This window comes from Trachinotus anak, unplaced genomic scaffold (genome assembly GCF_046630095.1).
Source record: "Trachinotus anak isolate AG129_WGS33_773 ecotype Australia unplaced genomic scaffold, CSIRO_AGI_Tana_v1 ptg000023l, whole genome shotgun sequence".
In the NCBI taxonomy this organism is placed as follows: Eukaryota; Metazoa; Chordata; class Actinopteri; order Carangiformes; family Carangidae; genus Trachinotus; species Trachinotus anak.
Window position 1 is genome coordinate 438,331 of NW_027273874.1, and position 288,358 is coordinate 726,688.

The 288,358-nt window shown below is 41.9% G+C and overlaps 18 protein-coding genes, 1 long non-coding RNA gene and 3 other non-coding genes across 36 annotated transcripts; 18 read left to right on the forward strand and 4 right to left on the reverse strand.

Annotated features, from left to right (window-relative positions):
- Positions 1-1,242: 1,242 nt before the first annotated feature.
- Positions 1,243-4,060, forward strand: LOC139606800 (uncharacterized). The gene is made up of 3 exons (XR_011684691.1): positions 1,243-2,751; positions 3,772-3,827; positions 3,907-4,060. It is a non-coding gene; the product is annotated as an uncharacterized lncRNA (long non-coding RNA).
- Positions 4,061-7,709: 3,649 nt separating this feature from the next.
- LOC139606617 (integumentary mucin C.1-like) lies at positions 7,710-9,821 on the forward strand (the record flags this gene model as incomplete). The annotated part of the gene is made up of 2 exons (XM_071458878.1): positions 7,710-7,884; positions 9,241-9,821. Coding segments are annotated over exons 1-2 (756 nt in total), but the record flags the coding sequence as incomplete, so codon positions are not given.
- A 6,792-nt stretch (positions 9,822-16,613) lies between these two features.
- On the forward strand, positions 16,614-29,423 carry LOC139606618 (integumentary mucin C.1-like; the record flags this gene model as incomplete). The annotated part of the gene is made up of 4 exons (XM_071458879.1): positions 16,614-17,342; positions 28,200-28,247; positions 28,548-28,829; positions 29,376-29,423. Coding segments are annotated over 4 exons (1,107 nt in total), but the record flags the coding sequence as incomplete, so codon positions are not given.
- A 3,675-nt stretch (positions 29,424-33,098) lies between these two features.
- On the forward strand, positions 33,099-36,890 carry LOC139606795 (mucin-1-like). The gene is made up of 8 exons (XM_071459147.1): positions 33,099-33,711; positions 33,754-34,382; positions 34,578-34,642; positions 34,752-34,933; positions 35,237-35,517; positions 35,699-35,763; positions 35,849-35,997; positions 36,097-36,890. The coding sequence occupies exons 2-8, from the start codon at positions 34,197-34,199 to the stop codon at positions 36,180-36,182; spliced, it is 1,014 nt and encodes a 337-aa protein (XP_071315248.1). The 5' UTR covers positions 33,099-33,711; positions 33,754-34,196; the 3' UTR covers positions 36,183-36,890.
- A 2,285-nt stretch (positions 36,891-39,175) lies between these two features.
- LOC139606619 (probable serine/threonine-protein kinase clkA) lies at positions 39,176-40,540 on the forward strand. The gene has a single exon (XM_071458880.1). The coding sequence runs from the start codon at positions 39,176-39,178 to the stop codon at positions 40,538-40,540; it is 1,365 nt and encodes a 454-aa protein (XP_071314981.1).
- A 276-nt stretch (positions 40,541-40,816) lies between these two features.
- Positions 40,817-41,215, forward strand: LOC139606620 (GATA zinc finger domain-containing protein 15-like; the record flags this gene model as incomplete). Its single annotated transcript, XM_071458881.1, has 1 exon — positions 40,817-41,215. A coding segment is annotated over one exon (399 nt), but the record flags the coding sequence as incomplete, so codon positions are not given.
- Positions 41,216-51,016: 9,801 nt separating this feature from the next.
- Positions 51,017-58,307, forward strand: LOC139606797 (claudin domain-containing protein 1-like). Its single transcript, XM_071459150.1, has 4 exons — positions 51,017-52,608; positions 54,087-54,194; positions 54,439-54,576; positions 55,867-58,307. The coding sequence occupies exons 1-4, from the start codon at positions 52,317-52,319 to the stop codon at positions 56,085-56,087; spliced, it is 759 nt and encodes a 252-aa protein (XP_071315251.1). The 5' UTR covers positions 51,017-52,316; the 3' UTR covers positions 56,088-58,307.
- A 40-nt stretch (positions 58,308-58,347) lies between these two features.
- On the reverse strand, positions 58,348-63,134 carry LOC139606796 (N-acyl-aromatic-L-amino acid amidohydrolase (carboxylate-forming) B-like). 2 transcript variants are annotated; one of them, XM_071459149.1, is made up of 7 exons: positions 62,359-63,134; positions 61,770-62,031; positions 61,488-61,683; positions 61,256-61,349; positions 61,047-61,154; positions 60,816-60,928; positions 58,348-58,596 (listed from the first exon to the last, which is right to left on the reverse strand). In XM_071459149.1, the coding sequence occupies exons 2-7, from the start codon at positions 62,018-62,020 to the stop codon at positions 58,348-58,350; spliced, it is 1,011 nt and encodes a 336-aa protein (XP_071315250.1). In that variant the 5' UTR covers positions 62,021-62,031; positions 62,359-63,134. The 2 variants fall into 2 exon arrangements, with proteins under 2 accessions (XP_071315250.1, XP_071315249.1); XM_071459148.1 differs by lacking the exon at positions 62,359-63,134 and having other exon boundaries at positions 61,770-62,328.
- A 2,153-nt stretch (positions 63,135-65,287) lies between these two features.
- LOC139606924 (oxysterol-binding protein 1-like) lies at positions 65,288-76,692 on the reverse strand. 2 transcript variants are annotated; one of them, XM_071459366.1, is made up of 17 exons: positions 76,359-76,498; positions 75,157-75,329; positions 74,452-74,660; positions 74,157-74,325; positions 73,465-73,576; positions 73,050-73,233; positions 72,453-72,570; positions 72,108-72,165; positions 71,743-71,907; positions 70,298-70,543; positions 69,297-69,417; positions 68,931-69,034; positions 68,501-68,596; positions 67,951-68,138; positions 66,993-67,228; positions 66,835-66,873; positions 66,432-66,712 (listed from the first exon to the last, which is right to left on the reverse strand). In XM_071459366.1, the coding sequence occupies exons 2-17, from the start codon at positions 75,291-75,293 to the stop codon at positions 66,570-66,572; spliced, it is 2,325 nt and encodes a 774-aa protein (XP_071315467.1). In that variant the 5' UTR covers positions 75,294-75,329; positions 76,359-76,498; the 3' UTR covers positions 66,432-66,569. The 2 variants fall into 2 exon arrangements, with proteins under 2 accessions (XP_071315468.1, XP_071315467.1); XM_071459367.1 differs by lacking the exon at positions 66,835-66,873 and having other exon boundaries at positions 65,288-66,712; positions 76,359-76,692.
- trnar-ucu (transfer RNA arginine (anticodon UCU)) lies at positions 74,815-74,902 on the reverse strand. Its single transcript is given in 2 exon segments — positions 74,815-74,850; positions 74,866-74,902. It is a non-coding gene; the product is annotated as a tRNA-Arg (tRNA).
- A 553-nt stretch (positions 76,693-77,245) lies between the features above and the next one.
- On the reverse strand, positions 77,246-77,333 carry trnar-ucu (transfer RNA arginine (anticodon UCU)). Its single transcript is given in 2 exon segments — positions 77,246-77,281; positions 77,297-77,333. It is a non-coding gene; the product is annotated as a tRNA-Arg (tRNA).
- A 1,754-nt stretch (positions 77,334-79,087) lies between these two features.
- On the forward strand, positions 79,088-87,151 carry coro1b (coronin, actin binding protein, 1B). 2 transcript variants are annotated; one of them, XM_071459474.1, is made up of 12 exons: positions 79,088-79,231; positions 79,348-79,496; positions 80,596-80,808; positions 81,045-81,167; positions 81,799-81,928; positions 83,520-83,701; positions 83,837-83,956; positions 84,137-84,241; positions 84,338-84,483; positions 84,996-85,053; positions 85,201-85,539; positions 85,635-87,151. In XM_071459474.1, exons 3-12 carry the CDS (start codon positions 80,605-80,607, stop codon positions 85,755-85,757), a joined length of 1,530 nt encoding a protein of 509 aa, XP_071315575.1. In that variant the 5' UTR covers positions 79,088-79,231; positions 79,348-79,496; positions 80,596-80,604; the 3' UTR covers positions 85,758-87,151. The 2 variants fall into 2 exon arrangements, with proteins under 2 accessions (XP_071315575.1, XP_071315576.1); XM_071459475.1 differs by having other exon boundaries at positions 79,110-79,249.
- A 1,935-nt stretch (positions 87,152-89,086) lies between these two features.
- On the forward strand, positions 89,087-92,428 carry LOC139606947 (neurofilament medium polypeptide). The gene is made up of 3 exons (XM_071459412.1): positions 89,087-89,270; positions 89,912-90,067; positions 90,677-92,428. Exon 3 carries the CDS (start codon positions 90,679-90,681, stop codon positions 91,330-91,332), a length of 654 nt encoding a protein of 217 aa, XP_071315513.1. The 5' UTR covers positions 89,087-89,270; positions 89,912-90,067; positions 90,677-90,678; the 3' UTR covers positions 91,333-92,428.
- Positions 92,429-92,542: 114 nt separating this feature from the next.
- On the forward strand, positions 92,543-92,614 carry trnaa-cgc (transfer RNA alanine (anticodon CGC)). Its single transcript has one exon. It is a non-coding gene; the product is annotated as a tRNA-Ala (tRNA).
- A 22-nt stretch (positions 92,615-92,636) lies between these two features.
- Positions 92,637-106,887, forward strand: dtx4a (deltex 4, E3 ubiquitin ligase a). Of its 3 annotated transcripts, none has more exons than XM_071459411.1 (9): positions 92,637-93,126; positions 93,673-93,887; positions 95,755-96,937; positions 102,791-102,852; positions 103,174-103,335; positions 103,433-103,494; positions 103,717-104,037; positions 104,151-104,240; positions 104,349-106,887. In XM_071459411.1, the coding sequence occupies exons 2-9, from the start codon at positions 93,680-93,682 to the stop codon at positions 104,577-104,579; spliced, it is 2,319 nt and encodes a 772-aa protein (XP_071315512.1). In that variant the 5' UTR covers positions 92,637-93,126; positions 93,673-93,679; the 3' UTR covers positions 104,580-106,887. The 3 variants fall into 3 exon arrangements, with proteins under 3 accessions (XP_071315512.1, XP_071315511.1, XP_071315510.1); XM_071459410.1 differs by lacking the exon at positions 92,637-93,126 and adding an exon at positions 93,182-93,461; XM_071459409.1 differs by lacking the exon at positions 92,637-93,126 and having other exon boundaries at positions 93,468-93,887.
- Positions 106,888-108,657: 1,770 nt separating this feature from the next.
- msantd1 (Myb/SANT-like DNA-binding domain containing 1) lies at positions 108,658-112,008 on the forward strand. Its single transcript, XM_071459962.1, has 3 exons — positions 108,658-109,283; positions 109,376-109,669; positions 110,774-112,008. Exons 1-3 carry the CDS (start codon positions 109,030-109,032, stop codon positions 111,063-111,065), a joined length of 840 nt encoding a protein of 279 aa, XP_071316063.1. The 5' UTR covers positions 108,658-109,029; the 3' UTR covers positions 111,066-112,008.
- A 930-nt stretch (positions 112,009-112,938) lies between these two features.
- Positions 112,939-150,478, forward strand: rgs12a (regulator of G protein signaling 12a). Of its 4 annotated transcripts, XM_071460076.1 has the most exons (18): positions 112,939-113,187; positions 114,707-116,579; positions 118,590-118,682; positions 134,652-134,673; positions 136,680-136,849; positions 137,664-137,756; positions 138,243-138,386; positions 138,984-139,166; positions 139,278-139,428; positions 139,916-140,013; positions 140,192-140,383; positions 140,745-140,818; positions 140,922-141,048; positions 141,504-141,600; positions 141,820-141,878; positions 142,370-142,481; positions 142,719-143,282; positions 149,136-150,478. In XM_071460076.1, the coding sequence occupies exons 2-18, from the start codon at positions 114,783-114,785 to the stop codon at positions 149,420-149,422; spliced, it is 4,263 nt and encodes a 1,420-aa protein (XP_071316177.1). In that variant the 5' UTR covers positions 112,939-113,187; positions 114,707-114,782; the 3' UTR covers positions 149,423-150,478. The 4 variants fall into 4 exon arrangements, with proteins under 4 accessions (XP_071316177.1, XP_071316180.1, XP_071316181.1 ...); XM_071460079.1 differs by lacking the exons at positions 112,939-113,187; positions 114,707-116,579; positions 118,590-118,682 and adding an exon at positions 118,734-123,298; XM_071460080.1 differs by lacking the exons at positions 112,939-113,187; positions 114,707-116,579; positions 118,590-118,682 and adding an exon at positions 131,174-131,280.
- A 1,894-nt stretch (positions 150,479-152,372) lies between these two features.
- LOC139607311 (hepatocyte growth factor activator) lies at positions 152,373-164,823 on the forward strand. 2 transcript variants are annotated; one of them, XM_071460086.1, is made up of 14 exons: positions 152,374-152,767; positions 152,899-152,962; positions 153,319-153,412; positions 155,053-155,126; positions 155,277-155,390; positions 156,324-156,455; positions 157,904-158,014; positions 158,670-158,844; positions 159,632-159,729; positions 160,751-161,015; positions 161,898-162,037; positions 162,405-162,545; positions 163,209-163,351; positions 164,501-164,823. In XM_071460086.1, the coding sequence occupies exons 1-14, from the start codon at positions 152,717-152,719 to the stop codon at positions 164,672-164,674; spliced, it is 1,776 nt and encodes a 591-aa protein (XP_071316187.1). In that variant the 5' UTR covers positions 152,374-152,716; the 3' UTR covers positions 164,675-164,823. The 2 variants fall into 2 exon arrangements, with proteins under 2 accessions (XP_071316188.1, XP_071316187.1); XM_071460087.1 differs by lacking the exons at positions 158,670-158,844; positions 159,632-159,729 and having other exon boundaries at positions 152,373-152,767.
- Positions 164,824-165,293: 470 nt separating this feature from the next.
- Positions 165,294-202,200, forward strand: LOC139607310 (protein Dok-7-like). 5 transcript variants are annotated; one of them, XM_071460081.1, is made up of 13 exons: positions 165,294-165,528; positions 165,625-165,670; positions 167,062-167,292; positions 170,818-171,018; positions 176,921-177,040; positions 181,580-181,678; positions 182,092-182,894; positions 185,601-185,649; positions 185,773-186,408; positions 188,059-188,147; positions 190,276-190,345; positions 197,562-197,741; positions 200,256-202,200. In XM_071460081.1, exons 1-13 carry the CDS (start codon positions 165,475-165,477, stop codon positions 200,390-200,392), a joined length of 2,715 nt encoding a protein of 904 aa, XP_071316182.1. In that variant the 5' UTR covers positions 165,294-165,474; the 3' UTR covers positions 200,393-202,200. The 5 variants fall into 5 exon arrangements, with proteins under 5 accessions (XP_071316182.1, XP_071316183.1, XP_071316184.1 ...); XM_071460082.1 differs by having other exon boundaries at positions 185,791-186,408; XM_071460083.1 differs by having other exon boundaries at positions 185,815-186,408.
- A 30,086-nt stretch (positions 202,201-232,286) lies between these two features.
- LOC139607248 (alpha-2 adrenergic receptor) lies at positions 232,287-244,293 on the forward strand. The gene has a single exon (XM_071459971.1). The coding sequence runs from the start codon at positions 232,614-232,616 to the stop codon at positions 233,970-233,972; it is 1,359 nt and encodes a 452-aa protein (XP_071316072.1). The 5' UTR covers positions 232,287-232,613; the 3' UTR covers positions 233,973-244,293.
- Positions 244,294-267,228: 22,935 nt separating this feature from the next.
- LOC139607130 (homeobox protein HMX1-like) lies at positions 267,229-270,925 on the forward strand. Of its 2 annotated transcripts, XM_071459779.1 has the most exons (4): positions 267,229-267,411; positions 267,457-267,508; positions 268,150-268,332; positions 269,243-270,925. In XM_071459779.1, exons 1-4 carry the CDS (start codon positions 267,259-267,261, stop codon positions 269,668-269,670), a joined length of 816 nt encoding a protein of 271 aa, XP_071315880.1. In that variant the 5' UTR covers positions 267,229-267,258; the 3' UTR covers positions 269,671-270,925. The 2 variants fall into 2 exon arrangements, with proteins under 2 accessions (XP_071315880.1, XP_071315879.1); XM_071459778.1 differs by having other exon boundaries at positions 267,229-267,508.
- A 377-nt stretch (positions 270,926-271,302) lies between these two features.
- Positions 271,303-273,403, forward strand: LOC139607312 (homeobox protein HMX3-like). The gene is made up of 2 exons (XM_071460089.1): positions 271,303-271,901; positions 272,237-273,403. Exons 1-2 carry the CDS (start codon positions 271,688-271,690, stop codon positions 272,785-272,787), a joined length of 765 nt encoding a protein of 254 aa, XP_071316190.1. The 5' UTR covers positions 271,303-271,687; the 3' UTR covers positions 272,788-273,403.
- Positions 273,404-288,358: the final 14,955 nt, after the last annotated feature.

Genomic DNA, 288,358 nt, shown 5'->3' on the forward strand with positions numbered 1-288,358 from the left:
TTATCTAGCATTAGATTACCCTCAACATTTTCATGTTCTGTACAATATGGATATTGGTGGCTATTTGAGAGAAAATGTGTGGTAAAATATATGGTTGTCATTGTTGGGGCCATATAGGTTTGCAAAAAGACACAGTTTATTGTGGCATGTATTATGATATATTCTCCTTATTTTGTAAGTAAGAACAGTCATGGTGTGGTTGTTGCATAATGTCTATCCACCACCGTGTATACTCTTTTATTTTTTAATTGTGAACAGAATGAAAGGTTTTGTTTACACCATTATATTTATTAATATTTGAGATGCTATAACACTAAACATTTTGGCATTTTTACTTAATAAAATAAATAAATAATATACTTCACGACTTTTAAAAGAACTAAAAATACAAGAAGTTCACATACTACAACCCCATATTCAAATACTACCCCAGCAGGCACCAGACATCAATGTTACTTTGACAAGACATTGGACTCTAATGACTCTAACATCAGACAATAAAATTGTGGTTGGAGATGAAAATCAGGTTGATGTCAAAACCCAACATTGGCTAAGTGACACTGTAAGCTTTCACATTCAACTGGAATGTCTGTGTTGTATATATCAAGATGGTGTTGGCGTAACATGACATTTGGAAGATTTTGTATACTTAACACCATAACTGACAGAATATCAATGTCAGCTGTTGTCAGTATTTTACATTAAATTAACATTGGCATTAGACATTGTCTGACATTGGATTTGGGTCACCTGAAGTCACAACCTACATTCAACCAAATATTACTACTTTACTTGCAAATACATTTACATCCACTACTGCAACTCCAGGTACAGCTGTCACTACTGCTGCAACACCGGCTTCTGTAACAATAGTTGGTACAACTACTGCAGAACTCATGAAACAGAGATCCTCTAAAGGTACAAATGACTGGCTGAATCCAACATCTTCAGCATTTATAAATCAAGGTGCAATGATAAAATTAAAGGGAGAGATTATCTCTCACTACACAATAAACTGAAATGACAGGTTTTGGCATCCAACTCATTTTAAACAAATCCCACAAGATAACAAATTGTGGTATAAGCCTTAACTTCAGATTCAGGCTTTTTCCATGACAGGAACTTCGCGATCTGTAACCTTGAGCTTCCCATAACATGTAACTTGTGAGAACCTGTAAGGTCCAGGTTCTAGGTTCTGCCTTGTTATCCACTGGGTTTATGCTGTTTGATTGATAAGTGATCTCTAAGTGCAAAACCAACACAGGGATAGACCACATGGCCAGAGAGGTCACTGAAATGAAAAGTTATGCATTCTGATAAAACAGCTAGATTCATTGTCACTACATTGTAAATTATGCAGTTGGATAGTGACAGCTAGACAAGTTGTCTAAATGGCTTAGGACATAACACAATACAATCCACAGTAACAAGATGTGGATTTAATATGTACTGCAGGCTTACATCCCAAATTTGTAGCACCATTGCTGTTATATTTATGAGTGAGATGAGGATTGCCTTATGTGAAATTATGAAAGCCTGTTGTGCAATGACTTGCTTTAACCTTTAAGTGTGAGCAGAGTGATCCCACATCAAGACTGACAGGTGATTTATAAGAAGTGTAACACAAGAATAACACAGGGTTACGCCACATAGCCAAAGACACCACTGCAACTTAAAGCTAAATATAGAATAGATATCCACTACATATTAATTATGCTACAGAATAATGACAGGTCCTTTTAAAATAAAATAGGCAAGCTGAAAAAACAAGTTGTTTCAGTGGTTTAAAACACTTGAGAATGAACCCTCCATGAACCAGACAAACCTGATTTTTAAACTGAATGTAATGTCACTGGTCGACTTTAACCCACTCCACTGTCAGTGAATATGAAGGGATATTTCAAATTAATTAACATGACATAGAAATTACTGTCTTTATAAAAGCTGTGAGGTAAAACAAACTGACTCACTCAACTCACTTGTGAAACAAATGCTCACAATGCAGCAATAACATGTAGTTTAAGCATCCTTTTTTAAACAATAAGTTGCAATTGCTTACTTTTACAATTCTGTTTTCCACTCACATTCAGGTTGGAAGCAAATACAGACAGATATTCACCATTAATTAAATACAGTGATTTGGTATTGGATTATATTGATATAATAGCTTTGTACTATAACTGTATTGTGTAATCAATTTACAAATTTACTGAGATAATACAAAATTTATACAATATTCATTAAATATACTTTGAATTGGAAAATCTGTAATCATTGTACTTTTCTTGCATTTCCTCCTTCTCTATTTAATTTCACGAGAACTCAGTATTTATTGATTTGGCATTTCATACTGTCAGACCGGTAGAACTTCATTCTCATAGGCTGAATACACCAGCATACTGTTTTTGTTTCACTGGACAAGACAAAGGAGTATACCATTGTACTGTGCCAAGATTCTGACAGATTGGGCTGAGAAATTGTATGCTGTGATTTAGTGTATTCATCACTAAGGTGTCGCATTTCAGAAAATAGATGACCAATGAGTCATGTCCTTAGCTTCTATTCCATTTCAATACATAAAGGCTTTAAAAGATGTTCACTGTCACAGAAGGTGAAAGGCTTGCAGTGTTATGTATGTGGACTGGTGTAATTTTTGAAAAAAAATAACACTGAAACATTTTAAACAAAAATCTACACCAGAAAAAAGAAGAGGGAATTAATAACTTTTAATTTTATATCTTTTAATTTTGGGTAAGTGGACTTTTAAATCTATATGTACATTTTTAATTTGTAATTTAAGTGTGAGTTATTTATTATACAAACACATTTTATTTAGTCGGTGCCTGGATAAGATCTTATGGAGAAATTGGGTGAAATGACACAAGATACTGATGATAGAATATTGGAAGTAAGAATATTTGTCATTTAGATGTGAAGAAAACAGCAGGGATTCAGTTTAAGCACAAAATTCTGACCACATTTAATAGTTTCTTGTTCGTTTTTGGGTTGTATTTACTAAAATAAGACTGAAGTGGGGTCTTTTATAGTGAAATAAGATTTTTATATAGAGAGACGATAACCACTCCCCCCAGTAACTTTGACATATAAAACTTCTGGTAGACTGTTGTTGCATGTAAAGTTTATAAATGCTCAATAACACTTTTTAATACAAACTTCAACATTCATCCTATTCCTTAAATGTGTTAATATCTGTTTTGGTTGTGTGAGTGAGTTTTCAGATGTTCACCTCTAAAATACATTATAGTAAAGGTAATTGATGTAGTTTCACTGTGAAGCTGAAAGTATCAAAATTGACATTTCCAAACTCATCAGTAAATCCGAGTAAAAAAAAAAAAAAGTGCGATTACTTAATGGGATATTCATGTTTTCTCAGTTTTCCTCAACATCAGTGTGTGGTAGAATCATGGTATAATTGAGCTAAGGAAGATGTCCATGTAAAAGGAATGATGAGTTACTAAGCCTAAATGTACTCTTATAGTGAATATATAATTATACGAAGTAAATTAATCTTTTGAAAATCTAATGTTTCATTTGAAACACAATTCCAATGAATACCAGGAAAAAAATATGAACATTAAATTTAAATTGTTGCAAATATAGATTAATCTACTATAGATGTTTTTATTGTGTTTTATGGTCATTCTACATTAAAGTTAAGCACAAAGTAATTGATTAATAGTTTAACTGTGGTGCATTATCTTTTGAAATACTTCATCTGTAAGTCATACGATGTCTTGTTTGATTTTACAGAATTCTTCACAGGATGGGTGCCGAGAGAATCATATCAGGCTTCCTGATTGTAATAGGTATGTACCCCATGAACAAACATAATGGAAGAATGAAAATGTATAACAGAAATTCTAAAATAATCAATGCTATCAACAGTTGCTTTAGATTTGGCAACAGCTGCGACAGCAAACACAACTGCCCCAACAACTACCACTGCTGCACCAACAACAAACAAAGCTGCAACAACAACCACATCTTCCCCAACAACTACCACAGCTGCCCCAACAACAACAACCACAGCTGCCCCAACAACAACCACAGCTGAACCAACAACAACCACAGCTGCCCCGACAACTACTACAGCTGTACCAACATCAACAGCTGCCCCAATAACAACAACCACAGCTGCCCCAACAACTACCACAGGTGTACCAACAACAACCACAGCTCAAACAACTACAACAGGTGCCCCAACAACAACCACAGCTGCCCCAATAACTACCACAGCTGCCCCAACAACAACAACAGCTACCCCAACAATGACCAGAGCTGCCACAACAACAACTACCACAGCTGTCCCAACAACAACCACATCTTCCCCAACAACTACCACAGCTGCCCCATCAACAACAGCTGCAACAACAACCACAGCTACCCCAACAACAACATCACGTGCTCCAACAACGACCACAGCTGCCCCAACAACAACAACCACAGCTGCCCCAACAACAACCACAGCTGAACCAACAACAACCACAGCTGCCCCAACTACTACCACAGCTGCCCAAATAACAACAACCACAGCTGCCCCAACAACTACCACAGCTGTCCCAGCAACTACCACAGCTGCCCCAACAACAACAACAACCACAGCTGCCCCAACAACTACTACAGCTTCCCCAACAACTACCACAGCTGCACCAACAACAACCACAGCTGCCCCAACTACTACCACAAGAGGTGCCCCAACAACAACAACCACAGCTGCCCCAACAACTACCACAGCTGCCCCAACAACAACAACCACAGCTGCCCCAACAACAACCACAGCTGAACCAACAACAACCACAGCTGCCCCGACAACTACTACAGCTGTACCAACATCAACAGCTGCCCCAATAACAACAACCACAGCTGCCCCAACAACTACCACAGGTGTACCAACAACAACCACAGCTCAAACAACTACAACAGGTGCCCCAACAACTACCACAGCTGCAACAACTACCACAGCTGCCCCAACAACAACCACAGCTGCCCCAATAACAACAACAGCTGCCCCAAAAACTACCACAGCTGCCCCAACAACAACAACAGCTACCCCAACAATGACCAGAGCTGCCACAACAACAACTACCACAGCTGTCCCAACAACAACCACATCTTCCCCAACAACTACCACAGCTGCCCCATCAACAACAGCTGCAACAACAACCACAGCTACCCCAACAACAACATCACGTGCTCCAACAACGACCACAGCTGCCCCAACAACAACAACCACAGCTGCCCCAACAACAACCACAGCTGAACCAACAACAACCACAGCTGCCCCAATAACTACCACAGCTCTCCCAACAACAACCACATCTTCCCCAACTACTACCACAGCTGCCCAAATAACAACAACCACAGCTGCCCCAACAACAACCACAGCTGTCCCAGCAACTACCACAGCTGCCCCAACAACAACAACAACCACAGCTGCCCCAACAACTACTACAGCTGCCCCAACAACTACCACAGCTGCACCAACAACAACCACAGCTGCCCCAACTACTACCACAAGAGGTGCCCCAACAACAACAACCACAGCTGCCCCAACAACTACCACAGCTGCCCCAACAACAACAACCACAGCTGCCCCAACAACAACCACAGCTGCCCCAACAACAACAACAACCACAGCTGCCCCAACAACAACCACAGCTGACCCAACAACTACCACAGCTGCCCCAACAACAACAACCACAGCTGCACCAACAACAACCACAGCTGAACCAACAACAACCACAGCTGCCCCAACAACAACCACAGCTGAACCAACAACAACCACAGCTCTCCCAACAACAACAACCACAGCTGCCCCAACAACAACCACAACAGGTGCCCCAACAACAACCACAGCTGCCCCAACAACTACCACAGCTGCCCCAACAACTACCACAGCTGCCCCAACAACAACAACCACAGCTGCCCCAACAACAACCACAGCTCTCCCAAAAACAACCACATCTTCCCCAACAACTACCACAGCTGCCCGGACAACAACAACAACCACAGCTGCCCCAACAACAACCACAGCTGAAACAACAACGACAGCTGCCCCAACAACTACCACAGCTCTCCCAACAACAACAACAACAACCACAGCTGCCCCAACAACTACCACAGCTGCCCCAACAACAACAACCACAGCTGCCCCAACAACTACCACAGCTGAAACAACAACAACGACAGCTGCCACAATAACTACCACAGCTCTCCCAACAACAACAACAACCACAGCTGCCCCAACAACAACCACAGCTCCCCCAACAACAACCACAGCTCCCCCAACAACAACAACCACAGCTGCCCCAACAACTACCACAACAGGTGCCCCAACAACTACCACAGCTGCCCCAAAAACTACCACAGCTCTCCCAACAACAACCACATCTTCCCCAACTACTACCACAGCTGCCCAAATGACAACAACCACAGCTGCCCCAATAACAACCACAGCTGTCCCAACAACAACCACATCTTCTCCAACAACTACCACAGCTGCCCCAACAACAACCACAACAGGTTCCCCAACAACTACCACATCTGCCTCAACAACAACAACCACAGCTGCACCAACAACAACCACAGCTGCCCCAACAACAACAACCACAGCTCCCCCAACATCAACTACTACTACAGCTGCCCCAACAACAACAACTACTACAGCTGCCCCAACAACAACAACCACAGCTGCCCCAACAACAACTACAGCTGAACCAACAACAACCACAGCTGCCCCAACAACTACCACAACAGGTGCCCCAATAACTACCACAGCTGCCCCAACAACTACCACAGCTGCCCCAACAACAACAACGACAGCTGCCCCAACAACTACCACAGCTCTCCAAACAACAACAACAACCACAGCTCCCCCAACAACAACCAAAGCTGAAACAACAACGACAGCTGCCCCAACAACTACCACAGCTCTCCCAACAACAACAACAACCACAGCTGCCCCAACAACTACCACAGCTGCCCCAACAACAACAACCACAGCTGCCCCAACAACTACCACAGCTGAAACAACAACGACAGCTGCCCCAACAACTACCACAGCTCTCCCAACAACAACAACCACAGCTGCCCCAACAACTACCACAGCTCTCCCAACAACAACAACAACCACAGCTGCCCCAACAACTACCACAGCTGCCCCAACAACAACAACCACAGCTGCCCCAACAACAACATTCACAGCTGCCCCAACAACAACCACAGCTGCCCCAACAACAACAACCACAGCTGCCCCAACAACAACAACCACAGCTGCCCCAACAACTACCACAACTGCCCCAACAACTACCACAACAGGTGCCCCAACAACTACCACAGCTGCCCCAACAACAACAACAACCACAGCTGCCCCAACAACTACTACAGCTGCCCCAACAACTACCACAACAGGTGCCCCAACAACAACAACAACCACAGCTGCCCCAACAACAACAACAACCACAGCTGCCCCAACAACTACCACAGCTGCCCCAACAACAACAACCACAGCTGCACCAACAACAACCACAGCTGAACCAACAACAACCACAGCTGCCCCAACAACAACAACCACAGCTGCACAAACAACAACCACAGCTGAACCAACAACAACCACAGCTGCCCCAACAACTACCACAGCTCTCCCAACAACAACCACATCTTCCCCAACTACTACCACAGCTGCCCAAATGACAACAACCACAGCTACCACAACAACAACAACCACAGCTGCCCCAACAACAACAACCACAGCTGCCCCAACAACAACAACCACAGCTGCCCCAACAACAACCACAGCTTTCCCAACATCAACCACATCTTCTCCAACAACTACCACAGCTGCCCCAACAACAACCACAACAGGTTCCCCAACAACTACCACATCTGCCCCAACAACAACAACCACAGCTGCCCCAACAACTACCACAGCTCTCCCAACAACAACAACCACAGCTCCCCCAACAACAACAACTACTACAGCTGCCCCAACAACAACAACCACAGCTGCCCCAACAACAACTACAGCTGAACCAACAACAACTACAGCTGCCCCAACAACAACAACCGCAGCTGCCCCAACAACAACAACCACAGCTGCCCCAACAACAACAACCACAGCTCCCCCAACAACTACCACAACAGGTGCCACAACAACAACCACAGCTGCCCCAACAACAACCACAGCAGCCCCAACAACAACAACCACAGCTGCCCCAACAACAACCACAGCTGCCCCAACAACAACAACCACAGCTGAACCAACAACAACCACAGCTGCCCCAACAACTACCACAGCTCTCCCAACAACTACCACAATAGGTTCCCCAACAACTACCACAGCTGCAACAACAACTACCACAACAGGTTCCCCAACAATTACCACAGCTGCCCCAACAACAACCACAGCTGCCCCAACAACAACAACAACCACAGCTGCCCCAACAACTACCACAACTGTCCCAACAACATCCACAGCTGACCCAACAATTACCACAACAGCTGCCCCAACAACTACCACAGCTGCCCCAACAACAACAACAACAACCCCAGCTGCCCCAACAACTACCACAGCTGCACCAACAACAACCACAGCTGCCCCAACAACTACCACAACAGGTGCCCCAACAACAACAACAACCACAGCTGCCCCAACAACTACCACAGCTGCCCCAACAACAACAACCACAGCTGCCCCAACAACAACCACAGCTGCCCCAACAACAACAACAACCACAGCTGCCCCAACAACAACCACAGCTGACCCAACAACTACCACAGCTGCCCCAACAACAACAACCACAGCTGCACCAACAACAACCACAGCTGAACCAACAACAACCACAGCTGCCCCAACAACAACCACAGCTGAACCAACAACAACCACAGATCTACCAACAACAACAACCACAGCTGCCCCAACAACTACCACAACAGGTGCCCCAACAACAACCACAGCTGCCCCAACAACTACCACAGCTGCCCCAACAACTACCACAGCTGCCCCAACAACAACAACCACAGCTGCCCCAACAACAACCACAGCTCTCCCAAAAACAACCACATCTTCCCCAACAACTACCACAGCTGCCCGGACAACAACAACAACCATAGCTGCCCCAACAACAACCACAGCTGAAACAACGACAGCTGCCCCAACAACTACCACAGCTCTCCCAACAACAACAACAACAACCACAGCTGCCCCAACAACTACCACAGCTGCCCCAACAACAACAACCACAGCTGCCCCAACAACTACCACAGCTGAAACAACAACAACGACAGCTGCCACAATAACTACCACAGCTCTCCCAACAACAACAACAACCACAGCTGCCCCAACAACTACCACAGCTGCCCCAACAACAACAACCACAGCTGCCCCAACAACAACCACAGCTCCCCCAACAACAACCACAGCTCCCCCAACAACAACAACCACAGCTGCCCCAACAACTACCACAACAGGTGCCCCAACAACTACCACAGCTGCCCCAAAAACTACCACAGCTCTCCCAACAACAACCACATCTTCCCCAACTACTACCACAGCTGCCCAAATGACAACAACCACAGCTGCCCCAATAACAACCACAGCTGTCCCAACAACAACCACATCTTCTCCAACAACTACCAAAGCTGCCCCAACAACAACCACAACAGGTTCCCCAACAACTACCACATCTGCCTCAACAACAACAACCACAGCTGCACCAACAACAACCACAGCTGCCCCAACAACAACAACCACAGCTCCCCCAACATCAACTACTACTACAGCTGCCCCAACAACAACAACTACTACAGCTGCCCCAACAACAACAACCACAGCTGCCCCAACAACAACTACAGCTGAACCAACAACAACCACAGCTGCCCCAACAACTACCACAACAGGTGCCCCAATAACTACCACAGCTGCCCCAACAACTACCACAGCTGCCCCAACAACAACAACGACAGCTGCCCCAACAACTACCACAGCTCTCCAAACAACAACAACAACCACAGCTCCCCCAACAACAACCAAAGCTGAAACAACAACGACAGCTGCCCCAACAACTACCACAGCTCTCCCAACAACAACAACCACAGCTGCCCCAACAACTACCACAGCTCTCCCAACAACAACAACAACCACAGCTGCCCCAACAACTACCACAGCTGCCCCAACAACAACAACCACAGCTGCCCCAACAACAACATTCACAGCTGCCCCAACAACAACCACAGCTGCCCCAACAACAACAACCATAGCTGCCCCAACAACTACCACAACAGGTGCCCCAACAACTACCACAGCTGCCCCAACAACAACAACAACCACAGCTGCCCCAACAACTACTACAGCTGCCCCAACAACTACCACAACAGGTGCCCCAACAACAACAACAACCACAGCTGCCCCAACAACAACAACAACCACAGCTGCCCCAACAACTACCACAGCTGCCCCAACAACAACAACCACAGCTGCACCAACAACAACCACAGCTGAACCAACAACAACCACAGCTGCCCCAACAACAACAACCACAGCTGCACAAACAACAACCACAGCTGAACCAACAACAACCACAGCTGCCCCAACAACTACCACAGCTCTCCCAACAACAACCACATCTTCCCCAACTACTACCACAGCTGCCCAAATGACAACAACCACAGCTGCCCCAACAACAACCACAGCTGCCCCAACAACAACAACCACAGCTGCCCCAACAACAACAACCACAGCTGCCCCAACAACAACCACAGCTTTCCCAACATCAACCACATCTTCTCCAACAACTACCACAGCTGCCCCAACAACAACCACAACAGGTTCACCAACAACTACCACATCTGCCCCAACAACAACAACCACAGCTGCCCCAACGACTACCACAGCTCTCCCAACAACAACAACCACAGCTCCCCCAACAACAACTACTACTACAGCTGCCCCAACAACAACTACTACTACAGCTGCCCCAACAACAACAACCACAGCTGCCCCAACAACAACAACCACAGCTGCCCCAACAACTACCACAGCTCTCCCAACAACAACAACCACAGCTCCCCCAACAACAACAACTACTACAGCTGCCCCAACAACAACAACCACAGCTGCCCCAACAACAACTACAGCTGAACCAACAACAACGACAGCTGCCCCAACAACAACAACCACAGCTGCCCCAACAACAACAACCACAGCTGCCCCAACAACAACAACCACAGCTCCCCCAACAACTACCACAACAGGTGCCATAACAACAACCACAGCTGCCCCAACAACAACAACAGCAGCCCCAACAACAACAACCACAGCTGCCCCAACAACAACCACAGCTGCCCCAAAAACAACAACCACAGCTGAACCAACAACAACCACAGCTGCCCCAACAACTACCACAGCTCTCCCAACAACTACCACAATAGGTTCCCCAACAACTACCACAGCTGCAACAACAACTACCACAACAGGTTCCCCAACAACTACCACAGCTGCCCCAACAACAACCACAGCTGCCCCAACAACAACAACAACCACAGCTGCCCCAACAACTACCACAACTGTCCCAACAACATCCACAGCTGACCCAACAATTACCACAACAGCTGCCCCAACAACTACCACAGCTGCCCCAACAACAACAACAACAACCACAGCTGCCCCAACAACTACCACAGCTGCACCAACAACAACCACAGCTGCCCCAACTACTACCACAACAGGTGCCCCAACAACAACAACAACCACAGCTGCCCCAACAACTACCACAGCTGCCCCAACAACAACAACCACAGCTGCCCCAACAACAACAACCACAGCTGCCCCAACAACAACCACAGCTGCCCCAACAACAACAACAACCACAGCTGACCCAACAACTACCACAGCTGCCCCAACAACAACAACCACAGCTGCACCAACAACAACCACAGCTGAACCAACAACAACCACAGCTGAACCAACAACAACCACAGCTGCTCCAACAACAACCACAGCTGAACCAACAACAACCACAGCTCTCCCAACAACAACAACCACAGCTGCCCCAACAACTACCACAACAGGTGCCCCAACAACAACCACAGCTGCCCCAACAACAACAACCACAGCTGCACAAACAACAACCACAGCTGAACCAACAACAACCACAGCTGCCCCAACAACTACCACAGCTCTCCCAACAACAACCACATCTTCCCCAACTACTACCACAGCTGCCCAAATGACAACAACCACAGCTGCCCCAACAACAACCACAGCTGCCCCAACAACAACAACCACAGCTGCCCCAACAACAACAACCACAGCTGCCCCAACAACAACCACAGCTTTCCCAACATCAACCACATCTTCTCCAACAACTACCACAGCTGCCCCAACAACAACCACAACAGGTTCCCCAACAACTACCACAGCTCTCCCAACAACAACAACCACAGCTCCCCCAACAACAACTACTACTACAGCTGCCCCAACAACAACTACTACCACAGCTGAAACAACAACAACCACAGCTGCCCCAACAACAACAACCACAGCTGCCCAAACAACTACCACAGCTCTCCCAACAACAACAACCACAGCTCCCCCAACAACAACAACTACTACAGCTGCCTCAACAACAACAACCACAGCTGCCCCAACAACAACTACAGCTGAACCAACAACAACTACAGCTGCCCCAACAACAACAACCACAGCTGCCCCAACAACAACAACCACAGCTCCCCCAACAACTACCACAACAGGTGCCACAACAACAACCACAGCTGCCCCAACAACAACCACAGCAGCCCCAACAACTACCACAGCTGCCCCAACAACAACAACCACAGCTGCCCCAACAACAACCACAGCTGCCCCAACAACAACAACCACAGCTGAACCAACAACAACCACAGCTGCCCCAACAACTACCACAGCTCTCCCAACAACAACCACATCTTCCCCAACTACTACCACAGCTGCCCAAATGACAACAACCACAGCTGCCCCAACAACAACCACAGCTGCCCCAACAACAACAACCACAGCTTCCCCAACAACAACAACCACAGCTGCCCCAACAACAACCACAGCTTTCCCAACATCAACCACATCTTCTCCAACAACTACCACAGCTGCCCCAACAACAACCACAACAGGTTCCCCAACAACTACCACATCTGCCCCAACAACAACAACCACAGCTGCCCCAACGACTACCACAGCTCTCCCAACAACAACAACCACAGCTCCCCCAACAACAACTACTACTACAGCTGCCCCAACAACAACTACTACCACAGCTGAAACAACAACAACCACAGCTGCCCCAACAACAACAACCACAGCTGCCCAAACAACTACCACAGCTCTCCCAACAACAACAACCACAGCTCCCCCAACAACAACAACTACTACAGCTGCCTCAACAACAACAACCACAGCTGCCCCAACAACAACTACAGCTGAACCAACAACAACTACAGCTGCCCCAACAACAACAACCACAGCTGCCCCAACAACAACAACCACAGCTGCCCCAACAACAACAACCACAGCTCCCCCAACAACTACCACAACAGGTGCCACAACAACAACCACAGCTGCCCCAACAACAACCACAGCAGCCCCAACAACTACCACAGCTGCCCCAACAACAACAACCACAGCTGCCCCAACAACAACCACAGCTGCCCCAACAACAACAACCACAGCTGAACCAACAACAACCACAGCTGCCCCAACAACTACTACAGCTGCCCCAACAACTACCACAACAGGTGCCCCAACAACAACAACAACCACAGCTGCCCCAACAACAACAACAACCACAGCTGCCCCAACAACTACCACAGCTGCCCCAACAACAACAACCACAGCTGCACCAACAACAACCACAGCTGAACCAACAACAACCACAGCTGCCCCAACAACAACAACCACAGCTGCACAAACAACAACCACAGCTGAACCAACAACAACCACAGCTGCCCCAACAACTACCACAGCTCTCCCAACAACAACCACATCTTCCCCAACTACTACCACAGCTGCCCAAATGACAACAACCACAGCTGCCCCAACAACAACCACAGCTGCCCCAACAACAACAACCACAGCTGCCCCAACAACAACAACCACAGCTGCCCCAACAACAACCACAGCTTTCCCAACATCAACCACATCTTCCCCAACAACTACCACAGCTGCCCCAACAACAACCACAGCTGCCCCAACAACAACAACAACCACAGCTGCCCCAACAACTACCACAACTGTCCCAACAACATCCACAGCTGACCCAACAATTACCACAACAGCTGCCCCAACAACTACCACAGCTGCCCCAACAACAACAACAACAACCACAGCTGCCCCAACAACTACCACAGCTGCACCAACAACAACCACAGCTGCCCCAACTACTACCACAACAGGTGCCCCAACAACAACAACAACCACAGCTGCCCCAACAACTACCACAGCTGCCCCAACAACAACAACCACAGCTGCCCCAACAACAACCACAGCTGCCCCAACAACAACAACAACCACAGCTGCCCCAACAACAACCACAGCTGACCCAACAACTACCACAGCTGCCCCAACAACAACAACCACAGCTGCACCAACAACAACCACAGCTGAACCAACAACAACCACAGCTGCTCCAACAACAACCACAGCTGAACCAACAACAACCACAGCTCTCCCAACAACAACAACCACAGCTGCCCCAACAACTACCACAACAGGTGCCCCAACAACAACCACAGCTGCCCCAACAACAACAACCACAGCTGCACAAACAACAACCACAGCTGAACCAACAACAACCACAGCTGCCCCAACAACTACCACAGCTCTCCCAACAACAACCACATCTTCCCCAACTACTACCACAGCTGCCCAAATGACAACAACCACAGCTGCCCCAACAACAACCACAGCTGCCCCAACAACAACAACCACAGCTGCCCAGACAACAACAACCACAGCTGCCCCAACAACAACCACAGCTTTCCCAACATCAACCACATCTTCTCCAACAACTACCACAGCTGCCCCAACAACAACCACAACAGGTTCCCCAACAACTACCACATCTGCCCCAACAACAACAACCACAGCTGCCCCAACGACTACCACAGCTCTCCCAACAACAACAACCACAGCTCCCCCAACAACAACTACTACTACAGCTGCCCCAACAACAACTACTACCACAGCTGAAACAACAACAACCACAGCTGCCCCAACAACAACAACCACAGCTGCCCAAACAACTACCACAGCTCTCCCAACAACAACAACCACAGCTCCCCCAACAACAACAACTACTACAGCTGCCTCAACAACAACAACCACAGCTGCCCCAACAACAACTACAGCTGCCCCAACAACAACAACCACAGCTGCCCCAACAACAACAACCACAGCTGCCCCAACAACAACAACCACAGCTCCCCCAACAACTACCACAACTCCCCCAACAACAACCACAGCTGCCCCAACAACAACCACAGCTGCCCCAACAACAACCACAGCAGCCCCAACAACTACCACAGCTGCCCCAACAACAACAACCACAGCTGCCCCAACAACAACCACAGCTGCCCCAACAACAACAACCACAGCTGAACCAACAACAACCACAGCTGCCCCAACAACTACCACAGCTCTCCCAACAACAACCACATCTTCCCCAACTACTACCACAGCTGCCCAAATGACAACAACCACAGCTGCCCCAACAACAACCACAGCTGCCCCAACAACAACAACCACAGCTTCCCCAACAACAACAACCACAGCTGCCCCAACAACAACCACAGCTTTCCCAACATCAACCACATCTTCTCCAACAACTACCACAGCTGCCCCAACAACAACCACAACAGGTTCCCCAACAACTACCACATCTGCCCCAACAACAACAACCACAGCTGCCCCAACGACTACCACAGCTCTCCCAACAACAACAACCACAGCTCCCCCAACAACAACTACTACTACAGCTGCCCCAACAACAACTACTACCACAGCTGAAACAACAACAACCACAGCTGCCCCAACAACAACAACCACAGCTGCCCAAACAACTACCACAGCTCTCCCAACAACAACAACCACAGCTCCCCCAACAACAACAACTACTACAGCTGCCTCAACAACAACAACCACAGCTGCCCCAACAACAACTACAGCTGAACCAACAACAACTACAGCTGCCCCAACAACAACAACCACAGCTGCCCCAACAACAACAACCACAGCTGCCCCAACAACAACAACCACAGCTCCCCCAACAACTACCACAACAGGTGCCACAACAACAACCACAGCTGCCCCAAGAACAACCACAGCAGCCCCAACAACTACCACAGCTGCCCCAACAACAACAACCACAGCTGCCCCAACAACAAGAACCACAGCTGCCCCAACAACAAGAACCACAGCTGAACCAACAACAACCACAGCTGCCCCAACAACTACCACAGCTCTCCCAACAACTACCACAATAGGTTCCCCAACAACTACCACAGCTGCAACAACAACTACCACAACAGGTTCCCCAACAACTACCACAGCTGCCCCAACAACAACCACAGCTGCCCCAACAACAACCACAGCTCTCCCAACAACAACAACCACAGCTGCCCCAACAACTACCACAACAGGTGCCCCAACAACTACCACAGCTGCCCCAACAACTACCACAGCTGCCCCAACAACTACCACAGCTGCCCCAACAACAACAACCACAGCTGCCCCAACAACAACAACAACCACAGCTGCCCCAACAACAACCACAGCTGAAACAACAACGACAGCTGCCCCAACAACTACCACAGCTCTCCCAACAACAACAACAACAACCACAGCTGCCCCAACAACTACCACAACTGCCCCAACAACAACAACCACAGCTGCCCCAACAACTACCACAGCTGAAACAACAACAACGACAGCTGCCCCAATAACTACCACAGCTCTCCCAACAACAACAACAACCACAGCTGCCCCAACAACAACAACAACCACAGCTGCCCCAACAACAACAACCACAGCTGCCCCAACAACAACCACAGCTGCCCCAACAACAACCACAGCTCCCCCAACAACAACCACAGCTCCCCCAACAACAACCACAGCTCCCCCAACAACAACAACCACAGCTGCCCCAACAACTACCACAACAGGTGCCCCAACAACTACCACAGCTGCCCCAACAACTACCACAGCTCTCCCAACAACAACCACATCCTCCCCAACTACTACCACAGCTGCCCAAATGACAACAACCACAGCTGCCCCAATAACAACCACAGCTGTCCCAACAACAACCACATCTTCTCCAACAACTACCACAGCTGCCCCAACAACAACCACAACAGGTTCCCCAACAACTACCACATCTGCCTCAACAACAACAACCACAGCTGCCCCAACAACAACCACAGCTGCCCCAACAACAACAACCACAGCTCCCCCAACATCAACTACTACTACAGCTGCCCCAACAACAACAACTACTACAGCTGCCCCAACAACAACAACCACAGCTGCCCCAACAACAACTACAGCTGAACCAACAACAACCACAGCTGCCCCAACAACTACCACAACAGGTGCCCCAACAACTACCACAGCTGCCCCAACAACTACCACAGCTGCCCCAACAACAACAACGACAGCTGCCCCAACAACTACCACAGCTCTCCAAACAACAACAACAACCACAGCTCCCCCAACAACAACCAAAGCTGAAACAACAACGACAGCTGCCCCAACAACTACCACAGCTCTCCCAACAACAACAACAACCACAGCTGCCCCAACAACTACCATAGCTGCCCCAACAACAACAACCACAGCTGCCCCAACAACAACATTCACAGCTGCCCCAACAACAACCACAGCTGCCCCAACAACAACAACCACAGCTGCCCCAACAACTACTACAACAGGTGCCCCAACAACTACCACAGCTGCCCCAACAACAACAACAACCACAGCTGCCCCAACAACTACTACAGCTGCCCCAACAACTACCACAACAGGTGCCCCAACAACAACAACAACCACAGCTGCCCCAACAACAACAACAACCACAGCTGCCCCAACAACTACCACAGCTGCCCCAACAACAACAACCACAGCTGCACCAACAACAACCACAGCTGAACCAACAACAACCACAGCTGCCCCAACAACAACAACCACAGCTGCACAAACAACAACCACAGCTGAACCAACAACAACCACAGCTGCCCCAACAACTACCACAGCTCTCCCAACAACAACCACATCTTCCCCAACTACTACCACAGCTGCCCAAATGACAACAACCACAGCTGCCCCAACAACAACCACAGCTGCCCCAACAACAACAACCACAGCTGCCCCAACAACAACCACAGCTTTCCCAACATCAACCACATCTTCTCCAACAACTACCACAGCTGCCCCAACAACAACCACAACAGGTTCACCAACAACTACCACATCTGCCCCAACAACAACAACCAGAGCTGCCCCAACGACTACCACAGCTCTCCCAACAACAACAACCACAGCTCCCCCAACAACAACTACTACTACAGCTGCCCCAACAACAACTACTACTACAGCTGCCCCAACAACAACAACTACAGCTGCCCCAACAACAACAACCACAGCTGCCCCAACAACTACCAAAGCTCTCCCAACAACAACAACCACAGCTCCCCCAACAACAACAACTACTACAGCTGCCCCAACAACAACAACCACAGCTGCCCCAACAACAACTACAGCTGAACCAACAACAACAACCACAGCTGCCCCAACAACAACAACCACAGCTGCCCCAACAACAACAACCACAGCTCCCCCAACAACTACCACAACAGGTGCCACAACAACAACCACAGCTGCCCCAACAACAACCACAGCAGCCCCAACAACTACCACAGCTGCCCCAACAACAACAACCACAGCTGCCCCAACAACAACCACAGCTGCCCCAACAACAACAACCACAGCTGAACCAACAACAACCACAGCTGCCCCAACAACTACCACAGCTCTCCCAACAACTACCACAATAGGTTCCCCAACAACTACCACAGCTGCAACAACAACTACCACAACAGGTGCCCCAACAACAACCACAGCTGCCCCAACAACTACCACAGCTGCCCCAACAACTACCACAGCTGCCCCAACAACAACAACCAGAGCTGCCCCAACAACAACCACAGCTCTCCCAAAAACAACCACATCTTCCCCAACAACTACCACAGCTGCCCGGACAACAACAACAACCACAGCTGCCCCAACAACAACCACAGCTGAAACAACAACGACAGCTGCCCCAACAACAACCACAGCTGCCCCAACAACAACTACAGCTGAACCAACAACAACTACAGCTGCCCCAACAACAACAACCACAGCTGCCCCAACAACAACAACCACAGCTCCCCCAACAACTACCACAACAGGTGCCACAACAACAACCACAGCTGCCCCAACAACGACCACAGCAGCCCCAACAACTACCACAGCTGCCCCAACAACAACAACTACAGCTGCCCCAACAACAACCACAGCTGCCCCAACAACAACCACAGCTGCCCCAACAACAACAACCACAGCTGAACCAACAACAACCACAGCTGCCCCAACAACTACCACAGCTGCCCCAACAACAACAACCACAGCTGCCCCAACAACAACAACAACCACAGCTGCCCCAACAACAACCACAGCTGCCCCAACAACAACATCCACAGCTGCCCCAACAACAACCACAGCTGCCCCAACAACAACCACAGCTGCCCCAACAACAACAACCACAGCTGCCCCAACAACAACCACAGCTTTCCCAACATCAACCACATCTTCTCCAACAACTACCACAGCTGCCCCAACAACAACCACAACAGGTTCACCAACAACTACCACATCTGCCCCAACAACAACAACCAGAGCTGCCCCAACGACTACCACAGCTCTCCCAACAACAACAACCACAGCTCCCCCAACAACAACTACTACTACAGCTGCCCCAACAACAACTACTACTACAGCTGCCCCAACAACAACAACCACAGCTGCCCCAACAACAACAACCACAGCTGCCCCAACAACTACCACAGCTCTCCCAACAACAACAACCACAGCTCCCCCAACAACAACAACTACTACAGCTGCCCCAACAACAACAACCACAGCTGCCCCAACAACAACTACAGCTGAACCAACAACAACTACAGCTGCCCCAACAACAACAACCACAGCTGCCCCAACAACAACAACCACAGCTGACCCAACAACAACCACAGCTGCCCCAACAACAACAACCACAGCTGAACCAACAACAACCACAGCTGCCCCAACAACTACCACAGCTCTCCCAACAACTACCACAATAGGTTCCCCAACAACTACCACAGCTGCAACAACAACTACCACAACAGGTTCCCCAACAACTACCACAGCTGCCCCAACAACAACCACAGCTGCCCCAACAACAACAACAACCACAGCTGCCCCAACAACTACCACAACTGTCCCAACAACATCCACAGCTGACCCAACAATTACCACAACAGGTGCCCCAACAACTACCACAGCTGCCCCAACAACAACAACAACAACCACAGCTGCCCCAACGACTACCACAGCTGCCCCAACAACAACAACCACAGCTGCCCCAACAACAACAACAACCACAGCTGCCCCAACAACAACAACAACCACAGCTGCCCCAACAACTACCACAACTGTCCCAACAACATCCACAGCTGCCCCAACAATTACCACAACAGGTGCCCCAACAACGACCACAGCTGCCCCAACAACAACAACAACAACCACAGCTGCCCCAACAACAACCACAGCTGCCCCAACAACAACAACCACAGCTGAACCAACAACAACCACAGCTGCCCCAACAACGACCACAGCTCTCCCAACAACTACCACAATAGGTTCCCCAACAACTACCACAGCTGCAACAACAACTACCACAACAGGTTCCCCAACAACTACCACAGCTGTACCAACAACAACCACAGCTGCCCCAACAACAACAACAACCACAGCTGCCCCAACAACTACCACAACAGGTGCCCCAACAACATCCACAGCTGACCCAACAATTACCACAACAGCTGCCCCAACAACTACCACAGCTGCCCCAACAACAACAACAACAACCACAGCTGCCCCAACAACTACCACAGCTGCCCCAACAACAACAACCACAGCTGCCCCAACAACAACAACAACCACAGCTGCCCCAACAACAACCACAGCTGCCCCAACAACAACCACAGCTGCCCCAACAACAACAACCACAGCTGCCCCAACAACAACCACAGCTTTCCCAACATCAACCACATCTTCTCCAACAACTACCACAGCTGCCCCAACAACAACCACAACAGGTTCACCAACAACTACCACATCTGCCCCAACAACAACAACCAGAGCTGCCCCAACGACTACCACAGCTCTCCCAACAACAACAACCACAGCTCCCCCAACAACAACTACTACTACAGCTGCCCCAACAACAACTACTACTACAGCTGCCCCAACAACAACAACCACAGCTGCCCCAACAACAACAACCACAGCTGCCCCAACAACTACCACAGCTCTCCCAACAACAACAACCACAGCTCCCCCAACAACAACAACTACTACAGCTGCCCCAACAACAACAACCACAGCTGCCCCAACAACAACTACAGCTGAACCAACAACAACTACAGCTGCCCCAACAACAACAACCACAGCTGCCCCAACAACAACCACAGCTGCCCCAACAACAACAACCACAGCTGACCCAACAACAACCACAGCTGCCCCAACAACAACAACCACAGCTGAACCAACAACAACCACAGCTGCCCCAACAACTACCACAGCTCTCCCAACAACTACCACAATAGGTTCCCCAACAACTACCACAGCTGCAACAACAACTACCACAACAGGTTCCCCAACAACTACCACAGCTGCCCCAACAACAACCACAGCTGCCCCAACAACAACCACAGCTGCCCCAACAACAACAACAACCACAGCTGCCCCAACAACTACCACAACTGTCCCAACAACATCCACAGCTGACCCAACAATTACCACAACAGGTGCCCCAACAACTACCACAGCTGCCCCAACAACAACAACAACCACAGCTGCCCCAACGACTACCACAGCTGCCCCAACAACAACAACCACAGCTGCCCCAACAACAACAACAACCACAGCTGCCCCAACAACTACCACAACTGTCCCAACAACATCCACAGCTGACCCAACAATTACCACAACAGGTGCCCCAACAACGACCACAGCTGCCCCAACAACAACAACAACAACCACAGCTGCCCCAACGACTACCACAGCTGCCCCAACAACAACAACCACAGCTGCCCCAACAACAACAACAACCACAGCTGCCCCAACAACAACCACAGCTGCCCCAACAACAACATCCACAGCTGCCCCAACAACAACCACAGCTGCCCCAACAACAACAACCACAGCTGCCCCAACAACTACCACAACAGGTGCCCCAACAACTACCACAGCTGCCCCAACAACAACAACAACCACAGCTGCCCCAACAACAACCACAGCTGCCCCAACAACAACAACCACAGCTGCACCAACAACAACCACAGCTGAACCAACAACAACTACAGCTGCCCCAACAACTACCACAGCTCTCCCAACAACAACAACAACCACAGCTCCCCCAACAACAACAACCACAGCTGCCCCAACAAATACCACTACAGGTGCCCCAACAACAACCACAGCTGCCCCAACAACTACCACAGCTCTCCCAACAACAACAACCACAGCTGCCCCAATAACAACCACAGCTCTCCCAAAAACAACCACATCTTCTCCAACAACTACCACAGCTGCCCCAACAACTACCACAACAGGTTCCCCAACAACTACCACAGCTGCCCCAACAACTACCACAGCTTCCCCAACAACAACAACAACCACAGCTGCCCCAACAACTACCACAGCTGCCCCATCAACAACAACCACAGCTGCCCCAACAACTACCACACCTGCCCCAACAACAACCACAGCTGCCCCAACAACAACAACCACAGCTGCCCCAACAACAACCACAGCTGCCCCAACAACAACAACCACAGCTGAACCAACAACAACCACAGCTGCCCCAACAACAACCACAATAGGTTCCCCAACAACTACCACAGCTGCCCCAACAACTACCACAACAGGTTCCCCAACAACTACCACAGCTGTACCAACAACAACCACAGCTGCCCCAACAACTACCACAGCTGCCCCAACAACTACCACAGCTGAAACAACAACAACAACAGCTGCCCCAACAACTACCACAGCTCTCCCAACAACAACAACAACCACAGCTGCCCCAACAACTACCACAGCTCTCCCAACAACAACAACTACTACAGCTGCCCCAACAACTACCACAGCTGCCCCAACAACAACAACCACAGCTGCCCCAACAACTACCACAGCTCTCCCAACAACAACAACAACCACAGCTGCCCCAACAACAACCACAGCTGCCCCAACAACTACCACAGCTGCCCCAACAACAACAACCACAGCTGCCCCAACAACAACCACAGCTCTCCCAACAACAACAACCACAGCTGCCCCAACAACTACCACAACTGCCCCAACAACAACAACCACAGCTGCCCCAACAACAACCACAGCTGCCCCAACAACAACATCGACAGCTGCCCCAACAACAACCACAGCTGCCCTAACAACAACAACCACAGCTGCCCCAACAACTACCACAACAGGTACCCAAACAACTACCACAGCTGCCCCAACAACAACAACCACAGCTGCACCAACAACAACCACAGCTGAACCAACAACAACCACAGCTGCCTCAACAACAACAACCACAGCTGCACAAACAACAACCACAACAGGTGCCCCAACAACAACCACAGCTGCCCCAACAACTACCACAACTGCCCCAACAACTACCACAGCTGCCCCAACAACAACAACCACAGCTGCCCCAACAACAACCACAGCTCTCCCAAAAACAACCACATCTTCCCCAACAACTACCACAGCTGCCCCAACAACAACAACAACCACAGCTGAAACAACAACGACAGCTGCCCCAACAACTACCACAGCTCTCCCAACAACAACAACAACCACAGCTGCCCCAACAACAACAACCACAGCTGCACAAACAACTACCACAACAGGTTCCCCAACAACTACCACAGCTGCCCCAACAACTACCACAGCTTCACCAACAACAACAACAACCACAGCTGCCCCAACAACTACCACAGCTGCCCCATCAACAACAACCACAGCTGCCCCAACAACTACCACACCTGCCCCAACAACAACCACAGCTGCCCCAACAACAACAACCACAGCTGCCCCAACAACAACCACAGCTGCCCCAACAACTACCACAGCTGCCCCAACAACAACAACCACAGCTGCCCCAACAACAACCACAGCTCTCCCAACAACAACAACCACAGCTGCCCCAACAACTACCACAACTGCCCCAACAACAACAACCACAGCTGCCCCAACAACAACCACAGCTGCCCCAACAACAACATCGACAGCTGCCCCAACAACAACCACAGCTGCCCTAACAACAACAACCACAGCTGCCCCAACAACTACCACAACAGGTACCCAAACAACTACCACAGCTGCCCCAACAACAACAACCACAGCTGCACCAACAACAACCACAGCTGAACCAACAACAACCACAGCTGCCCCAACAACAACAACCACAGCTGCACAAACAACAACCACAACAGGTGCCCCAACAACAACCACAGCTGCCCCAACAACTACCACAACTGCCCCAACAACTACCACAGCTGCCCCAACAACAACAACCACAGCTGCCCCAACAACAACCACAGCTCTCCCAAAAACAACCACATCTTCCCCAACAACTACCACAGCTGCCCCAACAACAACAACAACCACAGCTGAAACAACAACGACAGCTGCCCCAACAACTACCACAGCTCTCCCAACAACAACAACAACCACAGCTGCCCCAACAACTACCACAGCTGCCCCAACAACAACAACCACAGCATCCCCAACAACTACCACAGCTGAAACAACAACAACGACAGCTGCCCCAAAAACTACCACAGCTCTCCCAACAACAACAACAACCACAGCTGCCCCAACAAGAACCACAGCTGCCCCAACAACAACCACAGCTCCCCCAACAACAACAACAGCTCCCCCAACAACAACAACCACATCTTCTCCAACAACTACCACAGCTGCCCCAACAACTACCACAACAGCTGCCCCAACAACTACCACAGCTGCCCCAACAACTACCACAGCTCTCCCAACAACAACCACATCTTCCCCAACTACTGCCACAGCTGCCCAAATGACAACAACCACAGCTGCCCCAACAACAACCACAGCTGCCCCAACAACTACCACAGCTGCCCCAACAACAACAACCACAGCTGCCCCAACAACAACAACCACAGCTGCCCCAACAACAACCACAGCTGTCCCAACAACTACCACAACAGGTTCCCCAACAACTACCACATCTGCCCCAACAACAACAACCACAGATGCCCCAACGACTACCACAGCTCTCCCAACAACAACAACCACAGCTCCCCCAACAACAACTACTACTACAGCTGCCCCAACAACAACTACTACTACAGCTGCCCCAACAACAACAACCACAGCTGCCCCAACAACAACAACCACAGCTGCCCCAACAACAATTACCACAGCTGCCCCAACAACTACCACAGCTCTACCAACAACAACAACCACAGCTGCCCCAACAACAACAACCACAGCTGCCCCAACAACAACTACAGCTGAACCAACAACAACCACAGCTGCCCCAACAACTACCACAGCTCTCCCAACAACAACAACAACCACAGCTGCCCCAACAACAACAACCACAGCTGCCCCAACAACAACAACCACAGCTGAAACAACAACCACAGCTGCCCCAACAACAACAACCACAGCTGCCCCAACAACAACAACCACAGCTGCCCCAACAACAACCACAGCTCCCCCAACAACAACAACCACAGCTGCCCAAACAACTACCACAGCTGCCCCAACAACAACAACCACAGCTGCCCCAACAACAACCACAGCTGCCCCAACAACTACCACAACAGGTGCCCCAACAACTACCACAGCTGCCCCAACAACAAGAACCACAGCTGCACCAATCACAACAACCACAGCTGCACCAACAACAACCACAGCTGCCCCAACAACAACAACCACAGCTGCCCCAACAACAACAACCACAGCTGCACAAACAACAACCACAGCTGCACCAACAACAACCACAGCTGCCCCAACAACAACAACCACAGCTCCCCCAACAACAACAACTACTACAGCTGCCCCAACAACAACAACCACAGCTGCCCCAACAACAACTACAGCTGAACCAACAACTACCACAACTGCCCCAACAACTACCACAGCTGCCCCAACAACAACAACCACAGCTCTCCCAAAAACAACCACATCTTCCCCAACAACTACCACAGCTGCCCCAACAACAACAACAACCACAGCTGAAACAACAACGACAGCTGCCCCAACAACTACCACAGCTCTCCCAACAACAACAACAACCACAGCTGCCCCAATAACTACCACAGCTGCCCCAACAACAACAACCACAGCTGCCCCAACAACTACCACAGCTGAAACAACAACAACGACAGCTGCCCCAAAAACTACCACAGCTCTCCCAACAACAACAACAACCACAGCTGCCCCAACAACAACCACAGCTGCCCCAACAACAACAACCACAGCTGCCCCAACAAGAACCTCAGCTGCCCCAACAACAACCACAGCTCCCCCAACAACAACAACAGCTCCCCCAACAACAACAACCACAGCTGCCCCAACAACTACCACAACAGCTGCCCCAACAACTGCCACAGCTGCCCCAACAACTACCACAGCTGCCCCAACAACAACAACCACAGCTGCCCCAACAACAACAACCACAGCTGCCCCAACAACAACTACAGCTGCCCCAACAACAACCACAACAGGTGCCCCAATAACTACCACACCTGCCCCAACAACAACAACCACAGCTGCCCCAACAACAACAACCACAGCTGCCCCAACAACAACTACAGCTGAACCAACAACAACGACAGCTGCCCCAACAACTACCACAGCTCTCCCAAGAACAACAACAACCACAGCTGCCCCAACAACAACAACCACAGCTGCCCCAACAACAACAACCACAGCTGAAACAACAACAACCACAGCTGCCCCAACAACTACCACAGCTGCCCCAACAACAACAACCACAGCTGCCCCAACAACTACCACAGCTCCCCCAACAACAACAACCACAGCTGCCCCAACAACTACCACAGCTGCCCCAACAACAACAACCACAGCTGCCCCAACAACAACCACAGCTGCCCCAACAACAACCACATCTTCTCCAACAACTACCACAGCTGCCCCAACAACTACCACAACAGGTTCCCCAACAACTACCACATCTGCCCCAACAACAACAACCACAGCTGCCCCAACGACTACCACAGCTCTCCCAACAACAACAACCACAGCTCCCCCAACAACAACTACCACAGCTGCCCCAACAACAACAACCACAGCTGCCCAAACAACTACCACAGCTGCCCCAACAACAACAACCATAGCTGCCCCAACAAGAACATCCACAGCTGCCCCAACAACAACCACAGCTGCCCCAACAACAACAACCACAGCTGCCCCAACAACTACCACAACAGGTGCCCCAACAACTACCACAGCTGTCCCAACAACAACAACAACAACCACAGCTGCCCCAACAACTACTACAGCTGCCCCAACAACAATAACCACAGCTGCACCAACAACAACCACAGCTGCCCCAACAACTACCACAGGTGCCCCAACAACAACAACCACAGCTGCCCCAAAAAGAACAACAACAACCACAGCTGCCCCAACAACTACCACAGCTGCCCCAACAACAACAACCACAGCTGCCCCAACAACTACCACAGCTGCCCCAACAACAACAACCACATCTTCTCCAACAACAACCACAGCTGAACAAACAACAACCACAGCTGCCCCAACAACAACAACCACAGCTGCACAAACAACAACCACAGCTGAACCAACAACAACCACAGCTGCCCCAACAACTACCACAACAGGTGCCCCAACAACAACCACAGCTGCCCCAACAACTACCACAGCTGCCCCAACAACTACCACAGCTGCCCCAACAACTACCACAGCTGCCCCAACAACAACAACCACAGCTGCCCCAACAACAACCACAGCTCTCCCAAAAACAACCACATCTTCCCCAACAACTACCACAGCTGCCCCAACAACAACAACAACCACAGCTGAAACAACAACGACAGCTGCCCCAACAACTACCACAGCTCTCCCAACAACAACAACAGCACCAGCTGACCCAACAACTACCACAACAGGTGCCCCAACAACTACCACAGCTCTCCCAACAACAACAACAACCACAGCTGAAACAACAACAACCACAGCTACCCCAACAACAACCACAGCTGCCCCAACAACAACCACAGCTGCCCCAACAACAACAACCACAGCTGCCCCAACAACAACATCCACAGCTGCCCCAACAACAACCACAGCTGCCCCAACAACAACAACCACAGCTGCCCCAACAACAACCACAACAGGTGCCCCAACAACTACCACAGCTGCCCCAACAACAACAACCACAGCTGCACCAACAACAACAACCACAGCTGCACCAACAACAACCACAGCTGCACCAACAACAACAACCACAGCTGCCCCAACAACAACCACAGCTGAACCAACAACAACCACAGCTGCCCCAACAACTACCACAACAGGTGCCCCAACAACAACCACAGCTGCCCCAACAACAACAACAACCACAGCTGCCCCAACAACAACCACAGCTGCCCCAACAACTACCACAGCTCTCCCAACAACAACAACTACCACAGCTGCCCCAACAACAACCACAGCTGCCCCAACAACAACAACCACAGCTGCCCCAACAACTTCCACAGCTCTCCCAACAACAACAACAACCACAGCTGCCCCAACAACAACCACAGCTCTCCCAACAACAACAACCACAGCTGCCCCAACAACTACCACAGCTGCCCCAACAACAACAACCACAGCTGCCCCAACAACAACCACAGCTGCCCCAACAACAACAACCACAGCTGCCCCAACAACTACCACAACAGGTACCCAAACAACTACCACAGCTGCCCCAACAACAACAACCACAGCTGCACCAACAACAACCACAGCTGAACCAACAACAACCACAGCTGCCCCAACAACAACAACCACAGCTGCACAAACAACAACCACAACAGGTGCCCCAACAACAACCACAGCTGCCCCAACAACAACAACCACAGCTGCCCCAACAACTACCACAACAGGTACCCAAACAACTACCACAGCTGCCCCAACAACAACAACCACAGCTGCACCAACAACAACCACAGCTGAACCAACAACAACCACAGCTGCCCCAACAACAACAACCACAGCTGCACAAACAACAACCACAACAGGTGCCCCAACAACAACCACAGCTGCCCCAACAACTACCACAACTGCCCCAACAACTACCACAGCTGCCCCAACAACAACAACCACAGCTGCCCCAACAACAACCACAGCTCTCCCAAAAACAACCACATCTTCCCCAACAACTACCACAGCTGCCCCAACAACAACAACAACCACAGCTGAAACAACAACGACAGCTGCCCCAACAACTACCACAGCTCTCCCAACAACAACAACAACCACAGCTGCCCCAACAACTACCACAGCTGCCCCAACAACAACAACCACAGCTGCCCCAACAACTACCACAGCTGAAACAACAACAACGACAGCTGCCCCAAAAACTACCACAGCTCTCCCAACAACAACAACAACCACAGCTGCCCCAACAAGAACCACAGCTGCCCCAACAACAACCACAGCTCCCCCAACAACAACAACAGCTCCCCCAACAACAACAACCACAGCTGCCCCAACAACTACCACAACAGCTGCCCCAACAACTACCACAGCTGCCCCAACAACTACCACAGCTCTCCCAACAACAACCACATCTTCCCCAACTACTGCCACAGCTGCCCAAATGACAACAACCACAGCTGCCCCAACAACAACCACAGCTGCCCAAACAACTACCACAGCTGCCCCAACAACAACAACCACAGCTGCCCCAACAACAACAACCACAGCTGCCCCAACAACAACCACATCTTCTCCAACAACTACCACAGCTGCCCCAACAACTACCACAACAGGTTCCCCAACAACTACCACATCTGCCCCAACAACAACCACAGCTGCCCCAACGACTACCACAGCTCTCCCAACAACAACAACCACAGCTCCCCCAACAACAACTACTACTACAGCTGCCCCAACAACAACTACTACTACAGCTGCCCCAACAACAACAACCACATCTGCCCCAACAACAACAACCACAGCTGCCCCAACAACAACAACCACAGCTGCCCCAACGACTACCACAGCTCTCCCAACAACAACAACCACAGCTCCCCCAACAACAACTACTACTACAGCTGCCCCAACAACAACTACTACTACAGCTGCCCCAACAACAACAACCACAGCTGCCCCAACAACAACAACCACAGCTGCCCCAAAAACTACCACAGCTCTACCAACAACAACAACCACAGCTGCCCCAACAACAACAACCACAGCTGCCCCAACAACAACTACAGCTGAACCAACAACAACCACAGCTGCCCCAACAACTACCACAGCTCTCCCAACAACAACAACAACCACAGCTGCCCCAACAACAACAACCACAGCTGCCCCAACAACAACAACCACAGCTGAAACAACAACCACAGCTGCCCCAACAACTACCACAGCTGCCCCAACAACAACAACCACAGCTGCCCCAACAACAACCACAGCTCCCCCAACAACAACAACCACAGCTGCCCAAACAACTACCACAGCTGCCCCAACAACAACAACCACAGCTGCCCCAACAACAACCACAGCTGCCCCAACAACTACCACAACAGGTGCCCCAACAACTACCACAGCTGCCCCAACAACAACAACCACAGCTGCACCAACAACAACAACCACAGCTGCACCAACAACAACCACAGCTGCCCCAACAACAACAACCACAGCTGCACAAACAACAACCACAGCTGCACCAACAACAACCACAGCTGCCCCAACAACAACAACCACAGCTCCCCCAACAACAACAACTACTACAGCTGCCCCAACAACAACAACCACAGCTGCCCCAACAACAACTACAGCTGAACCAACAACTACCACAACTGCCCCAACAACTACCACAGCTGCCCCAACAACAACAACCACAGCTGCCCCAACAACAACCACAGCTCTCCCAAAAACAACCACATCTTCCCCAACAACTACCACAGCTGCCCCAACAACAACAACAACCACAGCTGAAACAACAACGACAGCTGCCCCAACAACTACCACAGCTCTCCCAACAACAACAACCACAGCTGCCCCAATAACTACCACAGCTGCCCCAACAACAACAACCACAGCTGCCCCAACAACTACCACAGCTGAAACAACAACAACGACAGCTGCCCCAAAAACTACCACAGCTCTCCCAACAACAACAACAACCACAGCTGCCCCAACAACAACAACCACAGCTGCCCCAACAACAACAACCACAGCTGCCCCAACAAGAACCACAGCTGCCCCAACAACAACCACAGCTCCCCCAACAACAACAACAGCTCCCCCAACAACAACAACCACAGCTGCCCCAACAACTACCACAACAGCTGCCCCAACAACTGCCACAGCTGCCCCAACAACTCCCACAGCTCTCCCAACAACAACAACAACCACAGCTGCCCCAACAACTACCACAGCTGCCCCAACAACAACAACCACAGCTGCCCCAACAACAACAACCACAGCTGCCCCAACAACAACTACAGCTGCCCCAACAACAACCACAACAGGTGCCCCAAAAACTACCACACCTGCCCCAACAACAACAACCACAGCTGCCCCAACAACAACAACCACAGCTGCCCCAACAACAACCACAACAGGTGCCCCAATAACTACCACACCTGCCCCAACAACTACCACAGCTCTCCCAACAACAACAACAACCACAGCTGCCCCAACAACAACAACCACAGCTGCCCCAACAACAACAACCACAGCTGAAACAACAACAACCACAGCTGCCCCAACAACTACCACAGCTGCCCCAACAACAACAACCACAGCTGCCCCAACAACAACCACAGCTCCCCCAACAACAACAACCACAGCTGCCCCAACAACTACCACAGCTGCCCCAACAACAACAACCACAGCTGCCCCAACAACAACAACCACAGCTGCCCCAACAACAACCACAGCTGCAACAACAATAACAACCACAGCTGAACCAACAACAACCACAGCTGCCCCAACAACTACCACAGCTCTCCCAACAACAACCACAATAGGTTCCCCAACAACTACCACAGCTGCCCCAACTACTGCCACAACAGGTTCCCCAACAACTACCACAGTTATACCAACAACAACAACAACCACAGCTGCCCCAACAACTACCACAGCTGCCCCAACAACAACTACCACAACAGGTGCCCCAACAACTACCACAGCTGCCCCAACAACAAAAACAACAACCACTGCTGCCCCAACAACTACCACAGCTGCCCCAACAACAACAACCACAGCTGCCCCAACAACAACAACAACCACATCTTCCCCAACAACTACCACAGCTGCCCCAACAACAACAACCACAGCTGAACCAACAACAACCACAGCTGCCCCAACAACTACCACAGCTCTCCCAACAACTACCACAATAGGTTCCCCAACAACTACCACAGCTGCCCCAACAACTACCACAACAGGTTCCCCAACAACAACCACAGCTGCCCCAACAACAACATCCACATCTTCCCCAACAACAACCACAGCTGCCCCAACAACAACAACCACAGCTGCCCCAACAACAACCACAGCTTCCCCAACAACTACTACCCCTGCCACAACGACAACAACAGCTGCAACAACAGCCACAGCTGCCCCAACAACTGCCACAGCTCAAACAACTACTACAGGTGCCCCAACAGCTACCACAGCTGAACCAATACAAACCACTGCTGCCCCAACAACTACCACAGCTGCCCCAACAACAACCACAGCTGCCCCAACAACTACCACACCTGCCCCAACAACAACAACAACAGCAGCTGCCCCAACAACTACCACACCTGCCACAACAACAACAACAACAACAACAACAGGTGCCCCAATAACTACCACAGCTGTCCCAACAACAACCACATCTTCCCCAACAACTACCACAGTTGCCCCAGCAACAACAACCACAGCTTTACCAACAACTTCCACAGCTGCCCCAAAAACTACTACAGCTTCAGCAACTTCCACATCTGCCCCAGTGACAACAACAGCTGTCCCAACAACTACCACAGTGGCAACAACAACCACAGTGGCCTCAACAACTACCTCAGCTTCCCCAACGACAACAACAGGTGTCCCAACAACTTCCGCAGCTTCCCCAACAACTACCACAGCTGCACCAACAATAACAACAGCTGCACCAACAACAACCACAGCTGCCCCAACAACAACCACAGTTGCTCTGCCAACAACTACTACAGCTGCACCAACAACAACCACAGCTGTACCAACAACTACCACAGCTGCCCCAACAACAACTGCCCTGACAACAACAACTGCCCTACCAACACAAACACCCGCCCCAACAACAACAACTGCCCCAACTACAAGAAGTGCCCAGACAACAACACTTCCACCAACAACAACAATAGCTGCTGTTGCAACAACTGGAGTAACCACATCTGCCTCCACTGCAACAAATACAGTAGCAGCATCTGCTCAAACAATAACTGCTGAGACAATTGCAGGAACTGCAACACCCTTTCCGACAACAACAGCTGTTGTGGCATCAACTGCACAATCTACAACACCTGCGTCAACAACAACAGCACCTGCTATGACAACAGTAAATGCTACAAGTATGACACCATCTCTAACATCCACCACTGGAGCAACAACCACCCTGGCTCCTGAACCTACTTACACTGTCTCAGCAAACTTGCCACAAGAGCCATTTTCAGATGATCTCAAAGACAGAGACAGCAGGCAATTCAAAGATCTTGAAGAAAGAGTTGTAGGGCCAGTGAGTAAAATTCCTTATTGAATAAATTCTTCATTGCTTGTCTGAGCGAATGATTGGATAATATTTTAGATCAAAGACAATTATGTTGTTGAGCTGAAAACTAATTTCAGCAGAATTTACATTACATTTTACAGTCATATTAGGAAAATTGTGCTTGAAAGCTAACCATGGTAAAAATTTTGCTTTCTTTTTCAGTGTAATGTCATATACAGAGAAAGATTTGGCGATCGTTTTAATCGGTGCTTTGTGAAAGAGTTCAGGTAAAAAATATTGGTTCACTTATTTCACTTCATATGCAGAATTTGTCACTTGCAGCATTGATAGTGTCATCTGTAAATCACACGTCTCTCTTTTGGTTTCATGATACAGGCCTGCTTCTTCACGCCAAATACGAGTGAATGGAACTGAAGCAGAACTGGGGATTGTGTTCAATCGGGCTACTGAAGATCTACCCCAGAATAGTGTTGTTGCTCAAACCTTAGTAGAAGCTGTTAATACTACCACCAATGTGTTTAACGTGACCATAAATCCCAGCACAATCCAAGTATTAGGTAAGTCAACAAGACAATGTGTTACTGTCATCAATCAATCAATGAATCAGTTACAAATGATGTTGTTTTACAAGAAATGAAGGTATAGAAGTCATGAAGGTCATTTTTCAGTGTTGTACAGTTCAGTCCATTCATTCAAAGGTTCCATGTGTGCCAGGATTAGATATTCTCTGTGTTACCTTCTATACAGCTGGGATGCCTGTCATGAAAATTATTTGTTAATAATTGTGACATGCAACTTCAAAACTAGATAAAAAGTGAAAACTGATTCTTATTTACTCATTCTTTTAAAACATTTTACAGCAAGTCCAGTTTCAAATGCAGCTACAACTGTTGCACCTACAACTGCCAATCCAACAACTGTAGCACCTACAAGCTCAAATCCAACAACTGCAGCACCTACAACCTTGAATCCTACAACTGCTGCATCAACGACTGTAGCAACAACGACTGTAGCACCAACAACTATAGCACTCACAACAAGGCGGGTGACTTTCAGGTCTCTTCTAAACACATTTACAAGTGACTTGCTGGATACATCATCTGCTGCTTTTAGAAACCGAGCTTCCATGATAAAGAGACAGGTAAGTCTCACTCACCTGGTGTGGGTACACCTTACAGTATCATTGTATTATTTTGCATTAAATTTATTAGAAAGACCACCCACAGAACCAGAATAGTATTATTAAACACAAGTGTCATAAAATATCATTAGGTTTAATGTAAAAAGATGTACATAATCATTCATTGTGTCTGTTTCTGCAGCTTGAACCTTTGTACCAAAGGGAATTCCCCTTCTCCTTCAACTCCTTGGACGTGGTGGAATTCAGGTAAATTGTTAACACATAACACACAGTTTAAGAATTGTAGCCTAAATCTGACATTTCATACAGTATCTTTTCACTCCATCTGCAGAAATGGATCAATCATCAACGACATGATCCTTAGCTTTAGAAGCACATCTGTCCCTAATAACACTCAGATTGCGAGTGTTTTGATCAGTGCAGCTTCAACCGTCACTGGCTTCGACATTGAAGGCAGCTCCATCACTGTGGATGGCATAAGTAAGGAATACTGAGTGGCTTCTTCATTCAAAAAAACTTCAAAGGCAGAATATTTCTTAATTAAACTAATGTTTTGCTTTATTTTCTCTTCATTTACAGCTTCAAGTGGAGTAAGCCACGAGATCAGTCTAGTCACTGCATCCTGCCTGGTGTTGTTGTCATGGCTACTGTCAAGCCAGCAATAACTAATTTCTGTTTGACTTACCATTAGAACATGACTGCCATCTCTGGTATGAAAAAAGACTTTGTTATCAGTAAAAACCCAAGATTATCTTATGTGGTATATGACTTTGAATGAGTTCACCAAAAAATTCAACTTTGCACTGATCAGACATAATAGTGACAGTGGAACAGGTATGTCTGTCGAATTGAACATGTTTCTGCGTGGGAACATCCTGGACAGAATGACACAGCCAACTCTAAGATTGTGGTTTAATGAATCATCACTGGGATAATAAGCTCAATAATATGATAACTACTTGAGTGATTATAACTACTTAACACTGGGATGTCAGAAAATATTTGCGCTGTTGCACTATTAATTTATAAATCTATCTTGCTTCACTGAGCACTGTGCTATAGCAATATTTAACATAGTGACAATTGCTAATGCTGTCTTATATAAACCTTACTGTGTGTTTCCAAATGCATGTAAAATTAATGTTTGGGTTTGTGTCTTAAATCAAATGAAGGAACACATGCAGGTCACAGTGGGCCACACACATAAACACACATATATGTCAAAACAAAGTACTGTCAATTGTCTTATTTATACAAAATGTATTTATGTAATCATATAAAGCTGCATTCTGTGAGATTTCTTGTAGTTTTTTACAGTTTCTGTCAGAAACTTCCTAATGATCAAAATATAATTCATCTCTGAAGAATTTGAATTGTCTCTCGTGAGTTGTTTTGCAACGTGATCAATTGTTTCTTTTGCTGTGTAGGGAAAATTTTAGCAAAATTTTGGGGATTGTAGTGTTAATGAGAGTTATCATGCAGAGCCATTTTCATTAAGAGTCAGCACAATAAAACAAATGACCAGTTCAGTTGGTCAGTCAAGAGTGACAGGCACAAATTCACTTTAAGAAAGAAGTAGAACAAGCAACATAGGAATCGGATACGTAAAGTGACTAAAAATATGTTAAAGAAACACAAAGGCAACAACTTTATACGTAAAACAAGACTAGATATAAACTCCAATTTTGACCCTAGGATACTGCCCCGACTACAACCCTAGGATAAAAGTAATTCAGTAGAGGCAGGGATGTATGGACCAGAGGAGGGATAAACTCCCAGTGCCTGTCATACAGTATGCATGCCAGTTAAGCATAATGTATATTTCTACCACTTTAATTGAATAAATTCAATAATACAATCCTGCTATTTTAAATACTTTGTTGGCACTGCAATGGTATGCCTTAAGCCCACGGTAGTCATCCAACCACCCTGGTCTCCTGGCTGCAGGGAGTTGCTGGGAAGCAGAAGTGCACTTCCAATTCACTGCACCTCGCCTCCATTATAGCAAATTACATTTAATACATGTACCATTATTGCTAAAGGATGCAGAGGAATAACTAAACATAACTGAGCAAGAGAGAGCAAGAGGGTGGCAGGGAGAGAAGCACCAGTAATGGCAAATACCAGCAGCTGTAATGCAATATTCTTACTGCAGCACATAACCAGGAGTGAATCCAAATGAGGCACTGTGCTAAAATACTTGTATGACAAATTATACATATTAAAAAAAGAGAATTAGGAATAAAGGCCTGCCTGTAATACAAGCCTGCCTGAAATAAAACCATCTAACCTCCTACATTTGAGGTAAATAAAGGCCTCAGTCAATATTTGGGGGAAAAAATGTGTAACTTGGAGCTTAAAATTTGAGAGCTTCCATTGACCCTAAATTGTAAGGTCAAGGTTCTAGGGGCTACCATGATTTCCACAAAGTTTACTAATCTATCATGTAATTCATTACATGTCATAACTTACTGTCAGACTGGTAGAACTTCCTTCAACATTCACATGATGGAATGCAATAGCATATTGTCCTCATCTCAATGGACAAAAGAAGGGAGTATACCGTGTTACTGTGCCAAGAATCTCACAGACTGACAGTACACTGTCATTTGGTTTTTTCATCACTAAGGTGCCACAACATTTCAAAAAACATATTAACAATGAGTCACCTCAGTAGCTTTTGTTCCATTCCACTATATAAAGGACTCCATAATGGGACTGTCACAGAAGGGAAAAGGTTTGCAGCATTATATGTGTGAACTGGACTGAATAAAAAAAACAAAAAACACTGAAACACTTTGAAGACATCTTCACCAGAAAAAGAAGGGGGAATTAATAACTTTTTATCTTATATTTTCTAATTTGGGGTAAGTACGCTTTTAGATCTATCTGTAAACTTTTACATTTATGTTATTAGTGCGAGTGTGTGTGTGTGTGTGTGTGAATTATTTATTATACTAACACATTTTATTAATGTCCTCTTTTGCAAAATGTACATGCATTTCTTCAAAAACATAAATGACTGAAATGAATTAACACTTGAGATTGAACTTTTCATAAACCATTCAAACAAGATCTTAAAATTTAATCTTAAATCAGTAATCTCATATTTAAAAGTGATCATCAGTAAAATTGCCATCCTCAGTTGTAATGTGTTGTGAAATCCTTCGACAATGCTCCCTCTTTGGCTGGTATTTATTTTTTGTTCCACCATAAAGCTTTATTTAAATTTTATGATTATATTTGTATTGTTAATGTACTAAATCTAAAAGATGAAAAAAAAAAAAAAAGATCCTGGTGTTATTTGAAGGGGTCTGTTTTTGTCTTCCACAAAGTGAACACCAATTTTTTTGACATGATGTGTCTGTAACTGAAACATCTGTGTTTTTTGATTTCAGAGAATCATGAATAGGATGGGTGTCAGACGGAGTATATCAATTTTCTTGATTCTAACAGGTAAGCTGAGTGGTGTTAAACTAATTGTAATTAAACCAGTTTTGGTTTTGTACAAGTTTTGAATTTTATATATATATATATATATATATATATATATATATATACACACACACACACACACACACAGACATACAAACACACAATATATACAGTTCAATGTAACCATGTTAACAAATTTAGTGGAAAACTACAAATATTTGGAATGAGTTCTAAATTTATCATTCTTGTCAAAAGTTGCTATGGATTTAGTGACTGCACAAACGTCAACAACACCTCCCCCGACAACAACAACAACTGCCCCAACAACAACACCTGCTTCAACAACAGCTGCACCAACAACAACAACTGCCCCAACAACAACAACGACCCCGACTACAACAACAACTACTCCGACAACAACAACAACAACAAAACCCGCTACAACAACTACAACTGCCCAAACAACAACAACACCCGCTTCAACGACAACAACACCTGCTCCAACAACAACTCCTGTTCCAACAACAACAACTGCCCCAACTACAACAACGACCCCAACAACAACAACAACTGCCCCAACAACAACAACACCTTCTCCAACAACACCTGCCCCGACAACAACAACGACCCCGACTACAACAACAACTGCCCCAACAACGACAACACCTGCTCCGACAACAACACCTGCTTCAACAACAGCTGCACCAACAAACACAACAACACCTATTCCAACAACAACAACTGCCCTGACTACAACAACTACCCCGACAACAACAACAACAACTGCCCCAACAATGACAACACCTGCTCCGACAACAACACCTGCTTCAACAACAGCTGCACCAACAACAACAACTTCCCCAACAACAACACCTATTCCAACAACAACAACTGCCCCGACTACAACAACAACAACTGCCCCAACAACAACAACACCTGCTCCGACAACAACAACACCTGCTTCAACAACATCTGCACCAACAACAACAACTATTCCAACAACAACAACTGCCCCAACAACGACAACACCTGCTCCGACAACAACAACACCTGCTTCAACAACAGCTGCACCAACAACAACAACTTCCCCAACAACAACACCTATTCCAACAACAACAACTGCCCCGACTACAACAACTACCCCGACTACAACAACAACTGCCCCAACAACAACAACACCTGCTCCGACAACAACGACACCTGCTTCAACAACAGCTGCACCAACAACAACACCTATTCCAACAACAACAACTGCCCCGACTACAACAACTACCCCGACAACAACAACAACTGCCCCAACAACGACAACACCTGCTCCGACAACAACAACACCTGCTTCAACAACAGCTGCACCAACAACAACAACACCTATTCCAACAACAACAACTGCCCCGACTACAACAACTACCCCGACAACAACAACTGCCCCAACAACGACAACACCTGCTCCGACAACAACAACACCTGCTTCAACAACAGCTGCACCAACAACAACTTCCCCAACAACACCTATTCCAACAACAACAACTGCCCCGACTACAACAACTACCCCGACAACAACAACTGCCCCAACAACAACAACACCTAATCCGACAACAACAACACCTGCTTCAACAACTGCTGCACCAACAACAACGACTATTCCAACAACAACAACTGCCCCAACAACGACAACACCTGCTTCGACAACAGCTGCACCAACAACAACAACTGCCCCAACAACGACAACACCTGCTTCGACAACAGCTGCACCAACAACAACAACTTCCCCAACAACAACACCTATTCCAACAACAACAACTGCCCCGACTACAACAACAACTGCCCCAACAACGACAACACCTGCTCCGACAACAACGACACCTGCTTCAACAACAGCTGCACCAACAACAACACCTATTCCAACAACAACAACAACTGCCCCAACTACAACAACTACCCTGACAACAACAACAACTGCCCCAACAACGACAACACCTGCTCTGACAACAACAACACCTGCTTCAACAACAGCTGCACCAACAACAACAACTTCCCCAACAACAACACCTATTCCAACAACAACAACTACCACGACTACAACAACAACTGCCCCAACAACAACACCTATTCCAACAACAACAACTGCCCCGACTACAACAACTACCCCGACAACAACAACAACAACAGCCCCAACAACAACAACAACTACTCCGACAACAACAACAACAACAGCCCCAACAACAACAACAACTACTCCGACAACAACAACTGCCCCAACAACGACAACACCTGCTCCGACAACAACAACACCTGCTTCAACAACAGCTGCACCAACAACAACAACTTCCCCAACAACAACACCTATTCCAACAACAACAACTGCCCCGACTACAACAACTACCCTGACTACAACAACTGCCCCAACAACAACAACACCTGCTCCGACAACAACAACACCTGCTTCAACAACAGCTGCACCAACAACAACAACTTCCCCAACAACAACACCTATTCCAACAACAACAACTGCTCCGACAACAACAACACCTGCTTCAACAACTGCTGCACCAACAACAACAACTATTCCAACAACACCTGCTTCAACAACAGCTGCACCAACAACAACAACTTCCCCAACAACAACACCTATTCCAACAACAACAACTGCCCCGACTACAACAAGAACTGCCCCAACAACGACAACACCTGCTCCGACAACAACGACACCTGCTTCAACAACAGCTGCACCAACAACAACAACTTCCCCAACAACAAAACCTATTCCAACAACAACAACTACCACGACTACAACAACAACTGCCCCAACAACAACACCTATTCCAACAACAACAACTGCCCCGACTACAACAACTACCCCGACAACAACAACAACAACAGCCCCAACAACAACAACAACTACTCCGACAACAACAACTGCCCCAACAACGACAACACCTGCTCCGACAACAACAACACCTGCTTCAACAACAGCTGCACCAACAACAACAACTGCCCCAACAACAACACCTATTCCAACAACAACAACTGCCCCGACTACAACAACTACCCTGACTACAACAACTGCCCCAACAACAACAACACCTGCTCCGACAACAACAACACCTGCTTCAACAACAGCTGCACCAACAACAACAACTTCCCCAACAACAACACCTATTCCAACAACAACAACTGCTCCGACAACAACAACACCTGCTTCAACAACTGCTGCACCAACAACAACAACTATTCCAACAACAACAACTGCCCCAACAACGACAACACCTGCTTCAACAACAGCTGCACCAACAACAACAACTTCCCCAACAACAACACCTATTCCAACAACAACAACTGCCCCGACTACAACAACAACTGCCCCAACAACGACAACACCTGCTCCGACAACAACGACACCTGCTTCAACAACAGCTGCACCAACAACAACACCTATTCCAACAACAACTGCCCCAACTACAACAACTACCCTGACAACAACAACAACTGCCCCAACAACGACAACACCTGCTCCGACAACAACAACACCTGCTTCAACAACAGCTGCACCAACAACAACAACTTCCCCAACAACAACACCTATTCCAACAACAACAACTGCCCCGACTACAACAACTACCCCGACAACAACAACAACAACAGCCCCAACAACAACAACAACTACTCCGACAACAACAACTGCCCCAACAACGACAACACCTGCTCCGACAACAACAACACCTGCTTCAACAACAGCTGCACCAACAACAACAACTTCCCCAACAACAACACCTATTCCAACAACAACAACTGCCCCGACTACAACAACTACCCCGACAAAAACAACAACTGCCCCAACAACGACAACACCTGCTCCGACAACAACAACACCTGCTTCAACAACAACTTCCCCAACAACAACACCTATTCCAACAACAACAACTGCCCCGACTACAACAACAACTGCCCCAACAACAACAACACCTGCTCCGACAACAACAACACCTGCTCCAACAACAACTCCTGTTCCAACAACAACAACTGCCCCAACAACGACAACACCTGCTCCGACAACAACAACACCTGCTTCAACAACAGCTGCACCAACAACAACTTCCCCAACAACAACACCTATTCCAACAACAACACCTGCTTCAACAACAACAACACCTGCTTCAACAACAGCTGCACCAACAACAACAACTTCCCCAACAACAACACCTATTCCAACAACAACAACTGCCCTGACTACAACAACTACCACGACTACAACAACAACTGCCCCAACAACAACACCTATTCCAACAACAACAACTGCCCCGACTACAACAACTACCCCGACAACAACAACAACTGCCTCAACAACGACAACACCTGCTCCGACAACAACAACACCTGCTTCAACAACAGCTGCACCAACAACAACAACTTCCCCAACAACAACACCTATTCCAACAACAACTTCCCCGACTACAACAACAACTCTCCCAACAACAACAACACCTGCTCCGACAACAACAACAACTGCCCCAACAACAACAACAACTGCCCCAACAACAACACCTGCTTCAACAACAGCTGCACCAACAACAACACCTGCTCCAACAACAACTTCCCCAACAACACCTATTCCAACAACAACACCTATTCCAACAACAACAACTGCCCCGACAACAACAACAACTGCCCCAACAACAACACCTGCTTCAACAACAGCTGCACCAACAACAACACCTGCTCCAACAACAACTTCCCCAACAACACCTATTCCAACAACAACAACACCTGCTCCAACAACAACTCCTGTTCCAACAACAACAACTGCCCCAACTACAACAACAACTGCCCCAACAACGACAACACCTGCTCCGACAACAACAACACCTGCTCTGACAAGAACACCTGCTTCAACAACAGCTGCACCAACAACAACAACTTCCCCAACAACAACACCTATTCCAACAACAACAACTACCACGACTACAACAACAACTGCCCCAACAACAACACCTATTCCAACAACAACAACTGCCACAACTACAACAACGACCCCGACAACAACAACAACAACGGCCCCAACAACAACAACACCTGCTCCGACAACAACAACACCTGCTCCGACAACAACAACACCTGCTCCAACAACAACTCCTGTTCCAACAACAACAACTGCCCCAACTACAACAACAACTGCCCCAACAACGACAACACCTGCTCTGACAACAACAACACCTTCTTCAACAACAGCTGCACCAACAACAACAACTTCCCCAACAACAACACCTATTCCAACAACAACAACTACCACGACTACAACAACAACTGCCCCAACAACAACACCTATTCCAACAACAACAACTGCCCCGACTACAACAACTACCCCGACAACAACAACAACAACAACAGCCCCAACAACAACACCTGCTCCGACAACAACAACACCTGCTTCAACAACAGCTGCACCAACAACAACAACTTCCCCAACAACAACACCTATTCCAACAACAACAACTGCCCCAACTACAACAACAACTGCCCCAACAACAACACCTGCTTCAACAACAGCTGCACCAACAACAACAACACCTGCTCCAACAACTTCCCCAACAACACCTGCTCCAACAACAACTTCCCCAACAACACCTATTCCAACAACAACACCTGCTCCAACAACAACTCCTGTTCCAACAACAACAACTGCCCCAACTACAACAACAACTGCCCCGACAACAACAACACCTGCTCCGACAACAACAACACCTGCTTCAACAACAGCTGCACCAACAACAACAACTTCCCCAACAACAACACCTATTCCAACAACAACAACTGCCCCGACTACAACAACAACTGCCCCAACAACGACAACACCTGCTCCAACAACAACTTCCCCAACAACACCTATTCCAACAACAACAACACCTGCTCCAACAACAACTCCTGTTCCGACAACAACAACTGCCCCAACTACAACAACTGCCCCAACAACGACAACACCTGCTCCGACAACAACAACACCTGCTTCAACAACAGCTGCACCAACAACAACAACTTCCCCAACAACAACACCTATTCCAACAACAACAACTGCCCCAACTACAACAACAACTGCCCCAACAACAACACCTGCTTCAACAACAGCTGCACCAACAACAACAACACCTGCTCCAACAACTTCCCCAACAACACCTGCTCCAACAACAACTTCCCCAACAACACCTATTCCAACAACAACACCTGCTCCAACAACAACTCCTGTTCCAACAACAACAACTGCCCCAACTACAACAACAACTGCCCCGACAACAACAACACCTGCTCCGACAACAACAACACCTGCTTCAACAACAGCTGCACCAACAACAACAACTTCCCCAACAACAACACCTATTCCAACAACAACAACTGCCCCGACTACAACAACAACTGCCCCAACAACGACAACACCTGCTCCAACAACAACTTCCCCAACAACACCTATTCCAACAACAACAACACCTGCTCCAACAACAACTCCTGTTCCGACAACAACAACTGCCCCAACTACAACAACTGCCCCAACAACGACAACACCTGCTCCGACAACAACAACACCTGCTTCAACAACAGCTGCACCAACAACAACAACTTCCCCAACAACAACACCTATTCCAACAACAACAACTGCCCCGACTACAACAACAACTGCCCCAACAACAACACCTGCTTCAACAACAGCTGCACCAACAACAACAACACCTGCTCCAACAACTTCCCCAACAACACCTGCTCCAACAACAACTTCCCCAACAACACCTATTCCAACAACAACAACACCTGTTCCAACAACAACTCCTGTTCCAACAACAACAACTACAACAACTGCCCCAACAACAACAACACCTGCTCCAACAACAACAACACCTGCTCCAACAACAACTCCTGTTCCAACAACAACAACTGCCCCAACTACAACAACAACTGCCCCAACAACGACAACACCTGCTCCGACAACAACAACACCTGCTTCAACAACAGCTGCACCAACAACAACAACTTCCCCAACAACAACACCTATTCCAACAACAACTGCCCCGACTACAACAACAACTGCCCCGACGACAACAACACCTGCTCCAACAACAACAACAACTGCCCCGACAACAACATTACCTGCTCCAACAACAACTTCCCCAACACCTATTCCAACAACAACTGCCCCGACTACAACAACTAACCCGACTACAACAACAACTGCCCAGACAACAACACTTTCTCCAACAACAACTGCCCCAACAACATCAACTACCCCGATAACAACAACACCTGCTCCAACAACAACAACACCTGCTCCAACAACACCTACTCCAACAACAACACCTGCTTCAACAACTGCCCCAATAACAACACCTGTTCCAACAACACCTGCCCCAAATATAACACCTGCTCCAACAACTTCTGCCCCAACAACAACTGCTCCAACAACAACACCTGCTCCAACAACAACTGCCCCGACAACAACAGCCGCAATAACAACAACAACTGCCCCAAATATAACACCTGCTCCAACAACAACAACAACACCTGCTTCAACAACAACTACTGCCCCAACAACTACACCTGCTCCAACAACAACAACACTTGCTTCAACAAATGCCCCAACAACAACTACACCTGCTCCAACAACAACAACACCGGCTCCAACAACAAAAACAACACCTGCTCCAACAACAACTACTGCCCCAACAACTACACCTGCTCCAACAACAACAACACCTGCTCCAACAACAACAACACCTGCCCCGACAACAACTACACCTGCTCCAACAACAACAACAACAATTGCCCCAACAACAACAACAACAACAACACCTGACCCGACAACAACAATTGCCCTGACTACAACAACAACAACACCTGCTCCAACAAGAACTACTGCCCCGACAACAACACCTGCTCCAACAACAACTGCCCCAACAACAACAACACCTGCTCCAACAACAACAACAACTGCCCCAACAACAACGACACCAGCTCCAACAACAACAACAACTGCCCCAACAACAACGACACCAGCTCCAACAACAACAACACTTGCTTCAACAACTGCCCCAACAACAACAACACCTGCTCCAACAACAACTACTGCCCCAACAACAACACCTGCTCCAACAACAACAACTGCCCCAACAACAACAACACCTGCCCCGACAACAACAATTGCCCTGACTACAACAACAACAACACCTGCCCCGACAACAACAACACCGGCTCCAACAACAACAACAACAACAACACCTGCTCCAACAACAACTACTGCCCCGACAACAACAACACCTGCTCCAACAACAACAACTGCCCCAACAACAACGACACCTGCTCCAACAACAACAACAACTGCCCCAACAACAACGACACCAGCTCCAACAACAACAACAACTGCCCCAACAACAACGACACCAGCTCCAACAACAACAACAACAACACCTGCTCCAACAACAACTACTGCCTCAACAACTACACCTGCTCCAACAACAACAACACTTGCTTCAACAACTGCCCCTACAACAACTACACCTGCTCCAACAACAACAACACCAGCTCCAACAACAACAACAACACCTGCCCCGACAACAACAATTGCCCTGACTACAACAACAACAACAACTGCCCTGACTACACCTGCTCCAACAACAACACCTGCTCCAACAACAACTGCCCCAACAACAACGACACCAGCTCCAACAACAACAACTGCCCTGACTACAACAACAACAACAACACCTGCCCCAACAACAACAACACCGGCTTCAACAACAATAAGACCTGCTCCAACAACAACTACTCCCCTGACAGCAACAACACCTGCTCCAACAACTGCCTCGACTACAACAACTGCCCCAACAACAACTACACCTGCTCCAACAACAACAACTGCCCCAACAACAACAACACCTGCGTCAACAACAACAGCACCTGCTATGACAACAGTAAATGCTACACGTATGACACCAGCTCTAACATCCACCACTGGAGCAACAACCACCCTGGCTCCTGAACCTACTTACACTGTCTCAGCAAACTTGCCACAAGAGCCATTTTCAGATGATCTCAAAGACCGAGACAGCAGGCGATTCAAAGATCTTGAAGAAAGAGTTGTGGGGCCAGTGAGTAAAATTCCTTATTGAATAAATTCTTCATTGCTTGTCTGAGCGAATGATTGGATAATATTTTAGATCAAAGACAATTATGTTGTTGAGCTGAAAACTAATTTCAGCAGAATTTACATTACATTTTACAGTCATATTAGGAAAACTGTGCTTGAAAGCTAACCATGGTAAAAATTTTGCTTTCTTTTTCAGTGTAATGTCATATACAGAGAAAGATTTGGCGATCGTTTTAATCGGTGCTTTGTGAAAGAGTTCAGGTAAAAACATTTGTTCACTTATTTCACTTCATATGCAGAATTTGTCACTTGCAGCACTGATAGTGTCATCTGTAAATCACACGTCTCTCTTTTGGTTTCATGATACAGGCCTGCTTCTTCACGCCAAATACGAGTGAATGGAACTGAAGCAGAACTGGGGATTGTGTTCAATCGGGCTACTGAAGATCTACCCCAGAATAGTGTTGTTGCTCAAACCTTAGTAGAAGCTGTTAATACTACCACCAATGTGTTTAACGTGACCATAAATCCCAGCACAATCCAAGTATTAGGTAAGTCAACAAGACAATGTGTTACTGTCATCAATCAATCAATGAATCAGTTACAAATGATGTTGTTTTACAAGAAATGAAGGTATAGAAGTCATGGAGGTCATTTTTCAGTGTTGTACAGTTCAGTCCATTCATTCAAAGGTTCCATGTGTGCCAGGATTAGATATTCTCTGTGTTACCTTGTATACAGCTGGGATGCCTGTCATGAAAATTATTTGTTAATAATTGTGACATGCAACTTCAAAACTAGATAAAAAGTGAAAACTAAATCTTATTTACTCATTCTTTTAAAACATGTTTTACAGCAAGTCCAGTTTCAAATGCAGCTACAACTGCAGCACCTACAACTGCCAATCCAACAACTGCAGCACCTACAACCTTGAATCCTACAACTGCTGCATCAACGACTGTAGCAACAACAACTGTAGCAACAACAACTATAGCACTCACAACAAGGCGGGTGACTTTCAGGTCTCTTCTCAACACATTTACAAGTGACTTGCTGGATACATCATCTGCTGCTTTTAGAAACCGAGCTTCCATGATAAAGAGACAGGTAAGTCTCACTCACCTGGTGTGGGTACACCTTACAGTATCATTGTATTATTTTGCATTAAATTTATCAGGAAGACCACCCACAGAACCAGAATAGTATTATTAAACACAAGTGTCATAAAATATCATTAGGTTTAATGTAAAAAGATGTACATAATCCTTCATTGTGTCTGTTTCTGCAGCTTGAACCTTTGTACCAAAGGGAATTCCCCTTCTCCTTCAACTCCTTGGACGTGGTGGAATTCAGGTAAATTGTTAACACATAACACACAGTTTAAGAATTGTAGCCTAAATCTGACATTTCATACAGTATCTTTTCACTCCATCTGCAGAAATGGATCAATCATCAACGACATGATCCTTAGCTTTAGAAGCACATCTGTCCCTAATAACACTCAGATTGCGAGTGTTCTGATCAATGCAGCTTCAACCGTCACTGGCTTCGACATTGAAGGCAGCTCCATCACTGTGGATGGCATAAGTAAGGAATACTGAGTGGCTTCTTCATTCAAAAAAACTTCAAAGGCAGAATATTTCTTTATTAAACTAATGCTTTGCTTTACTTTCTCTTCATTTACAGCTTCAAGTGGAGTAAGCCACGAGATCAGTCTAGTCACTGCATCCTGCCTGGTGTTGTTGTCATGGCTACTGTCAAGCCAGCAATAACTAATTTCTGTTTGACTTACCATTAGAACATGACTGCCATCTCTGGTATGAAAAAAGACTTTGTTATCAGTAAAAACCCAAGTTTCATGTTTGTCGTATGTGTGACACAGCTTTGAATTAACTCACTGAATTCAACTTTGCACTGATCAGACACATTAATGACAATAGATTAGATATGTCTGTCGAACTGAACACATTTCTGTGTGGGAACGTCCAGGAACCTGGACAGAATGACACAGCCAACTCTAAGCTCCTGGACTATGGATCATCACTGGAATAATTAGCTCAACAATATAAGGACACTATCTATGAAATACTGGGATGTCAGACAATATTTGCACCATCGATCTTGTTTCACTGTGCAGCACTGTGCTATAGCAATATTTAACTTAGTGACAATTGCTTATAGTGTCTTACCTAAACCTTACTGGTCTCTAAATGCATGTGAAATTAATGTTTGGGTTTGTGTCTTAAATCAAATGAAGGAACACATGCAGGTCATAGTGGGCCACACACTCCAACCCCATATAGTTCTATCAGGGGTCATGGTGTACATTATATGTCTAAACAATGCACTGTCACTTATCGTATTTATACCAAATGTATTTATGTACTCATGCATAGCTGTATTCTGTGAGAGTTACAGTTTTTACAATTTCTGTCAGAAACTTTACAATGACCAGAATATAAAATCTTGAAGTAAAAATTATGGTCGTCTCTCATGTGATGTTTTGTTATTTTGGGTATCGAGAAAGTGGATCATATGTTTAAGGTTAAGAGCTTTAATGAAAGCAGTTATCTTTACAGACAATCAAACCCTGCCATTTGATTTCTTCTTTCTTTAGCGACAGTCACTGGACTGCACAAGCATGAGTCATAGCACCAACAAATCCCATTGTATGTTATGCAGCAGTATCTACGTAATGTTAGCTAACATTAGCTAATATACTAGACAAAGTAAGGCTGTAGCAGGAAAACCACTGTCATTATCACTGATCCTTTGCCCATTTTCTGGGAGTTTGAGTGACCAGGGGAAGTTTTTTTTTGTTTTTTTTTTTTAATTACCCAATTGTATCTAACAATTCAATTGTCTCTTTTAATTTTTAGATTCAAAATTAAACATTAAATTTGACTATTTTAAGCAAACACAAGGAAATAAGTAGATAATGGATTCAATGTTTCCCCACCAGAATTCCTGGCAGTGTAGAGAAGATTTTAAAACCATTTTTACTTATAGTTACTTATTCTTTTGAGGATGGATGGGACTCAAAGAGCTTGGACTCAAGATCTCACTACTTCTAAAACCTCGCTATATATATCAATTTAAACAAAGCTGTTTTGTTGCTTAGGAATTGCACTTGTAAGATGAAGAAAAAACATGACCCTGCTGGTTGTCAAATTGCCTAAATTCAATGTAGGTTCCATGTTTGACCTAGATCTCAAATGAATGATGATAAAATGCTTTTAATTCCTATAAATGGAACAAAATGTTACAAATTGTTTTCAAAGGCACAACTTGTGACCTAGACCTGAAGCAGTTAGATTAGTAGATCAATCATGTATCAACATGAAATTATTCTGCAGTGAATTTGGTTATCTTTCAATCACTTTACAAGTAAACCCCTAAAAGGTTTCTCTGGTTCCAGCCTCTTAAATGTGAAGATGTCTACCTTGTTTTTCTTTTATATGAAAGTAAAGTGGATATATTTAGGTTTAGAGCTGTTGTTGGGACCACACAAGCATTTTGCAGAAATCATCTAATTTTTTTGCAAAGCCAAACATTTGTTCAGCAGATTAAATAATAATGAGTCATTTACATCCTGAACTATTTCCTTGAATACTTGATTTTGCTACTGCTGCTGTGTTGCTCATCTTGCCCCCAAAACTGACGTGTGTTTCACTGCTCCCTCAGTAACGCGGATGGAGCGGACAGGTCTAGTTGGGAAAAGGTTATTTTTACATCTGCTGATCAGCGGAACCGGAAGAGGAAAACACATGGATTAGTGTGTTTACAACTCCTATCATCCTGGGTGCACCCGAACAGATCCGTGCAATTTGCAGATGCGGGCCGGTGTTGCTCGGACGTAGCGTGTGTTATAGTGCAGGCCCGTTTGAAATTCTTTGCTGGGGACTAGAGGTTGTTATTGCGGACTATAGCTGTGTGACAGGCTGTCTGGCGCAGCGTCGGGCCATCCACCATCTGTGGAAGTGGGACAAGGGAACAGATGGCGCATCCAAGCCAGGCTGCAGGGATGCTGACGCTGACTGTTAAGCAGTGAAGATGAGCATCAGTCACTGAAAGAAAAGCCTGTTCTTGGCTACTGCACGGTGTATTTAGCATTTTTGGCGATGCAGGAGTGGGTTGGGTAAGAGTGGGGAACAGGAAGCATCGCGGATTGATAACATTGATGCGCGACGACTCGGCCACTGGCATCCGCTTAATCCCCTTTCGACGCGCCCGGTGAACAATGGTTGATAACCGCTACGCCACAGCCCTGGTCATCGCTTGTGTTCTCAGCATACTGGCCACCGTGTACCTGTCGGTGGCCATCGGGACGCAGCACTGGTACCAGTACAGCAGCCCCACCGTGCGCGGTGAGGCCAATGTGTCCGAGCTGCGGTCCCTGTATGAAGAGTTCATGGATGGGGAGTTTGACGAGAAAACTTACAGCGACACGCTGTTCCGCCTCAACGGGACTGTGGGCCTCTGGTGGCGGTGTGTGCTGGTTCCCTCCAACGCTCACTGGTACAAGGAGCCAGGTAGGTTTATATGACTGACCTCACCTGCGCAGTGACATTGTTACACGGTGAGATTTCTGCAGCGAGTCATTCAATTATGCCTCCACACAATGTCTTCTAACTACAAGCCCCACCTTGTCTGCGGAGGACAGCAGGTGTGGCTCTTTCTCCAACAGGTTGCTGGGAGTTTATGAGCCTTGGGTTATGGGTGCCATCACCTCCAGTTTATGCCTGGCATGCACTACCATTTGAGTCACTGAACTAAACAAAGAAATACCTAGTTATCTTTGAAAAACCCACAAGATCAGCAAACAACACTCCCCACTGTTCTGAAAGTAGCCTACCTGATACATTTCCTGATTTTCTCATGATTCATGCTGGATTATCAACCAGGAAAAGTGGGCAACTGCCCAATGGGGCCATACAATATAATTTCTGTCTCTATGAATTGATTAATGGCAAATTTGCTATAAATTTGCTTCAATGAGCAACTATGATGGTTCCTCCAGCCTCCGTCCTAAAGAGCCTGGTCTTGAAGAGGGATCTTGTGACCCTGTCCCTTAATTGTTTTGGTTTATATTGAGCCTATTTGTTGCACAGTTAAATTGAAATGGTAAAAAAAATTTGTGTCAAGTGCTGAACACAGAAGATGTTGAGCAAGGCAATGCTTACCCTTACCTATCATTGGAGTACTGTAAAGGTGCAACCATCAATTACTTTTCATTGTCATTACTTCTCAACAATTATCATCGGAGTCTTTAATAATCAGTTGGTCGTTCAGTATATAGAATAGTGAGGAAATGCCCTCATTGTTAGTATATTCAATTCAAATTGCTTTTTTTTTCAGCCCAATAATCAAAAACAAAAAAAAGTACAGTTAACCATTACAGAAAACCAGGAACCGGTAAATTTTCTCATTCAAGAAGCTGGCACAAGTGAATACTTGGCATTTTGGCTAAAAAGTGACTTTTTTAATTAATTATCAAAATTCACAAAAGTAATTTTGTGTCAATGCAGCAATTTGATTAATCAACCGATAATTTCAGCTCTAGAGTACTGGTTGGTTTCTGTGTGCCTGGGGAATGATAAAACTGCCATGTGTGTGAGTGTAGGGGTCAAACAACAAATTTTTATCCTGGAGCCCCCTAGTAGATCACTGTAATCTGGCCATTCTAGATGCACAAAATATTTTTGATATTTTTTTTTTTTCCTTTTTTCTGAAGGTTAATGTTATGACCCACAAAAATAAATAACTTTTTTCATGCTGTTATTTGAGTTCAAATTATGAAATCTTTAACATTTTCAGTACAAAACATGTTTGTGTATTTTAAGCCATATAACCAAAAACACTAGTTCTTTTCAAGTTCATTTTATTCATCTGCTAAAGTTAAAACCAGCTAGTTTCTTCTTGGAACGTAAAGTACGCTAGGAAAAAAGTCTATTAATGCATAGGTGACTTATCTCAAACCCTGGTTCTTTAACTGAATAACCTCTTTCAGATGCCAAGATGGTGCTGGAGTGTCGAAGCTTCACTCTACCTCAGCAGTTCACTCCCAAGTACAAAGAGCCAGGAAACCACAACAGTGGCGAGGACATGCTGCGCACCTGTAAGTTCAGTTGCAACAACTTTATCCATATTTAAATATTATAAGATGCATGAAGCTGTAAGCTGTAAACTTGCACCAGATTCATTTTTTCTCTGTTTAGTGTATAAATTATGACCAATATATGATGTTGAATATTGCCCCAGATCAGGGCACTGTCTTCTGTCTTGCAAAAAACAGTGGGTAAATGAAGGCCACAGGTGTTGTGATGCCGGTGACTCATACCTTCCTGTGTCTGCATGTTTAGACCTATGGAGGTGCCAGTTTCTGCTACCACTCGTGTCCCTGGGCCTGGTAGTGTTGGCAGGCCTGACCGGGTTCTGTGCCTGCCTCTGTCGTAGCCTCACCCCCACCCTTGGCATAGGAGTACTTCACCTGCTGGCTGGTGAGACTTGTTCATCCACTTACTTGTTAATTTTGACCCAGAAGTGTTACCAAAGTTGTAAATTAAGCTTGGCATGAATTTCAAAACCAAAGGTTATGATTGGTTTACGTGCCACTGTAGTTTGAGCTTGAACTACAGTCCAAGCTATTGGTGTTGGAAATCCAAGTCTGAATCACATGGGCTGGTTACTGGTTTTAATGTTGTGGCTAATTGGTGTATATTTCTTTATTTTTTTTTAAATGTTAAATAGGTAACAAAAGTCTATTGCCATCCAAGCAGCACTGTGATGTCAGCATGCTAACATGCCCACAATGACAATGCTAATAAACTGATGTTAAGCACGTATAATGTTTGGGCATTGGGAATGTCACTAGTTCAGTTCGTATTTGCCAATAAACCAAAATACTAGACAAGTTAGAATTTTTACCTGATGATGGTGTTGTACAGAAGGTCAGATGATCAGATCACCAAGGTTATTTGGATTTATTGTTTATTTGGAACTTTAATATCTGTAATAAATGTTGCAGTAATTCATCCAATAGTTGCTGGGATATTTTAGTCTAAGCCAAAATTGCCATCCTGAGACTAAAAAATGACTGGGCTATATAACATTAGATTAGTCATGGTTCCATTCCACAGTGCCAGCAACACGATCACTCCTAAACTTTAATCTTTTAACTTAAATATTTCATTACAAGTCATTACAAGTTATTCTTTTTTTATTTTGCTTATGTTTGACAGCTAAAGCTGTACAAGCCACAAATCCACCTGCCCAGCACCAAACAGCAGACAGACACAGTTAGCAACCTGCAGGTGAACATAGTGGAGCATTTAGTAGCTAAATCCCAGATATTTCCTTCAGGAGTTGGTGCAGACTAATCAGAGCTTAAAGGAGAATGAATATTAGATTTACAGTTGTCAGGTGGCCAGAAACACAACTCCAAAAAAAAGGCAGATGGTCTGTATGTAAAAATGTCTTGCTTGCTATGATGTTCGCTATATTAACTTTACAGGCTGGTACCTTGTCAGTGTTGCACTCCATTAAGGTAATGCAGGTAATGACTTTTGAGTCAGCAATGAATGACCATCAACTGCACTAAAGCAATGCAACATTAAGCCATCCTGAAAGAGTATTGTGTATTTGTGTTTGACATTTCCAAAAATGTATGTATATGAAATGTCAGGCACAGAAATATCGACCCTAAACACCCATTTGAACCTGGTTAGCTAGGAAATGCTGTCACAGCTGAATAAGTCTCTCCTTACAACCTATTGTCCTTTGCCCTGCAGGTCTCTGCACATTAGCCACAGTGTGCTGCTACTTGGCAGGAATGGACCTGCTCCACAGGGTGTCGATGCTGCCTGATAAGGTGGATGGCTCTCTGGGCTGGTCCCTCTACTTGGCCCTCATTTCCTCACCCCTACACATGATGGCTGCTGCGCTGCTGGTGTGGGCGGCACGCAGCCACAGTCAGAACTACTACCGCATGACTGCATACCGAGTGGCATAGGCTATGATCCCTGCCCTATTTAAGTTCATACCCCATTCTTACACCAAGAAGCGTTTTATATTGATCTCAGAGGATGTGGGTTAATCTGTGCGTTTTGCCCTCTGATGGATTAAAGTGCATGTACTCTTTAATAGTGACCCTATCTGCTGCATTAAAAGATTTGATTTCTATCTTTTTAGGGGTTATGGAATTGGTTTAAAAAAAATGTCAACCAGAAAGATTTGTATAGTAGAGCATATGTCTGGTTCAGAATAACTTAACACCAAGCTGAAAAGCATTAGGTGTGTCCCAGTTTCATACAACACATGAATTAAATCCAACATATAGTGTATTCATATCTTCAGATAATAAAAAGACTGTACTTGCCAAGTTACTTGCAGACATTTAGGGATGCAACAACATTACTTAAAAGTAGGTTTGACAGGCTAAGAAAAACGGCCAGTTAGCATGATCAAACATGCTTTAAACTGATTTGGATGAGAAATTGAAGGCGACTGATTATTATCATTATTATTATCGTTGCACAAACATGTTCAACCTGTTGTATTTGCTGTAGTTGTGCATGCATTTTATCTGTGCATTGTTGGACATTGAACATCCTCTTTCAGTTTTACTTTAGTAGGGCTTGTTTCTTGCCCTGTCAGATTTGTTGCTGTGCTCTTATTATTCCCTGTCCAATGTTAAATTAAATGTCCAAAATGATCTAAATAAGACCCAAATTGTAATAAACAGAATTTTCCTTTCAGTATACTTAAAGATGTTGGTATCCATACTGACTCTGCCAAATTTCTAAATATTGTGTTGGTAATGCAATGGACAAAGCGATGGAGAAGATACTCACAGCCAGTAAATATTAAATCAAATTGTAGACACAGAGTGTTTTTGTGTTTAAACAAAAAACAAATGTTGGAAAAGCAGCATGATCTTGTATGAGTTCCTGCTGCTAATACAAACACTATAGATACAATAGTGCATAATATAAAGTCTACTGTACATATGAGGTATGTGGTATTGAACTGGGACACAGCAAATGTTTCACTGACACAGCCGTGATACCATTTGGGTGTGGTGACATCCCCTTTGTTGTACTTGCACACAAACACCTGGCAATAACATACAGGTGAACTGGACTAACCCTGAGTATGTCTCTGTAGCACTGCACCAAGACAAAGAAAACATAAGACATTTATTTTGACTGAGGTTTGCTGTTACAATCAGCCTTCTCTTTCAGCTGCTTCAAAACAGTCACAAAGACTATGACTATTACTTTATTTATGTTTATATCATTACTAAAGATTGACTTTCACATCCACCCTTTATGTAACCTAAGTGACATTTATTTATTTATTCATGGCAACTATTAAGGCCAGACTGTACTATCGTATCTTGTTTTGTTTGCTGTTTTCAAGCATATATTTAATGTTATGACAAATTTTGTAGGCTTTTGTAGAAAAGATGAAAAAGCCATGTATTCAACATAGTCGTGCTTCTTCACCATTGAGTGTTTTGTTTTGTTGACCTTGTATGCTCACGTAAATTGGTTTCCACATTCTTTTTGTGAATTTACCTGTGTTTATTGTTATTTATTTGATTAGATTTTTTTTATTAATGTATTCCTTTTTGCTATCACCATTATGGAAGAAACAAACAAATGAACTAAATCAACCGGATTTAAGGGAAATGGGCTTTCCCTGTTAGGCATTATGAATGTACTTTAAAGGCCATATTATGAGAAGCTACAGTGTTCCTTTGCACTTAAATTATTTTTGAACATATCCTGAATATTGCTGTAGTACTTGCTAGTGAATTTCTATTTTTTGACAATGTAAATTTCCAGACAATCAAATACATTGAGAAAAAAACACCATTATTACCTTTAAAACCATGCTATATGTTTCAACACTTACAAGGTTTCATGAAATTTATGATGCACTGTGTGGTCTGATATTGGTCTAATAAATCAGATTCTATTCAACATATTCAACCTTTAAATACAACAAGTTCTATCCCTGAATCCACAGTATCATAAATATAACAGCTCTATGACTGTGCTTTTGTGAATCTACAGTAAATGTGTTGTTCATTCTCCAGTTGTGAGCTGAGATGGTCAATAATTGTACACTTAAATATTGTGTGTGAGTGTATGCAAGCATACACATGCAAATGCTGCGTGTTCCAAGCAACTGCTGTCATTTCAATAAACGCTTTTTAAAAAATTTATTTCATAGTCACATCAGTCTCATGTTTTAAAAGCCCATCCTCACTCCTCTTCTTCTGATGCAAATCCCTGTTCGTTTGCTTGTTGTTGCTCCTCCTCTGTCTGTACTCGGATTGCAGGAATCATCACATGCCTCTTTCTGGCCAGGGAGAGAGCGATGCCCTTCTCATAATACGCACATTCATTGACAAAGAAAGGATAAAGAGGTTCATTGCCTTTATACCTCAGGGTTTCACCTGAGAAAGTCTGGAACAGCGCATCTCCAGGGTGGAGCAGGCAGAAGTCTCGGTCCTGTGGGGAAATGCAGACATTTGGGTTGATTGCGAAAGAGCAACACCTGTTAGCTTTAAATTTGTAAATTAATTTCCACTTTGCATGTGAGGTTTTAAAGCAGCCGGGCAGCTAACAATGGTTCCCAACAGGGCTGTATACTGTAGTTGAAGGAGCAGTGGTCATAAGAACTGTTAAATGATTAAAGTTTTTAAAGGACGTGCTTATTCGCTTTCTTGACTGAGAGTAGGAAACCTACCAGCACCTCTGAAATTCACTTATTAACACACAGTATGTTTAATCTGTGCAGCAAGCTGGCTAGTTGTGGTTTTACTGGCAATTATGTGCTGATGTTATCTTTCTTGGTGTATCACTGTGCAGATGGTTGCCCAGCCAAGAAACAGTTTGCAAATGGCATCCTGCAAAACCACAAATTGTCATTTTTAAATTTCTAGATAAAAAATGTTCTTGAGCTTCAGAGATGCTGTGAACAGAGCCAGGCTAGCTATTCCCTCTATCTCCTATCTTTATGCTAAGCAAAGCTAACTGTCTCCCAGTTAGGCAAGCTGTGCTAAGAGTTGTTTCAACCCTTTCATCTAACTAAGTAAGTGTTCTTCAAAATGTCAAATTTTTAATTTAACATTTGTGCTGTGTGTTTCATGCTTTCATTGGTGATGTATTAATCCATTAATGCTCCTAAAGTTTGATGCCTTATTAAAGTCTATGACCGAAACGTTGTATTAGTGTTTACAGTGTGCATGAATTCAGTTTCTTTAAAATGGTTGTAAACTAAAACAACAGTGAATTGTTCCAGTTCATGGCGACAAGTTTGTGTGTGCTTTGGCATGAGGAGACAAACACTGTTCTCTGACTGATGGGATTGCTGCCAAACACTACCAACATAGTCTTAAAAATTACAACAGATCTCAATCAGCACCTGTGAGTCAAAACCTGCACTGTAAAAATCACAATGCTGGCTATTTATAGGGAGCCTGCTTGTCACGCCAGTCTCCAACAATGAGAAAGCATCATTATCAGTCAGTATCATCAAATACTTCCTGTCACAATCCACCTGTCCGTTCCTGTTTTCTACTGATTTTATCACATTTACAATGTGATCACCATTCACACAGTTACATTATTTGCATTATTTTTCTTATCCTGCTCATATTGTAAGTTTCTATTCTTGAAACCAACACCCTGTACTTTTTAAAATTAGCATTGCAACAACTTGGACATCAGACAAACACTTTTATCATTTTTTAATTTCATGAGTCCAGAACATCCACATGATTCGCCACCCAGCAGGCGATACACAACTATCTGCTGCTGACTTCGGAGGAGTGTTTTTCCTCAGGCTGTGAGACTACTGAATTCACACCCTCCACAGACCACTATGAAAATTGTTTTATTTTTATGATTTATATTATTACTCATTCATTTATATAATTTTTGGTTTTTTTTGTGAGTAGCAAATGATGAATAATGGTAATTAAATTGAATCTTGAATCATTTCCTAATAATATTTAAGGAAGTTTCCTTGAAGCACGTAATTTGGCACCGATCATTGAGAGGACAGGAAATTTCTTGAAAGAAGCTCACTTAAGCTCGCTTAAAATCGAGTTAATTGTAATGATTTAACTGTAAGTGTGACAAATGAACACTTTATTTGTTTATCTCTGTAATAATATCAAATACTGAATGGCCCAACCTATGCAAGTATTCAGACATTACAGACCTGCAAGAGAGATTTGATGATTCATTCTTTAAACAAGTTTCCCATGTCCAATGGCGTAATGAAATTTTGTGGAGGCCTTTAACTCACAATGTAAACCACCAGCTTTTGTGATGGTATGAAAACCATGTTGTGGACGTCATGATTGGTCTTTAGCATAAAGCAATTTTACCAGGAAGTGGCCCCACCCTGTGTTGCAACTAATCCTGGGTATAGTCTGAAAGTTTTGTGAACAGAAGGTGAGGTCAGATACCAGACACAATTCATCCCGACATTATATTTAGTACCTTTTAACAAAGGTTGATTATTTTTCTTAGACAAAAGTCCTTGTTTCTTTTGTGTAGTCCTGTCCTTTAGTATTAAGCAGTTTATTTTCATTTTGTTTGTTATTTTATCCTGTCCATGGATGTTTCAAACTTACGTAACTGGGTTCAATCACGTTTAAATCTGGCAAAGGGCAAAACTCTATTAAATACTGAAGCTACAAATATATTTCGGGTTGTACCTGGAGTTGAGGATGAATGGCTGCTGTAATGTTGCGAGTCTCCTTGTCTCTTGGGTAGTCGATGTGTTTAACCATGGTGAACACATCCACAAATCCTGCTTCAAAAATAGTACCTGTAAATAAAAACAGAACAAACTAAAAGAGGGTCTAAACAAGTTCAACAAGTTTGCAAAACTAGTGACATTTTGGACTTGCAAATACACTTCATTGGTATCCTGTGTTTAATTGTACCTGAGTTGAAGGAACGGACCCAATCCAGCACATGCTGCACACCAACTTTCATCGCTGTATAGATGTTTGACCTCACCACACCGTGGGGCTGAGGGCCAATCTCCATGGCTGCAGAAAATGTGTGTTAGATGGCAAACATCACAAATTATCCAGCATTCTTTCTATCTTTCTAATGAGCAGTTAGTTTGTAGTAAAAATGAAAATCTTACCAAAGCCATGTTTTCCCACCGAATCAAGGGAATATGATTCTTTACAGGAGACATCGAAATGGATGTACCTTATTGGTATATCTGGCATCTGCCTCTGAAAAAGACATGTCAGACTTCACGTTGGATACCTGGCATAATCACTTTTAATTCTATGTACCCTCCTCTGGAAAGTTTCTCAAACATGCAGGGGGAATCTATTTGACTTCTGTGTGTATTAACTGTTCTGGCTTGCCTGAAGGTGTCTGAATATGTGCAGGCAGATCCAGTCACAGTCAGAGTACGCAATGAGGCAAAGGCCCATGTTAGCAGTGGTGTTATGGAGGTCACAAACAAGATCCACCGCCTTAGGACTGCCTTTGGGACCCAGCATCGCATTTAGTTCTCGGGACCTGATCATCTCGTAGGGGTCCGAGTCTGACGTGGAACCACTAGGAGACAAAGATACAAAATGACAACTCATCATCATCAAAACCGTCACCACGGGCATCATCATCACCTCTTACTGCCGCCTTACTTGAGGGCGGCTTGCGTGAAGCAGCGGTTCAGGTCAGTGTCGATGTATCTGCGGCATTGCTGCATGGCCCGTGGGTTCGACAGCACCATCTGCACTGACACAGGCTCCTCTTCCTCCTTCTTCCTCACTTTCTTCTCTGCCTTCAGCAGCTCCCTCACCAAGTACACCCCAGACAGCTCATTGCCATGGGTGCCACCGCACACAGCGACCCGGGGCAACCTTGGTAAACACACCACCTCGTCTACTTCCATCAGACTAAGAGCTGGCAGAGATACAGGGGCAATTTCTGCAAGAAATTTAAAATGTTTGCAACTGGTCTATGTTGTGGTTTAGTCCTCATGCATTATACAGTATTATGCATCCAGTTTTGAGCAGACTGCATGCACAGATTCACTTGCATTTTCTGTCAATACTCTATTTGTATCTGTCTTTATTCAGTATGTTACAATGTCAAATGATGCCAAACTACAAATTAGATTTCCTCGTTTGACTTCGTGGGCGGTATCAATTACACCAGTGCTGATGTCACTAGGTACATTGTAGACAACACTGCAACATAAAGCAGAGATATTGATTTGTGAAACCTTACCTCGCTTTTCTGGCTTGCTGAACTGTAAAGAAGCAGTTCCGGCTTTAAACCCTACAAATTTACCGTCCTAAAGCACCACTTTAGGTGGTGTCTGTTTAAAGTCTCTTAACTGAGGAGGAAAGCCTGAGGTAAAACAGGGTGAACTGTCAGCTCCACATTCACAAATAAGAGATGAAAGGAATGACGAGGCATCATCCTGTACATCTTACCCAATCTACCCTGGCTGTTACCTTTCTCTTCCCTCTCCCCCTGGCGTTTACCCTCTTCCACCCTCTCCCAGGCTTTCATGCAGTTTTACTGATTCAGCATTCCCATCCCCTCTGTACAGGCTGTAGCTGCCTGTTATGCAAACTCTCACCGTCCCTCTACCACCTCTTGTCCACTGCACTGTACTATACTGTATCGTAGGCAGGGTGTGTCCTGAGTGTGATCTGGTGCATCGATTGCTTCCTTTGGTCCCAGCAGCTGTGAGGTCAACCAAAACCTAAGCCCCTCCCAACTTTCCCCAACTCCCTGTTTCTCTCTGCCCCATGTATAGGATGGTAGGTTCCAGTCTGCCTTTCACAAAATTGTCTAAAAATAAATCTGCTGGCATGACACAGCAGGAGAGGCGCCTGCGATGTGCACAGTGGAAGAAACAGCTCTTCTCGCAGGGAAAATAACGTGAACCAACTGATGATTTAAAGAGAACACAGACTGAAGTTTAAAGCAAAATTCATCTTAAACCTATTTTTAAAGAATAGCTTAACAACTCACTCTGTTTCTCTTTGTTCACTGTGAGATGGCCTTTTATATAGGTAATTTTTGTTTGTATATCTTAAATTGTGTTGGTTTTATCTTAGTATAAAATAGGAAATCCTACTATATTTTTTTTTTTGCTTCTATTTACAGTAGCCCTACCAATACTGGATTTTAAAGGTCGGTATCTATATTAATATGTTTGCAATTTTTGTTTTTAAATATACAAATATTTCCTTTAAGGACATTACATTACATTAGTTTAAGGATTTTACAGTTGAGAGTTTACAGCCATGCTAGCAGCTCTGTGATGCTATACTTTGCGCTTAAGGCTAATACCAACATGCTAACATGCTAACATGCTAACATGCTAACATGCTGATGTTTTGCAGATATCATGTTTGCCAGGTACACAATCATAGCTTAATGTGTTAACATGCTCATTTGATAGTACTCCTAATTAGTATTAAATATAATGTACATCTGCGGCTGAGGGAGGTTAGTTTTACAGTATTTGGTGATAAATCAAAGTATTGGACATGTTATGACTTCTTGATGGGCCTAAATGAAAAGTGATTACAATACATCCTCATTGATGAAAATAAACCAGCAAGAAAACAGCAAGACTTTTTTAACTACTTCAAACATATGTTTGGAATTTCTGTCCTTATTTAACGATCAACATATTCACTAGTACCAATACATTTGCGATAAGCTAATATTGGTCGATATACTGGCTGAGCTCCACGTTTATCAGTCTAGATCAGGGGTCAGCAACCTTAAACACTCAAAGAGCCGTTTGGACCCATTTCCCACAGAAAAGAAAACACTGGCAGCCACAAAACCCATTTGACATCTAAAATGAAGATAACACTGCATATATTGTTTTTTAACTTTATGCTATGTAAAAAAAAAAACTATAGTGTGTTGCATTTATGAAATCAATGAACTGCTACAGAGAAAACAAAATTTTATTTCTGCTTGCAACAAAAACATTTTGAACTCTGCAAAAAAAGACGCTTGGTTGAATTACTTTCAAATGAAATACTAAGTGTCTATTTGAGTTCTCCTCGTCAGCAGTGAAAGCGAATGAATCTGCCCACGTAGCATTAAATGTTTTGTTTTCTTCAAAAACGTATCTTTTCTTGGATTTATCCATGGTTGGCCTACTGGGGGTCGAAAAGCTCAATAAATCGCATGCTGGCGGGCGTTCCACATTGGCGCTTGTGACAAATATTTTGAGAGACAAAAAATGAAACACATTTTATATTAATGTTACAAGATCACCATAATCTTCAAATTTAGAATAACATTTAAAATACCAACAAACTAAAATAAAATAAATTTAATTATATACTCATTATTTATTTTCCAAAGCCACAGGGAGCCGCAGCAGAGAGATGAAAGAGCCACATGCGGCTCCGGAGCCGTTGGTTGCCGACCCCTGGTCTAGATCTACTTTTGACCTCATATAGTTTTAATGTTCAGATCACTGGATTTTATTTTAGAAACTCCCTAAAGTACTTCTTGATAGAAAAGTGCCCTTTAAATACAGTTTTTGTGTTACATGCATAAAAAATTCATAAATTTACAATGAAGTGTAGCATTTTTAGATTTTTCCAAACTACTGCATACACACATATATAAAATCAACTGCAACACAAACTGGTGGGAACATGTTTTCATTGGTTTCAAATGTCATCCCATGTGAAGGCTTAAGACAGAACTGGTTCTGGAAATCTTCAATTGTGTTGAAATGAAACTGAAGAACACTATGAAAAGCTATTTGTTTGACATCACAGCATTTGTTTATTCCAGATTGTTTTTCTTTGTTAATACAAAATACTGAACAATGTCACTTCTCCCTCTCGGTCAAGTATGGAAACTCCCTTTTTTCTGAAAATGAAGACAGTCCTCTTTCCATAATATGAGAGGAACCAAAAATACAAGAAAAGAGACTACTTTACAGTTATCAATACTATAATATGAATTTCTATACATTTATAAAATCATAGTTATTTGCAATGCTTTTAAATTCTTTGTTTCTTTATTCTTCATTTTTTAAGTACACTTACAAACAAAATTATGAAATGCACACACACATTATATCCCATGTATTTGGTGTCAAAATGTACTTGCATATGTATGAACTCTTCAGCAGATACACAAAGGTGTGATATTTACTTTATCATTTCTTTTTCATTTTTTTTTCTTTGCTCATTTGTCTGATACTGTCAAAAAAAATTACACCAAGTATCCCACACTTTAATTAATTTCTACTGCCATGTAACTTAGTTACCATTAGTTTTATTTGCAAAATGGCTAAATATCATCCCAATGCTGTGAAAAGGGGTAAATTCATTAATTGTTATTGAATAAAACTGAACTAATGTGAGATATCTTCAGCACTGGAACAAACTTTATGCCATTTTGCAGCTTGGTATCCTTTCCCAAGTATTCCTTCAAAGTTTTAATGTTTGTACAAGAAACCAGCAATAAATGTCAGTGTCATAGCCATTGAGGTGTGATGTAAATACAAGTGAGAGCAGGTTGCTCGTTTCTAAGGCGTAGAGAGAGAGTGTTTAGGCCTTGTACCCACATCACAATTTTCACGGTAATAATTTCCATTAGGCCTTGGTAAAGAAAAAAAAAAAATTGCCTTTAACTATAAAACATGACAGTGTGGAGGGTCTGGTATTCTGGACAATCATTTCTCCTTTTTTTTTTTTTGTTTTTTTTGTTTTTTTACACTGCACAGTGGCAGTGATGTAAAGTGATGAAAAAGCAGATATGCAGTCATACACACAAGCACACTGGAACCTTCACTTCATTACATTAAGACACTAAATCAGAGAGATAAACAAGAAATGCTCGCTAACATCTTGAAGGCCACCAGTCAACATTTTAACGAAATTATTTTAATCATATTTATATATAAATCTATATATTAACCAGGTCTTAACCCCTTTTTTAGAGTTATTACCAAAAGCACACGATGCTGTGGATGACAACAGGAACACTACATTATCTCACAGGGTGTTATCAGCACAAAACCTCTTCTGCTCCTGATCTGAGAGACTGAACAGACTTGAGCAGAGAGACTAAAAGAACGATCTACTATAGATTTGGAAGCACTGCCCATTTCATTTCCTCCCCCTTATGCTCAGCCAGACCCGAGTGAAAGCAGCACAGAAATTTTCATTCCAGTCCTCTCAGATGTGTGACAGCAACAAAGGGGCAAATGCTAAGACTCAAGGAGACAGGAACCAAAATGGGGATGAGGGGGGCCAGAGGGAAAACCCGGCTCCCTCTGGATCAGACAACAGTGACCGTCCTGGAGATCTCTTAGAACAGAGAGCCACTGGAGGGAAGCAGCTGTCCAAGTAAGGGACAAGCAGGCCTTTGTGGTAGCTGTCCACCAGGTGGCTCTGATGGGTCAGTCTCTTCAGGGCACTTCGCAGGCAACGCCGAGGTCAAAATATGTCTGGGCAGCCTTCCCAGCTGCCACGGTCCTTAGTTTCCCAGTATCCTCCCTTATAGATATGGATTTGCTCACCTGTGATCCGGTCTTCACAGCGCTCAAACCAAAGTGCCTGGTAGCTGTCATGAGGTGCGCCTGGAAGAGAGAAAAACTGTGTTACCAAAAAAGCTGAAAGTAAACAATCTAGCTAGCTGATTAGGGCAGAAATTAAAGCATGAGGAGATGACAGTAAAAGAGACTAAAAGAGGAATACTTGCTTTTTAAGGAGGGATCAGTAAGAGAGTCCTCATCGACAGCTTTTGGAAGAGAAAAGGGGATCACAGAGAGTTTTTTTTACCTCTTAATTCCAAGTTTTCCCCATACAAGGTAGAGAGGAATACAGAAGAAGCTAACAATGAACACACACTTGACTCACCTTCTTCTGATTGGCTGGAGGTGCGTTGGCTGGCGGCCTCCCTCTCTCTTTCACGCCGGGCGCTGCGCTGCTTCTCCTCCAGCCGCTGTTTCTCAGCGTTGGCCTCGTCCCAGCGACCTTCCTCCATCAGACGCTGGTCAGGCCGGCGCCGGCTGTCGGTGGGCGCCACGCTCTCCTCAGGCTCATTTAGGGTAAGAGCCAAGGCAGTGAAGTAGTACATGGTCTCTGCTCCATCACTGCGGACAAACAAAGATAAACATCAGGAATTTAAGTTAAAAAAAAAATCATCAAATATGAAAAAAAATCATAAATAAATAAAAATACATTCAGCAAAAAAGAGCAGAGGACTATTTTGAACAGCAAGTGCAATATGTTTAATGTGTGTTTGGGCCATCATTTACTTATCTGAAAACAGTAAAAGATGTGACAGGATCTAGGTGGCTTACCACCTAAATGTTTTTTCTGGGGGGATCCCAAATTGTAATTCTGCCTTTTAGTTCTGGCTTTTATTTAAATCTGGCTTAAGTTCTTGGTAAATTACTTCAGTAAGTGAAAGTAAGTGAAACCCACCTTCTGATTTAAACAATAACAATCAACAATGTATTTTCTGATTTGCTCTTTTAAGATTGATAAAGAGTAAGTGACTACAGTTAGCTGTATAACTACTCTCTTGATTGCTTTTCAGGCTGTAACATTATATAGACTGTCATATGTACCGAATTATTCTTAGCCTACAATGTAGACGGAAGTGCAACCTGTCCAGACCCTTGCTTTGATAAGTTAAAAACAGCTTTTTGATGTCTGTTCTTGACACAACTTGAATCAACCTCATTTGACAAGAGTACACACAATAAAGTGTATTTAGAATAGTTGGTTCGAGGACTGACTTCGTGGTTGTTATTCAACATACTGTGTATTTGACTAATGCTACACCTTGCCAAGTAGTAGCAGCACTTACGGTAAAGGGTTCCTCCTCCAGATCTCTCTGGCTTTGAGTGTTTGGTAAACCGTCTTCTGTTTGCCCTCAGTTCCGTTTTCTCCACCTCGACTGCTCTGCATCACTCTGGAGAACTCCATCTTCTCATCCCACGTCCCCGACAACACGTAGTGGGCCTTGCCATCTTTGTCCATCACCACGCCTGTCACCTGAAAATAGGAGACAGAGGTTAATAGAGGAGTAAAGCATCATGATACATGAATGTAATTTGGTTCAAACTAACAATTCGGTTCGCTAGAGGATGGTACCCCTCAAGTGGATTTAAAAAAAAAACAAAAAAAAAAAAAACACAAGGATACAATTAGAGACATTAAAAGTAGAGGCACTACACATGCAGCACAGAAAACAACAAAAGGTTTGTGTGATAAAAGCAAAGAAAAATAAATTGTATTATAACAATATAACAAAATGTTTTGTAATTAAGAGAGTCTATTGCATTTGGGATAAATGAAAACTTGATTTAGAGAAAAAGTAGCATTAAATCAGTCACAGGTTTCAGCATTATTTTCACCTTCCTGGCCACGTCTCTGGAGAAGTAGCTGTAAGGAGCAAACTTCAGATGGCAGCGGTCTCCGGTGGTGTGGTTCACTACGTCTATCTCTCCAGACTGGAAGGGAAACAGAAAGAAAGTTTGAGTGAAATCACTGTGGGGATAATATCTTTTTCAATCAAATAAAAGTTTAAACATATGTTTAGGGTTGGGCAATATGATGACGATATAATGTGAGACATAAGCAGGTCAGTGCTGATAGAACTGAACAGTTTTCAATGGACTCTGTCTTTGTTGCCTGCTATTTCTCATTTCTGTCTCCCCTCATTTCCTGAATTTCTTGAACATGCACTAGCAATCAGAACATTGCTGCTACTCAAGTGAGGGTCCTCCTGTTGATTCAAAGCCTCTTTTTCACAGTGTGACCTTGCTTTAACTCTTTCGGTCTCACCTGATCGATCCACAGTTTTCCTACAATGATGTTGTGAACTGTGGTGGTAACTTTCTTCCACGTGTAGTGATTGTTGCCCTTTTCAAAGATTGCATGAATTGTGCCTGCACAGAAAGAGCACATGCAGACAAGGAACACACAAACAAATTAGCTTCATCACCATGACAAAAAAAACACTGTTGCTTTTATTAGGCTAAGGTGTGACTGATGTGTTGCTCAAGCTTTGCTCATTGACCCATGAAAGCGATTGTCTTTGCTTTGTGTTTATTTTTTTTCCTCCATATAAAAATAATGTCTGTATCACACCCTCAATCCACGTCATCATCAAGGTATGCTTAACATGTTTTGTTCTAGACTGTGTCTTACCTAAAGGCATAATGGAGAGATATTTTCCCCTGAATTTGCTAGCAACGGTGATTTCCTGCCTCAGAGTCCAGCCTCGGTCAGAAATTGCATGATGCGCAGCTGCAGGCGGGTGGTGACTCACCTGTGAGAGAGGTACAGATAGCGTGCTTTCAATTTAGTTGCAGGTTTGAATACTCCCTAATTATAGTATTATGCTGACACATTGACAGTTTGATCTGAGAAGCATTTAAACACCCTGATTTAATAAAGCTGGGCACGAAAGTCCCGGCTGTAAATCTCAAATCCAATTACACTACTCATCAACAATAGGATTTAATAGTTTCCCCCACTTGCACAATCCCATTCAAAACCTTTGTGACCAAATTGAACCAGTCTCTATGCTCATACTCTAAATAAAGCTTCTGCCACAGCTGCCTGATCATCGGATTTGCTGCTTGAAGGCACAATTTAATAGATTATTCACTGGAATGAATATATTTTATTGTTCTTTAGAAACAGAAAACTCTGCTGTTCTAATTTTCCAACCGTAAGCCTCCATTTTGTGTCCTCCATAAGTCCTTTCCCTCGTTTTTTTCCTACCTTGTAAATAAATGCTTCTTAAGTTCCCATACAAAAGGAAACCAGACGATACCTTGTCACCTTCTAAGACAATTCTCCATGTTACACTGTGCTCAAAGTAAAAAAGAAATTTCATGAAATATCATTTAAGCATTAATAAACATTGGAAACAATGATACACACATATTTATGACCACCAGCACTCATTTAACCATTATTCTGTTTAAACTGTCCGTCTGTTCCTGATTTGATTAGCTAACTCTCACCAATGCTAGTTCCCTTCAACACATGCAACGTCAAATTCATGAAAAAGAAGAAGAAAGCAAAAGCAAAATGCTGAGTCAGTTGAACTTTTCGAGTCATTCTTCCTGACTTCCATTCTTTGCTCAGTTTCACTTCTCTCAACCAGACCTGCAACTTTCCGTCTTTCTTTTTCCTCTCACCTGCTCACAGAGAGAGCGGTAGCCACTCTCTCTCTGGCGGTCCAGCTCATACGTCTCTCCCAGCAGAGGGTTGAAGGGCTTCCCCGTGCGGTACACAGTGGTGGAGTAGGAGGACACAGAGAAGGCCGCCACATAGCACATCTGCTCCAGGGAGCTCTGGCACTTGGCGGCCTTGTCCAGCAGCTCGTGGTACTCAAGGTCCTCCGACAGCCGCTGCAGCATCGAAATGGGCTCGTTGAAGTTCACCTGCAGAGAGTAGAATAATTTGGATGCGGATTAATGTTTGCAGTTAGTATCATTTCAAGTGACCACAACATTCTGCTTCGGGAAATTATTAAAAATTGCTCACACATGTCAAGACAGATTGTAATTTTTACATTATTTATCACAATAAAAGCACACATTAATTAGAGGGCATTTAAAACCATTAAATTAGTTAAACATGCTATTATAATTTAGTACCTATCATTACTTCCTGTGTATAAATGCTTAAAAGACTACAGACAGGCGTTTAAGTGTACTAGACACCAGCAAAGGTATAATACTGGGCAAAGTCAACATTGATTCAGAGACCTTTTAAAAATGTGTGATATCCAACGTTTGGATCAGCTTATCATAAGGCATTGGAAAATATTAGTTTTTAAAAAGTTCTAAACATTTTTCATTGAAAGAAAAATGGAAGGAGAAGGATGACAGTATTTAAAATTATAGCCAAGCCAATACAAATTTTTTGAGGCTTATACCAGATTTTTCAATATTTGGGAGTTTAAACAATTTGATATCAATATATATTTATAGTATTTTTTTAAACAAACACAAAATATAAACAAATAATCATGATATGAAACACTTAAATTTGACATCAAAGCTCTCTGCTGGACTAAGTATGTTTTGGTAATAGTTTCAAAATTATCCCAACCCCAGTTTGGTGTTTCTGTACTGGAATTTCTTTGTTATCAGCAATAAAAGCTGTTGTTGGAGTGTGAATGGAAGATCAGATAAGAAAACAGACACAAACCTATATATATACATATATATATATATATATATGGCAAATATATATCTACAGGAATGTCTCGGAGATTATTCCAAATATGTAAAAATAACATGATGACTGTTTTCTCTGTAGGTCTCACAGTGGAGTAATTTTAACCACATGATGTCACAAAAAAATGCTGCTGGCCTGGTTTTGCAGAAATGCCCACATCACAGATACGCACTGATGCCAGAAATCTACGTGGCAATCCACGTACTGACATTATCTAATAACATTGTGTTGAGTGAATACCATTTGTTGCACTCACGCAAACAAAGACATCAAAGGAGCAGCCAAGGGGCAGCAGAAGAGGAGGTGAAACTTTCTGAGGCCTTTAATGGCAAGGCCAGCAAAAAAAACTTCCTGTGAGTCACGATGGATATTGAGTAACCTCTGCACAGACACTCACAGGCATCGGGATCTTTGACAGCTCTTTGCCGATGCAGTTCTTCATGATACTCCAGAGGTTGAGGGAATAGTTGGGTTTGTCTGGAATGCGTGTGCGCCTCTTCTTTAAGGGCACCAACTCCTGAGAGGGGGATTCCTGGTTCATCGCAAGCGGCTCCTCATTAAGCTAAAAGGCGGAAAGTTCTGTCAATAACCAGCATAAAAGCTACTGGAAATGATAAAGCTTCAAACATAGATTCACATAGTTGTTTGTTTCTAACCTGATTTATGGTTGTAGGACAATATCAAATTATCATAAATGATGGTAAACAACATTTTAATGGGCTTTTAGCTGAAAAACCATGAACCGCTCCCTTTGAGACATACCGACTGATCATCAGGACACATTTCACTGTTGAAACCGCTGATATTACTGCTTGAGCGTCTGTAAGAGGTTAAAAAAACAAAGAGATTCTGTCAGTGTCTGGAAAGACTTTGATTAAATAAACAGACAAGATACAAGGAAAGAGAGCAAAAACCTGACTAAAGTACTACCCAACTCAGTCAGTCACAAAGGATTGCAATCATGAGTGTGAAGAAATCTAACCATGTGACTTCATTACACCTTATGGCTGCATGACGTACAAGGAACTGGGTAAAATAAATAAATCAATTCCGAAGAAAGGTCTCTTCTTGTATAACCACATGTGTGGGAGATGAGAAGATACTGACTTGTGGAACTGTGGGTCAGCAGGTACTGTGATGAACTCAGGAGCTTCCTCCATGGCATCAAAGAACTCATTGTCATCATCCTCATCGCTTGCCTCACCTTTCCCCGGCCCAGCAGCACCTTCACAGAAAACAATCATGGAAGTTCAAGCTCCTGTTGATCTGCCAGTTTCTAATTACCATTTTCTAATTACATTTAATGGCTTTCCAAGACAAGGGTGTTACCTCCAAGAAATAAAACCCTGTTGCTGACAGCAGCTCTTTGTCAGAATTATATCAAGTTCATTTTCTGTCAATTAAGTAATGCACTGGTTCCCAAACTGGGAGGTCAAGAATCCCATAAAAGTTCCCAAGGAAAATCTCAGGGGTCTCAAGATGATTAACAAGATGGAAATGTAGTAAATAATCATATTTTTGCTACATTTTACATCAGCAACATTTTTATTGGCAACAACAACATTTTAACCAACCAATACAGCAGTAAATGCTTAAATGGAGATTTGTTCATTAAAATAAAAATAAAAAATCTGTGAAATGAAGAAGAGGGAGGGCATAGAGGGCAGAGATATGAGTCATGTTTGGGTGAATTACACGTCTTACTTTTATTGTCTGCTGTAGCATTAGCCTGCGCAGCCCCTCTGAATGCTCGTTCCAGGTGATTGTGCTGCTTGGCTAGTTGCTCCAAAGTCTCCTCCAGCCTCACTCTCTGCTCCCGTTCTGCTTGCAGGGCCTTCTGCCATCGTTTACTGTGAGCCTGAGCCAGAGCAAGGAAGTCTCGGCATGCCTGAGGGGCAAAAGGTCAAGCCGGGTCAATTAGAACAATTAAAACCCAAAATTAAATTATTGTGACCAGTTAATTTGGTCTGCACGGAGCCCAGACTGCACTGAGTTTGGATTCTTTGAGCTCAAACAAGATCATTCCAGAGGAAATAACCAGATTCATTTACACTGGTCAGCAGGCCCACTTTCATTAACATGTCAGTATAAACATACTGAGAGAGGAGGGGACTCTTACATTAATCATGGCGTTAGAGGTAATGCGGAACAGCGTGGCCCTTTCTGTGACCTGACGAATCTTATCCCCAGCCTCTCCAGTCAGACGCAAACTGTCCAATTCTGATAAAGACCTGAAATAAATATTAAAATGCACAACATGAATTAAAAGTTTGAGAAATATATAATCAATTTACAGTGTAAAAAAACAGGAGCTTGATCCATTTGGTTTATTATTACAACTCATGCTGTATTGTCTGTTCATCTGTTCACCTCCACACCTTAAATATCTTGATATGATTCTCTAAAAATAAAGACTTCAAAATGTTTTGAAACTGAGTCATCATGGTGCGGCCCAGTAGTCGAGTGGTTAGGGCACGTACCATGTTGAGCGCAAGACGCTCTTAGCAGACAGTCACTGGTTCGACTCCCGACCGGTCTGACTCTTTCCTGCATGTCATTCCCCTCTCTCTACCCCCTTTCCTGTCAGTCTCCACTAAGCTATAATAAAGGCATAAAAAGCCCAAAAAAATAATTTAAAAAAGAAACTGAGTCATCATGTCTTTGCAAATGGCCAAGATTTAACATGCATGTTTAATCTCTATGTGTTTTGGAGTGTTTATTTCTAAATTAAGACAGAAGACATGTGAGAAACATGTCACTTTGGCCCGAGAACATCAGCAAAAAGAAAGCAATGCGGTGTTAAAGCCTGACCTCTGGAGGGCAGAGCCATGCTTTGAGATCAGGTCGTTGCATGTGCTGAGGTCCTCCACCTTGCTGCCTAGTGTTCTGAGAGCAGACTGGACCTCTGAATTCTGCGACCCGCCTCCTTGTCCTGGTGCCACCGGTGCAGATGATGGTGAGAAGTCGTCCCCAGAGTCATCTGTTGACAATAAAAACCACAGTAGTGGAAAAAGAAATCACCTTAAAAGAGTCACAGAGCAAAAACTGTAAATACTTCTTTCCTCTGCCTGTTTTTCACACCCTCACATGTGTTTGTGTGTTTTACCTGACTCAGCCTGCATGCGTGCCGCCTTTGCTTTGGCCAGCTCGAGGGCAGTGATCCAGCGTTGACGTTCCACCTCACAGCTGGCCTTCAGGTGATACGTCTGTGCCCCACCGTTGGAGATGACAAAGTTGCAGGCATCATCCACGGTGATAGTTGCTGTGGCCAAGTTGATTGTGCCTCGACATGTGTGGCCCATCTCCGCTTGGGTCCTGATAACCAGAGGAATTTGATTTGAGTTTTTAGTAAAATTTTAACTATACAGAAATAATGTAAATATGTGTAATGTGAATATAAAGAAATAACATACAACATGTAAATGTTTCAATGTTACGGTCTCGTGAAGTAAACAAGTGAATGAAAATACGACTCCGGTGGGACTCGAACCCACAACCTTTGAATCACTTAGTCTATGCCTAGAAGTCCAATGCGCTATCCATTGCGCCACGGAGCCACCTGAGCAAAAAGACTTTCTACAGCTTTCCAAGAGAGACTACTACATTCCCTAAGATTTAATCTGACAAGGACATTTATTTTAATTGATAAGACACATGACGAGGTGAGACTACTTTCATTATTCATTCACTTAAAATGTCATCGACAGCTGGGTGCAATAGTTACCTAGGAATAATGCTAAGTCATTTCCCTGATGACAGAATCAAGACTACATCCTTCCCTTTTGTTCTCTGTGTTCTGTAGGAAATGTACCTGTAATATGACAACAGCCCATTGCTCAGCACAAACCACCTCCGCTGATAACCCTTGATGTAATTTGTCCACTTGAACACCCATCCTTTGTACGTATCGCCAGCTGGGGTTGGAGTGGGGGTCTTGGGCTCCGACATCACAGCCCCCAAAATCAAGATACAGATTTGAGGAACCTTAAAGGGAAAATTACAATTAAAAGTGTTTGGAATTGAATTTACATGACTACGCTTACGCTTTCATTAACAGCTGAATCGCTTCCTCAATTCATTGATTATTTCATCAACACAAAATTAAACTATAAAAAACTATATTGATAATCAAGCCAGTAATTTGAAAGCAAATGCCACAAATGCAGCCTCTCAAGTGTCACAAATTTAGTGGTTTTCTTAGTCTTCAATGATATCATACTGAATAACTTTGGATTTTAGACTCTTGGTCAGACAAGACTACGTGGGCTGAAACAGCAATAGGTTTTACAATAAGAATTTTGCCCTATTTTCTGACATTTTATGACCCAAACAATTAAGAAAGAAATGATCAGCAGATTGACTGATGATGCCAATATTCCCTAGTCAAAGTCCAATTTAATAATTAACCATTTCAACAATTTTATACAGCATTAACATGAATCATTGTAAGTGGCTGATATTGATCTTCCAGTGTGGTATGACAGGTCAAAGGTTAACTTACAGAATCAATACAGATTAAAAACTGACACACTTTACTGGCAAACCTAGTGTTTTAACCTGAAGTTGATGTCAATAAAAGAGGGGCGGACTTGTTTTTAAAACATCTTTTTGTAATTATGTCTTCTTCAGCACATATAAATTAAATATCATCAATTGAAGCAGTGGTTCAGGAACTGTCACCCAAATGATCTTTTGGGGGAAATGTAGCATCTGTTTGATCAATGCAACAAAGACAACCAGATGATTACAACATAAAATTCATAAAGCTCATAACAAGTTTGATACAAGTAGCTAGCAAACGCTAGCTGCAATAAGGCTAAGTGGGAGTAACGGTGATAATAGGTCATTATTGCTAAAACTTGAGCTAAAGTGAAGAAACACCAGCTGATATGTTTGCTCGAAGTTTAGCAGCTGACGTGGGTAAATTTACAATAAGTTGTGACCAAGATACACCGCCAAACAACCGTTAGCTCACTAGCTAGCTTTCAAACTTGCCGATGGCTAAATGTTTACCTTGACGTGTCCGAAATGTGAGCTCAGGCAACCAGACACCCGGTGAAGTCACGGCTAACTTTGACACCCATACGCAACCGTGCCGAGCTGAAGAGGCTAACTAGCTAACTGACCAAGACGGGACAGCTAATGGTGAAAACAACCTAACGGGAGACGTCGACAACAACTGTAGTGTGACTGCAAAATAAAGTGACGCCAAAGACTTTCATTAGTATCCCTCAATAATCGTGTGTGTAATGTTGATTCTACAGCTGCGTACACCGACAAGAATCTAAAGCTAGCTAGCTACATCTAACTAGCCTAACGTTAGCTCGGTGGTTACACCCGGTGCAACACTATTTGGTCCCGGCAAGAAACACACGGATTGTTTGCTTGGTTGGACGAAACCGGCGCTTTGCCTTCAAAGTAATTGTAAATAAATAAAAAAAACGAACTTTATAATCTGTACTACATATATATCTTTCGCGTGTTCTTTTAACAATAGTTCATCAGTTAATTAAACGATATTATTGTTATGTTGGCACATTATTTTTTGTCTCAGTGTCATTTTGAAGGACATAATCGCAAACCCTCTTTGATTTTATGTTGGTAAATTCGCTAACTTGATTCATTACCAGCTAGCTCACTCAAAGTTAGCTTTAAAATGCTGGTTCGAGTCATCAATCTTGCTCGTAGTCATTAAATTATAATCAAGTACAATTCATTTCCACTCCAGACAATAGATAATAATTAATGTTGCGTTAATAATAATAATACTTGCGTATGTTGACTTTTTTTTTTTTTTTTTTTACTGCGAGTCTGTCCTAAACACTAATTGATGAAGTTGCTGCGTCTTAGTGAATTCACTGCTACTCTGTGAAACGAAATAAAAGGAGCGGTCAAAAATGCGACTCCGGTGGGACTCGAACCCACAACCTTTGAATCACTTCGCCTCGACCTAGAAGTCCAATGCGCTATCCATTGCGCCACGGAGCCACCTGTTGCACTATTACCTATTAAATGTATTTAAAGGTCTATAACAAAAATCATTTTGTGACATGGTAATATATGATGTTTGGCATAATATAATGCTAAACATTGCTACATGACCTGTTCCTTTGTGCGAGCGCCACCCCTCACTCCAGAATATGGCTTCATGTGGAGCAATTAGTGACCCTGCCATGTCCCACGTTAAACACTGAGTGGCGCCAGAGGGCTATAATGAGTTCAACACATCCAGCGTACCAGAATTATGACCAGGATGTCAACACGTCCAGCAATAGGTAAAAACATAAGGCTACTGAAGAGGAGCTGATCATGAAAACTGAGCATGTATATATTTACGGAGGAATCCATAATAACCTTGAGATTTCGCTGAATTATGCTTCCTAATTAATTTTTAAAGATCACTCATATATATGACCAATGACCAATTCTACATATCAAACTGAGGGCGTTAGAAAAAAAGACATGTCTCTAATTAAAGTCTCTTACTCCTGGAGTTGGAAGTAAATAAAGGCTAAACTATTGAATCCCAGAGGGAGGAGGCTGTGTAAGAGACAAAATAACAAAGACACTCGGGCTGCCCTGGAGGTCACGGGTTCGAGTCCTGCCTGTGGCCCTTTGATGCGCATCAACCTCTTTCTCTCCCTACGCCTGTAAGAAAGGCAAAAGCCTGAAAAATAACCAAGCCAGTCTGTCTCTTCTAACCCTGATCGTTTGTAAAAATTCTGAAAGCAGTGATAACCCAGCAAACAGGTAACCTTACGGGACCATTCCCCGACGGTTCTCTGAAGATTACACCTTCGTTGAAAGGTTAAATTTTCGCAACTTTTAGAGTAAAAGTTATTTCTGTGGAGCCGTCAGAAAACCTGAAGGGAACGTCCCCTCCAGGTTCTCTGAAAGTTATGCAAACATAACTTTCCAGAAACATTCCTGGATTTTTTTTTTATCATATCATAATCATATGTAAGACATTTTATGACAAAAAAAATCTAATTTAAGATGTTCTAAGACTTATTAGGAATATGGTAAATGGAATGGGCCGCACTTGTATAGAGCTTTTCTATTATCGACCATTCAAAGTGCTTTATAATAGCCTACATGCCATTATCACATATTCACACACACACACACACACACACACACATCCATACGTCACACCCTACACAATGTGTTTTAGATTTTAAGTCAACATTTCTGTTTTTATATATATATATTTACTTTTTTCTCTTTTTTTATTATCTCTATTCTTTGCGTGTTGTGTGAAAGCACCATCTGGATTGTTAGAAATTTCGTTGCACTCGTTGTGACCATAAAGGCATCTGAAGAAAAACGAGGAAAGAGGGAGAGAGACCGAGAGGAAAAGCACAAATGGAAAAAAAAAAAAAAATGAAATCTATATTTTGTTTTTGTAGCCTGTTAATTTTTTTTTAAAAAAACATCACCGCAACAGAGGTGGAGACCGCCATTGGTTTGGCCCTGAAGTTTGATGTAGGCCAACCACAAAGCATCATATAGTAAAACTGTTCAATAATTGTCGATACAAATAGAAACTGTTTCACGCTTGCGCAACAATTGCTTTAATTAGTTGCTTTGTACATTAAGATAACTAATGTTTCATTCTCGGACAATTTTACAGACGCGTCCGCATCCGGTTTAGCAGACGGGGCTCCAGATGCAACCGGCCGATAACCCTCTTGACTCCTGCGTGTCTCTGATATATCCTGCCAGGAGCGGAAGTGTGTGGGATTCTGCTCAATCCTTTTCACCAAAACAGTCTGTTTGTAAAGGGGGACGGGGCGAGCACCGTCTGCGCCGCTTCCCGCACCATCATCGCCGTGAGCCGGACTCCATTTAATGTGGACACGTCGGTGCGGGACATGCTCCGCGAGGTCAGGGCTTTTCCTACGGTACACATGCGTAATTGCTGACAAACCGACAGGAGAGTAGCTGAAAACTGGGATGCAATAATCCGGATGGGTCTTTATTTCTAATGGGTTTGTTGTAGGTCTGCGCAATCGACGTGAACGCCTGCCTGGACACAGGAGAGGATTAAGTTACTGCTTCTGGCGGCGGATTATTTTATTGGCCTCCTCCTGTCACGCCCGAGTCTTTGGTGATCGTTTTTCCAATTAAGAGAGGGAGCTCAAGAGCCAGGTATGACATCGGAAATTATAACCCTGCCGTTTTATTGCACTGCCTCATTGTGGGATTGTGGACGCATTAGCGCACATCCTTTGTTGCTCCTGCCTAACTGGTACTCAAAACCACATTTCATTGCACAGTGTGCAGACAACAATAAAAAAAAAAAAACCAAAAAAAAAACGCTCATTTAAATGATGTGGCTTTGTTGCAACAATAAAGCAGGACGTTAAAAATACCACCATGCAATGGCAGCACTCCATTTAGAAACACGCACACCTAGACGCCTATGCAAGTGCTTCTGCTTTGACAACTGCAAAGCATTAGGTAGATTGCATATAGAGTTACGGGCTCCCCTGCCTCAGCAGCTATGTCCGCCCAACCCCCTTCCCCTCAGTGCCACAGCATGTTTTGGTTTCAGGCGGATCATGCCCTTTTGTCCACTGAAGCCTGACTGTACTTTTCAGGACAGACTCGCAGTATGAAAGAATTTGCCTGCTGTTGTGACAACCCTCTTTTCTCGCTGGCTAGCAGTCTGAGCGCTAGAATAAAAGCCTGTGGCCGTGGTTTTCATTGGACACTGGTGCAGAAAGACATAGCATGGTTCATATATTTAACTTTTTGAGGGCTTGTCTTACTAAACAAAATACTGTGTTCATTACAAGTGAAAAGTACAAAAGACAACGAAATAAAACACATTTCTTAGCAATTTTACTTCTAAAATAATATTTGTAGTGCTTTAAATTAAAAAAAACCAACAAACAAAAAAACAAAACAAAGCTGTATTGTGAAGTCATCTGCAGCTCATATGCTCTATTTTGTCTCAGATACTGCTGAGAATCTATTATTATGATTTTCATCATCAAATAATCAATGAATTATTTGGACAATGAAACATCAGAGAATAGTGTAAAATGCCTGTCATCATTTCTTGCCACAGTTCGTTGCTTTGGCTTGATAATTCATTTAAAAGATTAATCGTCTGTCTAAGTTGTTGCTCGTTCATTTTCCGATTGACTAATTGATTCTGCTTTACTTCATGAAAAGTTTTAGATGAATTTACCTTCTAATTCACTTGTGACAATTTTTTTTTTTTTTTTTTTAACTTCCCTAGCCCACAGGTATGTCTTTCCGGCGAGGTGTGGTCAGGCAGAGCAAATTCCGCCATGTTTTTGCTCAGGCATGGAAAGCCGAGCACTGCATCGACGACGTCAGAGTGTCCCGCGTGACGTGGGACAGTCCTCTGTGTGCGGTCAGCCCCAAATTCATCGCTGTTATCATTGAAGCAGGGGGAGGAGGAGCCTTCCTCGTTGTTCCGATCAGCAAGGTCTGACCATCCCTCCATTACATTCAGCATCAAACAGACAGTAGATCAATATGTTTAAAAGCTCCCGTCCTGTTTCCTGTCTTCCGTCTGCTACTAAAAACATTTTGTCCCTCCACCTGTGACTTATGCAGCGCTTTTACAGTTCTAAGACAAACAGTGGACGAGTGTTATACTCCTATAATGTTGACATATCTCCAGCAAGATTTCACAGTGTTGTCTTCTCGTTTCTCCCACAGAGTGGCCGAATCGATCAGTCCTGTCCGACAGTGTGCGGCCATGCGGCCCCGGTGCTGGACATCCAGTGGTCTCCTCATGATGACAGCATCATTGCAAGTGCCTCAGAGGACTGCACAGTAAAGGTATCTTAACATCCCCGAGGCTTGTCATTGTGCTGTTGGTTTGTGGCTCTTTATCTCTGTTGGTTTCGCTTGTACAGGCAACACTGGCCACAGAGATAAAAAGAAAAAAATCTCCTGTCGATGCTATTGAAGAGCCATCTCGTGATGCAAATGCTGTTTCGTAGTCTTTTTTTTTTTTTTTCACATGCAGAAACATGGCAGATGAAGTTTGGTTGTTGGTTAATGGTGAGAAAATTTTGGATTAATGATGCTAATTCACATATTGCATATAATTTTTTGTCCACGTAGAGTGACCTAGATTAGCTTGAAAAGTTATTCATTAGCAGAAACCTTGATAATAAGTAACACAAATACTGGAAACAGCTATAAATGCATTGCTTTAACACTCTAAGAAATAAAATACAAGCACATCTTTGTAGCAAAGGTGCTCTTGAGGTTTAAAAGACTGGACACAGGAAGTTAGGTACTCTCTGTTTAGCTGGGTATAATCGTCTAAAATACCAACATTTTCTTTTCTGTGATCAAGAATAAATTCTGCAAGCTAATTTGATGGCATGAAAATTGAAGATATTCTATACCAATACATGCTGTTGTGCCTCAACAAATATTTGTTGTGTCCGGTTGTTTGTAGGTGTGGCAGATCCCAGATGGAGGCCTGACAAGTCCAATGACTGAAGCCATTGTGACCCTCGAAGGCCATAGTAAAAGAGTGGGCATCCTGGCTTGGCACCCAACTGCCTTCAACATCCTCCTAACTGCAGGTACTGTAATTTGACACATTCAGGTACCTCATACTGGTTGCAAAACAACAACTGAGATCAGAAAAAGATTTCAAAAAAAAAAAAATTAGATCTTTTGACTTGAAACTACTTCTTTACCTGTGCACTGCAGAAAGTATCGCTTATATATTCAACTGTGCAACTGCGTGTTTTATATGTAGTTTTGCATACATTTACATAAAAACAATGACCTGAAAGGGCATGCACTAGCAGGCCATGTGAAAGGAACATGCGTCATTCTTTTGAGATTTTTATAACGAATGAAAGTCCAACTTCCAGAAAAGTGATAGTGATATAAACGTATCCGTTTGTAAGTAGTGAGAGTTGAAGAACAACTCTAATCTTACTGTGTTGGTGTTCAGTGGCAGCTAGTTCAATTACTACTGCATTATACAAGCAAGGGATTGGATATCCCTCCACAGCAATTAATAGCATGCAGTGCTGGTTTAAAGGAGAATGTGATTAACCTGAAAAATAATTACACTTTGCTGCAATGGGACTAGATTTTGTTTCATTTGACAATGTATAGCCTAGTACGTTAGCAAGCAATTTCAGGTACCTGTTTGACGTTGTGAGCTGCTGTCCTCTGTGACTGCATCCTCATGAGAGCGCATGTTATTTACAGTGCATCATTTTCCAACTAACTCAGAAGTAGGTGCCTTACCTCTGTTATAAGTAGCCACAGAAGCATATTGTTGAAGCATAATGATGTTTTTAGAATTTACAAGGCCAACACAACAAAACAAATTCAGGAATCTAAGTCAGTAACACTTAACAAAATGGGAAAAAAATCAACCACGCTAACAGGCTGGGTGGACTTTCCGTACAGCAGTCTTAAAGGACCTTTACTCAAACAGGAGTAAACAATATGAGAGCTCCTAAAAACTTGTTTTCAAATCTCAAATGTGTTTAGATATTGTTTATCAAGAGTTAAACATTTTAAAAATGAGCTAATTATCATCATTGCCGTGTGGGTGTAGTCAGATTTGATTGACAGCGGTCTGGCAATATAACCCACCAACTGTCACCACATTTTTTATTTCAAATGTTGCTAAATCCTGATTGGTGCAAAGACATACATGATATCACCTTTTTCCAACTGAGCCCTGCCCACTTCAAACGACTGACCCCTTCAAACATTGGGAAAAACTTTTATAGGACCTCACTGCTCATAGTAAGAAGCTGATAAAGAAACTGTGTTTTTCAGACCTTTAATACAACTCGCAGCCCACACCTACAAATCCCTAAAGGTAACAGCATCAGCGTGGCAGACTGAATATCCAAATCACAGAATGATAACTAGCAAGAGGAGTCTGCAGATGCCATTAGCTGGTGAACCAGTCGCCATGTTGCCCCATATTTGCATATGGATACACATCTGTCATACGTCAACCCCATTCATTCACATACAGAGAGAGAGCAACAGATCTAAGAGCAAATACCCAACTTAACTTAAAACCCTAATGACTTGTCCTTACAGTAAAATAAATCTATATCTCTTCCTACTTAGGCACTAAATGTCTTGTATCTTACCCCACATCCTTAAAGAATGCCTTTATGCCTCTCTATTCAGGCTGTGATAATGTCATCTGTGTGTGGAACGTGGGGACGGGGGAGCTCGTGTACCAGCTGAGTGATGCCCATCCAGACCTGATCTACAGCGTGAGCTGGAACAAGGACGGCAGCGCTGTCTGTACTGTCTGCAAAGACAAGGCCCTGCGTGTCATTGACCCACGAAGAGGCACCGTCCTCAAGGTTATTTGAATTTTTGCAATGCATGCAGATGCCTACAAAAGAGGTTATAGGATTGTACATCATGCATGAACATATCCTTGCACTGAAGTGATCCTATGATGCTCCATTATCCTTTGCCTTTAATTGTTCTCCCAGGTGAGAGAGAAGGTCCATGATGGTACCAGACCTATGAGAGCTGTGTTCCTTGCAGATGGGAAGATCCTGACCACAGGCTTCAGCCGTATGAGTGAGAGACAGCTGGCATTGTGGGATACGGTAAGTCTCTCTTGTCACCCTAGGAAAATTCTGCCGCGCAGAATTTACATTGAAGGCCAATGTTCAGTCCAAGCACAGGAAATAGTATGCCCTTTATTTAGCAAGTCTGAAAGTAAAGGTTGGGTTGGCTCCTGGATGGACTTTTGTAAGCAATTCTAATACTTTTGTTTTAAATTACAGAAAGATCTCTCAGAGCCAATGGCTGTACAAGAAATGGATACAAGTAATGGAGTTCTTCTCCCCTTTTATGATCCCGACACAAACATGGTCTACCTGTGTGGAAAGGTATGAGTTCAGGATTGTATGACAAACACAAATTGATGTAGCTGGTAATAATTAGCTTGATATGCCATTCATGTTCTGGTTTTGTTTGCTTTCCAGGGAGACTGCACCATCCGGTATTTTGAAGTGACAGATGAATCCCCTTATGTTCACTTCCTCAGCTTATACAGTAGCAAGGAGCCACAGAGAGGAGCAGGCTTTCTTAGTAAAAGGGCTGTGGATGTCAACAAGTGTGAAATTGCCAGGTGAGTACAGCATGTTTGGTCAGGTGTGGGTGGTGAAATATTATATATTTTTTTCAATTTCAATGAAAAGACTAAAACCAACAATGAATTCATCTTGCAAACAAGTATTGTATGTGTTGCCAAATCCCAGTATCTTTTTACTCTGTGCCAGAGACTTAATTGTTGTCCATAAAAAATTCAAAACACATTATTGAGCAACACTGTTGTACTGGATGACATATTCCTTCATTACCATGAACAAGGACACTGTAGTTTACTTTAATCAGTCCACCATACATCTTTCTGCTGCCGCAAATATATTTACTAGCGGACAAAACATGTCTTACATCTACTGTTGGAATTAATGGACTTGGCTTGGTGCCACAGACATCATAGGCAAGTCGGAAAGTCTTTAGAGACAGACTAATGCATTGTTGGTTTTGTTTTCCTTCTGAAATTCATGAGGAAGAAATATATAAAACTACTCCAGACTTAACCTTTAACAGGGTTTCTAATTTCCTGCTCTTTTGTAGGTTCTACAAACTGCATGAAAGGAAAGTGGAACCCATCTCAATGACTGTACCACGGAAGGTAAGAACAACTTAAAGAGTAACTAATTTGTATGATTTACCATTAAAGAATAAAATTGTAAGCGCTCTGCATATACAGGAAATCTATACATAATTTAACAGTAAAAAATATATACTTAATCACCCCATCTCTAACCTGTCTCTCCAGTCAGATCTGTTCCAGGGAGACCTTTACCCGGACACAGCCAGCTTAGAGCCGGCTCTCCTGGCTGACGAATGGATCGCTGGACAGGATGCACCACCAATACTGGTCTCCCTGAGCGGTGGGTACACAGCTCCTCCATCCAAGCACAGAGACACCCTCAGGAGCAAGCCCAAGCTTGTCTCACAGGACTCTGGAACAGGGGCTGCCCCGCCTTCAGCAGGCAGTGTATCAGCTCCAACATCTGCACCTACCTCTGCCACCAAGGAAACAGAAGAAGAGGGGCCACAGCCACGAGTAGCCACAAGAGAGACGGATGGAAATACTGAGAGGCCAAAGAGAGAGGTGAGTCAGGAAAATGAGACATATTGATCATTGATCACGTTTTTCATGCTAAAAGTTGTTTTTTGAGTTGTTCCTTCTCTACTTTCTCCTCGCAGGATGACGTATTGAACGAGTTGTTAGCAGAAATGAAGGCTTTACGTGCCGTCGTGCTTGCTCAGAACCAGAGAATTGAGTTGCTGGAGAGGCAGCTGGCTCGGATTGAAGATGGAGACGTATGAGGAAGCACGAGATTCACTACATTCGGAGGGCAGTCTTACTGAATTCATAGACCATAGCCTTACTAGAATCAACAAGTATCTTAAGCTGTGTGGGAGGGAGAATGTAGTGTAGGGTAGCAACTAACTGTGAATCACAGTGGCTTACAACCAAGATCAACTATTGTGATGAAAACAAGACAACAACTTGTTGCTGTGATTGTTTCCCAGATTGTGGTTAAAAACGGGGTGTCATCTGCATACAGTGAAATTTAATAGTAAAGTAATGTTTGGTTTTACTTATGAAGGAGTATTATAGCAGCTATTTGATGGTGCATATAGTGCAGCTTTGAGCTTTGCAAAATCCATGTGTTAATTTTGAAGGGCTTTGAAGGAGTTACAGTGGCACCATCGCCTCAAATTAATGCACAAAGTAGGGTCAACCAGCATTATATTAAAGCTATTCAAGGTTGGCATTCTATAGCAAAGCAATTAAGTACCTCTAATGATGATTTTTTTTTTCCTCTGACGCACTCATAAATGTAAGCATTAGGGCTATTTAATCAGGTAGTTAAAGCTGCTAAACAATGTCATCATATCAGACCCCCAGTTTCTAACTCATCGTGTGACTTTTGCTTTCTTTTATTACTTCATTATAGGACACTGTGTGTAAGGTTAATGGTAGGAAAATCTTCTGGTACACAAATCATGAGCTTGACAGAGAGAATTGTGTGAATGATAGCTGATGAGAGTGTAGCTAAATATTTATGTGTATCGTAATTCTGTGTAGTCTTTGCAGTCAATGGAAAGGTAACACTTGTGATTTTGTACCTCCTGTTGTCAGGTTTTCTGTAACATCATGAGGTGAGATATTTGTCCACATTATCATTAAGATATAAAGATGCAGAAATACTTGCCTCTTTATCTTCTTACATGTGGCTGCAGTATTTCATGCCCCCTAAAGAACCAGGATCTCTGCTGAGTATTTTGAAGTGCAGTAAACTTCACACTTTTTAGTCATCACCTCCCCTAAATCACATGGGACTAAGCTGTATACAGCGCATACAAATATAATCTTATAAGCAGCCACAAGAAAGAGGAAATTATAATGAAATGTGGAGCATTTTCTGCAGTTAGCAATTGCATTTGTATTGGTGTTAAAAATGGAATGCTCTTTTTTTTTTTTTAGTTTTGTGTTTTTTGCCACTACATTTAGAGGCACTTATCTGTCACCTGTCCATCAGTCAATTATAGTGCAACAATGGTACATTCCACATCAAGCTAATCCCTTTATTACTTTAAGTGTAATTTATATTTCTTTATGCACTGACTCTAAACACTAAATGTAAAACCAGTAGCATTTTAAATGAGACTACATTGTGAAAGCTCAATAAACATTAATTCCTCCTTTGTATTAATTGAATGGGTTTTTATTTTCACAGAGAAATGTTCTGCTCATTATCATAGAGTATGTTTTTGATATTTGTGGTGCTTTTTGGTTCAAGTTACGCTTGAATAGTGTATTATGTATATTGAGTGTGTTGACTGTGTGCCAACAAGCAGTTGCTGCTTTAAAAGACATACAGTATGCACACACAAATACACACTGCCTTCCTAAAGCATGCAACACCCTTGAGATGTCACAGAATTTGTTATTCTCTATGAATATTGTTAAAATGCTTCACATGTAATGGGGGTTTCACAAGTAACCAGTTAAACTGGGAAAGTGAAAAAGAGGTCCCAGATGACAGTCGATGCCACATCAGAAATTGTGAAAAAGTGGAAATGTCTATAGAGCTCAGAGAGAATAGAAAGTCATGAAACCATTCCTGAAGTCCAGGGATTTCAGCACAGCAGTCTTTATTATTGGTTAGATTAAATTTTTTACTATGAATGAGTCTTGTGACCAAACTGAGCAGCCAACTAAGAATGACAAAAGGAGGCCATTTTATGACAGAACTGCAGAGTTTATTTGCCATTATGCAGTGTTGCACATCTCAAATCTGCCACGCCTGGGAGACTGGCTGCAGGGGAACAGTTTCAGATTAGAAATAGCACAATACAGCAGGTGGGAGCTCGCAAAAAGTCTTGAGACAAACTAATAGACTGACGCTGAAGAATAATCTGTGGTCTGGGAAAATTAAATGTAAACTCATCTTATTGCGCAAAACACTAGGCTTAGGCACATGAGCCATCATTGTGCATAAAAGTGGCCCATGGTGGAATCATGAATAATTTTGGCACTGTTGTTTTATCTGTTTTTTAGTTGTGGGCATAGAAGTGTGATCCTTTTAGTGTCATCCTAAAGCAGTAAAGACCATGAGACTATATGGAAAACTAAAAGGTTCTAAATATAAGCAAAGAGAAGAAAAGGAAAAGGCCTTCAAAACTGGAAAACCCTCAAATTATTGTATAATCCACACTGGAATTGCTTCAGATGGACCACAGAACTCAAACCAAGAAAACTGTAAAGTGACCCAAACATAGCTGATCCAGTTGCTATTCACTCCAGCATACTGGACCATATCAGAGCAAATTTCCTGTTAAAACTGGCAGAGGCACCAAGAAACGCGTAATGATATTTGAGAACAATTTCTACAGTTACTCTCCATTTATAAATTCAAATTGTTCACCAGACAATGTATGTGTAATCTACGTCCTTCACTGAGAGATAGTGTAAAATTACAGTAGATTGTTGTATTTTCTGGGTGTAGGGGCTGTGGCTGCCTGGCCATTGAAGCAAAAACAGGATGTGGCTGACTTGTTTCACATTCAGAAAGCTTTGTGCAGGTTTTGAACTTGGTGCATTCTTTTGATAGGTTCAAATCTTGCAAGTGTGGTGTGTAATGATAACCTCAATATTCTTTGCTTAATTTGAAGAATTATCTGGACCTACGCCTTTGTTCAGTGTTTATATTAAAAGTACACAAACTCAGCAGTAAAAACCAAATGAAAAATTTTGATGGTAGTTTTTTTTTTTTTTTTTTTTTTTTTTTTACAAACCCTGGCACTGTCATCTTCACTTCTGCTGCCCTTTAAGAATTGGGCAATCTGTTTACAGAGATGACAGTACAAGGTTGAAAGATACAGTATCATCTACATTTTCAGTATGTTCATTCTATTCAGTAAAGAGTATGCAGGCCTATGTTCGTAAAATATGTTGCGTAATGTAACCTGCACATGTGCTGCAGATTCCGTGTGATAAATCAACTTTGCAGTGAAAAAATTCAAATGTGTATATGTTCCTCTTTCCGTAAATAACCGCACATTTTCTGCACTGTGCTTTCCACCACCCCCCTCTTGATTTTTGTCTTTAATCTGTGTTCTCACCCCCTCCAGCCTCCACCCTCCACTGAGGGTTTCAGCTATAGCTTTTCATCACCACATGCCATGCACCAGCCCCTCTTTCGCTTTCCTCCTCACACACACACATGCTATCACACACTGTTCAAAAGTACTGTAAATGTCACCAGTTACTAGTCTTCGTGTTCTGGCACTGTCTGGCTCCGTAAACGTTATCTCCTGCTCACGACTTTGGTGAGTTTTTCACTATCTATTTCATTGCTTTTAAATATTTTTATTAGCTTCTGAACAAATTTTTGCGGCACACATTTTTGTTTTTTCTAATCTAAACACCTCATGTTTTGTCTGCCCATCTCTACAATTCTCTACATACCTATGATCTTTATTTTTCATATTTTAAAAACTTGAACTATATTTAACGTACCATACATGTGAATTTGTTTTATAATTACACTATTGTAGGCATTAATTTATTACTACCCTTATAGATCTCAGCTTTAATTGCTTCTTTAATGCACTAATTTAATTTCTTATTAGTATTTTTAAAGTTAATGTTTAAAAGTTTCCTCCCACATCAAGCTGACAGATGCAGTGTAATTATCATTTTGACAGGAAACCAGCACTGCTGTGAGCGGTCTGCTAACTTCCTGTCTTCCTAGCACAGACAATTTCTTACTCAAACAAGATAAAGGCAATACAGGCTTCCTGTTGTATCTCCAGTGTATGTAGCCTACATATTCTACATTTTTCTAGATGATACTCTACTATAGAGGCATTTAATCAGCATTTAATGTGATGTTAAGTAATCTAAAGGTTTAGCTGGAAGCACCATGCATCGTCATTTACTTTGCTTATTTGCTGTTTTTTTTTTCTAGATTCTGGCTGTGAGTTTACCAATGGATTTATCTCTGATTGAAACTTCACAGCTCCTGTGAAAGGACAAGGAGTTTGATAAATTGCCAAAAATCCGCCTGTAACTGTGACACCAAGCCAGTGGGATTTTTCTACTCGATAGAGAATTTTCTAAAGAGGTACAGTACATTTCTGAATCTAATCTGACTCAGTATTATGGGAATTACATCTTGAAAAACCTGAGAGGATTTCTAGTTCTTGTGGAGAGAAGAAATTGTGTTAAGCATCTGCGTCAACCTGCTTTTAGACACAGAAGAATATTTGAAATTTAGATTTGCTTGTTTGCATATACAGCTAGAAAGATTGTGGCAAACCACACCCATGTCGCACCCAAGTACAAGCTAAAACAAACCATAAAAAGAAGATTAGAAGAATTGTTCAGCATTTTGGGAAATATCCTTATTTGCCTTTTTCCATTGAATTAGATGCCACATGACTGGAGGTAACAAAACAGCAGTTTGTTCCCTGAAGTTTGCATGTTTTATGCTTGCCTAAACTGACTGACTGCTGGCTCCTGCTACGTATTTACTGTGCAGATGTGAAAATACCATTGATTTTTCTCAACTAACTCTCAGCAAGAAAGTAAATCAGCCAAGTTCCCAATATATTAAATTATTCCTTTACAAGACAGTCCCACAAAAATAAAAACATTCATTGAAATTAATAAATGACACTGTTCAATGTGTGCAATGCTAACTCAGTGAACCTTTTCTCTCCCTTCACTCCAGGCATGGGTGACACTACCCAAAGTTCATCAGATACCACTGTCATCACCCTTACTATCTTCCTATTAGTACTGATTGTATTGCTGTTCTTCTTGTACAAGAGGTTGAACTGGGAGACTGATGGAGAATACACCATCCAGCGCATGGTGTACAAGGAAGGAGGGGTCAGGGACCAGGTGAGGGATGCAGTATTAGCTCTGGAGACACATCTTGGAGTCCGGCTGTGGCCTCACAGTGATACAGATGAGGATGGAGAGGAAATGCAGGAAGTCCGAGATGAGGAGGAACAGGTGGAGGAGGGTGGTAGCCAGGGAAGTGACAGAGAGGGGGATGAGGAGGAGGAGGAGGATGAGGAGGAGGAGGAGGATGCCCAGCTGTGTGGTAACACAAAGGGAAAAGGAGATGACATCTCAGATGAGAAGTCAAGCTTGGAGGATTCAGAGGCAGGGGAGCAAACCATGTTAAGGGACCAGTCAGAGGCAAAGGAAGAGACGGACAAGAAAAAGGAGGAAAAGGAGGAGAAAGTGGAAGAAGCGGAGGGTAAAGGGGAAGCAAGTGGAGGGGCTGGATTGTTGATAGACCTAAAGCAGTTCACTGGAAGTGCCATCTGGTCTGGAGAGGGAGGTGGGGGTACGGACAGGGATGTGACTGCACTGTGAGCAGCAGAATGAAAACATATGAAATATAAAGAACGTTTAGGATATTGTCCCCTCTGTCAGGGATCAAAATTCATTATTACATAACTATTTTTCAAAAAATAGCCAAATTTCAAAAAAGATTCTGCAACCAGCCTATAAAACACCCATCATGTGTATGTTTTCAATTTGGTAGCTATGACCCCGGTTTTGATCCCACTTCCTTTATGCGGTATCATGATTAAAGAGCTGTCTGATGAATGAAGCTGTCACAAATATGCAGGGACACACTGGATTTTGAATGTTTATGTAAGAGTTTACGTTTTATAATGTAAAACTGACGGAGTCAGTTAAGAAATCAGACTTTGTATTATTGTGTCAATATGTCATGCTGTATTGAGTGTAGCTTATGTTTTTTTTTTTTTGTTGTTGCTTTAAATTGGTTTTTTTTTGTAATTTACATACAAAAAAACAGGAAAATGAAAACAGACTTTAATGTGTTCGTCTTAAACTTAAAGTCAAATTTATAGCTGAAATAATTAGTAAATTAATTGATTAGTCACTCAACGTGTAATTCCCTATTTAATGTACAGTGGTGAAAGAAGGTGGCTACTCATATCTTTTACTAAAGTAAAAACTGCTATACAGGTCTGCAACAATATAAGTACAGGTTTTGGCTTCAAAGTTTTAGTTCAGTAAAAGTAGAAATGTTATTTGCAAAATGTAGTTGAAGTACACATTGGTCAGAGTAACCTTTGAAAGTGCTCTTTTATTATAGAACTGGAATATTTTCACTAATGGATTAACATGAGAGGTATTTTAATGTGGAGTAGCTGGTGGAGGAAGCTAATTTTATGCTTCAATACAATGATGCATGATAATTAGTGATTATAGTTTTCAAATAAATGTAGTGGAGTTGGACAATAGAGTAGGCCCCTGCATAAAGTGAAGTACGAGTAAATGTAGCCTACTTAGTCAGCCTGGTTTCCACCACTGTTAATGAGTGAATGTACTGAAAAACATTTCATGGTTTTGTTGGCAAAATGCACTGAGATCATACGTTTCTTTTTGAGACATTGTATAGTCCAAAACAAATAAAAAGTTTTTTTTTTCACATTAATATCGCCTTTTTTGTTGATAACATCTCACCAGTAACAATCCTCGATGAATACATAATGTAACGCGATATATTAAGAGAGTATTAAATGAGATTGCAAGAAGAGAAAGGACCAATGGGGATGTAGCTCAGTGGTAGAGCGCATGCTTCGCATGTATGAGGTCCCGGGTTCAATCCCCGGCATCTCCAGCGTGTTTTTGTTGATCACGGCTTTTCTCTTTTTTCACGCACAAAATACATCGTGAGTGTCGGTTAAATGCACAGAAGCGGGGATATTAACTAAAATGAACCAGGAATAGATTTGAACACGCTTAATACCTCAACAACATGAACGGCGAGCGTGTGCCATCGGAGAGCCTTGTGATTGGCCGAGCGGAGCACTTGCTCGATTCTGATTGGATGTCGGGGACCTTCTTTGGCGTGGGAGTGTTCGTGGACGCGAGTGCCAAACATTTATTCTCCGCCGGCTGGATAATTTTCAGCCGGTCGAGAGCCAGTTTATCGAGACACTATGGAAGAAACAAGAAGTGAGCCCGGGTCCAGGTAGATCAAGCGCTTAGACCAGATTTACGATACTTTATCAAAAATAATTATGCAACCAGAAACCCGGGATTTTACCTCAGGATCTTCACAGTGACAGATGGATCATCACTAAAGCGCCCAAACTGTTCCACTGAGCCGTGATCTGACTGGAGACACAGGTAAATATTTATCTCTCCTCAGGATTGCCTCCCTCTCTTACAGACAGGACAATTTGATCAAATATAAAAACCTTGCATCGCGCAGCCAAAGCCGGTCTGTCACAGTAACCTACTTTACGAGTGCCGCACCACCCTGAGCATCCAAGTTGCATTTTCTCCTCTCACCCTAACTTGATTGTGCCGGAGAAATGATTTCAGCACACGTCACTCATCTGCATAGGGAGTAAAATGCAACCAGCCTTCAAGCCTTTTTGCGCCTTGACACGGTCTCTGTCCTCGCCGTGTGATAAAAGGACCTGCTAGTTGCTGCATACCCGAAACTACAAACATGGAAGGTACAGTTTGCATCTAGTGTCATCCCGAAATATATATTTATGTCCACAGATAGGAGACACATCTGGGTTGCAAACTGTCCAAGATGGATGCAGCGCCGCTGTGCGCAGGGATGCGCGGCGGAGCGACAGCGGAGTATCTCTAAATGCTCATCACCCCCGCGGGGTCGCTCTCATCCATGCCTCAATATTGCCGTTTTTTCCAACCTTGCAGGAGTAGGATGTTACTAGCGTCCGCCGTGGTGGTATGGGAATGGCTGAACGAGCACGGACGCTGGCGGCCCTACAGCCCGGCTGTCTGTCACCACATCGAGGCAGTCATCCGGAGCGACCCTCGCTGTGGTAGTGTGGTCCTCGGCCAGGTGGACTCTCGCCTCTCGCCCTACATCATCGATTTGCATTCCATGCACCAGTTCCGACAAGACACAGGTGAGGAGCGGGGAGGAGAGGCGGGGACACACGGCGGAGGCTGTCACGGTGGAGACGGGCCTGAGGTGGAGGCCTCTTTATTGCTCATGTGTGGCTACTTTATCTCTGCTAACCCTTTGTGATGATTCTGCTCCAGATGTTGGTGCTTTGACGGTGGTGTTTTTCTGCTGCACAGCTGCTTCTTCTGCAGGGTTTAGATTCTCATGTGATATGTCGTAAATGCCATTGATTACATTTTAAATTTCCCAAATCTAGTCTCCTGTAGTTTCTTCTCGTTTTGTGCAAACATCATTGAAGGACAGGGATGTATGAGGTGCATCTGTGGCTTTCAAAGTTGTCAGTGGTGAAGTGAGTCATTCTGGTAGGATCTGTGTGTGTGTGTGTGTGTGTGTGTGGCACAGTGGCAGCTGAAGTGTCCAGTCATACTCAGAAGCACAGTAAACACTTCACTCTGGCGGGTTCGTTGCAAACACTGTCATCAATATCACTGTGTTGAGTAAGAGAATATGGACGTAAGAGGTGAACTATCTCAAGTCAAAGCTTCATAACAGAGAGGCAAGTGTAATACAAAGCAGGGAATTGTCAGTTGTCCAATGTGTAACTTTGGCAAAGACCCCAAAATCGTCCCTCTCTCTCAATATTGGCTGACAAAAGCCTTTGTGCGGTTTGTTTTCTAAACCCAGCAGAGACTGAACTGTGGGAGCTAGGCAGGGTGCCCCAATTTAAATAGGAGACAGGGATGAGGAGGAGGAGGGGGAGGAATTTTAGGAGTCTGAGCTCATAGGCAAAAAGGGGTTGATGGGAACAGACGTTGTGAATGAACTCCCTTGTTGTCCTGTTAAATGTGTCAAACTGTGCCACACGTACTGTATGGATATCAAGTTGGATCCCATTCAGTTTCTTCTGTTCAGACGGTTTGTGAGTTACCCTATTTTTGCTACCACCATGGAGGGATTACAGAACCGGCCACAGGCTGGAGGGCATGAGAGGTCAAGGGGCCCTTGGGCGAGAGCCTCAGTATGAAGTGACCACGGACACAAAATGACCACAAAGAAGTGCAAAACCCAAAGAGAGGTGAAACAACTACAAAGGGACAAAAAATGACCATAAGGAGACACAAAACAACAACAAAGAGATGGAAATTCATCATTAAGAGATGTTGAATAGCCAAAAAAGACACAAAATTATATAGAAGGGTGGGGCTTGATTTTCTCATAATCCAATCCTGGCTATCATTGCTGTTGTTTAAAAAAAAAAACAAAGAATACAGGCTGGGCTGTAAAATGAAAATGTAAAATGCACATTTCTCAATTCTGGAAAAAAAAAGCTTTCATCTCTCACTTAACTATCAAGCTCTCCCTTCTAAAAGAAATGTGTGCACTTCTGCTAAAGACAGGATTTGCTATGGGAAGGCTTTACAGTTTGAAGACTCTGTAGAGTTTCTCTGGACACCCTGGGAAAGCAAACACAGCCAGCTTTGGGTCGGATCAAGGCTGCCAGCCAATCAGAACACAGAACACCGTGTGCTGTTACCAGGGGCAACCTGTTTGCCCAAATTCTTAGCAAGCAAACACAGACATGTTGAATTTGTTAGGGTTGTAATCTACTTGTCCTCAGCAAATAGAAGTCCAGTCCACTTACCTCTCCTCTTGCTTCTGCCTCTCAACACGTCATGATTACAGTTCAAGAGATAGAGGTGTTCAATATGTGGTTCACACTATATTTTTACGACAGTACTCTAGGATATGTCCATTGACATGCAGTAAATCACTCCAGAGTGTCTTTCGAAGACACCAGACCAGGTTAAAACCTTCATAATGTGCATGACTCATTTGTTTATGTTGTGACCTTCTGACCCTTGCTTCAGGTACCCTTCGACCGGTACGACGTAGCTTCTACGACCCAACGTCAGCGCCGGGACAGGGCTGGTTGTGGGAGTGGGAGAACGACGCTGGCAGTTGGACGGCGTACGACACAGAGGTGGGCATCGCCATTCAGGCGGCACGAGATCGTCAGCAGCCCTGGCTGGACCTGGCACCGCTGGGTTTCTGCTACCTCATTGACTTCGAAAGCATGACCCAAATCAACGGGCAGACACAACGCTGCCGGCGCATCCAGCGCCGCTCCGACCTGGCTTACCCGCTGGTGTCCGGGCCCCTGCCCAAGTCTCACCATGCCTGGGGGCCCACGTCAATGCCCAGCCATGGAGGACTGCTTGGTGTGGATGTATCTGGAGTGGGCATGGGGATCAGGATGAGCAGCAGTGGGACTGGAAATGGGAGTGCGTACCCCAGCGGGGCTCTCCCTGCTTCAGCTATCACCTCCCTGGGACAGCCCTGCGCCTGTCAGCAGTGTATGCTGGTGCTGAGTGTCAAAGCGGGCACCATGTCGACCGCTCACACTCTGGGTCGGAGACCTCCACAGACCAAGCCACCTAGTCCCAAAATCAGCAGTCACCCAGTCCCAGGGGGGTCGTACTCACTAACCCTCCCTCGGCCTCCTTCCCTGTCGCGATCCCTTTCCCCAAACAGGACGTCTATAGTTGGGGCAACAGGTGGCTTCAGTGTAGGTGGTATGGGTGGTGCAGGAGGTGTGGGTATCGTCGGTGGTAGCGGCATTAACAGTGCCAGCCTTGGCTTTGGAGGAGGCTTCACCCACTCTCTGTCCCTTCTTGGCTCAGCTACCGCCGCCCTTTCCATCTCCTCCAACCGCCCCCCTCCTCCACCTCTCCCCCCACCTCCGCCGCCTCCTCCACCTCCCTCCACCACACCCTCATCGGTCGCCACCTCTCCCCCTCACCCCTCCACCTCCTCCTCCCTCTCTGTATCCTGCTCCGCCCCTACAGCGCCCGCTCCAGGCCCCCCTCTCATCTCCACGGCTGCCTCCACCTGCACGCCCTCGCCTTCTGCCCGCGTCCTGGGCCCAGTGTCTTCGTCTGGTGCTGCTGCCTGTGCCGCCCCTCTGCCGCCCCGGTCCAGCCTAGCAGGGCTGAGCCGACCTGCACTGCAGCGAATCGCCATGGCTCAGTCACGTGCCCTCATCGCCTCGGGGTGAGTAGACAAAATATTCTTTTACTGCCCAAAAAGTTCTACCCAAGAAACAGGAAACAAGAAGAAAACCTCTGAAAATAAAATGTATAAATGTATAACTTTGCATGTTTAAGCAAGATTTGCATTCCCACAAAAGACACCCATTGGATAAAATCAGATTCGTTCTGTGTCTTATTTCATTTCAGTCCTAAGATTAAACTCTTCTGTGCAAATGATGTCAAATCCAGATGTGATGTCCTCATCACCAAAACAAAGGGTGTGGTGGTTACAAGTTACATGCAAAGCACCCAACCCAAATTTTTTTTTGTTACGCATCAGTGAAACATGAGGACATTTTAATCAGAAAATGTTTCTAAAACATTTCATGTATTATTCAAATGTTCCCAGTGATCACATCCCATATCAATTTACTGTATATAGAACAAAATGAGACCAACTGAACAGGATATGTAAGAAAAATCAGTTTAGACGGGAATTTCTCATTTGTTTGAAGGCCTCATTACACGGTGTCTGACATCAGCCCGATTAGCATTCGTGAGCCTTTAATCTTTGTGACAAAGTCCACCGGGCTCGTTCATTTCAAACAATGAAGAGCATTCATACTGAACGAGCTCTGCTCTCACAAGTGTTAGCACACACTCCAGACGTTTGTCATGCAACAACTTAATGATGGATTTAAACACATGTACCTTGTGCACATATAGTTTAAATATATATAGTAAATACCAAACATTATGGACTTATGGAGACACTTGCACTTGGGCTGGTAACCGTAGCAACCAGTGTGGCCCACGGGGCTTGTTTCAAAAAGCAGGTTCGCAGAGTTGACTGAAAAACTTTTCTGATTACAACCTCAGCCCTATCCAATATGAAACAGGGAGTAATAAATAAAAAAGACACATTCCAGGTTTTATAGCAAACCACATCTGGAATGCATCTCGGATGCAGCTGAAACACATCTGGGATGTCTGGGATGTCCTGATTGTTATAAAATGCTTGGTATGCAGTGGTCCTCTTGTGCCGATGACTACAACTTTTTTGCACGGTGTTCTGATGTCAAGAAAGAAATTAGACACACAAACAAGGTCCTGTGGGCCTGAAGCCTTAGTGTGTAGAGGGGCACGTGGTACCTTCACCTTATATATTCTATAATGCTAAAAAAAAGTGCACAGAGTTACTGTCACCAGTTGTATTGTGAGATGGCATTCATTGTGAATTAGATTTTCATATTGTTTCGATTACAGTGTTTTTTCATTACCTGCCTTCCTTAAATATTCAATTTCAGATGAGAGCTTGGCAATAACTCTCACAGTAGTGTAACTTTACACTTTGTCAATGGCAGAGGAAAGTAGATGTTCTTGTTTTGGCTTTTTAACAAGGTAATTTAACTTTTTTTTAACGGAGAACCATATCAGGCACATTTTTATTTGGTCAAAGCAGATTATTTTTATAGGTCTTAAAACATGTCTGTGGGGTATTTTTTAACAGCTAAAGGTTCTGATCATGTAGGTCATCTGGTATCCATGGTGTTAAAGTAGTTTTCACAGTTGTCAGCATCAGTGAATGTTAAGAGGTGAAGGATGTCACAGTGTCCAGGTGCCATAGCCAGAGGGCGCTGGTTAGCAAGATGGTTGTGGTTCAGAGAAGACTCTTAGAACAAGGACAGGGCTGTTCCTTCATTATTTTATCATTACTTCCTTTTTGCAGCTGGTGGTGGCGCTTTCTTGTGAGCATGTTACAAATTTTGGCCTCTAGATTTCATCATACACCCAATTATAGCCTTTCATCTTATAACACTTTATCCTCACCGTCCTTAAGTCTCACTGAAAGAGTTTTTTTTATGGGATGGTTACTTGTTTTGCAGTTGCCACAAATATGAAAATTTCATAGCATCCAAGAAAAGCGATACCTCATGCGTCCTCCATAGTTCAAAGTCACTAAAGAGCAAGTCTTAATGAATTTGGATGCTTGTACTGTGATTAAAAAAAGACATTATGCTGTGGATAATTTCCATATGAGCCACCTAACATTGCCCCAGGAAAGCCCCTCAATTTTCTGAATCCTCACATTAGCTAGGACAACCTCTGTAAAACTGTTTAGCAGCAGCTAAGCCTCAGATTAATACCAAATACCACAGGCTTAATATTCCTGCTCCAGTAATCTCTTGTGTTTTGCGTCAGGTGAGCTGCGTGACTGACCCGTTCTTACAGCATATCAGGTGAGAGTAGTCCCCTGCCCAACAGATGCTCGCACCTGCTGCTGTAGTAAAACCGGCGACGTCACAGATGAAGAGTCCCTCTCATCCCGTCAGCCTGGGATTCTCGGTTCACCTCTCTGCCGCTCGCCCTTCTTCTCTCCCTCAACTTGTTCTTAGCGCCGGCTCCACTTAGTGCTCCTGCTGCTGTGCTCCTGCTGTCATGCGTCTAACTGCTTCATCCCCGAATTCATGCACGGCACCACATGTACTCTCATGCACGTGGTGGAGAAGGAACCCAGTTTTAGAGTTTTATCATACACTGTTAATCATACATAAACAGTAACCTCACATTGATATTGAGACACAAATAATTGACAAAATGCTTGAGGTACAGATTGATTTTTAACTGATAATGATTTAAGTCTCCTTAAAGAAATAAAGCGAAGTATGTTGTTATAGTTGACAGTCATGGTGTAATGCATTCTGACAAGACAATTACCACAATTAATCTGTGTTGTGATTATCTAGGTCATTGATAACCTAGTGTATGCCAAACAAGTGAGTGGTGAGCTCGTTTTAAAGTTTGTTTTCGTTGAGAGAGCTTGCCGTCAGTGAAATGGAGCAGGTGGTTTCTTAGTGAGGGCTTAAACTCTGAGGGGTCTCGACATCACAGATTATCACAGTGATGAAAGCAGCCTTTGGTCCACACACCTGTTGTGGCCCTTTCTCCGCTCGCCGCAGTGGGTTTGATTTTGTGCCAGAGCCACAAAACACTCTAATATTGGCTGAAAAGATGTAGGCTGAAGCTATAGCTCATCACACTTCCCTACCTCCCGACATGATGTTACATGAACTGACAAACCTCTCACTACAGGCCAGTGTTACTTTTCACCGCTATTTGAAGATATATTAAGACTGAACACTATACTATTGGAAAAAATAAAAACCTGAACATGAAGCAAGATTAGGACTTCCAGCATGTCAAACATACAGGGACCACAAGAAAGAAGAGAATAAAAAATAGAAGATAAAAAAACATTTTTAAAAAACTCATCCACAGATTTACCTCTTTGACAGATATGCATCTTCTTTTTATATTTGTCCTTACCCTTGTTTTTTTACATGTACTTATTCCCCTAAATTCATACGGACTCTCTGATTTTAAACAGCCTCTGAATACAGTCTGGGAGTAAGTAATTTTGTGCTTTATCAAATCAGAAAAAGACATAAACCCGTGAAGAGGGAGCAAAAACTCCAAAAAGTTTTGAGGCTCTGGCACAAAATCAAACCCACCGCGGTGAGCGGAGAAAGGGCCACAACAGGTGTGTGGACCAAAGGCAGCTTTCATCACTGTGATAATCTGTGACGTTAGAGACCCCTCAGAGTTTAAGCCCTCACTAAGAAACCATCTGCTCCGTTTCACTGACGGCAAGCTCTCTCACCGAAAACAAACTTTAAATAAACTTAGAATCACAACACAGATTAATTGTGGTAATTGTCTTGTCAGAATGCGTCACACACCATGACTGTCAACTATAGCAACATGCTTCGCTTTATTTCTTTTAATCAGACTTAAATCAATATCAGTTAAAAATCAATATCAGTATTCATTAATATCTATAAATATCACTTTCAGTTTCTATTTATTTTGTCATTTATTTGTGTGTGTTTATTGTGAGTTTACTATTTATGGTTATTGATAAGGACCAGAATACACTGAATTGAATGGAATTGAATTGAAATTTGACTTGATTCAAGGTGTGAGCTTGTGTCTGCAAAGTGTGTGAGCGCTGCCATATGCTGCAGCTTGTGTGTGTCCATCACCCAGCGCTGCAGATGGAGGCGGCTCTAATGCCACTAGATTAGCCTGGATCTAAGAAACGTGACTAGCCGACACACCTCTCCTCCTCTTGTTTCCCACCCTTATCATGCTTTTTTCCTACCGTCCTTTAATCTTTTCATCATATTGCTCGCGCTTACCTGCCTGCCACACAAACGTCAATCATCTTATTCATGCTCGGGTTTGAGCCTGAGCCAGCTGCACATTATGCGACTTTGTGAATCACGTAAGGCACGAACACAGGAAGCTAATACCTCAGCTTGGACCTGTTGTTGGTAAACAAACCAATATAGTAAGGCGGTACAGTGTAATCAGATTGACCAGTACAGGAACTGAACAGTACAGTCACTCTTAACTGGAAGGTTTTCCATGTCTGTGTTGCATCATTTACTCAGAGGGACAGTTATTGTTGATGTGCAGAGGCATGCAATACATTTCTAAACATGGAGAATCTGATCATTTAGAGTGGGGAATATAGTTTTTCTGGCTGCGACTTGGCCCCACATTAAGCTTGTCGGTGGTTATACAAAAAGTTCATCATGTCATGTGTTTCAATTTATGTGTTTAAGGCTTCTATTTAAAGTTGTTAGAAAGGTGCACATTGTTAAATCTACAGGGGCAGAGGGCTGAAACCTAAATCTTACACTTATGACATCGACATATTGTGGTATCAGTCTAGTCGTGTTGTGTTAATGCACAGTCGTATGTGCTCATGTCTGTCAGCCTTATGGCAACCTGGCAGTGTGACACGGTAGCTCACAGGTAATCCGTGCTGTGACGAATCTCTGGCCTACAACCAGAGTTTAGTCAACAGATGGAAACAGGTGGATTAGCCCTATAAAAGAGGACGGAGACCTGACACCAGCGCACAAGCCGAGGAAGAGAGAGACAGGAGACAGATACACTGACATACTACTGTTAAACTTCAGGATCGAAGTGGATATTGTTGCTGGAACAGTTTGACTCGGATTTGTGGTCTCTGTTGCTTTCAAGAAAAGAAAGATGACTATTATCAAAACCGGCAGACTGTAAGTAAACTTATGTGACTGGATAGTCTCAGTGGTGATACTATTGTATACATGACAAACTGTTGTTGTGTGGTGTTGTCGTTTCCCCTGTTGACGAGTAGAGATATAGTGCAACGGTGGTTAAAAATAGTATGGCACTTCATCAAAATAAGGGCATATATGTTTAACTTCTATTGATATCATATTGAAAATATCTATTTGGCTTATTCAATGCATTGAATGAGTTTTTTTTTTTTTTTTTTTGCCTTTTTTTTTGCTTATTTGACAAATGAAACATAAAAATGGACAGCACGGCCCAGTTTCTGCACATAATCAAAGCTGCTTCATTTGAACACCAGTTGATGTCCTCATTTTAAGTTGAAAATACTTTTAATTGTCTTTCAAATGGCATCTTTGAATTCAGTGATGGTTAATGCAGTCATTATACATATTGTATTATATGAGGTCTACCCAAGAATTCAGAGCAAAGTCACTAATTTGCCATGGGCTGTCGTATTAAGGGTTAAGCCTTATACAGCAGGAAGTCTCATCTGATAATTGTAGGACAGTATGTCAAGTCAGCGTCTGTTTGTTTCTCCACATGACTCGGCAAAATCTCCTTAACCTGCTGACACCGGGTGAACTTAGGTACTAGCATATGCTCCGGGCAGCTGTGTAATTCTGTCTGTTTACAGGTGACTCATCAGATTTTGACACCAGACTGCTGCGGTGACCTGACCTGTGATGTGTCTGCTTTAAGTGTGTCATTGATCTGTAGATTAATGTGAGATTGTCTTCTTGTGTTTCAGAGTGCCAACCGTTCCAGTGAAGAACCTGAATGGATCTAGCCCTGTACACCCTGCACTGGCAGGTAACTATATTGAATATATTGTATTTAAATCTATCATAAGTACTTTCTGAAAATTAGGTCTGAAATTCAGCTGTTAAAACTTTAAAGAGGCACCTTACTTGTTAATTAAGTGTGTTGTACTTTTACGTGACACTGATTTACTGCCCTACAGACGACGCAACTAATGACATTTGGCCCCATATTGAATTAGTCTTTGAGTAAATCCACTGACCCGCCCTCACCAGTATGGTTAATAGATAATTCCTAGATGAAGAGCTCATCAGGCACAGAGTAAACCCCAAAAACAGTGTCTCACATTCCCCCTCTTCTGGCTGTACACAGGTATTACAGGCATCCTGATGAGCGCAGCAGGACTTCCTGTCTGCCTGACCCGCCCTCCCAAGCTGGTGCTTCATCCTCCACCTGTCAGCAAGAGCGACATAAAGCCAGTGCCCGGTCTAGGTCACTGCTGCCGCAAGACTACCAAGAAACAGGCCCGTAAAGGTGGGTGGGATAATGATAAGTCCGCTTTTGGTTTAGGCTGAATGTGCGTTTTGCTTATAAAGAGATCATCATTAAACTTTGTGTTTTCATCTTGTAGGCAAAACCCCTGAGGAGGTGGTGAAGAGGTACCTTCAGAAAGTTCGCAATCCCCCAGAAGAGGTGAGTTCTCCTTCTTCATGGTTTTCAGCCACCAGTTCACTTAAATAAAACATGAAAGTTTAAAAACCCTTGACATCAGCCCAAATGATGATAATTTTTTTAATTCTTACAATTTTTAGTTTTGTTTTTTTTTTGATGTTTTTAAAACAGCCAAGAATAAAAAGCGCAATAAAAAGATTGGTTAAGGTATAGATGGAACTTAACATTCTCTTCCCAACTCAGGATTGCACCATCTGCATGGAGGCCCTGGCAGGACCATCGGGCTATAAGGGCCCCGGCGTGGGTGGTATCTCCCGGGCGGAGTCGGTGGGGCGTCTGGCACAGTGTGGTCACCAGTACCACCTCCAGTGCCTGGTTGCTATGTACAACAACGGCAACAAGGATGGCAGCCTGCAGTGCCCCACCTGCAAGACCATTTATGGAGTCAAGACTGGCAACCAGCCCCCAGGCAAGATGGAGTACCATGTCATCCCCCACTCACTGCCTGGCCACCCTGACTGCAAAACCATCCGGATCATTTACAACATCCCTCCTGGCATCCAGGTAAATTGAGTCCAAGAGTTTCTATGAGACCTGATACAAAAATATCACTCTATCAGGTGTTAAGTCTTTGCTCGGATGATGCCGATGTGCTGAACTTTGATCTCTGTCTTTAGGGCCCAGAGCACCCAAATCCAGGCAAACCCTTCACCGCCCGTGGGTTCCCCAGACACTGCTACCTCCCTGACAGCGAGAAGGGACGTAAGGTAAATCAGGAAACATCTCTTTCTGATTTTATGTGTAGAAAGAAGATCACGTGACTGGATTATGTAATAAAATGACTTATTTTCTTCTTCCTTCATTTCTTTGTCCAGGTTCTGAGGCTTCTCCTGGTAGCTTGGGACCGCCGGCTCATTTTCTCCGTGGGAACATCCAGCACCACCGGTGAGTCCGACACAGTCATCTGGAACGAGGTGCACCACAAGACGGAGTTTGGCTCCAACCTGACTGGCCACGGGTACCCTGACCCCGGCCACTTGGACAACGTCCTGGAGGAGCTCAAGGCTCAGGGCATCACCGAGGAGGAGTGTCTACCCAGAGACTGAACAGAGACATTCAAGACAGCGAAGGCAAGAGAAACCAGGCTGGAGTCTGTAAACACACAACGCTGGGAAGGGATCCACAGCTGGACAGGTGAATCACTTTTCAAATCTGACAAAATGAACAGAGAGGAACTTTTACCACCAGAGATGGAAAACAACTTCAAAAAAACAAAACCCTTCACAGGAACTTTACAGAAATAGTTTCAGCAGAATTTGCTGAGATAAAAATTTCTCTTATGACTGCATGAGTCAGTTTTGAAACATGGGAAATAATTTTCTTTCCTGATGCAGTAACAGTGTCAAGATTGCAGATGTTATTCGGTAAGACATTTGAGACCACTGTGCACATATGAGTCAGTGTTAGATTAAAAAATCTGTCATTTATACTGTGAGACTTCTTATCAAGAATGTAACTAAGTGAATTTTGCTGAATTGAAGTGTTTACCGCGACTACTGCTGCTATGTGGAATCGAAAGAAGGTGAAGATGGAGACAAAAAGTTGGTCAGTAAGTTTTTTTTTAAAGTGTTAGTCCACAAGCAGAAATAACTTTTCACTGCAGATAAATATTTCAAGTGTATAACTGGATATCTGAGCATGGATATTTGCTGACCTCTAGTGGTACTTTTCCAGAACTACATTCCTTTTTAGGTTTGATTTTTAAATTGTATTGTTGTATATTATGAATACTTGATATATTATATGATATCATTTCCATTCTATCATGTTTTTATATTTTAATTTTACAGTTCTGTTTTATATGGTGTAATTCATTGTATTGTTTTTGGGTGTGGCGTGACAGACTGAGATGTGGGGTGAAGTTAAGATATGCTGCTCGTGTACCTGAGTTTGCCTGACACTTTATATGCCATTTACCAGCCCCTTTCTTTAAAAACAAATCATTTTCAGTATTTTGTATTTGATGGGTTCACAAACTGACATTCCTTAATTGTTCTGTCCTCGGAGCATGGGTGCATTTAATAGCTTTCTGTGTCTTCTTGTATCTGCATTACTATTAAGGACTGATAGAGGAAAAGCTACTATGGATTATACCACCCCGCCCTCCTCCCAGGAGGAGTAAATACCCAAAAAGCTAGGATTGAACCTCCTGCCTGAGCTCAGATTTGCACAGAGCTTTCTACTTAGTATCAAAAGGAAACGGACAGCTTGTATCTACTGTACTTTTGTGTAGGACACACACACACCAGCCTCAAATGCTCTAATCACTCTACAATGTGGTCTTTAGTTGTTTTTGTCATGTTTAGTGTTTGCCATGAGCAGGTGCAAAAGACTATCTCTTGTTGTGGATCCAGCTTTGGCCAAAGTGATCCAGTCAGTTTGAGTTCAGTCCATTGCGGACTGGTTTATTATGAGGTTACGAGATGTACGACAGTATGTGTTGACATACTAATGTAGGCCAACATTAAAAGCATTTATACTTTATAATACTTTATGTATGCACTGTACTGTATGTATGTGTTTTATGTGCACAAATTTGCATTAAACGTTTTTTCTAAGGTTCAAAGAGATAACAAAAATCTACTCTGGTTCACTCTTTCATTTTATGTAACACTGATAATGTAATGTTGATTGAAGTCCATAAATGTGCCACCTTTTATTACTTTAAAGTGAGACTATATGTAACCTTTGATAAACAGTAGCCGCTATAGCCACAAGTGACAAATACAACATAGGAGTAGTGAAATCCACGAACTGCATCCAACTATCTATCCAATCCCGGGCGTATTGAATTGACTAATGCGGTGTTTAATTACTTCTAAATTACTTCTGATCATATATGTACAATTTTTTTATTTTCAAAAGTTACATAGTCTCGCTTTAAAGAGCATTAACATTACCTGAACCCGAACGCCACATCACATCACTGTTGCAACATACAACTAAAAATGTAACTGCGGTGTCATGCTGTATATTTTTTAGCACAGACTCATCATGAGTCTGTTGTAACTCTTCTTTTATCTTTGACCAAAAAAAAACGATTTAATTAGAAACTCTAATTGTGACACTGGAATTGAAAGAATTTTAGAGTTGTTTTTTTTCTTAGCTGGTTCAGACACATTGTCCCTGTGGGTTTAATGTTTTCAGCCTTTTTAAATCAATGTCTGTTCCGTTATTGCTCTGTTAAGTTTGCAATATGATTTCAACCTTTGTATAAATATTCATGGAAAGATTAAATAAGGTGACAACAGAGACTGCACAATCTAGTTACAGTATACAGTATGTTTGAAGTACAAGCAACTTGCGTATGAAGTACAGTGGGACTATTAAATTGAAAAATAAGTTCAGATCAAATCAGTTTTCCTCTGTGTGTGTTTGTGTATCGTGTTACTCTGAGTGTGTTCCCTAAAGCACTACAGACTAATGACTGGGAAAACTACCTTTTTGTCTCTGGCTACAGCGGATAAATGTACTAATATTACATTTTCCAGGATATTGGAGTGATCGAATATTAAAATAAGTGATATGTCTCCTGAAATGTTGTGTTCCACTGTCAATTAACATGCAGGAAGTACTAGTTATAACTGGTTTAATTTACTCTGTGAGTGCTCACAAAATCAGATGATGATTCATCTTGATTCTACATATACTGGTTACATATTTTTAAATGTATTGTGTATTGTATCTTCAGAAATAGATTTCTGTTTAGTCTTGTCATATAGTTAGATTTTACGATATGGTCGGATTTTATAGATCACCCACATTACTGACTTCTACCTCTAGACATGAGAGACGCATGAGCAGTTTATCTGTAGATTAGTCTGGCTCCTGGATTAGTAGTCTGGATTACCTCCACCTTAATGAATGAAAAAATGTATGAGGGTAACTAAATACAATTATATGGACCCCAGGAGTCCAGGGGGTAATAGGCATAAGTTGTAATATTGAAGTCTCTGAAATACTAAGTATTTATTTATGTATATGTATAAGCATTTAATACTTACTTTAGGGCATATTTAACACTGTTGAGGCAATAATCATGATCCTGCAAAAACAATGAGCTGAATACCTAAAAAAAAAAATGTAATTTTTCCACTTTTTGACGCAAAAGAGAAAAACAAACATACAAAACCTTTCACACCAACTTTCATTCACTCTTCCATTTCTGCAAAGGCAGAGCTTAACGTTTGTCTTAAGTGACAGATGTGATGGATCGGGTAAAGCTGCCAATTTGTGTTATGAAAATACACCAGCCCCCTGTCAGGTGACTGAGGAGCAGATGGGTTCAGGTTCTAATCAGGCCAGAACTGAGTTAAGCCAGACTGACGTCAACTAGTGTCACTAATAAAGATGAAGTGAGGCTATAGAAACTGTGTATGTAAAAGTGAATATGTAGAGACAAAGCAGCAGCTCAGACGCTGCAGAGAAAAGGTAGTTTTGGGTTTTACTACATATGTATTTATGCAGAGGGCAGTGTGGCTTTGGTACATAAATATTTTTTGAAAAAAAGATTGGAGCAGAGAGAGAGGGAGAGAGGAAGGGAGCAGGAGGCAAGAGGAAAAATACTCATGAGGTTGAGAGGGGGTACATGGAGAGTCGCGTCTTGGTGAGACTTAAATGGGGGAGGGGTCTCTCCAACTGGTCAGAGAAACCCCTCCTGCAGGGGTCCATTGTCTACCACCCACAGCTATGAATAGAAAGCTGATTACAGCAGTCAGCATATTGTATCCCATTGCAGGGTTGCCCACGGCTGATCACCGCATGTTGCCGTTTTGTCTGATGTCTCCCCTCTGTTATTTCCACCTGAAGTGTTTCACAGTTTTTCAGTGAAAGGCTTTTGCTCTCCTTTTAGGTCTAAACTGCAGGCTGGAAGTGTTTTCTCCTCCTCTACATCATGCCAGACGAAGCAGATCTCCCCTCTCCCTGTCTCAAAATGACTTGTCTATTATTAAAAGCTTTTAAATGGAGCAGCGTGTTGGCTGACTACCAAATCCGGTGCCTTGTTGCCAAGGAAACACATACCCGTGGTCTCAGCTCTCCTTTTTTTCCCCCCCCTCCCCCGAGGCTCATATTTCAAAACTGTCAGCAATCTGGTGTGCTCACACTGCTGCCTTTCAGCTAAAAGCTTTTTGTGCTGCTGGTGGAGCAGAATGGAGGGGGAAGGAGAGCGGACGGGAGTGGTTAGAGGAAAGGGGAGGGAAAATGAAGGGCCTCCCTCTCCGTTTCCACGGCAACTTGATGTCATGGTGACATCACGCACCACTAAAAGCTTTTAACCGGATTCCTCTCCTGCCTTAGGCCCCATTTTGAGTCCTCTTTCAGCTAGGCTAGGGGGAAGGGCACAGGCAGGACGCTGGTGTGTGTGTGTGCCTTCTTGCATGTATCACTCCCACACCTCACACAGCTCTCAGCACAGTAAAAGGCTTTCAAAATCCACCTCTAAAGATCCTATTTCTGCAAACACCACCAGCAGAGGCCAAGAGAACCATTTCAAAAATGGCATCAGACGATGGTTTCAGCTACCTAATGCCAGGCCACAATGAGAAACACAGGCGGGCCCCGAACTGGACCGACGCAGAAATGAAAGCCCTCCTGTACGTGTGGGAGGAACACCACAACGAACTGAAAATGAGCAAGAGGAACGCCAAGGTTTACGAGAAGATGTCCCAGAGGTTTTACCATCTGACTGGAGAGCAGCGTTTCAAGGAGGAGATCAAGATGAAAATCACTAACATGTCTTTCCAGTACAGGCAAGTACACCAAATCGCAATGTCCGTCCAGAGTTATGACTCCAAACCTCTGCTGTTGCGTGACTATAAACATGACTTTTTTGCTCCAACAGGCGACTGAAATCCACAGTTAGTGAAAGTGGGGAAACACCAGACTGGCCGTACTACAAAGCCATCGAGAAGATCCTCTCCAAGCCGCTAGAAAACGGGCGGGTGAACTCTTTGGAGTTTCAGGCCTCCGCCGCAGGGCCCTCCACTTCCTCCCAGTCTACAGACAACCTGGCACCCCAAGCAGAGGAGGGGATGATAGGATTCCTGCCAGAGTACACGGGCTCCTCAGATGAGATGGAGATAAAGCAAGAGCTGGACTCTTTGAGCTCTGACAGTGACAACACACAGGGCTCCAGGTAACAGAACCTAGATGAGATACACGAGTATGTGGCGTGTGTGTGTCTTTTCAATACTGTTAAAGAAAGTAGCAGGTCGATCAACTCACCTTTGTATTATATTGTTTCAGTGAAGCATGCTGTGAAACTCAATCTCTGGAATTCTTTTATTTAGGCTTAACATTCAAACCGTGAGTAGATTAATTTTCTGTCTATGATCAATAGGTCTGAAAAAGAGACCTTTTTGATCTGAATAGATCTGAATACTTCCCTAAAAAAGAGAAGTATTTTGTATTTTGAGGCCTTATACAGCTGATGGAGTTACTCAGTTTGCAAGAAAATGGTCTAGGTGGTCAAATAGAGAACAATATGTAAGTTTTATAACGCCTTGATGTGACACTATCATATGACAACAATGTCATTCACAATACACAGCCACCTGAGATTCATTCATGAGTAACTCCATGGATATTTGACACAGTTCTCAGCAGTAGACCTTTTGGTTAGGTGTTAAGTTGTGCTTTTCAGTAGCTACAAATTTCGCATGCTCTTTATAAATATATGGCATAACGATGCCATATGCGAGTAGGCGAAAAAACTGTTAGCTTTAGCTCAGGCTGGCCACGGTTATCTTCAGCTAAATTTGTCTCTCTACCGTTAGCTGTGCATTTGATTAGTTTGGGGCTTAGCGTTAGCTGTAGGAACAGTTTGTTGTAGTTTGTAGCAACAGCAAATTTGACACACCATCCGTCTGAAATTATATATACAGGAACATAACAGTTCATTTTTAAATGAAGTAAAATATGATTGTTTTCGAACAAATGTCATTAGGTCAGATTCTGGTCTTAATTAACTCTTAACTTAATTTGCATTTACTGCATTTTAGCTTTTATGTGGCAGTATATATCATTACAAATTTATTTAGTTTATTCAGTATTCAGCACACTTTAAAAATACATGTAATACTTTAGTTCAGTGACTTCTAGCTTTTTATGAGAAAGTAGCTGATGTTCACGAATTGCAAAATTGTTTGTAGTTGACAATTGTAGGACCAACACCAACTCAAAAGTGATCACTTCTTATGAGACACTGCCTGATCTAAAAGGTCCCCTCTCTGTTCTCCAGTTCCCATCCTATTTCAGCCAGGAAGAGGCACGCCAACAAGCATCTGTCCATGAAGAAGAAGAAGCTGCGGGTGATGCAGGCCATGCTACAGCAACAAAAGAGGTCGAGCCGAGCCATAGAGGAGACGTGCAGGGAGGTCCGTCGAGCCTTGCACCAACAGAACCTCCTCCAGGTCCAGTGTCTGCAGCTGCAGGAGCGTATGATGAACCTCCTGGAGAAGATGATCCAGCCTCCCTCCACCACATCAGCGTCATGGGGTCAGAGTGGGGTCAAAGATCCAGGGAAGCCATGAAGTGTGATATTCAGTTTAACATTGAACAGAGAGGTACAACAATGTGCTGTTATGATTTCTGAAGGTGTCAGCCTGAATACCATTTATGGAAGGTGACCATGTTAATAACCACAACGACATAGGCAAACAGTGGCACTTCGGTGTAAGTCAGGCTCCAGTGTTTTCATTTCAAGGATAGTTGTATCTTTCTTGGTTATTTGTACCCTATTAAAACACTGTGGGAACGACGGCCTTGCAACATTAGACTTATCTTTTTCACTTCATTTTGTCACTGTGCCAGGATAATTACAAGTTGGGAAAGTTTGATGCCAAAACAGAGCAATTTGTAGCATTATTAACCAGGAGTTGAGGCAATAATTCCTGCTGTTATTGAGTGAGTTGTCAGCAAATACCATCATAATCAGTACACACTGCATTGAATTTTTTTGTAGAAGGAAATTGCACATCTCTTAGAATATGTCCTTTTTGTGCTCAGCAGCAGAATAGAAACAGATTTGCTTCTAACCTTGCTTTTTTAATGTCATATTGATGTAGCTCCACAGTACTGGAACTGGAAAAGACAGATGAAATAATGTATTGTAAAGGTACATTTCCTGCCTTCAACTGAATAAACTATTCAAGGTGAAGCTATAATAAATAAATGAACTAGATGGAATAAATACTCCAACCCATTCATCTTTTCAAAACCAGCATCTTCAGATTGTGTGTCACTGTGACCACACAGACTGGTACTCTGCCTGCACAGTAATTGGACTAAGTATAGTGAAGTAAATAACATTTATACAGCATTTAATCTTGGTTGGCATTGTGCTTTTAGGATTAGACATAAATGCAATTCAAGACAGACACAGAAAAGCACTACATGTTCGTTTTCAATACTATGTAAAAGACCTATTCTCCTTTGCATTTCTGCAAAATAAAACAACTTGTGGTCTGGCCATCATTTTATGTGTTTCATCCTAATTTTCTCTACTGTTTCTGCAGGGTAATTATTGAAATGCAAAGTACGCAGGAGGCAAGGAGCGATAGAGCTGAAATGTTAAAGTCTTTGCCTTCCAGCCTAATTTAAGAGGATTTGGAGAAACTAGGGATTAAGTTAGTTCCATCACACACCACACCAACGTCACGGAAGTCACTGCTTCATGAGAAAGAAAATGCAATTCTGTTTTTTTTTTTATGAGATGTACACCAAATTATGCCACATGTGATTGTCACACTCACACTAATAATAAGCAAATCCAAGTGCAACAGCTTGTCATGGTTTATAGCACTAGGCTGCCAATAATCCCATTGTCACAAAACATGTTTCATCAAATGACTATCAGTTATTCCCTCCCTGCTGCAAATGTGTGGACTACACATGGGTAGTAAAGCCATGTGACTCTGTGTGCAGCCGTTGCAGCCCTTTGACCAGAGAGGTCTGTTTACATACAAGCCACTGTGAAGTGCTGCACCAGTGTGGAAGAGGCAGGGGGCGACCCACATGCAAAGTGACTGAGGTATACAGCAATAATAGCAAAATCACATTGGTAAGATTTTTATTTATTTGATATACAAATGGCATTGTTCCATTTTATAATGTGCATTTGTTTGATTATGTGAAAAAAAAAACTAAACTCTAAACTAATCAAATGTGCCTCTTCGAGACATGATTACAGAGCTTACAGCGTGGTTTAAATCCGAGTATATCTTTATTTAAGCGGAATTGTTTATTAAAATTTGATTCACTTCAGCGAGAAAATAAAGAAGGTCAACTGTCACCAACATCAGCCAATAGGAGCGCTCCGATCGTTTGAATGTCGAACATGACGGGCGCGGTGATTGGCCAGTGGGACACGTCACATGTTCCGGAGACGTTACGCTGTCATGGTTACAGAGAAAGACGCTTTGTGATCGCCGCGGTGAGTCAATGGAGGGAGGTGGCGCCGTCGCGGTTTGCCATATGGACTACTACTACTACTACTACTACTGAATCACGGCGCGGAAATATTGTATTGAATAATTAAAAAATATATATATAATGGACGTGTAATGTTGAAAAAATGGAAACGTGTGGACTTTTATCGACGTGAGTGTAAAACTGTGGACGTTTTTTGCGGAACTTCCCGTCCCTGGAAAAAAGGTAATTTGAAAACTTAGCCTGAGTCGTTAAACAGCCTCATTGTGATGGTCGTGTGGGACCAAACTCCGGGTTTAGCTTTACTTTATCGGTTTGACGTTTTTATAACGGAATTTAAAAGCCTCAAGGCTTCGCCAGGTGTTTCCTGTATTGGAAAAATGTGTAACTTGTGTGGTAAGCAGAGTATTGGAACATGTGAAAACAGAGTGGTTGACCGAAACCAAAGAGTCTGGTTATCATTAAAGTGCTGTTGGTGAGCAGGGAGCCAGCTGGCACTCTGTTTTGGGGGAGTGGGTGGAGGGGTGAATGGGAGTAATTTGCAAGCTGTGTTAGGGGGAACATAAAAACTGTGAGCCTTATCTTTGACAGGTAATTGCTAAAATAAGATTGATATCAGTGGCTTATTTAGTAATTGAATTTATTTGGTAGACTTAAAATACAGCTGGAGAAACACCCTGCCTGTTTGTGTCATTAGGTCCATATTATTTTTTCTAATGGTAGTACTGTTTTTTCATAATTTAGTCAAAATTAATTTGGGAAGATGCATTTTAATTTAATGTATTTTCATTTGTTTCCAAGTGTATTAAGTATTTTGCAAATGCTCCAAAATCATTTCTATTATTAGTATTCAAGTGTAAAGGTACTTAATGGAATTGTTTTGCTGTATAATGTGGGACCTGAAAGTAGCCAATTTATCAATAAATGGACTGACAGAAAATGAACTGGCTATTATAAAAGATACAAGATGCCTTTATTGTCACTGTACAAGTACAGTGAGATGTCGTTAGGAACAAGCCAGCAGATGCTCAGTTAAATTTGCTAAAGTACAAAAGTATTTCAATAAAAAAATTAAGTAATACAAACACAAAATAAACACAGTGAAATTATTGAGGTAGAACAGAATTATTGAGGTAATATATACAAATGAAGGAGTGAGATTATGTACATGATGAAGGGTATGAGTATTGCACATGGAGGAATATTGTATAAGCATGTTTTTGCACTAGTATTGATATAGTAATATACAGCACATAATATACAGTAATATGCATATATTGATTATTGAAAGGTTTTCAGGCAATAATGAATTAGCTGGATACAGCCTCTTAAAAGTGAAGATTTCTTGCTTTGTTTGGTTTAAAATGGCTGTAAACTAAATATCTTCTAAACTACAACTGTTCAGTTGAGAAGAGACAGATGAAGACATCATAGCCTGGGTGTTTTGACAATTTGCTTTGGCATTTTACAGAGTAGACAATTAACCTATTAATTCACAGAGTATTCAATAGAATAATTGATAATTATAATATTCAGTAGTCTAATCCCTGTTTTACAGTTTAAGATTAATATTTGATTACAGATTGCAGTTGAAAAGTGAGCCGCAGCTGAATTATTTCTTTATCTTAGTGATCACTTCGCCAGTTATATATTTTGTATAGTTTGCTACATTTCAAACAAACTACTTTTCAACTCAAACTACTTTTCAAACTTCCTTTTTTTTCCCCCCACTATGTAACTGTAGGACCACACAATAGTGGTGGCAACCCGCAAGTGTTTCAGTTCCCACACACTGGATCTCACAGCACCCTACACCAAAGATGAGGATACAGGGACAGCCTGAGGGTGCAAGGAGGCGTCTAGATTTAAATACAGTCGGTGAGCTCAGGGGTGTGGAGGTCATCCGTGGTCGGGCAGGATATGGCTTTACTATTTCTGGACAGAAGCCATGTCTGTTGAGTGGCATCCTGGAGGGAAGTCCTGCTGACCTGGTGGGACTCAAACAGGGGGATCGCATCATGGCAATCAATGGAACTGATGTGTCCACTGCTTTGCATGAGGCTGTTGTGCAGTTGATTGGCAGCTGCAAAGGACCCTTGCGGTTGGTGGTGCATGCTGACGGCCGAATAATGGGGAACCCCATCCTTAATGATGCAAAATTTGGGATTGGCCACAAAAGTGGTATTTTCCAAAAAACAGGGGTTCTTCGCACTATCTCTGACGATTCAAGCAATTCTTCCTTTAACTCAGGTCATGCTATCACCACCAAACAGAGGCCGGTATCAGAGCCTGATATGTCGCAGTGGTCACAACAGTGGAGTGTTTTAGCTGAGCAACCAAAGGACGAAACTTCCAGAGTGGGAGACACAGACTCTGTCTTTACAGACCCAGAAGAAGTCAACCCAGACTGGAGTATTTTAAACATGACCTTGGTGGTCGGCTACCTGAGCTCCACAGAGCTGATTTTGAATACTACAGAGTCAGAGGAGGACTGTTTAAAAGCTATTAGGCAGCGAATACGACAGTTGGGAATGGAGCAGGATACCCATACTCTGGTGATGATGAAAATTATGTTTGACTGCATCCGCCTTTGTGATGATGCAGGAGCTGTTTTGGCAGCTTTTCCAACTGAGAACCTTGTCTTAGGTGCTGTGTGTGCTGAAGACCCACGATTCTTTTGCTTGGTCACTACAGCACATATAATAGATGGCCGTGTACCAGAAGATGGTCCTCTGCGAGCCTCCTGCCATGTTTTCTTTATTGACCCAGAGCTGGGAAACCATGAGGACCACAAAGGGGTTGCCGGACGCTTTGGTTTTGATTGCACTCCAGATCCAGATGCCTTGGGCTGTCTGGAATTCCCTCAGACTCCCCCAGATGTCCTTCACTTTGTCACAGTCCTGTACAGTGACATGGGGGAGGCTGTGGAGAGGCTTAGAGTAAAACTGGACATGGAGGCTCAGCAGCAAGCCAAGGAGAATGGTAGCACTGGCAAACAAGGCAGTGCCAGCAGCAACGGGGACAGTGGAATTGGAAATGCGTCCCCCCCTGAGGAGAGAGCCGACAGGGATTTCCCTTCTGCAATCCAAGCCCACCCTGGGGTCCACCTCCCCAGCTGTCCGTGGGATTATCCTCCGTCTGAAGACCTCACCCCAATAAACCTCTTTGAGAATGGCCATAAACTTAATCCAGAGAACAGTGCCAGCATACATTCCCTTTCAGAGTCACTACCTGGTCCTGATTCACTAACCAGTTTTTATGGAGGGCCCCCACCCAGGCTTGAGTTCCAATTTAAGCCCCCTCCACCTCCACAGCCTTTAGGTAAAAAAACAAACTTCTTTGGAGACCCTCTCAGAGCTAGCCAAAGGTGGTTCTCAAAGCCAAAGTGGCCTAAAGCCCTAAACAGTGATCCTGAGGCTCAGGTGACATTCACCAACAACTGGTCCTCCACTGTTAGCCTGAGCTCTGGCACAAATAACCTTCCTCCCCCCATGAGCCAGATTCCTTCAGACAGGTACCAGCCAGCAGAAGTCATGATGCTGCCTCCCAGAGAGGAATGGACCAAAAGGTTTCTTGAACAGAGAGAGAAACAGCGGAAGGATGGTACTACCAAAAATGTGAGTAAGAATCAAATCTGCAGCATTTAAAAATATCACGTTTAATACATTTTGAGATGTTTTCTTTACTCAGGAGTTATGGTCTAAATCAGGGGTTCCCAGCCTAATTTGCTTATATATTCCCTCAAAACAAAACATTGTCTACATGACCCCTCATTACCAATTGTATATGTGTACAGGTTACGACAAGTTCAGCAATCCTTCAAGACAGATTCTTCTCTTCATTCTATTTTGAGAGGCCTAAAAGGGTTTTTAAAAAATAAACAAATAGCAAATATCATAGGAAAGTTTGATCATTATCATTTTGTAAGCAGAAATATGTGGGGTTTTTTTCTGGTTCCTGTCCCTTTATTGCCCTGCAACAACTCAGGTTTTGTAGGCGTTCTGACCCCCATGCTAGGGACCACTGTTCTTGATTAATTGCTTGAATAACATAAACTAGTCAGCCACTTGCATTTCCACTGCTTAGCAACAGTGACATGAACCAGCTTCACCAAAAAACTATTAAAAAAATCTGTAGATGCGTTCGCTTTCTTGCTGGAGTTTGAACCGGTGTAAAATTACAATTACCTTTAAACTTGATATATGTGTATTTTTTCCAGATGCTATAGGATTTTAAATACTGAAGAGTCTTGTTTTTGCCCATATACATTGTATCCCTGCAGGTAATTTTTCAGCAATGTGGTAAAGAGAAAACCTTAAAAAAAATGACATTAAATAGTTCCATTGTAAGCACGGTCCCACTGAGACAAGAGCATCTGTTTCTGTACTTCATTCATGTTTAACACGGCGCTACAGGAAGTATTAAATGGTCACGGGGAGTTGAGTTTCCATACATTGAGGGGGTGTTAGTAAGTGTGTTTTTGGTGGCACCTAAAATTAGATACAATACTACTATTTCAACAGTCAATTGGTGCTGTGTGAATTGAACTCAGAAAACACCTGTTGTAAGACAATGATGTCATTGTCATAACCATGTGGATATAATTTTGTGTGTTGCTTTCCTCATTGCCCACAAGATGTCCCTGTGTTGCCGTGTAGTCCCGGAAATCAGCCTCTCTCAGGAAGACAGTGATGTGTCTGCAGTATCTCTGAATTTGTGTCTTTCTCTCAGCCACAGAAATGGCTCCAGTTAGCTGGTATATAGGCAAAAATAATTTTGTTAGTGGCTATATATTAAAATCCAGGGCAACCTAGGTTATGTGCAGCATGTATTCTACAGATATTTGATAGTTTTTGAGCTGCCATTCTGCCAATGCTGTCAGAATTCACTGTAGTTTGTCACCTTATTTATTTAAGCAAAATGTTTTCCTGTGTTTATAAACCAGATCTGTATTGTGCCTTTGTCCCTGAGCTTGCATCAGATCAGAAAGAAGACAATCTTGTGCAGGAAGCCTGGCAAATTACAGGGTAGAGCCCATGTCATGCAGTGGTAATTATCTGCAATTCTTAAACTCTCGTTCAAACATTAGGCACAGCCTCTCCAATCATAAGAATAGGAGATAGCTGGTTAAAAAGCATTATCATTTCTGAAGTTACAGGCAGGCAGAAAACCATGTTGGTTCTATCTGATTTCTAATGGTAGTTTTTGACACACTGAATAACTGCTTCTGTCTTGTTGCTTTGCAAACAGGGCTGTCATAGTTCAGGTTACCCTTATGTGACCAATTTGCATGTTTTCAGAGAGAACAGTGTGTCCTTACGCTATTAGTCAGTCAAATCTAGTAGTAAAAGTGACATGTCATTTTTTCAACTGACTTAACTCAAACTCACTTCTCACTCTACTAATACTGTCATATTTGCATTTTCTCTCATGCACCACACACCATGTTTAATTGTACACAAGTATGATGACAGTGAGCCACTGCCGTTGAGTGACAGTTCATTTATCTTTATAGGGGTATGCAACCTGAATCAAATGCAATTATACAAGGATAACAGTATTGATAAAGCTGTCAGTAATATTGGTCTTTGTGACTTTGCTCATTCATCTCTCCTTTATTTTGATAGGGCTCCAGGTTTTGGGGTATGGGTGTTGCTCGTGCCTCAAAACGCCGCTCTGCCAAACGCCTCAGCCTGGCACGATCACTGGATGACCTTGAGGTAGTCAATAAATTCTTTTACTTACCTTTACTTGTTTTCCTAGAATTTGAGTTTCTGTGTTTGTTTGTTTTTTAAAGCTTCGTGTGAGTCATTCATATACTTTATGTTTTTAATTTGATTTATTTAGCTATTGTTCTTCTTTCATAAAAGTTGTTTTAAAAAGATGAGCAATGGCAGAGATTTGTGTGCACTGCACTACTTTTTCCACTTGGTAAATCCTCAGCAGTTTCAGTTTCATGTGCTTTGTTTTTTTTTTTTTTTTTGTCAAGTTGACGGTCTGACAGTCTTCAGTAATTTCCATTCTGCTGGGTTTGTATTTACAGAAAGGTTGGTCAGCTTCACTAATGTGGACATTAAGGCGAACCATCCCCCTTTTTCATTCTGCTCCACTTTGAGCTCTTTTTTAACCTTTCATTTCCGTTGCCTTGAACTCTGCATTTGCTGCTAAACTTGTGGAAGGGGTGGCTCACAAAGTGGTCTTTGTGCGCAGCCAGAGGCATGGTCCTGTTTGTTTGGCCTCGCTAATGAGCACTGCTGCAAGACTGAATATCGTGCTCACATTCTCTCGTATTAATGTTGCTGAGGAACTCTCTTTCTCCAGTGGCCTCTGCATGCATGCATTACTCATGCACACTGATTCACATTTATAAAAACACACGCACACTGTTCCTTCATGTCATAATTGCTCTGAATGCACATGAACAGACACAAAAACAAACCAAGAAAACGGCATACTGTATATCCACACATTAGTCACACACAGACACACCCGCAGACCACACATTGTACTCAAAGAGGCACACCACCATCTCCTCCTCAGGATTGTCCCAACACACACTCAACAGTGGTGTTGTTAAAAGTCTCCAGATTCAGAGCATGTCTGTCCCAGATATACAGTCGCAGGATTAAAGATGGCTATAAAAGGTTACAACAGCTGCAGAGTTTCTGCTTGCATAGCACGACTTCGATGCCTTCATTCATTGTTGATTTACTGTAATCACTAGAGACAGCATGCTCAGGTTCTCATACAAAAACACCACAGATACTAAAGGTTCTTCCCCCTCATCCCTCCTGAATGGTCAAATTGCGAGGAGCTTGTTTGTATCTTGTGGTTGTGTGACTTATGAAGTTACAAAACAAGTAGTAAAATGATGTATCTTTGTTTTGTTTCTGAGCTCAAAGTCGGCTGATGTGTGGAGATCCCTTTTTTGTCTTTGTTGGTTTGGTGATGTGTTTCAATATATTTAGTTGCTATGGCCTCCTAGCAGTTGCTAATTATGTTGCATCTGTCATGGGTAAAATTAAATCTGAGTTTACCGTCATCCCTAACTACTGTTGTAACTGTTTTCCAGGGATTGTTATCAGACATTGATTCCTGCTCTCTGTTAAGTATGAAATGTAGAGAACTAGGTAGTTTCAGGCTGCTGTAATCTGTTTTCTATTTTGCACGTCTTAGGTGGAACTATTTTCCATGGAACAAAATAACAGTGGCTGGAAGGAGAGCTGGATGCTTTCACACTTGTAGAATTGTGTTGAGTTTACTTTGTTACACAGTGTTTGTCACCTGTAATATCTGGACTTCACCTCCACCTTCAGGTGCTGCTATGGCATCAAGAGGGAGAGACAGGCTCAGGCTGGTCTGATATTTTAGAGGTGTCTCTAATCTCAAAGTACTTGGCTTTCACGTGGTGGCATCCTGGATAATGATTTCTGTACATAATCCAGCTCTGACATGTCGGTGGTAGAATAAATGGCTAAAAGGCTGACTTTGAACAGCTGAAGTAGGTTTGGTTTGACATTTATGTTTTATGTAAAATAGAATGTGGGCATCCATATAATGACGGTTTGTGTTTGATTGAACAAGACTTGGATTGGGATGCATAAATTATTGAGTTATGAATGTGAGTTTTCATTGTCAGTACATTGTGCAGATTTGTCTTTTAAATTGCATTTAGCTGCTTTGTCTCTCCCACCAACTGGTTTTGAAACTCTGCATTCACCAAACTGGAGTAATGCTTCCTGCTAAAGATAATTCACCATGCATCTTTGGTTACATAACTCTTTGGATACCTTTTGATGCCAAAGAGAAGAGTATTTTACTTTGTCTTGCAAGGGAAAGACACTTTGTCAAAACACTAGTAGGGACACATTTACATTTATACAGTTGAATATATTCACTGCTGTGCAAACAGAGATGTCTGTTTATTTTGCGCACAGCCTTATTGACTGCAGTTGTTGAAAGAGTGAATTTGCAACTCTGCAAGTGGTCCAAGATTTTGAACCCTTGAATTTCTGGTAGCAATTGCATGATTGTACTCCCTAAAGAGAGTTTTAGATGTTTCCAATCATTGCCCTAAGTGGTACTAGATATTTGAGGCTGATATTGAGAGTTGTGAGTTTAAAAAAAGTTGATATTTTTAACACTAACCCATAAAATAAAAAAAACATTTTTGATTATACCCCTTCAATTTGATCAGTAAAAGATCATATATTAGATATGTCCTTACCAACTATGTGCTGCCATCACTGTTTCTAAATCACTACAAACATATCCTCAGAATTTCCGTACTGTAATTTCTTGTTATTAAATGGACAATTTATCCGTCAGGCTCTACTTCTTCAAGGATCGCATCCAACAAAAGTTTCTGATGGTGCATCCAACTCATAGCTATTCAGACTCCATCTAATCAAGAACATTATTTAACCTGTGCAGTTTGAAGTCATGGTTTGCCTATACATTCCAGGAAATAACACCATAGGGAATGTTTTATGGTTGTCAAAGGCAATTAGATCCTCACCTTGCATTTGCCACGGGGCTCTCATTTCAAGGGTTTCATCCTGACTTCATGGTCAGAGATCAGATGGCGCACTTCTTAAAACTCCTGCCACAGCAAACCAAAGCCCATTCAATGGTGTTACCAAGTATGTCCTTATAAAGACTTACATATTTATGCAAGGTTTGGTGGTTTTACTTTAGCAACAGATTTGGAGAACCACTGTTTTTGTTAGAACCAATCCCAACATGAGCTTTAATACTGGAATCTGTGAAGTCCTTGTACATGAGACGGAAGAGACAGGCTTGAAACTACAGCTTTTCTCTGTTGAAAACTGTGCTCCACTTCAGAGAGAATACATTTAAACAATAAACAATGATCAACCTATCAAACAAAATTGTTGATCTGAAATAACTGCTTGTAGTGCAGGTACAAACTTAAGGGGTTTTGAAGTGTTTGATTTGTGCAGCACTTTCTAACTTGTGTATCATTACGAAGGATGCTGTGAAGGACTCTTCTCATGGCAAGTTTTGCACAAAAAAAATGTGATAAGCTCTCTGTCAGTGCATGCATCTGGACTCACAAGGACACCGTGAGACTATTTTGGAGTTCACCATCAGTGCTCAGGGCAGACCCTTGTGGATAACCCTTGTATGTGGCCTTGCTGCATGTTGTGGACAAGCTCAGAACCATTTGGACGCGTGGGGCCGTGTTGCTTTTTCCATGGTCGGTGGTGTGCGTCACAGTGGCTTGCGCTGGAATGAGCAAATGCTTGTTATTTTTCTTCACATTACAAAGGGTCTGACACGTAGCTTTTGCAACCCACGCACCAAGGCAGAATAGCATACATATAATCTCATGCTTTTGGACATGCTTCGGTGTGTCTCTCTGGTTCAGTAGTGGGAGAAACTGCTTTATAATTCTTTTGTTTGTGCTGATTCGTTTTCCCTGCATCTTGTTTTCTGAGTGTTTTGATGTTGCTGAGTTTTTGTTGTCAGATCCTCTTATGTTTGGGCATGTTGAAGAAAAAGCAGCTTTGTACCTCCATGAGCCTTACTGAAAATTCCCCCACATCCCACCATACAGCTCCACCACTATGAGCCGATTTCTTCTTCATCACAGGCTCCTTGTTTTTAGCTCCAAACAGATGTTTTGCGCCTGTGACGCTCAGCAGATGACAGCATGTTCAACTTTACAGAGATGACTCCATTTGCAGGCTGCTGTGCCCGTGTTCACACTGACTCTGTCTTCTGATGTGTTCCTGAATGTGAAAACATCTGTTATTGTGAACTGTTAGTTAATGCACACTGTTTTATTCAGGCATACCCTTGCTGCCTGCTGGGAAATTTGGGGCACCTCTTTTGCTCCATGAGTGTGAAGTTTCTCTCTTTAGGTGAGGAGACATTAGCAGCCCTTGTTTGCACGCCTGCGGGTAATAGATCTATCCTGTGGGCGTAGCAGAAACCAGGAGAAGGCATGAAGACACAGAGACGGGGAGGGAGGTAAACAGAGAGGGAAAGGGGAGGAATTTACAGCAATGAGAAAGAGGAGGGAGGCAGAGGGAGAGAGAGGGAGAGAGAGAGAGAGAGAGAGAGAGGAACCGGCAGCAAAGAAAGAGAGAGGGAGCTTTTGAACTCCCAGTAGCTGTCAGGATTTTCGGCTCTCCTCCACGCTTTCTCCTCCCCCGTTGATCTCTGTCTCTCTGCACTGCAAACATTGACTCGCACAGGCACCGCGGAGCTCCAGCGGATGGACTCGTTTACACACACCAGGTGTGTGGAGCAGCGCTGAAGACGAGCCTAGCACATACCATACATGGAGCAAACTTTAACTCTCAACTCTGTAAGTCTTGGAGTCTTTATTATTTTATCTGTCTTCATCTGTCTTCCCCTCTATTTGGTGATGCCATCCTCATCTTTCACACAAGTGGTATCCTCCCTGCCACCGTTACTTTTCCTTCTTTGGGCTCTTTGTCGCTCCTGTTGTAGCCTTTGAGCGGCATACAGTGGTTAGCTTGTGTGGTCTGTCAGAGGAATGTTTTGAGCTGTGCCAGCTGAATTCTCATGTGCTTTATGGTACACACAGCGCTGCTGTACACAGCAAAATGTGGTCTAACATTCATATCAGGATGCATGCTGACTTTAAATTAGACGTTATGTTAAAAGTCTTTTATGAAGTGACCCAGGATTATTCTTGTAAACTGCATGGGCCTTTGAATGAAGTGTGCTCTGTTGCACTCGCCCTAAAAAGTGACCTTTTTCACAGGCAATTGGTGGCATTGGAAGTAGTGAGATTCAGTGTGAGAGAAACAGATCAGAGGTTGTTGTTGTCAGATAGAATAAAATCTTCGTTGAACATTCACTCGCTCTGTATTTGAGGTCGTCATGTTACAGAAACGGTTTAGTCTGAACTTGAAATGGTTGCCTCTGGGTTTACCTTGCCCCTCTGGCTTTGTGCAGGCATGTCCCCGCTCTGATTCACCAGCCTTCTTTTTCACTTATCTCAAAGCAAGCATTGCGAAAATATGTATCTTTTTTGGTACTGTAAGACTTACGCATGATCTTTGCTGCTCGCACAATATGTCCGAAAGGAACCAATAAATTATATGTACCGTAAGCAACAATCAAGTTGAGTTAAGATTATTATTGATATTGGGTTAAATTGTAATTTGCTAAAATTAGATGCCATGCTTCATCATATAAATTCCTCTCACTATTTTTGATGTGGGTGTTATGACTTGAGAAAATGAGCAGGAATAGTATGTTCCTGCCGATCAGCAGTAGAAGCAGGAGAACACGAAGCACTTTTATCTCACTGACATCACATGGCCAGTTCTGGAGTGTGGGTGGACAGTTGCGCTCACGAAATGTGTCCTTAGGCTAGCATTATAGGATGTAAAGACTAAGCAGCCTGACATTTTCTAAATGTCTCCACTATGATTCCTTTTCTTCTTTCCTCCTCCTGCAAGAGGTTTTATTGCAATTACATAGACTGGTCTGTCCAAACCCACTAACTGGAAAAACAGTACATTAACACAACAAAACTTGAGTAGAAGTTATTTAGCTGTCCAGCTGCTGCTCGCTGTATGAATATGCAACAGCCAATAACCAGATGACCAGATGTGGCTGTGGTTGCTGAGTTTGCTATTTGACCAAGCTGTAACCACGGAAAATACCCGCTGCCTCTCCATCTCTGGACGGAGACACACTGCAGCTCCACTTTCACACCAACGCCACGACATCATCTATCGACATTCAGATTATGATATATCCTTTTAGTTAACCACACAGCTCTTCATCATCGCCTGTTGATTGGCTATAGGAAAAGCTGTCTGAACCAGAATGTCTATGGATGTGATACACAACTTCTGGAAATGATTCACTCCACACTCACTGTTTACCTTCCTCAATCGTACTATTATTAAATTTCTCTGCTTCACTGAAAGGGAATCTACTGCCAAGGGTGTGGAGGTTACTCAACAAGGAATGGCTTCAGAACTGCCAATGTCTTTTATCACCTCACTGGTAACAGTTCAGACATGTCTGGGATACACTGTGCTGCTCGTCTTTCCGTACTGTTTACCGCACACCTGTAGCTTAGACAATGCTGGGGTGCATTCGCTTCATGGCTGAAATACTGAGAAAGAGAGCCTGTCTTGTTTTAACTGGAGATGATTGCAGGAAGGCTCAGGAACTGGATGTAGTTGGTATCGTTTTGGCCTTGTGTTAGCGCAAGATGCTACAGAATCAGGCCAAGGTCTCGTCTACTTCGCGCTGTGGAAGTCATAAACACGGATTTGTGGGGGCAGCCAATTTACTCTCCCTGTGATGTTGTGAGGGATTGGCTTTGTGCTCTACTTTGACAAAATAAACACTAACTTTTCCTTATGAAGTATTTTTATGAACATCTTCATCCTGTGGTCAACATAAACAAATAAATTTATGATTATATAGCTTGGTTATTCCATGACTTCCTTGTTTTAGGTTGAGTAAAAGGCCATGTTTTGTTCATGTTTTGTCCTGCACCATGTGTCATGATGTTTCCAAAGGCAGTAAATGAAAATGTTGCCCTAAAATACAAATCATGTAGTGCAAATGAATGTTTTATTATGAAATATACTGTATGTTCAAGCAAAAAGGGGACCAGCACGGTTAGTTTACATATGACAGACATTAATAGGATGTGTGTGTAGGCAAGGCATCACACTCTTTAAGTCTCAAACTGCATTTTCTCTTTTCCCCACTGTGAGCATTGCCATGAACTTGATACCATGCCAAATAACAATAGAGACATCTTTAACTTGAGCCTGACCGGCCTTCACCTCTTTCCCAGTGTCACTCAACCACCTCAGGTTCCCTTCACCAAAGGATTACAGATCTTAAGTTCAGTTTGACTTGCACAGGAAGTAAATAATTGTGGCTGTGTCACTGGCAACATATAGCCTTGTGCATTCCCAGGAGGCAGATATTCATTCATATCTCGGCCTTATCATCGCACAACAAATGTACCCAAGCACTCTGACTTTTCAAAACAGTGTACACTAAGCTTTCATGTGAGTTAGCTTGGTGGAAAACCAGGGGGACTCACTGGGCTAATTATAAGTGTCAGGTTTCAGGTTGGAAAGTCCATTTCTGGTGTTTTTTATGGAAGAGAGGAGAGCACTCAGAGGGTGTGGTTGCATGTTATGTGGTTTGCCCACCTAAAGCCCTCCAGGCTCATGTGAGCGCAGCCCTTTCTCTATGATAATAAATTGAGATGGGAGGGGTCGTGGTCACTGGTTCTAGTTTCTCTCTCTGAAGTTATTCTGTTTTTGTGGGATTCAGCTATGCCTTGTAAATCAAATGTACTTGTACTTGTTACTTATTTTGTATGTACCATTTCCTCCAACCAGCCCACCAGTGACAAGCCAATATTCCTGTTTGTTACTTCCACACAACAAAGGGAGTTAATGTCATGTTTTCATGCACATGTTTTTCATGCACAATTGCAGTGAGTGATTAGTAGTGAGTAATAAGACTTGACAGGTTCAGGCAGAGTTAACATTGGTTAAGATCAGAATTTACATAGTTATAAGTTGGGAAAGACAAATTCTGATATTGGTTAAAGCCCCACATTCCTCACTCTAGAAGAAGTAGGGCAGCAAAAGGAAAAAGGTAAACATATCCATTCAGATGAATGCTAGCATACCCTGTCAGCTTTTTATCAGCAACAAGTGGCTAACACACACACACAGACACACACACAGACACACACACACACACACACACACACACACACACACACACACATTGGCAGCACTGCACAAATCATAGTAATGCCACTTTAATCCAGACAGGAGCATAGCTGTACCCATCTGCTGTGGCTAACCGGTTGGAGTTGGGGAACAGGCAGTAGATTACTGATGATCAGGGGGATTAAGAGATGAAACGCACTGTGACGATGGCCTCTGACGATGGTTTACATGCAAATCACTCATGTCTTTAAAGACATTGAGAGCAACTCATTTGTTAACTGAGCGATTACATTTAGAAGCCGCCCCAACACAAGTCTGGTATCTTTACACGGCTCATGATCTAAGGCCAGGTGTGCATCCTCCCATCATAATTTTCATGCCTGAGGTAGGATCTTTATTTAACATAAAAATCCTAATATAAGATTTGTTTTTTGATTAAACTCTTCAGAGATCAACATGATTAAATCACAGCTAAAATGTTGGTCTCCCACTCAGGTCCCAGTACATAGTCTCATACACACATGAGTTTGACATCTGAAATTGTTACCTCCTGAAACTATCTAGGGTTATTTAAAGTACATTTTCTCATTTCCTCTCTCAATGTAAATTTATTTTTCCATAAAATGAGTGAATAAACCTGCCAGTCAGGTGAGATAATAACTGTGACAAAGACATTCAAAGGATGCTTTTTCAAACCTTTATCTTCTAGTCTGCTTGTTAGTAAAATGAAAAAAATGTATACATACATGGCTGAAATTTGTAGGGAACAACGTCTGTTTTGGCGTAATTGTTATGTTACATTGATGTCTGAAAAGTGAAACATAGAACTTCCTAGTTAGTTGCAAAACACCATTGTATTTAGTCGTAAATTCAAATCCAGGACTTGTAGTGTTTGGAGGTTGTCATCAAATTCACATGCGTATGAAAATAAAAATTCTAATCTAAAATTTCAAGAATTAAGTTGACTTAGGTATTAGTGTCATTATGAAAAGTAAAAAGTGGAATTACACCTTTGGCATCATTTCTCAATGGAGTATGACAGAACAGTTACATATTAGGATGTTCTGTATTTATTATATAAATGCAAATCATTAAATTATGTTGTTGTCTGATGGGAATTGATATAGAGTTTCACAGCCCTGGATCTATGGACATAATACAGATACCAAACCTAAGGGAATACTAATTGTGTTCATGTTGTTTACCATTCCTGAGCTGTTAGCATCACATAAGCATGCTGACCTCATCAGATCCTTGCTAATGTGATAGAGTGTCTGGCAGTTTTGTGGTGACAAACAAGATTTCCCGTAGTTAAAACACCGGATTCTACTTCTTAACCTCCAAAAATGAAACATAAGCCTGTGTGTTGTCTGTCTACACTATCTTCACTTAGATATTGTCAGAGGAGTTTCGCAATTCTCTAAATCAGTCTGACTCGCTCTTGCTCCCACACTACTTGCTTGGTTGGGAAATAAATGTCTCTTCCATCTTATCAGTCACCGCACCCTCTCCCTCCTTCCCTCAAAAGGAAGTTGCCTTCATGCAAGACTCTTTCTTGATGTTATTTTCAGGGAACAGTTTGTCGTCTGCCGCAGATAGCAGGTCTAGATTATTTTCCATCTTCGGTCAAGATTGCCTGGCGGAGAACTTGACATGCAATTAGTGAGGTCTTGTGACAAGCAGTGCTTATTGTCACTGTACACAGACTGTCTAGAAATGTTTCGCAAATTGATTAAATCAAGTGGAGGCTTACAGCTCATGTGAAGCCTTTTTACTTTGTGGCAACAGACTCAATTTCTTCAGCAAGCAACAGAAAAATGCTTTTCCTTGAGGCATTTTGTTTGAAAAGTTCCAACATGCTTTGCTCTTGTTATGTGCTTGTAGAGATGCTCACCTGGCTGCACTGAACACTCTGCCTCAGGGGTGTCAAAGGGCAAAAGGAGAGCTGAAGGGCTGAGCTAGACTGTTCTGTGTCCTGTGAATTTCTGATCACAGTTATGGATGACTCAGTTCAGCACCATGAATAGCTTCTAATTACTGCATAGCTGATTTTATCTGCACACAAAAAGGCATACACATTCTTTCTGTGGTGCAATTCTGCATTACAGCATAATACATGATGCAATTATCTGCATAGTACAATGTTTTAAATGAATGCCATTTTGTATTAACAGGAAATGATACAACATAAGTGCTGATGAACATCAAACCGTGACTTTGTAAAGCTTCTGCCAGTTCAAATTCGGAAAGAGAAAACAAGATTCTCCAGAGTGTTAATACTTTGTTTAATATTTCTGAGATGTTCCTGGAGCTGTATCAACGCTGTCTGCAGTTAGTTTTAATTTTCCAGCTGTGAGTAACTTCTCTGTTTATTTTGTGCTTTGAATTGTTGGCCAATAATGTCCTTTAAAAGCTCACTCGGAAATGAGGAAAAATTATTGTGTGCAGATAATTTTTTCCCTTTTCTGTGTAAATGCAATACGTACACAAAATCCAGTTTAAGGTAGAATGTAAAATGGAACACAGCTTATTTTGTTTTCTTTAGGCCCCAGTATGCATTAGATGAGGTGCTCATTGGATCTTCGTGGAAGTCCACGTACAGACCTCCTTTGGCCAGTCAGATATATGGTAGCCCTAGGGATGAATGATATGCAAAAAAAATCATATTGTGATTTTTTTTTGGCAGTTATTGCGATTGTGCTATAAGTCATGATTTCAGTTAGAATAGCCATTTTTGCATTTCATTTTTAGTTAAAAAAAAAAAATCTAAAAATGATGATGATGTGATTTTTGTTGAGGCTTTAACCAAACAAGCATGTTCCCTTATGTCTGGGGCATCTCTGTAGCAACACAATGCTTCATTTATGGTATGTTGTGACACATTTTTATGTTTATCAAAAAAGACTGCAGCTCTTGCAATTTGGATATTGGACTTGGCCATATTGTGATTTTGGTAAATCCTTCAGTCCTAAGGCCTAGTAAGCACGCATCCCTGATGAAGTGCTTTGAAACACGAATACAAAATTTTGACTGATCGGAGATCATTACAACAAAAAACAAATGATTGTCACCATGATAGCTTTCCAGAGTTGAAAATTTCCCCCTGGTAATTTAATTATAATGGCTGTGCAGTGTTTTGGCACCCGATAAGCCTTCAAACTCATGGATTTGTTACTAAAACTGAACTTCAAGGATCATATTTTATTTCCTCACTGGTATCTAAAGCAACACGCCCCCACCAACACAGCCTAATTTTTTTTTCAGTTATCAGTCTGAACATCCATTAAGAGACCTTGAAGCCCTTGTTCTGATGGTAGAAATTAGGGAGGCTGTGTCCAACTTTGCGAAATCCACCGTTTGACAACCACTCTCACTTCATCCAGCGATTGGCCAGGTGTGTGGAGGTGTGAAGGTAATCAGGGTTTGAGTGTTTCATTCAACCTCTCAGCTTTCAGTTTTTACACGGCTACTGTGCTCGTGACTGTGTGTATAATCAGGTGCAACATATGAGCCTTTGAGGGGAGACTATCCAAAAGTGGGCACTGTTATTTATCCACATTTGTACATTTCAGAGCCAATAGACACACTGCACAAGCTAGTGCATTTGAAGCATACTGAGACCTTTTCTCTCTCTCTAATATGTTTGCATACATGAACACACACCACTCCAGAGGGAATAAAGATATCATCTGTGATTGCCCCCTCCAAACCAGCAACGCAGACTTATGAATATGACAAACGTCCAATTTTCAAAGTGATAGACCATGTAAAAATCTAATTAAACAGGAGAAATCTACCATGAAAAGCAAGCTGTTAATAAACACTGTATCTCATTCATTATTCACGGCAAAATCAAGCCCAAAGAATGCTAGCTCATTTGCCACGGGAAAACCTCAGAATGAACCACCCATGCTTTAAGAATAATAGTTGGTCTCCAAAAAGAGTTGGCATGCTGATTGTAGAGATTTGCCAGATATGTGGAGGCACAGCACTGCAGCGGAGACGAGGAGTGATGCCAGAATAAAAACCAATTTTCTTTTTCTGGTACGTGAGCTAAATTGCTAGCAGAAAACACCAGTTGACACAATTACCGTTTGGGGTATAAGAATGGTGCTCTGTGACAGTGGATAATGAAGCCCAAGAGTTCAGCTTGTGGGCTACCAAACTTTTATTTTGATTAAACAAAATTCATCTGGTTTCAATTTTAACTGACTGAGTATTATTTCTCCCTTTCAAGTAAAGAGAGAGTGCCCCGACTGGAAACAAAAGAGGGGGGAAGGCCAGTGTGGTTTTGACATAGTGAGTGTGTGTTTTTGTGAGGGGAATAAATGGAGGGGGGGGGGGTTGATTCATCTGATTCCTTCATGCCACTGTGGCACAGGCTGTATGTATTGTCGGCTGGGTTGCCATAGCAACAGCTGCAGAGTAAGGAAATCTTTCTTTCCTCCTTCACACCCCCCTCCTTCTCCTCCTCTTTCTTCTTCTCTGTCCAGTACCTTGTCAAATTTCTGCTTCTTTCTCCCTCCCTCTCTTTCGCTCTCTCCGACTTGTACAGACATGGTTTGCAGAGTTTTGGGTGGGGAATGTTCAGGTATGCATTTGCACACACACACACACATATTCTGTCTGTGTGCTGCTGGTGTAGCTACTAGGGAACAATGAGTCTCAAAAAGAGACTTTCCTTCAAGAGGACCTGGAACTTCGGCACTGTAAGTAAACTGTGGTTTGCCGACTGAGCCTCCTCTTCCTCCTCTGTATGAAACCGGGAGACTCTTTTTGTTCAGTCAGCTGTTTTTCTCATTAATCTCCCTCTTTGTCGCTCGTCTCTCTCCCACTCAGAACAGCTGTTTGAAGCGGCGGGGACTCGTGGTTGTTTGTTTGCGGGGTGCTAGAATCAGCCTTGACTTGTGTAAAACTTTTTGAAGAGGCTTGTTTTTTTTTTTTTTTTAATCAGTGTGGTACAGTGTTGAACAGGGTACATCTCAACCCCATTTTTGAAGGCAGGAACATGCCTAAACAAGCCGAAAAGATTAAAGAACTCACTTTTTAAACATCAGAAATTCTCTCTGTGAGAGGAGTTAATGGTCACATTAACATTTGTGTGAATGCAGTTTATCTTTAAACTGATTTCACACTGATGAAAGTGTGGTCTAGTCATAATGTCTCACTTCATATCACACACATAAATCTGTCGGTGTGATCATCTACGTTCCTTCAGCATGTGGTGTGTCGAGATGCCAGACTGTATGTCGTGGGGGCTGTACCACAGTAAAGCTAGGAGAGCGTTTTCCAACTGGAGAACCAAACCATGCTCTCCTGTGACTTGGATTCTGATTTTGTCAGTTTGGTGGATAACAACATAACGTGAACATCTTTCAGAGGCATTCCCACTGGGAAATGGGATATTTGCAATTTAACCTTATATGAAAGAGATCAAAGGGGGGTTGTAGCACTGCAGAGCCACCCACAGTGGACAAGCTTGTCACCAGAGGTGTCAACAGAGGAAGAGCGTGTAAGAGGTGATCGTGCGCCTGGGTCATCACTTCAGCCTTATTGTAGGGGACTTGTGGGTGAGGAAGCAATAACGAGTTGAAAAACACACAGTGGTGTGTGTGGTCTAACCCTGCAGCCTCATACATACAAACATACACACACCATCCTCTGTATGTTTGCCAGCCCTGCCTGGTCAACCTTTACAAGTATGATGTGTAATGATGTATTTGAGAAAAGTGTTTCAACAATTAGTCAATCAAGATCCTCAGATTAATAACCAACAATTATTTATAATTTATCAAGCTAAACAGCCAAGCTTTTATTGTTTCCAGCCTCTCAAAAAAAAAAAAAAAGTGTTCTGCTTTATATCATTGTAAATTCAATATCTTTGTAAACCCAAACTCCACCACATCTTTTGGGTTTGGACTATTTGCCATGAACTGCAGCTTTTTTCTTCTCAATTTCCTGTTGTTTCATAGAGGAAACAATCAATCCATTATTGGGGAAAAAAATAAAAATCTGCAAATCAGTCAACCATGAAAATAATTGTTGGTTTCCCCAGTCAAGAATGCGAGTAGAATATATAAGTAGAGTAAGAATTAAATCTAGTAACTTATGTGACGCACTTGCTTAGATCAGTTTTGGGGTTTTGCAATATTTAATTCATTCTTTTAAAGGCTTAGACATGCTTACTCAACTTCTGACATAGTTGTCATTTACATAATTCTCCTATGAGACAAATGTGTCATGATTTATTGTCACTCCCACTCTTACTGTGCGGAAGTTCAACTCTTACAAGAAGCAGATATTTATCACAGCACCAGTTAGGCTTTAAAAGTAGTTTTGGGTTCCAAAGCATTGACAATAGTGAATCCAATAACTCATCATCAGCCTGGAGACTTTTGTTTGTTCAAAATGTACGTCACAGCGCGTGATGTCTGTCTTGTCCTTTAAAATTAACCACAGTCGCAACAGTCTATATATTTAAGGTTAGAGGTTTAGCTGTTTTTAGATCTGAAGGGGCAGACAGATGGAGTGGGTGTTCTCTCTTTTCTCTCTCTCCTCTGTTTCGACTTCATGTTGGTCTTCGTCCTTACCCACCCATGATTACTGTACACATGATGGCCACCACAGAAGGGCTGGCTTTTGGGTGTTGACTATATGGGCCTGGACTCAGCAGCAACAGAGTTGTAAAGAGGCTATGACAGACAATTAGTGGTTTAGTGGTCTACGTCTGATAGAGCTTTTGCATGTGGTCACTCCCAAAATGGAACGTAGCGTCACGTCAGTGCTCATGAGGGTGACTGCATCCCCTGCCTTCAGATGGACAGTTGAATAGTCTGGTCCAGTATATGTCTGGACTTGTTTTAAGTCTGGTCAATCAAGTTGAAAACTACTAATTAAATCAAAATTCACAGCCAAATAGAAATGATACCATGGGTAAAGTCAGGCTGGAAAAAGAGCCCACATCCTAATGTTTCACTTTCAAAACCAGCATCCATCATTTTTGTTATGTTTCTATGATATTACAGCTTGAAAATCCAGTATTATGCAATTTCACTAAAGCACAAACTGTGGGTACTGCTCACACCAAAGCTCAAGCCTGGCAATAAGAGCCTTGGTTAGATGTATTATCAGCCTTGAATATTCACACTTTGAAGTGGCAGCTCAGAAAACACTCTTCTGGAAATAGTCTCCCCTTTTCAGATGAATCCTCCAACGCACCAATTTTTCAAGTGTTCTTGGACCAGGCCCGAAGATGTGCCTCTCATATCCTCCCCTGCATTTAAATTTATTTACGACAACAGCTTCACAGCTCAGGGATTAAACCTCTCTTTATCAGCCTAGCTAAATTTATGCTAACAGGTTTTAGAGAAGCCCAATGCTGAGGCAGTGATTACTAATAGAAGAATTGCAAGTATTTTTTGAGCCATCATGAGATCAGACATGGGTGGTGTTTTATTGAGCATTACTCCTATTACACCCAGTTATGGAAAGTTGTCACTGTTAAATTTCCATTCCCAGTAGGAGTGATTGTTCTGTTTGCCCTTTATTCAGGATCCTCCACACACACATAAACTACTCATTCCCTGAATTAACAAGTGAAAAGGGGACCATTACAGCCAGTGATGGTCTCTGAAGTAGCTTTGCCTTGATGAGCTGTAATCTTTGTGACAACAGTTAGCAGGAATGCACACATTCATGGCTGTGAGTGTGTGAGGATAATATAAAATGAGGGGTGGGTCCTGGTGTGGAGGTGTGAACAGCTGTGTTTGGTAGTGACCAGGGGTCCACCCACTTACAAATGAACGTGTCTCAGCAGCACACACTCTCTACCATACAAACCGCAGAGCTGCCGGTTGGATGCCTGGAGAGACACTGTTATCAGCACAGTCCTCAGTCTCTTGTCTCAGCACAGGAGGTCATGAGAGCAGCCTCTCACTCATGTCTCTCTTTGTTCTCTTTCAGTCCGTTGCTTCTTCAGATGGTGGTGAGTACCATTCCTTTACTACTACTTTTAAAACACGCTTCTTTACAAAAAAATATAAAATCTAGAAGCAAACATTTCATATTAAAAGCTATGTTATGAACTGTTTCTGATCCTAAAACTGAGGTAAATCAAAGGTTTCAGATTTTAAAGCTTTTCCTTAATCATTCATTTTTACTAACATAGTGAGACCTTTTCATCTTGTCTAGCTTGCAGTGCTGTGTCTATTTTTTTTTGTTACTGGATCTTTACTTCTCATTTTCTACCCATAACACAGAACTTTGTAGTTGCTCAATAAAGTGGTCTAATAAAAAGACTTTTAGTGAAGATGGTGTATTCACTGTAGGCAGCATGCCTCATTAACAAAGGATGTTTGTTGAGTGTGTTTTGGGTCACAGCCGGTGCTAGCGTGCATGCTGTCTGGGCCTCCTTTTCATTGCAGTTTTAATAACATTTGCTAACAGGCTGACCGAGGTTGTGGTGAGGAGTGCAGCTCCGCTCCTTTCACTGTGGATGTGGATCAGACGCGCAGGGCTGTTTGCTTTCTAAAGCCATCTCATTAACCGAGCTACACACAATGTGGTAAACACGGATCCCAAAGCCTCAGTCTTGATACATTAAACCAAGTCCAAACAAATGGCTTGTCAGCAAACTGTAGACAGAGAGCTGACTCCATGTGACACGGGGAAAGAAGTCACTTTGCTTTATTCTGAAAAAGAAAATTCACTTTTGCTCAAATTGTCATAAAGCCTGTGCACTTTTAATGGCACAACCACTGATTCAGTGGAGCTAAAAGCTAAGACTGGAGGGATGAACTAAATTTTCAAAGGTCATGTAGAGGCCACATGAGTCATAATCTGAAAGACCTCACTGTGAGCCTGTCAGTGATGTCATGTACTATTTACACTGCTTTTATTTCACAACGCCACAGTCAAACTACACCTGTTTGTAAATCCACCCTACTCCTCATTCAGGTGTTTTAGCAAGATGAAGATATGCAGTGTTGCACCTTACTTGACCGAGCTAACATTAATGTTCACAACAGAAGAGATAGTCTGTTAATAGCAGTTGCCCATGCCAACCGGTTACCTCTCCACAGAATAACAACAGCCACTATGTATCTGTAACCAATCCTACTGTGATCCTTTTGTTTTTTTGTTTTTATTGTGCACTCATTGATTGGTCGGCACACAGCTCTAAAGTGGCCATCTGCTGCCATGATTGCAGGTACTGTGTAGGCAGAGGCCCCCACTTTAGTTCAGCACCAGCTCCTGGATCCTCACTCACTTTCCGTCCTTGTCTCCCTTTAATCAGCCATGTCACCCTGTGCTCCACACTTCCCTCCTAACATGTTTTGAACTTCGACATTCACTTATTGTGTAACGTTTGCTGGTGAAAAGTACAGGGTACAGTAAAGAGCCATCAGCTTTCCTTTCAACTCCCTTGGCCTTATAGTCTAATCCATTTCCCATATGGCACCTTTTGACTCCATTGTGCCTAGATAGTTTGATGACTAGTTGTTCCCTTTTCTAACGCTTGTACCTTTACCCACAGTTTCCTTGAACTAAACTTATTAGAAAATTGTTGAAAAGATTGTAGTGAGTTTTAGATGTGGTAGTTGAGCTGGTAACATTAGCAATAGAGCCAGAATCTAATATTATTCCCCTTAAAAAATAATGCTTTTTATTGTTTTGCTGCTTCTTGTTAATATTTTCACCAAAAATCATAGACATACCTTCTCGTGTTGTGCCTTTGATGAGTTCTAGTAAAATATAATAGAGCTCAATTACAGCATTACTACAGATTACCTTCAAAAAAAAAATTCAAACATATAAACAAGTTTAATGAACATGCAGTTAAAGAGTCAAAAGGAAGAAAAACACAAAAATCCCAAGGGATATTAAAAGGTTAAGAGGGCAAGCTGGATGACAGCTCTAATATTCCCTCTGGCTGGAATTACCCTTAACATTAGAGTCTCTAACCTTTGTATTGCTCTCCCCATCTTGCAGACTATAGTGGAGTCCAACTGCAGGGATGCTGCAGCCAGAGCAGCCTGAACAGTAATGGCAGTCTTCCAGGAGCAGGCAGCCACAGAGGGGTTCCAGAGCAGCGTGTGGCCAGTTGGGCTGCCTGCTTTGAACGTCTCCTCCAGGATCCAGTGGGCGTTCGCTACTTCTCGGTAAGCCGGGAAAAGTTTCTGAAGTTGATTGAATCCCTTCTCTCCAAAAGTGCTGTCAAAGCCAGCTGACATGGAGTGTCTTGGTACTTCAGAATTCAGATGTAAGAGTAAAGCAGAGCAGTAGGTCTGTGTGTTGTTTGGACTTTATCGATTCTAAACCCTTGTTTTGATTAAAAACATGTTATTAGAGCAGGAGAGAAAACTAAAATATGTCGGTAATAAAGCCATCTTTGTGAAGACAGTTTTTCATTTTCTTTTTCTTGTTCTTTTGCATTAGCTGATGATTTCCCTGCAATTGGACTGTAATTTGGTTATGCATTCGTATACAGTGCTACAGTAAATGTCTGTCATGTTAGACCTCCTTCCCTCATGCATTCTATTATTTTCACACAGTCATTACATTTTGCTGGGTAAATGTGAATCTTTGATAAAATTCTGAGTGTTGAATTTGGACTAGATTCAAGTTCAGAACAAATTCTCAATATCCATCTTAGTGTGTACAGGCATCTCATTTATGTTACCTCCCACATAAAAGACGTGTGTTTCAATTTAGCCCACAACACCTTCAGAACGCTCAACCTTAAGTTCTGGCGTCCCAGAACCACCTCGCTCCTCACCTTCCCTCAACACCGATCAGAGCGGCACTCGCCTACACTATCCTGCGCCCACACTTACACCAACCTTTTCACAGCATAACACCCATTAATTTCTTTCCTCACTCCTGGTCTCAACAAGAACAACAGCACTGGGAATTTGAGAAAGTGATGACCAGCTTGAGATCATATAGAAACTTTTGGACTGTATGTTTCCACAGGAATTTCTCAAAAAAGAATTCAGTGAGGAGAATATCTTGTTCTGGCAGGCCTGTGAATACTTCAGTCATGTCCCTGCAACTGATAAGAAGCAGGTAAGTCTGCAGTATGCAGTTACAGATGCAGTTATGGCTTTGTGCATTGTATACTGTGGTCCAGTGTGAACTGGCAGATCTTGACATTGTTAAAAACTTACTGCGTACACTGGTTAAATTACAGTTATCTTAACAGCAGCTGCTTCCAACTTAAAACACAATAAAGTCTATGTGTAACCCTATTTTAAACCACAGGTTACACCAAACCACAGGTTTAAAATGAGTCAGTTGTTTCATTTGAATAATTTTAGATGCCTGAAAGGAGAAAAGAAAAAGGAATGGTTAGAGGAACAAAATGCATACTTTTCTGTAGTAGAAATATTTCTTGCTTTTTGCTAAATCACTGCCTTACAGTGCAGGATCTCTACATGTGAGATGACATCTTGATGCCCAATTAACTCAAAAACATGATTAGATAAGCGTGTAACATCATAACTTTCTGCTGTTGTGTTTGTAATTCTGCATCATCAAACCTCTGTCCCACAGCTGTCCCAGAGAGCAGGAGAGATCTACAACAGCTTCCTGTCCAGCAAGGCCACCATGCCGGTCAATATTGACAGCCAAGCCCAGCTGGCTGACGATGTCCTCACCTCCCCACGGCCCGACATGTTCAAGACGCAGCAGCTACAGGTACAAACAGACCGCAGTCGAGTTCATTTATTAAGATGGCACAATCTGTTGGTTGATAAACAATGTGGTGCTGAAGATCAAAACATTTTTCTAGACAGTATTATTAGGAGGCTTTCTGTGTGTGCAGTTGGGGGTTTGTTCTCATCTAGCCTTTAGTCACTTTGCACAAGCATATTGGGTTTTTTTGGTGGCCATCTGGGTTTGTTTACGAAAGGGCTCTGAGGCTTTAACAGAGAGATAAACACAAACTGGCATACACCCACAGAGAATCTAGAGCATACTGTACACACAGACACATAGACGTGCAGTTAAAGATCTGTATATTTTCAGCTTGCACATGAGCATGATAAAATGTTAACTGTTAAGACACCTGTCATAACATCAACTCTAACCATATGTTAGCACAAGTAGTTTTGTTCCTCCTGTTTCATTTTCTGTTCTTCACTCCCTAATTTTTTTTACCCATCCTGCCTTTTTGTACATCTGATATTTTCCTCTAATTTTCTCTTTCTGACTCTCACTAACCCACTTTTTCCTTATCTATCATCATCACTGTTTTTTCATACTTACAATCAACCTCTTTCTCCACATCTCCAGATCTTCAACCTGATGAAGTTTGATAGCTATTCCCGATTCCTCAAGTCCTCCCTTTACCAGGAGTGTATGCGTGCTGAAGTGGATGGCCAGCCCTTGCCAGACCCCTACCAGATCCCCTGCAGTCCTGCACCATCCAAACACAGTGCCAGCTCTGACCGCTCCACCCTTTCCACTCCAAAAAAGGTGCCACTAGAGATTTAGACTGTTTTAAATGGATTAGTGATGGAAATATACGTGTGATCATCAGTTCAGTTTGGCAGGTTAAGCACATATTGTTTGTCTGCCATCCCACAGGAGGCCAGAAAGCAGAGGTCAGGGAGGTCACTGAACGAAGACAGCAGAGATGAAAGTGCTGACAAGAAGCGTGGGATCTTCTTCTCATGGTCCCGCAACAGGAGCTTTGGAAAAGGACCAAAGAAGAAGGAAATTGGAGACATTAACCTCGGTGAGAAATTAATTAACAAGCCTGTTGCCTTTTGGTTACAAAGATTCCCATTGTTTAAAGTGTGTTTTGCAACACACAAACCTCCAAAGTGCTGAAGTGTCCTTGAACAAGACACCAAATTGCTGCCAGCTACAGGGTTGCCATGAGCTACATGCAGAGGAGGCATGTAGAAACACAGCTGCCCTGCGGTGAGCAAAGTGTTCCTACTGGTACACTGACAAGAACATATTTGGTACAACTCTGGCATTTTGATATGGTTAAGAGAGTATTATCCTCAAAGAGCATTTAAAGGTGGCAAAGTATCAACATGTGGACAATATGGTGATTCTGACTTTCTTTTAGACCTTTAAGCTTTGTCCATTTTTCATTTATTTGTTAGTAAATATACTCTGAAAGCACAAGTAGTCATGTCAAAAATTCATTAATGTGAGTAGTGCGCTAGTGTTTCTTATCTGCATCAACTCATCCTCTGTGCTGTTTTGTGCAGACTACTGGGGCAGTAATGGGCGGAGGGAGTCCCAGGGCTCCTTGTCGTCCGGTACCAGCCTGGAGATGGCCACTTCCTGCTCTGCTGGCAAGATTGAGGTAAGATTCCTCTGGACAGATCGCCATGGCAACACAGAGCCCAGTGTCTGGTGAAGACATCATTATAGGTCACAGTTGTTTTTTCTTTAGATGGAATAAATCAGAAGGTTAAGAAAACCTGAAACTACAAGTACAACTAAACCCTAACCCTAACCCTTTTTTAATTCTCTATCCCTAGTCTGATAATCGCCACTCAGTCGGAGTCTGGGAACGCTCCTCTAAACATTGCAGTGTGATTCTACCCAATGGTTCCTGCTCCTCTATCACACTTCGACCTGGCGCCTCCATCAGGGATGTCCTCCAAGATCTCTGTCACAACATTAGTGTCAACATTGCAGCCGTCGACCTCTTCCTGGTGGGAGGGGAGAAGGTGAGGGAGCCAGATGCTGACAACAAATTACAGACAAATGCTAAGAACATCTGCTGCTAATAGATCAGGAAGCAGAGCACAGCTGGAAGCACCTCTTGAATGAATAGGCTCAGCTTTCTGTTTATTACAAATCAAACTTTGATAATACAGTGTGACAACACTTACCATTTAAACATGCTTTATTTTGTAAGAAGTCATTGAAAACTTAATCTGAAGTCAACCAAAGTGAATTGAAAAGATTACAGAGGATTTAAGTAGAGAATGTGTCTTTTAGTGACTGCATAAAGATGTTACAGTATGAAGTTTTCTTGGATTTATGTGTTGCTAATGTGCACTTTTATGGGTTTTTTTTTTTCTATAGCCTTTGGTGTTGGATCAAGACTGCATGACCCTTAGCTCACGAGACCTGAGACTGGAGAAGCGGACGTTGTTTAGGTATGAACAATCAAACAAACTTTGACTGGATCTGTCAATTTCCACATTTTCTGTCTATGCTTTTATGCTATGATATTTACTTTTGTTCTTTATCTGCTCTTAGATTGGACCTGGTCCCCATTAACCGCTCCGTGGGCCTGAAAGCCAAACCTACCAAACCAGTCACTGAGGTCTTACGTCCCGTGGTGGCCAAATATGGCCTCCACCTCAGCGATCTTGTGGCCAAAATAGTAAGTCCTCCGCGGTGGCTACAATGCCTTAATGTGTTTGAAGCAGCCTGTGCAGTGTGTGACAGTGCCACAGGGTGGAGTATCATGGTTAGGGGAGGGAAGCGACCGCATCCTTTTCCATCTCTACACGGTGGTTAGCACTCTGACTCAGCCCAGCCTCTGAAGATGGAGCACCAGGGCTATAATTAAGAATGACGACACTCCTCAAACATGCCGACTCTTTACTCCTCCCCTTAACCCTGCCAGAAGATTTATTTTAGTCCTGTGGGTTTCCAGGCATTATAACTGTATTATACAGTAGACCAGATCTCAAAGACGGTTTATATATTAAGCAAATACTTGTGCACTCAGATCGAAACCATATGTTAAGATGTATTAAATAGCTACATATGTAGACTTTTGCAAATCAGGTGAAGATACTAACTTGCTGACCATCAAATTGTGTTTTGTTTCAGAGTGGAGAAACTGAGCCTTTGGATCTGGGTGCCCCCATATCCAGTCTGGACGGGCTGCGAGTTGTGCTAGAGCGAGTAGACCCAGCTTCAGGCAAAGGTGAGATTAATATGAAATGTTACAAACTGACAAAACTAAGAATTTACAGATGTTTAACTGCCAGATGTAAATCATGTCCACCTGTGTTATTTCATTGATTAACATATTCAAGTTTTGCAGAACATGTCTCTTAGTTCTTAGGTCCTCCCCTCTCATCTGTCTCACCCTCTCCTCATCTGTTTTCTCAGTCTGATGAATTCATGTTTCTTTTTCAAACAGACAAACCCAAATCTTCCTCCCTAAAGAACCACCCTCCCACGAGGAGTTTTTCTGCAACAGTAAGTAATCACAACATCTTTACTCTCATTCAGCATAGTGCTAAAAAGTCCAGATGTGGTGTTTTGTCCTTTTCTATTGCTGTGCTGCTTCTGCATCATTCAGATTCATTTAATAGCAGCCCACACGAATCTCTATTAACATTAAGCCCATGCTAAGCCATCAGTTGGTGTTTATTTTCTGTTTTTTTTTTTTGTATATTCTTCACCCTAACACTGCCTGGGGCTGACTCACTCACTCACTCATGTTTTTCTGTGCTGGAGTTACTGCAACATATGTAGGCAGATCATACTTGGTCTTGATATTGGCAAGGTCAGTAAAGACACAGAGCCAACAGATGGTCCTGTCTCCTCTTTACATGATGGTCGCAGTAAATCTGGACACTCTGCTCAGTAGGGTGCTTGGTAGCTCATGCTTAGCCTCCCCCTTCAACTTCCACCCTCCCCATCCCTCCATCCCCTAACAGAGTGCATTGTTATTGTTGCATCTGCAGGGAGATGAGAGGTCAACACCAAAGGACTTTTCTGTGAGAGCAAGTGGACCAGACTCTGCACTCCCAGGGGAAAAGAGAAAACAGAAAAAGATTAATATAGATGAAGCTGAAGGTAAATCCCCCTTTTCCTTCTTTCTCTCTCTCTTTGTTTTTTTTTTTACTTGTGGTGGATTTCTTAGCTTTGCTTTGCCTCAGGACTAACTGGTATCTTTGGCAGCTCTAGAGGGTTATTTTCTCTGTCAGGTGTGAGGCTGCTACGCTGCATGTTAAACCCAACTAATCCTTTTCTGTCAGGTGCTCAGCTATATGGAAAGTTTAAGTGAGAAAACTTGTTTGATCTGTTTTGCAGAATTCTTTGAGCTGCTGAGCCGGGCACAAAGCACCCGAGCCAACGACCAGCGTGGACTCCTGAGCAAAGAAGACCTGGTGCTTCCTGACTTCCTGCGTCTGACCCCACCCACCTCCTCCTGCTCCGTCTCCTCTGACTTGGCCTGCTCCACTCCTGACTCCCTAAAACAGAGCCGGGAGAACGGCGTCTCTTCTCGGGGGCTCCTCACCTCCAGCCTTCGTTCGGAAAGCCTGGACTCCTCCCTCAGCTCCAGTGCCAATGGACACTCCGGAACCAGGCGGTGCCTGATGCCCCCTCCCCGCCACCCAACTTTCGGCACCCACCTGTCCCCCATCCCCCGGCCCTCAGACACCCGGCCAAGCCTCCGCACTGTGGAGGAGGACGTCCACACTGACCTGACACTTGTGGGCGAGGGTGACATCAACAGCCCAAACAGCACATTGCTGCCTCCATCACCAACCCCCATAGCGTCCTTCGATAGCAGCCTGCCTGAAGCCAACTTCACTCCACCACCATCCTGCTCCCAGTCTCAAGACGCAGGTGGAGAGGGAAAGTCAAGTTCAGGTATTTCTACAGTGTAATAAACCAGTGCTCAGTGTGTTTGCGTGTGTGTCGTACGTGCATGTGTGCTCTCTCTCCGGTGGTCTAAACCTGACCACCTTCATGATAAAACTCCCTCTACACTGACTTTGATGCACTTTAATGACAAATTGATATGACTCTTTCTCAGTTTGCCAATCATATCAACTGATTTGTTTTATTAAACATAGCAAAGCATGTGTGTGATGATCGTAATTACACTCAGTCATCGTGTAAATAGTGATGTGTATATTTTGTTCAGTGAGTAACGTTTACTTGGATGTCACTTCCCACACTACAAATTGTTGGGCTCTCCACCTGGAATTTGTTTATTCCATATATATTATTGTTTATTCCAGTAAAATATTATTTTGTACTTATTCCAGTACAAAATAATAAGAATACATTTTTTGTAGGTTTGGGTGCATGAGAATCCTGATGTAACTGATTGCAGAGCTTATGAATATTAATAATATATGCATAATGCATACAGATTAATGATCAATATTTGACAATACTGTAGTCAGTAAAGGTTGTACTGAGGATTATAATTCAGAGCAACTGAACAGTTGAAAGTCATGAGATGAGCAGCTGTGTTTCCTGGCATTATGGCCTCATCATGTACAATGAGAAAACATCGTGGCGAGCCAGACCCATTGTTTTACAGTGTTGGACCTGAAAATGCTAAACAGTCATTACAAAACAAATGCTGTATTCCTCTCCATCCCACCACCTCTAGTTAAGAGCAATTCAACAATGTCAGTGTCAGAAAGGGTTTTTTTTTTTCTTACACAACTCTCTACAACCGGTGAGTCATTAAATGGTGTCAGCTCCTGCTGTAGCCATTTGAGCAATGGTGAAAATAATTAGTCACTGAAGGACAAGTGCTTCTTAGCGCTGGTGACATTGTTGAATTGCCTGTCATTCTTTATCTGGGTCATTCACTCCCTCTCTAGATCCCTGTTGTAGATAATCACTGCCAATAAACTCTGTACCTGTGATTGAGTAGATCTAATAAATGTTAGAATTGGAAATCACTCTCGTCTGTCTTTTTACACGTTTGTGAGCTCAGTTTCCCTCCTCCTCCTCTTCCTCCTCTTCCACCACCACCTCTACTCTCCGCCTCCGCATGCCATCTCCCGTTCTCCTTTAGCTCGGTTTTATTTTGTCTTGTAGCTTCCTGCTCTCATCAGCTCCCACTCCTTTGTGTACTTTTCTGTGTGCACTTGTTTCAGGGTGTCGCTGCTCGCTGTGTGTATTCTGCTCAGATTGTTCAGTGTGGTGTGTTTGTGTGGTCTCGTTACACATTGCTTGGTCTACCTGCTTGGTGATTCGTGTGTTTTTTATGGGGTCACGACTGTTGTGCGTTGCTTTAGCGTGGCATTGTGGGTCTCTTGAGTCTGTCTTCAGTTGAACTTGTGTCTTCAAAGCTTGCTGGTGTGTTAGTTCATTCTGTTTGGAGAGCAAGAACATTATCATCTCCTGCAGATGGATTTCATTTTCTGTTTCCCGTCTTCCCATCTTGTCATTTTTTCCCCTCCTCGACTGTGTATGTTTGAGATTTTAAGGTAAACAATCAAGTGGTGAATTGATTTGTAATGGTGTTGGTTTTTTCTACAGTGGATGTGACATTGTCAGGATCTCTCTCTGCACTTGTGTGTGTGTGTGTGTGTGTGTGTGTGTGTGTGTGTTCAGACCAATTAGAGACAACATGGTTTGATTCTGGCTTTAAAGAAAATCCCAGGAAGCCTCTTTTGAAACCCAGTGAACTCTACAAAAAAAGAAGATAATTACGCTCAACACATTTCCCAACAACAAAGTCGAAGTCAAATGCTCTTTTGATGAGTATCTTGCACTTCAAAGCACTTAATCAAAGGGGCACAGACATGTTCACTCTGACCTTATTGCCTTGCGTTAACAACTAGGTTTAAATGAAAGGTAAAACGTACACAAGATGATGAGGAAGAATCGACTACAGGCTCGCTTCTCTTTTCTGGCTGCTAAGCGCACAAGCCTGATTTCTTCCCACCACCGGGCACCATGGTAACCTTATCCATGAGTTGACTGAGCTACAGATAGAAACTGTCACTACTGGTTTTCATCTATCTCCCAGCCTATTTCTCTCTGTCTCTCTCTCTTTCTCCAACTCACTAAAATAGAAACAGCCATGATTCAGTAAAGCCATATTTTTAAACGGTTTTCCACCACGGCGTGGCTGAATCTGAGCTGGGATCTGCAAACATGGAAACGCAGCAACGCCTCCGTTTCACCACTTTTTAGTGACTTCATGCAGTTGTTAAGTTCGAATTTGGATGGAAAGCCACACTCAGAGGCACAACAAACTGAATAAGGATAAATCCATCACTCCAAACAAGGCCAATTAAATAAATATGGTTCAACAGGATTTCTCCTCCTTATCTGTTTAATTCAGTCACTGCGGACCCTCTCCAGTTTGTGTATCACTGTTGGACTGACGCCCTCTGCTGTTTCAAGGGAACAGATATAATTACTGCTGAGGTGGATCACCATGTTCCTCAATTCTGTGTTATTCAAAACTTACAAAACACAATACCAGAGGGAATAAAGTGCTGTACAAGAGAACAGCTTCATGCCAGCCTTTGTGACTGTTGCTCATATTTGGGGTTGTATGGATGAGTAAGTATAAGCATTTGCATCTAAAACGGAGGCTCTGAGGCACCTTCCTCAGTACCAAGAGTCTCTCCGGCCCACAGGTAGTTTACTGAATTTGGTATATCAGGTGTAAATTAGCCCCCTGATTAGACTGAAAAAATAAAAACCAGAAGGGCTCTGGTCTGAATCAAGAGGGCCAAAACTGCTGCTCTAATGTTGTCTCAATCATTTCTTAATCACGGCTGTAATCACTTCTCCCTGTCTGCCAAGCACCAGGTCTGCAGGGATTAGGACGTCCACTAGGGGGTGACATCACACAGTGTAACTCCATTCATATGAAACTGATTTGAACTCAGTACATGGAGTATTTAGTTAAGTCAACAACAAAGCTGACCTCTTCAGAAACTAGAGCTACATACAGTATTTAATTGCCTTTGGAAATATAATAAGCAGTAAGTTGTAGCAAAGGTCCTACAAAGATTGTGTTTCCTTATCCTCTCAGCAGCCAGTTGTTGCAAGTGTAATTTAGACTAAATGTTTGGCTCATACAGAGAAGATTAAAGAGTTCCTCACAGTAAATGGGACATCTATCCTATGGCCAGGCTATCACCAAAAAGTGCTAATGACTTTTCAGCAGTGTGCACCTGAGGCACCATATGGCTCACTTTTCCCTCAGGCCAATGTCACTGTCTTCCCCCTCATGCCCCTGCATCAGCTCTCAAAACTGGCAGCCACTGACCCCGGGCCAGCCTTATCATCCATCTGGTGGTCAGAGGAGGACTCCACGCAGATCTTTGGCAGTCCTCCCCAGCTACAGGGAGGACTGTAGCTGGGTCCGTTCCAGTCTGGCTGGTCTGTCTCAGCTCCCTGCTGCTGCTGTCACGGCTGTAGACGAGATTCGCCACAGGAGACGTGGCCATGTAAAATGCACGTGTCAAGAAGTAATTTTTTTACACGTCACAGCCCAGTCAGCAAGCTTGAATATGGAAAAGGTGCATGTGAAAAACCTATAGGTAAATAATGAAGGGAAAACACATGTATTCTAGTGAGGTGCTGGCTCACAGATAAGGGAGATCGTATGGAAACACTGATTCATAGAACTTAAATAAAAACACTGCATTGGAGTCATTACATGAGCAGACAAAATCAGACGTATGTGAAAAACAAATTAACAACAGATAACTATATCTATCTCAACATGGTCCTGAGTCCTGAGACAGACTGGGAACCTATCAAGGGTGTTTCCCTGCCTTTTGCCCAGTGCATGCCGGGATATGTCATATAAACCTGTCGACCCTTAAAAGTAACAGTGGCTTGTGACTGAAGCTTATCTGGACTATTGGTGAGACAAAATGTGATCTTTCAAGACGTCACCTTTGGTTTTGGGAACTGAAGACTTTTTATAAACATTTAATCAAGAAAGTTATTGTCAGATTAACTAAGGATGAAAATAAGTTAGAGATAAAACTATACAGTATTTCACAATAGCAATTATAAATTAAGTTTAGAGGATAAAGGATTTTTTTCATCATCTCTCACCACCTCAGGTCTTTCTCGTAACCCCAACGCCCAGGTTTTGATTCACTGGAATCAAGAGTGGACAAGCGTGGCATAGAGGATTTACTGTATAAATTCATGGCTTTGGAAGTACAATTTTTTTTTTATTCAATAAACCATGTAACAACTCTACATACCAATATCAACACATCACATCCTGCAGAAAACCCAGTGACGGAGATTTGTGTAGATACAGCACAGTTGTTGACAAGAGGCCTTGATAATTTCAGATTTTGACTGATGTCGTGACTTTGTCCCAGAAAACAACTCTGCATCACAAGATTGGAAGATAGTTGAAAACTCGTTGTATTTGCTTGCTGGGGGCTCAGTTTGGTTCACCTTGTACTTTGTTACAAGCCAGTCGCTATGCCGAGGGTCTGTGTAAGGTCAGCTGTTGGATCTCACAGGCTGTGTTTACATATGTGCTGGACAGCAGTGAATCACAGCCAGCGGAGTCAGGAGAGTCTCTGTGTTGAAGTGCTGTGTTTGAGTCACTCTGGCCTCTGTGTTTAGAGTCTGTGGGGCCACAGGGTTCACATGACAAGTGGAGAGTTTATCACTCATCATAACTATAATGCCAGCATCCCGGAAACTTTGGCTTTTAGCCCCACGAGTGCACTCACATAAGAACAGGGTGATGTTATAGCCCCCATGCCCAACACACCCTCCGTAAATGTGATTTTAGGGGCCCGGGGATTCCTGATGAGGTCATGCAGCTCTGAACCGTTTGAAACGAAGCACAGGTGGTAATGTTGAAATAAAACACATGTGAAGGCAGTGAATTAATATATTTCATCCTGGTTCAATTTCACTACATTCTTTCCAATGAATTGGCAGGCGAGTGAAGCAAGTTTGAGCAGAAGCAGTGAGTTTGTCCTGACAACAGCTGTCCAGATTGCACAACTATGCAATTGTTACGATTATTATACGTTTATATAATATATATTGTGATTATTATACGAACGCGTTAAACTGATGTGTTTGTTCAAGTGATGCAGGGTCAAAATGTTTGTGCACCCACGCGATGGGTGACAAAGTTTCCGTTTCTTAGATCCCCTTAAATTTAATCTGGTCATGCACAGCATCTGGTCATCCAGCAGTGTTTTGTTATGTCATTGCTCAGTCGCCTGCGGGTCCACATGAGTCAAAGATGCATGGAGATGAAGTGAAAGCCAAGTATAACTGGCTCTTTTGTGACTATGTTGCTGTTATTCAAAAAGACATTTTTGACAACTATTTGTAAACTGAGGATTGTTTGTCTGTTGTTCTTTGCTTATTCAATCATCCGTATTTGTTTTATATATAAACAATAAATCAAATTACATGGAATGTGACAATCCCACAGGAAATAATCACCCAACAGTTTTAGCTTTTTGTTTTAAGCTCTCTCCGCTCTCATCAACCCCATTTCCAGCAGCAGCAGCAGGCAGAAAAGCTCAGGGCTGCTTAGGCTTATTATCTGATAATATATAAATGCTGTGTTTAGCTCTTTCTTCTGTCCCCAAGTGGCCAAAAAAAAAAAAATTCAATGAATGCAAGTATTTGGTGGTTTGCCGTTTTTCACAGCTACAGTCATAAATTTTCAACTTGCGATCCATAATGTGTCAGCTGATCTTAAATCTTCTGTCTCTCTTTTCTCCAAATCCACAGAAGGAAGAACAGAAACAGCTCCCAACATCAAATCACCTGCTGACAGAGCCGACGCCGCGCAGACGGTTCAGGAGGTGATGGATGTGGAGGGAGTGCATCTAGAGGAAGGAACACTGGAAACGTCCCGGGGGGAGGACTCTGAACTCAGCCTGAGCTTCCAGGGCTATGTCGCCGAGCTGCGGCAGTGCCAGAGCAAGATGAGGAACGCCCAGATGCCCCAAAACGGCCGCAGTCCACCAGAGGGCAAGGACTGCAAGACAGACCTTTACAAGGCCACAATTGTCTAAAGGGAACCCCCCCCACTGCTGCACTTTTTAAGCCTGAGGCACTGTCTGTTGAAAGAGAATTAGTCAAAAGATGGGCTGCATGTACAAAGCTGGCAATTTCCAGTCAACATTATGGTGATAGATGTTGTATATTTCTAATGAATTCTGGCGTCTTCTTGTTGATTTTTAGTACTGGTTGTAATTTTGGGACAGTGATACATTTTTGTTTTGGTATAGTTTAATAATTAAGCACAAAGCAGTTTTATTACGAGCCATGTTAGACCAAGGACAACCGTGGAGGATGCCTGAAATCCTTTTTTGGGAACCATTTTCTAATGAGGCATACATTAACAGTTGTTTATAAGTTGTAATTAATGCCCTTATTATAAGCCACTGGTTGGGTTGACAAAAAAAACATCTTATCCCTGTGTCCTCTTACTAGCTTTTTTCCATTGGTCTTCTGCTGAGAAAAACTGTGAGAAGCAGCTGAAAGCTCTGGAAAAAGCAAGAAAATATTTTTCTCTATTGATTAACCATTAATTAAGCTATTAATTATAATTTATAGACACAATTTGTAAAGTTTGACAAAAAGATCTCATTGTATTTACTAGATTTTTACTAGATGCAGCCGAAAGCTCCACAAAAAGCTAGTAAATGTTTTTTTTTATTTACTACTTATCTCGAAATCATTACTAAATTATTTATGAACTATCAATTAAGATATTAACTACAATGAATTAAGCTATAAATTGCAACTTCTGAATACTTTTAGCTTAAGCTTAGCTCCACTAAGTAACTTTATGCACTGGTATTGATTTCAGTTTATAAAGTGTGAACTTTATAAAGCGTGCCCTATTAGAAAATGATACCCACTGTTGTCGGACCATATGTTAGGCAGAACTCTGTTTATAGGATCAAAAGGGAGCTAAATCACAATTTTCTTGGATATTCAACTATTTCCTGTTTGTATCTTGACTTGACAGTACCTTTATTGCCTGTAGTTCCTGCTTCTGTGGTTTTGAGGTTGTCCAACTGTTTGAAGATTAAAAAGCTTTGATGGCTGCAATTCCAAGAAAACTGATGCTCTTCTCTTTTGTACATTGATTAATCCTGGTACTTCTAGCAACGGGGAGACCATCCTCGCTATCCTGTTCTAACCTCCAGCTCATTTTGTAAAAAATACTTGAAGTATTCTTTTGTCTGCGTTTATAACCCAAAGTCTTACATAAGACATTCACATTCCTGAATTGACCTTCTAGTCATATTTGGCCAGCTAAATGTGTTTGCCAAGCCAGAACTATCAATAATTAATCATACTGTTGTCTTAGTTGAACAATTTCCTCTATGGAAACACATTTACTTCACCTGGGGATGGGTTACTCATGTGGACGTGCTCTTTAGTGGTCCAGCCCCCTCTTTGTATTTTTAGCTCAGCATCTGGAGAGGAATTGTTACAGATGGTGAAAATTAGAGGTTAGATTATGGGACTGGGGAGTTTGTCTTGACACAGCATGTCACTGCTGGAATGCTGACAACACAAGGCTCGTAGGGTTTGTTACACTCTTCACGTTAACTCCTCCCTGGTTTCAAAGGTACTGTCATTATTGAATTCTTCATGGAACAGTAATTCCTTCCAGTTCCTAGATACAACCCAAATTGGACTTTCTCTTATCTTAAAAATGCGAGATAACTCACTAAACCACCTGTAAATGTTTTGATGTCTAGTCTGCTTCCACCCTCTGCTTCTCTGCCAATTCCCATGGGAGTTGCTGTGTATGTTAGGAAACTTATTTTGAAGGGCAGACACATCTGTATTACCTCAGTCACATTTTGCAATAATTAACTGCAAAACAGTGCGAGTTTGTGTTTTAGTCACTTGTAGTTAGTGCAATACACAATTTCACCTTCAACAAAAAAAAATCTTACCTAAACTGATTAAAGTCTATGAACCCAAACGTTAATATTAATGAGTGAGTGTAACTGACCGACAGTGTGTTGGATTCACTAGTTCCTTCTTTCAGTTTTTGCTTCTCATTTTACGTTGCGTAAGAACTTCGTTAGAATTGTTAAAGGGGCACTCCAGTGACTTTTTGTCACAAGCATAAGACAAGCTCCAAAAATTCTGCATCGCACATTTTCAACAATGCAGCTTTGCCTGGGTCAGATCCTTTGACATGGTTGTTATCACATATAAATGTCATGGTAAAGTTTAGTTAGATAACCAACCCAGTTAGCTAGCTTAGTGTCATTCAAGCTATAACTTGTTTGATGAAAAATAGCAGAATTATCAATGAATATATCCTACAGATAATCAGATAGATTTGCCACTGTATTTTTGGTTTAAAATCTTTTTATTTTTTGAAAGACTGAGAAACTCCTCGGGCGATGAGCGTGTTGAGATTTATTTCAGAACTCAGAACTCTAATTCTTTTATATGAGCTTAATTTAATCAGTCTTCATATTCCCATGTTAGTGTTATGTTCGAATGCTTCTGTCAAAATGAAATGTGAGAGCGCTTTGACTGAGAGAACCCATGTTAGCAGCAGAAATCGGGCCAACTGCGGCGCAGCGTCGGCAAACCCGGCTGTGTTGAGGCCGTGGCGGGCACCTGGGGTGATTTCGGTGAAGAACTGGCACATTTGACAAACCGAACTAGCGTTAGGCCAACGGTGTCGCTTCTACTGAACTGCGATCAACTGCCAACATCTTGCTCAGCTCATTGCCATTAGCTGGTGCAGAGATTTCACCATAGCTTTACTCCAACTGAACGCCGATGAGGGCTCGTATCGATTGTAAATATTTATTTGAACATCTTAAAAACAAAAAACAAAAAAAAAAACAAAAAAAAAACATTATACAACAATCAGACATCATACCTTTAAAAAAAACAAACAGGTCTTAAAAGCAGCTTCACACACTGTAACATGTTGCATGGTGCCTGGGGCAGGACCGGGGGGGGGGGGGGGGGGGTCCCGGCCCCCCCTACACCACCTCTGCCTCATCCTCTGGAAACTTTTGGTCTCTTTTCTCTCTCTCTAACTTGCCATGATGAAAGTGTGGGCGTCTGCGGGGAAGGTGCTGAGGAAACACCAGCCGCCCGAGAGGTAGACAAGCCCGATGACGCAACGGGTTTACTCAATACAGCTTAATATTGTGAGGGACAGGACAATACTTGCAGGGTTTCCCACGTTTCCTATGACCAAAAGCGGGCTGAGGACTCTGAAACTGACAGATATAACGTGACAGACACTCAGACCCTCTTCAGGAAATAAGCTTCTCCGGACACCAGGGCAGCGACCGACGCAGGCTTTTCTGATGGCACACATCATGTTACTTCTCCTGCCTTGTGTTTTCAGTGCAAGGGCGGTAAGTTTTGACTGCCCTGCTCACCTGTGCGGGTCTAACCCTAACCCTTTTTGATTCATTTATTTATTTATTTATGTTTTCTTTAAATCCACTGAAAGCAATAAAAAATAACGCGTCTTCCTTGTTTGCAGCGAATATTAGTCCCTGGATATGAAACAGCCATCTCCAAAGAGCCATACAGGGAGAGCCGGAAAGGTAGGTTTTTACTTCAGCCCCGGGTTTCATTTAGAGGGAAAAGGGGGCAGGGGGGTGCACATTGAACTGGCAGTGAATCTGATATATTTTCAGCTGGAGGAGCTAAAACATGAAGCATGAGGGAACAAGTGCCTGTGCAGGTTGTTCACTGTCATCTCAAGAGAGGATCTTTGATTTAATGTCCCTGACCAGAGAAGCCATGTGCAAAGTGAAAGCAGGCTTTGTGTTTGAGCTACAGAGGGACACAGGGCGCGTGTGTTGGGGACAGTTTCCGTCTGTGTTCACTGAAAGCCACTAGCAAACTGTGATGCTTTTTTCTTTTTTTTTTTTTTCTTCTTCTTCTTCTCTGTTGCCAGTTCTTACGACAACAGGCAAAGAATGTAAATTCCCATTTCGTCAGGGTGGAAGGATTCACCATCGCTGCATCACCATCCTGTCCTCGAGACCGTGGTGAGTCCCCATCAGCCAGCCCGTCTGGATCTACTGTTTTGGTTGCTCAAACAGTCACTAATGTGTGTGTAACCACACAAAGTTACCACACACTTACATTACACAAAAGCGACAGCTCAGCACTTGTAGAAGTGCTGCTTCGTCATATTTGGTTTTGTTCAGACACACACTCACAAACCACAGGGCTTCTGTACGTCACCATCTCACAGATATTAAAAAAAAAAAAAAAAAAAAAGGTACAAAAACACTGGTATTTTCCACCGCACAATACAGTAACAAGTGTGACACTGATGCAGTGTGTAATTAGGGTGTGTTGTGGCACCTAATTACAGCTCGCAGTGAGGCGGGATTTGAGCAACAGTGTCATCAGGAAACATAATGCAATTTTAATGAGGTAATGAGCTAATTGTCTTTAATAAATTGCTCGTTGCTGAATCATTTGTGGGCCTTGTAATGATTTGTGTGTCACGAGGAGAACGTAGAAACACAGTGATATCAAAACTGCAACTAGACGTTTTTTTAAAGGCGACACAAGATAAAAATGTGGATTCTTCCACTAAAATTAGACTATACAGATGAAGTTATAACACATTTCTTACTTCATGCAGTTTATCCTAAGGGCGTATAAACAACTGTCACAGTAAAACCATCATGAGGGAATTTTTATTGCCTCTGATTGTGACACAGCTGCAGAATTTATTTATTTTTTTTGATAGATGTTGGATAAAAAAAAAACATAACAGCAACAGACTTGCTGGAGGGCTTTTATCACTCTTCGGAACTGAGGCAGGAAGGGTGGGTGCCAACAAGCTGGAGCAACATGTAACCAATTACATATGGCCCAACATATCTGGTCCACCTACACATGAAGTTACTGCAATATGACCCTAGGTTTTTTGTGATGTGCTCATGAGCTTAGCGTCGAGATGGGTTTGTCATTCCACGGTGCGGATTCAGTGATCCGCGCCGGAGTGTGCTGATGTTTCTTCACTTTGATGAAATGAGTGGATGATTGACAGAGTTAGTCAGTACTGGTTGGTTATTACAAAGAGAGGGTTTCGCACACTGGCTGCTAAAAGTGCAGCATTTCCACACAGACTGTTAGATCAGCATCGGACGAAAGCATCTATCGTGAAATAAGTGGTTTTATGTCACAATATCAGTATGACACATTGAGATATGAACGTCTGCTTTGCAAAAATCCTATTACAAGAATAAGTGTGGACGTTCATCCTAACGACTCTGTTAGGATGAACGTAGGCGCACCAGTGCTTTGAGCTAATTGCTAATTGCAGTGCGAACACGCTGATATTTGCTATGTTTACCATCTTAGCATAGCTTGTTAGCATGCTAATGTTACTCACTAAACAGTACAGCTGAGTCCGATGGGAATAATGGGACATGATGATGAGATTTAAAAAAAAATTCATCCAATGGTTTTTGAGATACAGACAGATATACTGGTCATGTAATATCAGCATAAAGTGGCTGCTCTCATTGACTTGAAGAAATCGCCCACAATGACTTGGCTAATGACAAGTTCATATCTCACGGTGCATATTGTCATATTGCCCAACAGGAATATTTCTTCGGTGTGTAATCCGGGTGATTTGCTAACATGTCTGTTTCCTCTCTCACAGGTGCTCTCTTACTCATAATTTTGATCGGGACTGGCAGTGGGGCTTCTGTGCACCGGAGAAAACTCAGCCAAACGGTCCGTTTTGCAGAACACACAAGTTCATTCGAACACAAAAAAATGAAGTATTTCATCATCAGAAATACTGCGTTTTGTTTTTGTTCATCCTCTAAAATGTGTTTTTTTTTTTTCTCTCTTTGGTGTGTTTCTGTTTTCACAAAATCACAGATCCATGTCAGGTGAACCCGTGTCAGAATGGAGGCGTTTGTACACCGATCCCACACAGAGGCACGTTTAAGTGCTCCTGTTCTGAGAGCTTCTCTGGGAGACTGTGTGAACAGAGTAGGTAGACTTGACCATTTTTATTATTTTATGAGTTAAAAGCATAATTTATGTTTAGCCTACATCCAGTCTTTGAGCAGTATTAGCAAACTTTCTGATCTCTGAGTTGAGTGTTTCCACATGAATGTGCACAACAGGCTGCTTGCTGTCAATCACCTGACAGCCACAGAGGGAAACAGAAGTCTTTGCCGGGAAATGATCCCTAAAAACATGTCAACATTTTATCATGTTCATATTGTTTAAAGGAAACATGATACCAGGGTTTAGAGTTCATCTCCAGATGGCAGTTTGGCAAAAATAATTTTAACATACATACCAGGTTTTTCCATATATCCTGGTCTTCATCAAGGAATTGAGTTTGCTCAGTTCTTGTAGAGTTGTTTTAATTTAATTCAGTTTCATTAAGACTGGAAAAAGGCAATAACCCCTGTTATCATGATGATACTGAAACAACTAAATGGCTACTGAGCAGACTGAATCGACTGATTTAGGCTGTGAGGTAAGTCAAAAGCCTTGGAAAAAGCCAGTAAGTGAACCTGTGAGTGAGATTATGTTGTTGATCAATGGTGGAAATGCCTGCATGTGCTATTTTAAAATGTTATTTCATATGTCATGCTTTGCGAAATGCTGGAAGGTAGATGTCGAAGATCAAGAATCCTATTTCACACTTCTTCTTACTTCTTCCTACTTCCAGAGAAGCCATAGTGAAGTGGAAAAATCTGTCATGAGTCATGTGCACATACGTAGGTTTCACCTTGCATTTGAAGTCACTGAAAGCAATGAAACATAAACATAGCAAAAACACTCGGTATCCACATGCATCCACTCTGAATGCAAGTCACACAGAGATTGCTCTGTACGGTCCACTGAGCTCCTCAATCACCTCTCACATTTCAAACATATTGCCTTTTGTGTGTTGTGTCGGCTCTTCAGAGACGTGCTATGAAACCACACACCTGCGCTATTATGACATCGGAGAGTCTTGGGGACGAATTCACCTCCGCAACGTGGAACAGTGCACATGTGTGGCAGGGGAAATCGAGTGTGAAAGAGTCCGCTACACAAGTAAGACGCCAGCTTTTGTTCTTCTGCTCCAACTGTGTCTTGTTTTTGCTCCGTGAACTAAGAATGAGATAACTTCCCAGTGGACAGTGGGTTCACACTTCATATACATCTGATATATAAAAGCTTTTCCCAAAAAACTAATAAGATGGAGAAAAATACAACCTACAAAAACTTTAAACTTTAAAAATAAAAGCATCAGGTCTCCTCCCAGCCTGAAAAATCTTTTTTTCTCCCTGCAGAAATCACCTCCTAGCAGAAAATAGGAAAGACAGGTCATACCCTCCCTTTGATCACAGCTCCATAGTTACAAGCGGAACCTTAGCATGGATGAAAAGACAGATTATATGACTCACCATGACTCAGGAATGGTGTTTTAGGACACACCCCATGGGTCCATGAGGTGCTTTTATCTTAACAGATTCTCTGGCATAAAGGAGCAAGCAGCAGTAAGGTGGTGTCACGCTCCCTAGACCGAAACTGCTTTTTGTCATGATGGTACGGGTTAATCTTACAGTGGTCTTGAAAAAAAAAAAAGTTCCTTTTAGCTGAATGTACTTTGACCTGGTTTTCAGCTGAAATTGAAGCGAATTTTAATTTTTGTACTGAGATCAATTTTAGGTGTTGGCTTATTTGAAGTAAAATGTTCTTAAGAAGATGATTTCACCCCTAAAACACTTGACAAGTGCAATGCAGATGTGGCATCACTGTTCTATTTCTATTTCTATTCCACATATATATATATATATATATATATATATATTTTTTTTTTTTTTTTGCCTTCATCAACTCCTGAGGGAGATATCTGGCTTTTTAGCTGCTAAAAGCTCCACTATGTTCACTAGCCTGTCGCTATCACTGTCCGTCTGCCATTTAATGCTGGGCAAGTAGCAAGCAGTGGGTTTTGTCAGCTTTTTTTTTGCCAAAAAAAACAGCTGCCTGCTGTGATTGAAAAAAAGTGCTGGTGAGAGCAATGAGTTGAAACCAAAACGATAAAGCTTCAGGCCAGAAGACCAAAACAATCTGCTGAAAGATGCTAAAACACTGTGCAGAGCTGGGGGGGGGGGGGGGGGGGGGGACTGCGAGTTGGGTGATAAATATCTGTAGGTTTGTTGCTACGAGCGACCCCTGTGACACTACACACCATTTTTCTGGTCCTTTGTTAACATGAAAATATTGACTGGTGCAACTTTAAATTCAGCAAGTTCAGAGACTAATAAAATAATAATGTAAATAGAAATGAAATAGAAATACTTGTTAATAAATTCCTAACAGTCAGATCAAACAACATTTTTTGTGGCTGCAATTAAACTCTAATAATGATAATAACAGTAATTTCATTATAAGAGTTTAATACTATTGCAGAAAGAGTTATTGTACACGCTAGTGCTGGACACAAAAGAAATATATGGTTTATGGTGTCGTCACGTTGTGTGTCTTGATGTGTCCAGTGTGCCGTAAGAACCCTTGTCACAACGACGGAACATGTCGAATGATCATCACCACCGGCAGGGAAGTGTGCAGCTGCAGGCGTGGCTACAGTGGACCGTACTGCAGCTTCGGTGAGTAAAGGCAAGACTGTATGCTACTGTTCCCCTCATTCAGTGAGAGGTGCACTGTTTGCTCTGTCTAAATATCATCTGTATAATCACACAATGCTTATATCGGGTGGAAAATAATGGATAATAGGATTCACATTTTCCAATGGCTGCACAGTCTGCATCATCAGAGCAGCTCTTATGCGTGTTTACCAGGTCGTTGACTGGCATTTATGTGTTCCCTTCGGTATATTTGTCATGTATGCATGTTCATACAGTGCATGCGTGTTCATGCATGCATGTGTGTGTGTGTGTGTGTGTTCATGCATGCATGTGTGTGTGTGTGTGTGTGTGTGTGTGTGTGTGTGTGTGTGTGTGTGTGTGTGAAAGTGGTTTGATTAATGGTAGCAGGTGAAGACATGAGCAAGCTGCCAAACTTGTCCTCAGTTGTGGTAACTGTTAATGCATGCAGAGAGAGTTTTCTCAGACTTGTTCTGACTGATTCCAATGTGAAGGAAAGAGATCTGTCATCACACAGATACTCATCTGCATCCGGAAATAGACCCATTGCCTTCATATTGTTTACATACCTGCGTTGTAACTGTGGAATCGAGACATGATTGAGATTGCCATGTGCTGCCGTCTGTGATTTTGTGTGTGTGCGTGTGTGTGTGTGCAGAGCCGGAGACAGAGTGCTATAACAGCAGGGGCAGGGGTTACCGAGGGTTGGTGAGCACCACGGTGACTGGCGCCCGGTGTCTGCCGTGGAACTCAGACCTGCTGCATGACGAGTTACATGTGGGCACGGTGGTTGCATCGCATCTCAGGGGCCTCGGGGAGCATGCCTACTGCAGGTGTGTGTGTGCTCAGACATCCTGCTAATTATCTGCTGTAGATTTCTGGTAGTATGACATATGAAAGATACTTCTAATTATGGCTTTACAATTATAATTATGGCTTATCTGCAAAGCCCGATTTCCTCATGCTTCTGCCCTAAAATCTATTTAAAAGCGGAAAACATCAAACTTTTTACCCTGTGCTTACAAAGCTGTTTGCTTCTTCTACCCCTTATCTGTGAAGTTCATGTGCCAACACTTGTCACTCATATGCATGAGGCCTCAAATGACATCCACTCAGAGCCAACCAGTAACCATAAACCCACCAGCGATAAAGAAGCACATAGCGAATCCAGCCTATGATATAAAAAAAAAAAAAAACAGGTCTTATCTCTGGCACATTTGCTCCTCTTCCATTCCTTACTGCTTTCAGTTGTTGTTGTTGCTATGACTACCCAGCAGCTGTATAGCATACCAACAGCAAATGGTATATGCCCTCAAATGTCCCAAACATCAAAGAAAAGCCAATTTCAAGAAAACACTGGGCACAAACACACGGGCTCAGACTGTCTGACTGGCTCAGACTCAGATGGATCACTCGCATTTACTGTTAGTTTATCGCTGGAAAAAATAGCGCATTGCAGCTTTAATATCAATGACACCTTCATATAAGTGAGAGCAAAAAAAATCTTAAATCACTGATGTGTGAGGGTGAGGCTTGGTGAGAGATGGAGTGGTGAGAGCTGCTGAAAACAGCGCTGCCACACCTACACACACTCTGTGCTCTGTGTTTGTGTGTGTGCAGAAACCCAGACGGGGACAAGATGCCGTGGTGCTACACACTTAATGACGGTGCCATCTCCTGGGAGTACTGTGACGTCCCCTCCTGTGTGATGCCTGTGTGTGAGTAAACAGGGAACAGGAAAGGAGAGTTTGGTCGTGTCTTTTGTTGTCGGTGGGACAGCGATTCATCAGGGAAAACGTCTTTTTAACTGCAATTCATTTCAATCAGTTAGTTTCAACGCCAACTGGATGTATTGGTACTTTGATGCTTTGCCATATGGTTGAGGCATCATATGTCTGTCAGCTTGGCATATTGTCCACAGCTTGATTTTTCTTGCATCTTTTGCTTCTACTGTGTAAAGATTCTTGCCATCACTTTATTTATAATGCCAAAAAATGTTTATTTCCTTATGTACTTCACCTTATGTACCTTATAGACTCCTCTTTGAGTGTTTATCTCATTATTATAAAGTGTGAAAAGTATAAAAAATACTGCATCGTCTGATATCTTCTCTGTCTCAGCTTTGATTAAATCGAAAAAGCTCGGCTCCTCATTAAATAAAAACCAAAAAGTGCAGAGAATACAGCTAATCTCTGCTGAGTCACGCTGCTCTGAAAAGCTGAATTCAGCCGAGTTGACTGGCTCAGTGGCGGTAGCCTTTTTTTTTTTTTTTTCTTTTCTTTTTTTTTCAAAACGTGGGCTAGATGAGATAGTGGGGGAAATAAGGCATGAGTCACAGTGAATCAACATGTCATGTCAGGTGGAGCCAAATGTTCATGTGGTGAGTTGGATTTGGCACAGTTGGCTGTTTGTCAGGGTGCCAGGGGTATGCACAGAATCCACAAGCTTGCTCCATCTGCTTCGCCCTCTTCAACATATGATTTGCAGCATGAAGATGCTCTGTAACCCTGACATTATCACCACACTGAGGAGCTTTACTGCCTCTTGCAGAGAGGGAATCAGCCAGAGAGCAATATTGAAAATATTCAGAAGAAGTATTTAGGAAGTGAGCTGCAAAATATTCTTGTTGTTAGACCGGTTGTAGTCATTTTATTTGTTTTTGTTCTAGTTCTTGATGGAAAATTGCAGTTTACAGTAGGATCTACTAATATATAATCATGCACTTGTTTCCTCATGCAGCGTCTTCTCGAAGGATTATCCCATTTAACGTGCTGCCAGGCATTAAAAAACCTAACTCCCGCAAGCCAGCCAAAAAGCCTGTGTGTGGGAAAAAGCACAAGAAGAGGTTGTCGATAGCGAGGGGGCGGATAATGGGTGGAAACTCAGCCCTGCCGGGTACTCACCCCTGGATGGCAGCGATTTACATCGGACAGTCAGACTTCTGCGCCGGCAACCTCATCTCCTCCTGCTGGGTTGTCTCTGCAGCGCACTGCTTCTTCCGCAAGTATGTCATTTCAACAGCTCAAGGTTTTCTGACCCCTTTTAAGTCAATATCATGTACATAATGTCACTTTTTTAACATGATGTGAAAAAAAAAAAAAATCACAATTAGCCTCTGAAACTTTGTGAGTGAAAAGACATTTAGTGTCCTTGGGAGCCCTTTTCAGTCTCAGTTTGAGTCAGCAATGTAAAAACCATCATCTTTCAGAAAACCGTCTTTGTTCAGTGCGGAGCACTATTCTCTGTGAGCTGTTTTCTGACCATTGTAGGTGAAGAAGAGGCCACGATTCAAAAGGCACGTCATTTAAAGACCTTGACCCCTCAGCTTCACAGCTTCATGAACATGCTATATATAGAGCAGCATCCAGTTCGAGGAGAACCTAAAAACATCACATGCACAGATGCCGTTCACATGTAAATGCATACATTTGCTCCTGGTGTCAACAAACAGGCATCTGCTGTCACTGCTCAAGTTCAAAGACCTTTTGTTGAAGCATTAAATCGTTAAATTGGATTTTGCAGAAGGCAAAAAGCCGTTTTACCCTTGGAAATCTGCAGGATCTCTGCGAGGATTTCTCACATCCACTGCTCAACTTTTCTTACCAGCTGGGTTTTGTTTGAAGCAGAGCCAGAATCCACAATGTTCATTACATGCCACAGTACAAAATACTCTGAGGAGTATAAATGTACTTGATAAATTTCATGGCAGTGTACCTGTTTGATTGTAGTATATCTTGTGCAAATGTGGAATAGAGTAATGGTGGTGGTAAAAGAAAGGTCAGGGCATCTCAGGATTCACCGTCCAGAGACAAACATTTCAAGGAAAAAATAAGCACTGTTATGACTGCATCATATCCGCGCCATTGATAAAAATCTCCTCTCACAGCCCACTGACGTCCCAGCTGCGCGTGGTGCTCGGCCAGCAGAGGTTCAACGTAACTGATCCCAACACGAGGACGTTCGGAGTGGAGGAGTACATCTTTCCCAAACAGTTCTCAGTGTTTAATCCAACACTACATGACATTGGTAATCACTAATTGCACACACACACACACACACACACACACACACACACACACACACACACACACACACACACGATACACACATACAAGTGACTCACATAAACTAGAGGCCCTCCTGTCCCCATTCAGAAACACACAGACTCACTTAAGACCCCAGCCCTGCTTGCACAGCTGTGCGTCACTGAACAGCTGTGTCTCTGTGCTCCCCCGCATGAACACACACACACACACACACACACACATATACTTCCAGTTAGGTGTGGCGGTTTCACCGAGTAACGGAGTCTCCAAGTCTACCACTTGCTTCATCACTTAAACTTTTCAGTGTCTCTCTGTCTGTTTCATAACGTCACATCTCTGCTTGGCAGTTCTGGTCAAACTGAAGAAGCAGGACGGGCGGTGTGTGAGGAGAACCCCGTTCATCGCGCCCATCTGTCTCCCAGACAAAAGCATGACGTTCCCTGATGACTACTGTTGTACTATTAGCGGCTGGGGACACATGCATGAGAGTGAGTGATGGAGACATCATGGTGGTGCAACATAAATAGAAACTACTAGCTTACTAACATAATGCAACGTAACATAACTTTACTTTTTTGTGGGAATTTGGGGGTTTTAGCAACCATGCGTTCTATTATTAGACCTTCTTACTGGGAAATATTATTGTTTTTATTTTATGGGTCTGTAATTTCCCAGTAGGACTCTTAGAAAGAGCGATTTTTTTTAGTACTAGTACTTAGTTTTGTTAAATTTATATACATTTATTCATTTTTCACTTTATGGCCCTGCGCACCCATACAGGTGATCTTAATTACCCTGTGCAGTCAGACCTCTCTCCAGGTTGAGACTCAGTGGAGCTGTCCCTATATGATCAGATGATTTACGGCACATAGCGTTCACCATCTTGCACAGCTACTCTCAGTTTTCAAATGTATTTTTATTGAACACGAACTATGATGACAATCAATCCCAGTCTATCCACACATACACAGCCCTGAGACGAGTCTGAGGAGGCAACCCAAGTGAACCCATCTGTGTGGGTGGACCGTGGACGTGTTGGGGCCTTTAATTCAACCTGTAGACGATGTAATTGAACAACTAACTGAAAAAAATCCAAACAACAGTAAACATTTAGACTTTCTCTTTGGTGTTATTTGTGCTTTATTTGACAGAGGCAGAGGGGTACTCCAGTCTACAGGAGGCTGGAGTGAGACTGATTCCTCACGACACTTGTAGGAAGCCTGAAGTTTACGGCAACCACGTCACTGGGGACATGATTTGTGCGGGGCTCAACGGCTGCGTTGACGCGTGTCAGGTAGGAAAGCATTTTGAGACCGAGTGTGATTATTAAATCTACTGCTGAGGGGTTGCTTATGCCCTAGCATCGAATACAACTTTACAGTTTAAAATTGAGTTATGCAACAGTTACACCATGTAACATTTTCATAATACATTCCCACACATGTGCATGTCCATAAAAACATATATGTAAAAATATATAGGGTATATATGTATAAACATATATGAAACCTATTAGAAATGTCCATATATTGACATATATGTCTAGCCTATCCAAATATGTCTGTTAATGCATGTGTGCTTATATTGTAGACATAATTTATGTAAATATGTATCCATCCCAAAGCCTATTAATACATGTTGATATTATATATAGTGGGTTCAAAAAGTCTGAGACCACGCCAGAATGCAAAGATAGACATGTTTAAAATTTAGAAGAAGTTAATAAGAAAAACACATATGAGCATATAGAATCACAAATACAAATTTTACTACGGGTATCTTATAAATGTTATAATCTTATATCTTCATATATCCAGAGGATGTTTATATGTGATAATAGTATATCCTCTTATAGGCGACATATATGGCAACATCACTCTTTATATAGGTACACATATATCATATATTACATTTCTTAACTAACCTTTACATAAGAAGTTGTTCTTTTTGTGTAAATCTGACTAGACTAAGTTTGAACATACAAAGAGCTATTGCAACCTGGTGCTATTTTTTTTTTTTTACTCGTATTGCTCTGAAGGAGTATTGAAAATTAAGATTGATCATGAAGTGTTCTGGACAAAATATCAACAATATCTGCTTTGGGTCGATATCAGAAAGTTGTCTCGAGGTATCAGAGTAATGAGACAGCCCTTCAGATGGCAGCAGGGATTCCTCTGAGTGGACTGCTGGGGGATGTTAGTGAGGGGCTGAAATCTGCACAGATGTCCACAGTGCCATAATACTCACTCAGCCTACTCAAGCTACTTCCTCTTATATTAAATGTCACAGTTGTTAACTGTTTACCTCATAGGCTAAATGCAATTTTTAGTAATATATTAGCTTGAAGTGTGTGACTCAGCAGTTTGTGTACCTTTGCTTTGATCTGTGTGTGTATGTTTATATGTGTGTGGATTGTATCTACTTATGTGTATGTTTTCCCCAGGGTGACTCCGGGGGCCCTCTAGCCTGTGCGAGGGATGATGTCAGCTTCCTGTATGGGATCATCAGCTGGGGAGAGGGCTGTGGCCGCTCTGGAAAACCTGGTGTTTACACCAAAGTAGTGAACTATATTGACTGGATAAATTCAGTGATCAGACGCAAACCCAAGGCTTCGTGAATGGAAATGACCTGGACATTGGCTTTAATATGAGATATTGTACTGTATTATATTGTTTTTTTTATAGTAATACTTATGGAAGTATATAGATTATCTTTTTCAACTGTGAAACATTTTCTAACTGAATAAACCTTTATTGACTTGATAAAGCTTTGGGTGTCTAATTAAAGATGACTATTTAAGGCAGGTAAAGTACAAATAAGTTACTTAAAGTAGTTCGTTTTATTTTGATTTTTTTAGTTACTTAAAGTAACTTTTTTGGACATAAAAGATGAAAATGTATTTGTTCTACAGTTGATCCATCTCATATACTCATACACAAGTATTTAGTTTTTGTTTTTTTTTACTCTTATTTCCTGCTGCCAGCTACAACTAAACAAAAAAACAAAACAAAGAAACGTTATATATTAACTAACCACAAAGGGAGGGACGTTTAGAACCCCCCCCCCCCCCCCCCCCTATTGTATTTAAATGCCTCTTCATGTTGAAAGTCTTAAAGAAATGTGTGGTATGAGAATCACGTGACTGTTTCTTCCAGTAGTCAGGAGCTTTCTCTGCCGCAGCAGGTGGTGTAAAGCAGCCCAGGTGGCTGCGGCATGGTCGGCTGGCTGGTACACACACACACACACACACACACACACACACACACAGACAAACAGACAGACAGACTCTGGTCATGCCATTTTCCATGCGCCTTGCTGGGGGCGAGTTTGCGCCCCACAAGCGGAGAGCGCAGCTATTTTGAAAGTGACCCCTCATTCAGGCAGCGCCTCTGCAGCTGTCAGGAACTATGACTGAAGATGACGGATTCTGTTGTCGTGGAGGGATATGCCAGACTCAGAGATGGAAAAAAGGTGTTTAGCTTGACTAAATGTGCTGACGGACGTGGCAGAAGTACCTCGGCGCACTTGTGTCTGTTCTTAAAAAGTTTGCTTTGCTCTGTGTTACAGTGGAAAACTAGGTGGCTCGTTCTTCGCAAGCCGTCGCCTGTAGCAGGTAAAAAAAAAAAAAAAAAGAAGCTAGATTTCTTACCAAGTTACTATTATGAAAACGTGATTTTTTTGCGCAGTGTGCAAACATGTGACTGCGCACTGTAGCTGCGCCACAGTGGAGGAATACAGGGTGAACGCCTCAGGTGCTTCCCCGTGTGTTTTCATGAGCCTCCCAGGTTTGTGTTGATCCGGAACATGGGCCTGGTCTGCGGGTCACACAGATCTGTGAAGTGACGGTGAAAGGATTCCCAAGCCTGTGACAAAGACTTTTTTGAATTTTGGAGGAAAGACTTCAAATGTAATGTTCATCCAGCAAGGTAAAACAAAGACTGAGAAATGAACAGCTGAGTTTCTGGCCACAGGTTCTTGGCAGCATGTCCAGGGAATTTAAAAAAAAAAAAAAAGTGACTTTTTAGAGCAGATTTTGGCCCAGATTTGGGTTGTAAAGGCAGGGCCACAATTCTCTATCCTACATGTGTGTTCACTTTTGAATCTGTACTCAGATGCTCACCAGAAGCTGTTTTTCTTTGTGTCTGTGTCACTTGATTTTGACTTGATACTCAAGGTACACAAGGGCTGATGTGGGCCAGTTTTTAAATGGTCTCTGAACTTCATTTCACAAGCTTCATAAATCCTGCTGACCCTCGCTTGAGCCCATCGTCAAAGTTAATGTGCTAAAGACTGATAGTCTGAGCTTCACTGTATTTTTAGATGCATCATGAATGTGCACTTAGTGAATCTGGACTGGCTGTTTAGTCACATTTACTGAGGAGGCTTCAGGTTACCTGAAGTAGAGTTTCGGATTATCTAAACCCCTGAATTTACCAATTACCACTGGACTGTCTGTTTTGTTTTGTTTTGTTTTTTTTCAATTATTATTATGAATAAGCAGCTGTGATTCAAGGATATGAAGTCCGTATATTGCATTACAGTGTGCCACAGAAACGTTTCTTTGGACCACTGGTGCAGGGCAGATTAACATGCTCCACAGGTTAAACTGAGGTTGAGTCCTGCTCCTCCTCAGATCTTTGATGTCAGTGTTATCACAGCTGTCTGAGCTCAGCCCTCAGTTATGCGTGTTAAGAGGTGTGCTCATGTGAAGGAGAGTGACACACACACACACACACACACACACGGTCTTGTTTTGTCAGTTGACACTAATTGTGTGAAGGTGCTAAAATGACAAGAGGACACTGCAGCACCTACTGTGTGTTAGAGCACATCTTATTAGTATTGCTTTGGGAATTGATTGTGGATTTCAGCTTTCCAGTTATTTCTAGGGACGTGTTACCTTTTAAAGTAGTGCAAAGCTGTGATGTTAACTGCAGTCAGGAAGCATCTCTTCTTCTCTTAAAAAGCCTTTGTCATGTCTCATATTAACTCTGACTCCTGCAGACTGCCTCGTGCTGCTGGTTTTTAAAGACAAGTCCGACAAAGCGCAGGGCAACAAGGAGAGAGCCAGCGTCATCTTGGAGGAGATCTGCGGCCTGGAAGCGGGACAGTGGTATGAAGGTGTGGCCTTCACCCTGGTCATCCTCTGCCTGAACCAGGCTGCTCTGCTGGGTTTCGACAGCAGGGAGGCTCTGCAGGCGTGGGACGCTCGCCTACGATACAGCCTCGGGGAGGGTGAGAAAATCTATCGGTGCTTTTACTCCAGTGTTTTGTTCTTTGGTTGTATCACAAAATAGCTTCATGTTTGACCTCACTGTTTTGTAATTTAAGCAATTCCTCAACAACCAGATGGGTTCATCCATCAAGCTGGCAGGTTTCAGTGTTTGAAATTCACTGCAGTCAAAGAGAAGTGCCCTGTAATTTGCCAAACCTATGAAAACTGCATGAGAAAGTTTGCATCTTTCTTGAGAAAGTTCCCAAGTGCAACGAGTGCAAAGTAACAAGTAACTGTACCTGCAGCTGTGTTTTCAAATACAGTTTAAAATGGGTTACATTACTGGTGGACCTAATGTCTGCAGGCAGTTAATTCAACGTCGAGAAATTGGGAAAAAGAAAATGTAAATGAATGCACATTTCCACCTACTGCTGTTATGTGAATATTAGCACTCGCTTCACCAGGATTAACAGGTGGCGGTGCTTCTGCTGCTGTCAGATGTCATGAAACTAGTGTAGAACCCGAGGACACAACAAACTTCTCCATCTCAGCTATGGGTAAAAACATTTTTGTTGCATTTTTTCAAATTGAAAATGCGCATAAAAACAACCCACCTTAGAATATAAGTATAAGTATATAATATACAGCAGCAAAACTGTGTCACCGTATTGTCAGTAAGCTGTGGTCAGATGACCTTAACAGTCCTGTCATGCACCCAGGGGCTTGATTTATGAAAGCCTTTCAGGTGGTCAGCGGGATCTTGAATGTGCTCCTCTAGTTCACTTGCAGAAGGTGAAATGAAGGATGGACACAGGATTAAGATGCTGGAGCATTTTGGAGAGGCAGCAGTTTCTGCACTGATGATTTATTGAAGCGAGAGAGCAACATGGTACAGATGTCGAGCCGGGATGAAACAAAGGCATGAATAATTGACTGTAAGTCAAGGTGTGATAGACAAGGGGATGATTTAGAAATATTTTAAAGTTGGAAAAACATGAACAAGACAGTGGCTTGATATGTTGTTTAAGACTCGTATACTGATCAAAAGTAACTGCTAGGTTTCCTAATGACAGAATTATTAATCAGTGCTTTTGTTTTTTGACTCAGCAAGTTTTTGACGTAGTAGGGATGTTTTGTTATGAGTTTATGAATGAATCTGTGATGATGTTGACTTTGCAGATGCAGGCTGGGCTCAGTGCCTCAGCACCAACACCTCCCCTCTGTTCAATTTGACAGAGCTGTGCGATCAAATTGAAAATGTACAATTCTAACAATAATGTCACCAACTGTCCTCAAAAAAACCTCCAACTATGTGTCATCACCCTGTCACATGTTCCTGCTTCTTCTTTCTACCCTAAAGCGAATTTCTGATTTATTTCTGAGAAATAAGTCTTAATTTATAGCCGAGTACAGACGCTCATTGACATGTATATAGCCTACTGTGTGGATCTATTACACAAGTTATATAATTGATAGACAAATGGAAGCTATTAATAGCGCTGGACTGTTCAGCTGGTGGCGGGAGTCCAGCTGAATTTTAAAGCACTAATGACGTGTTAAAGGAGCTGAGTGTGTAGAAGAGGACATGGGTCTCTATTTGGCATTTGTTTATGTTAAAATACCCGTGCATGCCTGCTTTTATAGACGCACCTGTGTCTGTCCAGGCTTGTACGAGTGTTTAGCGAGTTAGATAAAAGTGTGTGTTGTCTGTGTGTGTGTGTGTGTGGATTGGTGGGTGGCCTGTTGCGTAATGCCACAGAGTGAGTGGAGTGTGTCCAATCCAGCAGAAATGTCACCTGCCAGCCTGTGCGCGGAGCTTTTGTTGTCGTGTGTGACACCGTATGAATCTTTTTTAACCTGAGTGATGACGTGATGCAGCTGGCCGACATTTCCTCATCATCGCCTCCATCAATCTCACCTGGCCAAGTTTGCTGCAGCGCAGTAAAAAGTCTTTCACTCAGAGCTGCCGGGGCAGTCCACACATGGTTTGAATGAAATTCCACTAACGCGCAGATGGAAACGTCAAGCTTTGTTTTGCTTAAGTCTAAGTTTACATCCAGTTTTCCTCTTTTAGCAACAATACACAGATGTTTATGACAGGCTTTGATGGATTGCACTGGGCTTCAGATCTGAGCCTGTTGTGTTCAGCGCTCAGCTTGCTGATTTCATCCTGTGTGTGCAGCTGCTTCTTCTTTTATTGGTGAATGAAATCACATCCAGGCTGAAGTAATCGTTGTGTAGGGACACTGCGTTTTCTATCTGCTATAAAGTGTTACTCAAGTTATTTCCAACCTCCTGGTGGAGGCTGACAGTTTGTTTACTGTCCAGCCTCTTCTTCAGGACAGTGCAGTCCTACAGCGAACCCTAAACTTCACCAACATGTTGACGTCAGTGTAATGATGCTCACTCCAATGACATGTTGACATTTTGAAGAAGCACAGTTATTTGTTTCCTCACTGAGAAGTGAATGAGAACATCTAATATCTGTTGGGTGAATATGCAACCACAAGTTGGTTAGCTTAGCTTATCTTGGTACAAAGAGCGGAAACACAGCTAAAAAGATAGCCTGGCTCTGTCCTGTGGTGGCCCAGATGAGTCAACGCAATGCAGAAGCCACAACACAAATACAAAAGCCACAACATGGATGCGAAAGTCACAACATGAACAGCTTTTGCATTCATGTTGTGGCTTTTCTATTTGTGTTGTGGCTTTTGCATTTGTGTTGACCCATCTGGACCACTGCACTGGTTACAAAAGCTGCCTACCAGTACCTTTTTAAAGCTCACGATGTGTCATATTTGTTTACTCTGTACAAAAAAACACTGTAAAAGCGACACATTGTGGTTTTGTTGTCACTGTTTGGTTGGTAGGCAGCCATTGGACAGAGACGCACTAGCTGTTTTTCCATGTTTCCAGTGTTTATAATAGGCTAAGCTGAGCAGATGCTGGCTCTAGCTTCATGTTTACTGCACAGACATGAGTGATATCGATCTTCTCATCTAACTCCTGGAAGAAATAAAACACACATCCCATCTGGCATTGCATCCCAAAATAAAGAGCTCACTGATCACTCTGTATATGCATATATATATATATATATATATATATATATATATATATTTGTTTGCATGTGGATATGTGTATGTAAGTACATATAAAGACATATTGTATATGTGACCATGTGAGCACTGTGTATATGTATGTTTTTCATGTGAGATATGTATATGTACATGTTGTGAAACCAGTTTCTAAGTCACTAGTTTTTCTTGGTACTTTGTCCATTTCTTTATTTTTCATTGCTGCACACCTCATTACAGTGAATGTCAGCTGTTAAAGATAAAACTTTGGCAGCTTCCTGTGCAGACTTTATTGATCCAGTTGGACAGGAGAGCCTCATCCAGTGAGATGCCAGTCCCTCGAATGAAACAGCTGTGTTGAATTTTGAAAGTTAATTGAGAATTGTTGGATTATACTTAACTCTTACTACTTTAAGTGTATGCTCTTGTCCTTTCTTTAATACTCTACCAGTTTCTGTGTTTGCTTAGTTCACAGATTCAGTGTTGGAGTTTTACCAGGGACCAAGTTGGAGAGTGGACCTGCGACTCTTCATCTGTGCAACAACTTACTGGCTCTGGCCCGGGACGTCCCCCCTGTTATCATTGGCCACTGGAACCTTCCAGACCTGCGCAGATATGGACCTGTTCCCAACGGATTTGTGTTTGAAGGAGGAACAAGATGTGGTTTCTGTAAGTTCATTGCTGCTCAATAATGTTATTTTTACACTACATTCGGATGCGTTTAGTTTAGTTAAACTGGCCATTTAGCTGTTGTGTGGCTTCATAAAATGATATTTTGTGATTGGCAGCTGGTTCCTTGAGGCAGTGAGATAATTGGTTGTTAGGCTGACATTTCTAAGATTAATGCGCAAAGGACATTTAGTGCACGGATGGAAAAATAAATAATAGTGAGATTAAAAAAAAAAATGAGATCACAGAAAACATACGCAGTGAAAATTAAGCAAATAAAATTTGATGTTAAGAAAAGGTGAACAGAGCCTCAGCACAACCACATGAAACACTATCTTCATCATCTCGTGGGAATAATGTCTCTGGAGTGAAATTGGGTCACATCATTAGAGGCTAATGGCTCATTAAATCATGATATGAGCCATGTTTTCCTTATGCCTGTCTCAAACAGAGCAATTAATCACTGGCTATGATTCGGGATGATTCATTTCTACCTTTCACTCAACAGCGTCTGTGAAAGAGAGGCTCCTTCCCAGTACAATGACTGTCCCGGTACAATAATGTCAATGTGCAACTGTGAATTAAAATACGTGCTGTACAGCCAGTTAGAAGAGAGAGAGAGATTGAGTATTTACTTTTGATAATTACGTTGCTCTGTCTTCACTTTGCTAATGTGGTTTGGGCAAAATATTAAAGTTTTTTTTTTTTTTTTTTTAATGCTTACAGCAGTAAATGGTCTGCAGAAACAATCTCTTGGTCCAGCAGCCTGGAGAAAATGGATCTTTCCGGCTGCAGCTCATTTTCCTACAGGGCTTGTTTTTAAGTTAAGGATTGTCTGGATGAAAACTCGTCCCACGGTGCAGTCATAGCTGGAGGGTTTTGATCACGCTGTTGTTGTCTGTAATGTATGGATGATGAATAATTGATCGAGTCTGGACAAATGAATGTGATTCATAAAGGGACCAACCAAGAACATGAAGCTATTCAGGAGCCTCTGTCACATTCTGGATACATGTTTGTGGGATTATACTTATAATAGTCTTAGTTGATGTCCTTTGGACCACCTTTAGAGAAGCTGTTAACCATAATAAATATAGTTTCTTTTGATTCACTTCATCCCTCAGCGTATTTGATGGATTTAAATCATTTTACCATTGTGGATGTTTCAGGGCAGATTTCCTACGTGCAACGCTTCCACTTCCAACTGGCATCTCTCAGCATGGAAAACATCAGTGTCAGCTTTGGGATTAGTGGGTTGAACTGAGTCACTGGATGCGTTCTCCTCTCTATCTGCTCATGCATCTGGCCTCCCTCAGGCGGACACATTAAGAAAGATGCTCAATGGAGTTTTATGACACAAAGAGAAAAGAGCCTTCAGATGTGTTTTATCGCTGCCAGAAGGGTGAGATGTGCAGATGTCGTCTTGAGCGGATTGTTGGAGTTTCAATAGGTTCTTGTTTAACCGCCTCATATCTGAAAAGCGTGTGATAGGGACGTTTATAGGGCAGCTAATGGCCCGTAACTTAGTTCTTCTGCTCCAGCTGTTGTTTAATTTTGTTTCACTGGTTTTTAGTTTTTCACATTAGTCTTCAATTCAGAGTTGAGGAAGTGTTTGTTGGCTGAGAGAAGATGCATTTGGAGTTTCCTGCTCTCATTTTCCCTGCTTTTCCTTCCTACATGATATGGCCAAAAGTATCTGGACACTCTAACTTTTGTCAAGGGCTGTTTTTCATGGTTTCATCTAGTTTTAATGAAGAGACATCTTATATGCTACAGTCGATGATGATATTTTAGACTAGTGTTTCCTAAACCTTTTTTTTTACTTTTTTTTAACTTTTACTTTTACTTTGCTGTCATCTTCAATGCAACGCACATGAACGATGGAGGATATTGAAAGGATACCAAACATCTGCACCTCCCCAACCGACCACGGCGTGGTTTGGTGTGGTTGCCATGCTAAAAGTAAAGTACAGTACCTGACAGAACTGTAACAGGCTATAGTGAGCAGTGCACAGTCACTTGGCTGTTTTTAAAAATGGCAAATTTGTTCAGAACGTTCTGGCTGAATGGGAGCAAATCTCTGCAGCCAGGTTCTTCCAGTAAGCTCTCCCAGATGAGAGGAGTCTGTCAAACCAACGTATTAATGCCCATTATTATAGAACGTGATATTCAAAAATCACATATGGATGTGACATTTGGCCATATGCAGTGTGAGTGCAAATGAGTTCAAATATTAGTTATGAAATTTAAATAGAGGGCTGTTACTGCTGATTTGATTTGTGCTGCTTAGTTATGGAGAGAATATGATGTAAAAGAGAGGAAACTTTTTTCACTATGTTTTGCAGCATGTTCTCCTCTGACTTGGTAAATAGAGCATTAGAAAAAACAGCTGCTTCCTGACAGCAAGAAACCTGTTGGAGGAAATGATTCAGACTGTGCAGGTTCACCCCTGCTGCGCCCAGAATTCATCATCATGTGTCACTCCAGAGAAGCCGGTTTTGAGGAATATGAGTTCTCCTTAAGCTCAGATATGGCACTCATAGCCGTGTGTGTGTGTCACGGTGATAAGGTAAACCACAGCTGGGAATGGGCACGAAACCATTAAAGAGACGAGTGTATGTCAACACCTGGAGGGGGCCGACACAGACACGAGGGGAAGACCAGCGACATCAGAGCATTTCGGACACGCGATGGAAACATGACACTTGAGAATGTGATTTGTGATTTATTTAGCTCCATTAACTCTTCAGCAGTGACTCTCACATAATACGAAGAAGGTCAGACATCACTTTTAGTTTCATATTTAAAAAAACAGAAAGCAAATATGAAACATGTAATCTGTCAGCACAGTTTATCCACAGTGGTGTAACGATGTTGGACCGCCCAACCTTTTGTCCACGTTCTCAGCGCTTAGTTTTTCAGTAGAAATTGCTAGATTTATGTGTGTGTGTGTGTGTGTGTGTGTGTGTGTGTGTGTGTGTGTGTGTATATATATATATATATAATGTATATGCATGGATCTCTAAAACTCGGGCTACACTGATTAGTTGATAAAAATCAAAACTATTATCTTTTTAAAATACCAAACATTTGATGCTTTCACGTTCTCAGATGTAACAATTTGACGCTTTTCTTTTGATTTGGTCTCATTTGACTGTAAGAAACAGAGAGAGGCAGATGAATTGATAATGACAGCAATCATTAGTCACAGCCCTGTGTGAAACACTAAAATGATCAGATGGGTGGATGAATGATTGAAAAATCAATTAGGCAGATGCTCTCGTAATCCCCTTTTGGAAATTGCAGCTGCCGAGTCACAAAACAAAACAAACAGGACACTTAAGCAGATGGATAAGAAAATATAATAATCCAAACTTAAGTAACTAAAATCATAACTAGAAACTGAACAAACTCAAAACATTTAATGGTTCTAGCTTCTGAAATTTGAGGCTTTGCAGCTTTTGTACATCACTGTAAACTGTTGTACTGTAAATTCTTTTGGCTTGTTTATCACACAAGGCATTTTTGAATGTCACCTTGGGCTCTGAGGGGCGTTTTTCCACAACTTTCATACAATTTATAGACTAAATGATTTAGAAATTGTGAAATTGGTCAGTATATTGATGGATAACGAAAATAATTTTTAAGTGCAGCGTTACTTACTACACTGTTTCTTGATTACCTGAGTGATCAGAATCACAAACACCACAAACAATGACAAACATCACAAAGAAGATTGAGGCAGAGCAGCAGTTTGTTACCCAGACGGAGGCTGTGTGCTCTGTCTCTTCAAACTTTCTGTCTGAGTGATCCTTTTATCAGTAAATATAACTGAAATCACAGCACGGTCTCTATCTTTAACTCAAGTGTTTGGTGATTTTGTCCGACGCGGATTTTGGCAGCAGTGCAGCAACTTTGAAATAGCTTGGAAGTCAACATGTAGTCTTAATGGGCTGTGTTTCAGTCACTATTTAAAACTTGTCCCGTTGTCTGACAACAGAAACAGAAAAAACATGTAAATGGGAACAGGTTTATAGAGAAATCAGTTGTATTAACACACTGTAGCCTTCATGAGAGCGCAGAGAGCTGGAGAGAGTCAAACAGATAAAGAACTGAAACCAGCTGTCGCTAGGCAGAATACAAATATGATGCAATGACATCAGTCGTTCACAGTGGTTCCACAACAGTCTTCAACTACATCCTCAATTGTGCGCATATGTGCTCCAGCCATGTACTAGGCTTTGAACTAGTCTTGATTCATTGTGACAGAGCCACAGAGAATGGTCACCCTAGTTTCACTCGGCTCTACAGAGGTTTTTAGTGGAGGTTTTTTTTCTTCTCATTGTTTTGGTTTCTGTGCCTGATGTCTCATGTGAAGATGCTTTAAAAAAGAAAAAAACAACTGTGCACTGCCTGTCCAGCCTTGCTGTTTTAAACTAAACTACAGATCATTAAAATGAATCTATAATGTGGTAATTTTACTAATAAGGAAGAAATGCATGTGTAGGTGAAGTTCAGTAGCTAGGAGAGAAGCCACTGTACTTACTTTGCCACTGCTTTTATAGACTGTAAAAGCAGTGGCAAAGTAGTTTGTCTCCCTGTGAATAGAGAGAATAGCACAGTTTGTTGTCAAGACAAACTATCCTTTTAACATTTGTGTGCTCGGATGACTTTGCTGCTGTTAAAATAAGAAGGCCAGCCTTGGCCCTCGGTGCCTGTAAAGGTTCCAGCTAATTAACTTTGTGAACACGCTTTAATAAGTGTTGCTACTTTGTGTGGATGCTGTGTTTTATCGCTTTTTAGAGGAGAGACCAGAAGGGGCCACTTTCTCTGTTGTAAACTAAACAAGCTCTCCCACCTATTCTTTGCTCGTTTGTACTGTAGCCATTGGCAGCACACCTCATGTTCACTCAGCTGCTGTCAAAAGCACGATGTGTGTAGGTGTGTTTCATCATCATCATTCTGACCTGGGTTGTTCTTCACTGCCTCTTCAGTTTCAGCTGGTGCAGACACCTGCGCAGACTTTGCTCCTGACCTTTGACCCTGCTCACACCCGGGGGGGGGTGTTAGGAATGTGATTGAGACCAGCCTTGACATGGGTGGTCTGAGGAACAGGGTGACACAATGACCCTTTATCAGTGACACCTTGTAATGGACAGCCAGTTGTATTGTCGGGGGGGGGGGGGGGGTCAAGAGACCTCTGGAGAGCATGACCTCTGACCTCTACATCAGTATATCCTCTTTGATGACAGCCTACATCAGTGCCAAAGACAAAATGGGAGCCATAAAAAGGAAATTAAATTGAACAGGAAACGGTTATAACTACGTTAAAAATGACCAAAAGTTAGCAATGAATGCTTGAAGTGTTTGTTTACTTATTCTGTGGTTGTACAGTTCCTGTTTTGAATCACAGTTCTAGTATTTTTTGGCTGTAATTTATTTCAATTCAATTTTTATTTGTATAGCGCCAAATCATAATATACATTATCTCAAGGCACTTTACAGGGTAAGGTCAAGACCTTACTTTGTTAAGACCTTACTTTGTTATTTATTTAGGCACAGCTTTTGTACAACTGCCTGGGTGGTCTCTTTTATTAAATTAAAAAGTATTTGTATGGAAATAATGATTAGTTGACAGACAGAACATTCAATTGGCAGCTACTTTTGGGCTTTGAGAAATTGTAACGGTGTTACTTAGTGTTACTCACTATTTTTAGGCATTTAAAAATGTAATCTTTTGTTGAAGCCCCATCAGATATCACTCATATCAACACTGTTATTGAAGAACTTCAAATGATACCCAGTTTCTTCTTTATTTTCACCTGTAGAATAAATTTTTACCAATTACAGTATATTTAACCTGGGTGTATAACATGACACTAATAAAGTCTGCTCTCGACAGGGGCTGGTGTTTTTCTGCTCGCATCTGCTGAGAGCGAGCAGATCAGCTTTCTATTCGACTGCATCGTCAGAGGCATCTCCCCCACCAGAGGCCCCTTTGGACTGCGGCCAGTTTTGCCAGGTCAGTACCAGAGGTGTTTAATGCTGCTTAGCTGTAAAGGACTGGAAAACCAACTGTGTGTCAGAGATCTACATGGACGGGGAGAGTTTAGTTGTAAGTTCTATCATTTAAAGGGCGATCTAGGTGATGCTTGTTTGGATAATGAGTAGCCGCACTGTTGCCAAGGAGTATGAGCAAACACTTAAGTCAACACTTGCCACAATAATTGTAGCATACGCTGCATGGCTGCCCTCCTGCGCTTCCAGCGATTTATCATAGCTGTGAGGTGCGCTGCCTTCCTGGAATCCAGCCATTTTTGGCAGAATGAGTCAGAAGATCCAGATGTGGATGGATATGCTTTGATGTGTCTAAATTATGACTGACAGCTGATTTTTTTTTTTTTTTACATAATTGGCTAATCCTCTGAAGCAATTTATAATTTTAACCTCTGACTTAAGTGTACTGTGCAGAATGTAAAGCTTAGGGTCACCTTAAACAACAGTAAGAGGATAACTACTGTACTGGCTGTGATTATGGCAGCAAGTTCAGTTGTCGCCTATGTATAGTTGAGTGTGTCATGCTACTGGTGGGAGAGCTGGAGGGTGGGCTGAGTTCCAAATAGCCATTAGGTTTTGTTTTTTTTTTTGTTTTGTTTTTTTTTAACTGTTGTTACAGCAGTGTCGTCTGGCAGGATTTCAATTTGTCAAAGAGAACGAGTGCAGTAGTTAAGTGGTAGAGCTAATATGAGAACACCATGATCTCCATTTGTGAACATATGAAAGTCAAAGTGTAGGAAGTTTTCCAGAGTTGAGAGGGTGGATTATTTTAATAGTGAGTCTGTAACAGTGAGGTTTATTTGTATGATGAACACCAAGCTCTGGCCTGTCCACCCTCGGCTTTTCTGTTAGCCTTTTCTGCTGCCACCAAAAATAAACAGAATCTGGTTATTTTCTTAGAAAAAGTTTTACTTTTTGGAGCACAGCTTGCTTTAAAAGATCATTACTATTGTTTAATTTCAGTGCTGAAAATGGATTCAAATAAAAATAATCCCCAACAATTTTGAGTTCCAGCTTCTCAGTTGTGAGGATTTTCTATGTAACATCGTGTTGAACATTTTCAGTAGTCTTAGACCGTTACCGACCAAACAAAATCTGGGAAATATAGGGCTTTAGTAGTTTTTGCAGTTTTCTGATAGTTCATATACTACCTAATTGATTGAATAATTAAGGAAAGTTTAGGAACAATATGATTCAGCATGCTGAGGCCCATGCCATCTACCTATGTGTCATCAAACTCTCCTTTTCAAATCTTTTATCCATTCTCTATCTCTATCCATTGTATACACTCCAAAAAATAGAAATAGTTGAGATGATTTCAGATACAAAGAATCATTCAAGAAAACACTCTCATCCCTGTATCTTATTTATGTGACTTCTTCTCTTATTTCTATTATGATAAACCATTTGGATGCTACGTCTAATATCACCAAAGCTGTTAAACATTATCTGCTCTCCCGCTGTTCACTATAACACCTCTCAATTTCCACACAAGCAGTCTCAAAACATTTTCTCACCCAGTCTGCAACTTGACAGAAAAGTGGTGCGGGCCGCTGTGGGGGTTCAAAGATATTCTGGTTTTCACACATCTCGCCGCCCCGACTGGAGGTTGAGCTCATACTCCTATTATTGTTGCACGTAGTAGAATAAATAGCAGGGAGGATGTTGCAGGGGGAGCAGGGGGTCAAAGTCACAGTTCACACAAGCAGAGCAGCCGAAGCCTCCTAATCACTCCGGGCATGTATGTAACCTCATCCACAGGATTCCACTGCTGCCTCCCCCCCCTTCGTTGCATTCTCGGACACCAACCTCTCCACTCTCCCTTCCTATTTCTCTCATCTTATGCTGTCTTATTTCTCTCTACAGCTCTTAATTGTGTCTCCAGTTCACCTCACTGTCCTTGTCTGTGTCTCCGTCCGACAGACTAAATCGTCATTATTTTGATTGATTGCTGTTAGGTTCCCAGACTCAGTTATCTCTTTGTTACCCTTGCGTTCTGTAGTGTTTCCACCTCTCTCCGCTCTCTGTTTAGTGTCCAGGTTACAAACTTTAATCCCATTTCACATTTAATCACTAAAATGTTTGTCTTGAAAGGTGGAAGAAGAATTCATAAGGCTTAAAAGGAAGATTTGACATTTATAAACATAGATTTTACGATTGGGTAGCAGTTATTGTTTAAAGCAAATTTCCAGGAACTTTCTGTTGTCCGGTAAACACTGTCACCTTAATTTATTTAGTTTTGAGTCCTTAACTCATAACTGTAGCATAACACGTTTGAAGCCTGTTTACAGCTCAGTGCCATCGTTGCCAGCTACTAGAGCCAAAGAATTCTAACTTGGTCGAAGGGGAGGGGGCGTTAGCGGAGATTAGGTGGGATGAGCAAGCCGCAAAAATACAGCTGAGTGTGATAGGCTATGACACCTGTCAGTTAAGCAGGTGTTACCCAAGTTACGTGCATTTTTGGTCTCTTTTGCCGCGCTGCATTTGGTCAATGGCATGCAGCTTGTTACACATTGGCAGTAGCAGGGAAACCTGCTTGAATGGAGTGCAGGTGGCAAATGAGGCAGCAGGTATGATGGTGAATCTCCATCAGTCGATAATCAAGCAGCAGCAGGTGGTGGAGATGCTGTGGTAAACTTTCATTTGGTTTTCAGAGCTTTTAAAGCTGTACAAGATCTTCTATTTCCTTCTGTTCGGATGCAGCCATGACAAGTCATGTGTAATATCATTATCAGTCTTTACTTTTTTACAATACATCACTGCCACACTTTGATTCATATTCCACACACAGCCTTCAGTTCTTGAGAAGAAGGTCTTTGGATCGTTGAGATGCATCACTTGCATCTGTTTTTCAGTTCAGCAAGGAGCCCAGGGAATCTGCACCTCCATCTTTGTGTTCCTGACCTTTTGAGACCACCTGTGGTAAATTCAATTGATTGGAGATGATTTGGAAAGGCACACACATGTCTGTATAAGGTCTCACAGCTGACAATCCAGATCAGAGCAAAAACTAAGGCAGTAGGAAGGAACTGCCTGCAGTGCTGAGAGACAGGATTGTGACATTGTGACACAGATGTGGGGAAGGCTAGAAACAAGTTTCTGCTGCATTTAAGGTTCCCAAGAGCACTGAGGCCTCCATCATTCTTAAATGGTAGAGGTTTGGAAGAACCAGGAATCTTCCTAGAGCTTAGGCTTTAGTGGCCAGACAGAAGAGTCTCGTCAGTGAAAGACACATGAAAGCTGCTTGGGGTTCACAAAGAAACACCCAAAGGATTCTCAGGCTGTGAAAAACAAGATTCTCTGCTTTGATGAAATCAAGATTGAACTGTTCGGCCTCAGTACTATGCATTTCCACACAGGATCTCTGGAGTTCAGCCGGAGATCCCCAGACCTGTGCCTGGACACAATCCTATCTCTGAGCTCTGCAGGGAGTTCCTTCGACCTCAGTCAGCGTCTTCATCCTTTTCATATATTCACTACCAGCGGAGCCAGTAGTTAAATCAAACTATGGCTGAAGCCAGTCAGGAGAAAAGCCTTCATTGTTGTTCTTTGCTCTTTCAATGAAGAAATACTCTCCAACTCTGCAATAATTGATGCTGTAGTTGCTTCTTCGCTGGAGCCACCATTGGTTCGGCCACAAGCCAAATGGCTTGGAGCCTGGTAAGATGGCTTCTCGCTTGCTGCCTCTTCAGGGTGAATACTTCCCGAATGCACTGTACAGGACACAAAGGACACCTGTGGCAGGAGTCATCTAACAGTTTGTCCCTGTGTATTATCTTTTATAATTTAGGACACTTTGTATACTGTAAGTCAATACTCCACATGTAGGACGATCTTAACCATTCAGAGTTTGGTATGTTTATTGCATTAATACTGCAGCCTCTGATAGATGTACAAAATTGATCCAGTGTCAGGGTTGACCTTGGTGGTCCAAGGTACATTAGATCCTCGCACAGCACCAACAATCTTTAGCCGCCAGCAGCAGAGCGCGTACCAACAGAGCCATGTGGCAGCGCTATTAATAAACCCTGTAGTGTTGCACAAATGCTGCAAGGTGTTCCTCTGTGTGACCCTTTTCTCTGCCCGTCCAGCGTTCTGTCTGTTACACTAACAGACCACAGAGTGGTACACAACGCCGCTGCCAAAGTGTTTGTTGTTTTCCTGTTTTATTCTTGTCACTGGGATTTTATTTTCATGATTCCACATGAAGATGAGTGAGACCCTTGTGGTTTAAAGTGTCCCCTCTTGTTTCTCAGGAGTAGCTGAGTGTGTTATCACAGCTGTGTCACAGCAGAACAAAATGCTCAGCTGCGTCACATTTGATCCCATATCTCATTGACGGTAGCAAGACTCACAAAACCTACCTCATCACTAGTTAGTTTGATGAGTTACATCCCCTGAAGGAGGGGATTTTTTTTTCTTTTGTCTTATGATTATGGTGATTTCTCAGGCTACAGTATGAGCTGTGTGTGAGCTCATGTTTTTCGGACGCTCTCTCTGACAGATCCCAGCGCCAGTCAGACCAACTCAGAGGAGAAGCTGAACCACGAGGCTCAGGAGCTGGAGAAACGGCTGAGCATGCTCTCTCACAGGAGCAGCACAGGTAGAAAATGTTACTGATATTCTGTGCTCACAGAATATCAGTAAAAGTGGAAAAACAAAGTGGAAAAACAAGTGAAACTGCACCTTTAAGTTTGCCCATTTTATTCACCTTCCTGCTGAAAATGTGTACCTTTCATTACAGAATAATCCCAGAACACCTGTAATCATTCTTTTACTGCCGTGAACCTTCTTCCCCTCCAGAGAATATAAATGATAAATTGGCTTTTAATAATGTTGTACTTAGATTTAAATTAAGTTTGCGGATATGACATTATTTATACAGGTGATATATTGTTCCCATTATATGGTGAATACCAGGGAGAGAGGTGGCTGAGGAAAAACAGGCCTAATAATATTATGAAGCTTATTGATGAAAGTGGTGTTTTCTGTTGATGAAATTTAATTTCTCTGCAGCCTCGTCGACGTACTGCACGTCTGCCGGAGGAGACGACCGCAGCATATCCGGTTCTTCCGACACCTCAGACACCAGCCAATCGGACTGCAGTATTGGCAGCCGGCTGGCCATTTGGACTGAACCGGCCTCCGCTCCGTCTGAAAACGTTGCCCATGTGGCTGCTAAAGTGGCACTACAGAGCATCGAGAAGCTCTCAGTCAGCCAGGGAGCCGGAAGTCGGCCTGCAGCCAAGCCCCCCCGCCAGCTTCAGGAAATCGGGCGTCAGAGTTCGTCTGACAGCGGCATTGCCACCGGCAGCCATTCCTCTTACTCTGGAAGTTTCTCCTCCTACACAGGCAGCCTAGATATCACCCCTGGGGAAGACTTTGGGTCTGTTTTCAGCTTGCCTCCCCACTTGGCTCAAGACCTGAACCCTTGTACTTGCTCCACTGTTTCTGGACATGAGTACCAGGTGCCGACATCAGTTAGGTATCTCTATGACACTCCTAAGAGTCTTTTACAAGAGGGAAATGTGGGTGCCAAAGACAATGAACCCTCCACACCAACTAAGGACACTTCTGTGCTGCCAGGTCTCACAATAGAGTCAGCAAAGGGGGATAAGAGCAGTGTCACGACTTGTGAGCATCACTCAGAAACTGAAAGACTATCAGTGAGTGAAGACTCACAGGGTCCTGCAGAGGAGAGTAAAAAAAACAAGGCGGTGCCCTCCAGTGAACATCCTGACCCCTGTCACATCTGCAGCTCTCTCACATCTGTCTCCAAAACCATCGTAACCATCTGCTCAGTGTGCGGTGGATTTAAGGTAAGTAGGAACTTACCACTCTTCTGGAGTGTTTGGACTAAGTTCTTTTTTTAGACTCTCTAATTTTTTTGTGTCTTTTTACCCTTTTCCCAGAAAGAGGCTTGGGTTAGGCTCAGAGATCAGTGTAGTTCTCTCGTTTAGTCTTAAAATGTAGAAAAAACGGCATCTCTCTCAATCAGATGGTCTCCACAACGTGCTCTGTTGTGTAACTCGCTGTCGTGCAGTAGCAGCTTGTGTGAGCAGGCCTTATCATCACTCTATCATCTGTTCTGTGGCTCGCTGTCAATATGACCTTTGTGGTATGGTGCAGGCTGACGGTGAGGTTGCTTTGCATTTGGTGTGAAAACAACGAACCGTCCCACGGCCCTTCTGTCTAACAAGTTAGCATTTCAGCAGCCAGTTGAGGTTGACACTGACTTTGCATTCAGCAGATTAAGACCTTGTTAGTTGTGAGTGACTTGCAGTTTTTTCTTTTTACAACTCTAATGATTATTGCTTAACTAGTACAGTTGAGGGAAGGGAGTGTTCTGGTTTTTTATTGGAGTTGCGTGTAAACTCCAAACTGAATGTCATCCAGGTTTAATTGCTGTTTTTATAAGCAAGATGCCAAACGAGTTTGTGGTGAGTTGCTTTTCTGGCAAGTCAGTCTGAGCTTTGAGGTTTAGATGTTCTTTCAGGTGATGGGAATTTTCTCCTGGGCTACATGATCACAAAGTTGGTGTGTTTGATCTCAGTTTTAGGGCAGCAACTACCTTATTTTCTTTTTTAGTTAATCTGGTCATGATTTTCTCAACAGTTTGGTCTGTAAAATGTCGGAGAAAGATGAAAAATTCCCATTACAATTTCAACAAAGTTCCCATCGCTTGTTCTGTCCGTCCACCAGTTGAGAAAACAACACAGAAAAATTCAGTTTAGAGCTGCAACAATTAGCTGATTAATCAACACAAATTAATTAATTAATTGATAACTATTTTGATAATTGATTTATCATGCAAATAATTTTAACTTGGCACTGATTATCCTTGGGTTAATCAAGAGATTTGAAGATATAAACTACGCCGTCCAGATTTTCCACGAATTGCAATCAAAACCGGAAAGTTTGGGGCATTTTCTTTTTTCTTTTGTTAACAAGCTTTTGGCCTTTTTTTGACCAAATAATTAATTGAATCAGTAGATTAATCAATAATGAAGATAATCATTAGTTGCAGCCTTAATTCAGATTAATATCATAGCAAATATTCACATCTGCAAAGTTGAAACCTTAGATTTTGTTTTTAAAGAATTACTCAAATGGTTAATTTATTTTAAAATTACTAATTGATTAATCAACTAATTGCTTCAGCTGTACTTTGTTGCTTTCACTGTCTTGTCTTGAGAAGGTGCTGTGAGTGAAATATAGTGAAAAATACGATAGATTTTAATATAAATCAATTGAGATGTATCCTGCTCTGTGGTATGTAGCTTTATATTATTTTTCATAAAATGTCTTACTGATGATTAAAAAGCCTTCTTGCCTTTGTAGCACAGGGGCTCTTAAATGTTGATGATATCATTGAAACATCCTTGCCAAACCCCACCATTTGAGCACCCAGGTTAGTTCATGTCAGTGACTGTATTGAATACTCACAGCTCCACCTGCTGGCAGTGCATTTATTCAGGAATGCAAATTACATTTGATTAAGTTTTCATGTGTCTGTGGATAAAGTATCTGTCCTCTTTGTTCCCTTCAGTCAGCTAAATTAAACATGAGTTATTGGCCAGAAGCTGATGGATCAGGCATGAGCAGCGTGGGAGGGCATTTATCACCCTCAGCCTCAGCAACACAGTCCACCCCTGTAGTGTTTATTGGCTCACAGTTAAAGGGCTAGTTCAAAACAAATCCATAACTGAATACAGGTTATTTCACATCTCAGAATATATTCATTAATGCATGATAATCTTATCATAATTAATAGTAATAGAATTGCTTTCACGGTTGTCATCAGACTTTCTCACTGTAAAATGAACTGGATGTCATCATATGTCAGCCGTGCATGTAACATTTAAAGCACTCACAGTCATGATGTCTCACATAATCTTTATTTTTATTGTCAACAGTCTATGAAAAGTCCAGAAGCAGCAATGAATTGATCCTGTTAATAAGTGTAACCTGTGAAGCCAAAGGCTGATTCAAGTTCATCCTCTGCGTCCTAGACCTCGAATGTTGTTCATGAACTATTAAAGACACATCAGTGAGCCACAGAGCTGCACCGAGTGACATGTTCCTTCATCACGTTGAACATTGGCACTGCCATTCACTTCCCACATCCACTGTCCTGCTGCTGTAAATACTCACTGGAGCACCAAATATGTACTAATCCGCAGCTGAAAATAGTCCCCAACAAATGCACGATTTATCCTGTTTTAGTAAACTTTGCTCTAACTTAATTTTAAGTTTAAGCCTTTTCTAAAAATGGAACTATATATTTACAACCCATTTATAAAGATGTACATCTTGAGAGGAACCAGTACACTTGTGGCTAAGTCAGAAAATACTGAGAGACTCATTGGTGGTGTTGGTCTTATACATAGATTATTGCCAGTGCCTCGTATCCACCAGGCTCAGATGTTTGCTTACTGTTGTTTTTATATTTCACACAAAACCCCTCAATTTAAGCCAGTTTGCATAAAGGATCTAATTAGTATATTTTTTAAATTATTTTACAGGGGACACCGTGTATCCCTGCAAGTGGCTCAGTCGTAGCTGCCATACCAGGTAAGTGTAATCAGCTGAAATATCGTATGCACCCTGCATGCATCTCCTTTGGCATGCATGAACAGATTTGATGCATGCTTGGACGCTGACTTCATTTGGGACAGAAATCAACGTGTGCTGAAGGGTTTCTTTTGCCTCCAGAACATCATATTTTCAATTCGGCAGATCAAAGTGTTGACAAATCACCATGCAGACCCAGCACTGCCAGTGAATACAGTATTGTGGAGGAGAACATTCTGGAGAAATCAGGGGCCTCTCCTGGCTCTGGAAGCATCCTCAGGACGAGTGAGGATTCGCCGCTGCCAAAAAGAGGACGAGAGAAATTAGCCAGTCTCTTAGCTGATCTGCTCGGCTTTCCGATTGCAGATAGGCCGCCAGAGGCAAAGACAAATGGGCTTAACTTGTATGAGTCAATGAGTCCTGCTTTCGGAAATGAGCTCAAATCGGCACCAACTCGCACCTGTGTACCATTACAAGATTCACAGCAAGACAGAAGAGCTGTCATTTATGAAAACTGTTTGAAGTGTCAAAGAGAGCACTGCCAGCCCCCTCCCCGGGTCGTACCTGCTGAAATGTTCCGCAACAGGAACATTTTTGCTTCCCAAACCTTTCCATCTGGGTTGCACCTGAAGAGAAGCCAAGAACATGAAGTAGCTGTTAATGAGGAGCTGCTCTATCAAGTGCACAGCGATGGATCACGCAGCGCAGACGGGCAGTGTCAGTATGAAGAGATGAATGGTCGCTCAGTGACCAGTGAAGGTAAGAGGCCTCTTCACCAGTTTCCTCTTCAACTGATGACAAAGCTTCTGCGATTCCTTTGGTGTCCTTTTCCTCTTCTGTCCTTTGAAATTCTGATTCTGTCATGTTCTTCCTCTTTGTCATCAATAAAAAAAAAAGCACACTTTACTCCTGGCGTCTTTTTGTTTTATCAACTGCTTGTTTTCTCTTCACACTCTGTGATGTTTGTTTTGTTCTGTTGCTTGTACAGCTGAGCTCTTTCAGATCTCTGAAAACTAGAGGGACTTGAAGTTACTCCAAAGTTTGTGAAAATCAGAAATATAGGCTCTGCTACAGACTGATGGTGGATTTTTAAGGGTGACAAACTTACCACTTTGTAATAAGGCCCCTGCTATAAAGGGTTTTCTAAGTTGTAACTAATGGTTTTACTAAAATTTTATAGATTATAAATTGGGTTGTGAGGTTGTTAAAAGTCCCTCTGATTGATTGGACCATATGAGCAGTCACCTTCTGGAGCAGGGCTGCAAAATCTATTGATATACAACTCATTAAGCAATTATTAATGGATTATTATCATTTATAACACCATTATTACCAAAACCTTTTCACCACCAAAGTTGTTCTTATTAATGGTTTATAATTGATCAAGCATTGGTAAATGATTATTAACTGTGAATTACAACATTTAATCCTGTATAATGGGTGCTGTATTAAAAAAAATCTAACAATAATCTATATTGGCTAAATTTTTCAAGCGTGTTGATTTCCATGCTTTTATTTTTTAACATGATTTTTATATGGATCACTTTAAGATTGGTTGGTTAGATAAATTATATATGTGTCCATTACAGTTAAGTTGATTTACTGGCTGATATTAGCTTAGTGAAGATGTATCACTATATACGTTGAGTGATAAGTAACGAGAGATTGCACTAAGGACATGTCAAAAATATATTTTTAACAATGTCACTGCAACATTGTTTGTAAGAGTCTGTAAAAAGTCATACTCGGTGCACATTGAGTTCACACTTCCTTTAAAAAAAAAAAGCAACAAGAATTTCTTATTAAATGAAGTTTATCAAGCGTTAATGTAGAAAAAGTGGACACACCTTTTCTTTTTTTTTCCCTTTGCCAGTAATTTGTTATTGACCTTAAAATCCCACCATCAGTTTGGCTGTAACGTTAATGCCACTATGTCTTTAATTTTTAATTGTCAGATTACATCATCAATGCTGATGTAGCAGTTTAATTTAACACGAAGGCTTTCTGGATGATAAAATTGAAAGTATCAGTGATAACAACAGATCACGTCTTGACTCTAAACTGCAGCATGTCGAATCTCTTTACCTGCATGCTAACTTTGATGTCTGTACCTTGTCCGTTAGCCATGATTAATAGAGCTCTTATTCCCAACACCAGGCAGCAGAGGGATGCTGTTTCCCCATGTGTCATACTTTGTTGTGTTGTGAGATGACAAATCAATCCACTGTTATTTGTTCCCATCACTGGATCTGCAGGAATGCATGCGTTTATACCCAGAGAGCACTTTGTCTGCTTTGATTCACAAATGGATTTAAAAACCACAGTGTGGGATTATTTTCTCCTCTGGCAAAAAAAATTGCAGTTTTGTTTCATATATTTAAAACACAATATATTTTTCTCTCCCACCAGACAAAAGGCTTAATAGCAAAGAGGAAAGACGCAGAGCTGATCCTGCTTATGAGATCATGGAGAGTCGGCTGCCGGAGAGGAGCTCTGAGGTAGGCCAATCCAAAACGCTCTAATCCGCTTTATGCTATCAACTGCTCCCACATTTTGACTGTGTATCTCATTGTGCTCTGAGTTCAGCTAAACATTTTTGTGGAAAGGTCCGATATCATGGGAGCACCAATTAATAGGGATTATAGAGAAGGAATAAGAGCTTATAAAGCAGATTGAATGCAAGAGCCATAAGAGCAATATCTCTAATTGAAGAGAAATTTTCTTCATTCAGCGTTTGATAGTTCTGAAAAAGGTGTTTCCACTAAGTTTGGAATAAGGAGTCAATAAAGTCTGTAATGTTTCTGTGATGATCTTAGGCTGTGTGTTTTATTTTCTGTACATGCAGTCCCTCTGCATCAGCTTAGCTTCAGTGTGTTTATGTGATGAGACACATTGTTCTCAGAGGTGTTCGTTCAGCCATAAGGAAGAAAGGTCGCACAGCAGAACAGTAGGGTTGGACAGTGTGACCTCAATACTCAGCTGTGAGTTTATGTTGTTTTACGGGGGAGTTGATTCAGTTTTGTGGTTATAGTAGAGGCTGTTGTGTGTGATGTTGTTGACCTGTGCTGGTGTAGGGTTCGTGCCTCCTTCCTTCATAAAGATGGGGTATTTGCAGACCTGTTGTTTAAGACTGTGTTAGTTTTATCTAGGTGTACCCAAGCAGCAACCTCCAGGGTTGGAAAATGAAGCCAACACAAAAACTGCAGTTCCTTGAACGGCTACTTTAGGCTGGCTTTAAAACCAAGTAATGTTAAGATGTCCAACTACAAAAAATGGTTTTGCTCTCTAAAGCTTCCCCCTTTGTGGCAACAGTACAGCGGGTGAATTTTTATACAACTCAGCTGTTTTTAAATCTTATTAAGGCTTAAAGTTCTGCATAATTGAGGGTGTGCTGCTTTGAGTGACAGGTGGGTGAGCATATGCTCCCTACAAACCGGCATTCATCAAAGTCGCGGCTCAACACACCTCTCTGACCATTTTTGGATTAGCCAGGAGTTAGGTGGAGTCAGGCACTGCCAAGATGCTGATGGCGAAGCAGCCCGCTCTGAGCTTCAAAGCCGCTCTTCAGAACCCTGTGGGTGACGTTATGGAGGCTACATTCATCTTTATAAACAGTGTATCGGTGGTTTAAAAATACATCACTGCATGATATTTACTTTTTGCGTTGGCTCCATAGACTGTATATAAAAGTTCCCTCACTTTTTGTTTTGTTGTTGTTTGTCGAGGTTAATTACTGTCTAACCACTGAACGACTAGTCCTGTTAGTTTGGTGAGTCCTTAGTCTGAGGTCTTTTGTGCAACGATTTAACTGACTTTAAGTGTAAGACTAAGATAAGGAGAAAACCTTCAAATACTTTTCAGGAAGGAAAAAAGGAGTGTTAAGGGTGTTTGTGCAACCATTTTTATTGGTTGAACTAACTGAACTTCTTGTTGGATGTCAGTGGTCGTTTCAGCTTTCTTCAGTTTCAAAGAATAAGTCAACATTTTGGCAAATTTGCTAATTCACTTTCTTTCTAATTGTTGGTGAGAAGAGAGATACCACTCCCAGTTCTATGAGTTAAGTACAGATCCAGAGCAAGGAGGCTTAGCTTAGCATATATCTTTATATAAGCTTATATAAGCTTCTGAATTTCCTCCTGAACCGGAAGCACTTGTTAAAGTTACTGCTGACACCACTCATTACAGAAATCCACTTTTATGTACTGGGCTCTTTATTTCTGATTGTGATGATGGTTCCATCAAGGGATCCCTCTGTGTGCGCACAGCGTGGGCATTGGTCTCTCAGTGTGACGGAAAGCAATATGGCTGCACTTCACCACCAATTTTCACACCACAATAGCTGTGCTTACTGTTGCCGTCTGGAATCAGAGATTATTAATTTGAAAGGCCTGGCTATCCTTCCATAACGATGAGGCATCGCAGACAGTGTTTCCATGTGTAAGACGTAGCCCTGGGCTCTCAGTAAATCCTGAACATCAGCCTCTGTCTATAAATACTCCTGACATGTCCACCGAGCTGTTGAGTCCTCGTCACACTTCTTATGTAATAAACTTATGTGGTGGGTACAGTCACTCACTGCAAATAATAATCAACAGTGCCTACTGTGTGTGTGTGTGTGTGTTGCAGACAGAAGAAAAAAGCAAGTATGAGTTAATGGGCAGCTGTGGTCAGCAGAGGTTCCTTCAAGAGACTGAAGGTGAGTGAGACTGACATCACGACATGAAGCGACATAATGAGGTTCTTTTCTTGGTTTAGCTGTAAAAACAAACATATGCAGATTGTCATCTCTACCTGCACAAATGGATTCTATTTTTTCACAATGGACCATTTCTTTTTTTTTTTTTCTTGGTAAGTGCTCTGAATGTTTTCAGCTGTGCATTACCCAGGCTTCTTACAATAACCAGGACCCACTTACAGAAAGTGAATTAAATTTGATGACTCATACACCTGAATCAACATCGCTACAAACACATCATCTGTTACTTGGGGTGCATGAATCGACGTGAATAAATAAATAAAATGAGGCTCATTCAGAGTCGGAAATGGCAGACCAGCACGAAGTGTAACATCCACAAACTGGCACGTACACCACACACATTATGTTTACTTGACTTTTTCCAGGGTAATGGACTGTGACATTGACAGGGAGATGTTTCCAGGATGTGCCTGCCTCTACATAATATGCATAAGTTGAAAAATTAGTCATTTTATTATAATGTGAACAGAGCCGATCCCCTGTTTAATATATTATTGTTACACTTGAGTTGGACAACTAAGCATCTGTTTTTTCTAAGGCATTTTTTCAAAGTCCCAGAAGGTAGCTCGCCTAAGTTTAATTTCCAAAATCCTCACAGACTTTCTGGATGTGAATCAAAAATCTGCTGTGTCCACTGTACATGCCAGTGACTCTGTGAGGCTGAGCAGTGTTGTACCAATTGCTAGCATGCTAACATGCTCACAATGACAATGTTCAAGAGTTTTAAAGGGTGAGGCTGGTAATGTTCCATATTTTTGTTTTTGTCAACAAACCCCGTGCAAAGACTAAAAGCAGTATCTCAATAGTCTTTCTGACTTCACCGGCTCGTCTGTGGCTCTCAGCTTCAGGCCCATTCACTCCTATTAAAGGTGCAGATCCTTTTAAACTGGGTGCAAATATACAGTTTGATTTTTAATAAAAAAAAAAAATCTTACCCAAAATAAATGACAGTGCCCTTGTTCATGGTAATGAATAAAAATGTCTCCCTAGATGTGTTTTTAATAGCTAAACAACAACAACAGAAGTCTATGAGACAGAGTTCTTGTTGGTAGGATCAGTTTAGAGAAAAACTGAATATTACCAGACTTAATCATTAACCTGTTTCCCAAGCTGCTGCTTTATTTCATATGTTGTTCATAAGGTTGGATGAGGTATATTTGTCTAAATTAATGTCCACTGGTTTCTTTATATTTTCAGACATAACAGTGTGTTAAGAACATGTCACTTCTGGCCACTGTCTTTTTTTTCTAATTAGAAATTAGGTTAAAGAAAATTGCATTAAATGTGTGACAGATGGAATAATTTCTGTTCTCAAGTTCTCAATGAGTCTTTGAGGCTTCTGAGAGCAGTAAGTGTTGTTAAATGATCTCCATAGTATGTTATATAAGGTTGTGTTATAAAGGAAAAAAAACGGAATCTTAGCTCTGTGACTTAAATGTAATAACAAGGCACAATCTGGGGTCAAGCAGAGGTGACGGTTGAAATGACTTTAATTTCTGTGATTGTCAGATGAATCCCAAGCACGCACAGGTATGAGTCACATGTAATTTGTGTTGCAATTAATGTCATTTAGAATAAAGGACTTGGTTCAGCGACCTCTCCTTTTCGTTGCGTAGCAGAGGGCTCACTGCAGAGTGAACATTCATCACTTCATCTGCGTTTTATGTAACGCATAAGCTTGAGCGACATAAGAGCCAATTGTGTCAAGATGAAACACACAGCTACGTAACCAAACAGAGTGCAGTGATGCGTGACGGGATACCTGCCCTGATGTGAAGTGAGAGGACAATTGTCAGGGGACATTTGACCACTTAAGCATCCTACACCCACAAACATGCCCCCAGTCTAATGCACACCTGCTCTACAAAGTCCCAGCAGCTGTCACAATGTGGCACCAAACCCATCAGTCATGTTCATGTAGCTACACACAGAGCTCGGCTCCCATGTCATCTTTCCCATCATCCTGCCTCAGTAGGCAGTTAATGGACGGGGACGTGCAGGAAGTGGTCAGTCCAGTGACTCAGGCTTGATGGCACCAGGAGCAAAGTTTTTCCTGTGATGTTGTAGCATTTTTAAACTTCATATTAAAACCGCTTCAGCTCCTGATTTAATAAACCAGTGCAGCTGAGATTGATTAGGTCATATTAAGTTATTTTGGTGCCATATTCTCACACGTATTCAGACTCTTCTGTGTAGTCATGAAGGTTTTTTGGTGGGACACTTTAACCATAGGTGGTACTAGTCTTAAAGCTCTGATACACTGTTCAATAATTGGCTGTTTTTTAGGTTTATTGCATGTGACTCTGTGCAAGATAGGTCTAATAAAACATTGGTCATGATCTATGTTAAACAGTCCAGTCTACATTTTGAGTTATGTCAGATTGTATGATGAATACCTGGTTAATCATAGTGCTATATTCTATCCAGAACAGACAGAAAAATACAAGCAGAGCCAAGTGATGAATGAATTTCCATTTGTTGTCATGTTTTTAAAATGCAGCAAAACAAAAAGAAGGTTTTGGCTGCTCTACTTCCAACATAGTCCTGGTCAAACTGTTGTTGGTTATTTCATGTCTTATTATTGGTTGGTTTGTAGATGTGGTTTATAGTGGTGAGAATTTTGTCATGAATAGATTGGCCGTCAGTGAAGGTCTTTCTCAGTGCGTTGTAGAAACACCATTTTGCGTTTGACCAGGTGTTTTCTATTTTCATTGTTCAACCAGTTTGTTTTCAAGCGTGCCATGGCCTTGAGTCTCAGGGGCATGGTTCAGTTTTGTTTCGGTGTATTCAGAATTACTGTTGTATACATCATTGTTACTGGGGTAGGGCTGGGCGATATGGACCAAAATTCATATCTTGATATTTTTTAGCTGAATGGCGATATACGATATATATATCGACATTTTTTTCCGTGTAATAACAAAGCAGACAGTCCTAGTTTGAAGCCACATGGGCCAGCCACTTTTAATAACATTCAGCAGCTGCACAGGATTAACATGCACATTAAATGGTGCAGAAAAAAAACAGCATATATTAAATTAAGAAACTTCTTGAATAAAATTAATTAAAAAAAAACGCGTCTTTCTGTTCCACATCTGCCACTTTAAATCCAAACCACCTCCAAATTACCGAGCCAGTTGTTCTTCTTTTGCTAACCAGTTCTTCGTCGTCCCCTGCGTCCGTTTTGCTCTTCTCCGTCTCCATCTCGTTTACGCCGCCATCCGTCTACTCAGTGTGCGGGGGGTGGGGGTGGGGCCATGTAGGTAGTGAAGAGGTGAGGGGTCGTGGCATGTGTTGTGAGGGGTGGGGCGTCATGGCATGCGCGTAGAGAGAGGCCGGGAGAAGCTGAGTTTGACAGTGATGAACTTACGTCTTGCTTTATGGCATAATAAGCGCTGTATCGATATAAACGATATGACATAATTCTCTATCGCGCATGAAAAAATATCGATATAAATTAAAAACTCGACATATCGCCCAGCCCTATACTGGGGTAAAAATGATTTTATCCTCAAACTGTCAACATTTGGGAATTGGTGGTTGTAATGTTGATAACATCAAAGAGATCTGGGTTCAGTCCCTGGCAGTGGTACCTTTTGCTTGGTCGTGCATTTTAATGAAGAAGTTTGCAAGTGGGAAGCCAGTGAGGGATTATTATTTATGTCTGTACGGTAGTGACTCCTGCCGGTTGGGCTGGCCTCTTGAACGAATGATGGGATCTCAGAAGAGATAGTTTTATTCCAGTGAAGTCCTTGTAGACAGATGCGACTGGGGAGAAAGTATATTCATCACAAAGAATTTTTGGCATGTTAATAACATTTCTAAAAGAAGTCTGATAATTTTCTGTTCATATTTAAGTTTTTTTTTTTAATGTAATCTTAACTGAAGGATAATATGACATTGCATAAACTTGGACCTGTGTTGTAGAAGCAGTACTTGACATCTGCCTGCTACAATAACATATGAAAGATGGAAAACCAGCTTGAACAAGTCTCTTTCCCAGAAGACACGGCTGTCAATGAACCCATGCTTCCCTCAAAAAGCAGTTGACGTTGTTGAGTTCGGGTCACTAAGCTCAGCCAGGTTTTGCCTCTAACACGTCCCCTAGAGGTTTCTCAAAGTGTATTATCGAAAAGTCCCCCAGCCTTAGAGCTGTGGGCAAACCCACTGTTGTAATGGCAGCCATTATAAAACACCACACTACAGCCAGAGCTGCTTTGGTGTCTGATCAATTAGGTATCAGGCCTCTTAGACGTTGCCAAAGACCGCAACCACGGCAACTCTGCCGTTGTCTAATGGCTTCTCACTGATTGTATGTGTGTCTCCAGGGGTTCATGCTGCTGAGCTGTGGGTAATGGCCACTGCTGCTGCCATTTAGGTAGAGATGATCGCAGGTGGAAACTTTACTGTTAGATAATACCCAGCACGTGAAAGTGTAGTTACAACACAGCTGCTACTGTATAGTTACCTATGAATCCATCACCATCTTTACGGTGAAGGTTGAAACTATGACAATGTATTTTCTGCATCATTTTACAGACAGTGTATCTGTTATCAGGAATAAATAAATGCTATTTACTGTCTGAGGTGTATAATAACTGCTGTGTTGTAGAGATCACCTCATTAGTGTTTCTAGCTGTGAACGCCCTCAGCTGAACTTCTTTTACTTGTTGTACGTGCGACTGTTGTTGGGATTGTCAAACACTTGGCAGAAAATGTAGCAATAACTTCAGTTTTCTGTGATCTAGATATTCTCTTTAATCTTCATAAATGATGCTCAGATGAGAGGTGTTTTTATTGATATACTATATATCAGGTTTGTTTTGTTATGAAGGGCTGCTGCTCAAGAGGAGTATCTCAGTGAGAGCCTGAGCTCTTCGTGTTTATTGGATTGTTTGGATTTGCTCGACACGAATCCAACCACTGAATGTTGTTTTACATTAGATCTGAACTGACACAGGATTTTTGAAGCTGATATCAATATTTTAACTTTCAAAAATCTGATAATGATATATAATATATTGTACTGGCATGGCAAGCAAAGTGAATTCTGTTTAAAAGAGTCTAGAAATTCTGAAATGTGGAGAAACGCAGTCTGTTTTTAGGACGTTTGTTAACAATAGAAAAGCTCAGTGCTGTAATATTACACCTAAAAGATGATTTTAAACCAGCTCAGTTCATCTGTGTGGCCACAAGGCTCCATGTGATGTAAATTTTGTTATGTCCATGTTTGCGAGTCTGAATTCAGCTCAAACTTCATGAGCACATGGACTGTACGTACCGACAAACATGTGAGCACATGTGCGCAGGCTGCCATAACAAGAAGCACATGCCTGTTCAGTGTCCAAGCTCATCTTGAATATATACTCATCATACATAATACACGTGGGTGTTTAATCCCACCAAACACCAAAAGTAACAGTGTGTGACCTCTAATTCCTGTTTAATTTTTTGGATCGTTAAACATTTGAAACCTGATTACACACAGGTTTTAATCTCTGCCTGTAGTTTATTTGTTTCCTTTATGTCTCAGTTCTATTTGTTTACAAGTAACATCCCTAAAAATGCTTACAGGAGAAATGGAGGATGTCCTGCTTTTCATTAGTCACAGGGGAGAACAGAAGTGTTCAATCTACATAAATTCCTCACATATCGTTGACTCTACTTACACTTGTTATTAAAGGTCGTAGCTGTATTTGCTGGTATTGTAGATACGGACATAAAAGGTACATGTTAGAGCTCAAACATGCACATATTTTTTCTATGGTTGCTCAGATTCGGTATCAAGATATCTTGCTAAACAGCATTTATGCAGCCAGCAGTGAACTCCACTCTGTGCCTCTTTATCCTGGCTGGCTTTTAGGTTTATGACAGGTTAAGCCGACAGGGGCTTCCTGTTGTCACTGGAAACCATTTATCAAGCACAATAAATTACACGGATAACGCACTTTAGGCACCACTGTGGCTATAATTTGTGTGTTTGACAGGAAAACCTGTGGGTTCAGGCAACGTTTCTTGTTAGTTTTACTTGGCACCTTTTTCTGCTGACTGCACTGTTTGATCAGTCGCATAGATTCTTGAAGCATTTTTACCCAGAATATAATACTGCTTCTGTTCAGCATCAGTTCAAAGTTAAACTATTATTACTATTACTACTACTAATTGAATTGAATTTTTTTCAAGATTGCAGTAAAAATAAAAATCTCAGGCTGCAGACTTATTTTTATCAAAATGCACGTCTTCCTGTTCAAGTTTTGCTGTAAAAATAACCAGGATGTTTGCTGAAAACATTAAATATTACATATCAGTCAGAAAAGTCCCCATAATGCTTTCGAGGAATTGGATATCAGACATGGAGCTCTACACACAGTTTGCAGCAGCATGATAGACTTGATAAAATGGCTTGATGGTTTAATTAAAAGGGCAATAAGTTAGGGTTTTACTACCCCATAGCACAAAATGACTATAATGTATGTAATAATTTATCTCTGGGGCCTACGAGCTAATTATGCATAATTAGCCTCTGGGGGAAAAGGGCAATTCAGTGGGATACACTGTGTTCCAGTGTTACTGCCAATGCCTATCTGTGCTCTGCTGTTGAAACAGAATATTGTCACTTCATTGCAGATGTCTGTATGTGAATAACTCTAATTAACACATGAGCTTCAAGAGTTGCGTAGCCTGGAGGGGAGATCATCAAGCTTTTGATTAAGGTTATAGTGACAAAGTGTTAAAAATATCACCAGTCATATCCTTTAATTCTTCATTACTATTATCTTTTAATTGAGGTCATAATGACAAAAACACATCCTGTTTAAAATAAATCTTAAAAATGCCAGCTGTTACTCTTTATCTTTTCAAAATAAATGTTGCATTGAAGTGGCATATTTGTATTGCAATAAACACAGCTACTGTAGAAAAAAAACACAATCAAAATCAAAATACAGTGACATACTTCACTTGTTGATAGATCAGTGTAAGTTATCAGACTGTGGCTACACAGACAGGTCCTGTCAGTAGGATAAATTACTTGCTGCTCTTGATCTCTTCAGGGGATTATGTTGATAAAAAGAAATCCTCACAATTTAAAAAAAAAAAAAAAACTCTCACAGATGCCACCTGAGCTAAACTAACAGTTTTGCTCTTGCATTGACAGGGGCAGTGTTTGTTTTCCCTCCTGAGGCACCACTTCCTGAAAGGCCTTGCAACGAAGGGGTGACATATGTGAATATTCCCGTTAGTCCCACGTCCAAGAAGCAGCTCAACTACATGGAGCTGGAGCTGCAGGAGCCGGGGCCTGGCACCCGAGGGACCGTCACACATCTACCAGCTCAGAGTAAGGATGCATCTGAAATAACCTCTGATACGTAAAATCTCCAAACGGTTTGTCTCTAAAGCATCAATGATGTGCTCCAGATCATCCTGTGTGAACCATCCAGCATTTTACCTTATTTAAACAGCAGCCGTGCTGAACAGTCAGTGGAGGAGAATATACTTTGAGTTTTGTATAACACGATGCTTCATAAAATCATTTAATTCTGTTCATACAGAAGAAAAGTATGAGAAAATTGATGAATGCTCAGATTCTTTTAAAGACTGAATCTTTTAGAGAATTTTATTTATAGTAAGTTCTTGTGTGGCTGCTTGTGTTAAGCCAACATTTAACATTTAAAAATGTTAACTTCTAATGTTACATGGAAAGAAAAATATATATGTAGGATTTATAGTATTGCTTTAGTATTGAAACTTAATAAGCTCATACCCAGCCCTAGAACATTGTTTAATATTTGGGTAATGTCAATAATGATTTATCATTGTATTTCTATTCTGATAATTCCACCATATGTTATATATTTGATTTATATTGCTGGCTAACACAGACAGACACACAAAACCTCAAATTAATACACTGTCGTTGCACAAAATTATACAACGATGATACAATTTGCTCATGTAAAGAGCACTTGTCATCTTATTAGCATTTGAAATTCCCATTAGCTTGTAATGGCAGATTGTTTATGCAAAGGTTTGATTTTAAAAGAAAATCCATATCCTGAGCTGATTAAAATGTAAGTAAAATGACCTCAGCTGTGCCCCCATGGTCTTTGTTTAGTGTGTACAAGGTTTTCTCATTTCTGATTATGTTCTGATCTGCACAGCATTGAATACGTTTTCTGTTCAAATCCTGCAGATATCTCAGATAAACTAGGATATCAATATCAGGTGAGGAGGAAAAGTCGCTCCAGGAACATGATTGCTCTGTAATTCCATTTTACTCGGTCAGTTACGGGAATCGCTCCCAAACGATTGGGCCGATTTCGTCTCGTCTCGCTGAAAGGCAGCTGAGTCCTTGTCATCGGAGACGCAGTAGTGAGCTGTAATTGACAGACAAGTCGGCTATTAGCGTCATTGCCCTCAGGAATACGAGGACCGCTCGAGCTCTGACACAAGAGAGGTTAATATCTGATGTCAGCAATGCAGTTTATATCCTGGCAAGCGGGCTCATTAATCTGTCACCTGGGAGCGGGGGGTGTCCTATCTCGCCACTGAAGGGGGGGTCACAGGGCATTCAGATGACAGCTGTGAATTCACTGGCTCTAATGGGATCCGCCTCCAGGGACTATTGATATTTTGTGAAGAGCTGGTTTTGATTTCCTCGACTTTATGGGACTGTAAAACACATAATTCCAGCAGGAGACAACAATACCGTGATGTAAATTTTGGTGACGTTCATTCGTATGCTGCTGTGATTACATCCTGACGTCTTGCTTATTTGATTTTCACACAAGGGTGGGCACTAAATTATGGTAATGCTCGTGACGTGCATATGGTAGGCCGTGCATGAGGGGAATTTCAAAGGCTTCAGCTGCATCATTTGCATGTTCTTCTGCTTTGTGTGGTGAGGCTCGGTCACATACCTCAAGCAATCAGGTTGGAAATGAGGGCAGAGATCTGCTTCACTGTCTTCTCTCTGTTGTCATGTTTGTTTGAACGATACTTAGTTTATTAAAATTCTTTTTTTTTTTTAAGGTAATTTATTTTCTATCACCTCCAACACCCCCCAAATGAGTAGAATGACAAATATTATCATTAACAACTTATATTATACCCAAAGGAAGTCTCAGAAAACAAGAACAATTTCACATTTGAGAAGCTAGAGGCAGTGAGTTTTTGCCAATAAAACCATTGATTCAAAATTGATTCATAGATTCAAAATTGTGTTCAAAATAGTTCAATGTTTTAGCAATAGGCTTCATGTCTTTATTAGTACCACTCATGTCTAAATGCTGTATTCTTAGCTTAGCATAAAGGCTGGAAACAGGGAAGCTGTTAGTCTGGCTCTGTCTGAAGGTCACAAAATCTGCCAATTAAGTCAAGCTTGCACCGCTGCAGCTAACTAATGATCATGTTCTGTCTTATTTTGAATCTGTGCAAGAATTTGAGTCTCCAAACGTGTCCGGTAAGTCACTGCCAGTGACCAAGAAATAGTCTGGCACTTAACCCCCACCTGACCACAACGTAGCATTTTTATCTTTCCAGTTTTGTATTCATTTTGTATTAATTAAGCAAACGTGAGCACATGTTAATTACCGCTGGTGTGCAGGGGTCTACCTTCTGACAGAGCCTAGGCTAGCTGTATACCTCTCTCTCCAGCCTTTACGTTAGGCTAATCAGCTGTTAGCATTAGCTTCATATTCAATTATTTATCTTACCGATATAAGAGTGGTATCAAGCTTCTTCTAAATCTCTGCAAGAAAACAAATAAGAGAAAATGTGAATCCCCCAGTAATGAATATTCAAATATTAGACTTACAGTGAGTTCAGAAGATCCGTTTTTGTGTCTTTCCAGGGAAGAGCTCCACCAAGTACGCCCAGATTGACATCACTGCCACAGAGACGGCCCACAAAGTCGGCACGCAGCACGCCCTGGGTCGGCAGGAGGGCCTGCACACTCTGGAGCTGAGGCGAAAGGGGACGCCTCATTGACGTCTTCATTACTGAACTGTTGATCTCAGCAGGATGTTTCTGCACAAGACCGACGCACCACATCAAACTGTAAAGTTTGCAAGAAATATAACTCTGAGGGGTTTTTTCCAGTCCTGACTGTTCCTCAAACACCCTCTCAGACGTACCGTGGGATTTCTTCTCTGTTCTGTTCCATCTTTTAAATGCAGATTTCATTTGGAAGTTGCTTCAGCCAGTCTGCATATACCCAAATCCCAGCAAATGTCATCTGCCCAGTGTCCACGTATTTTAGATTCAGACCTGTTACCGTATTCATGGAGCAACAGAAAGATGGGGCCTCCTTGGAAATGTCTGGCACAGGATCAGGAGCAACATTTCAATCTTGGTCTCCTTTGTGGACTAGGGCAACTCATTAAATGTCATTATGTCAGCACCGGAGCCTCAGGCAAACTTGGAGGAAGATGTGCCAGTCTTGAGCTGAGTCACCAGCTCCAATAAACCCCCAGAGCAGAAGCATTTCACAGCTCACTCAGACCATCCCTAATAACATGCAGTATGCTGTCTTTGTCCTTGTTTGGGAGAACAGGGTGGCGGAGAAGAGGAAGCTGGAAGATGATTTTTACACTCACTTATTCCTCAGTGGTCAGTAATTCCACATATAGTTGCGCAAAACTCTTTTCAGTATGTTCAAATTTAGGGAAAACTTTTCATCCAGTCTTACTCAGAGCGCTGCACATTTCAGGCTAGTTCCGTATTAAAAGATTTATGTTAGAGAAGGCAAATTAATGGTTCTGCATAATACTTCCATATTGTGCATGGCGAGTTTTGTTTGCCTGGGTATAACTAATGGGTTTGTATTTATCATGAACAGAATCTCAATGCTGCTATAGTTTATTTTTTTTGTATCATATAGACTGGGATTTACTGTGGAAAACACTTCATAAATAATGCAAAGCAGAGAAGTCTGTCTTTTTTTTTTTTATTCACTCAAACAACAGTCTGGCCATTGTCTTTCAAAATATTGTGTTTGAAAAGTTTTGTTTTTTTCCCTAATGAACTCACTGAAGTGGTTAAAATCTCATCATTTTTATTAGTATTCTCTATTGTGTGTGTGCATCTAGGCATTTTTACTGAAAGTGCAATTATAAAGACATAATTTGGTTTGTGTTGTGTAGAGCTACTCATCTTAGTCAATATATTATTTTTGTCTCATATTCTTCACTTTATTTTGATATCTGTCAATACATTTTCTTTCTATGTAGGTGATACGGATATTATATTGTAAAATATACATGTGAAGACATAATGTATGTACAGTAAAGATGTAAGGCAATATTGTTTTTCTTGTAAATTATTTATAACATTACTACAGCGTTGATGTGTGTGTTGAGGTTTTCTAGAGCTGGATTATATATGGGACTTTTTCCCTTATGTACAGTTGTAAACTGGTTTGGTACCATGATATATAAAGAGATTACAAATCATGTTTGTTTTCCATTCAACACTATGCTGGAACATTTTAATGTAGACTGATGCACAATATGAAAGCAGTTAGCACTGATCACATGTTATCAAAATATGTGATATTTTGAACTTTTAGACTATGGAGTCTGTAATGTGACTTTTACAATTTTCAATTATAATCGATATAAATAGATGTATTTGGGAAAAAAAGCGATTAAAAATTTATTTTATTGTGTTATTCAAATGTCCATCTAAAGGTCAAAGTAAAAAAAACAATAATTAATATTATTACATTTGCCAATTAATAACTATTTTGGTTTTAAGTTATGAACCAATAATTGAAAAGGATCAAAATAAATTTTTGGTATTTAAAATTGTTATTCCATTTACTTATTTATCAGTCTGATGTTCGACACCCTCTAATGGCCATATTAGACATCTACATGTTTTGACCAACAATATTTAAAATCGAAAAAACCCAATAAATTTACTTTATAACGTTGGTTGTATGGAAGCGATTGTTTTTGTTTTGTTTTTTTAAAACATTCCACTGCTGCTTGCCAATAAGTTTAGGTGCTAGAGTTCGTAGTTATGTTAGTACATTTACATTAAAATTAGCTGTTCACACTGTAGCTATCAAAGCAAAAAGAAAGGTTTAATATAGCCGAGATGAACTAATCATCACCATCACATTAAATAAGTCTTTACTGAGTAACATTAATTTAGAATTGAAAGCAAATCTTTTACTGAACGAGCTCCAATGCAGGAGACATATTACAACAATCCTGACCTTTCACTGGGCCTTTTTCTTGTCCCGTGGTTGAATACAGGAGGTGGATGTAACAAACACCTGTGGAATCAAACACAAATATTACCTTTGTTAAATTGTTGACTGTGGTAGAGAAGCATTGATTGATAAATAAGTCTTATTTGAAGTCACATTTGCTCACAGTATTTCTGCCTCAGCTGTAGTGTCTGTATAGACGGGTCACAGGACAAGTGTTGGCCGGCAGAGAGTCAGTTTGTATCTTCGGTTGAAACAAGCATCGGAAGCATCAGAAGCATCTGGGAGCTCCAGCTTGGCTGTGTGAGAGCTTTGGAAGATAAACAGTGAAATTTGCACATTATTCTCACAGTGTGCTACAGTCAAGTCTGTAAAAGGTCCAAATTAAAGGCTTCCACACAAAGGGACTATTAATAGGGATTGTTCCTGTTCCACATATTTTCAAGATGGTGATGTACAGTCTGCCAGCTCTCAGAGAGACATGATTTGCATTGACTTGTCACACAGTCACTCACACTATGGACATTAACTTCACTGACCTGGAACGAAACCATACGGTGCAGCGAAGTGTTTCTTGGAAACTCATTTACTCATTAAATTTAGCTGCAGAGAGCAGAGAAATAAAGCATAATTGGCTGTCTCTGCGGTCAAATATCGATATAAATAAATTAATGTTAATGCCAATGAGAAACTGGTGGCAGTAGTTTAATGAACTATGCAAAGCCGCAGACAGCTTGTGTGTAATTGCAGTGCCTGTTTTCAATGGAAAAAAGAAACAAAACAGCAGTTTAGTTCTTCTGGCAGAACTTTAATCTTCCACTGTGCCCACCAACAGTGAATACACCACAGGTCTGATTCAGGACTGCCATCTGTCTACCAGAGCTTAAGACTTAAGTCCAAGTCTCACGTCAAAAAACGAGGACTTGCATAACTTAACTTGAAACCTCTCACTCACTGACTTGTCTAAAAACTTGAAATTAAAATATCCAGGTCCCAACATCTGATAATGTCCCAGAAAAAAGACGGCAGGCAACAGGCAGGCCTTGCATGGCCACATGTGGCCTAAATATTAGGCCTCGGCATCAAAGGGACCTAGTTTCCGCTATGTAATAAATACTGCTGACATACTTTAGCTTTGAAAGGAAAATATTCAAATGCTGTGTCATTTTACTGGTAAATAGGCTTGGTTCTACAAGTCTTGACAGGACACAAGATTTAGTCTGAGACTTGTTTTGACAAGTCCAGAAATTTACTTGAAACTTTTTTGGACAAGACTTGAGATTTCACCTCAACTGAATCAAGATTTGACTTGAGGCTTTCTTTGACAAGGCTTGTGACCTTTCCTTGACTTATCCCAACTGAGTTGACACTAGCCTTTCTTTAAAAGAGTTAAAAACTATTCAGGAACAGCAAGCACAGTGTACACATCAAGAAAGTAACCCTGGAAAAAGAGAATGCTTTGGAATTAATGCCATTTATGTATAAATTTGTTTTAAAATATGGTCAAATCTTAATCTGATACAAAAATCATTGTATTGTTCTTGTCCGTGTTGAAAATACCATTCAAATCCCAGTGTAGATTGGAAAGAGTCCGATGAACAAAAGCTAATTCAAGTCAGTAGTTAGCAAACCTGGAATCCAATCAATGAAACCAAATCAGAGTTTGGGTTAGAGTTACTCTGACTTATAACACAAACATTTTGAGTTTGCTGTTCACAAGAAGCATCTGCTGATATGAACCATGCATACTGGAACTGGGTGAGGTTATTAGTACTTTGACCAGTTAATAAATCCAAGGGTTCGCTTACATTTCTAGCAATACTCTGACTGTGTAATGACTATGTTCCATAAAGATGTGAAAGATTATAATAGTGTGTGTTATAAGCTTGAGGAATTTGTGTTTGTCTACACTTGTGGCAGATGGAGATCAGATCACATATTACAACAAATTCATGCAGAAAACCAGGTCATTCCACAGGGTTCACATACTTTTTCTTGCCATTGTACAATGGGTTTAAAGAACAAAGGCTGCCGATGCTGTGTATAGAAAGCAAGGGCTATTCAGTTCTGTTATTTGTACTGTACAATTATCTGAACTCTTGTTCTCCCCATCTGAGAAAATTACATCTACTGAATAAGTAATTGGTACTTGCAGATCAAACTGTCTGCGTTGCTTTGTCAATCTTATACTTGTCAGAAAACAAATTCAAACGACTCAATTTCTTTTATTATTAATGCACAGTAATTTTTTCTCCTCTACTTTTTGGTACTTCATCACTGACCTCGCTGCTCCTTTCATACGACTCGGAGGAAATAAAGACCAAATGTCATAAATTATTCAAGAACTGTGAGAAAGGCATTATTTTCAGCACTTTAAGGTCAGACAAGAAAATCATGTCACAAAGTGCATTAATAATTCTTCAAGAACATTAAATACATTATTTGTTCAGATAAGAGTCATTCTTGAGCCTCCTTGAAGGCACTGTGCAGCTCTGAGTATCTCTGATGTCAGATCACCAGAACTTGACCTTTTTCTTCAGTCTTGTAACAACCCTGTTTAATTTACAGGTCATTAAGACAGAAGACGGCTTTTGTAGAATGAGGTGGACCTTTGCACCTTTTTCGAGGTTTTCAACCAAAGTCTTTAGCACTCAACTCAGTTCCTTTGTAAGCACAATCCTCTTTCTTTGTTGACCAAGGCAGAGAATAGCGCCAACAATTCTGAAATACAAGGAAAAGGAAATTCCTCGAGTTACGAGTTAAGAGCATTTTTACATTAGGGGGAAAACAGCAAGTGTCAGAACTTCTAAATCAATCCAGGACTTTGCTGCAGAACTTAAAGCTGCAATAATCAATATTTTTATATTAACAATGATTAAAATGACTGCATGTGATGTGAAAGGGGTCACTTACAGTGACAAACCCACATAGAATTATTCTTAGGCTCTGCCGTTCCCCTCGGCTCTGTGGGGCATTTTAGTGTCCTTGAGCTCATTGTTTTGGTTTTACAGCCCGCAACTTTACTGTTTTTAGTTCTCTCTTACCAGAAACAAAACCAGTAATGCAGGGTTAAATACTTTCATGGGTTGGACCAGTATCAACACATAAAAATATTTTTTAAAAAGAAACCACGCAAGTCAGCCTCAAACCACAGCATCTAGTGGGGCATTAGATGGGACTGCTTGTCAAGTGAAATAATAATTCCCAGCCAACTACTGTACACAACAGCACCTGCTATTATCTAAGAATGTTCCACCTCTGCATCATTTGCCACATTGACCAAGAAGATTAATTTAATATATCTGACATAAATAACAGAACCATTCATTTTACTGGACAAATTTATTTCCAGCTGACTATCGATCTGCTAAGTGTCCTTTTTGACTACATGATATTGTTATTCATGTCACTCTTTTCCTCTTGTTTCAATCAATTCTCATTCGGTGTGGTGCGCAGCAATAGATTCGATTACAGAAGCACATGTTCTTCAGGTGGTGTCTGGCAGAGCAGCAGAGAGCATAAAGGACACTGAAATTAGTCATTTGTAGGGTAAATGTCTTTGCTTGCCTTGAGATACACTGTCCTGATATAATGAATGTCAGATTGGACTGTGCATGTTACACTATGTTTTTCCTTGACTTCATATTGGTTCACAAAGGCGAGACTGTGTCCCCGTGGCACATGAATGGAGTCATAAAAAACCTAAAAGGCCCACAAGCACGAAGCGTCGCCAGTGTTGAGTCTGGCTTCACTAAGTGTTGAGTAACGGTCTCTTAACGCGTGCCCTGATGCTTGAACCTACAACCTCATGGCTTCTAAGTAAATGTTATGCTTCCACAAATAGCAGCTGATCAGTTTATCTGTCGGAAGTGATTTGTTGCAAATGGTCAAAGCCTGCAGGGTTTAGTAGCATTTCCAAACGGCAACCCAATAAACTCCAGCCGTTGACCTTTTTGCTCTGGTCATTGGGCCTTGGTCATTGGCCTTGTTCAGCCCAACTCGATTATGACCTCTAATGTCTCACACAAAGAGCCTGTTGCAGTCAGTGCCCACAAGGCATCTCAAGAGGAAATGCCTTAATCTTATTCTTTTTTTCTCTATGCAGGCTTTATTCTCCTTGTGATGCAGCTGCTCTGCTCCCCGATGCTTTCATGTTTCCTGTATTTATGTTTTTCTTTCACTCTCAAATGTGCTCGTACGCTGATAATTGTCCATTGTAATTTGCTAATTACATTATACTTTATCAAGACTCCAATATTCCAGGCCTTCAGCATGGCTCAAGGACTGCTAGAGATACAGACATCATCATTATCGCTACACAACCTCACTGAAAGAGACTGAAAACACACACATATTAAACTGTTTGCCAGTGACAGTGATTCACGTTTTTCTTCTTGCTGAGGCCCGAGTGTTCAAAGGCTGCTCTTCAGTTCAGTCTACAACCCTCTTTTTCCCTCTTTTACTGACAAGCTCGACAATATTGAATGCCTAAAAATATAAATATAATACATAATATGCATCATTATAAAGGTTTGGTTCACTAACTAACCACCCATTCTTATCTGTGCACGGACAAACCAACTTTTTTAGGTGAAAATTATTGAAAAGTAGATATTGACAGCATCTGGGGTGGATTTTCTGAGGGTAAAATGTTCTGTCCCGGGCCTGATAATACCTCGACATACAGGACATTTGGACATAATCACTCCAGCCAACAAATTCGATCTCTCATTTCTCAGCCTCTCATTATCTGTTAAGCTGCTGCAGGCTGCACCTCCAATCTGTAGTTATGATTCACTCACTTACAGCTCGAGGAGGGATGATCATGGTGCCAAATATTGATTGCATCCTCTCTGCTCAGGCGCGTAACATATTCAAAAAATTATAATTCAAAAACCAATCATATAGCAGGAAGAGTTGTGTGAAATTGACCAACAGCTGCTGCATTTCACTCTATGTATAAAAAAAAAACAAAAAAAACAAAAAAAACTGGGAATATTTTAGTAAAGCCCCTGACAGTCTGATCTCCCTGATACATCCGGTGGGCTTGTTTTGCTGCAGCGAGCTTTGTTTGGGTGTGAGTTACGTAACGCACCGCATGGGGACTGTTCTTTATCTTTTAGCAGTTAATGACAATGAATGTCCAGCCAAACACAAACACTTCAGCCTGATAATTTGATTGACTGTTACTGAAAGGAGGAAAACAATGAGAACTGTCAAGTGGCTCTGAGAACGTGTGCAACAACAACAGCCCACTTAGTGACATCATTACCTCGGCACTGAAGCACATCTTTAGGGGTTTTTTTTCCCTTCCCCCACCTTTGTTGTGTCTATGTCATCTATTGATTTCCATTAGTCTTTTGTTGAAACAAAGTGAAGCACTGATGGCTGAAGATGATGATCCTGCTGCTGGATTACTGTCAGAGGAAGGTTGATGTGCAAATTGTTTTACTCTAAAACGAACAATTCTGTATAATCCGTGCGGTTTTTCTCTTGATATTATTTGCTGTTACTGTTACTGTCTGTGTTTTTGTGTTTTGCAAGATGTGAAAAATGTATCACAGAAGCTGCTTTAAAATGCAGAATAATTATCACAGTGAGGGCTTCGCAGCACAGTATGGTGCAGCTCAGCGAGATACAAACAATCTTTTAAATGACTTGCTGATTTTTGGAGAAATAAAAAAAAAAAAAAATCACTGATTCAGAATGGATGTGCGGTGTAGCCTGCAGGCAAATCTGAAAAGTGATGGTGATTGTGAAAAACATCTAATTTCTTCTTGCTGTTTCAGTCTTTTTATTTCAGTTGCATCCCCTCAGGAAAATAAACAGTAATTTAAAAAGCATTGAAAGGCGTGCCATACAGTCTACATGAAAAGAAACCAAGTCTTTTAACAGTAAGTTGTCAGCTCACGCACTATAATACATCACACAAATTTATATTCTTAAAAACGTTCTGTGGTTTTGACGATTTTTTAAATAGAAAATCAGAAGAAATTGTTGTTTGCGGAGGTTGTTGCTCACAGCCTCCTGCACAACAACCTGCAGCCATGAAGTCAAAATGAGGTATTTTGTTTCCAGGAGCGAAAGGAGGTGTTATGTCCAATTCTTGTTGACTATTTCAACAAATTAATTATATTTTCTTCTAACCTACTTCTTCTTTTAGGTTCTACTTGCACTTTGTATACTACCGGTATCATGTGCCCCTGACAGCACCCATGTAGAGAACATAAGTGCATTATTACACTAAGCATTAAAGTAAAATCTGTTGCATTTGTCATTTTGAATTTTTCATTGGAAATTCTGGCCAATTTTGTCCCGAGTGCTTAAAGTGAATAAAATAAAGGTATTTTAACAACAACAACAATGATAGAAATAATAATAAATCTAAAGTCATTTGCTTCCTTTTGTGGCATGAAATCCTGCCTGTGTCACAGCCTTAATGTATATATGTAGCACTTAGCGCCCCCTGGAGCGAGGCCTTGACAGCCTGAAATGAGTCTGATCCGTGCCATCTATCATCCACTGATACGATGAGCTGAATGAAAATGGTGCACGGCATCATCAGGAGTGGGACCCGAGCAGAGGTCTTGTTGCCATGTTACATTAAGTCTGACACATACTGACCGACAGTGACCTGCTCAAGGAAACACGCTGTTATCAGTCCGTCCAGGGAGACAGGGTGTCATATTCTCTGTGCTCTGCTGTGGGGGCTTCATAGCCCCAGCTTCATGTAAGCTTTCCCTTTGCATGAACTCTTATCTGGCATGGATTATCATTTTCATAGTGTTTAAAAGATAGCTATTTTATTAATGCTACTCTACAGTGAAGAGGTTGATATGGGGTTAAAAGTTGCCTAAACAGAAAATCAGACGTCTTTGTCATGGAGCTCCTTCAGGTTAATGTCTCCATCCTCCCTGTTGGGCTTTTCAGAAAACTGAAGGGGATCCCAGCACAGTTGGGTGCAGCAGAAAACGTGGCCTTTGATTAGCTCTTCAAGGCAGAAGCAAATGGGACATTCATCACACACACAGAAAGACTTGACATTTGGGAGATGAATCAGTTTCAGTGATGTAGGCCGTGAAAACAGAGAACCATTGCTCAGCAGATTATCTCTGTGTGTAGTCTGTGCATATGACTCGCGAGCAGATACTCAAATCTGACAATGTCACGATGACACATGAGATTCAGAGGGGACAGTTTACTGACAGGTTCACTCATCTCATTTGGTAGCTGCTCTCCTGGTCTCTTCCCAGACCTGAATTCACCACAGACCATTCACTCAGTTTGGCTTTTGTTTGTCTTGTTCCTGTGCAGCGTTGAACTTGTCGCTAGATTTTTAAAAGATATCTGATGTTAATCTGCATTTATTTAAAACAGTAATTTCACATTGAGGGGAATATTTACTTCCTTGCTGAGCGTTAGATGAGAAGATCAATGTCACTCTCATGTCTGGACGCTTACATACAAGGACGCTTATTTTCTTCTTCTTCTATATAAATAATAAAATAGTCCATGGTGTAAACTTCTGAATAATGGAGGGACTAAGCTACCAAAGTTGAGCAGAAGTCACACTAATGACAACAGAATCACTACAGAACGTCAGACGTCAGTACTTTATTTTTGCTAGATTGTCTATGTGCTCCTTTGCTACCTGAACACGCATCACTTTGAGGTCATCTTTTTTATGACACTGAATGGACTATTTAAAATGACACCAATGCTGTTATAAAAATATCAAGACTACTGTTGAGTCCTCAAGGCTGGGCCTTTTTTTCAGTCCTGGCATTGGCGCTGTGCGACTTTGCTTCTATTTCTGTAATTCATTGCCCCCTCAATACAACACATAACAGACAACAGATGCAGTAAGTAAGTGCGTCATTGGTTAATATACTGCAAGATGGATACTAACATGTTTGTTTCAGAATAGATGACAGAATACATCTTTGGTATCTTCAGAACACAAAAAGAAACCCAGCATGAACTGAATGAGAATAAACCAGTAAACATTAATGGAGGAAAACTAGCAGAAGTTTCACTGACAGAGAATAAACCCATCATTACTGTCACACAATTATAGGGCCAATCTTTTAAGATTAGCATGACGCAGCTTTGTGATGCTTTTATTCAATTCACAATTTATTCAAACCACAGTGTTTTAAAGGCCACTTGAATCTCTTCATTTTCTCTTCACTTGCACACAAGAGAGGATGAGTGGGAGTTGTCACAGCACACCACCTCAAACAAACAGATTTGAATCACAGACCTACGCAACGACATGGCACCTCTAACAGTTTGTAATGAGCGCTTTCATGAGTAATTGGAGCCAATATATTTTGATGCAGGGTTTAACAAAGGCATATCGACATGGCGTGCTGATAAAAAATAATGGGTGCTCACTTACAACAGGCACATTGATGCGGTGTGAGACGAGAGAAACCACAGATACAGTATATTCCGCACTGATTAGCTTTCACTGCGGACTCACAGAGATGTTGATCCATGAGAGACATAGTAGAACATGCATCTTATAAAATAAAACCATAATGAGTGTCTATGGACACCCATATCGATTGCTGTGTCATGGCAGGTCTACAACTGATGAAAAATTTTACAGCAGCACTGCAAAGCTTATAATTTACAGTATAAGAGTGAGTATGTTTTTTTTTTCCCCCCTTCCAATCTGTAATATGTCACACTGAGCCCCCTTACACGATACAGTGACTTATAGTGGAGCTGATTTATGGTTAATAGCAGCTTTGTACAGGCAAGCTCTCAGGTTAGGTGTTCTTAAAGGAATACTTCAACATTATCAATAAACAAAATCAATACCACAGAAAAAAGATCAATAGCACTTTCATATCAATGCATGGAGCTAGAGCCAGGAAGTGGCTAACGTAGCTTAGCTTAAAGAGTGTAAGCCATAGGTAAGCTATGGCTCTCTCCAAATACAAAAATGCACCTACCAGCAACTTTAATGTGTGTGTCTGGACAAAGGCGGGCTAACTGTTTCCCCCTGCTTCCCATCTATATGCTAAGCTAAGCTAATATGAGTGGTGTAGACTGAGAATAAATGAGCACACTTCCTACATTGTTGAACTACTACTTTAAGGGTAAGAATATACATTTCATAGATCTTCTTGCAGTAAGAAAACAGCTCCAAATAAATGAAAATAGTCCAGCAGCTACAGTCGGGAGCAATGGTTGACCTGGCCAGAGGCTTCGGATTTTGGTTCGGTTACTCTCTGCAAGGAAAAACCCTGAGCTATGAAAAGTGCCTCGTCAAAGAACTACAACTACAAAGAGAGGAAAGGAACAACACTATAAAGTCATTATGAAGCCATGTGTAATTAAGACACCAGGCAGGATTGTAAGACTATGCATGAGTCACTTACTAAAAATCAACAGTACTGAAATACCAATCCCAGCTTGTGTTTGTGCATGTGTATATGAATGTAAGTGTATGGAGGGAAAAAAAAAGGAAATCAAGTGAAAGCATTGATTTATGTTGCTGTCTGAGTCTCATAAAGGAAAAATAATGATACAGACACAATCCTATTATAATTGCAAAGTTTTTTGGCTGTTTTCCAACCTGCTTATAAAATGGGAAATCAGATAACCGCAGGCTTCCTGACTGTCCTGATAGAGGCTTAATAATGGATTGAAGAGGGGGACAGAATCAATATGGCTGTCCCCACTCTGGGCCAGGAAACCATCACTTGCAAGCAGACTATACTTTTGTAATCTGCAAATTTGTCCTGGCTTGTATGGGCCTCTTAGAGGCCCTGATGCTGACAATGTGTCAACAGCAATCAAGAGCCATTTGCCACAGTGAGCAACTGTGGACAGTAATTCTTTTTCCATTTCTGCAAAATGTCATATCATTTCTGATCAGGAGTTGTATCAGTTTTCTGCACTGCTCTGTAACTTGAGACCATTGTCCTTGACTAGAATTGTTGAACATTTTCACACACTGGGCCTCATTTTTCAAATAGTGCCATCGCTCTGATACAGATTGTCTCACCTCAGCACCTCATCTGTTCAAGAGCCGAAATAAAACATTTTAAAAATACTGGAATATTTGCTATTACCTCATAAAAGAAGGATAAGATTGCTCATAGGAAGTTTTATTTGTATATTCATCAACAAGGGGAAAAATGTCACATTAGTGGATTGATATATACAAGTAAAAGTTGCTGTTCAAACTAAAAGTTTCTGGAGGTACAGCCACCAAATATTAGTTAGTTAAAAAAGTTCTTTACCATGGATGCACTGATGCAGTGTTTTTTTTTTTTGCTTTTTTAAATAATTTTAATCCATTATTCCCTTTTATCGTACTTGAACAAGTATCTGATTCATTAGTTGTGTAGAGTTGAAACTATTTCAAAATAACTAACTTTTAATTGTTTGTGAAGAGGCACACTGATCAGTGTCCAGTGAGTGGAAGATTTTCTTCTCCTTTGCCCCTTAACAACACAGTGTTCGGTCTAATTATCAGCCGACACTGCCCGTCGTCTCCAAAAATATAAACTCCAACTCAGACTTTTATCTCAAAACAATGTTAAATTTTAATTTAACTAATTACTGTGCACTGAATGTGCATGCAGTCTCGACAAATCAAAATCAGAAGTTTTTGTTTCTTCACAAAAACATCATTACGCAACTCTCTGGACAACCCTTCGTAGGAGACAGTCGCCAGTATTACCCTTCAAGCGTGATGTTTCCCTCTGCAGGCACACCTCTCTATGCTGACTGCACAGCAGCTAACATGAATGAGCTTCGAACTGTCTCTCTGACTGATCATTTCACGAGTAAATATAGGATAAATCACAGCACAGCCGTTGCCTTTCATTTGTGTGTGGTGATTTTGTCAGATGTCGCGGTTTTAAAAGGATTATTGCAGCAGAGCAGCAGCTTGGAAGTTAACAGCTTGAGCTACGTTTCAGTCACTATTTAAAACTTGTTCCGGTGTCTGACAACAGAAACAGAAAAAAACGAGAATGAGAACAGCTTCACTGGCAATTCGGCTGAATTAAAATACTATATGTGAGGGTAGGAGAGAAACTGGCTGACAATGGGCAGAATGAAAACACAATGCAGTCCAGCCATGCAGTCGATTTTGATCTGGCCTTGTTTGCCTTTCCTTGACAGTAGGGTTGTGTTGTACATGCACACAACCAGTGCTTATATGCATGGGTCACTTGCCAGGTTGGGTTGGTTTTAAAAACATACACTTATTGGACATATTGTGACGCTTTATCTTTGCTCAGTTTTGAAGTCACAGGAACACGGTTCAGATTCATCTTAACTCAATACTTGGTTAAAATCAGAGTAGTGCAGACAGAGTTATCAGCCTGGAGTTAACAACTGTGTCCTTTAATCCCAACATTGCCTTTAGGCCAAATAATGTAAAGTTTTGAACACAGTATGAAGCACCACACACTGGTTTCAAAAGAGAACTATTAGATTCACCCCTTGAGGAAATGATTAATACTTTACTGCCTAGAAATCCCCATGTGTACAGACTGCAAATGGTGTATTCTTTGCTTGTCCTTTGTTCAGCAGGTAGTGATAACCATGGAACAGCAGGAGAGCTTTCAAGGCAACAATCACTATGGCAGGTGTAAGGGGCGACCGGGGACAGGTGCAGATGCACCAACTCTTCAAAGCGAGACCTCTGACCTCCTTTTAACCCAGCACGTCTCTCAAGAGTCCTTGAGGCAAACATAAAAGCAGCCGAGTCAAAACGAGAGATATCAGGGAAAAAAAAAAAAACATACAGTATATTCCCTGATATACTAAATGTGAGCTGGCTTGGAAGGATTTGTTTATGCCTTTGGATTATTGATACTCAAGTGAGCAAAATGCTGATGCAGACTTTGGCAGTCATGTAGTTTTAGGCAATTACTGGCCGTAAAATTGAGAGTCAAGCTATTTAGAAACCTGATCTGTTGTTGTTGTGCTGTAGATAATAAGGTAGGAACTCCAAGCCTGCAGCATGAGTAAGCTTATAGTCGAAGCTGTTACTGAAGAATTAGCAAGCTCTGGAAACTATTGTGTCTTTTGATGCTTTTACTCTTTGGAGAATGCGACTCCATCTAAAGCCACCAAAGAGCAGATGGACACTTGTCTGTTCTTCAAGAGAGCAAAAAAAAAAAAAAAAAAGCTCTTGACTGTTGATCCTGAGGATCAGTGATGTGACTTATCTTTGCTCAGACATGGTTTAACACTTAAATCGAACTCCTGTTTGTACCGGGGAAGGAGAGACAGGTGTTTTTTCCTTTGTATAGAATAAATTGCTGGCTGAAATTCCTTTGCTTGTTTTCTTAACAGAACTAATAGCTCGCTATCAGCAGGCAACTCCCTGACCCAGAATCTAAATTTTAATAACTAAATATCAGTTACTGTTAAATAATGAAACCGTGCCCCTGTCAGTCAGTATTTACACAGGTAAAGGGGGTGCAGCAAATGGCCTGGGTCAGGGACGGACTCAAACTCTTGTTATACTGCGCTGTGTGTGTTTAACCAGGTGAGCTACTGCTGCACCCTGAGTCAGCCAGTGCTGCGCTGGACTCATATTTCCTAACAGCACAATCTGTGTTGAATTTCATCACACCAATGTCAGCCTCACTGTTTACTTACTCTCCTGCAGCCCTTTAAGAGCTGTAGTAAACGACTGCTACTGCTAACTGAATATTTCATGCTGTTGCCACATTGGAAGTGTTTAGCTGGTGAAATATGGCGGCTTTCACTGCGAAGCAGTCACAGCCACTGCCGAAGGGGCTTCGACAAAGCACTGAGTTCTGTTGGGTCTGAATACTTTTGTAGATGAGATCTTTCAGTTTCTGATTTTTAATAAATTTGCGAAAATGTCTAAAACCATGTTTTGGCTTTGCCATTATGGGCCACTGAGTGTAGATTGATTGGCAAAAATGGCAACTTTTCAAAACCACTGAGTGAAATTTACTGAACAACTGTATTACAGTGATTGAAGTTGTGTACAGTAGAAATGATTCATTTGCTAGATAAATAAATAAATTTCTGTGCTTCTCTCTCAGCGACATTAATATTAGCTGACATTTCAGGGAGTCATCAGCTATCTTCATTTCTGAGCCTGGCCTTTCCATGGCTTGACATTTATCCTGCACTTGATTGGTTGAAGGAGAGGAAGTACTCTAGCCTCTTATGCACTCCCTACCTATCCCTTGTTCTCCTTGTCTCTTTCAATTAAGGACTCTGCCTTCAGGGCTGCCTAGAAAACGCTCTAAGGCTTTAAGGCATCTCGCGTGTTCTCACAAAGGCCACAAATTTAGAATTCATGACATTTCTGCTCGCTTGAAAGGGCTTTAACACACACAATCACATAGTGTTTGGACAAATCAAGAGGAGGGTGCAACACTGTTGACTTGGACTCACATGATGTTGCGTGCAACAGAAATTGCTGAACATTATGTAAACAGAGAAACTTTTCACACTCATCACTGTGTTGTTGGTTCTAATTAAATTCAAAGAAGATGAAATGCATTCTGTGCATAATGTGTCCTATGATTCATGACAGGCCTAATCAACTAATAATCAGCTGAGTGTGTCTCTCTTATCAGGCCTGAGGCATGTGGAATAAATTTGTTAGCAAGGGGTTTTCATGAAAAGAAATGAAGCCACTTCTCTCATCTTACCATGAAACCCTTGAGAATCAGGAGCCTATTTTTCAAACATCCTTAAATCCAGCTTCAATGCGTTAGGCTTTTCAAGGCTTTCTTTCTTTTTCTATAGCAGGGGTGAGGAACATTTTACCTGTCAAGGGTCATGTCAATTTTTATAACATCCTTCAAGGGCCATGCTAAATTACTGAGCAGATGTTTAATACTAACTCTCTAATGCGATTGCTGGAGCTGCTTCTCTTTAGCGAGACGCCTGACGGAGATGACGATGCTGGTTTTCCAGGTTTGGGTCAGGTTTGGGTCAGCCAGTCAGGCAGTAGTTCGTCCCAAACAGAGATGCAACATATTATATAGGTATACGTTTATACGGCTCAAGCAGAGGGAGAAGGCTGTATCTAGCTCGCAGCTTTGAGCTCATTGTTGTTTTGCAGCTCAATTGATTTCACCTTGCAGGTTATCAGGCACATCGGCTGGTTCCACATCAAACGGTATAGCAAATATGCTCAGTTCTTTTTGTTTACTTTTCATATCATGAAACTCTCTCCAAATGCCTGACGGAGTTCTGCACACTCACCACAGTGCTATCATTGCAGACTTTTGTTCTTTCAGGTAAGGAAAATGCACAGTTACTGCTTCAACACATACGGAAGCAGAGCACTGACAAGCTGGTTAAGACTTACCATTTTTTTTCTTTAAATGCAGAAAAAAAGTCATTCCTGTCTATTTTTAAATTGCCTTTTTTGTATTCATGAATCGCCTCATGGGGTGGATCAAACTGTCTCATGGGCCACATACGGCCCAGAGGCCAGACGTCCCCCTACCACTGTCCTACAGTAAGTGGATTCAGGATATACTGTATAATTGACTTGGTGGTGCAAGTAAATTGCTGCTTCATTTAAAATGTCAAACAGTCACATATCAAACGGATCATTGCCCTTGTAAGTAGTTTATGAAAAGCATATGTCTGTACAGCACAGTCTGGCCTTGAGGGGATGATATTCACCAATATCAGCAGATACTGTATGACTATAAATATACCCTGAGTGTCACCAGATGCTACAGACGCTGATAGTATAGGGAACTATCAGATGAATAGAAAACAGCGACATGGCTCTAGTCATTACAGCACTGGGTTGTCACTCCTCTACTGGTCCTAACTGAAATATCTCAACAATTATTGGATGGACTGCCATGAAATTTAGCACAAACATTCAAAATCCCCGGAGGATGAATCCTAAAGATTTTGATGATCCCTTGACTTTTTCCCTAGCGCCACCATCAGGTCAAAGTTTTTAGTTATCTAGTGAAATATCTCACCATCCACAAAAGGAAACGGCACAAAATTTGGCACAGACATTCATGTCTTTCATGATCCGTTAACTTGTCATCTCAATGCCATCATCAGACCAAAAGTTTGATTTGTTTATGACATTCACATCAGTCTCAGATGTACTTTTAGCCTTTGTTAGCTTCGTGCTGACATGCTAAACTAATTGATTACTAATAAATATGATTCCCGATGGCTCCGACCATAAATATATTTGCCTTTTGGAATCAATTAATAGACCTTTAAACTTCATATACATTGGTACATTTTCAGTGAGGCATTAACAATCATACTCTAATTTAGCTCAGGTCTGCAGCTGTAAAGACGTGACCATATTAACGCAGGCGCCAGGCCAACGAGTCAAAGCTCTATTAACCTTCATTTTCTGAGTGTTTTATTGCTATCAGAGCGAGCTATTGTTGCAAGGGGAATTCAATTTGTGGGGCCACTCCGTTGCCTTTCAGGAATGGTGATGGGGAGCACGTCGGCCTACGTGTGCGCTTTTTTCCTCTGCTCGCTGAAGTGATTCGAGCAAGCAGCTTACTGCGAGCGGGCAGATAGAGTTGTGAGACATCAGAGAGATGGCAGTGATTCATTATTTCATTTTCACGCAGCATCAGACATTATTTACACAGATGGTTCAGACGATCCACTGATGTGTGGCCTCGCTGAGCCGCTCACAGCTCAATGAACTGATAAGTGCCGCTACAAAGCAGTCAGCCTTGTTTGCATTACCCTCTGTTCCTGCCCACAGTGACAGAATAATGTCAGGGTACGACACTGACCTCCCCCCTCTGCCGCCCAAATCTTCAATTATTTTATGGAAATCATCTTGTTTCCTCTCAAAAAACCGAAACTCTCCCCGCAATAAGTGACTCAAGGGCTTTAAAAGAGAATTAGCGTGTAATTGTGTTTGATGCTTTAAACACATAATTCTAAAAAACTAAGTTGCTTGAAGATTACAGCTGCTTTGTAACGTGCGTGTAGGTTAAGTTGAAAACTTCACTGACGTTTCTGTAAGGCCCTTTGGCTGGAATTCTTCAGATCTAAATGTATTGTCTGAGAGCATCAGTACTTTATGGGTAAGATAGATAATAGTTTTTTACCAGCGTGTCTTTTACTTTTCAAGTGTAACTTCTGTCTGATTTTTATGCAGCACTTCCTTTATTCAAAGACCACTCCCTCTTTCAGGAGACCATAAAAGCCGCCATGAACCTTGAACTTAGAGAACAGGTTCGTGTAACTATCTTCTTTACAAGTGCCACTTGTAAACTGCTGACAAAACTCTTGCTCTGAACCATGTAGCTGAGTGAGTGCATTAATATTAATCTGAATCCGTCATCTGCTGTGATGCTGTGGGCTGAGGGAAAGCCCAGTGAATGTAAGTGACAAATGTCTTCAGATTTATAGTGATTCAATCTGCAGCTGGTACTCATCAGTTAAAAGAGCTTTGTTTGCAGGTGAACGGGTGCAAAAACGGACCATGAAGTTATTTTCAGTGGATGTATGAATGGCATTAAAATCTGCAACTCTGTTTCCTTCATTCTGGGTCAAAATGTGCAGGAGACAATATCAAATATATTATAAAATATTCTAAATCTGTCACCTTTGTTACTGTTGCTACACCTGTTAAACCGTCGATGATTATGGCGGTAGATTTACCTTCAAAAGGCATTGTCTCATTTTTAGTAAGTGGCCAACGCTTTTACAGGATAAAATGACAACTGTCGCTAGCAGATCATTTGCTGCAGCTAGCTAGCTAACTAATTAAGCTAACCTACATAACCATATCCACAGAGCTCGCCCACCAGAGGGACCCCAGGAGGGCTTGAAACGGCCGGGTCACCCTAACCGCTCACTATGCAAAGTTGTGTACAGCCAGGCTAGTTACACAGGAGCCTCACCTCCCCCTCATGGCAAAGGGGGTGTCAGTGTTTCCAGCTTTAATGAGAGGGTGACATGTGGTCAGGAAGAGAATCAAATAGAAACACCATGAGAGAGAATTGCAGCAACAGCAATCAGGTAAACTTGTTCTCTCCTCTCCAAGTTTGATGTCTCACCACCTGAGCTGGACATCGCATCTCTCGGTCTGTTTCCGAGTTACGTCCAGGTCTGTTCTGTGACTTTGTGCCTGATAAAAGTGAGAGTGAGATACAACAATTTATTATGTTTGATAAGCTCCAACAGGCAACGGTGTTTAGAAACTGCAGCTAAGGAAAGATATGGGTGCGACAGACGGCGCAAGTAATTCTAAAACAAGACACGGATTATCTAGTCTCTCAGTCAAGGTTTAGTTACATGATGGAAAAGCAATGAACTGACACTGACTATTGATTGAATTAAAAATGTTGATTAGCAGACTGCACTGGGCAACATGGATGCGGACCTCTCAGTAAATAATAACCAACAAGTGTTCAGTGTTCATCAGAAATATTCATATAAACATTCATTGTAGTATTTTTTTTACATGGCTCACAGGTAACACTTGTTACTACTGAAAGCAATAAAGAAGTGAGGTGCACGTGGTTGCAGCTCACAGTCGAGCAGATATTTTGCTCTTGTGGTTTTGGAAAGGCCAAAAGAAGACACACTCTCCAAATCTCTCACCATGAACCTGCAGAGAAATACAGTGCTGGCCTGCCGTGCATAGTTACGGTTGCTAGGCTATGACTGGAAAGTCTTTGTTTGGTTTGTGTAGTGAAAAGTGAATAATGTGTAAAGATGACAGCATACCACTTTAATATAACAACTAAGCATGTATGAAATGTATCCTTATCATTATCACCACTGCCACCTGTTGCTGTTTTTCAGATCACTGATGGTATTCAATGAGGCAAATGAAAACCATCTGACCACAATCTGAACTGCGCTCGCACCATCTCCGTCCCATCCTCTGCCTCACTTGCAGATAATCGGAGGATGATATTATGGGCTTCTGATTTGGATTAGATCCCATTTCATGCCCACTGGACTGAAATGATGAAGCGCTCTGATGTTGAAGATGTCAGTGATGTTAAAAGCCTGACAGTCCAGTCCCAGGTCACAGTAAATGCTACATGATGCTGTGGCCAGACTGTGAATTTAATGTTCTTGAACAATCACAAACATCGTGCAAGAATGTAATGGAGCATATTAACAAATTAACAAACACTCCACAGGCCTAGAGTTGAATCCCATTGGGTCTATTTTACACCCTAAACACTGTAGACACAGTATATTTCAAGCTATCACTCATTCATTTTCCAGAGGGAAATGATGGGCAGACACAGGCTGGATGAAAGATTATACAGCTGAGGTATGAATGATACTTACAGTATACAGCTATCTGTCACTATATTAAAGGATTTTTGTGGTAGGTGGGGTATGATGCACATTTTTGAAATGTGTAAAGTTGCATTAATATATGTTTTGTCAGTGCTCTGCTATGTTCATCAGCTGGTTTCTAACTTTGTCTGTGTGCCATGTAGTGCCGGGCAGGTGGAGCATGATGGAGTACAGTGTATGCAGCTGGGAATGGGGTTAATGGGAGTGGTTAGAGTGAACCACAGTGGTGGGCTGCAAAACCCAGACAATAAGCTTTAATTATAATTACCCACAGAATTAATTCTTGCCTTAGAGCGACCTTTTCCACATTACACAGTCATTTGGTATGTTGTTAATATAAAAAAAAAACATTGATTAGTGCAGCTTTGAGGGAATGTCTTGAAACAAGAAACTACTATATGCATTAAAAAAGGTTGTCACCTCACTGGCAGCCTTCTTTGTTTTTTTGTAAAATCGATTTTAGGTCTCGATAATTCTTCCACAAAGGCTATTCAGCTATTCAAGCACTTTTTATCCTCTACTCTGCTCCCATGCTGAGCACATCTTAAGATGAGTGACAGGAACGTTTCCGAAGGTCATGACTGCAAAGCAGACGTGACATATGGTAAGTGTCCCTCTAAGATAAAAAAGAAATCTGTGCTTGATCAGTTATTCATTCAGCACTACTTTAAATTTCTAATACAAAGGTGAATGTGAAAGCATAAGCTTCATAATTTATGATATGTTTATGACTAAAAGATGCCATTCTCTGCATGCATATATTATTCGGCAAATAATTATTGTAATGTATTAATTTACTGATCTTCAAAAGAGAAAATCTCTTTTGCTATGACTCCCTCAGCAGCGAGGTCACGGTCTGGCTTAAGGACACTAAAGCAGCATTTGCCTTAGAAATGAAATGAGAATGATTTGCAAATATCACATATTCTTAGGGTCAGTAAGGAGTCGTGTTGTTTCTAATTAGGAACATGTGATACAGAGCAAATCACTGGAGAAAATACAGAAAGGGTACATGAAAGTGTTGTGTTATTACTGCACACTGCCGCCCCGAAGCTCCTTCATTTTCTGTTTTACTCATATCATGACTCACACTTCTGCGAAAAGGACAATTTGGATGTGCTTGATTGAATAAGAAAAGACATGCATAACACACAGATAATCACAAGCGCCTTAATCTCTTGAATAACAACCATAAGGGGGTAAAAAAAAACATAGAAAGGGGAAAAGAATAACTCATAAATTTATCAAAGCTTAACCGACTTGAACTGATCTACTTCAAAACAATGGGAGGGAATGGAGAGCATTAACAGTTATTAACTAAAGTGCATCCAAACAAGACACCTATTGACATTTCATTTGCATGCTAGTCCTTTAACAAGTGTGGCTGAAATGTATCGTAACAAAGCAGAGAGCCGTCAACACAAATTGTCAAGCTGACGGTGTATTCAGTGTGATATGCATGTCCTGACCCTGACTGAACAATTCATGTAGCCTACACATATTAGCCAAAGCTAAAAAAAAAACAAAACAAAACATTAACTCATTTATGAATCTCATTATGTAAATCTTTAGCAAACAGATTTACATGTGTATGAACTGTAAGGCTCAATGTCACAGTCAAATATTGATTTTTCTTCTCACTGTAATTTCAAATGACAAAGCTCAACTTGACAAACATCAAATAAGGCTTAAACACACAGTAATATCACACTGCAGTCACCAGATGTTCATCTTACACTATGTGTTAGCTTGTGTGCTGAAAATAAAACACTTTATGACTTCATTATGGCCACAAAAAAGCTTTTTGAAATTTATGATGGTACTTTTCATGATGTGGACCTCAACGAGAAATAATTTGTAACAACCGAAAAAAAAGAAATCCACACCATGTGGTCCATGGCAGAAAATAATACTGTTATTTATGATTTCCTCCTACTGGTCGGCCATGGTGCGTTTAATGGTTGTTGTTATAGTTATGGTAACATTCATCACCCTTTATTTATTTAAGTACAAGGATACTGACAGACAACTTAAGATGAAATATCGATCATGGTTGTGAAACAGCGTCTAACACCTCATTTCTATGATTTATACGTAAGTATATATTAACACCAAACAGTATTTCATTTGTTAAATTGCATCATAGTCATAATTTTATTTGAGTATGTGTCTTGATAAATTTTAAAAGAAAAGCTTGAAGACATGAAAAGTTCAAAATCTAAATAAAATTGCTCCTATGAACAATTATTGTCTTGTTGCCCCACATCAGTGAGACACACTGTTGCCCCGGGTGACATGTTTCTTTATTACAATAACTCCTGCCACTCTAGTTTATCCTCTATGTACTGTCCTGCTAGCGTAAATCCTAGATCTGTGAATGTGTATTAATCCGCGACTGAAAATAGTCCCCAACAAATACACTATATACTCCTGTTTGACTGACGTTTGCTGAAAACTACAGTGCCCCACTTTTTTAGGAGATGATCTTCCCTTTTTTAAATATGAAACTTTATGTGTGTGACCTTATTTTAAAGAATTACATCTTTAGTAGGACAAGTATAACGACCATTTCTAAAACACAGTCTGACTACATGCATCCTTCAAATTCCATATGCAGCAATGTACAATACATTGTTGGCTTGACGTGGGTGAACTGGAGTTAAGAAGCCAGCGCTGGTGGGTAATAACCACTACTGCGGTTACTCTGCTGTTTGAAGTAAAGTCATTTCAAGTTATCGGTGTCACCCTAAACACATGATGGATGAGTGTCTCATGTGGCTGAATTTCCATTAGGTTCATCAATCTTAAGAAACATAAAGACTGACACAGTTTCAAAGAGACCAAGCTGGAATAAATGAGCTCTGATAGGACGGCCCGTTCCCATGTCAGAGTGAAGATTACACTACTAATGAGGAGGGCACTGCTCATTTCATTTAGTGATGCAGCTCTGCCAGAAACACATGATGGAACATTAATTCATTCTATAGAGGCGAGCTAATGAAAGCCAGAAAAAGTCCACAGCTGTTTTGTAGAGGATTTTAATGAAGCAGAGCTCCAGCTGAAATGTAGTGAAAATGTGCATTAATTATGAGAGTGATGTGTGAGATATTGTGGTGTAATTCTCCGCTACGTCTCTGCTTGGTTTGGACACTCTTGCAGTGCCGTGTGGACAAACCTGAGCTGCTCTTCCTCCCTCCCTAGGAAATCCTGCTCTGTTACGAGATCCCTCCATTATCGTTGACCAAACCAAATTAACACCTGCTGTACCACATTTACCGAACCCTCCATTTGTCTGCCAGCTCCTCACAGTCCGATCTCACTCACATACAGCTCATCCACAGAGCGGCAGCCTTCCCGCAATCTCCGACATGAAGATATTTCAGCTCACACTCAGCTGATCATTTGTATCCAAACTTTTAAAAGGACACTTTCACATGTGCAAAGGAAGCCGGGGATCAGACCACCAACACTGCAGTCACTGGCTAATCCACTCTACCCACTGAGCTGATCCATTATTATTTGCTCATAATGTGCGCGGAGATACAGAAACCAACCAATAACCTCATGCTGCTTTCGTGTGTGTTAATTTGTGTTTGATTAAAGGCCTGTAACTAACAATTATTTTCATTACTGATTAATCTGTTGTGTAATTTCTTTATTAACCAATTAATAATTTCATCTAGAAAATATCAGAAAATAGTAAAAAATAAAATACCCCTTGCACTTTAGCCTGAGACCAGTCGCTTGTTCTGCATGATTAACTCAAAGAAGTCCAAAACTCAAATAAATTAAATTTGTAATGATTCAAAACCAAGAAAACCCCATTAATTCATTATTGAAACTGTTGATTATTTTCTGTTAAGCTGTTGCAACTCTGCACAACTTGACATAATAACACAAGCACAACATAAACTAGAGCCAAACAATACTGCAGGCAGATTGAAGTATTGGGCCTATATCAAGTGTGTTGGCAAAAAGGTGAATAATCTCTGTAAAAAACACAATATAATGTTAAAAAAAAAAAAAAAAAAAAAAAAAAAAAAACTACTAAAGTTTTGAATTAGTTTTTTACACAGGGCCTCTCTAAAGGTCTGGGCCAAAAGATTAGGTAATAATACTGGACTGGCCTTGGGGGTAGTTGCCTGAGATTCATAAAGTTGAGAAAAACTTCTACTTCCACTGGAAGTGTGAGACTGACCATTATGTGAGTAGGAGCCAAACATAGATGCTACTCTTGATCATCTGTGACCCATACGTGGCTCGAGCCTCATTAAACAGTCATCAGAGCCACAGAGCAACACTGAATACTGTACGCTGCCATGATGCATTCAATCGCCCATCGCTTATTAGTTTTATTGGCTGCTAGGCCAGCGGCTCGTTGATCATTACGACTGGGTTCATTACTGAAGCCTGGTGCACCGTACTCACGGTCAGCTCTAAATTATTAATGCTTTTTATAAGCTAGAATAGTATTGGACAACAGAGATGAATAAGTAAAAGTCTCGGTCCTCAGAGAAACTGTGAAATATTTCTTTGCTGGAGGAAGTGAGTGAACTGAAATATAAATGGGATTCTGTTTGTGTGTGTGTGTGTGTGTGTGTTGGGTTTTTTTTTTTTTTTGCATTTCTGAGGGTCAAAAACTCCTGTGCTGTGACACACTGTAAGAAATGACAATCAGACTATAAAATACCACAGTTACATTTTTTTTTTTTAATCCTCATTACTCCCGTCTACTCCTATGATGGGGTTTTCCCATCCTGACCCTGACAACACAGTGTCGTAGCACTCCTGTGCTGCAGGTGCAACAGGATTAATGACCCCCACGTCAGCCTTTAGCTTGTTGGTACAGCAGCAGACAGACTGACAGCCACTGTGTGCTCCGTATTAAAGGAAATCCTGGAGCAGCTCCAGGTCTAACAAACACACACATGCTTTTCGGTGACAAGCCTTCAAAAATACGCAAGTGTTGACAGTTGGTGCAGCAGCTGCCCCAAAAAACTGACATGAATTTGACTTGACACTAACTGCACATTGTGTCTGTTGTCAGTTACAATTACAGTTTGTTGATATCAGCTAAAGCACTACTGCGACAACGTGGGAGCAGAAGGCACAGATCCAACTTGCCCTGTGTATTTTTTTGTATCTCTGTAGCTACATGTGTACATCCGGCTCCCCTGCTCAGCAGAAGCCGTAACGGCGAAGCCTCTGATGTCACACACTCCTGCTTGAAATTCAGTGAAGAAGAGTTGTAGTGCACTTAATGTGAGCGATGACTGCATGTGGGGTCAACAGCTAATTGAACCAGTAAATTTTCAGCAGTAAGACGTCACGAAGGCAGACTAAGAGGATTTTGTCAGCCTGAGGCCATATTTCATAAACATTTACTGCATCATTAGCAGCTGTGTGTCAACACTGATGATGATCCACAAACGTTTTTATGTGTTGACACCTTTAGACTCCGTATGTGTTTTTAGATGAGAACCTTAGGCCAAAGGTCAGACATAGCAACCTGTCATATATGTTTCAGCTTTCACACATTATATTCTTTTAATACTGGAAAATCAATACTGACCTTTTAATAAAGGTCTTCATAATTCTAACACTTATTACCGGTAATCAGCTAATTAACCAGTTATAAATAAGGCTTGAGACGCCCATCTCTGGCCTGTCATCAGGTGACGGATGCGCCTCCTGGAGCATAATTATAGACGTGATAACAGTTGATATTTGACTGATAACGTTCAAAGAGGATGACCTAACTCCATCTGCTGATGAAGAGAATGTGACATAATTTTGAATCTCGATATATTGAGACATCCCTCCACTAAATATTCACAGGACAACAACAAAAGAGCCATCATACTTTCACAAAGCCCCCAATGTCCTGAACGCTGATACATTCTTTTGTGCATAAAGTCCCATCTTGTGCACACATAATGAAATAATATCAGATTTTGGGACTTTTAGGAATCATGTAGTCTTTGTTAGTGTGCTGGTCTTTGTTTGGCTTCACTGGTAGAGAAGCGTTACCTTCCTGACAATCACTCTCCTGACAGGACTGTGCTGTTCTCGACCAAAGGCAACAATTGACAAATGGTTCCATTAAAACCAAACGACTCGGGAGAGCAAGTTAACCGTGTGATTGTTCAAAGGGCCGGCCTCTGTCAGCACTAATTAAATCCTATCACTCAGTGGCACCGACTGTACTGCAACAAATGAAAACATATGGCAGGAGTTTTGATTATTATCAACGTGTTTAGCCATGTAGAGGAAGTTATCATCGGTATGATGGCTGGTCTGCTGTCAGATCGGTACCTCGACTCTGGAGCCCCTCCAGGTGACCAGTGATCCTTGCAGACTTGAAACATTGCATAAATTTGGAGATGACTTGAGGTCTTAACTCCTACAAAAGTCAGATTTAAACATTTGACTGAGCTCCGTACCTGAAGGGAAATATTCAGAAATGAACACTCAGACACATATTCACAGATTTTCACAGATTGACAGCGTGAATCTGTGAAAATCTGTGAATTTGTGAAAATGACTGCTCTGATTTTAATAAAACGCAGATGGCGGATGCATGTTGCTCTGCATGAACCAACAAGGGGCTTTTCATTCATGTGGATTATGCCGGCGCATTAATAAGGTTTCAAATCCCTTTCCTAACAAACATGTAAATTAAATGAATTACTCTGAATTATTACCTGCAAATAAATGTCTAATTAAGGTGGCATGGGTTGCTGCCCATAATGATCAGGCAACAAGAGGTTTCATGCTGAGCGTTTGCTCAGCCTCCTCTCCCCCTCGCAGTTTCTTGTCATGCCTCACAAGTGCCTTTTGTGCTCATTTAACAAGACGCTGCTCACTCCTCGGCAGCGCTCTGCAGAGACTGTTTTTTTCCTTCAGCTCTCCTTGACTGGCTGCACAGAGCAGATGTTAATGCTGCTGACCTCGTGTTGTAAAGTGAAGCCAATATATATATATATATATTTTTTTTTTTTTTTCTCTCAGTCTTAAGTATATGTGTTGCTATGCATCCAGGATGCTGACAAGAATCCTACCTGAGTCCTGTGAAGGTGAACATCAGACAGTGATGAAGAGAGACTAGATCCTGTGAACCCTTACAACAGGTGGACAAACAAAGTCATTAGTACAGTTCTAAGTAAAATAGGCCGAAGTATTGCAAGAAAGTGTCTGTACAATCACACAGGGATTGTTCTGAGCCGCTCTATCAGAACCAACTCCGACACGTTGCGCTCCAACCTTTCATGGCTCATCACTGAGCGAAGGATTTCCACATTGTTTAGCTGTCAACATTTCTTTTCAATTAAATAGTTTGCTGCAATAACACACATACGCAGTTGACGGTCATGTTGTGGTATCCAATCCAAGGATGAACATTTACAGTCATTTACAGAGCCATAAAAAATAAATCCTCCTTTGAAAAGAATATGCAGAGGCATTTGTTGGCACACAGATGACAGACTGAGTAGTAGGACGTATCACTGTGCTTTTCAATATTTGTGTTTTGCTTCATATTAGTTGTATGATTTTTTTTATATCTATATATAATCTATGAATTGATTCTTAATAAGTTTACTGCCTAAATTTACACACAGTGTTGACTGGTTTGAATGTATTAAAGCATATGAACATAATTTCATGTAATTTATGTTTCTGTAATTGTTGTTCCTCATGTTGTGTCATGTATTGTATCTCAGTGTGGACCAAACACTGGCATCTTCCACCAGCTGAAGAAAAGATTTAAGACTCACAACTGATTCTACACCAGCACCATGCTGGGACAAGCATTAGTCAGTCTGCTCAATAAGACCTTGAAATGTGACTAGAAAAAACTAAATATGAAAACTGGAGAACAATGAAGCAGAAGTCAGATTCTTTGTGTGTCAGACAGAGTGAAAAAGGCTTCAGGTTTTACTTGATCCAATAAAAAGGTGCACAAACTGAACCAAATATCAAGGTGAGAGAAAAAAAATCCATCAACGTTTGCAAAACAGAGAACAAACTGTTGTCTTATTTAACATATTAAATCACGTTCATGTTCAAAGCTGCCTGTCAGTGGTTTAACTACTGTTCAGCAATGGATTATGTGTGAAGTCCCTGTTCCCTGTTGGATTTGATGTGATGAACACGTGTGAATTTGTAATTTAACAGGTTTTAATATTTCACATTTTTGTCCATGTGAGGACAAGACAAAATAAATCTACTGTAGTTTATCAAACACCACATTACGTGATGTTTGAGTGTGAGGTTTGCGGACAATGCATCATTAATATGTCTGATCTGAGACAAATATTAAGAAAATACAAGCAGCCATTTTCACACAGGTTCACTTCTGTCATTCTAAACTAGTGATTCCCACAGGGAGCAACTGCTGCAGCTACCAGGAGGATGTGGAAAAGACTGTAGCTCAATAAATCTAAAATAAAATGGTGATATGTAAAGAAAACATGTTGGTTTAGGTAGATAGTCAACACAAATATGATCACACACTGTGTGATGCTGCTCTTTGGTAAATATTTATTGTCCCAAAACTACTCATATCCCAGCAAACAAAATCTCCATTTTGCTTGTCCTCCTGTAAAATGAAGCTCAACTACAGTGATTTTCTAATCTCAGGTTGTTTCACTGGAACCATTTTAGAGACCTGAAGGGATGAAACTATTTAATTTGAAGAAAAATCTGAAAAACTCATTTTTTCATTCAAGAAATTAAACATTTTTTTATTCTGTCTCATTATCTTAATAATCTCATGACCTCTCAAATCTCTCTAACGACTCCTTTGGAGGGGACCCAGCCTCAGAGCTACGATCAGCTGACTGCACAGGACACACCTCCCACCAACCTGAGTCAGGGTTAACACCTGAGCATCATGTGCTGCCGTCCAAAACCACTTAGTAAGTGAGAAGAAGAGAAATGCTGAGAAAGTCACTCCAAGCAGTGTGAATGCAAACCTGACCAAACTGGGAAAAGAAGAAAAGAACCAAAACTAAACCCTGACGATTTCAGGATGACTGTGTCTCCTATGAAAAGATGATTATTAACAATATCCTCTGACAAAGAATTAACTGTGTGTTGAATTAAACCAGACAGGACGTAGAAAAGCACAAGAAACACCACGAATCTAACTGAAGAAAGACTGTAAAAGTACAGTACAAAAAGAGATTGTGACAGTTCTTACAGTACTAATACTAATACACACAGAGTCAAGACCAGTAGGAGCTGAGGCATCATTCCCCATCATCACCGAGGTCTCTAAACAAACATGAATTATCTTTGGCGGCTGTCAGCTCATCTCACCTGCTGTGTACCCAACACACCTTAAACCCTGCAGATCACTGCTACCTGATCACCCCCCCCCCCCCCCCATCAAAAGTCGCACCTTTAACCACGCAGCATTCACATTTCTGTTGTCAGTCCCGACGCTGTAACTTCTCAAGTCTCATACACTTACAGTAAGTTCCCGACAGACTGAATGACGAAGCCACATCAGGCCTTTGTGTCTTTCAGTTTAGACACAAATTACGATTCTGATTATGTGTCGACATCAGGGTCAAAAAAAGATACAAAGGAGAAAAAAATAAGTTCAGCAAGGAAAATTATTACTTATGTGCTGCGTGATTTAGAAATAAATCTGATCCACTATAATTACGTCATTTCATGGTTTGATGAAATTCTCCTTCAAGAACAAAAAACAAAACTCGAAACATGAGGATAAAACTTCTGGGATGGACAGTGAGGATATAACAGAATATGTGACGTCAAAGTCAGTGATAACTTACTGAAGATATTTAAGAAAGAATTTGAGAACATTAAAACCAACTGTTTTACATTTTCTTCCTCATCATACTGCACAAGAAGAGCTGGCCCAGCCAAATACATTTCTGTAAGATTTTCAAGGATCAAATTTAATACATTATGTCTTCTCAAATTCCCCACAGTCTTGTGGATAACCTTGAATAAAAACTAAAGATCTCTGAATAATGACTGCTATTCATAGAGAGTGGCAGCGGACACGAAAAATCATCCGCTGATGAAGTCACTCCATTTCAAGTCTATCCAAATAAATACCTAAATACCTCATAATAAAATACCTCACTTGAATGTACAAGACACTTTAAGTGAGGCCTTTTGTGACCGTGTGATGTATATGTTGGGGCTGCAGCACTGTTCTTGTTATCTCGAGATTATGAGATATTATCAGGAGAAAACGACTGTTATCCCGAGATAACAGGAGAAAACGAGATATTTCAACATATTATCCCGTTATCTCGAGATAAGTTTATCCCGAGATAACACAGTTTTGTTATCTCGAGATAACGGGACAAAAAAAATATTTGAGAGTTTGGCTTTTCTCGGCTTCCGTAAAAATACAACAATTTGCACCAGGTGCTCAGCTCTGATCCTTTTTGACTGTGCTGCACAGCCTCGTCTGCTCAGTTCTATTAAGGGAAAAGGATTTTTGATGATAAAGATATTTACCTGACAAGCAGTATTACATAACAGAGAGGTTTTGTTCCTGTCCGGTAAAATCGGCTCCACCTGAGGGGCCCATGTCTTAGCAACAGCACAAACAGAGATGTTATAGCACTGACACATCAGCAGGCATTCGTCACAATAAAACACATCACGGAAAACACAGAAACTTGTTGTAGATGCTCCAGCTATACTGTCAGATGTTTGGGATGGATTCAAACTGGTGCATAATATACGTGTATGTGTGCGCACCAGTGGTGAAAAGAACGAAATGAAGTGTGTGTGTGTGTGTGTGAAGCAGACTGGTGAAAATCCAATCCATCTTCTGTCCGTGACTTACACAGCGGCGTGTCTGGATGAGCAGCCTGCCTCTCAGCTGATGAGCTCAACTCCAAAATCCCAGCAAGCAACCTCACATCTTTTAACTTCCCTCTACTCACCCCCCTCCCCTCCCCATCCCCTCTCACACTCCCCCCTTCGCTGCCTCTTCCTACGTCACTTATTTCTCTATTTTACCTCAAATGGCCTTATATAAGTTCTTTGCCTTAGACCGTCTTGCTGACAGCAGTAAAAGGCTTCATTGTGAGGGCAGCTAAACGTTGCCTGCACATTCATTCTCAGCCTACTCCCTCATACTGACTCATAACTATTGGACATTTACTCATTTTGTTTGCTTTCTTCAGGGCTGCAGCACAAAAACACAACTGTTCATCACTAATAATTCGGGAATTGAGAAGATTTGGGCTGTGATGTAGGTTTTTGTCCATAAGCCTCAAAATATTCCCACAAAATCAGAATAATGCTCTGAGCCGGGGGCGGGGCGGCAGTGGGTGAGTTTTATGAGAACAACACATGGGGCATCATCAGGAGCCAGAGCGCACCATGCTGAGGGAGGGAGAGCTGCGGCTGGACGGCACTCAACTCCTGGCGAAGAGGAGACGAGGAGAACATCTCCGGCTGCATGGGAGATGATATTTTTTTCTTTTATAAGTAAGTTATCTTGATGAACACTTGATCAACAGGCTGCAGAGAAGCTGCACAGACTCTCCAGTGTGGAGTCTTCTCATGTGCGCCTATCCATGTCGTCAGATTTGTAAATTGCGTTTTCTTTTTCTTTTTCTTTTTTTTTTTTTTTTTTTTTTTTTTTGGATGGGACTCTTCAGTCTGTAGAGGGGTGAATGTGAATTCATGCAAACGCTCAACCGGTCCAGGATATGTAGAAATAAAGCGCACGTAGCCGGGATGGATTCGTTTAACGCCAGCGGAATGGACACATTCACGGTGATCCATCTGAATTCCTCCTGGAGCCTGGACAGTGGATATTCTTTAGCAGCGATCGCCAGCATTGCTGCGCTTGTGAGTTTCCTCATTGTCTTTACGGTTGTTGGAAATATCCTGGTGGTTATTGCCGTGTTAACGAGCAGGGCGCTGAAAGCCCCCCAGAACCTCTTTCTGGTGTCTCTGGCCACCGCGGACATCCTGGTCGCCACTTTGGTGATGCCGTTTTCTCTGGCGAATGAACTCATGGGCTACTGGTATTTTGGGAAAGTTTGGTGCGGCATTTATTTGGCTTTGGATGTTTTGTTCTGCACTTCGTCTATTGTGCATCTGTGCGCAATCAGCCTGGACCGGTACTGGTCCGTTACGCAGGCCGTAGAGTACAACCTGAAGCGGACTCCTAAGCGCGTCAAGTGCATCATCTTAATTGTGTGGCTCATATCTGCCTTCATCTCGTCTCCGCCGCTCATATCTATAGACAGCAACAATGACACCAGCCCCCAGCCTCAGTGCGAGCTGAACGATGACACCTGGTACATCCTCTCCTCCAGCATCGCGTCCTTCTTCGCTCCCTGCCTAATCATGATCCTGGTCTATATCAGAATATACCAAGTGGCCAAAACCCGAACCAGAGGCATGTCGGGAAAAAATCCCAGGCCAGATGGTGTTACACAAACTGAGAATGGACTGAGCAAAGCCACCTCCCCTTTCCATGGCGAGAGAGAGAACGGCCACTGTCAGTGCCCGCCCACGCCCAGCCAACGCACCGTCACCATCGGGGCACAGACTGAGGACGCTGACCTGGAGGAGAGCTCCTCCTCAGAGGGCAAAGGTCACAAAGCCCATCAAGGCCAGGACTCTCAGAGAGCTAAGAGGGCCAGCCAAAAGAAAAGCTCCCTCTCCAAACACTCCACTCGCATCTCCAGGGTTAGTAACAAATCCATGGACCTCTTTGCCTCCAGGAGGAAACGTCGCCGGAGCTCCTTAGCCAGGAAAAAGGTCTCTCAAGCCAGGGAGAAGAGGTTTACATTCGTCCTGGCTGTGGTCATGGGGGTGTTTGTTGTGTGCTGGTTCCCCTTTTTCTTTAGCTACAGCCTGTATGGTGTGTGCAGGGACTCCTGTAAGATCCCAGACCCACTCTTTAAATTCTTCTTCTGGATTGGCTACTGTAACAGCTCCCTCAACCCCGCTATCTACACCATCTTCAACCGGGACTTCAGACGAGCCTTCCACAAGATCCTGTGCAAGTCGTGGAAGAAATCCTTTTAGATCTAAAGCAGAGCTGCTGCACCGTGACAATCTTAAAGGGAATATCAAAGTGAATCTAAAAAAAAAAAAAAAAAAAGAAGCCTGTTCGTCTGTTACTGCCACTTGTTACTCACTGTCAACGTCACATTGTCCTGTTGTAATTCAGTCATGGCAGCGTGCACCCTGATCCACCTGCTGGGTCAAGCTTCAACATGAAGCATGTGTCCATCGCAGGCATCTTACAGACTTTCCCGATCTGATTAGTGAGCGCCACACTCCTTCTCTTCCTACTTAAGTGTGCTTTAATGCTTTATAGTGTATCATCATCATCAATCAACCTCTTTATAACTTCCACAAAAGTTGCATACATGGCTGGATTTATCTGCTAGAGGGCTCCAGGGGCAAAAACAAGCTCCTGCGCCCCCTCAAACCCCCCCTCAGTTTCTCCCACTCTCTTTGAAATGTTAACTTTTTCTACGCTGCAATACTACCACAGGTTTACTGTGTGATAATTGAACATATTAATTTAAAACATATGCACAAAATTTAAAGAATGAAGGTTTTTAAACTTGATTTTGACAAAGGGATTCTTACGATCTTATACACGAAAATCTGATATTACTCTAATGTCTGCGCTGTAAATATGTAGGTGGTTAGCTTAGCTTAGCATAAAGACTGGAAACAGAGGGAAACAGTTAGCCTTAAGGTAACAAAAACTGCCTCATAGCATCTGTAAAGCTAACTAATTAACATCTTATTCTCATTTGTTTAATCTGCAAAAGCTGAAGTGTAAAAACAGAAATTAACTGTTTCGCAGGAGGCAATTTGCTGGTCTTGGACAAGACTGGTTGCTAGGCAACCCGTGGAAAGCTATCATCCGATGGGGTGCCATCAGGACAAGCAAGGCAAGCAGTGCTTGACCAGTTAAAAGTGACGTCAGTTATGTCTCAGGACAGCTTTCTGTCCCACAGAGGACGGGAAAGACGATCTGCAGTAAGTGTGAGAAGTTTTAGACGCATATTGAGGCAGGAAAGCACAGGATTCTGCATTATCATAGGACTGTGTCATTATTAGTGAATGGTAAATATTTTGAAAATTTAAATGATTTTTTAAAAGATATTTTTTATACGTTTACTGTCAGTTCAAAGGAATAATCTGACTACATGTTCAGCCAGGAAGGAGAGCAAAGGTGAAGATGTCCAGGCTGAGAGCAGCAAGATGCAGGAGAGAGATTTTCAACACAGGGAAGACAGGTAGCACAAAATCATGAGAAAGGACAGGCCCTGAATTTAAGAGCAATTGGCTGCTACTGCAGTGCTGAAAAGGTTTGTTTTAGTCTGGTCCAGTTTTCTCACATCTGTAAAAATCACCATCCAGTCTGCATGCTAAACTAAAACTGGCTGCAGCTACATATTTACAGCGCAGATATGAGGATGGTGTTGATCTTCTGAGCAAGATCTGCAAGAAAACTTACAGGCATTTTCCCCAAAATGTTGAACTATTCCTTAAGTTTATGTAAGAAAGCAAGACCTGCCTCGAGGCACTTATTATGTCAGTGTTGTGCTTTAGTTCTGCAAATTTGTAAAAAAGTTTCATTTCAATAAGCACAAACCAGTTCACGCAGTAAGTCTGGAGCCTGCAGCAGTTTTACTAAAGTTATTTTCCCTTCTCAAAGTGTTTCATTGAAATAACTTTTAAAGGCCTGAAAGGCAAAAACTTTTTGTTTCTCTCTCACAAGCCCTCTGATTTATCTTAGGAACTCTTTGGAGGTCTCAACCACTCAGTGGGTAAAATGTATCCCTTTTTTTCTTGTCTGCTCGCCACGATGTTGTTACTGAGCATCTCTGCTGTAAACAGACTGAAAGAGTAACAATTTAGCTGTGTTCTGCATGTACCTGGATTCTTTGAGTGTATCCACAACACATGGTAAATCATAACACAGCTGACAAATGGCAAAGCACAACAGCAGAGTAGCTCACCTTAGAGCGTTGGTCTTATTGGACCTTAAAGGTTCGAGATGGCACTGAGAAGGGCTGACGCTGCAGACTATAAGCTTTTTTTATTTATGATGTGCAAAACAGGTCATTATTTCCAACTATTGAGTATTTAAGATGCATTTATTTTGCATTTATTTTTAAAGAAACTACCTCTGTTTTTTTTTGTTTCTTTGGTTTGTTTTTTTGGGTTTTTTTTTTTGTTTTATTGGATTTACATTTTGCAAAGTGCAGTGCACATCTTTCCTCTGCTTAAGCTGTCTGCTGTCGTGCAAAAATAAAAGATAAAATAAAAAGATAAAAGTCTTATGTCACCTGCCGTTGTGGTGTTACAACACGGAGCCTCGTTGATGGTTATGCACCCATGCACCAAATGCTTGAGTAGCTATTATATAGCTAATGTTGTTTTGTTTTTAATTGTTACAGAGGCAGAGGTTGCGCATTCCAACAGCTTTGGTCACAAAACAAAATACTTTTTCTGTTTATCTGCTAATATACAACATTTCTTTCAATTATAAATTCATCCTCAAATGTTGACAGCTCCAGAGTAATCACATGCAGTTAATTCTCTATCTGCAGATGAGTTATCCTTAATCAAATTAAAATTCGACAGATGTTAATTAAATCCAACTCAGCAATTTAATGTTCAGCTGAAAGAGAAAATTCCCATTTGTGCAAAACCAGTGAGATCACACGTGTGGTTTCACTGTGTCGTGCAGGCTCGCTGCAAACAGTTATGTGTCTTAATTTGGTGAAAAAAAAGAAAAAACAATCACGAGCAGACTGGTAACAACAAAAGTGCTTATTATCTCTTTCTATCAGGAGATTTTAGGGTGACACAATGTCGCACAATATTACACTTTGAGCAGTGCGGGTTAGGAGTGTGAAATCGATGCGGATGTCATGATGGGGTCATAAAAAGGGTTCAGCCCCTCTGGTGGACTGTGACTTTGCCTTTTTCAGGGTGTTGGTGACCTTTCAAGAAAACAGGTTTGATGTTGGTTCTGGCTGCCTTATAATCTAATATTCCCCCGAGCCCTTGTGGGCAGGACTGAGGTGAAACTGAATTCCCCACACCAAGCACTTCTTGTTTTCCTTCCTACTTTTCTGCCGTGGCTGGGTGTGCGAGGCCAAAAGCCATTTGTAACAGGTTACGACTCCATCTGCTGTTGTTCCAACTTCTGTTTGCAGCCACCAGAGATTTATGTCCCAGAAAACGAGAGAAGAAAACAGTTTCCCAGTCTGTGTAATTGTTTGAATAAAGAGAATAAACAGTGAGGTGTAAAGTGGTTGATGGAAGACAGCAGTCGAGCGGTGATAGATTATCACAATGTAGAATCACGTTGTACATAAAATCACTTAAATGTCTTTCAACATAAACACATCACAGCAGCCGCATAAAAGTTTTTTAACTGAACTCTTCCGCCAGCCAAAAAACAGATCACTGTCAAATAAAAACCGTAATTTTATGTTCAAATTGTACAAAATCTTGAAAAATTTTAATAGTTCTCTTCATAAGGTCAAAGAAAAATCAATCTGTGCTGTTCTTATATAGATTTACACGTTTGTTAAGGACAGTGGCTTCTTCACTGGGATAAGTAAAATGTATTTGGCTGCAAATTAACCCCAGAGGTTCTCAGGAGTCAAGAAAACAACCAGGGGTTCACTGGGGTTTATTATTGATTGCGATGACTCAATGATAACTTTGCGAGCTGCTGAGATTTTATGGCTTTCAAAAACTCTCCGGGCTGCGCTTCATTTGAAAAACCAGCACCAAGAGACCAGTTCATGGAAACTGAAGGTGATTCGCGGCTTGAAATGAAGGCAAAGGTGTCACCAGGGAAACTTTTTTCCTTTTAGATGGAAGAAAGTTTGGTGTTTACTTGGTAAACATTAAAGACATTTCATACCGCGACGACGTATGAAAGTAACCAACAGGATAGAAAGCAACTCAACTGAGTCTTCAAGAAACCGTCAGTCTATACAATATTCTCACATGTCTTTATAGCTGTTCGCCCACTTGGAACCAAACAGATGATGCTCTATCAGCCATACACACATCAATTAACCTGGAGGAATGTTTAAGCCTTCCTTTGATTCCTGAGCAAGACAAGCTGCAAATACTACCTTGACATATTATCACTTTAAAAAGTGTTTGTAGCTAATGTGTTAGCAAAGAGTTTCCTATTTACACATCCAGCAGCCACACAGCAACATTGGCATTCATTCAAAGCTGTGTTTCTCACCACATAATGAATGTTAATCTAGTATTCACTCTCCAAAAGGGAAATATCCAGCCATTTAGCTGCTAAGTTCACCAGCTGGTCGCTAACTGTGTTTGCCTGTTTAGGAGGGAACATACAGTGGGTTCATCAGAGCTTTTTCACTGAAACTTCAGCCCACAGTTGCAGTCTACTAACCTTGTAGACTGAAACAATAACAATGAGCTGCAAGACACTAAGATGATGTGTAGAGCTGAGAGAAACAGCAGAGTCAGGTGACAGTTCTCCATGGGGGACTTCACCAGTGACTCCTTTCACATTGGTCACACTCAAATGAGTATGTGTATAATAAACGTTTTAATTGGCACAGCTTTAACTTTACCTCTAATTAGTGTTGGGCAAACCTGAATGAATGAGTCGTTTGTACAGATTTATTTTTATCCATGGTCGTATGTTAATGCCACAAAGTCTGCCACAGCTCCTCTGAGTCCTCCAGATAAATGCACTGTCACACCCCAAACGTTCCAGTAAGCTGAAAGGTACTGACTCAGTACACAGTGATAAACACTAAGATTAAAACTTTAAAAACGACTCTTTATGAGGCACAACTGAGAATCATTCCAACAGCATAAGGAGTGGTGGTTATCAGTTGCTTGTCCCACCTTCTGCCTTCCCAGCCTATATCCGATAAGTCAGACAGTACAGTGCACGGGTGGATCGGTTGAATCATTATAAATCAATAAAATCATTTAAGAATATTATTTGAAAATGTTATTCCACATTTAACTGCTTTTTTTATTCGCTGAAACTTCAGTAAGCTATTTGAAATAATACAATCAAGTTTGTTGAACCAGCATCAAAGCATTATGACTCCTAAATCTACATTTCACCAGGTGATGAATTAGCCCATCTGTTGACCTCAGCCAATCATGCATCACAGCGTAGCTGTCACACATAATGATGGAGAGCAGCTCGGACGCTGCTCACAAACTCTCTCTCACAGCTGAGCTCACAATTCGCTGCCTGCACAGAAAGCTGTCTCACCAGTCAGACAGCTCCGATATGAGAACGTGTGAATGACTCAGCCGGGAAAAGACTCAACACCTGCAGAAGATTTTCTCTTCAGTGTTTTTAACTTTTTTGAACTGGAGCTTTTGAACCACACCCCTCCACATCCACCTGAAATACCTTAACCATGTTTTAGTGCTTTAAATACTTACAAATAAAACTTTAAACCCAACCGGTCGAGGCAGACGGCCGCCCACCCTGAGCCTTCTGTTGGAGGTTTCTTCCTGTTAAAAGGGAGTTTTTCCCCTGTCGCCAAGTGCTGCTCTTTGTGGGAACTGTTGGGTTTTTCTCTATTACAAAGTAAAGTCTTGGCCTTATCCTGTAAAGTGCCCTGAGATAATGTATATTATGATTTGGCGCTATACAAATAAAATTGAATTGAATTGAATTGAACTGAAATGTATGGTTTAGTGTTTTGAAATATGGAGTCTGATTTTCTGCATCATATAAGTCGTGCTAAGTCTACATCACATAGTCTATCTATTGTACAGAGACCTTGCCTGGCTCCGAATTGAATAAAGAGACTTGAGCATTTGAACTAATAAACAGACAGAGGAAACCTAAAGCCAGAACATGTGCAATGGACTCTAATGTGAAGATCACAAGCTGTCACTATATTAAAGGATACGACTTTTGTTTTCTTGTCGTCCACAATGTGTTCGTCCATCTCTGCACTTACCTCAATCCCATATAAACATAATGAGGAAATATTCCTTAAAAATGAGTCAAACATATGTTTAAAAAGGCCAAAGAAATTCCTAAAACAACCGGACACGGTAAATAAGAGTAAATGGCATATTTGTTGGGGCACTACTCACTATTTAATGGGTTCATTAGAATGAAGGATGATGCCAACCACAACAACAGCGTGACTCACTGATGTGTTTTTAGTTTTTGGACAACAATGGAGGTCTACAGCACAGAGGAATAATGCTTTAATATGTCTCTTATTGCCCGGTAATAAAGTAAAATCATGCAATAACATTATTAATCAGGATATAAATCAGCTTTTGCAAATATTCAGATCCTTTACATAAGAAAAAGTTTAAAACCACACTGTAAAAACATAGTCTGTTACAAGCATCAAAATGTTACTGAAGTAAAAGTACCTGAAGTATCATTAACTTGTGACTGTAATACTCATATATAATTTAATTAAACTATCATTGCTTTTAATTATTATTGCTGATGTTGTTTTAATTTTTTATTCACTGTTGGGTAGTTTAATCTATAATAACGCATTATGATTTATAGCCTAATCATGTGTTTTGTATGAAAAATATTCATTTGTTAAGTAATCAGTAACTAGAGCAGCTGTCAAATAAATGTAGTGGCGTAACAAGTGCGTTGAGTCCCTGTGAAATGTTAAACAGAAGAAATAGAAACAGTGTCACGAGATAGATATAAAGAAAAGTACATTCACAGTAGTGTAGTTTTGCAGTGCACTCCATGGACTTGTTGAACTCTAAAGTCATAATCTGTAAACACTCCAACTGCCTCACCTGACAAAAGATTATTTATCTCTACATTAAGGCTGCACTGTTTTTATTATCTTGTGTTCAGAGAACAATAGGAGAACAGGCAGACCCTTAAAAACCCCTTCAGTCATATTTATCGTTTTGTTTGCTCCAGTGAGCTGATCCAGACTCGGGGAAGGCATGAAGGCAAACAACACAGCTGAGATTGAATCTTTTGCATCACAAAGACTATTGCCAACCAGTTACAGCTGCTAAAATCTAATCATATATAATGAGTTATTTTCCCATGGTAACAGTGTCCAACAATGTGGCAAGGCCTTTTTGTCAAATCTAATTCAGAATTATAATTACAGCCTGGAACTCAAAGCCCGAGACACTCTGAATTTGGTGATAATTACTTGTGCAGAAGGTGAGAGGGTACAGGAAACAAGATGTAATTTATTATCTCACAATGTGACAGTTTTATGTGCCAAAGTTAGAGCTTCCACACAAGGGAATAACTGTGCATGATAAAAAGCCAACCAAGAATATTAAATAAATATGTGTGTTGTTTTCATTAACAGAGTCGGGTCTTTAACAACAACAACAAACCAACACAGAAAAATGAACCCACTTGCAGGACTCAACATCTCATTTATAAGCTACATGTTCTAACCCTTTAATACATAACCACTATATAGAGATATAGCTGTGCACGTGTCAACAACGCATCTAGACAATAAATGTGTGAGTATGGATTTGGAAGGCCTACATCTAGATTATAATGACGCTTCCAATACATCATATTTTTCATGTCTTTAAAGCTGCATTAACTTATTTTTGGCCACTTGGGGGCAACAGAAACAAGCTGAAAACACCTGACTGATATATTATAAAGGAACCAGTTGCCTGTTTACACACCCAGCTGACGCTGAGTTAATAAAAGTATTCATTTGGAGTTGTGTCTCCTGCCAAGTGGAAAATGATAATCTAATATTCACTCTCTTTTAGCTCTTGGTCATTACCAACTCTAAATATCTTTCTGTTAAGCTGCAAAATGCTTCACTACGTTCACAAGCTAGCTGCTAACTTTGTCTGCTGTTAGATGCTGAGCAGGTGTTCAGAGGGTTTTTACATTATAAACAGCTGCCTGCTGTGTCTGGGAACTACGCTGATGAAAGCAGTGAAAGTGAATAAAAACAGTGTTTCGGGTCGTGAAACCAAAACACTGAGCTGGAAGATGCTGTAAAGCTCCGTGCAGCTGAGAGGGAACTGCACAATCAGATGATAACCCTCTGTAGGTTTATCTCTGTGAGCAACCCCTCCCACAAACACAGTCATTTTATCCATAGAAATTCAGATTAAAACAGCTTTAACTCTTTTTAATGATTTTTCATTTTTTCCACATCAAAAACATCTTGCGATGTTTGTTGAAATTTTCATGTTCCTCAATGTGAAAAATCCTCAAAAAATTAAAGAATTAAAACATTAGCTTACTGCTCTGGTGTCAACAGAGGCCATTCCACCCATCAAAGCGGCCCTGTGCAGTTTTGCTATGTTTACATTCAGTGTTAGTCACCTTGATGCTTTGTGTGTTTCCTTGAGCTTCAACAAATGTGTTGCAGGCATTTCCATCCTCACAAAACATTGAATTCAGCAGTGTTTACATCCATGCTTACCAGCTTACAGTCACCTTCTTATTGCCTGTGTTGGCGCATTGCTGCGTATCTCGGTGTTGCTGCCACCTGCAGGTCAGTGGAACGGTGTGAAACCATTGGCAGAGATGTGAATTGTGTCACCCCCGTGAACACAGATGTGCATGTGCATCTTCGTGCATGCACAACGAAAACAAAATGGGAAGCTACTCATAGAAAAACCGCTCCTATCACTAATAGAGGTCAAAAACTCCACAGGGAGCCTTTAACTGGTCGGGAGAACTGTGGCAGTTAATCCTGCTGAGATTTAAGATTAAATAATGTGCAGGGGAAAGATGCCAGCGGAAGCTTTACAGTAAAGCTGTAGTCCATGTAAATGTGGTCATAAAGGAGCCTCCAGTGAGATGAAGCATAACAGGTTTGGCTCAGGGTGGAGAAGATGATGGGTGCCATCAGTTCCACCTGTACCGTAGCAGCAGGCAGATCACCATCCTGCCCGGCCTCCCCATCAAAACTAACATCCCATATCTGCCCCAAGGTCTCATGATGCTTCGGTATCTTATAAGTACACTACAGCAGTGGATTAGAAAATGTGTCACGTGGAGGATTTTACATGAATGCAGTGTCTTCAAATTTAATGAAAAGAGCAATGAACTCTGAAACAGATTCTCGGAAGACAAGAGTTATGACAGAATAAAATGTACATACTGTGCCACATACTTGACAATGACACATTTTTCTTATTTGTTATGTGATGACATTAATCCAAGGTTACACTGATGTAATTTTGCAACTTTGTTAACTTTGTTTTTTTTTGCATTTAAAAAAAAACCGAATTAATTTGTGTCCGAGGTTGAAGGCAGATATGATGTAGTGCATATACTCTACCGTAGCTACAACACTTGCACTTTTCACCAGAACTAATTTACTGTTGGTCTCTAGTCATATATCCTCCCATAATCATTTTATGTCAAAATTATATATTCAGCATAGAATACAGCATTACTCATTTCATTAAATTTCAATGGCCCAAATCCTAAATCCTCATAAGGAAACAAACAGGTCTGTATAATTATGTTTGCAACAGTAGTATCAGACTTTTTGTCTGAGCAAAATGAAACCATTATAAAGTGAGATCATGAAGATGTTATACAGCTGATCCTGGTTTCAAGAAACATACCGTTATAGATCTGTTCCATATGGTTTAAAAGGAGTTACCGTGTATTTACCAATGATCAGTGCCACTTCCTTACTGTCCACATAGTCATATCCATCTATCATGACAAGTATAGCTCTTATTTAAATAGACACTCAACTGTTTGCAACATGGGAACATTAACCAGGAGAATCAGTCAAGTTAGGATTCAGTGAAATGATCAGCTCCCTTCTCACACACCTTCAGATGAATCAGGATTACAGTCATGTGTCAAAACAAACATCCACTCCAGAGCTTAAACAGAAGGTATGCTCGCCGTGCTCCAGTTCATTTAGCCAAACCTCAGAGTAACGACCACAAGATATCACCATGGAAATGTAAAAGAAATGGTAAGGAGCCACAAATGTTTAACACAAACACTCAAATGTGAGACGACTGAATATTGTATACAGAGGAATGTGAAAAAAAGATTCCTGCACAGCATATTAATTCCACAACACGGACCTAATCTGTCTTTTGTGATGACTCGTGTCAAGGAGTGACTAACTGATTGGAAAGACAAGAAGCACTACAGATGGAGACTCTGTCCCAGTCGTCTTCCCATGAACCCATGCCCACTCTCATTTCAGAGTTGGCCTTGAATTTGAGTGGCTCTCCAGAAAGACAAAAATGAACTCCATGACTAGCAATCATGACTGGCAGATACCAGAGGCGCACAGCAGAAATAAAACTTCATATACACTAAAAACTGATGAAAAAGTGTGTGTGTGTGTGTGTGTGTGTGTGTGTGTGTGTGTGTGTGTTTTAAAGCCCATCTTTTCAGGAGCTCACTGCCAAGTGCTGTTACAAGGCTGTAGGACATGAAGGTCATGTCCTCACTATTTTCAGCAGATCATAGTTTTACGCAATAATTATTTCACTTTTTTTCCATTAAAATTTTGATCCACAAATATCAGCATCAACTCAAACATTTTCTAGGAGTGTGGGGTTGGACTAAATATCCTAAATATCCTCTTGTATTTGTGGCCCCCAGATGCTGAAGTGAATAGTTCTTGTGCGAGGAGAGAAATGGGGCGAAGCACAAGATTACAGTATTTAACAATGCACTTTAATGTCAGCTTTCTAAAGCAGCTCTTCTTCTGGTTTTTAACAGCTTCCTAACAGCATTACCAGACCGTGACTTGACTCCTTTTTCATGTTAACAAAAGCTTCCTGGGACGAGCCGCGGTGGCCTCCGTCAGAGACATCATCTCTGCGAGAAACTGTTTGAACAGCGTCTACGTGCTCCCGCTGTTGTTCCCCCTTTTCACTCTGTCACCCACACAGAGAGTGAAGTCTTATCCCGCCCGGGTCCAACTGTGGCTGGCTCACAGTATTCTGCTGTTTGATCGCTGGATTTGTGTCAGCACCTGCAGATCCAGCGGCTTGGCTTTGGTGTCTTACTTTTTGCCAGCAGGACGACAGCGAGTCCAAGAAACAAAAAGGGTACGGATTGAACACAAAAGTGCCACAAATTGTGTCTTAGATTCCTGTCAAATAAAATTACCATGAAACTTGAATGAATGTTAAAACACCAGTTATATCACTGAGTTAGCTTCCCTGTTTACTTTTTAATCAACAGGTGACTTGTGTGTGCTCTGTGTTAATCCAAGATTATTTCCAACATCCTCCGTCAAAGACAAAGTGGCGACTCGAGCCTTTGCTTTTAATTTGCTCGTTCAGATACGGGCAAATAAACTGCAAATGAGTTTAGAGGACAGGAGGGGACGGAAGTCATCGGGGAGTACAGAGGAATTATTGATATAGCAGTTTTGCCAATTCACTGCATTCTGCATTAATGGGAACTCGGCTCGGGGCAGGTCTGTGATTTTCAGTTAATGGAGTGTCTCATGCCTCATCCCGCACCACACAGGCGTCTGAGTGTTCATCTTCCATTAAGAATTATTGCTCCTGAAACAACTGCTCCACCCCAAATTGAATATCATGTTGTATATTATAGGCAAGGCCAACTGGGAAATCAGCAGCGCCTCGCATGATAATACCAGATTCTGGGTCGAAGGCTGAAGTCCCAGCAAACCCACTTATTTTAGCTTCCTTCTAGATGTTCAGTTTTCGAGATTCATCTTGTTGAAAAGTGAATTTCAAACCGGCTCTCTGAAACTTTTCACCTCACCACTGCATTCACTCTGCATCAATGGAAGAAGGTAACCCACGATCAACACAGATCACAGCTCCAGCCAGTGCACACTAGGTCGTATTTACCATTCACCTGCCAAGATCTGTGATTTAACACCAATTCATATTCATGATTCCACAAATACGCCTCGACAAACACACACTACTGATTGTAAACAGCCCAGTAAATTCTCCTCAATGTCACTTTCTGCTTTATCCATCACAGGATTGCTCACCTTCCTCGATAAGGTTTTGCATCGGATGAATTTAGGGAATGATAAGCAGTCTTTATTTATGTCTGTGAGAACAACGCTCGTGATGGATTCTTGTTTGCAATTCAAGGTTTTCAAAATAAAGACGTATTTACAGTAGCAGTCAAAAGTTTGGACAAAGTTTGTATGTATATATATATTTACACAACCTTATTGGGAAAATGAATGGCTCAGCTGGTTGCTGTGTTTTCCATGTAAATCTGTACATTTTAAGTAATTCTGTAACCCCCCATCTCAGTGGGCACATTTGCCCAGTGCATGCTGGGATAGCCGTGACTCATTCAACCTCATGAGCCCCCTCAGTGTCAACTGCCCTGAAAGGCACACTTGTGATTAGTTAAATTACAGTTGTCTCCTTTTCTAACAAGATCATTGTCCGACTAAAATAAATGCTGCTGCCATGCTGACCCATGCACATGCCCCACGAGAGCAAGCCTCATTTATCAAATTTGAAATAATAAATAAATTAAAAAATGTATAATTTTACCATACACTGACTTAATCACTATAGATCTACAGGCAAATGATATATGACCATAAGCGTAACGGTTCATTCGTTTGCAAAGAATTTCAATAAATACTATTCTATTATGAAATGCAGTATTATATTTCAGGACAGTTCAATCTTGATAGTGGAAACAGTAGCTGACAAAAACATCTCAACTCGTTGTTGTTAATTGTTGTTGAGTTTGTCACCTTGACTGTTAAGCAAATAAACGAGAGCTTGAAAACTATGACGGCCATCCCATGTGATGCAGTCAAAAGCTATGTCAGGTTTACTTAAATGTGTATCTACTGCATTCATGTTAAAGACGGACTCTCTGAGAGGGTGGAAAGGTGACAACATTTTTCAATATTCTCCAAAAGAAAACCTTAGCAAAACATGAATTTAATTTTATGTGAAGTACAACAACTTCTACCCTGTTAATTCTGTCTTTAGCATCGAGCTAAGATTCTAACTGAAGCAGCTAATTTAGTCAACAATGAGGACGATCTTAAGCAGCAATTTTTGACAAGCTTATTAATACTGTCGCGCTGTGAATCCTCTCGTCTGCCAGAACGTTCACTTCTACCTCCTCTGAGCCGAGAATGTAGCAATTTGTGTATTTTACAAAGAAGGGGAAACTTGAATTGGACTGTGTTAAAAAAAAAAAAGAGGAGCACATCACTGAAGTTTAAAAGGCATTCAGGGTAAGAGTGGAACCTTATCAACACCCTTGAGCCTCCAAAAAGTGGTGCAGAAGAGTTGGCCAAGAACATAGAAACATAGAGGCAGACTGAGGAGTACAAAGAACACAAAGTGTCTGAAAACTTTGTCAAGGTGTGAAGTTGACACACGCTCGCCGCTCTGAAGTCTGAAGGATTTAAATGGAATACTGCCAATATGTTATTGTAGTATTGTTACCAGGGCTCAGTTTTTTCTGACGCTTTTTCTTCCAGGAGATGTACTAAAGCTAGATAAGCACATGAGGCCGGCTCCGCTGAAGAGGTCCCAGGAGAACATACAGATAAAGATGAATCATCATGCAGAACCTTTACTAATGTCCAACTGTGATTTAGGTGCTCATTTAAAACTTGCTGCTATCTGCCTTTTTTTAAGGCTGTGTCGCTTTGTGGTTCAAAATGATTGTACTTGCATATGTCAAGTCATTAATGATACTTACAGTCACATTATATTCTTGCTCATGCAATTTAAATATATCCTAGTGATTTATTAACTCTAATCTAATCTCTTTCATACTGGGCTGAGGTACTTTTAACATTTCAACAACAAAATAAAAAAGAAAAATGCAGTCTCTACCTCAAAGACCGTGCATCTGTTGTAATTTTATCTGCAGCATTTCCTCATTTCTCCCACGCTGTGACAGAAGGCTGCGGTGATAATAATTGGATTTCTGAATCTGTTAAAAAGAAACAAAAATCTGTTTCCAGAGTGTGAATGTAGAAGTTTGGGGACTTCAGATTAGCTGTCAGTCAGTGAACAATTCACGGGGCCCTGCTGCGCCTTTTCCATCGCATACCCATGAAGCATTTGTAGTTCCAGTCCCAAATTTTATGCACTTCCTCCAGCCTTGTGAGTTCTCATGTACTCACGCTGCAGACTCCACCTGCTCACTGTGATGAATCATTGAGTGAACGGCCAAATCTCCCTGTTTGTGACATCTGTGTTTATTGCAGGAGGCTTTTGATGTCTGAGACCCAATTTTTTTTATACAAATTCTATCAAAGCCAAAGTGACAGAAATGGGATTTCAGCGGAAAAGTAATGAGATTAAAACATGCTTGTCTTGAAGTTCTCGTGATAAATGTGTTGTAAGATTTCATAAACCACACTGAATAATATCCTCAGTGTTCTATGATGTTGTTATCCACCTTGCATTTGCGCAGATGAGCAGCAGCATGTGATATGATACCCTAAAGATACAGGTCATTACAAGTCATTAAAAAACCAGGAAGAAACCTTCATCAGGTAATAATTACATTAGTTGTTTTTCCTTCACCGGAACCTCTTCTTTAAGTACATCTCAAAGAACACTTACAACATCAATTGCAATTTATATGAGGACTCCCATGAAGAAAGCAACAAATCCCCAAGCATGAGCGTACATATGGAAGGCATTGGTCGTGTTGTTAATGGATGTATGAAAGTAAGAGTGAAAACCCCCGAGGCCATCCAACATTCGGTGTTCCACAGCTCCTTAATTACATGGAAGGTTGAAACTTAGCAGACGGAGTGGGCGAGACAAATGAGTCCCTTAATCATGACCTACAAAGCTCTGTTTATCAGCGGGAGAACCTTGTAGACGTGTCATGTGACGCGAGCAGCAGCAGCAGAGCCAGTGAAAGCGACCCAGAATATCTGACAACATGGTCACACCAAGTCCAACACCACATTTAGAAAGATAGTTCACTGATTTTCCTTCCCAAACAGGGCGGCTGAGTGGCTCAGGGTAAGTTCATTTCACCAGTGTGGGCTCCTCAGGGGTTGTGTGGGTTTGTAAAGGTGCTCCAGTTTCCTCCAGTGCTTTGAACACATGCAGCTCACAGAGGTATAAATGTACTTTTGTTTGTGCTAGTCCTGTGATGGTCTGGCAACAGGTCCCGGGTATTTTATTGCCGTTCTGAGTAAGCGCTTGAATTTGTCAAGCATTTCTGATTAAGGAATTAGTCCCTACTGGCCAAAAACCCTCAGATGTACGGTGTATTTGGACCTATTTTTAGATTTAGAGTTCAAAACATCTGATGAAACATCTTTAGTCACAGCAAATGACTCCTATCTCTGCCAATACTTAGGAGCGCTCCAAAGGCAACACTGTCTACTATCTATTTCGGTTTTCGTCAACCCAATGAGGTAAGCCGTAAAAATGTTCATACTAAATCTATCAGTAAAATGCTCAAGGACAAGTTATTTCATTTGGTTTCTGACAAAATATCCAATCTTGCAATACAATATCTGCTCTTCACAACTACAGAATTATTTAACTCTTTCATGCTCATGTTTAGGCGCTGGCAAATCACCCTAACCACCTTGTTTGAGACTCCAATGCAGTGCAAAGTACAGAGTCCACGTAGCATTTCATTGATTTATTCACAAAAATGTTGCCTCTGAACATAATCCAGGCAGAGATTACATTTGTTCGAAAATGTTACTGGGAAAACAAGGTAGTAATTTCTAGGAGACAGTGATGCCAAAGCTGTAAGCAGCTACAAGGAGAGAGCAGCCAGGCAGAGGCATCCTGTGGGAGGTGAGATGTTTTGGAAAAGCTTGATGACAATGAGGTTATTAAAAGATATAAAAGATTCTGACAAAAGTGGGAGAATTTTTGTGTGAAGTTGTCTGGGATACAATAACTTCATCAACAAGGTCTTTGCAACCTTACACGATTTTTGGCAGCAGGGAAAATGCAGCAATCATACTTTAGAGAGCCTCAGATAATGAACCAATTCATTAATTTCCCCACTGCTCCCGGTGAAGCTGTGGAAAAGAAAGTGCAACAAAGCTCTATTTTACGCATTGTTAAGCAATGTGATTGAATAGGGCTGACTTGGGTAATTACACATCGCACAGTGACACATAACACACCACTGTTTAAGCGTGTTTCAGAGGCTTGCCAATGTTAACTTAAAGTCTGCTACAGTATGTAAATGGCATCTTGGTAAATTTCATTATGTGACTTAAAATATGCTTTAATTCTGACATATTTTTTCATATACTGTATAAGCTAGACAACTTATAGGTTACTTTATGTCTACTTCAAACCATACTTATTGTACTGTATCTGAGGAGCTACAATTCAATCTACAACGTGCAATTCAATTAGTGATCACAATTTTCACTTTGTGACTTTGTGAGTGTCACAAAACAGTGACTGGAAGTATATGCACAGTAGGATCCTTCAGAAACAGCTCTGAGGTCCTACTCTGAGGTAAGAGTGTTTTTAGTCTAACCTTAAATGCAACTTCAAGAGGGCATTTTGAGATGCGTGACAAAATACAGGAGCTGGACAGATATAAGCAAAGCCTAAAAAAGAGTCTGCACTGAAAGCTCAAAATGCAAAAAATATAACTAGAGCACAAAACACGTGACAGAGTAACATTTCAAGCTTCATCAGGCGTTAGGCCAAACAGAACCACGGTAAGTACAGGAAAGGGGTGGCTGTCCAGAACTGCAAAGGGTGCAGCATGTGTGGTTAAAAAATACAGTTATAACTAGTCTAACTAACAAGTCTAACTAACAAGTCTGATGAATGAAAATTAAATTTGCACATTAAACCAATAGGATGGAATATTGCTAATCTGTCTGCAGTGAACCAAGAGGGGGCTTTATAAGAAAAAACAAAAGCAACAACTTTGATATCACCCGGAATAGCAACAATTTACAACAACCAAAATCATATTTTCTCCATTAAAAACCTCTTTGACGGCATCTCCAGTAAACTACTGCAATAAAGTAGAAACCATTATATCAGGATAATCCCCATAAAAATTGACAAGAGCCATAAACAGAGGAGAAAACATCAGCATTGTGTTACATGCTGAGTGCTGAGAAATGATGGAAATTCCCTGCAGAAGTGTTCAACAATCAAAGCGTCCCTGTTTCCTCAGCAGTTTCGACTTTGATAATTCAGTTACTCCTTTTCAAATGTAACATGTGTTTGATTCATTTTCGTTTTTCATCTTTTGGAGGAGGAAAAGCTGATTCAGCAACTCCTTATATTTACTGTTGAGTCCTCTTATCTTTGAACCTTCTCCCGACTGGAATAAATTGTGTTCCTTAGCCTGATCAATACGACTGTTAATAGCAGCTCAGCGTTGCTGTTATCAGTGATGTCATCAGGTGATTGTGCTACTTTCCCCGTCAATGAAGTGAATGTCGGTTTGCTCTCGCTTCAAGCTAATTCCCCTGAAGGCAGCACAAAACCAGACAGTTTGTCTTTGCTGCTGATTATCAACTGTTTGTCATCAGGACGGGATTAAGAGACGAGCGGCCTCAGCTTCACCTGCTCTGGATGATTAATCCAGATCAATTTGTCAATCAGCAGCAAACTTCAACAACACAACCCTCTAAGCTTCTCATTCTGATTGTTAAGTCACCTGGTTTTCAATGCGCAGCCCTCAAATCAAAGTCTTCCCCAGTTCTAAGGAAAAGTACGTCTCCCATTTATGAGCTTTGTTGCTGTTCAGCGTTGGAAAGCCCATTGTCAGGGATTTTATATTGTTTGTAGCCTCTGGAGAGCAGCTATTATTTCTGCACCTGCCTCAGCTCTGCCCGTTATCTCTGCAAATCCTCACTCTGCCACTGAGTGCTTCCTGCTAAGGTCAACTAAAGGAGGATGGGGTTAGTTGAACCAGAACAGATGTCTGATAGAGGGTATGGATTCTCGATTAGAAACAGGGATATACATTTGCCAGATTTTGACACCCCCTGTTCTCTTTTCGGTGCTTAGTGATTTGGATCTCTTGACTTCGGTTCCACTTTATTCACAAGGTCATTGTTTATCAAGCAAGCTCATGCATAATATAACGCCCCACACTCACACAGTCAGTGTCAGGATAGGTGGGCACTGGTAAATAATTCAGCAGCGTGGATAAGAACAAGTCAAGGTCTATGTGAGGATAGACTCAACAAAAGAGAAGAAATCTGTTTCACTTTTGCTGTTACGCATGTAACTGATCTGTCACTGATAAAGGTTTGAACATTTGGTGCAGATTTAAATTGCAAATACTGTTGTGGCCACGTCCAAAGTATTACTCAGCAGAAACGGCAGGCAATGTCTACATGTGTGAATATAGGAAGAGGGGTCACACAGACAGAAAGCACCAAACTGGATGTAATTACTGTGTGTGCCATTCTGGTGAATACATACAGTACAGTGTGTAAAAAGCATAGATGTCACTTTTATTACCCTCCACTGACCCTCAGTCATTGCAGGCTGATGCTGTGGAGCCAAACAGTTTTCTCACTCACAGAACTTTATGTTTAATCCTCATTTTCAAAGATGCTACATAAGTCAGGCTAAATTAAAACTCAACACATCAAGAATATTTCTATTTGATGGAATGATGCAGCCGTAAAAACAGCAAGTTTTTGGGTTTGATACTTCCCTCAGAGTTATATAACGTCAGTAAAGACTTTGAGCAAACTGGTAAAGATACTGTCAGTCAGTGTGGAACGAAATTATTTTTCCAACCTTAAAGCATCTTTGATAGGAAATAAAAGGAAAAACTGGATATTATGGGGTTAAATGTTAAATTAAACCAAACTAAGAGTCTATAGCCATGACACATGAAAGTCTGAACCAAATTTCATGGCAATCCATCACAACAGCAGTCGAGGCTTTTCACTCTGAGCTAAGAAATGTCAACGTCATAGCTCCTTCCCGGGGACCTTTATTTCATCTACAGTAAATGTAGATGAAATAACATTTTCAACAAAGATACAATGAAGTTAACAGAAAATATTCTATTTACCAACACTATGAATGGTAAACATTAAGCTATGTGTGTCTGTCCTTCAAAATAAAAGAAGATTGCCGGCTCTATTTTTCTCATTTTATACAAACAATCCAAAGTCCTGTAGAGAAGCAGCAGAAATACCAATGTCTCCACTAACTGGAGGAGCTTCAGTTGTGCAATAAATCCACAAGACGTGTGTCACGTGTTTTAAGAAAACACTCACGTACCACTGAAACTGAAATATTACAAACATTTCATTACACACTAATGAGATTTACTAAGAATTTCCTCATAAATCTTCCTGCTCTTTAATCTGAAAGCGACTGTGCTGCTACGCATACCGGCACACACTGCAGCCAAGCACAGCTGAGTGGAAGCAGAACAGAAGACTTCTGTGGGATTAGTGAGCGCCTGTGATTAAGTTTTCAGTCTGTGACAGGTACGCTGGCCACCTGCAGGCTCGGCGCGGAGTCAGGGCCAGGTGGAACGGAGCGCACATCATGCAGCTGGCAGACCAGCACTCTTCATTAGCCGTGGAAACTAGGTGACAGAGCACGGTTAGGCTGAGAGCTGCAGCACCATCTGGGAGGCTGATAAGGAGGGAAAGGGCACCGCGGTATTGTGCTCCTGGAAGATCAAGGGTGGAAGGAACTGAAATGGCTGTGATGTATTGTGACAGGTCTCCAATTTAGCTCCAGAGGATGCAAATAATACAGAAGAAGGAGTGCTGGATTATGAAATGTGTGAGGTGTATACAAGTCTACAGAGCTGAAAATAAAGCAATCAGCATACAAGTGATATATATCCACATGATTGTGGATTTTCCAAGTGTTAAGGGTCAACAATTTTGTTGTTTTAGCACAACCTTCAAAATAAGTTGGTCTAAACTAAACCTTTTCTATCCTGTTACATACAGTATATGGCAACCATAAATGTTTCAATACAGATGCATTTTCATTATAATAAGAGGCTCTTTATGGCTCTTTTATTGAATCTTTAAAGGTTTGTTTAGATCACGGAAAAAGTTTCCAAATGATTAAATAAAAATAACAATAATGTCCATTTAGAAAATAATAATACTTTGTTTTGCAAAAAAAAAAAAAAAAAAAAAAAACTGAAATAATCCAAATCGCTTTGAACACACATACCTCACACAGAGAGCTAAATAAATTAATTACACAACATGTAGGCTTCAGTTTGATCATTGTTACAAATGTAACTTATAACCTACATAACATCCTGCTTCGCTAGCTTACTGGTATGGCTCATGTTTGCTAGCATCCTTATAACTTCGCTAATGTAACGCTGTAGCTCCCAAGTCTAAAATAAAAGGTTATATTTTCTGAACAAATCTAATATTGAACCTTTCAGTGGCGGAAAAAAGAGTCACTGATATGGACTAAAGCCTTTTGCAAACCCTGCTCGTTCTGTTCTCTCCAATAGATCAGGCTAAAGCAGAGAAAATCAACAGTTAGAAAACCCTCAAAAGATCAGACAAAATCCAGTGTTATTCCTCATCACAATTCAACTCACAAACGAAACGGGAATTGACAGTTCAAGTTTTGGTATGTGAGCTTAGTCCGCACATATCGCATCATCCCTGCATTCAGAGAAGTCATGATGTACCTAGGCTGGTAACTCCGCAGAGCCGGCTCTCTGCCTAATGCGTCCGTGTCATGTTAAATAAGACGTTTCGCGTTGGAGAATGAAATGAATTTATAAAGCATGGTGGTGCTGGGGCTGATGAAGAAGAAAGACAGCTGGGGGCGATGCAAATGACAGAGTCTAACTGGACTCTGAGGAACTGCCTCCGTGCAGAGCCCATGCCACCCGCACACTGATTTTAAGAATCCTGTTGATATGACAGCCCAGTAACACTAATTTGCATTAAGATAGAAGTGTTGTTTTCTCAAGCAAGAGATAGCCCCATGCAATTATTTATTTTTTTACTCCCCGTTCCTCTCTGTGCAACAACCTCGTGACAGGAGATATTCTCCGTCTAAGCTCCTCTGAAGGGCTAATTTGATTTGATAGGCTGTGGAGAGAAAAGGCATGCTGTGTGCATGCGAAGGAGCCCCGTGTCTCCTTGTGATGAATGAAGCAGTACATTCTTCACAGGGGACCAGACACAGGCCTTAGCCTCACACGTGCACCCCGCCCCATCTCTAGCCAGCCATGTATAACTGCCAGAGACAGGTACTTGTCTTAATTTTCAATCCAAGCGGGTGTTAATCCCACCGAGCAAGAGGCCGGTCCACTCGATAACCAAGCTGCCCTATCTGTTGTCCTCCGTTGACTTCAGTGACAGCCCAGGGACTTAGAAACTGGCTGCTCACTCGGTCCGGTCATGGTGCTGCAGGGTAACGTGCGACTCTCACAGGTTCACGTCCGGCTTAGAGGGGGCTGCACTGACCTCAAGTGATGGGCGATTCAGAAACAGTTATCGTCAGCTCGCAAAACATCTCTCAAAATTTATAGCAATCTGACATACTGATTTAAAAATGAATGACTTAAAGAAAAAAAGTCACTTAGCACTATTCAAGCTAAAGTGCATATGGTCAGATATTGTGATATACAACCAGCACCACCAAAGTTCTCAAATTTATAGTTACACAGCGGCAATGGAGAAAACTCAATCTGCTCATGAAGACGTTGAGATGCAGTTGAAAGCTTGCTGCAAATGTTTGGAACATTGTTTTGTAAGGTGTTGATGATATATTTGTATATATATTCCACAACACAATAAGGTTCTTGAGTAAGGCTCCAGCTAATAATTACAATAACCTTGTGGTGAAATTGTTTTGTCACTTCTTTGGTCGTTTTTCTTGCAGCTCGTGTTGGTTAGAAACTGGAAAAAAAAAAAAAATCATTTCAAACAGGGCAAAATAAAACATCTGAAATTTGTACAAACAACATAAACACTTCACAACATAATCCCTGACACAGTCACGACAAAACCTGAGCACAATACAGCTCGTAAAAGCGGTGTTTATTGCTGAGGGAGTTATTGCAGTGGAGTGTATTAGATTAACCAGGTGTTCCTGTTATTGTGCCCAGTCAGCTGTAAAACGTGGCTTGCATATGCATCTCACGGCCCGAGAACATCCATGAGATGAAGATGTGTATGTGGGTGTCTCTCCTCTCTAAAGCCAAATTATCTCTGCCTTCATGAGGACGGGATGACACATCCTGCTCAGAGACATAATAATCTCAGGTAACAGATGATGGTGTAATTTTGTTCTGTGGCAGCTCACGCAGTCATTTTGATAGATGAGGCTTCCCCGTTTTCCTCAAGTGAATTATCTATTAATGAGCTTCCCATTGATTGGCTTTTGGCTGGCACTGCCTTTATAGCTTTATAGCCTCTCGGCGTACCGCGGGGAAAGAAATAACAACCATGCAGTTACAAACAGAGATATCACTGTACTACACACTATGCATACTAAGTGTGCCAAGTGTAAAATACAGGGTATTGGTTCTCAGACTGCTGTATCACACCATGCAACATGTGGAAAGTAATAGAAGAAGACACATTTTCTCACTTCTCATCACATTCAAAGGTAATATTAAACTTTTCACTGTGCACATGATGGCAGTTCTTAGATTATAATTGTTACAAGGAGAACATACATAATTAGACCACCTACAGCATTAATAGACTCACAGAGGGGTAGCAGGGGACCCAGCAACTAATTTTTGCCCCGGGGCCCCAAAAAAGGTTTGTCCGCCCATGTTGCTCAGCCCAACTGATCAGCAGGTTTTTCAGGACACACTGCTCATCTGCCACGCTGAGAGGGTGCACCGTCGCCTCACAGCAAGAAGGGTTTGGGTTTGAACCCTGGGCCTGAGGCTTTTCTGTGTGGAGTCTCCCCGTGTCTGCGTGGGTTCCCTCCGGGTACTCCGGCTTCCTCCCACAGTCCAAAGACGTGCACGTTGGATAAGACGTGCCCGGTTCAGATAAGCGGTATAGACAATGGATGGATGCCATGCTGAGTTACCAATGTATGTCTTGATTTAAGCCCCAGATATGAGGCTTGTTAATGGTTTTAACAATGACAAGAGATTGATAGTGATACAGCTGTACAATTGTAATGACAAGCAACTGTGGGTTGATGAGCAATTACCAAGTGTTTGTGTTGAATTACATGTTTTTATCATGTCTGTTTTAATTATAACAGAGTCATGATTCACCCAATCAGAGTCTCTACAACTGTAAACTTTACTGAAACATTAGATGCTCCAGGATTTGACTGGTAAATGTTAGAGAAATCCCAGAGTATATGGCATTTTAGTAATGTATGCAGTCTTACTCTTATGAAAGCTAGAATGCCCCAATGCCCCAGTTACAAGCCTCATATTGTGATCATCTGATGTCGTTGGACCTACTTTGTGCCTGACTCCATCCCCTCAATGACGCGCCTGTACCCTTCAGTATAGATTGAACACTTATCAATATCTCACTCTGCTTAAGTGGAGGGGAAAGCTAAATGATCTGACTCACACAGAAACAACCATGATGGAGACGTTACCAGCTGAGGAGCTGTCGTAACACTGCCATCTAGTGACAGAGGAATGACGTTACAGACACGCAACCGGTCCATCCGGAGGTGGTGTCCACCTCTCTCCTCTTCAGGTCTCCAGCCGTCTCCATGAACAACATTTTCTCTTTTCATCTTCGAAGATTTTTAAAATAAATTTTAAATTTCAAACATAACTCAACAGGGAGCTCACGTCTGGTATGTGGACTTATCATAGAAATACCACAATCACTGTGGAGATATTTAGAAATACAAAAGCAGCTGGTTTAGTTTGTCATTTTGTAATAGTACAAAGTCTCATTTGAATCTTTACATGAAATGCTTTTACTATTTTCTTCTAGACTCCTATTGATTTGCACAAACTGTGCTTTGCTGCCCTCTGCTGGCTGGCTGCAGTCATATAAGGCTTTACTGTTGTCATGGGTGATGCCTTGACCTTGGTTTTATTGACACAGGCTCTAGACTTGGATTGTAGAGGTTTACATATGGTGTTTATGTGCCTCCTTCAATGGAGGACGCAATTGTGTTTGCGGTGATGATTTTCAGCTGTGCTCATGTCTCTCGGGCTGTAATCACCTCTTATTACAGAGGTATAATTAAAACTCCTCAAACCGAACTTTTAAACCAATCACACCAGAAACTGTGGGAGAACTTGGTCACTCAGGATTTTTTCCTTTTCTCTTAATGACATGACGTGATATAACGACAAAAACCAGAGTCGCATTCATCACGAACAGCCTCCATAGATGAAAGTCTTTTTCTATTTGGTCCACACATTGAACTCAAACAGCACATTACAATAAGTGGAGATTTAGGCCTCCCAGCCTTGAAAACAGCTCCGGGCTCCGTAGCGACCTGCCTCAACAACTCCCCCAGAAACTGCTTCGAATTAGCTGCTTTCTTTCATGTCACACAATCAAAACTGTAAGCACACATTCTGAAGCAGTGGTGGGACCTTCAAAGTAAAGGTGTGCATTGGCCATTTCGAGAAAATCTCCCATCTATTTGTTGATTACATTGAAACACATGGAGGTTAAAAAAAAATAGTTTTATGCTTCAAGTGCGATAAACCTTACAAGTTGGCCTGTTAACTGTAAGTGAGATATAACTTTTCAGCTTGAAACAGTGTATAATAAACTGTATTTTTTCAAAAACAGGACTTATTTCAGAAACCCACGTCACATGTTGAGAATGGTGAACTGCTCTGATTTATAAATCCACAGCTTCCTTTATCATCTGTAATGTTACAGGGGAGAGTGAGCAGAGAGTTAATAACTTAACACAACCTTAAGCCTTCAAAGTAAAACATGGAAGCAAACAAATGATGAAATAATAATAATATAGTTTAAATAGTCACATAATTGATTTGTTTTCAACAGAAACCTGATCAGATGTGTTTGATGTCTGCTAATATCATGTCTGAAAAAAAACTGCATTTGTTGTTTTTTTTTTGTTTTTGTTTTTTTGTTAGTTTTTTTTTTTTTTACCACCATCATAAAGAAACAGTTTAAAATAATTTTCAAAGTAAAATCTATTGCTGCTCCAAGAGAAAAAGTGACTGATTTTTGAACAAAACTGACTCAGCCAAATTACTGCATGAAATAAATCATCCAAATTGTAGTAGAACCGAAATTTGGTGACAAAGCTGTGAGTGGGCTGCGTTCAAATGGGGAAAAAAAATATATTAGTCTAAACACTAGTTTGTAAGAACCGCTGACTTGAGTAGAGACGTGAAGACTTAAATTTCACTAATTAATAAAAAAAAAATAATAATAAAAATAGAAAAACCCGCGCTGTGTTTAGACGACAGTGTAAATCACCACCTCCTCCTGAGCTCCTTCTGCCCATGATTCACAACGTTAAATAAATAAACAGAAAACTAGGAGAGTAATTGGCCGTATCTGCTGTAGCTCTAACTTTTCACCTGAAGATGTCTTCAGTATGAAATGATAAAGCAACTCTGACTTCAACTCAACTTCTCTTCTCTTCTGAATTGAGCTTTGATTTCAGTTTGGCCGCAAAACACCCGCGGTTATAAAGGTGGACCGACTGTGGCTTAGGGATCAGAGTTCAGTTCAAAACTCTGGCTGCGTCCTTAAAAAATTAAAAGACCTGTGTTTGGAATTTTTTTTTTTTTTTTCTATTATGTAATAATTTAAATAAAATGCACATTTTCTCAAAACTATCGGCTCGCTAATCAATAGATTTTATTCGGGCTTAAAAAGTTACACAGCAAAGCAACATTTGAAGTCGTTACCCAACAAGAAAATGTTGGTGAAGATTTACCAAATCAAAAGCCTCGACGACCTGATTTTATTTCTGAACTCCTCACAAGTGAAATGAGTTGACTGAAGTTTAATGGCAACATAATTTCAATTATCAGCCAAGTGACCACCTGTCTATGTGAAGTCCAAATGTTCATCAGTCTGTCTCACCCATCTTCAACAGATTTAGTTTGAGGCCTTTAAAATGACCGGAAGTCTGCTTTTATTGTTTTTTTTTTGTTTTGTTTTGTTTTTTGTTTTGTTTTTTTTGACCACTTAAACAAAAACCGATTTTAAAAAAATATTTAAAAAATAAATAAATAAAATAGTGCGTGTCACCTTGTCCCGGTGATGTGAGTCGGGCTCCCAGGGCAGCAGCGGTGTGTGTGTGTGTGTGTGTGTGTGTGAGACTTGCGTGACAAGAGGCGGGAAAACAAGACTTTGTGCGGAAACCTGTCCTGCAGGCAAACATTAAAGTGGACTCCTTCATCTTTCGTGCCGCCTCTGGCCCTGCCCCTTTGCATGTATGTTTAATCATATCGGATGGTCCCCGGACTGTGTGGAGACTTACTATAGATCCACGATCGACACTGAATTCAATGAAAGAGAAAAACTCTTCTATTCGCGTTTTCTGGAGGAAAAACTGAGACAAAAACGTCTCTCATTATAACCGCTGTATGTTTTCTATAGGCGTAAATCAAAATACCTCCTCAATCCTAGTTTTATCATTATTATTATTATTATTATTATTATTATTATACAGTTGATGAAGTTAAAGACATTTAGCCCATTTTATTTATGTAAATATTTCCACTGAATTTTTATCCTGCAGAAAAACTTAATATTAATAGTGAACCACTCAGTCTCTTTCAGGCTCAGCTCTCTTCAGCATGCTCATCTCAAACTCTGTTAAAATTTTCATTCAAATTCCACAGTTAAAAATCCGGGGGACATAATAATAGTTTTTCAGAGTTAATAATAATGATAATGCACAGCATCCCGACTCTGGACATGATCAAAATCAGACACTGACATGTTAAGTTTCCTCATTAAATGTAATTCAGCAGTAGGAGGAGGAGGACTCCCAGGGCAGGACTGTAATAGCCCGTGTACTCTCAGCTATCCTTCAGGGGCATGATTTATTGAAAAATATGGACCCTGTGTATAAGCTAATATGACAGAAGTGCTTTGACCTCGGGGGAGGGGGGGGGGGGGGGGGGGGGGGGGGGGGGGTTGCACTCTCTATGGACGTGGGCTACTACCTTGAGTGTACTCTGCTTCTTTCTCACGCGATTCCTCTCTTTGAGGGTCTTCAGCTCCATGTCCCCTCTTTCCTGCTTTTCGCAACTTACAGATTTTATTTAAAGTTTGTGAGGACGGAAAAAAAAAAAAAAACAACCAGAACCTCCCAAATAATCCCTGGGTCAGATGGAGTGCACTCAGGAAAACATTCGGGAAAGGAGAGGACGCACAGGGAGGAGGGGCTTTATTTTTTAGGTATCTGTCGACTTTAAGGAGTTTTACGAGCCATTTAAAGTTTGAGCAATTGTTATTTAGTCGAAATCGTCCTCAGAATCAAGTGCTACGTTACCATTTGACCCCAGTTCCTGGCACAGCTGAAGACATTAGTGGTATTACGAGGAAGCTGATGTGCTCTCATTGATCTGATGTCCCATAAGCCTCGGTATTTGTGGTGGGCCTGTAATCCATCAGACATGCTCCGTCTTTCCCACCCCCCTGAGGGATAAAACATGTTTCCTGTGTAGGTATATTCTACCTGCTGGCGGCTGCACTTATCTCATGTGATTAACCTTGATCCCTTTAACATGCATGGGAAAGAGCCCATGCATGTTAAAGCTGCAACACAGACTAACACTTTTCCAGTAGATGCTCTTCAAACACACATTTTCTGAAGATAAAATAAATAATGGGGAACGGATAAGTCCATGAAACCGATGCAAAACTTCATTTTGTCCCATTAAAATGTTATAATGGGTATTTTTCTTAAGTTTTCCGGCTTTTAAAAGGGGGATTGTTTGCTTTTCTCTTCCAGATATAAAGAAAGGGGTGTGGATATGTGGCATTAGGGCATAATGTGGTTAAAATATCATGGTTTTTCCTCCTTTGTACTGAACTGACAAGCTGGCTCTAACAGGGGTTAATTTGCCGTACAAGGGTTAAACAAACAGGCTTTAATAGTTTATTCCAGCCAAGACCTAAACGTGTTTCTTTCCAGGCTTGAAAGACAAAATTCAAACTAACAAAACGAAAAAACAACAAGTTTTTTTTTTTTTTTTGTTAACAGGCTTTTTGTGCGAGGCTGCGAAAAAAGCTTTTGCAATAAACCAAACAGCTCCCAGAATGCTTTTGCTTTGTCCCGATGAACTGGGCTGTGGGTGCAGTGAGGTGAGGGCTAATAGGGATTAAGCAGGAGAAGTATGTGTCAGTTTCGATGGTTGTAATCTGGAGTGTTCTTTTTGGAGTTTCTGAGCAGGTATAAAACGCAGATTAAGAAGCATTTCTGATAAGTGACAGCGGGAGCCTGGAGGTCTGTTTTCACGCAGGCTCCAGCATTGACCTATTTGACATGAACTGCTGGAGAAATAGCGTGTTTTAAAATCTCATCTGATGGGAACTAATTTAGCATTTTTATTAAGAAACGGAGGGGGAAGTGAAGCAGCAGCACAGGCAGCGAGCAGAGGTTGCAGGAGAGCCTAAAAATCAGACAGATTCATCAGTAGCTCCACGCTCCATGTGGCATAAAGGGGCCTTCTGGTTGACTGCCTCTGTTAAGGCCGACCTAAGATGTCTGGACCTCGCTGACCTCATATACACCACTGCATTCTGGGCCATGGCTTTGACCTCAACAGTTTGCAGTGGCCCATTATAGTGCCAGAAATAATGATGTGGAGGATTCCCCCAGCAGATTATCAATACAGTGATTCTCATCATGCATACGGGAAGACAAACATATACACTGTTAATGACACTGGATTAGAATCCCATCTGGATCTGACTCAGGGTGGTTTTGTTATGGATGAGCTGACATCAGGAAATCAAAGTAATCAGCGGGACGGACGGTGAAGTTAATGCCAATGTTTTATTAAGAACTTTATCTTGTTCAAAGACCAAATAACAGTCGAATAGTCAGTGAAATGAAAATAAATACTTAAGTTCAGCACTTTAATGCATTTTTAGGTAAATTTGAGTATTTACATTTTATGCTTAAACTTTGAGTTTTGGCAACTACGGTTATTTTGCAAATAAAGATTTGATAGAAAATAAATAGATACAGTGTGTTAACCTGACAAGTTATAACATTAATGTACATTAATGCATCAGTCATATTAATTAAAACATAAAATACAGTTTATCTAAGAGAGGCCATTCTGCATAATGAGAACTTTACTTTTGATATTTTAAATACATTTTGCAATATTTTAAGAAAATAAAATGTGATATTGCGGGACCTACTTTCTTATTCCACCACCGCAAATAATAGTCAGACAAATCTTAACCCAGTAGGAAAAGATGGATAAAAAGAGCCAACATGAACAATTAGTGCGACCCCCTCCTCAACTGAAAGGAATCAGAGATTTTACTGTATTTCTAACAGTAAGTACTAGAAAGTTTCTATCCTTACCGTTCATTCAGTAGGTAATTTAGAGGCTTAGTCCTTCATTGTGTCTTATCTACCTCGTAAGGCTGCAGTGCCATCTTTAATTAAGAGATCCTGAACATGCCTCTGTGCACCGCTTCACAACGAGGCGAGACAGGGAAGGAAGTGTCGTCTTAGTGTTGCTGCTGGCAAAGTGGCATTAGATCATTTCTAGCTTTCTTCAGACTGACACAGAAACATGTCTGTGTGAATTATTGCTGGGTACAAAAAAAAAATGTGTATGTCTGTTAAACACACAAATACACAGCTCAGCTGCTCCAGCAGACTCACGCAAAAGAGTTTGCAATTATTGCCTTTAATGAAATGTCTTTCTTTGGCAAGCCTCCACCAGACTTTATGAACCCTGACCTATTTATGTAAGGACATGATATGTTTCCACTTTGACATTATCAGCCACCTCCCTGTGGACCCAGATAAAAACACCACAGTCAAACAACTGTGTTCAGAAAAAATAAAGGTTATAAATAAAATCACTTCAGACTCCCAACAGTTCAAAATGACTAGACACAACAACAAAAAAAAAAAAAACTACTGACTTTTGGCCAACAGCTGAATACTAAATTAAAAGGAGTCAAGATGACTGGAAATCGTATAGTATCTCAAGCCAATGGTAGCGGAAGACTTGTCTCTGTTTTATGTACACAGAAGTCTGTGTCATTTTCTCAAACTTTGATGTAGACCCTTTTTAAATATTGGATAGTTGTATCTCTCTCTTGAAGCCTCCAAAAAATGTGTCAAATAAAAAACATTGTGCAAAATGAAAACCATTCTGTTCACAGACGTACAACCTGTGATGACGGCTCACAAGTGGACATTTCATTTTAAAGGCCCTGAAAACTTGTTTTTTCAATCAGCTTCTTAGGATCCTACATGAACTTACTTTTAGTTACTTAACCTGATTATTATTAACTTGAGAAAATTATGTTTTGTTTTGGTTTTTTTTTTTGGTTATTTGTATTTTTCACTGATTTCAAGTGGACGGGGACTTTATTTTGAAAATGCAATGTCACATATTTACATGCACCTGATCTGACCACGACTACACAGTCCTGATGAAGCAGCTCAGTTGAGCTTTTGAGTGTTTAATGCTGAATAATTCATATTTTTTAAGTTAATTGTTTCACATGTAATTATGAATATATAATGCTAAAGAGAAATTCCTAATATTTAAAGACATTTTCGGGGACTTTAAGGGTCATAAACCAAAAAGAAAGCAGTGTCGTAAACAAAGAGAGAAAATGTTTTTTATTCTTTTCAAATTTTGTTAACACAAATGCCTGTTCGTTGATTCATTCATTTTCATTTGATTTCATTTTAAGCCAGAATTATTCTTTCAACTCAAAATAAAAGAGCAGCATCAAAACAGTGAGCACAAACATCTGATTAAGAAATAACTAGTCGTTTATGCAGCCTTATGAATTACCAGCACTAACATGTACTGCAGCCTGCACAGCAGCAGAATACATGCTGAGTGATAAGTTTCACTTTCTTTGTTTGAAACTTTATGTAAAGTCTGCCTTTCATTTGGGAATTCATGTAAAATGTCCGTGGTGCTCCGCTCCACCCAGGATCCAGAGTATTAGGTTGATAGGCTAATATGTGCAAAGAGGCTTTTGCAAAGTCAATTTAGTGGCACAATGGAGAACAATTGTGAGCAAATCTTCTGAAAACACAAATGGTTTGTTGTTCTCTGCCTCTCCTCACTGCTCACTAGTCTGCACACAGATTAAACATTACTCCTCTGTTCAGTTCTCTTCTTTCTCATTCTTTCACTAATATTTACTGAAGTGTTGTGAGATGCTTTCCACGCAAAACGTCACAGGAAGGAGTTGGATTCAATAAGTTTGATCAACATGCAGACTGAAAACCCGCAGCCTGGAATGTCCTGAGCATTTGTTCAAGCTTACTCCCAGATGAAAGTAAGCTTTTCATGGTGTTTAAATCCTATTACAACTCCAAATGCAGTGCTGTTTTACTCCAGCGTTCACAGTTTCTGAGCTGACTCAACATTTTCCACCTTCAGTATCAATTAACTCATTTTAAGCTCGAACACGCCGTCAGTCCATCTACGGACATGTAAGGTAGCAGGGCTCTTTCCAAGGAAAACAAAATACATTTATTATCCGTGGATGATCTACAGCTGAGTGTTCACATTAGGTTTTCACCATGGTGAAATGCTTCTGTTTTAGTCTGACGCTTTGAAAATGAGACCGTTTTTTTTTTTTTTTTAGGCCTGTGGAGGTGGGCACTGATTGGCCCTTTAAGTCTGCTGGGAGGGAGGAATACCAGCCACTAAAAGAGAGATGATGTTAACATTGTTGATGCCTGTGGGTGTGTTGTAGTTAATTTGGAAATACATGTTTGCAAACAAAAAAAAAAAGAGCCAGACATTGAAATAAATTTGAGGATTTTTTTCTCTTTTATCATTCTCTTTTTTTTCCTTTTTCAGATTTTATTTGTGCAAGTGAGGAACCAAACTTTGAAGGCTGCCCTGCTCATGAATATATTTTGCTTGTTGTTACTTCATTTTGACAACAGAAAACAGCAGAAAGCTGTTTTCACATTCAACTAATGAAGGGGAGGGAAGTTTCTCTGCGCTCAGCCTAAAAGAATCTGAAGTTTAAGACGTGTGAGCACGACATCGCAACCGGTCTAGAAGCCAGTTCTGGTCCAAAACGCAAAATGTTACGTGGAAACTGCACACACACTGAGAACTGACTTCTTATGAGCATTTAGTAGCTAAACCTTTGGAATTAAAATATTTGCATTTTCATAATTTATGTATTTCTTTAGTGTGTCAAATGTAGATATAGTCTGTTTTGGTTTTTTTGGGGTCATTTTAACCCATTTTAATGTAAAATATTACAAATAAAGTAATTACTCTGACAATAATAATAATAATAATAATTATTATTATTATTATCATTATTATTACATTTATGCGGATATTAGACAACAGGCACACATAGGCATAGTGTTGCAGATTTATAGACCTTTGCAAAAACTCAACTATAAATATAAAAATAAAGATAATTAAACACTTTTGCACTTGACTGCTGTCGAGGCTTCAAATGTGATTGGCCATATAAGGATTCATCAAGCACGGTTAAGGAAAGAAACTGAGGAGTCCCCAGGTTCAAACGTCATTAATTTGACCTATAGCCTAGATTCAAAACTAATCATATGTGTAGTCTTTACACTACTGCGCTATAGTTCAGCTACTGACTGTTTTAATAATAATAATAATAATAATAATAATGTGAGTAATCAGACAAAGTCGCAGGAAAGCAGTCTGATAGAATTATGTGATTATTTTATTTATTTTTTATACTTTATTCCAGCCACATAGGTTCATATCAGTTATAGTTGCACAGTAAATAAAAAGTGTGCATGGACAGATGTAACCAATAGGCGGTACTGTGCCATTCTTCATGAAGCCTTCTCCATCTCCAGCCCTGAGGACAACACTGTATCTCTGCTTTGGTTTGCTCCCTGACTGACCTAAATACAGCATCTCTGCCTCCCTGAAGGCAGACACAGCCTGCCAGAGAGGCTCTGAAGAAGGAGACGGTCTGGAGATTTTTTTTTCCTGGAGTAATTCCTCCTCGCTTCCTGATTATAGATCAAACCAAAGAGATTTTTTTTTTTTTTTTTTTTTGTCTTGATCGCTTATAACTGAGGTGCGGGCGCTCTCTGCTCTCACGGATCGCATCGGGATGGTTTACACGGAGCAGGGGATTCTCCTGGTCGGAAGCGAGAACCCACATTTCCCGGGAATGATTTTATAATATCCAAAATTTGGGATTTTCTTTTTAAGGCTGAAAAAGCGGCCTGGGGGGAGGGAGGGGGGGGGGCGGAAAAAAAAGTCAAAATGCTGGATGATAAAGCGCCGACATCGAAGCTCGGTCCTCCGTCGAGAGGTTCGTCTTTTTACATTGAGAATTTGCTGGGAGCCAGAGACAGGGGGTCTTCAGCCGGGGAGCGGCTGGAGACGTCGGGCTGCAGAGTGACCGTGCACAGCCCGGTGATCTGTCCGTTACGGAGAGCCACGCATCTGACCCACGGCCAGGTGCTGAACTGGAGAGAGGCATCAGCCAACACAGAGGACGGCAGCTCAGGAAGTGAGTGTCCGCCTGTGAGCGGGTGGTTATTCGTTTGCTCCGGGACTCCAACATTTCCCTTTGAATTTCGCCCGCATGTGATGGCCCTGCTCACGGGCTGGATAATCAGGACCAGGACCCGCTCACCGGGGGCCGCGGCAGCGCTTACACTTCATCCAAGAAATCAGTCAGAGAAGTATCATTCATGAATGCTATCATGATATAAGTAATTACGTCACACGCAAAACCACCCAATCCCCTGCGTAAAAAGTCTGGATTCCCACCAGACTTACATCCTAATTGGGCTACAGCAGCAGCTAACATGTATTATTCTCTGTAAAATATCTCACTCTGACGCTTCAACAGGACACGACACTGTCCCTGCTTTCATGCGTGGAAAAAAAAAAAAAAAAAAAAAAAAAAAAAACACCACAACTTCCCAATTATCAGCCGCGAACAAGCCAACAGTGTCTGGCATCCGCACAACAGCCTCGCCCCGGCGCTGGAGCTGACGCTTGTTTACGCTCCTCGTAAAGGACGGGAGGGGGGGGGGGGGGCATCATTACCCTCATAGTTGAGCGTAAATAAAGTCCCAGCAGTGTGTGCGGGGTGGTTTAAAGTTGTGTTTCCTCCCTTTTTTTTCCCCACGATATTCCTCGGAGGTCCGCAGTTCGAGGCCAGAGAGCCGGGCGGGCACAGGGAGCCTCCGCCGAGCGGTGGCCGCGGCTCCCCGACTCTACCGGGGCGGGCGGAGGAGAGCGACGACCCGGAGGAGAAGGGGGAAGATAGTTTGGAGGACGACGCGCGGTCCTCCTGCTTCTCTCGGCGGGACAGCTGTGACCCAGGTGAGGCCAGAGCAAAGCGACCCACGCTGCATCCTGAAGTGTAGTTCACCTGCGTGGAAGGCGCAAGCGGGCATGCGCAGGCGTCCTGCTCATGAAACGCATTCTGCAGGCTGCAGGCTCGTCTTTTCCTTTGGACAGTGGGACGTACAAGACATTTTTTGGGTTTATATTAACCCAACTTTATATTTCCTCCGTAGAAATCAGTGCATTAGCTGTTTTCACAAGTTTCACATGAAATAGCAGGGATGTAGCTAAGAGCTCCTGGGTCCATGTGACAGAAAACTGCAATGGGCACCTTTGTTTTTTGGGTTTTTTTTTTTCTTTATGAAATTGCTACTACCTAAAATGATGCAGTATTTTAATACTGATATCTTGATAAAATCTCTATCAATCCCGGACATAGCTACTTTGATTATATATTTAATATCTACAATTAAGTGACACAAAGTTATATGAAGGCTAAATGTTACCTCTAATAAAAATATATTCAAATTTAGCCTGATAAAGACATAATCATTCCATTGAATTTTCAATTTTAGCTTTAAACTTAATAAAACACATCAATATTGCAATATAAAATTAAAAAGGCAGATCTCTGCCAAGGCCAATAAAAAAAATTAAAAAAAATACACCAGACATCAGAGAAAAAAATTCAAATTCATTGTAAATGATCTGGATCTGCCCCAAAAATGAACAGTTTCTTCTCTGACCCATACCCCATCCCTACACTACCTTCAGTGCAAATCGGTCCAGTACTTTTTGTATAATCCTGCTGATTGATGAACTCGGGTGCTGGCGGAGGTAATTACCTATACAAGCTTCGTTTATATCTCCTACTCTGCTAAAGCAGCAATGTCAGGAGCTGCATCCAGTTACATTTAGTAAAATCTCTCTCTCTTCATCATCTCAGGTGACACGAAAGTGGCGCGGAAGAAGAAGACCCGCACCGTGTTCAGCCGCAGTCAGGTCTTCCAGCTGGAGTCCACCTTCGACCTGAAACGCTACCTGAGCAGCGCAGAGCGAGCCGGCCTTGCTGCCTCGCTGCAGCTCACAGAGACCCAGGTGAAGATCTGGTTTCAAAACCGCAGGAACAAGTGGAAGAGGCAGATCGCTGAAGACATGGAGGCCAGCAGCCCAGCCATCACCTACGCCGCGCAGAGGGTCGTCAGAGTCCCCGTGCTGTATCGCGAGAGCATCACTACGCCTGTGGCGCTGACCAGCCTACCCCAAGTGTCGCCATCGGTGGTTGGCTTCTCGAATACTATTAACTATCCATTGACTACTCACTTCACTCATCCAGTGTCGTTTGTAACGCCACAGATGACTGGACTGGTGTGACAGTAAGGGTGGAGGAGAAGCTAAACACACACAGTATTCTTGTGACTCTTTGGACACCAATTAATCGAATAAAGATGCTGCAAAAATGTTCATTTTAGTTCCGGTTCAGTTTCTGTAAAGTCACAACTTCTGCTAATGCACTAGTGATAATTCACCCTGTGTTCAACCTGTTTCTGTTGGACTTTTTCCTAGAAGCAACTTTAAGCAACAGACAGATTTAGATCAAGGTGGATCACTCATCTAGAAGGCCATCGGCCATCTTCTCCATATTAGCAGAGCCCCCCCCCCCCAATTCATTTTAAGTTTAGTTTTTTAAGATTCATTGTTAGGTTTAATAACTATGATGGATATTTTTGGACTACTTAAGTTGCCCACAGTCCTGTCCGCAGCCCTACATGGAGGACATTTCACACGAGATCACACAGGATTTAAACATAGCTCTATTTTGTGATGATTTTTCACAGTTGTATGAATGACTCACATACTGTACATATGGGAACAATTAAGGGTCAATAATGTTTTTGGTTTGTGGAATTATGGTCACAGATCATTTCAAAACTTGTGATTATGCATCAGCCTTTGTAAACCTGTGAAAAAGCTCGGCATGTGAAATACAAGACTGTGACTGGAGCTGGAGAGAAAAAGTGTGAAAATAAAAATGAGCAAACAAATGAAGAGGATACACAAAGACAAAAAAAAGCTGTCGTGAACGTGTAAGTGATATAAAGCATAAAACTGTGAAACTCAAAGTTCAAACTGTGTGCGAGCCTGAAGTTACAATTCAAAACACACTTGTTTTTTTTTGTTTTGTTTTTTTTTTGTTTTTTTTTTGCTTTTGCTTTTTCATTCTGCTTTTAAAGCCAGAATCAGCGCCACAACTTACATTTAAATTTGATTTCTTTGTTCAACCTCACTGTGCAGCACAACTAGAAATCTTCTCGTTCACAAACCTTTGCCACAGGCTTCCAGGTTCTTTCTGGACGTCACTTCACAAGCTCCAAAGGCTTTTTGACCCTTATTTGAGCCCATACACATAATTTATAATGAATATAATGCACTGTATCATTGAACTGCTCTACAATGTGTAGAAACTCGTTCATTAATAAAAAGGTATTTTGGTGTTTGTGACTTTTGATAGCTGTGAGCACGGCTACATTATTAGCAATAACCTTTGACACATTTTTTATTTAAGAGAATTTTACTACAGACTTTTGTACACTGATATGTTCACATGTGAATAAAATTTATGCACATATTTTTTTTGTGGTCTCTTACTGACATTAAAGTAAAGCAATGAAATTAAGCCTATATATACTGTAGCTGTTATTATATTTGAGGAGGGGAATGTGTGAGCTTTAAAAGCATAATTAAGCCTGTGGAGTAAGTTAGGACATGTTCATGGGCTAATTCAGATGATAGACTGGGTATAACCAGAACAGCTGACAGGCTGAACAGTCACAAAACACAAACAAACTATTTCAGTTATTGAATTACAGTGTTTTCCTGTTGCAGGTGAGCTTATGTGGCCCCTGAACCATTTTTAGGTCCTGTAATTCTCATGAGCCCAGGAGTCAGAGTTGTGTGAATGTGGCATAGTTTAAAAAAAAAAAAAAAAAAAAAAAAAAAAAAAAAAAAGAAGAAAGAAATCACAACATATGAGTGCTGGAGTTATGATCCCGTACTGATGCTGAGGTTTAAAAACTCTGCTGAACAGGAATCACATCTTGAATGTATCTTTGTGTGAAAGTGCCTTGAATTAAGTGCACTGAGCAAACACGCATGGATTCTGGTGACAGAAAAGTGTTTAAAGCCACAACATGGCAGCCAGACGGGAAATCTGCATCCCGCCCTCATCTGCCCCACAACCTCACCAATCAAAAGCTGCTAAACCGCAGTCTTCCGGGTCGTTGAAGAGCGTCGCGCCGGCTCCTCGGCGCGCTAGTCGCAGCCGAGGAGCGATGGTGCTCGGAGCGTCCGGAGACGTCGGTGTTTCGGGAAACTCGGAGGAGCGGATGAGATGCCGGGGAATATGAGCAAAGAGGATGCCCCGAGCCGGAGCGCTTCTTTGACCTTCACCATCGACAACATCCTCAACCTGAAGCAGCGGGACGGCGGAGACTTTGGCGGGTTGAAGGCGCAGAGGGACAGTGGATGTGAGGATGATTTCCGAGCGCGCTGCGAGGAGGTGTGGGACGTCCGGAGGAGACGTGACAGCGGGTCAGAGGAGACAGGTAACTCTGGGAAATTCATTTTGCCTCTGCAAAGTAGTTTATCTGAAGCGATTGCTGGATTTTTGTTACAGATATACACAGTTAAAGGCTGATGGACCCGTTTTGAGGTAGAATGATGCATAAACATGCGATTTATGGGGGGAAAAACAAAAAAAACAAAACTGAGGGTAACGACAAAAATGATTTTCTGAGATCTCGGGCTGGAGGTCGTTCTTTTATTTTTTCCTGAATTACCTCTGTAACTGTGCAGCGTCTCTGCATGTGTGTATTCGCGCACAGAGTGTGTGTCCGACTTTACCGCCGCACCAAAGCACGTTTTGTCGCTTCATTCACAGTGAAGCCCAGACTCCACCGTGCGGACCTCGGGGAAGACGCACCGCCGCTGACCGGCTCCTGTCCCGGGGCGCAGAGCGCGCACACCGCCGAGGACGCGTCCGAGCAGCAGCAGCAGCAGCAGCAGGCCACCGCTGACACCACCGACACCAAAGCCATGGCCAAGAAGAAGACGCGCACTATCTTCTCCAAGAGACAGATATTTCAGCTGGAGGCGACTTTTGACATGAAGCGCTACCTGAGCAGCTCGGAGAGAGCTTGCCTCGCCAGCTCCCTGCAGCTCACCGAGACCCAGGTGAAGATCTGGTTTCAGAACCGCCGCAACAAGCTGAAGAGGCAGCTGTCCACGGACATGGAGGGGCCGCTGGCCGCCGAGCACTTCTCAGAGGCGGGGAAAAACGTGCAATTACCGACTTTTTACAAAGACAGCAGCCTGCTGGGCGGATGCTTGTTACCCATGCCCTTCCCCGTCATGTACCCGACTGCAAACGCTGCGCCTTACATCTATTTCTCCAACACTGGCAAATACTTTGGCCTGTTTGAGGCGGACTGATGGTTTCCTGTGTGTGGACACCCCGACATACAGTCACCCCTGGGTTGGCTTTAGATAAGCCTGTCACTTTTTTATTTTATTATTATCATTATTATTATTTTTTTTTTTATTTCATGTGTTCTTTCAGTTTATAAAAAAAAAAAAAAAAAATCTCCCAACTTTGATGTTAACATATCAACTAATCCAAGACATGCATGTGCCACTTTTTGTCCCTCCCCAAATGTTTTAGATTATTATTAATTATTATTATTATTATTATTATTATATTTTGAAAGCGTATTTTAAATCGTAAGTTTGTTGTCAGAAGAAAGTGCATGCATTCAAGTTCCTGAGCAGTTTTCCTTTGCGCAGTAACGTCATCTGACTGAATGTAAGTTCATGCTGCGTTAACTGTCACCCCGCAATAATACTTTGCCTTTTTATTTCCAGCTCTTGTGTTGAAAGAGTTTCTGAGGAGCAACACTTCCTTTGTATTTATATGGCCTTATTATTGTTGTTGTCGTTGAACACTTTTCTGTTCGTTTTCACTTGATCTTTCATATGACAGACTGTTAAACTGTGAATACAGTTATTATATCATGACAATGACGAATTTTGCAATAAAAAGTGAAATATTTGCTTTTTTTTTTTTTTTTTTTTTTTTTTTTTGCAGTGTTGACTTAAAAGTGAACGAGATCAGGACAGAAGTGGTTATAAAAAGTCAGTTTAAACTTGATTTAAATATCTTTCTACTTTTTTTTTTTTTAATTAATTATTCTTATGTTGCATTTTTTTCCCAGGTCATATATTTTTTAATTCTTATGCTGCAGGTGAAAAGTTCAAGTACGTTTGTGTTATTTTAAGAAAGTGTAAAATCTCTGTCATCACAGGCAAGAACAAAGTTCAAGTGGAGCTTTTTCCTCTGCTCTGCCAAAGTCTGGGATAGTTCACGGTTTCTTAAACTCTGCTGTTGCAAACTTTAAAAAATGGCCCCAGGTTACTTTACATGTTCATTTCATTCAGTTTGGAGTAAGAAAATAACTTCCTTCCCTGTGTTTATTTATTTATTTATCCTCTTTAACAGCAGTTGCATCATATAAGCAGCTACCACCTCAGCTCATCTGCATAAACAGACACTTCAGAGGTTTTTTTTTTTTTGTACTGACCCACAAACAGTCAGTGATTTTGTGATTTCTGATTTTTTTTATTGTTAGTGATCTGCACAAAACTCCCTGATCTGTGCTTTAAGGAGTTTTTAAACGTCAAACAACTGCTCACTGCAGAGTTTGTGTCTCTTCAAACCACATTTCGACATTTAAGTATATGAACCAGTCTCAGGCTTCACCTGCTCCATCTATCAAAGGCCTGATCTTCTGTTGAAACATTATTGCTTCATAAGTAGCTTTGCTCAGGCTGAATTAGTGAGTTAAAGAAAGCAGTTTCTTTGCTGAAATTAAATTCACCGGGGTTATTAATTAATAGAAACTTTAAGCTGCGGAAGTCTGATGTTAACTTGAATAAAAATGTGTTAAACAGTAACTTAACCCTAAACTCAGAGGATTATGAAATATTATTTTTCAATATAATTCTTAATAACATAGGCTACATAATAACATAACAACATAGTAAGAAATACATGCAATTTTGCTTATTATATAAAATTGCAGCAGCCAGTATTGAGATGAAAATTCCTGTGGTATCACTTTTTTTTACCAAGGACCAAAACATTTGACATCCAGAATTTTTATCACTTGTGTTTCTGCTAAAAACAAGATCTATAAAGACAGCAGAAGGTCACATGTGATGAACCTCAGGTCAAACTGGAACACAGTTTTTGTTTTTTTCTTTTTGGTTTTTTGGATGAAAATATGAACATGTATCACATCACTTTGGTTTATGTTGCAGAGTCTCGCAGATTCAAGCAATGTGAACAACTTCACACTAAAATACAACATTAAAAACATGAACCTATGTTAAAGTCTGGCTTTACACTCAAGACTGAAAGGCTGGTGAGTAGATTTATGATAGTTATTCTTTAGTATATTAAAGAAAACACTGAAAAAGACAGAAGTGTGGCAGGAACATGTACATGTGTGAGTGGCAGTGTGAAAAGTTCCTGTTACACAATAAGAACTGGTTTTAAGAGTGAAAAGTTCACATACATTTAACATAAAGTATAGGTATTGTGATTATTTATTCATGCAAAATCTCATTTTTAATCTTTTATATTGTGATAATACACCAAAACAAAAATAGTTATAAAATACTTTGTTTATGACCTAAATGATAGTAAAGCTTTATGTTGAAAAAAAAAATGCTTCTTTATGGGAGTATTAAGACAATCAATGACAGCTAAGGCTTCTGCGAACGCAGCTACGCACTGAGCGTTTAATGTTGGTCAATTTACACATCATCGGCTTTGTGTAGCAAGATGTTCATTTTCATACCACACAAGAAACTCTGAGCCAAGATTCTTCAGGAAAAACACACGCTGTGCCAATAAGGTGGTTCAGAGTAAAGCTAAAGACAGTACATAGTGACAGTACAGGCTGAGTAGTCGCTTCCTTAATAATATACCACAGCTTCACATCTATCTCTGACCATAAACAGGCTCTCAGAGGGAATGTTTCCTAAGTGCTGAAAATATGGTCAAATGAGAGAATCAGGAGTTTTTGTTGCAGGTGGGAAACTCAGTCACTGTGTGTTTTTCTCTGCCTTTAGAGCACATGAGCGTCGCTGAGTAATGCACCTCTGCAGAAAGAGCGAGAGAAATAAGAGAAACGTGTATTTAGGTGGACTTGCATCAGTGCTTCTGGAGAGATTTTTCCTAAAGGGCCCAGCAAGCTGCACTTACACACCGTTTCCGGGTCACTTCCCCCTTCAGTGCTGGAGCCTCTCACTGCTTTCTCCCTGTCACAGCCATTCAAGGCCCCGTCGCTGTTAACCTGTTCACTCAACCACTTAGTCTGGCTGCAAATCTGCTGTTTTCTCCACTAAATTCCTGTCTACCTTTGCTGTGCATGTAGAGTTGTACTGTATCTCATTATTCCCCACAAAGGAAATGAGGAGCTGTTGCTCTGTTTTTTGAAAATGTTGCATCTGAAATTGGAAAATGAAAAGAAGAAAAAGAAACAAACACAGACTGATTTTCGATGCTTAAAAGTCAAAAGATAATTCAAAGAGAAAAATAGTGACCAACTTTCAAGAATTTATGAACTTGTACGTAACACACCAATTTCTTTTTTTTAACTTTTTAATGTAGTGTTTTTGCAGCACAGATTTTAACATGTCTACTTTAAGATCAAGTTTTCCTCCTGTTTTGCTTGTAACTGAGAACAAAGTTGCAATGTCAGGGCTAAATTCTGTAATTGTCAGTGCAATAATATAATTTGCAAATATAATTTTCAACATATTTACAAGTGTAAAGTAAAAGCAGCATAGTGCCAACTGTAGACTACTGCAGATCCTTCTCAGCCTTTAAAACCACACTGGCAGGAGCCCTTTGAAAATCCATCTCAGACATTATCATTATTATAGCTTCAGTGCTTTCACATTAATACTATTGATGTTAATACAACTTTTAGAATTATATTATTAATGACTTTATCTGAATAACTGAGGATGTTAATTCTCATAAATATACTACCTATTATTACATGACAGCGCAGCCAATGTGCATTAAAAACTTTTCAAGTAATATCAAGTATTTACAGCCATGTTTATTGTTGGGATGTGTTGGTGGCAATACAATGCAATAAAGGTCTTTATTAATATTATCACTGAGACGTCAAATTGTGGGGACCAATACTTGTTTGCGTATTTACATGGAATATTATCAGTCACATAGGTTTATTTCCTATACTTTAAAAGTAGCAGCTTTGAACTTTCAGGCTTTATAAAGTATGCTTTGCAAGCCTGCATATTCAGTGTGTTATCTGTAAAATATTTATATATTTTATATATTTTGAATTAAGGTCAGGTTAAAAAGAAATGGTGATTTTCCATCTATTTCTCAAATTATTTATATCAAATGTCAAATATATATGGCCAGTCTTACAGCCGAGAGTTCGTCCTTACATTATGGAACATTATATAATTCTTAAAAGTGTGTTTGAAAATATAGTGCAGGTTCGAAGCTGTGGACTCTGTAGCAGCGTGCACATTCAGAGCTGCTCTTCCAGGCTTCACTTTGTAAAAGATGGATGGAAGTTTCTCCGTGTGAACTCTGGCAAATGTGTGCATTTAGCTCAAGTTTGTTAACAGTAAACTAAATGTTAGTCAAATATGGAATATGCTGAATATGCAAAGCTTGTGACACAGTAATGTAAATGTGTATACATAACAGTCTATAATTTTAGAGTTAGTAGTTTTGTTTTTGGGGGGGGGGGTTGTGTGTGTGTGTGTGTGTGTGTGTGTGAGAGAGAGAGAGAGAGTTACAGATGATAAATAACCATTTTGTATGTTCCTCATTTGATCAGAAATTAAAATAAAGGCCTATTTTACTGAAGTGTTTACAACTATTATTATTGTAACTCTGACAAATTAATAATAAATGAGATGATAATTCAGATTTTGCCATTTAGTTTTGTTCATTTTGTGCGTTTTGCTGGTTTGTTTACATTTGGATCAAAGGTTATAATAATGACTAATTTCTTAAACGATGGAGTGGACACAAATGTCCTCACAAGTGTAGTTCTACAGGTCTGTGTGCACCGAAGTGCCCGCCTGGCGTGTCTTGGAGTGTGTGTGTGTGAGATGGGTGGTGGGGGTGGGGTCGGGTGGGGTTTACAGTCGCCAGACTTCCTGACTCTCCCGCTGTCGGACACTTGTGAACGCAGCGTTGGCTCTTTGTGTCTCAGCACTCTGCTCTGCAACCACAAGGTTCAAATGACCCCACCGGCTGCTTGCCGTCTGCCCCGAGCCCGGCTAAGAAACTCCCAGCCTCGTCTGTCAGAGGCGAAGAAAAATCCATTAAAATCTCAACCTGATCAAAAAGACGCCCACAGCCAAGACACCATATGCACTCATTTAGGGCTATCAATGACTGGCGAGCATTGTGGGGTAGTTTAATACATGCGATTGACTTACTGCCAACAGTGGCAACAAAGACGGTTTTTCTACAAAACGAAACAGAGCTGCGAGTCTGGCAGAGTTATTCTGGGCTGATGTGCACCTCAAGGCCATCCAGAGCTGTCAGCACGTTTCTCCAGTTTGACCATCACTAACCCACGCAGCACATGGTTTCCATTCGATGTTAAATGTATGAATGCTGAGCGCTATTGTTTGAAAACACTGATCCCGAATTGCAAGTGATAATGTGGTCCCACAGAGCAATTGTGGTGGGGGTTTCTCTCATGCCACTCGCATGCAGATGTGGAGATGTGACCCGAACACTGTGGCTTCATTTTACCCACAGAGTTCCCATTAAACGACCCTGTGAAGTTTGGATAAGTCGTTTTAAATCATGTTGAGGACACAGAGAAAGTAAATGGAAAACAGTGTTTGTACACACTGAAATCACACCCGTACCTCTCCCTGTACTACACGTGAATGTGTGTTGGCCAAAGGATCATCCTCTTGTTTTCGTCTCAAAGAGGCTGACGTGTTGTCAGATCCGATTTCATCTCCTTAACACCGAGTGACAGCTTTGATTGAGAATTTCCATATCAATCGTTCGCCACTGGCCTTGTTCGTAACTGGACCCGAACGTATGAATAGTTGTTTAATAACCCCGATAATGACCCATTAATCTACATCCACACTACTTGGCACTCCACACTGAAAAACAGGCCTTTTTTGCTGTGAGCTTTCTTTGTGCATTCTCAGACGGGATTTATAATTACTACCAATTAATGTTCGAGCTGCCTCGAGATAGGCTGGGTCTGACGCAGCAGTGGCCACTAACTGTGTTGACTGAGTTTCATTTTGTTAACATGATGTATTAGAGCTGAGCGGTACCTGCTGTAAAATACTATAACTGCTTTTTTCAGTCTAATCCTGGCACATATACTGGAGAGAGACAGGAAGCTGAGATAATAAGGGAAGTTTCAAGGCTGCTGAATATTATATAGTCAGTTTAAATGTCAACATGATATTGTCAACTGAATTTAATGCAAACCCTACACCATATTATGTAACAGTAAATGTAAACCATATTTCAGTGTAAAAACCTCCTTTTAGTATTGAAAGACTCATGAAAACAGTTTTCCACCATGGTGTAGTCGCACGACACTAAAGACTCACTGAACAACCATAAAAACCACAAAACAATCAGGATGTGATTTTTGGCTACTGACATAATATCAGCTTACAAAGCAACATATTAGCAAACATTTGCCTGTTTTTACATCCAGCAAACAGCGCGAAACATTAGCATTCATTAGGAGTCGTGTTTCCGGCCACCCAATAGGTGTAAGTCTATATTCACTCGCAGTTTAGTTCTGTTTTGGTCTCTACCAACGCCTGAGGGAAATATTTGCTGCTAAATGCTCCACTGTCCTCCACAAGCTGGATGCTAACTATGTCACATAGCGCTGGTCAGGTACAAAACAGTGAAGTTGTGGGCAGTAAAACCAAAACAATAAGCTGAAAGATGCTAAAAAAAAAAAAAAAAAAAACTCTGCTGAGCTGAAGGGAGCGGGGGTCTGAGGGGGTTCAACACTACAAGCAGCTCCTGTCACAAAACACCCAGCCATTTGTCCCATTGTTGAAATAAAAGCATTCATTAGTGGAGCTTTAAACAGCGCTGGTTTTGTACTGGACTGAACCGAAGAGTTAAAACGAGCTACAGACTGAACTTTTATAGAATCCAATACTGAACTCGGCACAGCGAGAGGAGGCTGCCAGACTTCAACCACATTAAGAAAAGGCAGGACAAACGAAACAAACAAAAACTAAATGAGCTTCACAGTCAGCGAGTCGTTCTACTGAACTGAGCAAATTATTTAAGTCAGCAAAGCCATTCACCACTTCCACATCTATGCTACTGCAAAGAAGCAGCCAGTTACGTTTTAACGTGAGGCGCCCTCTATTGGCTTCTGTGGGAATTATGACGGGAGCGAAGGAGGAAGTCAGGTGACGTAGTTTATAGAGCAATAAAGTCCGTGTTGGGAGGAGGTTGCATTGGGTACCGTGTGAAACTGTCAGTCAACATATGTTATACCTGGCCGTTGCACAGCCTTAACTGTGTTTATCAATGTAACCATGACAACGCAGTTCCTCTCACCTTAGAGAAGTACCAACCCATAATCTTTCCTAAACCTAACCAAGTACGTTTTGTGCCCAAACCCAACCAGACCATGACGGGCCCATAACATTAACTGCATGTTTATTATTGTTACTGTTGTGCTGAACAATATGCATCATGTGTATGGGGTTAAACCCATCATGCTGTGTGCTTGGTTTCACTTGACCCAGTGATTAAACAGGAAATCCTGAAAGAGCCTAATTTTCAATCCTTAATTCATTTCTCAGCCAAAGACATTTTTTTTTAAATTGTTGTGGCATAATCCTCAAGTGAGATTAAATTTCAGTTTTAGTGTTTTTGCTTTCTTCTGCACGTCTCAGAACAATTCCCCCGGTACTAGAAAATAATGAGTGGAGAAAAAAAAAAGTCTGTGGAGACCCACTGATACCAAACTCAAAAGGGAGTGAATTTATACATGGAAATCTAGACTGCAGGTCTATCTATGAGTTAGATCTCATGAATAAAAAAAGGATTTTTTTATATTTTAAAGGCTTGTTTTTTTTGTGCTAAACTCTTCTATTTCATTGTATCCACTAATCAATGCATCCTGTGAAAAATGATACGTGTTTTCCTGTTCTAGATCTTAAATGCACCTCTAATAAGTATCATAGTTTTCCTTAATCTTCCTAGTACTACTTTAGAATAAGACACCCTTTAAAAAAAGGGTTAGTGTTTATCCTTTTAAATGTTTAAGGCCGGTGCTTTGCTGTCTTGTGAAAACTCTCTCCAGAATGCCATCTTTTCATGAGCTAAGAAAAACAGCTTTGTGTTTATTTTTTAGATAATTCAATGGGTTTTACATTGTTTATTAACAAGCAGAAGTTTTCTCAACCCATAAATCAGAGAAATCAAAAGCAGGAGCTACATGGTTCACACTGATCATTGACAAAATGTTTGCGTGTGTAACTTTATATAAAAAAAATTTTAAAAAAAGGCATCAGTCATTTATTAAAGAGGTTTTGCAATAATCCATCAATAGTGCTGTTGTAAGTTGTGAATAAATGCATTGTGGTGCAGATCCTCCACAGTCCCTTTCCAGAGGGTAAGTCATAAATTGAACCACTGAAAAGGTCTTACTGAAGAACCAAAGATGTAAAAAGACAAAGAGAGTTTCATGCAGAAGCAGAACAAACAACAGCCACAGGGGGTTTTTTCACAACCTGGCAACACAAAGGTTTGTTTTATTTATGAGCTTATGACTGAAGATGTATTAACCATTAACAAAGATATTAGTCATAACTTTTAAACCCGAGAGTGATTTATTAAAAAGTGGTAAATTTTTACCATCTTTCCAGTTTAGTGTGTCCCCGTCACATCTCTGAACACAGTGGTGTACTAAGCTCTGGCTAAGAGGGTGGTTTGTTCAAGGGACTCAGTGACGCTGCACTTTACAACATAAACAACACCCCATTCATTATGACTCGTAACTTGATAGCGACTGGGGGGATCTGGACCCTCCCGCCAGGCTTTCAGAGGGGTTATTGATCCATTAATTTTGTCGACTTTAGTGGTCTGCAGTGACAGAGTGCCTCTGTAAATTGAATGGGGGCTGAGGGATTACAATGACCATATCTGATGAAAAGGTCCTGCATGAGTGGCAACGACATAAATAAAGCCAAAGGTCATCCATCTTCCTCTAGCAGGAACCAGTCCACTGTGTAAAGGAATATCTAATCTCATCCCCGGAGGCCCCCTAGTGGCAAATATGTCACAGCAGCGAGGGGCGAGCAAATGTCAGCATATGCTCTTCACACTTTGGAAAAGTTGGACTCACAGTGGGGAGGAAGCAGGGGGAGGTCAATGGAAGCTAGGGGATACTCCTTTTGCATTTCCCTTGGAAACATGTCATCACTGTAATTAGAGCAAACAGATCTGTTTTCATCAATAAAGCTTCACAGTAAACTTGGCCAAAGCTACAACTGAGGACGCACTCTTTACTTAGGGGGATACCCAGGTTTCTGCAACTTCCTACTATGTCTGACTTTCAGTTTTGGTGGAAATGTTCTGTGTACATGGCTTAATATAACTATTCTTTTTCTTAACCTGTTTGACAGAAAAATGTAGAGATGCGATATCTGATTAATAAAACTGTGTACAATATATACACAATCTTCCATTGCTTCCATGTGTGCATCTTTGCAACATTTACATTAAAAAAAAAAAAACATTAAAAAAGATATTTAGTCACTTTTCAAGAAACGTGCCTAGAAATTTTGGGGGGGGATTAAATTTGTACCTGAAAATACGAACAGGAAAGGAAATGAGGAAAGAGAGAGACGGGGAATGGCATGACAAAGGTCCATGGCCAGACATGAACTTGTTGTAGCCCATAGTTGGTACCTCAACACCTGCGCAACCACCTTTTTTCCATTAAAGTCATGTTTACTTGATGGAAAAAGCAGCCTTCATTGAGTTAGCAGTAAGATAATAAAATCAATTGGCAGTATCAATAAGAACAATAGTTTGGTTTATCACAAAGTTTTGTTAACTTCTTCCTATTTTAGTTTACTTTTAGACCTCACTCATAACAAAAATCCAAACTATCAGGATGAAGCATTTGTCATCATCAGAAACATCATGACACTTTTTTCATAACAGATGCAAGAGAAAAAAAATCAGGGAGTTCATAATCTCAAGGGAGATGTGACCATATTGTGCTTCCATATCTGCTGTGATGTTCCTCTGTGTATGACAACAACGGGTCATTTCATTGTGGCCTCTGAGATGAAAAGCCCTGACCTTCGAGGGCACCGGTCTAGCCAACATCAAACTGCGTGTCATGTCATCTGATCCAGGATCAGATGTCAGCCACTTCGCACTGCTACACAGCTGTACGGCCGTACTGAGCAGAGATGAGAGTCAAAGTGTCATTCAGAGTGATAGAGGTTATGGAAATCCTTCAATAAGTAGAATACAGAGGAACTAAGTGACAGAGCCCATCCTGTCCACGGAGCTGTCCCCGTCTTTAAGATCAGTGTACATGCTCGGAGCAAAAGACACACCGAAATCAATAATACAAGTTGGAGGAAACAGATACTTGAGACTAATGGACACGGGGAATTGCAGCTGATGGGTGCAAAGGGGCTGAAATTCAAATTGATACGGACATCACAGGCCAGTGGGCTCCATGAGGGCGAGAGGAGGTCACAGGCTGCTTTGACAGCCTACCCCCTCTTAATGGAAGCCTATCGACTGAATTGGAAAAAAGCTTCTGTGACTAACATGTAACAGGGGAGGCACAGAGTCTGCGTATGCTCGCACCAGAATAAATGTGTCTGTATGGGCGCTTGTACATGGGCATCCTTTATGTGTGTGAATGCAGATGGATCAGTTTCTTAGTCTTGAGGGATTCTTGTTCTGATCGATAGAAGGTTATTAGTTGCTCAATAATGCTTTTTTCAGCTCAGGTCCAGGATGGCGTATGCTCTGAAATCTGAAATGTTACTCTGTTATATAACTGTGCTCCTGTATTACTGAACATCATTTAAAACACTGCTGCTGTTATGCGTTTAATGTTCAGTGTTTGACAGTCAGAGAGGTCAAAAAGTGCACTGTCAAATATTACATTACAGCAATACTTTCTTGTTAAAATACGTCTTTTCTGTTACAGTTTAAGCTGAATCACCGTAATGCAAGTTACATCTAAAACAAGAAAAAAATCTCCTAAAAAAATAATGCCATTAAAATGCATTAATATCAGAATAAAAGATGCCTGATAATATTTCCTCACACTGTTCCTCTTTGCCTTTAATGGTGTCGCCAGCCCCCAGAACTTCCATCGCCCTTTGCTGACATTTTAAATCAGTGTTTTACAACTTTTTGACCCTCAAAAGGGGACTCTTTGTAAATGTTCTCTGCCGCTGACTTGTTGCTGGGCCATCTTTGTGTTTGCAAGACAAGAGGTTATAATACTTCCTCTGAGCAGCGCTACGTCTCGGAGGCTACAGTGAGTCGCTATCAGAAAGTGAGCTAGGCGGTTAGCGTGCTAACTTCATTAGAAGAGATGCGACAGAGACAAGAGTTAACACTTGCTTGCTGGTGAGAGCTCTTGGCGAGTAAAGGAATCAAGTTTGATGTTGAACTCACAACATTTCGTCTTGACTGGTAAGTAAACAGCTGTCACCTAATGCTAATGTTAGCTATGTAGCAAAAGCAAAACTTACAAAATAGCCTCTTTAAAATAAAGCAGTGTGATGATCGCCACAACTTCTCATGAGCTCTTATTGTTGGCTTTGTGACAATGCATTTATCAGATGATCCAGAGGGCTTTAATTAGCTTAAGAAGTAGAAGAATTTTCTTTTAAAAAAAATCTAAATTACCACATTCGGAGATACATGGTTTTCACTGGACAGTGCTGCCTTTCATAGGTTGTATGTATGTGCCAGTAAATTTTGAGCCATAACACCTCAAAGTGTGAAACCTCTCTGATTATTTAGTTTGACCCCGAAGATGCAAAAGGAAAAAAAAAAAAAAAGAGAGAATATGAATTTGTTTATTCTTCTTTTCAGACCCATTGATCAACTCACAACCAGACAACCCGCTCAGATTCATCTTGTCACTACTTGGTGGGGTCCCAGCACTGAATTGAAAACCACTCTATTAGATTATTTCTTCCACTCCTCAGTGCAGTGCAACTCACACTGAGCACAGAGAGCGCTTGCACACAAACTGCTGACTCAATATGAGATTGTAGTGTGAAAGTAACAGTTAATTGACTGCTGGTGTATTTTCTGCTGATTTACCCTCCTCTTCCAGGCAGTTGGCGACAGGACGTAACCTGACCCACATCTCTCACCACGGAAATGCAATAATCTGCGCTGCAGCCACTGTGCTCCCAGCTCGGCTCTCCCCGAGGGCTGAGCAGCTGCGCATCGCTCGGCTCATCCAGTGTGACAGCCCAAAATCACAAGTGCAACAGCTCAGTCGTGGGAATTTATCATCTGTAAACACACATATCACTGAGCAATCAGCGAATGAGTCTAATACATGTCGAGCTGCGGTTGATGCAGTGAAAAGGACAACTGCTCCCCAAATAGGGATCATTGGATTGTGAGCTAATAGCCGGAGTGGCTGCCTGCCAGGTAGATGCACCTGCGGCTCCCAAACCGACCGTGTCATCACCACAGTTAAACCAGTTCATATGGCTTTAAATACCAAGAGAACAATTAAACAACAGCTGCTGAGAAACAACCTTTACTCTCAACAGCACTATAGCAGTATACATGAGCCAACAGCTCAACTTACTCCTACAGCAGTGGTTCCCAACCTCTGGGCCGCGGCCCACTGGTGGTCTGTGAAGGTATTGGAAGTGGGCCGACAAATCACTTGCAAAACAGTACAGTTTTGGTGAAAAGATGTAATTATAGAATAAGAACAACAATTTGGGTTGGGATTTAGCGGTTGCTGTCATCCCGGCCATCATTTAATAAAAGAATAGCACAGCTGAGAGTGAATGGCTGAGACAATCACACCTCATAATCTCATCTCTCAACGTCCTAAAAGTCTCAATCTTACTGTCCTCTGACTGTTTCAACAAAGTCTCAAACTGGAGGACGGCTCAATGTGTAAAGGGGTTACTACGCGAAGTTACAATCTCCCTCTAAAGGTCGAACCAAGGGGGAAAAAAAATCATCTTCAACATCTGTTTAACAATAACATATTATAAGCTAAGTTATCTTGGCAAAGGTTCTAGCTAACAGTTGCCCACTGATACATCAACAGAGCATCGTTAGTATTTATTTGGATGATGATGATGTACTTTAGTCCTATATTCACACCAACCTGAGGGACATATCTGACTCTTTAGCTGTTAAATGCTCCACTATATTCACCAGCTAGTCATTAAAGGTCTGCTGTTTAAAGCTGAAAAACTAGTGCACAGTGGAGCTTTGGAGCTTTTCCCATGAAAACAGCTGCCTGCTACATCTGGAAACAACACTGATGACTCCAGTGACGCTGAATCAAAACAGTAAAAGTGCAATAGACTAAAAGGCTTTATGGGCTGAAGAAAGCTGCCGTGTTCGGTAATGTTTCTCCTTGGATTTGTCACTGTGAGTGTTCCCTTTCATATAACACGGAGTAATCTGATTTATTGTTGATATAAAAATATTCATCATTGCAGCTTTAACTGGTCACAACACAATCATGATCATGAATACATTCACATGATCAAACCGTGAAGCACCCAGCAGACATAAATGGGGTGTAAAAAAAGAACAAACTCGACCTGCAGGCACAAATTAAATGCGTGTTCTCGTGCCGAGTAGGAAAACATAACATAAACAAACATAGTTCCCAAATTTTACAAGCATGTTCTGATTTGGCACAGAAGACTAGAAACCAACACGTGTTTTACTATATGTTATTAATTCTGTAGTATCAATTGAGGGGTGTTTTATGTTCCCTGCAACACCACTTAATACAAAGACAGTCTTATATCATGACTGCCAGCAAACAAAAGCATCAGCTGAAAATAGTCAAGCGAAAAAAACAGCACCCAGTGATGAGTAGGATTATCTTTGTGGCAGCGGGTCACACTGTTTGACAATGGCTGTGAGCTGATGCCACAGTGTGATTGTCTTCAGAGTGACCAATTAATGAACGGTTTCCCACTCCGCTTGTCCTCTAAGACGACTCTCTGAAGCGGCGCCGCTCACTTTAGAGCTGAACAGTGAAGCTGCCTCGGTGGCAGAAGCTCCGACCTGTTCGCCCGCTCCTTGGCCCGACTGAAACACAGTTTGCAACAGCCCAGCCACTTCTGTTTGAACCGCTCATCTGAAGCAAATCCAGTGGCTCCGACCGATGCGCAGATACAGATGGTGCAACTGCAGACCTATCTGTTCTGTTAATTACTGCATGATGGACACTCAGCCATCATACTTCACGCAGAAAAGTGCACATCAAATGTCAATGAATCACGACGCCAGCTGATATTTTTTAAAGCACAAAATAAAAAATAAAAAAAGACTGTATCTGGTCACACTGGTGATGAAGGCTTCAGCATCTTCCCCACAGAACATTTCAGCCAACAAGTGGATCCAGCGTGACAGCAGCCCGAGGTTGAGCTCTCATCAGCGTCACGATCGGACGCTCAAAAGACTCCCATACAACCTGTCATCTGCTATCCAAGCCACTATTAACACAGCTGTCGACATCACTCATCAGCTAAGATGAGTGATGTGCTGAAAAGGTCACAGTTCGCAGCCACTTCAGACTGTCAACAAACGTCTGCGTCAATTCAGATGCACATCAAAAAAACACCGAATTTCGGGGACATGAAACATTCGGCTTTGACCCGGCAGACTGCACAACAGAAACTGATAACAGCGTATTGAGCGAGCACATAGGCTTCCTGTTTTTTCTGTCTTAACTGGCAATGATGCCGAGGAGTTTTTGAACAAGTCAGAGATTAGTGCAGAAATATTTACTCATCTCTCAATCGCATTCAGTGTGACCACAATGTCAATAATCCAGAGTACTACAGCTCTGTGTGTCATGTCATATGCTCTTAGGCTTTTCACTTTCAGGTGTAACGCAACTTTTTCCACTGTACCATCAGCAAGTCACGAAAAAAAGTCCTGCTTTTATCTTCTGTTAGAGATAGAAGTTCAAAACTATAAAGCCAAAAGGTGATTTCCCTGCGTTATTCTGTCCGCGCTACTTTAAAAACAGGTGAGTGCTGAGGTGACTTGATAGCATCCGTTTCTGCTGAAATCGAACAACGCTTCACAAATGTCTGTGCTTACTTGCCTCCAAATCCCCCGGTGTCGGAGAGAAGATGCAGCTCAGAGAGATGACGGATGCTTTCAGCCATGTATTATTCACCACTTTAATTCCACGACCCTACAAAAGAGAAAACACAGAGTTTGTGTTTATTTTATTTATCTTTCAAATCCACAAATAGATAGCTGCAAAGTGTTCCTGGTTAAAGATTTATCACTGGGCATTAAATAGTGAACCTTTGTACTGTTGCCCTGAAAGGGTTATGACCAGTATCTTCGTGTCTCAACACTTGGTTGGTGTTGGAACAGAAAGAAACAGTGAAAATGTGGCCGGCTGACATTTCATATTTGGATTTGTTCAGGATAAAATTAATTTAAACTGACAGAAATCCTAACATGACATTTGCTTTGTATGTCTGAAGCCTTTGTTCAAGAATAAAAGACACAACCACACAAGTTTGTTATTGTAGCTGTCAGAGCTTTACAGAAATGTCTGGTAAAGAAATACTGCAGGTTGATAAAAGACAAAGCTGTCCATTTCCGGAGCACCATAAATATGATCGGATGTAATTTGCTAGATAAGAAGATTGATACCATTCACGTGTCTGCCTGTTAAGTTTAAAG

Bases quoted from the DNA above. Each gene is read 5' to 3' on its own strand.
- LOC139606795 (XM_071459147.1), top strand. From the start codon at position 34,197: ATGACAACAGTAAATGCTACAAGTATGACACCATCTCTAACATCCACC. The intron at 34,383-34,577 runs GTGAGTAAAATT...TTTCTTTTTCAG, and splicing joins AAGAAAGAGTTGTAGGGCCA to TGTAATGTCATATACAGAGA. The intron at 35,998-36,096 runs GTAAGGAATACT...CTTCATTTACAG, and splicing joins CATCACTGTGGATGGCATAA to CTTCAAGTGGAGTAAGCCAC.
- LOC139606619 (XM_071458880.1), top strand. From the start codon at position 39,176: ATGAGTTCTAAATTTATCATTCTTGTCAAAAGTTGCTATGGATTTAGT.
- LOC139606797 (XM_071459150.1), top strand. From the start codon at position 52,317: ATGGTTGATAACCGCTACGCCACAGCCCTGGTCATCGCTTGTGTTCTC. The intron at 52,609-54,086 runs GTAGGTTTATAT...AACCTCTTTCAG, and splicing joins TCACTGGTACAAGGAGCCAG to ATGCCAAGATGGTGCTGGAG. The intron at 54,195-54,438 runs GTAAGTTCAGTT...CTGCATGTTTAG, and splicing joins CGAGGACATGCTGCGCACCT to ACCTATGGAGGTGCCAGTTT.
- LOC139606796 (XM_071459149.1), bottom strand. From the start codon at position 62,020: ATGGAAGTAGACGAGGTGGTGTGTTTACCAAGGTTGCCCCGGGTCGCT. The intron at 61,155-61,255 runs GTAAGATTTTCA...CATTTTCTGCAG, and splicing joins GGTGGGAAAACATGGCTTTG to CCATGGAGATTGGCCCTCAG. The intron at 60,929-61,046 runs GTACAATTAAAC...TTTTATTTACAG, and splicing joins GGTCCGTTCCTTCAACTCAG to GTACTATTTTTGAAGCAGGA.
- LOC139606924 (XM_071459366.1), bottom strand. From the start codon at position 75,293: ATGTCGGAGCCCAAGACCCCCACTCCAACCCCAGCTGGCGATACGTAC. The intron at 74,661-75,156 runs GTACATTTCCTA...TCTGGTTATCAG, and splicing joins GGGCTGTTGTCATATTACAG to GACCCAAGCGGAGATGGGCC. The intron at 73,234-73,464 runs GTAAGAGTCCCC...TTTGCCCCTCAG, and splicing joins CCTCTAACGCCATGATTAAT to GCATGCCGAGACTTCCTTGC.
- coro1b (XM_071459474.1), top strand. From the start codon at position 80,605: ATGTCTTTCCGGCGAGGTGTGGTCAGGCAGAGCAAATTCCGCCATGTT. The intron at 81,168-81,798 runs GTATCTTAACAT...GGTTGTTTGTAG, and splicing joins CAGAGGACTGCACAGTAAAG to GTGTGGCAGATCCCAGATGG. The intron at 85,054-85,200 runs GTAAGAACAACT...CTGTCTCTCCAG, and splicing joins CAATGACTGTACCACGGAAG to TCAGATCTGTTCCAGGGAGA.
- LOC139606947 (XM_071459412.1), top strand. From the start codon at position 90,679: ATGGGTGACACTACCCAAAGTTCATCAGATACCACTGTCATCACCCTT.
- dtx4a (XM_071459409.1), top strand. From the start codon at position 93,605: ATGCTCATCACCCCCGCGGGGTCGCTCTCATCCATGCCTCAATATTGC. The intron at 96,938-102,790 runs GTGAGTAGACAA...CTTGTGTTTCAG, and splicing joins CGTGCCCTCATCGCCTCGGG to AGTGCCAACCGTTCCAGTGA. The intron at 103,495-103,716 runs GTGAGTTCTCCT...TTCCCAACTCAG, and splicing joins TTCGCAATCCCCCAGAAGAG to GATTGCACCATCTGCATGGA.
- msantd1 (XM_071459962.1), top strand. From the start codon at position 109,030: ATGGCATCAGACGATGGTTTCAGCTACCTAATGCCAGGCCACAATGAG. The intron at 109,284-109,375 runs GCAAGTACACCA...TTGCTCCAACAG, and splicing joins AACATGTCTTTCCAGTACAG to GCGACTGAAATCCACAGTTA. The intron at 109,670-110,773 runs GTAACAGAACCT...TCTGTTCTCCAG, and splicing joins GACAACACACAGGGCTCCAG to TTCCCATCCTATTTCAGCCA.
- rgs12a (XM_071460076.1), top strand. From the start codon at position 114,783: ATGAGGATACAGGGACAGCCTGAGGGTGCAAGGAGGCGTCTAGATTTA. The intron at 141,049-141,503 runs GTAAGTCCTCCG...GTTTTGTTTCAG, and splicing joins GCGATCTTGTGGCCAAAATA to AGTGGAGAAACTGAGCCTTT. The intron at 141,879-142,369 runs GTAAGTAATCAC...TTGCATCTGCAG, and splicing joins CGAGGAGTTTTTCTGCAACA to GGAGATGAGAGGTCAACACC.
- LOC139607311 (XM_071460086.1), top strand. From the start codon at position 152,717: ATGGCACACATCATGTTACTTCTCCTGCCTTGTGTTTTCAGTGCAAGG. The intron at 161,016-161,897 runs GTATGTCATTTC...CTCCTCTCACAG, and splicing joins GCGCACTGCTTCTTCCGCAA to CCCACTGACGTCCCAGCTGC. The intron at 162,546-163,208 runs GTGAGTGATGGA...TTTATTTGACAG, and splicing joins CTGGGGACACATGCATGAGA to AGGCAGAGGGGTACTCCAGT.
- LOC139607310 (XM_071460081.1), top strand. From the start codon at position 165,475: ATGACGGATTCTGTTGTCGTGGAGGGATATGCCAGACTCAGAGATGGA. The intron at 167,293-170,817 runs GTGAGAAAATCT...GTGTTTGCTTAG, and splicing joins ACGATACAGCCTCGGGGAGG to TTCACAGATTCAGTGTTGGA. The intron at 188,148-190,275 runs GTAGGCCAATCC...TGTGTGTTGCAG, and splicing joins TGCCGGAGAGGAGCTCTGAG to ACAGAAGAAAAAAGCAAGTA.
- LOC139607248 (XM_071459971.1), top strand. From the start codon at position 232,614: ATGCAAACGCTCAACCGGTCCAGGATATGTAGAAATAAAGCGCACGTA.
- LOC139607130 (XM_071459778.1), top strand. From the start codon at position 267,259: ATGCTGGATGATAAAGCGCCGACATCGAAGCTCGGTCCTCCGTCGAGA. The intron at 267,509-268,149 runs GTGAGTGTCCGC...TATTCCTCGGAG, and splicing joins AGAGGACGGCAGCTCAGGAA to GTCCGCAGTTCGAGGCCAGA. The intron at 268,333-269,242 runs GTGAGGCCAGAG...TCATCATCTCAG, and splicing joins GCGGGACAGCTGTGACCCAG to GTGACACGAAAGTGGCGCGG.
- LOC139607312 (XM_071460089.1), top strand. From the start codon at position 271,688: ATGCCGGGGAATATGAGCAAAGAGGATGCCCCGAGCCGGAGCGCTTCT. The intron at 271,902-272,236 runs GTAACTCTGGGA...CTTCATTCACAG, and splicing joins CAGCGGGTCAGAGGAGACAG to TGAAGCCCAGACTCCACCGT.